The following is a 288,358-nucleotide window of genomic DNA, read 5'->3' on the forward strand; positions in this document are numbered from 1 at the left end:
GCCCCTCCCCCCGGGGGCAGGTGTGTATTGGCTCCTCCCCCCGGGGGGCCGGTGTGTATTGGCCCCTCCCCCCGGGGGGGGACGGTGTGTATTGGCCCCTCCCCCTGGGGGGGCGGTGTGTATTGGCCCCTCCCCCCGGGGTGCCGGTATGTATTGGCCCCTCCCCCCGGGGGCGGTGCGTATTGGCCCCTCCCCCCGGGGGGCCGGTGTGTATTGGCCCCTCCCCCCGGGGGCCGGTGTGTATTGGCCCCTCCCCCCAGGGGCCGGTATGTATTGGCCCCTCCCCCCGGGGCCCCGGTGTGTATTGGCCCCTCCCCCCGTGGCTGGTGTGTATTGGCCCCTCCCCCTGGGGGGCCGGTATGTATTGGCCCCTCCCCCCGGGGCCCCGGTGTGTATTGGCCCCTCCCCCCGTGGCTGGTGTGTATTGGCCCCTCCCCCTGGGGGGGCCTGTGTGTATTGGCCCCTCCCCCCGGGGGCGCCGGTGTGTATTGGCCCCTCCCCCTGGGGTGGGCCGGTGTGTATTGGCCCCTCCCCCCGGGGGCGCCGGTGTGTATTGGCCCCTCCCCCCGGGGGGGCCGGTGTGTATTGGCCCCTCCCCCCGGGGGCGCCGGTGTGTATTGGCCCCTCTCCCCGGGGGGCCGGTGTGTATTGGCCCCTCCCCCCGGGGCAGGTGTGTATTGGCCCCTCCCCCCGGGGCCGGTGTGTATTGGCCCCTCCCCCCGGGGGGCCAGTGTGTATTGGCCCCTCCCCCCGGGGGCCAGTGTGTATTGGCCCCTCCCCCCGGGGGGCCGGTGTGTATTGGCCCCTCCCCCCGGGGGCCGGTGTGTATTGGCCCCTCCCCTGGGGGGGGCGGTGTTTACTGGCCCCTCCCCCCAGGGGGCCGGTGTGTATAGGCCCCTCCCCCGGGGGCCGGTGTGTATTGGCCCCTCCCCCTGGGGGCCGGTGTGTATTGGCCCCTCCCTCCGGGGGGACGGTATGTATTGGCCCCTCCCCCCGGGGGGCCGGTGTGTATTGGCCCCTCCCCCCGTGGCCAGTGTGAATTGGCCCCTCCCCTCAGGGCCGGTGTGTATTGGCCCCTCCCCCCAGGGGGCCGGTGTGTATTGGCCCCTCCCCCTGGGGCAGGTGTGTATTGGCCCCTCCCACTGGGGGGCCTGTGTGTATTGGCCCCTCCCCCCGGGGGCTGGTGTGTATTGGCCCCGCCCCCCGGGGGGGCCGGTGTGTATTGGCCCCTCCCCCCGGGGGGCCGGTGTTTATTGGCCCCTCCCCCCGGGGGGGACGGTGTGTATTGGCCCCTCCCCCTGGGGGGCCGGTGTGTATTGGCCCCTCCCCCCGAGGGGCCGCTGTATATTGGCCTCTCCCCCGGGGGGGGCGGTGTTTACTGGCCCCTCCCCCCAGGGGGCCGGTGTGTATAGGCCCCTCCCCGGGGGGGCCAGTGTGTATTGGCCCATTCCCCCGGGGGCCGGTGTGTATTGGCCCCTCCCCCCGGGGGCTGGTGTGTATTGGCCCCTCCCCCCGGGGGGCCGGTATGTATAGGCCCCTCCCCGGGGGGGCCAGTGTGTATTGGCCCCTCCCCCTGGGGGCCGGTGTGTATTGCCCCCTCCCTCCGGGGGGATGGTATGTATTGGCCCCTCCCCCCGGGGGGGCCGGTGTGTATTGGCCCCTCCCCCTGGGGGGGCCGGTGTGTATTGGCCCCTCCCCCCCGGGGGGCCGGTGTGTATTGGCCCCTCATCCCGGGGGGCCGGTGTGTATAGGCCCCTCCCCGGGGGGGCCAGTGTGTATTGGCCCCTCCCCCTGGGGGGCCGGTGTGTATTGGCCCCTCCCTCCGGGGGGACGGTATGTATTGGCCCCTCCCCCCGGGGGGGCGGTGTGTATTGGCCCCTCCCCCCGTGGCCAGTGTGAATTGGCCCCTCCCCTCAGGGCCGGTGTGTATTGGCCCCTCCCCCCGGGGGGGCCGGTGTGTATTGGCCCCTCCCCCCGGGGGGCCGGTGTGTATTGGCCCCTCCCCCCGTGGCCAGTGTGAATTGGCCCCTCCCCTCAGGGCCGGTGTGTATTGGCCCCTCCCCCCGGGGGGCCGGTGTGTATTGGCCCCAACCCCTGGGGGGGCCTGTGTGTATTGGCCCCTCCCCCCGGGGCGCCGGTGTGTATTGGCCCCTCCCCCTGGGGGGGGCCGGTTTGTATTGGCCCCTCCCCCCGGGGGCACCGGTGTGTATTGGCCCCTCCCCCCGGGGGGGCCGGTGTGTATTGGCCCCCTCCCCCCGGGGGCGCCGGTGTGTATTGGCCCCTCTCCCCGGGGGGCCGGTGTGTATTGGCCCCTCCCCCCGGGGCTGGTGTGTATTGGCCCCTCCCCCTGGGGGGCCGGTGTGTATTGGCCACTCCCCCCGGGGGCCGGTGTGTATAGGCCCCTCCCCGGGGGGGGCCGGTGTGTATTGGCCCCTCCCCCTGGGGGGCCGGTGTGTATTGGCCCCATCCCCCCGGGGGGCCGGTGTGTATAGGCCCCTCCCCGGGGGGGCCGGTGTGTATTGGCCCCTCCCCGGGGGGGCCGGTGTGTATTGGCCCCTCCCCCGGGGGTGGCGGTGTTTACTGGCCCCTCCCCCCAGGGGGCCGGTGTGTATAGGCCCCTCCCCGGGGGGGCCAGTGTGTATTGGCCCCTCCCCCCGGGGGCCGGTGTGTATTGGCCCCTCCCCCCGGGGGCTGGTGTGTATTGGCCCCTCCCCCCGTGGCCAGTGTGAATTGGCCCCTCCCCTCAGGGCCGGTGTGTATTGGCCCCTCCCCCCGGGGGGCCGGTGTGTATTGGCCCCTCCCCCGGGGGCCGGTATGTATTGGCCCCTCCCCCCGGGGGGCCGGTGTGTATTGGCCCCTCCCCCCGGGGCAGGTGTGTATTGGCCCCTCCCCCCGGGGGGCCGGTGTGTATTGGCCCCTCCCCCGGGGGCCGGTATGTATTGGCCCCTCCCCCCGGGGGGCCAGTGTGTATTGGCCGCTCCCCCCGGGGGCCGGTGTGTATTGGCCCCTCCCCCCGGGGGGCCGGTGTGTATAGGCCCCTCCCCGGGGGGGCCAGTGTGTATTGGCCCCTCCCCCCGGGGGGCCAGTGTGTATTGGCCGCTCCCCCCGGGGGCGGTGTTTACTGGCCCCTCCCCCCAGGGGGCCGGTGTGTATAGGCCCCTCCCCGGGGGGGCCAGTGTGTATTGGCCCCTCCCCCCGGGGTCCGGTGTGTATTGGCCCCTCCCCCCGGGGGCTGGTGTGTATTGGCCCCCTCCCCCCGGGGGCCGGTGTGTATTGGCCCCTCCCCCCGGGGGGCCGGTGTGTATTGGACCCTCCCACCGGGGGGACGGTGTGTATTGGCCCCTCCCCCTGGGGGGCCGGTGTGTATTGGCCCCTCCCCCCGGGGGGCCGGTGTGTATAGGCCCCTCCCCGGGGGGGCCAGTGTGTATTGGCCCCTCCCCCTGGGGGGCCGGTGTGTATTGGCCCCTCCCCCTGGGGGGCCGGTGTGTATTGGCCCCTCCCCCCGGGGGGCCGGTGTGTATTGGCCCCTCCCCCCGTGGCCAGTGTGAATTGGCCCCTCCCCTCAGGGCCGGTGTGTATTGGCCCCTCCCCCCGGGTCCGGTGTGTATTGGCCCCTCCCCCCGGGGGGCCGGTGTGTATTGGCCCCTCCCCCCGGGGGCCAGTGTGTATTGGCCCCTCCCCCCAGGGGCCGGTGTTTATTGGCCCCTCCCCCCGGGGGCCGGTGTGTATTGGCCCCTCCCCCCAGGAGCCGGTATGTATTGGCCCCTCCCCCCGGGGTGCCGGTGTGTATTGGCCCCTCCCCCCGGGGCTGGTGTGTATTGGCCCCTCCCCCTGGGGGGCCGGTGTGTATTGGCCCCTCCCCCCGGGGGGGCCAGAGTGTATTGGCCCCTCCCCCCGGGGGGGCCGGTGTGTATTGGCCCCTCCCCCCGGGGGCGCCGGTGTGTATTGGCCCCTCCCCCCGGGGGGCCGGTGTGTATTGGCCCCTCCCCCCGGGGCAGGTGTGTATTGGCCCCTCCCCCCGGGGGGCCGGTGTGTATTGGCCCCTCCCCCCGGGGGCTGGTGTGTATTGGCCCCCTCCCCCCGGGGGGGCCGGTGTGTATTGGCCCCTCCCCCTGGGGGGGCCGGTGTGTATTGGCCCCTCCCCCCGGGGGCGCCGGTGTGTTTTGGCCCCTCCCCCCGGGGGGCCGGTGTGTATTGGCCCCACCCCCGGGGCTGGTGTGTATTGGCCCCTCCCCCTGGGGGGCCGGTGTGTATTGGCCCCTCCCCCCGGGGGCTGGTGTGTGTTGGCCCCCTCCCCCCGGGGGGCCGGTGTGTATAGGCCCCTCCCCGGGGGGGCCGGTGTGTATTGGCCCCTCCCCCGGGGGGGGCGGTGTTTACTGGCCCCTCCCCCCAGGGGGCCGGTGTGTATAGGCCCCTCCCCGGGGGGGGCCAGTGTGTATTGGCCCCTCCCCCCGGGGGCCGATGTGTATTGGCCCCTCCCCCCGGGGGCTGGTGTGTATTGGCCCCCTCCCCCCGGGGGCCGGTGTGTATTGGCCCCTCCCCCCGGGGGGCCTGTGTGTATTGGCCCCTCCCCCGGGGGCCGGTGTGTATTGGCCCCTCCCCCCCGGGGCGCCGGTGTGTATTGGCCCCTCCCCCCGGTGGGGCCGGTGTGTATTGGCCCCTCCCCCCGGGGCTGGTGTGTATTGGCCCCTCCCCCCCGGGGCGCCGGTGTGTATTGGCCCCTCCCCCCGGTGGGGCCGGTGTGTATTGGCCCCTCCCCCCGGGGCTGGTGTGTATTGGCCCCTCCCCCCAGGGGGGACGGTGTGTATTGGCCCCTCCCCCCGGGGGCCGGTGTGTATTGGCCCCTCCCCCCGGGGGGCCGGTCTGTATTGGTCCCTCCCCCGGGGGCCGGTGTGTATTTGCCCCTCCCCCCGCGGGCTGGTGTGTATTGGCCCCTCCCCCCGGGGGCCGGTGTGTATTGGCCCCTCCCCCCGGGGGCCGGTGTGTATTGGCCCCTCCCCCCGGGGCTGGTGTGTATTGGCCCCTCCCCCTGGGGGGCCGGTGTGTATTGGCCCCTCCCCCCGGGGGGGATGGTGTGTATTGGCCCCTCCCCCCGGGGGCTGGTGTGTATTGGCCCCTCCCCCCGGGGGGCCGGTGTGTATTGGCCCCTCCCCCCGGGGCAGGTGTGTATTGGCCCCTCCCTCCGGGGGCCGGTGTGTATTGGCCCCTCCCCCCGGGGGCCGGTGTGTATTGGCCCCTCCCCCCGGGGGGCCGGTGTGTATTGGCCCCTCCCCCCGGCGGCCGGTGTGTATTGGCCCCTCCCCCAGAGGGGGCGGTGTTTACTGGCCCCTCCCCCCAGGGGGCCGGTGTGTATAGGCCCCTCCCCCCGGGGGCCGGTGTGTATTGGCCCCTCCCCCCGGGGGGCCGGTGTGTATTGGCCCCTCCCCCCGGGGGGTACGGTATGTATTGGCCCCTCCCCCCGGGGGGCCGGTGTGTATTGGCCCCTCCCCCCGTGGCCAGTGTGAATTGGCCCCTCCCCTCAGGGACAGTGTGTATTGGCCCCTCCCCCCGGGGGGCCGGTGTGTATTGGCCCCTCCCCCGGGGGCCGGTATGTATTGGCCCCTCCCCCCGGGGGGGCCGGTGTGTATTGGCCCCTCCCCCCGGGGCCGGTGTGTATTGGCCCCTCCCTCCGGGGGCCGGTGTGTATTGGCCCCTCCCCCCGGGGCCGGTGTGTATTGGCCCCTCCCTCCGGGGGCCGGTGTGTATTGGCCCCTCCCCCCGGGGCCGGTGTGTATTGGCCCCTCCCCCCGGGGGGCCGGTGTGTATTGGCCCCTCCCCCCGTGGCCAGTGTGAATTGGCCCCTTCCTGCACATGTAGTTGTCAGGGACACAGGAAGTGTCCCTGAGTTTCACATCTCGCAGGAGGAGCAGATCACGGGGCCCGGCTGTCCTGCCATGACTTACCCTTTAATTCATTGAGTTTAAATTAAATCAATCAATCCCACTAATTACACTACAGTTAAATAGTTTACCAACAGTCCCCGCTACACCAGAGAGACCTTAGAAACTATAAACCACAGAGTTAAAATTTAAAAAAGAGAGAAATACTCACCAACCAATCACTTACCTGCTTCCTGCTGACATCACACTTGGATTACTTTTAACCTCTCTCCCGGAACCTGGATTGGTTGGGCCTCTGGTGATCCCTCGCAAGCCCGCTGCCTCTCCGGTCTCGGGGCTCTGGGCCTCGCTGCCTCAGGCTGCTCTTTAAGTACCTCCGCCGCCTCTGGTGATCCCTCACAGGTCCGCTGCCTCTCCAGTCTCAGGGCTCTGGGCCTCGCTGCCTCGGGCTGCTCTTTAAGTACCTCCGCTGCCTCTGGTGATCCCTTGCAGGTCCGCTGCCTCTCCGGTCTCGGGGCTCTGAGCCTCGCTGCCTCGGGCTGCTCTTTAAGTACCTCCGCTGCCTCTGGTGATCCCTCGCAGGTCCGCTGCCTCTCCGGTCTCGGGGCTCTGGGCCTCGCTGCCTCGGGCTGCTGTTTAAGTACCTCCGCCACCTCTGGTGATCCCTCGCAAGTCCGCTGCCTCTCCGGTCTCGGGGCTCTGGGCCTCGCTGCCTCGGGCTGCTGTTTAAGTACCTCCGCCGCCTCTGGTGATCCCTCGCAGGTCCGCTGCCTCTCCGATCTCGGGGCTCTGGCTTTATTCAGCCATATGGACTTCTGTACAGGCATCCGTCTTGACTACTGCCTTGTGGGTAACCTAGTGCATTGTGGGTAGCCCACTCTTATATACATACAGCTCCACCTAGTGTACCATTCTAGGATGACATGTTACTGATCATTACATCCCCCTTTCTTTGAGGTTCAACAAAATCAGTATCAATCAATATCACTCAATCATAACGACATAAACACCTTCACAACAGTCAATACATTTTCAATATAGTTTTCTTTGTATTCAAAGATTAAGTCTATCAGGCTTTTTTACTTCACGTGTGGATCTTCTCAGCACGGGTAAGTCTGATGTGTTTTCATGAGAGCCTGTATGTGTGTTTGTGTTAGATTGTTCTGGTGGTGAGTGACAAGATTCAGTTGCAGCATTGTCATCGATTTGCTCTTGGATAGTCTCTTGTGTTTTTAGGAGGGAACAGCGGTTCCTCCTGAGAATCTGTCCTTCCTCAGTTCTAACAGTGTATGACCTTGGTCCTACTTCCTCAAGAACTGTAGCTTTCCTGTTCCATGCATCTGGATCCTCAATCCTGACAACATCATCCCTTGTCAATGGTTTCAGAGTTTTGGATGACTTGTCATAGTTTGATTTCTGTTTCAGCTTTAACAGTTGAAGTCTCTGTCTTAGTTCCTTACTCTGCTTTTCTTTTGCACAGCAGGGTAGCATGGTGCGCAACTTGCGACCCATTAGGAGTTCAGCAGGTGAAGAACCAGAGTCTAAAGGTGGGGCTCGGTAGCTCAGCAGGGCGAGATAAGGATCAGACTTGCTTTCTGTCGCTTTCTTCAGTAGCTGTTTGAGAACTTGAACACCTTTTTCTGCCTTACCATTCGACTGAGCATACAAAGGACTGGATGTGATGCGCTGAAAGTCATACTGTGCTGCAAACTGTTGCCACTCCTTACAGTTGAAGCACGGACCATTGTCGCTAACGGCAATCCTGGGAATTCCATGTCTGGCGAAGATGGATTTCACATGCATTATGACACTGCTTGCTGTGGTGCTTGAGAGCAGCGCCATCTCAGGATAGTTAGAATAGTAGTCAATCACTAATAGATATTCTTTACCATTCAAATGAAAAAGGTCCATACCAACCTTTTGCCATGGTGCTGTTGGTAAGTCAGCTACTATCATTGGTTCCTTTGTTTGTTTGTTTTGGTGTTTCTGACATGTCTCACATTTGCCTATCATGTTCTCAATGTCCTTATTTATGCCAGGCCAATAAACAGTGTCTCTTGCTCTCCTTTTGCATTTTTCAATTCCGAGGTGTCCCTCATGAATCCTTTTGAGCATGTCTCGACGTAGAGCCTGTGGAATGACTATTCTGTTCTGTTTTAGTAATAGTCCACTTGCGACACTCAACTCTGACCTTATGTGATGGTACTTTTGGACAGGAACCTTTTGGCCAACCATTGTGAATGTTTCTCTATTACTGTTTGTAACACTGTATCTTTTACTGTTTCTTCTGCTATTTGCTTTGATTTTGTGTCTGACACGGGCAGCACAGCTCTGAGACCAGGTAAGGCATCAGAGCAGCGGAGGCAGGCGGGCAGACCTGTGAGGGAACGAGTCTGAGCGGCGGCGAGTTCAAAAACAGCTCTGAGACCAGGTAAGGCCTCAGAGCAGTGGAGGCAGGCGGGCGGACCTGCGAGGGAACGAGGCTGAGCAGCAGCGAGTTCAAAAACAGCTCCGAGACCAGGTAAGGCCTCAGAGCAGCGGAGGCAGGCGGGCGGACCTGCGAGGGAATGAGGCTGAGCAGCGGCGAGTTCAAAAACAGCTCCGAGACCAGGTAAGGCGTACCAGTCTCCAGTCTCCGAAGTCCGAGGGAAGGAGAGAAGTAAAAAGTAATCCAAGTGTGACGTCACCAGAAAGCGGGTAAATGATTGGTTGGTAAGTATTTACTCTTTCTCCTTCTTTACAAAACTTAAATTCTGTGGTTTATAGTTTCTAGGGTCTCTGTGGTGTAGCGGGAACTGCTGGCAGGCAAGCGCCCTTGAGTATATATCATTAAATTGGTGGTATTGATTTAATTTAAATTAATTAAAGGGTAAGTCATGTCAGGACAGCCCAGCCCCATGTTATGCTCCTCTTGCTCTATGTGGGAATTCAGGGACGCTGCCTGTGTCCCTGACGACCATGTGTGCCAGAAATGTATCCAGCTGCAGCTACTAGCAGACTGCATTGAGGCGCTGGAGCTGCGGATGGATGGGTTTTGGAGCATTCACGATGCTGAGAGGGTCGTGGAAAACACGTTTACTGAGTTGGTCACACTGCAGGTAAGGGCTGCACAGGCAGAAGGGAAATGGGTGACCATCAGGCGGAGCAGTAGAAGCAGGCAGGTAGAGCAGGGGACCCCTGTGGCCATCCCCCTCTCAAACAGGTATACCGATTTGGATACTGTTGAGGGGGATGGCTTACCAGGGGAAGGCAGCAGCAGCCAACTTCCTGGCACCAGGGGTGCTTCTGCTGCTCAGGAAGAGAGGAAAAAGAGTGGGAGAGCAATAGTGGTAGGGGATTCTATTGTAAGGGGAACAGATAGGCGTTTCTGTGGCCGTAGACGTGACTCCAGGATGGTTTGTTGCCTCCCTGGTGTCAGGGTCAAGGATGTCACTGAACGGCTGCAGGACATTCTGAAGGGGGAGGGTGAACAGTCAGAGGTCATGGTTCACATTGGGACCAACGACATGGGTAGGAAGAGGGATGAGGTCCTGCAGCAAGAATTTAGGGAGCTAGGTAGCAGATTAAAGAGCAGGACCTCAAAGGTTGTAATCTCTGGATTACTCCCAGTGCCACATGCTAGTGAGTATAGGAATAGGAGGATAGAGCAGATGAATGCGTGGCTAAAGAGTTGGTGCAGGAGGGAGGGCTTTAGTTTCCTGGATCACTGGGCCTGTTTCTGGGGAAGGTGGGACTTGTACAAGTCGGACGGGAGCACCTGAACCAGAACGGGACAAATATCCTTGCGGGGAGGTTTGCTAGCACTGTTGGGGGGGGGGTTTAAACTAACTTGGCAGGGGGATGGGATACAGAGTGGAGCTATAATAGGGGGTGATGTACAGCCAAATATAGCAGAAAAAACAAGTCAGCTTGGAAGGCAGAGCAAATATGTAACGGCACAAGGGAGTAGGGCAAGGCTGAATGGCATTTATTTTAATGCAAGAAGTCTTGCGAATAAGGTGGATGAACTGAAGTTGTTGATGAACACATGGGAGTATGATATTGTTGCTATCACGGATACATGGTTGAGGGAGGGGCAAGACTGGCAGCTCAATATTCCGGGGTGTAGAATCTTCAGGTGAGACAGAGGGGGGGGGGGAGGTAAAAGAGGAGGGGGTGTCGCAATATTAATTAAGGAATCAATTACTGTTGTAAGGAGGGATGATATATTAACAGGTTCCTCTAATGAGGCCATATGGGTTGAACTTAAAAACAAAAAGGGGGCAAGCACTTTGCTGGGAGTGTACTATAGGCCCCCAAACAGTCAGGGGGAGATAGAGGAACAGATATGTAGGCAAATATCAGGGAAGTGTGCAAATAATAGGGTAATAATAGTGGGGGATTTCAACTTCCCCAATATTAACTGGGATAGTCAGAGTGTGAAAGGCTTAGAGGGTGCAGAATTCTTAAAGTGCATCCAGGAGAGCTTTTTGAGCCAGCATGTAGAAAGTCCTACAAGAGAGGGGGCGGTACTGGACCTAATTCTAGGGAATGTGGCCGGGCAAATGGTAGAAGTGTTAGTAGGTGAGCACTTTGGTGACAGTGACCATAATTCGGTGAGATTTAAGGTAGTCATGGAAAAGGACAAGGATGGACCGGAAATAAGGGTTCTAAATTGGGGGAAGGCCGATTTTAATATGATAAGGCAGGATCTGGCCAAAGTGGGCTGGGATCAGCTGCTTGTAGGAAAATCCACATCAGAGCAGTGGGAGTCTTTCAGGAAGGAAATAGAGAGAGTACAATGGCAACATGTTCCCGTAAAGGTCAAGGGTGGGACCAACAAGCCCAGGGAACCTTGGATGTCAAGGGATATACGAGAATGGATTAGGAAAAAAAGGGGGGCTTTTGGCAGATACAAGGGACTAAAGACTGAGGAAGCCCTAGAGGAGTATAGAAAGTGCAGGGGGATACTTAAAAAAGAAATTAGGAGAGCGAGGAGGGGCCATGAAATAACACTGGCGAGCAAAATAAAGGAAAATCCTAAAGTGTTTTATAAGTATATTAAGGGCAAGAGGATAACTAGGGAAAGAGTAGGGCCCATTAGGGACCAAAGTGGCAAGCTGTGTGTAGAGCCAGAAGATGTAGGTGGGGTTTTAAATGAATTTTTTGCATCTGTGTTCACTATGGAGAAGGACGATGTGGACATAGAAATCGGGCAGGGGGACTGTGATATACTTGAACATATTAGCATCGAGAGGGAGGAGGTACTAGCGTTTTTAGCAGGCTTAAAAGTGGATAAATCCTCAGGCCCGGACGAGATGTATCCCAGGCTACTATGTGAGGCAAAGGAGGAGATTGCAGGGGCTCTGACACAAATTTTCAGAACCTCTCTGGCCACAGGGGATGTGCCAGAGGACTGGAGAACAGCTAACGTAGTACCATTATTCAAGAAGGGTAGTAGGGATAAACCAGGGAATTACAGGCCAGTGAGCCTAACATCAGTGGTTGGGAAATTACTGGAAAAAATTCTGAGGGACAGAATTAGTCTCCACTTGGAGAGGCCGGGATTAATTAGGGATAGCCAGCATGGCTTTGTCAAGGGAAGATCATGCCTGACCAATTTGATTGAATTTTTCGAGGGGGTGACTAAGTGTGTGGATGAGGGTAGTGCAGTGGATGTGGTTTACATGGATTTCAGTAAGGTTTTCGATAAAGTCCCGCACAGGAGACTGGTCAAGAAGGTAAGAGCCCATGGGACCCAGGGTGCCTTGGCACATTGGATCCAAAACTGGCTTCGGGGCAGAAGGCAGAGGGTGATGGTGGAAGGTTGTTTTTGTGACTGGAAGCCTGTGTTCAGTGGTGTACCGCAGGGATCGGTGCTGGGTCCTTTGCTGTTTGTGGTCTACATTAATGACTTGGATGTGAATGTAAAAGGTATGATCAGTAAGTTCGCAGATGACACGAAAATTGGTGGGGTGGTAAATAGCGAGGAGGGAAGCCTAAGGCTACAGGACGATATAGATGGGTTGGTCAGATGGGCGGAACAGTGACAAATGGAATTTAACCCTGAAAAGTGTGAGGTGATGCATTTTGGAGGGACTAACAAGGCAAGGGAATACACAATGAATGGTAAGACCCTAGGAAAGACAGAGGATCAGAGGGACCTTGGTGTGCATGTACATAGATCCCTGAAGGCAGCAGAACAGGTGGATAAGGTGGTTAAAAAGGCATATGGGATACTTGCCTTCATTAGCCCAGGCATAGAATATAAGAGCAGGGAGGTTATGATGGAGCTGTACAAAATGCTGGTAAGGCCACAGTTGGAGTACTGTGTGCAGTTCTGGTCGCCACACTATAGGAAGGATGTGATTGCATTAGAGAGGGTGCAGAGGAGATTTACCAGGATGTTACCTGGGCTGGAGTGCTTCAGCTACGAAGAAAGACTGGACAGGCTGGGTTTGTTTTCCTTGGAGCAGAGAAGGCTGAGGGGGGACCTGATTGAGGTGTACAAAATGATGAGGGGCATAGATAGGGTAGATAAAGAGGAACTTTTCCCCTTAGTAGGAGGGTCAATAACAAGGGGGCATAGATTCAGGGTAAGGGGCAGGAGGTTTAGAGGGGATTTGAGGAGGAACTTCTTCACCCAGAGGGTGGTTGGAATCTGGAACTCACTGCCTGAAAGGGTGATAGAGGGAGGAACCCTCACAATATTCAAGAAGCATTTGGATGAGCACTTGAAATGCCATAGCATACAAGGCTACGGACCAAATGCTGGAAAATGGGATTAGAATAGACAGGGCTAGATGGCCGGCGCGGACACGATGGGCCGAAGGGCCTCTTTCTGTGCTGTATAACTCTGACTCTATGACTCTATGAACATCCACGTCTTCTTCAGTAGAGCTCACATAACTCATTGTGGGTGCTCGGGATAGTGCATCTGCTAACACTATGTGTTTGCCTGGTTTGTAGATCAGTTCAAAGTCATATCTTTGCAGCTTCATCATGAGTCGTTGAATCCTTGGAGACATGTCATTCAGATTTTTTTTATGATGGCAACCGGTGGGCAGTGGTCTGTCTCAACTGTGAAGGTGGGAAGTCCATATATGTAGCCATGGAACTTTTCTAGTCCAACTACCAAGCCTAGACATTCCTTTTCAATCTGGGCGTATCGACACTCAGAATCAGTCATAGACCTGGAGGCATAGGCAACAGGCTTCCAATCTTCACCCTCTGCTTGTAGCAAGACCGCGCCTCGGCCATCTTTTGATGCATCCGTTGACACTTTGATTCTCTTTGTTGGGTCAAAGAAGGTGAGTACAGGTGTGGTTGTCAGCACTGTTTTGAGATTCACCCACTCTTGTTCATGTTTTTCTGTCCATGCGAACTCATTTGTTTTATGTAGCAGGTCTCGCAGACAGGCTGTCTTGGCTGACAAGTTAGGAATGAACTTTTCAATGAAGTTTATCATCCCCATGATGCGTAGCACTCCTTTTTTGTCAGTGGGTCGAGGCATGTTGAGTATGGCGTTTACTTTTTCCATATCTAGCTCTATTCCTTTACCAGATAGATTATCTCCTAGGAAAATGACTTCCTGGACGCCAAACTGACACTTGGCTTTGTTGAGCTTCAGTCCATTCCGGCGTATGCTCTGTAGCACTTTAGTCAGTCTCTCATTGTGTTCTTTCAGTGTGGAGCCCCAGATGATGATGTCATCAACATAGACCCAAACTCCTTCCAGACCTTCAATTATGTGTTCCATCGCTCTATGAAAGATTTCAGATGCAGATATTATCCCGAAAGGCATTCTGAGGAAACAATACCTGCCAAATGGTGTGTTGAAGGTACAGTATTTGGTGCTCTCTTCATCCAGTTTTAGTTGCCAAAATCCTAGTGAGGCATCGAGCTTTGTGAAGTATCTGGCACCTGACATTTCACTGGTGATTTCTTCTCGCTTGGGAATCTGGTAGTATTCACGTTTTATGTTTGCATTTAAGTCCTTTGGATCCATGCATATTCTTAGATCATTGTTCTTTTTCTTTACACATACCATGGAGTTCACCCAGTCTGTTGGCTCTTCGACTTTCCTGATGACTCCTAGTGTGGTCATTCTGTCCAGTTCTTTCTTGAGCCGGTCACGCAGGGGTGCTGGAACTCTCCGTGGAGCATGTACCACTGGCTGAGCATCCTCCTTTAGCTGGATCTTGTAAGTGAATGGTAGAACTCCAAATCCTTTGAACACATCCTGGAAATTACTCACTACAGAATCCACTGAGTCATCTGGTCTGCTTATGGCACAGTTTATACGGTAGACTCTCTTGACCAGTTCTAAATCCTCACAAGCTTTGTCACCTAATAGTGAATCAAGTCCTTCAGCCACAACAGAAAACATGAGATGATGCACTTTGTCTTTGACTGTCACTTTAAGTCTGCATACACCTAAGCTATCTATTTTCTGTCCATTATAGTTCTTCAGTAGTACTGACTTTTTCTGTATTTTGGGCTTTTCTTTCATATTTTTAATGTCACTCATACTGATTAAGTTTGCTTTTGCTCCAGTGTCTAGTTTCAATGTAACTAATGCTCCATTTACCTGCAGTGACATTATCCATTTGTCCTCTTTTACTGCATTAACTTTATGTTCAGCATTGTCCATTCCTGAGGGCTGCACATTTTCTGTATCCTTTTCTATGTTGTCAAATGACACCATTCATACAAAAAATGTCTCACTTAAATCAGTGTCCTCAATCACATTGACTTGTTGCCCTTTCTTTGTTTTTACTTTTGAAAAGCATTGTTTGGCAAAGTGATTCTTTCCATAACATTTTGTGCACATTTTCCAAAACGCTGGGCATTGTTTTAACTGGTGTTTGTAGCCACAGCGTTTACAATTAAAAATTCCATCCTCCGATTGCTTTTCATTTCTGTTCTGCCCATGTTTCTTCCCCTTGTAGGACACAGCACCGACAGCAGCACAGTCACTCATTACTGTCGCATCATTATTAATTTCATTGAAAGTCTTCGCGTGCTTTTGAGCTAGCTCACTGGCTTGGCATATTTTCACAGCATCCTCCAATGTTAGTTTGGTTTCTCTCAACAAACGTTCCCTGACCTTTTTATCATGAATACCAAACACAATCTGGTCACGAATCATGGATGATTTCAGCTCAGAGAAATTACATGTCTGTGCTTTCAGTTTCAGATCGGTCACAAAGCTATCAAAAGTCTTATTTTGCTGCTGTGTCCGTGAACGGAACACGTACCTCTCATAGGTTTCGTTCTTTTTGGGAAAACAATGTGTATCAAATTTCTTTAGCACATCTTCCAATTTTTCTCTGTTCTCCTCTTGATCAAATACAAATGTATTAAATCGCCTGTGGGCCTGCAACCGTGAGCAGCAATGCTATTTTCCTTGCGCCTGGCTTCGTACCGAACCCGATGGCAGCAATGTAGAGTTCGAATTGTTGTTTGAAAGCCCGCCAATTGCAGTCGACATTCCCCGTGAGTTTCAAACCCTCCGGTGGCTTCAAAGTCTCCATGTCACGTTTCACAATATTCAACAGACTTTACCACTTCTGGTACCATGTTATGTTAATAAATAAATAGACATTTTTATTATGAACAGCTAGCTTGACTAGTCACTTTATTCAGCCACGTGGACTTCTGTACAGGCATCCATCTTGACTACTACCTTGTGGGTAACCTAGTGCATCGTGTGTAACCCACTCTTATATACATACAGCTCCACCTAGTGTACCATTCTAGGATGACATGTTACTGATCATTACATGCTGTACCTGCCCTGGCAGTGTTTGATGGGACAGTGTAGAGGGAGCTTTACTCTGTATCTAACCTGTGCTGTACTGCCCTGGGAGTGCTTGGTGGGACAGTGTAGAGGGGGCTTTACTCTGTATCTAACCCGTGCTGTACCTGCCCTGGGAGTGTTTGATGGCACGGTGTAGAGGGAGATTTACTCTGTATCTAACCTGTGCTGTACCTGCCCTGGGAGTGTTTGACGGGACAGTGCAGAGGGAGCTTTACTCTGTATCTAAACCGTGCTGTACCTGCCCTGGGAGTGTTTGATGGGACAGTGCAGAGGGAGCTTTACTCTGTATCTAAACTGTGCTGTACCTGCCCTGGGAGTGTTTGATGGGACAGTGTAGAGGGAGCTTTGCTCTGTATCTAACCCGTGCTGTACTTGCCCTGGGAGTGTTTGATGGGACAGTGTAGAGGGAGCTTTACTCTGTATCTAATCCATGCTGTACCTGCCCTGGGAGTATTTGATGTGACAGTGTAGAGGGAGCTTTACTCTGTATCTAAACCGTGCTGTACCTGCCCTGGCAGTGTTTGATGGGACAGTGTAGTGGGAGCTTTACTCTGTATCTAACCTGTGCTGTACCAGCCCTGGCAGTGTTTGATGGGACAGTGTAGAGGGAGTTTTACTCTGTATCTAAACCGTGCTGTACCTGTCCTGGGAGTGTTTGATGGGACAGCGTAGAGGGAGCTTTACTCTGTATCAAACCCGTGCTGTACCTGCCCTGGGAGTGTTTGATGGAACAGCGTAGAGGGAGCTTTACTCTGTATCTAACCCCGTGCTGTACCTGCCCTGGGAGTGTTTGATGGGACAGCGTAGAGTGTGCTTTACTCTGTATGAAACCTGTGCTGTACCTGCCTCGGGATATGGGCCTGGGAATGTATAAAGTCGGAAAAGTGTTATGCTCGCTCCTACATTGCTCCGTCACTAAAGCGAGTCATTGTATGAATCTGTGCTCTGCTCTGACAGTGTAATTTTGTTAATTACCTGGAATGAAATAAATGATTAAAAGCTTACGGAAGAAACCAGTCACTGTGAACTTTGAATGTTTTTATTTGTGATGACGAGATGCACAATTAGCAGCAATATATGATTGTGTACGCAATCTCCTAATGCAGAAACTCTCACCGTACAGATACAGCAGCTGCCACAGAGTGTGGTTAGTATAATCATAGTTTACATAAAATAGTTGGAAAGAATGATTAGTTTAACACAATGAGTTAGTGCACAAGCTTCTAAATAATGCTCGTAAAAGCCTCTGTCGGAGCCCCGTCCAGCCACGCACTCTTCTCCTTCCAGTGACCATGATTAGTGATATGGGGAGAAGGCAGGGACAGGCTACTGAATTTGGATGATCAGCCATGATCCCATTGAATGGCGGAGCAGGCTCGAGGGGCCGAATGGCCGACTCCTGCTCCTATTTTTCTATGTTTCTATTACCGGCTCGGCAACCCGGTAACTGCAGCCCTGCCGACATCCATGATCCTCCAGGGAGAGTGCAGTGGATCGCGGTGTGATTGGTCTCAAATACTGGCAAAACCATCAGGTCCTGAAAGCCACCCCCCCGCCGCCCCCCCCAATCCTATCACCAGGTTGTTTAGAAAGGGAGTGTGGACCCTTTAGATTCCTGAAGAAAGGGAGGGCAGCCAGTGTCTCGGATCATGGTCGCCAGTAAGGCTCGCAGCTCCCCTCCCCACCCCTCCTCACCCCACCCCTCCCCACCCCTCCTCACCCCACCCCTCCCCACCCCTCCTCACCCCACCCCTCCTCACCCCACCCCTCCCCATCCCTCCCCTCGCCTCCCCACCCCTCCCCATCCCTCCCCTCCCCACCCCACCCCTCCCCACCCCATCCCTCCCCACCCCACCCCTCCCCATCCCTCCCCTCCCCACCCCTCCTCACCCCACCCCTCCCCATCCCTCCCCTCGCCTCCCCACCCCTCCCCATCCCTCCCCTCCCCACCCATCCCTCCCCACCCCACCCCTCCCCATCCCTCCCCTCCCCACCCCTCCTCACCCCACCCCACCCCTCCCCATCCCTCCCCTCCCCACCCCTCCCCACCCCACCCCACCCCACCCCTCCCCATCCCTCCCCTCCCCACCCCTCCCCACCCCTCCCCTCCCCACCCCTCCCCTCCCCTCCCCACCCCTCCCCACCCCACCTCACCCCATCCCTCCCCTCCCCACCCCACCCCTCCCCACCCCATCCCTCCCCACCCCACCCCTCCCCATCCCTCCCCTCCCCACCCCTCCTCACCCCACCCCTCCCCATCCCTCCCCTCCCCACCCCTCCCCTCCCCTCCCCACCCCTCCCCACCCCACCCCACCCCACCCCACCCCTCCCCATCTCTCCCCTCCCCTCCCCACCTCACCCCATCCCTCCCCTCCCCTCCCCACCCCTCCCCTCCCCACCCCTCCCCTCCCCTCCCCACCCCACCCCACCCCACCCCTCCCCACCCCTCCCCACCCCACCCCACCCCTCCCTGGCTGAAGGAGATTACAGAGATAGGGAGGGGCGAGGCCATGGAGGGATTTGTAAACAAGGATGAGAATTTTTAAATCGAGGCATTGCTGAACCGGGAGCCAATGTAGGTCAGCGAACACAGGGGAGATGGGTGAACGGGACTTGGTGCGAGTTAGGACACGGGCAGCAGAGTTTTGGATGACCTCAAGTTTACGTAGGGTGGAATGTGGGAGGCCAGCCAGGAGTGCGTTGGAATAGTCAAGTCTAGAGGTAACAAAAGCCTGGATGAGGGTTTCAGCAGCGGAAGAGCCACACCCACAGTGGCGGTGCTGCCGGAGCGGAAAGTGTGAGATACCGACCCTGCAGAACACAGTCCAGTGAGGAATCCTCGCCTTCAGGAGAGGAGAGGGGCAGTAGGGGGACTCCTGCAATTTGTTTAACACTGACTCCAGGAACTCAGCCGACATGCTCGACCCTGGGACAGGCTCTTCCAGTCAGTGCTCCGGCTGGACACCGAGTCACTGCGGAAGCTGCTGCTTCTCCGCGGCTGCTGGCCAGGCGGAGGACAGTTCGCTGCTGCCAATCCCGCCCAAGTCCTCAGCCACTTCCCTCTTGTCTGCCCGGCATTCGTTGGCTGCTTTGAGTCGAAGCCCGATCTTCGCGGGCACCAGGCCGTGGCTGGTGTCGGAGTGGGAGAGGGTGCAGTATTCATCGCTGTAACTGTACCCACCATCCGGCTCCTGGGGCAGCGCCGACAGCAAGCTGGTGTTAGCTGGGTCCTCGCACAGCGGCCAGCTCTCAGCCCCGTGCTGACCCTCACCGATGGGCAGAAGCCCACCCAAACCACAATCGCCATCGCGATATTCCAGCACCGAAGTGGAATAAAAACTGTTGCTGAGACGATTACTCTTCACATACATGGCATCCAAATCACAGCTGTGTTTGATGCTGTCCGGGTGAAGGGGCGATGGGTGGCTGATTGGGATGGGCTTCAGGTAGGTGATGTTCGAAACAGCTTCAGCCTGGGGATTCAGGATCACTGTAACAGCTTCACCTTCCAGCGGCCTCTTCACCTCTCTCAGCTCCTGCACTGAGCTTCTGCTGGGGCTGTGTTGAGCGTGCGGTTGGTCAGTGTGAATCCATTCCTGAAAGACATAGTCAAAAGTAGACAGTATTTCTTTATTAGTTCTTCCCCTCTGTCGCAACACTCCACGGGTATACTTCGGTCTTTGCCCATTGGTGCCCCTAGTGAGGAGTGAGGCTCCCCATTCTCATCTCGCTTCCATTTTGCCTCCCACCCCATGGGAATAGTCTCAAATCTCCGCTCAATGCGCCCCCTCCACCCACCCCCCGCCCCCCCACAAAGATGGGGACCAGGAATTTGCTGTTTAAGTGAACTAATGTCCTGCACCTCAATTATACAGCACCAGGGCGCCAATACTCTGTCCCTCACAGTCAGTCTGTGTGAGGGTGTGTTATATACTGTCTGACTCATCATTTTCAAATCCCTCCATGGCCTCGCCCGTCTCTACCTCTGTAACCTCCTCCAGCCCTACAACCCTCCGAGATCTCTGCGCTCCTCCAATTCTGCCCTCTTGCGCATCCCCGAATTTAATCGCTCCACCATTGGTGGCCGTGCCTTCAGCTGCCTGGGCCCTGAGCTCTGGAATTCCCTCCCTAAACCTCTCCGCCTCTCTCTCTCTCCTCCTTTAAGATGCTCCTTAAAACTGACTTTGACCAAGCTTTTGATCACCTGTCCTAATATCTCCTCTGTGGCAGTGCTCAGACATGCGAACCCTGGATGATTTCGTTTCCCTTTCTGAACCCTGGGGATAATTGCAGAGCCTCCTTACCAACACCAGCCATTGGGTCAGTGTGGACTAGGAGCCGTGGCTGGCACCGAGCCTTTGCCTACTAGGCCACAGGGACAGAGGGAGGGTAACTGCAGTTGTGAGTGTAATTGCGCAGAGCACCGCTGTTGGTACCTTGAAGTTTCCGTTGTGTTCACTGTAAAGTGGCTGGAAGAAGGTGGCCGGGTTTGGTACGTGGATCCACACCTTACCCACAACACTAGAAATGGACAGAAATCAAAGTAGAGATGAACACGTTCAATCTATATCATTCCGATAAAAGATGTCAAATATTTTCCAAAGACTGAGAGGGAGCACACTGGGTCGTGGGGAGAAGGTTTCGGTACCGACAGGGTTTGGAAGGTGCAGAGAATGTATTGCCAAACAAGAACAGCAAACCTGATGGGGAATCAAGTCATCAAAACAGAATGAGGGAGATAGAAGGAATGTTCCACACAAAGGGTTACTAGAATATGGCATCCATTCCACAGCCGGGTCAGTCACAGAGGGAATTAAAGAAACAATCACAGAGAAAAAATATTAAAAGGTTTGGGGAAAGGGCAGGGAAACGGACCAGAGTAGAGAGCTCGGATGTGAAGGAAGCACAGCCCAGGCACGATGGGCCGAACGGCCTCTTATGTGCTGAGATTTGTGTGATTGTAACGAATCAGTTCCTGGCACTGCCCGTCACTAAACACTGGGATAGACTGCTCCCGGGACCAATGATCACCGGGAGAGACTGTTCCCGGGACCAATGATCACTGGGAGAGACTGTTCCGGGGTCGGATGGGATAGACTGTTCCGGGGTCGGATGGGATAGACTGTTCCGGGGTCGGATGGGATAGACTGTTCCGGGGTGGGATGGGATAGACTGTTCCGGGGTCGGATGGGATAGACTTACCGTGACGGAATCCTGAGGTACAGAGATATGAAAATGACGACAGCCACCGAGAGTGGAGCCAGCACCACCAGCAATAGGCGGCTCGCTTTGGGAGGACTGTCCATGGCTTTGAAGGAAAGAACAGAAATAAAGAATTTAGTGTGGGGACACATCCTGCGGGCAGCTTCTTAAGGGGGAATGTGTTTGATTGGGGGTCAGTGGGAGGTGGGGTTGAGATGCTGTGTGGAACGGGGCACTTTCTTCTCTCACTCAGTATGTCCTGTGATCTGGGAGACTGCAGGGAGCCTTCCATAAACATGTTTCTTGAGAAATTTCACATTATCAAGACGTGTTCATTAATTTTAAGCTCCCAGTGTCAAAACTCCAGTGTAAGCTACAGCATCGAGTAAATCTCCCTCTACACTGTCCCATCAAACACTCCCAGGGCAGGTACAGCACGGGTTAGATACAGAGTAAAGCTCCCTCTACACTGTCCCATCAAACACTCCCAGGGCAGGTACAGCACGGGTTAGATACAGAGTAAAGCTCCCTCTACACTGTCCCATCAAACACTCCCAGGGCAGGTACAACACGGGTTAGATACAGAGTAAAGCTCCCTCTACACTGTCCCATCAAACACTCCCAGGGCAGGTACAGCATGGGTTAGATACAGAGTAAAGCTCCCTCTACACTGTCCCATCAAACACTCCCAGGGCAGGTACAGCACAGGTTAGATACAGAGTAAAGCTCCCTCTACACTGTCCCATCAAACACTCCCAGGGCAGGTACAGCATGGGTTAGATACAGAGTAAAGCTCCCTCTACACTGTCTCATCAAACACTCCCAGGGCAGGTACAGCACAGGTTAGATACAGAGTAAAGCTCCCTCTACACTGTCCCATCAAACACTCCCAGGGCAGGTACAGCATGGGTTAGATACAGAGTAAAGCTCCCTCTACACTGTCCCATCAAACACTCCCAGGGCAGGCACAGCATTGGTTAGTGTTGTGTCGGTACCTTTCTACCTAGACACAATTTAGGACTCAGAACTCAGAGATTCAAACATGAAGTGCTTTATTGTAAGGAAAGGAAGTTCTGGAAAGTTCCGAACAAAGAGAGCTAAACCTTAACAGAGAACACCCAACCATTTATCTCCTGTGACAGCGCCACCACAGGTGGGAGGAGAACACACAATAGAACACACAATACATAACATTTCCTCCCCTCTTAAATGGAAGGTCCACATTATTCCTCAACAGGTAAGTTACTTTCAATGCACTCAATGAACCTAGGGTAGAGGTAGACTGCCTCAAACCCTGACTTTACCCTGGGGTTTATTCTGCCCCAGTCTTGTGGGTAAGTCACTAAGCCTACAGATCCAAGCGTCTTGGAGGCCGCCGCTCTCTGACAGGATACCGGCGGTCATTGCTGGCTTCTACAGCAGTAGGCATTGACACAGGCCTGTATGGAGAAGGTGCCTGTGTCAGTTGAAAGTCAGGAGTTTGCACAGGTGGAACAGTCTCTTTGACTTCCTGTGTTGGAGAAGAGCACTGTGGCAAAGGATGCTGGTTTGCGGTATCATCCGGAAACAGTTCAGGCCAACCAGCCGTTGGAGCCTCTGTGGCTGTCTCTGCTCCTAGCAACAGTTGATCTGTGTGTCTTCTCCAGACGACGTCCTCAGCAGTCTCAACCGTGTAAGACACAGGGCCCATCTGCGCGATCACCGTAGCAGGAACCCATTTCGGTCCAGTGTTGTAGTTTCGAGCTAGGACGTGCTCTCCCTGATGAAACCGTCTCTCCTTGGCTCTTTTCTCTCTCTTTTCAACTTGAGCTTGTTGTTGACAATGGACAACCTGTTCTGCCCTTGGAGGTTTGAGTAAGTCAAAACTTGTCCGCAACTGCCTCTTCATCATGAGCGAAGCGGGGGAAGTTTTGGTTGTGGCATGCGGCTCGTTCCTGTAGGACAACAGGAAGCTGTTCAGACGTTGGTGGATTGAGCCCTGACCTTGCGTTGCCTTCAAGGCGTGCTTCAAAGTTTGCACAAACCTTTCTGCCTGGCCGTTAGTAGAGGGATGATAGGGCGCAGACCTGATGTGTTGGACACCATTCACATGCAGGAAGGTTGCAAACTCCTGTGATACAAATTGTGGACCGTTGTCACTTACGAGTTGTTCTGGTGAGCCATAATGGCTGAAAATCTCACCAAGTTTCTCAATTGTTTTCTCTGCCGTGGTAGACCTCATCACAGTGACCTCCGGCCACTTGCTACGAGCGTCCACAACCACCATAAACATCTTCCCTTCGAAAGAACCGGCGAAGTCCACATGTACTCACTGCCACACTTCTGCAGGCCAATCCCAGGGGTGTAGGGTTGCCAGCTGTGGAACATTCCGGACCCTTTGACATGGGGAACATGTTTTGGCTTTCTCCTCAATATTCCCATCGAGACCTGGCCACCAGAAGTAGCTTCTTGCCATTTCCTTCATCCGAACCATCCCACTGTGGCCTGTATGAAGTTGTTGCAGTATAGGTTCCCTCAGAGGTGGCGGAATGGTGACACGGCGTCCCCAAAGAAGACAACCTGCCTGGACGGAGAGCTCATTTCTTTTTGAAACGTAAGGTTTCAAACTAGGAGAATCTCCTATCGCTCTCCCTCGAATGACATCGTCCATTACCTCAGACAGGACTGGATCGTTGCGGGTGTACCTTCGCACCTGAACTGCAGTGACAGGTGCTCCCTCCACTTGTCTAAAGTAGAAGATGTCTATCTGACGAGGCTCTGGGGGAGTAACAGGCAAGGGTAGCCTCGAGAGACCGTCTGCGTTGCCGTGCAAGTCTGATTTGCGATATTTGATGTCGTATGTGTGTCCTGACAACAGTAAAGCCCACCTTTGCATCCTGCTTGCAGCGAGAGACGGAATTCCAGTGTGGGGCCCAAAGATTGAAGTCAATGGACGGTGGTCCGTCAGGAGTGTGAACCTTCTCCCAAACAGGTACTGATGAAATTTTTGAATTCCAAAAACGATTCCCAAGGCCTCGCGCTCGATCTGCGCATAGTTACTCTCGGCCTTGTTCAAGGTGCGTGATGCGAAGGCGATAGGTTTCTCTTCACCCGAAGGCATGATGTGGGATATGACTGCTCCCACACCATATGGTGATGCATCACATGCTAGCTGCACGGGTAGCTTTGGGTCGAAGTGTGTCAGGACCTCCGAATTCAGCAATGCTTTCTTTGCTTGGGCGAAAGCTTCGTTGCACAGTTCAGTCCATTTCCATGTTTTGCCTTGACATAGCAACTGATATAACGGCTTCAGCAATGTTGCTAAGTCTGGAATAAACTTCCCATAGTAGTTAAGTAGCCCCAGAAATGAACGTAACTGGCTCACATTCTGGGGTGCTGGGGCCTCCACGATCGCCTTGACCTTTGGCGGTGCCTTATGCAGGCCAGTAGCATCAATCACATGCCCCAGGTACTCAACTGAAGACTGAAAGAATTCACATTTGTCTTTACGAACTCTGAGTCCGTACTCTTTCAGTCGTTGTAGTGTCGCATCCAAGTTCAGAAGATGATCCTCCTCATTTGTCCGAGTGACAAGGATGTCGTCCAGGTAGCACTGGACTCCTGGCAGTCCACTCAAAATCTGATCCATTGCCCTTTGGAATAGAGCAGGGACCGACGTAATTCCAAACGGAAGGCAGCAGTACCTGTATGGCCCCTTGTGTGTCACAATTGTCAGCAGCTCCTTTGATTTGTCATCGACATGCATTTGTAGATAAGCCTGGCATAAGTCTATTTTGCTGAACTTTTGCCCTCCGGCCAGGCCCGTAAAAAGATCATCAATGAGGGGAAGAGGGTACTGTTCCACAGACAGCACCGGGTTAATAGTCACTTTAAAATCCCCGCAGATTCGAACAGATCCATCCTTTTTCAGGACAGGAACAATAGGTGTGGCCCATTTGCTCACACTCACAGGCTCCAGGACTCCATTCTCGACTAAGGCCTCCAAGTTAGCCTCAACTTTTGGCCTAATTGCATAGGGTACAGGTCGGGCTTTGTGAAACTTCGGCTTGCTGTCAGGTTTAATGTCCAGTCTCACACTGATCTTTTTCATGCTCCCAAGTTCCCCATTGAAGAGTTCTGCATGTTTGTTTAACACTGCAGTCAGACCTGACTCCCCTTTTGACATCATGCGGACTGCAGGCCAGTCCAGCGTGATTTTCTCTAGCCACGCACGTCCCAGTAATGATGGGTAATTTCCCTTTACCACATATAGTGGCAGTTTTGCAGTCTGTCCGTTCAATTTAACTGTCACCTCAATGACGCCTCTCATGGCCACCGGTTCGCCGGTATACGTCTTTAGCACAATGTTTGTTGGCTGAAGGGTAAGATGCTTTAGCATTTTGTTGTAGACAGTGTCTGAAACAAGGGACACAGCCGCGCCTGTGTCCACCTCCATCCGCACTGATTGTCCCTCCACCAGTGGTGACACCCAGTAGCCATTTGAACCACCTGCAACCGTCAGTATGTGCACCTCTTCCTCCTCAGAGGTGTCGCTCCCCTCTGTTTTGCTTGTTCCATCATACTGCACTGAATGAACACTCTTTTTCCTCTCTTGTCCAAATACAGACATTTTGCTTCCATGCTTCCCAGCTCTGTCTGTTCTTTTTTTACCTCTACAGGCACGTTCAATGTGACCCTTTTTGCCACAATTTCGGCATTCCAGCTCCGTACACCAGCAGTCATTAGCGTGATGGCCCGTTTTCCCACAACGGTAACATGTGCCGTTCCGCGCACCTTTAGGCTCAGACGACACCTTGTGAACTCTCCCTGTTGAACTCAACTGGTGAGCCTCCTTTTCCGCCATCTTCATGGAGACACTAACTTCAATGGCCTTTTCAAGAGTAAGGTTGTCCTCAGTAAGAAGGCGCTTCTGTGTGGCTGCATTTTGCAGACCACACACAAGTCTGTCTCTAATGGTGTCATTCAGCACCTCCTTGAACTAGCAGTGTTCCGACAACCTTTTTAAAGCAGCAATAAACATCGTCACTGATTCCCCCTCCTCTTGATTCCGTTTGTGAAATCTAAATCTCTCAGCAATAACCAGAGATTTTGGTGAAAAATGTGCTCCAAGAATTTCCACTAGTTGCTTATATGTTTTAGTTCCTGGCTTATCTGGCTGCACGAGGCTGCGAAGTAAATTGAAAGTCTTCGGCCCGATTACACTCAAAAAGGTAGGCACGACCTTTTCATTTGCCACCGCATTCGCCAATACAAAATAGTCAAAACGTTCCGTATATGCACTCCATTGCTCCACATTTTCATCAAAATCACCGATGTTTCCTAATATAGTAGCCATCTCACGTTTCAAATTAAATTTTCTGTTTACTCACTGCACCCGTAACGTACGCAGATTCATCCGCTCCTCGTTGCCACTTGTTGTGTCAGTACCTTTCTACCTCGACACAATTTAGGACTCAGAACTCAGAGATTCAAACATGAAGTGCTTTATTGTAAGGAAAGGAAGTTCTGGAAAGTTCCGAACAAAGAGAGCTAAAACTTAACAGAGAACACCCAACCATTTATCTCCTGTGACAGCGCCACCACAGGTGGGAGGAGAACACACAATAGAACACACAATACATAACAGTTAGATACAGAGTAAAGCTCCCTCCACACTGTCCTATCAAACACTCCCAGGACAGGTCCAGCATGGGTTAGATACAGAATACCCCGCAGTGCTACCAAACCCAGGACCAACCTCCAATACATAAACTTGGCCCCCTGCTGCCAGATTTCGGTGGTCAGTCAGTGTACATCAGGGCCACATGTGCTGGCCCTTTTTGTGTCATTGAATGATAGAATTCTACAGCACAGTGGGAGACCACAGCTGTCTGCCAGCTCTCTGAAAGAGATATCCTGAAGCCCCAACCCCTGCGCTCTCAATCCGATTCGATGTGATATGAGCTTGACGCAGTCTGACACCAGTTCCTTCAGTGATACTGGATCACAGTTCAAAACTGTGGTCACACTAATTCAGGATGGTAGGTATAAGAAATCAGAAAAAAGTCACCCTGGTGTAAATGGGCAAGGCCAGAGTGTTGACAACAAAGCAGCTCATCGAGCTGAGTTAGAATTCAGTCTTAATCGGAGCTCAGAGCTCTGCACGGTAAGAGGCACAGCAGCAAGGTGTAAGACTGGGAACAGATATAAAAATACAGGGACAGAAACAGCGGCAAATATATAGAGGCAGGAGCAAGGGAAGAGAGAGTGAAGCAGCAAAGGATAATCACAATGATGGAGAAACTCAGATTTTAGAGAGATTGAGTGAGAGAGAAAGATAAAATGAGAGAAAGACAAAGGGGCAGAGAAAGAGAGACAGATAAACACAGACAGAGAAAGAGGGAGAGTCAGAGTAAGAGAGACAGCGAGACAGAGGGAGAGAGAGAGACAGAGACAGAGAGAGAGAGAGGCATAAAGAGATAGACAGAGATACAGAGATAGAGAGACAGAGAGAGAAACCCAGCCTCACCCTATATGAATCCAAGGTTAAATTCCTCCTCTATGCAGATGACCTGGATCTGCTGTCACCAACTAAGGAGGGTCTACAGCAGAACCTGGATCTGCTGGAGTCGTTCTGCCAGACCTGGGCCCTGACAATAAACCCCCAAAAAACCAAAGTCCTTGTGTTCCAGCAAAGATCCAGACATCAGGGACCCAAAATAAATTTCACACTAGGAACAACCAAAATTGAACAAACCACTAACTACACATACTTGGGCTTAAAAATCAGTTCTACGGGAAATTTTCATTTGGCTGTGAATGAACTGAAAGAGAAAGCAAGAAGGGCTTTCTATGCCATTAAAAAATCAATCCAAATAGAAATCCCAATTAGCATTTGGCTCAAAATTTTAAAATCAGTAATTGAACCAATTGCACTCTATGGCAGTGAGGTGTGGGGACCGCTAACACAACAAGAATTTGCAAAATGGGACAAACACCCAATTGAGATCCTACATGCAGAATTCTGTAAAAGTATCCTCCGGACTCAAAGGAAAACCGTAAACAATGCATGCAGGGCAGAACTAGGCCAATATCCATTAATAATCACTATCCAAAAAAGAGCCACCAAATTTTGGAAACACCTAAAAATGAGCAACCCCCACTGCTATCATTACAAAGCCCTGAAATGCCAAGAGAGGACCATAAAGAAGAATACCCTCAGTCAACTAGTCCTGGGACTCAGTGAAGTAACTACTAACACTACTAACAATAACCAGCCCCAGGACAGTGACAGCGTAACACAAAGAATTCGACCCAACACAATCGTCACTAAGCAAAAGGAAAAATATCTGTCATATTGGGCAGAAACAACAAAAACCCAAAACAAACTCAATTGCTACTTGGCCCTAAACAGACAATACAACATGGCTGATTACCTGACCATGGTAAAGGATAGCAAACTGAGAAAAACCATGACAATGTACAGACTTAGTGAACATAGCCTGGCGATCGAAAAAGGTAGACACAGGCAGACCCGGCTACCAAGAGAGGACAGGATATGCTCTCACTGCAGTCAGGGAGTGGTGGAGACAGAGATGCACTTCCTCACAGCTTGTAGAAAATATCAGGGCATAAGGGAGAATTTCTACCCAAAATTCACAAAAATATGCCCGGAATTCAGAAATTTGAATGATGACCAAAAACTCCCATACCTACTAGGGGAAGAGAGAAATTGTGTAACCTTAGCGGCACACTATGTTACAGCTTGCCATAAACAGAGGGACAACCACTAAATATAAGAAAAGAGTATATACAAATTATATGAATGTATATTTATACACTCAGGGATATATCTGTTTATACACTGTATGGATAGATCTGTATTTTTTGTGTTCAACCATGAATGTTTTTCGATGCTTTGGCAACATAAGATGCACCTTGTCATGCCAATAAAGCGATTTGAATTGAATTGAATTGAATAGTGACAGAGAGAGAGACAGAGAGAGAGAGAGAGAGAGATACAGAGAGAGAGACAGACAGAGAGAGAGACAGAGAGAGAGTCAGAGAGAGAGAGAGAGATAGAGACAGAGAGAGACAGAGACAGAGAGAGACAGAGAGAGAGAGAGACAGAGAGAGAGAGTCAGAGAGAGAGAGAGACAGAGAGAGACAGACAGAGAGAGAGAGAGACAGAGAGAGAGAGAGACAGAGAGAGAGAGAGAGAGACAGAGAGAGAGGGCGAGAGATCTGTCAGATAATATTCCTAGGCAGCAGTATACTTGCCAGGGTCTGTCCTCCATTTTATTTCTGAGCTCCACATGCTCCAGCTGCCGTTATAATCATGAGTTTTTAAAGGTTTGCCGCGAACTCGCGCTGTGTAATTGGTGTCTGGATTCAGTTCTGATTCCTCGATGGTCAGGTGTCGGATATCATTCGTCTTGCTCTTCACCTTTGCATCCTAGAGGGAATAAAAGAGATTCGAGTAAAATAGAGCAGGGGATAGAAAATGACCTTGAAACAGTGATCATAAATGGGAATGTGTCAGAGCAGTGCCACCACTGGCAGGGGATTTCATTACAGTGTGACAAGTTTACATAGGAATTTCTTATGTAAATATAAAAAGAGGCCAAATGAAACTGGAAAGAATGTTGATGAGATGGGGGAATGGTCTAAAAAGTGGCAGATGGAATTCAATGTCAGTAAGTGTTAGATAATTAATTTTGGTTAAAAAACTATCAGCAGTCATATAATAAAAGTTTTTTAAATTGTGAAGTGATAGGTAAGGTATATAGGAACAGACTGCATTCAGTAGTTGAGGTTCTAGGATGAGGGGCCATAGATACAAGATTAAGTGTAAGAGATTTAGAACAAAGAACAGGAGTAACGTCTTCACACGGAGAGTTGTGAGGCTGTGGGATTCACTCCCAGGGTTAGTGGTTGAGACAGAAACTCTCAACATTCAGGGTTAGATTGGAGAGGAGGATGAAGGAAAAGGGGTTGACGGGATATGGGAACAGGCCGGGTAAATGTAATTAGAACCATTTGCTCACATGGAGGGTAAACACTGACACTGGCTGGTTGGGCTCAGTGGCCTGTCTCCTGTAGTTTCTGGTCTGATTATCCCCCACTCTCTAACCTCGCTTCACCTGAAGACTGAACTTGGTCTTCCCCACCCACATGCAGTGTTCAAGGAGAGCGACCAGAACACATTTAAATTACATGACTTAAAGGGGGATATTTGCAGCAAAATCTTCAGGTGTGCAGTTGATACCAAAATAGGAAGCAGGGTAAATGATGAAGAAAACCAAAAGCAGTTTCAGAAAGATTTAGGACTGTTAAAATAACGGGGCAAACAGGTGGCAGACACAGGTGAGTAACAGAGCAAACAGGTGGCAGACACAGGTGAGTAACAGAGCAAACAGGTGGCAGACACAGGTCAGTAACGGGGCAAACAGGTGGCAGACACAGGTGAGTAATGGGGCAAACAGGTGGCAGACACAGGTCAGTAATGGGACAAACAGGTGGCAGACACAGGTCAGTAATGGGGCAAACAGGTGGCAGACACAGGTCAGTAACAGGGCAAACAGGTGGCAGACACAGGTCAGTAACAGGGCAAACAGGTGGCAGACACAGGTCAGTAATGGGGCAAACAGGTGGCAGACACAGGTCAGTAACAGGGCAAACAGGTGGCAGACACAGGTCAGTAACGGGGCAAACAGGTGGCAGACACAGGTCAGTATCAAAATGTGTAGAATAACAGCGTAGAATTTTTCAAACCCTTGTCCATTTCCCTTGGTACAAAGACTGTGGTTAAGGGGGACGGCCTATTTGGCCATTTCTGCCCCTATTTGCCAACAACCGTGTAGAATAATTCACTATATGTAATGTACAGGGGCGTGGGATCATTTTTTAATTATTAATTCTCGGCCTGTGAGCATCGCTGACAAGGCCGGCATTTATTGCCCATTCCTAGTTGCCCTTGAGAAGGCGGTGGTGAGCCGCCTTCTTGAACCGCTGCAGTCCGTGTGGTGAAGGTGCTCCCACAGTGCTGTTAGGGAGGGAGTTCCAGGATTTTGACCCAGCGACGATGAAGGATCGGCGATATATTTCCAAGTCAGGATGGTGTGTGACTTGGAGGGGAAGTTGGAGGTGGTGGTGTTCCCATGCGCCTGCTGCCCTTGTCCTTCTAGGTGGAAGAGGTCGTGGGTTTGGGAGGTGCTGCCGAAGAAGCCTTGGCGAGTTGCTGCAGTGCATCTTGTAGATGGTACACACTGCAGCCACAGTATGCCGGTGGTGGAGGGAGTGAATGTTTAAGGTGGTGGATGGGGTGCCAATCAAGCGGCTGCTTTGTCTTGGGTGGTGTTAAGCTTCTTGAGCCACAGGACGGAAGCTGTGAGGCTGCTTTGTGGGATGGTTGTTGTCGGTGTTCCTTCAATCACCTGGGAGTGAGCTGCGACCGGAGTCACCCACCTCTCGTGTCTTCCTGCTCCAGTACTCTAGTTCGTACTCCAGCCGTTTTTTCAAATATTCCAGTGCATCATCCATCTGCCATGTGATGTTAACCTGGCGTGTGGTGGCGTTCACTGTCACAGACAGTTGGTGCGGGGGTTTCAGTTGGACTGTAAGATATGAGTGGTCCCAGAGTTAAGCAAAGAGATATCAGGTGTTGCCACAAGAAGAAAAAGTTCTGTTAAGAGTGAGATGGAGAAAATGATATATTTTTTGTGTATTAAGGGAACAGTTGATAGCACTGAGAACTCGTCCCATTTCAGGCATCCAGTACCAGCAGTAAACACTCCCAGAGCAAGGACAAGACAGCCAGGTAGAGAGTAAAGCTACAGTGCACCTTTAAATATACACTTACTGTTATGGAGGGAGTGCCCCTTTAAATATACACTTACTGTTATGGAGGGAGTGCCCCTTTAAATGCACACCCTGTTATGGAGAGAGTGCCCCTTTAAATGCACACTCTGTTATGGAGAGAGTGCCCCTTTAAATGCACACACTGTTATGTAGGGAGATCCCTTTAAATGTACACAATGTTATGGAGGGAGTGCACCTTTAAATGCACACACTGTTATGGAGGGAGTGCACCTTTAAATGTACACACTGTTATGGAGGGTGTGCCCCTTTAAATGCACACACTGTTATGGAGGGTATGCCCATTTAAGTTAACACTTACTGTGCCAAGATGGTTTGAAATCCTCGACGTCACAAGTGAGCGATGTGGTGGCCTGGCTCTTTGCCTTAAGATGCAGTCTGAATTTCTGAAAGCTTCTGAAGACATTGAGTGTCATGGTGCAAGTGTAGGTGTGAACCCATCCCTCCTCCTCCGTCGGCAGCACTGAGCTTCTGGTGAAAGTACAATTATTAAGATGACAAGAGGTATCTTGCCGAGTCCTGTTTGGAAATAGATTGATTAAAAGGTGAGAGTCCACCAATGCTCATAACAGGGCCCAGGGCCATTTGTGACCACCCACAATGGCCCCCAGAAGGCCAACAGCTTCATGTCCCTCTAGCCTCGCGCAGTCCCTGCCTGGCTGTGCGGCTTTGACCAGGCTGCGACTCACTTCAGTCTCCCCTCCTCCTTCTGGTCTCCAGTAAAAGGTGAAAGAACGGTCCCTGACGGAGACTTAACCCAGCTCCCACACAGCAAGTGATCAGGCCCCATTAAATCCAGTACTGGCCTCATTTGGCCTGCAGGGTTTTCGGGCTCTTCTGAAAGGGGTTTGGTAACAATGACAGTGTGTGGTGAACTCGCAGGATTAACCCATACCACAGGGCAGGTACAGCACGGGTTAGATACAGACTAAAGATCCCTCTACACTGTCCCATCAAACACTCCCAGGGCTGGTACAACATGGGTTAGTTACAGAGTAAAGCTCCCTCTACACTGTCCCATCAAACACTCCTAGGGCAGGTACAGCACGGGTTAAATATGTATTGATTTGTATTTGGGTTCAATGACGAGACATTTATGAAAGAGAATGACTTTTTATCTAAAGTATGTTCAACTCAGTTAACAGCATTACAGGAGACACCATCTTAGAGATCCATCTAAAACGAAAGTAAAACTAAACTGCTTGTCTCTCACATGCCCTCTGCTGGTCAGGCATAAGTAATCAATCAGGCAAACATGCTGGTAAGGCATCATAATCAAACAGGCAAATACCATCACTATTTGCTGATATCATTACATCTCCCTTTCTTAAAACAAAAGTATTTTACTTTTATCTAACAACATGTTTTCTTTGTATTACTCTTCATTTTAACTTTAACACTTAATGAACTTACATTATCATTATCATTATCAAGGTTTTTTAACCTTGCTTTGTGTGTTCACATGAAATATGTAAATACACTAGAACTTGAAGAAAGAATAAGATAACATTACTTCCTTCTATAACAAGAGTCCTTAAATTTGCTCAATGAGTCTCTCAGGAGGCTTCATGTGTCTTGAGGATTTTCTGATTGATTGTCCTTGAACCTGAGTTGTTGCCTCAGATGATGATTTCTCAGCTGTGTGATCAGGTTGTTCAACAGTATCAGTCTTTTGACCTGCTGTGTGATCAGGTTGTTCAACAGTATCAGTCTTTTGACTTGCTGTGGCTGGTCCCATGAGAAGATCTCGACGATTTCTTCGCAGAACAGCACCCTCATCTGTCTGAATGGTGTATGATCTTGGTTGAACTTCACTCAGGACAGTTCCCTTCTGAGTCCATATGTTTGTTTTGTCTTTGAACCTTACTTGGTCACCAGTGTGGAGTTCAGGTAGGTTTTGTGTTCCTCTGTCATAGTAGTACTTTTGCTTTTCTTTCTGTTGCTCTTTGAACTTCCTCACTTTCTCCCCCTCTTTTGTTTTCAGGAGGTTCTCCGGGATGGGTAGGTTTGACCTTAGCCGACGTCCCATAAGGAGTTGGGCTGGTGACATACCACACTCGAGCGGCGTTGTGCGGTATACAAGCATGCTTTGGTAGAAGTCAGTTCCACTGTCTTTTGCCTTGTACATCAGTCTTTTCACTCTCTGGACCGATTTTTCCACTAGTCCATTGGACTGTGGAAAGTGAGGACTTGACGTTGTGTGGACAAAGTCCCACTCTTTGGCAAAGTGTCAGAAACTTGCATTGTAAAACTGGGGTCCGTTGTCTGTGAAGACCTCGCTTGCCACGCCATATCTGGAGAATATGGCTTTCATACATGTTATCACAGCATCTGCAGTGGTGGTGTACAGTCTACAAACCTCTGGATACAGGGAGTAATAGTCTGTGACTACAAGATAGTCCTTCCCTTGACATACGAATAGGTCAGCGCCTACCTTCTGGTAAGGTCTGTCTGGCGCTGGGTGTGGCTTTAGTGGTTCTACCAGATTGCTTGCTCGATATTTCAAGCATATTGTGCAGTTTGACACCTCATTTGTCACATCTTGGTTGATTCATGGCCAGTACATCACCTCTCGTGCTCTTTTCTTACACTTTTTGATTCCCAGATGTCCTCCATGGATCCTTTTTAGCATCTCTCTTCTCAGACTCTTTGGGATAACTATTTTACTTCCTTTGTAGATGATGTCTTCGACCACTGATAGTTCCGCCCTGCAGTTCCAGTACTCTGCCATGTCAGGTGAGCAGTCTTGCTTCATGTTGGGCCATCCATCCAAGATGCGTTTCCTCAGTCGTCTCATTGTTTCATCTTTGTTTGTCTCAGTCTTTATGAGCTCCATTTTTGCATTTGCTATGGGCAGTGCACTTGTGATCATGTCCACGTAGGCGTTCACTTTTTCATCCATTTTGGTGTTTGCGGGCTCACTTGGGTCAACAGCTCTGGACAACGTGTCTGCTGTATACATCAGCTTACCCGGTGTGTACGCAACATTCAGTGTATAGCGTTGCAGCCTGATCATCATTCTTTGTATTCTAAGCGGACAGCTATTTAGTGGCTTTTGGAACAATGCAATCAAGGGCTTATGGTCAGTCTCTACACTGATTGCTTGTCCTGACAGAAACTGGTGAAATCTTTCACAGGCGTATGTGATGCTGAGCAGCTCCTTTTCTATTTGAGCATATCGCGTCTCCGCGTCTGTCATTGAGCGCGATTCATATGCAATAGGTTGCCAGTAGTCATATTTTTGCAGAAGAGCGGCACCGAGCCCACTCTGTGATGCATCTGATGATATCTTGATGGGTCTCGCTGGGTCATAAAACCTCAGAATGGTTCCTCTGTGAGCAGTTTCTTTAGATCGCTCCATGACTTCTCATGCTCATGATTCCATTCCCATTCTATGTTCTTTTCAGTTAGTCGTCTCAGTGGCGCCATCTTTTCTGAGAGGTTGGATATGAATTTACCCATGTAGTTGATCATTCCATTAAACCTCTGCACGTCCTTTTTGCATTGTGGCTTTGGCATATTCTCAATGGCGGACACCTTTCTGGGATCTGGTCTGATGCCCTCACCGCTAAGGATATCTCCCACGAATGTCAGTTCTGTCACCCCGAGCTGGCATTTCTCTCTATTCAGCTTCAGGTTTGTTTTCCTTGTTGCTTCCAGCACTTTTTTCAGTCTCTCATCATGCTCAGTTCTCGTGGTTCCCCATACTATGATGTCATCCATTGATGTATCAACTCCCTCCAGGTGCTCATAGATCATATGGATAGTTTTGTGATACACTTCAGGAGCTGAGGCAATGCCAAGTGGTAACCTTAGGAATCTGTATCTGCCAAATGGACTGTTGAACGTGCACAGTCTTGAACTTGCTTCGTCCAATTTCATCTGCCAAAATCCTGATGATGCATCTAACTTGCTGAAATACTTTGCATTTGCAAACTGTGACATGATTTCCTCACGTGTAGGAAGCTTGAAGTGCTCTCTCTTTATTGCTCTGTTTAGATCTCTTGGATCCAGGCAAATTCTGAGCTTTCCATTCTTTTTGTCCACAACGACGAGGGAACTCACCCACTCAGTTGGCACATCTATCTTCTGAATCACGTTCAGACTTTCCATCCTGTCCAACTCTGCCTTCAGTTGCTTTTGAAGAGCAAACGGAACTTTTCTGCATGGATGTATAACCGGTGTCATAGTTTTATCTACTCTGATCGTGTGTTCTCCTGGAATGCAGCCTAGACCCTGAAATAGGTCTTTGTACTCTTTCATGAGTTCATCATAGACTGTCTCTCCTTCGCTTTCCACAATGAGGACTCTCTTTACCAGGTTCAGTCTCTCACAGGCTTTTAAACCTAGTATGGCTTGCACATCCTTTGGCACCACGATTAATGCTAGCGTGTGCTCTCTGTCCTTGTGTGTTACTTTGACAATGCATCTTCCTTTCACTGGTATATTAGTACCTGAGTATCCTGTCACTTTCACTTTTATTCCATGTATCTTTGGTCTGGGTCTAATTTTCTTAAAATCAGTCCCTGATATCACATTAACTTGTGCTCCAGTATCCAATTTAAATGGAATATGTATGTCATTGGGCCAGAAATTCGCGGCCAAAGGCGTGAGTGCACTCGGGGTACTCACGCATCTGGCCGTTGGAAATGCCGGCGTTCAGCATGAACAGCGCATGCGGGGAACGCCGGCATTTCCAGACCTCGAGCGCGTGCGACTGCACAGGCAGCGCTTGCGCAGTGAACTTCGTAGATTTCATTCATGAAATCCGTGAGGGTAAGTCCTCAGAATTTACACTTGAAAAAAGCAAGTGTAAAGTGGTTCATTGGCTGCGGAGGAAGAAACATTTTATCGTGGAGCTTCTGAAATGCAATATTTTTGTTTGGGAAAGGGAGGGAAGTTATTTTAAGAAATTTTAAGTAAGTTTTAAAGTTAAAATTTTTTTTTTTTAAAAAGGGTTTTCAGAACGGTAGGTAGAAGGAGCAATTGTGGCTGTGTGAATGGAATGTGAGAATGAGTTATGTATGTATGTCCACATATATTCCTTTACGTATATTTATGTATGTTTTATATTCCTTTACTAATGTGTATGAATGTATGTTTTTAATTATGATTTTCCAATAAGTTACTTTCTCTGAAAGTCATAATTAAATAATACATTCATACACATAAGTAAAGGAATATATACATAACACGCAAAGGAATATATACAGACATACATACTTTCAGAAGCTCCACGATAATAAATATCTTCCTCCGCAGCCTCTGGAGCAACTGTACCCATGCTTTTTTCATGTGTAAGTTGGAATGACTTGAACTCACTGAAAGCATTAACGAAAGCGGCGAATTATACTGCGCACGCGCTGCCTGTGCAGTCGCACGCGTTCTGCCTCTGAACCCCTTCGTTCAGAGGACAGGAAATGCCGGTTTTCCCCACATGCACTGTGCATGCTGAAAACCGGCATTTCATCCAGCCAGACGCGTAAGTACCCCGACCGTACTCGCGCATTTGGAAGGGAATTACTGGGCCAACATTTTACATGCCAATAAAATGAAAAATTTAACAATTGCACGACTTGCCCCCTCGCATCTGCGACTGAGGGTCCAAGGAGGTGCATTGCGCAAGAGGTCATCATCGTACGTATCCTCACACTGTTCCCTTTGGGGAACTGTATGAAGTGGTGGAAGGATTTATGGCCGTGATTAACGCTCATTCCGTGACCGTAACCATCTTTGAACCAGCCATTAGGGTGGTTAGTCCTATGGCGGGAGGGTTTTACGGGCTCCCACAACCCATCTGAGGGGGGGGGGCCACCAACACCCACGGACGCAAGTATCCCGCTGGATGTCCACCCAGAATTTAAAGTTGGAACTCCGACTCCACTTGCCGGGACTGTGTGGAGTGGGGTTCAAAACCCTACTCCTTCTGGCCCAGCGGCGGGGATGCTTACTGCTACGCAAAAGGCCCACTCCGCACAAAAGGTGACACCCATACGTTTCCTGCGCCTTTTCCCTCCCCGTGACTGGAGCCCTATGCTGCCATTTCACGTTGCTAATCGGATTGGGCCTTTGTCATAGCGGTAGGATCCCCGCTGCTGGGCCAGATCAGGGTTGGGTTTCGAACCCCGCTCCAGACAGTCCCGGCAAGTGGAGTCGGAGCTCCGGCTCTAAATTCTGGGTTGACATCCAGTGGGATATTTGCGTCCGTGGGTGTGGGTGGCCCCCCCTCCTTGTATAGCTTGTGGGAGCCCGTAAAACCCTCCCGCCATAGGACTAACCGCCCTAATGCCTGGTTCAAAGATGGTTACGGTCACGGAATGAGCGTTAATCATGGCCATAAATCCTTCCACCACTTCATACAGTTCCCCAAAGGGAACAGTGTGAAGACACGTATGACGACGACATTGCTAAATAAATAAATGGAATTTAAAAAATTCTTTTAGGGCTTTTAAAAGTCTTTAAATTGCTTTAATTCTGTTTAAAACTACTTCAGATTACTCAAAATAATGTAAACATTTTAAAAAGTTTATAAAAGTTACCAAAATCTTCAAAAAACTTCCAAAAACCTATTTAAACTGCTGCTTTGCATGTAAAAATGGTTAGCAGCTTGACAGAAACATTGGGGGCGTGTCCAGTGAAACTGAGACCTCAAGGGGCGTGTCTCACTTGCACTGCACGCTCCTGGCTTCGCGCTGGCTGCACTCCTGGGCGGCGTGACGTCATACGCTGCCCGGGATTCTTCTTCTGGAAACACCAATTCCAGGCGTCCCTGGAGCTGATCGGCAGTAGCGCGGGGTAAGTGTAAATACGGGGCTTGCACGCGCTGCAAGCCCCGTTCTGGAATTTCTGGGCCATTCACTTTTAGTGTCAACATCCAGTCTCTTTTTTCTTTTTTGTTTTCAGACACAACATCTACATTGAACTCCTCTATCTTGCTTTCATCTACTGCATGGACCTTGCTTTGTTGCGCTTGGTTCTTACAGCAACGGGCATAATGGTTGTTTTTGTTGCAACTATTGCATTTTTTACCATATGCTGGACACTTTTTTGGTGGATGCTGTGTACCGCATCGACCACATGACTTTCGATTGCCCCTTTCATTTTTGTTCGCTGGCCACGCCTCTTTTTTCACATTGGCGCTCTTTTTGTGAAACGGTTTGTGTCCGTTCTTACTCACTGCATCCACGTTGCAGCTACTGTCACTGAACAGCTCCTTTGCCTGCGACTTCACAGTCTCTGTAACCCTACACAGTGCTATGGCTTTTCCCAGGTCTAGATCTTGCTCTCTTAGTAGTCTTTCCCTTAGACCATTATCTGGAATACCACACACCAGTCTGTCTTTTATCAGCGAGTCTGTCAGTCCCCCAAATTCACATGTTTTGCTTCGGTTTCTCAGTTCAGTCACATACTGATCAATAGTCTCACCCGTTTTCTGTACACATGTGAAAAATCTGTGCCTCTCAAACGTCACGTTACGTTTAGGTATGCAGTAGGCCTCAAACAGTTCCATTATTTTATCTAGCTTCATTTTGTCTCCATCAGCAGCAAATGTGAAGTTATTATACACCTCCAGCGCTTCATCACCCACGACATGTAAGAACACTGACGCTTTCATTTCATCACTTTTCTCGTCAGCTCCGATTGCTGATAAATACAACTCCAAACGTTGTTTGAACCTTCTCCAATTTTCAGCCACATTACCTGTCAACTGAAGCTTCGCCGGTGGGTGTAAACCTCCCATTTTTTCACTTCGTTAGCTATTCTCCAATGGTAAGTAACGATGTTCTCTTTTGGCTTGCTAATATGTGGAGAGCTGATTTAACTTCAGATTTTTCCTCTTCATCTCTTTCAATCACTTCTGACACCATGTATTGATTTGTATTTGGGTTCAATGACGAGACATTTATGAAGGAGAATGACTTTTTATCGAAAGTATGTTCAACTCAGTTAACAGCATTACAGGAGACACCATCTTAGAGATCCATCTAAAACGAAAGTAAAACTAAACTGCTTGTCTCTCACATGCCCTCTGCTGGTCAGGCATAAGTAATCAATCAGGCAAACATGCTGGTAAGGCATCATAATCAAACAGGCAAATACCATCATTATTTGCTGATATCATTACAAAATACAGAGTAAAGCTCCCTCTACACTGTCCCATCAAACACTCCCAGGGCAGGTACAGCATGGGTTAGATACAGAGTAAAGCTCCATCTATGCTGTCCCATCAAACACTCCAAGGGCAGGTACAGCATGGGTTAGATACAGAGTAAAGCTCCCTCTACACTGTCCCATCAAACACTCCCAGGGCAGGTACAGCACAGGCTAGATACAGAGTAAAGCTCCCTCTACACTGTCCCATCAAACACTCCAAGGGCAGGTACAGCATGGGTTAGATACAGAGTAAAGCTCCCTCTATACTGCCCCATCAAACACTCCCAGGGCAGGTACAGCACGGGTGAGATGCAGAGTAAAGCTCCCTCTACACTGTCCCAACAAACACTCCCAGGGCAGGTACACCACGGGTAGATACAGAGTAAAGCTCCCTCTACACTGTCCCATCAAACACTCCCAGGGCAGGTACAGCACGGGTTAGATACAGAGTAAAGCTCCCTCTACACTGTCCCAACAAACACTCCCAGGGCAGGTACACCACGGGTAGATACAGAGTAAAGCTCCCTCTACACTGTCCCATCAAACACTCCCAGGGCAGGTACAGCACGGGATAGATACAGAGTAAAGCTCCCTCTACACTGTCCTAAGAAACACTCCCAGGGCAGGTACAGCACGGGATAGATACAGAGTAAAGCGCCCTCTACACTGTCCCAACAAACACTCCCAGGGCAGGTACAGCACGGGTTAGATACAGAGTAAAGCTCCCTCTACACTGTCCCATCAAACACTCCCGGGGCAGGTGCAGCACGGGTTAGATACAGAGTGAAGCTCACTCTACACTGTCCCCATCAAACACCCCCAGGGCAGGTACAGCACGGGTTAGATACAGAGTAAAGCTCCCTCTACACTGTCCCATCAAACACTCCCAGGGCAGGTACAGCACGGGTTAGATACAGAGTAAAGCTCCCTCTACACTGTCCCATCAAACACTCCCAGGGCAGGTACAGCACGGGTTAGATACAGAGTAAAGCTCCCTCTGCACTGTCCCATCAAACACTCACAGGGCATGTACAGCACGGGTTAGATACAGAGTAAAGCTCCCTCTACACTGTCCCCATCAAACACTCCCAGGGCAGGTACAGCACGGCTTAGATACAGAGTAAAGCTCCCTCTACACTGTCCCATTAAACACTCCCAGGGCAGGTGCAGCACGGGTTAGATACAGAGTCAAGCTCCCTCTACACTGTCCCATCAAACACTCCCAGGGCAGGTACAGCATGGGTTAGATACAGAGTAAAGCTCCCTCTACACTGCCCCATCACACACTCCCAGGACAGGTACAGCACGGGTTAGATACAGAGTAAAGCTCCCTCTACACTGTCCCATCAAACACTCCCAGGGCAGGTACAGCACGGGTTAGATACAGAGTATAACTCCCTCTATACTGCCCCATCACACACTCCCAGGACAGGTACAGCACGGGTAAGATACAGAGTAAAGCTCCCTCTACACTGTCCCGTCAAACACTCCCAGGGCAGGGACCGCACGGGTTAGATACAGAGTAAAGCTCCCTCTACACTGTCCCGTCAAACACTCCCAGGGCAGGTACAGCACGGGTTAGATACAGAGTAAAGCTCCCTCTACACTCTCCCATCAAACACTCCCAGGGCAGGTACAGCATGGGTTTGATACAGAGTAAAGCTCCCTCTACACTGACCCATCAAACGCTCCCAGGGCAGGTGGTGTTGGGCCTGCTGTTTAAGATGCGGATTGAAACAGCCCATTTGACAAGGATGCTTTTCATGCGGTTTGTCTGTGCTGGATTTGAACACAGGGCCGCGAAGTGAAGCTTGCTCCCGGCCAGATATCCATTTCTTTGCACACAAAGTCAGTGGCACGAGATCCCACAAGTGCTGTGTGGTCAATAGGATGTGCTTACTCATAGACTTGAAGTGTGACGTGGCTGTTGCTGTTTTTCTCCCTCCAGATGCAATCCATTGTTGTTCTGTAATCAACGAAACATCTTAGATCGCCTAGAGAATAAAAAAAATTTCCAATGACATACGAAGAAAGTTAGTTAGCGAGTTGGTGCATCAGATAATCAGTGCCCAACCCGCGCTCAATCAAAGGTCAGAACGATGCTTTCTGAATCCCAACCCCAGCTGGGAAGTGTCTGGGTCCCCCTCCGAGTTACATTTCAGTTGCAGGCCACTTGGTGTCAGACACTTACTGACAGTAATGTTCAGACGTACTATCGCCATGAAAGTGCCTGTGTGGGTCATTTTCACTTTCACTTTTTGGGAGCGGTAATGTGACGGAGTGGAACATCCACTGGTGAAAGAAATCAATGGCAATGGAAATGGGGCAGTTTCTGCATCGGACAAGCGATCCACTCCAAGAGTTTACCGCCCAAGTGCTGAAGGTGAAAATGACCATCTGCGTGTGTGTGCACGATGAGGGGTAGAACACGCACTCAGTGACAGGCATCATCTCCCCAAACTCCAGCCCTGACATTTTGATCCCCTGGGTTAACCATGAAGGGGCCTTGACGGTAACCATGGCAATGTCTCGGTGCTGATTAGCAGATTGTAGTGCGAGTGGGGAAAGCGGGAGAAGGCTGCACGGTGAGTCATCAGACACTGCAGGCCTCCCCACAATGGAAAAGTGGATCAACACCACACCTAAACTAAGCAAGATGTGTAAAGGAGCAGAATGCCCATGGGACTGCATCGCCACCGCTTTCTCGTTACTTGATTGCTGACCGACAGTGTGGATTATAGAGAGGATGTAAATCTGAGGGGAGGGGGAACAGAGGTAAATAGATCAATACACAGATAGACAGAGCGATCAATACACAGATAGACAGAGCAATCAATACACAGATAGACAGAGCAATCAATACACAGATAGACAGAGCGATCAATACACAGATAGACAGAGCGATCAATACACAGATAGATAGAGTGATCAATACACAGATAGACAGACTGATCAATACACAGATAGACAGAGCGATCAATACACAGATAGACAGAGCGATCAACACACAGATAGACAGAGTGATCAATACACAGATAGACAGAGTGATCAATACACAGATAGACAGAGCGATCAATACACAGATAGACAGAGCGATCAATACACAGATAGACAGAGCGATCAATACACAGATAGACAGAGTGATCAATACACAGATAGACAGAGTGATCAATACACAGATAGACAGAGCGATCAATACACAGATAGACAGAGCGATCAATACACAGATAGACAGAGCGATCAATACACAGATAGACAGAGAGATCTATTCACAGATACACAGAGCGATCAATACACAGATAGACAGAGTGATCAATACACAGATAGAGCGATCAATACACAGATAGACAGAGTGATCAATACACAGACAGAGTGATCAATGCACAGATAGACAGAGTGATCAATACACAGATAGGCAGAGCGATCAATACACAGATAGACAGAGTGATCAACACACAGATAGACAGAGTGATCAATACACAGATAGACAGAGTGATCAATACACAGATAGACAGAGTGATCAATACACAGATAGAAAGAGCGATCAATACACAATAGACAGAGCGATCAATACACAGATAGTCAGAGCGATCAATACACAGATAGACAGAGTGATCAATACACAGATAAAGCGATCAATACACAGGTAGACAGAGTGATCAATACACAGACAGAGTGATCAATGCACAGATAGACATAGCGATCAATACACAGATAGACAGAGCGATCAATACACAGATAGACAGAGTGATCAATACACAGATAGACAGAGTGATCAATACACCGATAGACAGAGTGATCAATACACAGATAGACAGAGCGATCAATACACAGATAGACAGAGTGATCAACACACAGATAGACAGAGTGATCAATACAGAGATAGACAGAGCGATCAATACACAGATGGACAGAGTGATCAATACACAGATAGACAGAGTGATCAATACACAGATAGACAGAGTGATCAATACACAGATAGACAGAGTGATCAATACACAGATAGACAGAGTGATCAATACACAGATAGAGAGAGTGATCAATACACAGATAGACAGAGCGATCAATACACAGATAGACAGAGCGATCAATACACAGATAGAAAGAGCGATCAATACACAGATAGACAGAGTGATCAATACACAGATAGACAGAGTGATCAATGCACAGATAGACAGAGCGATCAATACACAGATAGACAGAGCGATCGATACACAGATAGACAGAGTGATCAATACGCAGATAGACAGAGTGATCAATACACAGATAGACAGAGTGATCAATACACAGATAGAGCGCTAAATACACAGATAGACAGAGTGATCAATACACAGACAGAGTGATCAATGCACAGATAGACAGAGCGATCAATACACAGATAGAGAGAGAAATCAATACACAGATAGACAGAGCGATCAATACACAGATAGACAGAGCGATCAATACACAGATAGACAGAGTGATCAATACACAGATAGACAGAGTGATCAATACACAGATAGACAGAGCGATCAATACACAGATAGACAGAGCAATCAATACACAGATAGACAGAGTGATCAATACACAGATAGACAGAGCGATCAATACACAGATAGACAGAGCGATCAATACACAGATAGACAGAGTGATCAATACACAGATAGAGCGATCAATACACAGATAGACAGAGTGATCAATACACAGACAGAGTGATCAATGCACAGATAGACAGAGCGATCAATACACAGATAGACAGAGCGATCAATACACAGATAGACAGAGTAATCAATACACAGATAGACAGAATGATCAATACACAGATAGACAGAGTGATCAATACACAGATAGACAGAGCGATCAATACACAGATAGACAGAGTGATCAACACACAGATAGACAGAGTGATCAATACACAGATAGACAGAGCGATCAATACACAGAGAGAAAGAGCGATCAATACACAGATAGACAGAGTGATCAATACACAGATAGACAGTGATCAATACGCAGATAGACAGAGTGATCAATACACAGATAGACAGAGTGATCAATGCACAGATAGACAGAGCAATCAATACACAGATAGACAGAGCGATCAATACACAGGTAGACAGGTTGCTCAATACACAGATAGACAGAGTGATCAATACACAGATAGACAGAGCTTTCAATACACAGATAGACAGAGCGATCAATACACAGATAGACAGATTGCTCAATACACAGATAGACAGAGTGATCAATACACAGGTAGACAGAGTGATCAATACACAGATAGACAGAGTGATCAATACATAGCTAGACAGAGTGACCAAAACACATATAGACAGAGTGATCAATACACAGATAGAAAGAGTGATCAATACACAGATAGACAGAGTGATCAATACACAGATAGACAGAGCGATCAACACTCAGATAGACAGAGCGATCAATACACAGATAGACAGAGTGATCAATACACAGATAGACAGAGTGATCAATACACAGATAGACAGAGCGATCAATACACAGATAGACAGAGCGATCAATACACAGATAGACAGAGTGATCAATACACAGATGGACAGATTGCTCAATACACAGATAGACAGCGCGATCAATACACAGATAGACAGAGTGATCAATACACAGATAGACAGAGTGATCAATACACAGATAGACAGAGCGATCAATACACAGGTAGACAGATTGCTCAATACACAGATAGACAGAGTGATCAATACACAGATAGACAGAGCGATCAATACAGAGATAGACAGAGCGATCAATACACAGATAGACAGATTGCGCAATACACAGATAGACAGAGTGATCAATACACAGGTAGACAGAGTGATCAATACACAGATAGACAGAGTGATCAATACATAGCTAGACAGAGTGACCAATACACATATAGACAGAGTGATCAATGCACAGATAGAAAGAGTGATCAATACACAGATAGACAGAGTGATCAATACACAGATAGACAGAGCGATCAATACTCAGATAGACAGACCGGTCAATACACAGATAGACAGAGTGATCAATACACAGATAGACAGAGTGATCAATACACAGATAGACAGAGCGATCAATACACAGATAGACAGAGCGATCAATACACAGATAGACAGCGCGATCAATACACAGATAGACAGAGTGATCAATACACAGATAGACAGAGTGATCAATACACAGAGAGACAGAGCGATCAATACACAGATAGACAGAGTGATCAATACACAGATAGAGCGATCAATACACAGATAGACAGAGTGATCAATACACAGACAGAGTGATCAATGCACATATAGACAGAGCGATCAATACACAGATAGACAGAGCGATCAATACACAGATAGACAGAGTGATCAATACACAGATAGACACAGTGATCAATACACAGATAGGCAGAGTGATCAATACACAGATATGCAGAGCGATCAATACACAGATAGACAGATTGATCAACACACAGATAGACAGAGCGATCAATACACAGATAGACAGAGCGATCAATACACAGATAGACAGAGTGATCAATACACAGATAGACAGAGTGATCAATACACAGATAGACAGAGTGATCAATACACAGATAGAAAGAGCGATCAAGACACAATAGATAGAGCGATCAATACACAGGTAGTCAGAGCGATCATTACACAGATAGACAGAGTGATCAATACACAGATAAAGCGATCAATACACAGGTAGACAGAGTGATCAATACAAAGACAGAGTGATCAATGCACAGATAGACATAGCGATCAATACACAGATAGACAGAGCGATCAATACACAGATAGACAGAGTGATCAATGCACAGATAGACAGAGAGATCAATACACAGATAGACAGAGTGATCAATACACAGATAGACAGAGCGATCAATACACAGATAGACAGAGTGATCAACACACAGATAGACAGAGTGATCAATACAGAGATAGACAGAGCGATCAATACACAGATGGACAGAGTGATCAATACACAGATAGACAGAGTGATCAATACACAGATAGACAGAGTGATCAATACACAGATAGACAGAGTGATCAATACACAGATAGACAGAGTGATCAATACACAGATAGAGAGAGTGATCAATACACAGATAGACAGAGCGATCAATACACAGATAGACAGAGCGATCAATACACAGATAGAAAGAGCGATCAATACACAGATAGACAGAGTGATCAATACACAGATAGACAGAGTAATCAATACACAGATAGACAGAGTGATCAATACACAGAGAGTCAGAGTGATCAATGCACAGATAGACAGAGCGATCAATACACAGATAGACAGAGAGATCGATACACAGATAGACAGAGTGATCAATACACAGATAGACAGAGTGATCAATACACAGTTAGACAGAGTGATCAATACACAGATAGAGTGATCAATGCACAGATAGACAGAGCGATCAATACACAGATAGAGAGAGCAATCAATACACAGATAGACAGAGCGATCAATACACAGATAGACAGAGCGATCAATACACAGATAGACAGAGTGATCAATACACAGATAGACAGAGCGATCAATACACAGATAGAAAGAGCGATCAATACACAGATAGACAGAGTGATCAATATACAGATAGACAGTGATCAATACGCAGATAGACAGAGTGATCAATACACAGATAGACAGAGTGATCAATGCACAGACAGACAGAGTGATCAATGCACAGATAGACAGAGCGATCAATACACAGATAGAAAGAGCGATCAATACACAGATAGACAGAGTAATCAATACACAGATAGACAGAGTGATCAATACAGAGATAGACAGAGTGATCAATACACAGATAGACAGAGCGATCAATACACAGATAGACAGAGTGATCAACACACAGATAGACAGAGTGATCAATACACAGATAGACAGAGTGATCAATACAGAGATAGACAGAGTGATCAATACACAGATAGACAGAGCGATCAATACACAGATAGACAGAGTGATCAACACACAGATAGACAGAGTGATCAATACACAGATAGACAGAGCGATCAATACACAGATAGAAAGAGCGATCAATACACAGATAGACAGAGTGATCAATATACAGATAGACAGTGATCAATACGCAGATAGACAGAGTGATCAATACACAGATAGACAGAGTGATCAATGCACAGACAGACAGAGCAATCAATACACAGATAGACAGAGCGATCAATACACAGGTAGACAGATTGCTCAATACACAGATAGACAGAGTGATCAATACACAGATAGACAGAGCGATCAATACACAGATAGACAGAGTGATCAATACACAGATAGACAGATTGCTCAATACACAGATAGACAGAGTGATAAATACACAGGTAGACAGAGTGATCAATACACAGATAGACAGAGTGATCAATACATAGCTAGAAAGAGTGACCAATACACAGATAGACAGAGTGATCAATACACAGATAGAAAGAGTGATCAATACACAGATAGACAGAGCGATCAATACTCAGATAGATATAGTGATCAATACACAGATAAACAGAGTGATCAATACACAGATAGACAGAGCGATCAATACTCAGATAGATATAGTGATCAATACACAGATAGATAGAGTGATCAACACACAGATAGACAGAGTGATCAATACTCAGATAGACAGAGTGATCAATACACAGATAGACAGAGTGATCAATAGACAGATAGACAGAGCGATCAATGCACAGATAGAAAGAGTGATCAATACTCAGATAGACAGAGCGATCAATACACAGATAGACAGAGTGATCAATACACAGATAGAGAGAGTGATCAATACAAAGATAGACAGAGCGATCAATACACAGATAGACAGAGTGATCAATACACAGATAGACAGAGTGATCAATACACAGATCGAGAGAGTGATCAATACACAGATAGAAAGAGTGATCAATACACAGATAGACAGAGCGATCAATACACAGATCGACAGTAATCAATACACAGATAGACAGAGCGATCAATACACAGATAGACAGAGTGATCAATACACAGATAGACAGAGTGCTCAATACACAGATAGAAAGAATGATCAATACACAGATAGACAGAGTGATCAATACACAGATAGAGTGATCAATACACAGATAGACAGAGCGATCAATACAAAAATAGAGAGAGCGATCAATACACAGATAGAAAGAGCGATCAATAGACAGATAGACAGAGTGATCAATACACAGATAGACAGTGATCAATACACAGATAGACAGAGTGATCAATACAAAGATAGACAGAGTGATCAATGCACAGATAGACAGAGCGATCAATACACATACAGACAGAGCGACCAATACACAGAGAGACAGAGTGCTCAATACACAGATAGACAGAGTGATCAATACACAGATAGACAGAGCGATCAATACACAGATAGACAGAGCGATTAATACACGGATAGACAGAGCGTTCAATACACAGATAGACAGAGTGATCAATACACAGATAGACAGAGTGATCAATACACAGATAGAGTGGTCAATACACAGATCGACAGAGTGATCAATACACAGATAGAAAGAGTGATCAATACACAGATAGACAGAGCGATCAATACACAGATAGACAGTGATCAATACACAGATAGACAGAGTGAACAATACACAGATAGACAGAGTGATCAATACACAGATAGACAGAGTGACCAATACACAGATAGACAGAGTGATCAATACACAGCTAGAGAGAGTGATCAATACACAGATAGACAGAGCGATCAATACACAGATAGACAGAGTGATCAATACACAGACAGACAGAGTGATCAATACACAGATAGACAGAGTGATCAATAAACAGATAGACAGAGCGATCAATACACAGATAGACAGAGCGATCAATACACAGATAGACAGAGCGATCAAAACACAGATGGACGGAGTGATCAATACACAGGTAGACAGAGTGATCAATACACAGATAGACAGAGTGATCAATACACAGATAGACAGAATGATCAATACACAGATATACAGATTGATCAATACACAGATTGACAGAGTGATCAATACACAGATAGAGTGATCAATACTCAGATAGACAGAGTGAACAATACACAGATAGATAGAGTGATCAATACACAGATAGACAGAGTGATCAATACTCAGATAGACAAAGTGATCAATACACAGATAGACAGAGTGATCAATACACAGATAGACAGAGCGATCAATACACAGATAGACAGAGTGATCAATACACAGATAGACAGAGTGATCAATACACAGATAGAGAGAGTGATCAATACACAGATAGACAGAGCGATCAATACACAGATAGACAGAGCGATCAATACACAGATAGAAAGAGCGATCAATACACAGATAGACAGAGTGATCAATACACAGATAGACAGAGTGATCAATGCACAGATAGACAGAGCGATCAATACACAGATAGACAGAGCGATCGACACACAAATAGACAGAGTGATCAATACGCAGATAGACAGAGTGATCAATACACAGATAGACAGAGTGATCAATACACAGATAGAGCGATCAATACACAGATAGACAGAGTGATCAATACACAGACAGAGTGATCAATGCACAGATAGACAGAGCGATCAATACACAGATAGAGAGAGAAATCAATACACAGATAGACAGAGCGATCAATACACAGATAGACAGAGCGATCAATACACAGTTAGACAGAGTGATCAATACACAGATAGACAGAGTGATCAATACACAGATAGACAGAGTGATCAATACACAGATAGACAGAGCGATCAATACACAGATAGACAGAGCAATCAATACACAGATAGACAGAGTGATCAATACACAGATAGACAGAGCGATCAATACACAGATAGACAGAGCGATCAATACACAGATAGACAGAGTGATCAATACACAGATAGAGCGATCAATACACAGATAGACAGAGTGATCAATACACAGACAGAGTGATCAATGCACAGATAGACAGAGCGATCAATACACAGATAGACAGAGCGATCAATACACAGATAGACAGAGTAGTCAATACACAGATAGACAGAGTGATCAATACACAGATAGACAGAGTGATCAATACACAGATAGACAGAGCGATCAATACACAGATAGACAGAGTGATCAACACACAGATAGACAGAGTGATCAATACACAGATAGACAGAGCGATCAATACACAGAGAGAAAGAGCGATCAATACACAGATAGACAGAGTGATCAATACACAGATAGACAGTGATCAATACGCAGATAGACAGAGTGATCAATACACAGATAGACAGAGTGATCAATGCAAAGATAGACAGAGCAATCAATACACAGATAGACAGAGCGATCAATACACAGGTAGACAGGTTGCTCAATACACAGATAGACAGAGTGATCAATACACAGATAGACAGAGCTTTCAATACACAGATAGACAGAGCGATCAATACACAGATAGACAGATTGCTCAATACACAGATAGACAGAGTGATCAATACACAGGTAGACAGAGTGATCAATACACAGATAGACAGAGTGATAAATACATAGCTAGACAGAGTGACCAAAACACATATAGACAGAGTGGTCAATACACAGATAGAAAGAGTGATCAATACACAGATAGACAGAGTGATCAATACACAGATAGACAGAGCGATCAACACTCAGATAGACAGAGCGATCAATACACAGATAGACAGAGTGATCAATACACAGATAGACAGAGTGATCAATACACAGATAGACAGAGCGATCAATACACAGATAGACAGAGCGATCAATACACAGATAGACAGAGTGATCAATACACAGATGGACAGATTGCTCAATACACAGATAGACAGCGCGATCAATACACAGATAGACAGAGTGATCAATACACAGATAGACAGAGTGATCAATACACAGATAGACAGAGCGATCAATACACAGGTAGACAGATTGCTCAATACACAGATAGACAGAGTGATCAATACACAGATAGACAGAGCGATCAATACAGAGATAGACAGAGCGATCAATACACAGATAGACAGATTGCGCAATACACAGATTGACAGAGTGATCAATACACAGGTAGACAGAGTGATCAATACACAGATAGACAGAGTGATCAATACATAGCTAGACAGAGTGACCAATACACAGATAGACAGAGTGATCAATACACAGATAGAAAGAGTGATCAATACACAGATAGACAGAGCGATCAATACTCAGATAGATATAGTGATCAATACACAGATAGACAGAGTGATCAATACACAGATAGACAGAGCGATCAATACTCAGATAGATATAGTGATCAATACACAGATAGATAGAGTGATCAATACACAGATAGACAGAGTGATCAATACTCAGATAGACAGAGTGATCAATACACAGATAGACAGAGTGATCAATAGACAGATAGACAGAGTGATCAATGCACAGATAGAAAGAGTGATCAATACTCAGATAGACAGAGCGATCAATACACAGATAGACAGAGTGATCAATACACAGATAGAGAGAGTGATCAATACAAAGATAGACAGAGCGATCAATACACAGATAGACAGAGTGATCAATACACAGATAGACAGAGTGATCAATACACAGATCGAGAGAGTGATCAATACACAGATAGAAAGAGTGATCAATACACAGATAGACAGAGCGATCAATACACAGATAGACAGTAATCAATACACAGATAGACAGAGCGATCAATACACAGATAGACAGAGTGATCAATACACAGATAGACAGAGTGCTCAATACACAGATAGAAAGAATGATCAATACACAGATAGACAGAGTGATCAATACACAGATAGAGTGATCAATACACAGATAGACAGAGCGATCAATACAAAAATAGACAGAGCGATCAATACACAGATAGAAAGAGCGATCAAGAGACAGATAGACAGAGTGATCAATACACAGATAGACAGTGATCAATACACAGATAGACAGAGTGATCAATACACAGATAGACAGAGTGATCAATGCACAGATAGACAGAGCGATCAATACACATACAGACAGAGCGATCAATACACAGAGAGACAGAGTGCTCAATACACAGATAGACAGAGTGATCAATACACAGATAGAGAGAGCGATCAATACACAGATAGACAGAGCGATTAATACACGGATAGACAGAGCGTTCAATACACAGATAGACAGAGTGATCAATACACAGATAGACAGAGTGATCAATACACAGATAGAGTGGTCAATACACAGATCGACAGAGTGATCAATACACAGATAGAAAGAGTGATCAATACACAGATAGACAGAGCGATCAATACACAGATAGACAGTGATCAATACACAGATAGACAGAGTGAACAATACACAGATAGACAGAGTGATCAATACACAGATAGACAGAGTGACCAATACACAGATAGACAGAGTGATCAATACACAGCTAGAGAGAGTGATCAATACACAGATAGACAGAGCGATCAATACACAGATAGACAGAGTGATCAATACACAGACAGACAGAGTGATCAATACACAGATAGACAGAGTGATCAATAAACAGATAGACAGAGCGATCAATACACAGATAGACAGAGCGATCAATACACAGATAGACAGAGCGATCAAAACACAGATAGACGGAGTGATCAATACACAGGTAGACAGAGTGATCAATACACAGATAGACAGAGTGATCAATACACAGATAGACAGAATGATCAATACACAGATATACAGATTGATCAATACACAGATTGACAGAGTGATCAATACACAGATAGAGTGATCAATACTCAGATAGACAGAGTGAACAATACACAGATAGATAGAGTGATCAATACACAGATAGACAGAGTGATCAATACTCAGATAGACAGAGTGATCAATACACAGATAGACAGAGTGATCAATACACAGATAGACAGAGCGATCAATACACAGATAGACAGAGTGATCAATACACAGATAGACAGAGCGATCAATACACAGATAGACAGAGTGATCAATACACAGATAGACAGAGTGATCAATACACAGATAGACAGAGTGATCAATACACAGATAGACAGAGTGATCAATACACAGATAGACAGAGTGATCAATACACAGATAGAGAGAGTGATCAATACACAGATAGACAGAGCGATCAATACACAGATAGACAGAGCGATCAATACACAGATAGAAAGAGCGATCAATACACAGATAGACAGAGTGATCAATACACAGATAGACAGAGTGAGCAATGCACAGATAGACAGAGCGATCAATACACAGATAGACAGAGCGATCGATACACAAATAGACAGAGTGATCAATACGCAGATAGACAGAGTGATCAATACACAGATAGACAGTGTGATCAATACACAGATAGAGCGATCAATACACAGATAGACAGAGTGATCAATACACAGACAGAGTGATCAATGCACAGATAGACAGAGCGATCAATACACAGATAGAGAGAGAAATCAATACACAGATAGACAGAGCGATCAATACACAGATAGACAGAGCGATCAATACACAGTTAGACAGAGTGATCAATACACAGATAGACAGAGTGATCAATACACAGATAGACAGAGTGATCAATACACAGATAGACAGAGCGATCAATACACAGATAGACAGAGCAATCAATACACAGATAGACAGAGTGATCAATACACAGATAGACAGAGCGATCAATACACAGATAGACAGAGCGATCAATACACAGATAGACAGAGTGATCAATACACAGATAGAGCGATCAATACACAGATAGACAGAGTGATCAATACACAGACAGAGTGATCAATGCACAGATAGACAGAGCGATCAATACACAGATAGACAGAGCGATCAATACACAGATAGACAGAGTAATCAATACACAGATAGACAGAGTGATCAATACACAGATAGACAGAGTGATCAACACACAGATAGACAGAGTGATCAATACACAGATAGACAGAGCGATCAATACACAGAGAGAAAGAGCGATCAATACACAGATAGACAGAGTGATCAATACACAGATAGACAGTGATCAATACGCAGATAGACAGAGTGATCAATACACAGATAGACAGAGTGATCAATGCACAGATAGACAGAGCAATCAATACACAGATAGACAGAGCGATCAATACACAGGTAGACAGGTTGCTCAATACACAGATAGACAGAGTGATCAATACACAGAAAGACAGAGCTTTCAATACACAGATAGACAGAGCGATCAATACACAGATAGACAGATTGCTCAATACACAGATAGACAGAGTGATCAATACACAGGTAGACAGAGTGATCAATACACAGATAGACAGAGTGATCAATACATAGCTAGACAGAGTGACCAAAACACATATAGACAGAGTGATCAATACACAGATAGAAAGAGTGATCAATACACAGATAGACAGAGTGATCAATACACAGATAGACAGAGCGATCAACACTCAGATAGACAGAGCGATCAATACACAGATAGACAGAGTGATCAATACACAGATAGACAGAGTGATCAATACACAGATAGACAGAGCGATCAATACACAGATAGACAGAGCGATCAATACACAGATAGACAGAGTGATCAATACACAGATGGACAGATTGCTCAATACACAGATAGACAGCGCGATCAATACACAGATAGACAGAGTGATCAATACACAGATAGACAGAGTGATCAATACACAGATAGACAGAGCGATCAATACACAGGTAGACAGATTGCTCAATACACAGATAGACAGAGTGATCAATACACAGATAGACAGAGCGATCAATACAGAGATAGACAGAGCGATCAATACACAGATAGACAGATTGCGCAATACACAGATAGACAGAGTGATCAATACACAGGTAGACAGAGTGATCAATACACAGATAGACAAAGTGATCAATACATATCTAGACAGAGTGACCAATACACATATAGACAGAGTGATCAATACACAGATAGAAAGAGTGATCAATACACAGATAGACAGAGTGATCAATACACAGATAGACAGAGCGATCAATACTCAGATAGACAGAGCGGTCAATACACAGATAGACAGAGTGATCAATACACAGATAGACAGAGTGATCAATACACAGATCGACAGAGCGATCAATACACAGATAGACAGAGCGATCAATACAGAGATAGACAGCGCGATCAATACACAGATAGACAGAGTGATCAATACACAGATAGACAGAGTGATCAATACACAGAGAGACAGAGCGATCAATACACAGATAGACAGAGTGATCAATACACAGATAGAGCGATCAATACACAGATAGACAGAGTGATCAATACACAGACAGAGTGATCAATGCACATATAGACAGAGCGATCAATACACAGATAGACAGAGCGATCAATACACAGATAGACAGAGTGATCAATACACAGATAGACACAGTGATCAATACACAGATAGACAGAGCGATCAATACACAGATAGACAGAGTGATCAATACACAGATAGACAGAGTGATCAATACACAGATAGACAGAGTGATCAATACACAGATAGATAGAGCGATCAATACACAGATAGACAGAGTGATCAATACACAGATAGACAGAGTGATCAATACACAGATAGACAGAGTGATCAATACACAGATAGAAAGAGCGATCAATACACAATAGATAGAGCGATCAATACACAGGTAGTCAGAGCGATCATTACACAGATAGACAGAGTGATCAATACACAGATAAAGCGATCAATACACAGGTAGACAGAGTGATCAATACAAAGACAGAGTGATCAATGCACAGATAGACATAGCGATCAATACACAGATAGACAGACCGATCAATACACAGATAGACAGAGTGATCAATACACAGATAGACAGAGAGATCAATACACAGATAGACAGAGTGATCAATACACAGATAGACAGAGCGATCAATACACAGATAGACAGAGTGATCAACACACAGATAGACAGAGTGATCAATACAGAGATAGACAGAGCGATCAATACACAGATGGACAGAGTGATCAATACACAGATAGACAGAGTGATCAATACACAGATAGACAGAGTGATCAATACACAGATAGACAGAGTGATCAATACACAGATAGACAGAGTGATCAATACACAGATAGAGAGAGTGATCAATACACAGATAGACAGAGCGATCAATACACAGATAGACAGAGCGATCAATACACAGATAGAAAGAGCGATCAATACACAGATAGACAGAGTGATCAATACACAGATAGACAGAGTGATCAATACACAGATAGACAGAGTGATCAATACACAGAGAGACAGAGTGATCAATGCACAGATAGACAGAGCGATCAATACACAGATAGACAGAGAGATCGATACACAGATAGACAGAGTGATCAATACACAGATAGACAGAGTGATCAATACACAGTTAGACAGAGTGATCAATACACAGATAGAGTGATCAATGCACAGATAGACAGAGCGAACAATACACAGATAGAGAGAGCAATCAATACACAGATAGACAGAGCGATCAATACACAGATAGACAGAGCGATCAATACACAGATAGACAGAGTGATCAATACACAGATAGACAGAGTGATCAATGCACAGATAGACAGAGCGATCAATACACAGATAGAAAGAGTGATCAATACACAGATAGACAGAGTAATCAATACACAGATAGACAGAGTGATCAATACAGAGATAGACAGAGTGATCAATACACAGATAGACAGAGCGATCAATACACAGATAGACAGAGTGATCAACACACAGATAGACAGAGTGATCAATACACAGATAGACAGAGCGATCAATACACAGATAGAAAGAGCGATCAATACACAGATAGACAGAGTGATCAATATACAAATAGACAGTGATCAATACGCAGATAGACAGAGTGATCAATACACAGATAGAAAGAGTGATCAATGCACAGACAGACAGAGCAATCAATACACAGATAGACAGAGCGATCAATACACAGGTAGACAGATTGCTCAATACACAGATAGACAGAGTGATCAATACACAGATAGACAGAGCGATCAATACACAGATAGACAGAGTGATCAATACACAGATAGACAGATTGCTCAATACACAGATAGACAGAGTGATAAATACACAGGTAGACAGAGTGATCAATACACAGATAGACAGAGTGATCAATACATAGCTAGAAAGAGTGACCAATACACAGATAGACAGAGTGATCAATACACAGATAGACAGAGTGATCAATACACAGATAGACAGAGCGATCAATACTCAGATAGATATAGTGATCAATACACAGATAGATAGAGTGATCAATACACAGATAGACAGAGTGATCAATACTCAGATAGACAGAGCGATCAATACACAGATAGACAGAGTGATCAATACACAGATAGAGAGAGTGATCAATACAAAGATAGACAGAGCGATCAATACACAGATAGACAGAGTGATCAATACACAGATAGACAGAGTGATCAATACACAGATCGAGAGAGTGATCAATACACAGATAGAAAGAGTGATCAATACACAGATAGACAGAGCGATCAATACACAGATAGACAGTAATCAATACACAGATAGACAGAGCGATCAATACACAGATAGACAGAGTGATCAATACACAGATAGACAGAGTGCTCAATACACAGATAGACAGAATGATCAATACACAGATAGACAGAGTGATCAATACACAGATAGAGTGATCAATACACAGATAGACAGAGCGATCAATACAAAAATAGACAGAGCGATCAATACACAGATAGAAAGAGCGATCAATAGACAGATAGACAGAGTGATCAATACACAGATAGACAGTGATCAATACACAGATAGACAGAGTGATCAATACACAGATAGACAGAGTGATCAATGCACAGATAGACAGAGCGATCAATACACATACAGACAGAGCGATCAATACACAGAGAGACAGAGTGCTCAATACACAGATAGACAGAGTGATCAATACACAGATAGACAGAGCGATCAATACACAGATAGACAGAGCGATTAATACACGGATAGACAGAGCGTTCAATACACAGATAGACAGAGTGATCAATACACAGATAGACAGAGTGATCAATACACAGATAGAGTGGTCAATACACAGATCGACAGAGTGATCAATACACAGATAGACAGAGCGATCAATACACAGATAGACAGTGATCAATACACAGATAGACAGAGTGAACAATACACAGATAGACAGAGTGATCAATACACAGATAGACAGAGTGACCAATACACAGATAGACAGAGTGATCAATACACAGCTAGAGAGAGTGATCAATACACAGATAGACAGAGCGATCAATACACAGATAGACAGAGTGATCAATACACAGACAGACAGAGTGATCAATACACAGATAGACAGAGTGATCAATAAACAGATAGACAGAGCGATCAATACACAGATAGACAGAGCGATCAATACACAGATAGACAGAGCGATCAAAACACAGATAGACGGAGTGATCAATACACAGGTAGACAGAGTGATCAATACACAGATAGACAGAGTGATCAATACACAGATAGACAGAATGATCAATACACAGATATACAGATTGATCAATACACAGATTGACAGAGTGATCAATACACAGATAGAGTGATCAATACTCAGATAGACAGAGTGATCAATACACAGATACACAGAGTGATCAATACACAGATAGACAGAGCGATCAATACACAGATAGACAGAGTGATCAATACACAGATAGACAGAGCGATCAATACACAGATAGACAGAGTGATCAATACACAGATAGACAGAGTGATCAATACACAGATAGACAGAGTGATCAATACACAGATAGACAGAGTGATCAATACACAGATAGAGAGTGTGATCAAGACACAGATAGACAGAGCGATCAATACACAGATAGACAGAGCGATCAGTACACAGATAGAAAGAGCGATCAATACACAGATAGACAGAGTGATCAATACACAGATAGACAGAGTGATCAATACACAGATAGACAGAGTGATCAATACACAGATAGACAGAGTGGTCAATGCACAGATAGACAGAGCGATCAATACACAGATAGACAGAGAGATCGATACACAGATAGACAGAGTGATCAATACACAGATAGACAGAGTGATCAATACACAGATAGACAGAATGATCAATACACAGATAGAGCGATCAATACACAGATAGACAGAGTGATCAATACACAGATAGACAGAGTGATCAATACACAGATAGAAAGAGCGATCAATACACAGATAGAAAGAGCGATCAATACACAGATAGACAGAGCGATCAATACACAGATAGACAGAGTGATCAATACACAGATTGACAGAGTGATCAATACACAGATAGACAGAGTGATCAATACACAGATAGACAGAGCGATCAATACACAGATAGACAGTGATCAACACACAGATAGACAGAGTGATCAATGCAGAGATAGACATAGCGATCAATACACAGATAGACAGAGTGATCAATACACAGATAGACAGAGTGCTCAATACACAGATAGACAGAGTGATCAATACACAGATAGACAGAGCGATCAATACACAGATAGACAGAGTGATCAATACATAGATAGACAGAGTGATCAATACACAGATAGACAGAGTGATCAATACACAAATAGAATGAGTGATCAATACACAGATAGACAGAGTGATCAATACACAGAAAGACAGAGTGATCAATGCACAGATAGACAGAGCGATCAATACACAGATAGACAGAGTGATCAATACACAGATAGACAGAATGCTCAATACACAGATAGACAGAATGATCAATACACAGATAGACAGAGTGATCAATACACAGATAGACAGAGTGATCAATACACAGATAGACAGAGTGATCAATACACAGGTAGACAAAGTGATCAATACACAGATAGACAGAGTGATCAATAAACAGATAGACAGAGTTATCAATACACAGATAGCCAGAGTGATCAATACACAGATAGACAGAGTGATCAATACACAGATAGACAGAGCGATCAATACTCAGATAGACAGAGTGATCAATACACAGATAGACAGAGTGATCAATACACAGATAGACAGAGTGATCAATACACAGATGGGCAGAGCGATCAATACACAGATAGGCAGAGTGATCAATACACAGATAGACAGAGCGATCAATAGACAGATAGACAGAGTGATCAATACACAGATAGACAGAGTGATCAATACACAGATAGACAGAGCGATCAATACACAGATAGACAGAGTGTTCAATGCACAGATAGACAGAGCGATCAATACACAGATAGACAGAGTGTTCAATACACAGATAGACAGAGTGATCAATACACAGATAGACAGAGCGATCAATACACAGATAGACAGAGTGTTCAATACACAGATAGACAGAGTGATCAATACACAGATAGACAGAGCGATCAATACACAGATAGACAGAGCGATCAATAGACAGATAGACAGAGTGATCAATACACAGATAGACAGATTGATCAATACACAGATAGACAGAGCGATCAATACACAGATAGACAGAGTGTTCAATACACAGATAGACAGAGCGATCAATACACAGATAGACAGAGTGTTCAATACAGAGATAGACAGAGTGATCAATACACAGATAGACAGAGCGATCAATACACAGATAGACAGAGTGATCAATACACAGAGAGACAGAGTGATCAATACACAGATAGACAGAGCGATCAATACACAGATAGACAGAGTGTTCAATACACAGATAGACAGAGTGATCAATACACAGATAGACAGAGCGATCAAAACACAGATAGACAGAGCGATCAATACACAGATAGACAGAGCGATCAATATACAGATAGACAGAGTGATCAATACACAGATAGGCAGAGTGATCAATACACAGATAGACAGAGTGATCAATACACAGATCGACAGAGTGATCAATACACAGATAGAAAGAGTGATCTATACACAGATAGACAGAGCGATCAATGGAAGATAGACAGTGATCAATACACAGAGAGACAGAGTGATCAATACACAGATAGACAGAGTGATCAATGCACAGATAGACAGAGTGCTCAATACACAGATAGACAGAGTGATCAATACACAGATAGACAGAGCGATCAATACACAGATAGACAGAGCGATCAATACACAGATAGACAGAATGCTCAATACCCAGATAGACAGAGTGATCAATACAGAGATAGACAGAGCGATCAATACACAGATAGACAGAGCGATCAATACACAGATAGACAGATTGCTCAATACACAGATAGACAGAGTGATCAATGCACAGGTAGACAAAGTGATCAATACACAGATAGACAGAGTGATCAATACACAGATAGACAGAGTGATCAATACACAGATAGACAGAGTGATCAATACTCAGATAGACAGTGATCAATACAGAGATAGAGTGAACAATCCAAAGATAGGCAGAGTGATCAATACACAGATAGAGCGATCAATACTCAGATAGACAGAGTGAACAATACACAGATAGATAGAGTGATCAATACACAGATAGACAGAGTGATCAATACACAGATGGACAGATTGCTCAATACACAGATAGACAGCGCGATCAATACACAGATAGACAGAGTGATCAATACACAGATAGACAGAGTGATCAATACACAGATAGACAGAGCGATCAATACACAGGTAGACAGATTGCTCAATACACAGATAGACAGAGTGATCAATACACAGATAGACAGAGCGATCAATACAGAGATAGACAGAGCGATCAATACACAGATAGACAGATTGCGCAATACACAGATTGACAGAGTGATCAATACACAGGTAGACAGAGTGATCAATACACAGATAGACAGAGTGATCAATACATAGCTAGACAGAGTGACCAATACACAGATAGACAGAGTGATCAATACACAGATAGAAAGAGTGATCAATACACAGATAGACAGAGCGATCAATACTCAGATAGATATAGTGATCAATACACAGATAGACAGAGTGATCAATACACAGATAGACAGAGCGATCAATACTCAGATAGATATAGTGATCAATACACAGATAGATAGAGTGATCAATACACAGATAGACAGAGTGATCAATACTCAGATAGACAGAGTGATCAATACACAGATAGACAGAGTGATCAATAGACAGATAGACAGAGTGATCAATGCACAGATAGAAAGAGTGATCAATACTCAGATAGACAGAGCGATCAATACACAGATAGACAGAGTGATCAATACACAGATAGAGAGCGTGATCAATACAAAGATAGACAGAGCGATCAATACACAGATAGACAGAGTGATCAATACACAGATAGACAGAGTGATCAATACACAGATCGAGAGAGTGATCAATACACAGATAGAAAGAGTGATCAATACACAGATAGACAGAGCGATCAATACACAGATAGACAGTAATCAATACACAGATAGACAGAGCGATCAATACACAGATAGACAGAGTGATCAATACACAGATAGACAGAGTGCTCAATACACAGATAGAAAGAATGATCAATACACAGATAGACAGAGTGATCAATACACAGATAGAGTGATCAATACACAGATAGACAGAGCGATCAATACAAAAATAGACAGAGCGATCAATACACAGATAGAAAGAGCGATCAAGAGACAGATAGACAGAGTGATCAATACACAGATAGACAGTGATCAATACACAGATAGACAGAGTGATCAATACACAGATAGACAGAGTGATCAATGCACAGATAGACAGAGCGATCAATACACATACAGACAGAGCGATCAATACACAGAGAGACAGAGTGCTCAATACACAGATAGACAGAGTGATCAATACACAGATAGAGAGAGCGATCAATACACAGATAGACAGAGCGATTAATACACGGATAGACAGAGCGTTCAATACACAGATAGACAGAGTGATCAATACACAGATAGACAGAGTGATCAATACACAGATAGAGTGGTCAATACACAGATCGACAGAGTGATCAATACACAGATAGAAAGAGTGATCAATACACAGATAGACAGAGCGATCAATACACAGATAGACAGTGATCAATACACAGATAGACAGAGTGAACAATACACAGATAGACAGAGTGATCAATACACAGATAGACAGAGTGACCAATACACAGATAGACAGAGTGATCAATACACAGCTAGAGAGAGTGATCAATACACAGATAGACAGAGCGATCAATACACAGATAGACAGAGTGATCAATACACAGACAGACAGAGTGATCAATACACAGATAGACAGAGTGATCAATAAACAGATAGACAGAGCGATCAATACACAGATAGACAGAGCGATCAATACACAGATAGACAGAGCGATCAAAACACAGATAGACGGAGTGATCAATACACAGGTAGACAGAGTGATCAATACACAGATAGACAGAGTGATCAATACACAGATAGACAGAATGATCAATACACAGATATACAGATTGATCAATACACAGATTGACAGAGTGATCAATACACAGATAGAGTGATCAATACTCAGATAGACAGAGTGAACAATACACAGATAGATAGAGTGATCAATACACAGATAGACAGAGTGATCAATATACAAATAGACAGTGATCAATACGCAGATAGACAGAGTGATCAATACACAGATAGAAAGAGTGATCAATGCACAGACAGACAGAGCAATCAATACACAGATAGACAGAGCGATCAATACACAGGTAGACAGATTGCTCAATACACAGATAGACAGAGTGATCAATACACAGATAGACAGAGCGATCAATACACAGATAGACAGAGTGATCAATACACAGATAGACAGATTGCTCAATACACAGATAGACAGAGTGATAAATACACAGGTAGACAGAGTGATCAATACACAGATAGACAGAGTGATCAATACATAGCTAGAAAGAGTGACCAATACACAGATAGACAGAGTGATCAATACACAGATAGACAGAGTGATCAATACACAGATAGACAGAGCGATCAATACTCAGATAGATATAGTGATCAATACACAGATAGATAGAGTGATCAATACACAGATAGACAGAGTGATCAATACTCAGATAGACAGAGCGATCAATACACAGATAGACAGAGTGATCAATACACAGATAGAGAGAGTGATCAATACAAAGATAGACAGAGCGATCAATACACAGATAGACAGAGTGATCAATACACAGATAGACAGAGTGATCAATACACAGATCGAGAGAGTGATCAATACACAGATAGAAAGAGTGATCAATACACAGATAGACAGAGCGATCAATACACAGATAGACAGTAATCAATACACAGATAGACAGAGCGATCAATACACAGATAGACAGAGTGATCAATACACAGATAGACAGAGTGCTCAATACACAGATAGACAGAATGATCAATACACAGATAGACAGAGTGATCAATACACAGATAGAGTGATCAATACACAGATAGACAGAGCGATCAATACAAAAATAGACAGAGCGATCAATACACAGATAGAAAGAGCGATCAATAGACAGATAGACAGAGTGATCAATACACAGATAGACAGTGATCAATACACAGATAGACAGAGTGATCAATACACAGATAGACAGAGTGATCAATGCACAGATAGACAGAGCGATCAATACACATACAGACAGAGCGATCAATACACAGAGAGACAGAGTGCTCAATACACAGATAGACAGAGTGATCAATACACAGATAGACAGAGCGATCAATACACAGATAGACAGAGCGATTAATACACGGATAGACAGAGCGTTCAATACACAGATAGACAGAGTGATCAATACACAGATAGACAGAGTGATCAATACACAGATAGAGTGGTCAATACACAGATCGACAGAGTGATCAATACACAGATAGACAGAGCGATCAATACACAGATAGACAGTGATCAATACACAGATAGACAGAGTGAACAATACACAGATAGACAGAGTGATCAATACACAGATAGACAGAGTGACCAATACACAGATAGACAGAGTGATCAATACACAGCTAGAGAGAGTGATCAATACACAGATAGACAGAGCGATCAATACACAGATAGACAGAGTGATCAATACACAGACAGACAGAGTGATCAATACACAGATAGACAGAGTGATCAATAAACAGATAGACAGAGCGATCAATACACAGATAGACAGAGCGATCAATGCACAGATAGACAGAGCGATCAAAACACAGATAGACGGAGTGATCAATACACAGGTAGACAGAGTGATCAATACACAGATAGACAGAGTGATCAATACACAGATAGACAGAATGATCAATACACAGATATACAGATTGATCAATACACAGATTGACAGAGTGATCAATACACAGATAGAGTGATCAATACTCAGATAGACAGAGTGATCAATACACAGATAGACAGAGTGATCAATACACAGATAGACAGAGCGATCAATACACAGATAGACAGAGTGATCAATACACAGATAGACAGAGCGATCAATACACAGATAGACAGAGTGATCAATACACAGATAGACAGAGTGATCAATACACAGATAGACAGAGTGATCAATACACAGATAGACAGAGTGATCAATACACAGATAGAGAGTGTGATCAAGACACAGATAGACAGAGCGATCAATACACAGATAGACAGAGCGATCAGTACACAGATAGAAAGAGCGATCAATACACAGATAGACAGAGTGATCAATACACAGATAGACAGAGTGATCAATACACAGATAGACAGAGTGATCAATACACAGATAGACAGAGTGGTCAATGCACAGATAGACAGAGCGATCAATACACAGATAGACAGAGAGATCGATACACAGATAGACAGAGTGATCAATACACAGATAGACAGAGTGATCAATACACAGATAGACAGAATGATCAATACACAGATAGAGCGATCAATACACAGATAGACAGAGTGATCAATACACAGATAGACAGAGTGATCAATACACAGATAGAAAGAGCGATCAATACACAGATAGAAAGAGCGATCAATACACAGATAGACAGAGCGATCAATACACAGATAGACAGAGTGATCAATACACAGATTGACAGAGTGATCAATACACAGATAGACAGAGTGATCAATACACAGATAGACAGAGCGATCAATACACAGATAGACAGTGATCAACACACAGATAGACAGAGTGATCAATGCAGAGATAGACATAGCGATCAATACACAGATAGACAGAGTGATCAATACACAGATAGACAGAGTGCTCAATACACAGATAGACAGAGTGATCAATACACAGATAGACAGAGCGATCAATACACAGATAGACAGAGTGATCAATACATAGATAGACAGAGTGATCAATACACAGATAGACAGAGTGATCAATACACAAATAGAATGAGTGATCAATACACAGATAGACAGAGTGATCAATACACAGAAAGACAGAGTGATCAATGCACAGATAGACAGAGCGATCAATACACAGATAGACAGAGTGATCAATACACAGATAGACAGAATGCTCAATACACAGATAGACAGAATGATCAATACACAGATAGACAGAGCGATCAATACACAGATAGACAGAGCGATCATACAGAGATAGACAGAGTGATCAATACACAGATAGACAGAGTGATCAATACACAGATAGACAGAGTGATCAATACACAGGTAGACAAAGTGATCAATACACAGATAGACAGAGTGATCAATAAACAGATAGACAGAGTTATCAATACACAGATAGCCAGAGTGATCAATACACAGATAGACAGAGTGATCAATACACAGATAGACAGAGCGATCAATACTCAGATAGACAGAGTGATCAATACACAGATAGACAGAGTGATCAATACACAGATAGACAGAGTGATCAATACACAGATGGGCAGAGCGATCAATACACAGATAGGCAGAGTGATCAATACACAGATAGACAGAGCGATCAATAGACAGATAGACAGAGTGATCAATACACAGATAGACAGAGTGATCAATACACAGATAGACAGAGCGATCAATACACAGATAGACAGAGTGTTCAATGCACAGATAGACAGAGCGATCAATACACAGATAGACAGAGTGTTCAATACACAGATAGACAGAGTGATCAATACACAGATAGACAGAGCGATCAATACACAGATAGACAGAGTGTTCAATACACAGATAGACAGAGTGATCAATACACAGATAGACAGAGCGATCAATACACAGATAGACAGAGCGATCAATAGACAGATAGACAGAGTGATCAATACACAGATAGACAGATTGATCAATACACAGATAGACAGAGCGATCAATACACAGATAGACAGAGTGTTCAATACACAGATAGACAGAGCGATCAATACACAGATAGACAGAGTGTTCAATACAGAGATAGACAGAGTGATCAATACACAGATAGACAGAGCGATCAATACACAGATAGACAGAGTGATCAATACACAGAGAGACAGAGTGATCAATACACAGATAGACAGAGCGATCAATACACAGATAGACAGAGTGTTCAATACACAGATAGACAGAGTGATCAATACACAGATAGACAGAGCGATCAAAACACAGATAGACAGAGCGATCAATACACAGATAGACAGAGCGATCAATATACAGATAGACAGAGTGATCAATACACAGATAGGCAGAGTGATCAATACACAGATAGACAGAGTGATCAATACACAGATCGACAGAGTGATCAATACACAGATAGAAAGAGTGATCTATACACAGATAGACAGAGCGATCAATGGACAGATAGACAGTGATCAATACACAGAGAGACAGAGTGATCAATACACAGATAGACAGAGTGATCAATGCACAGATAGACAGAGTGCTCAATACACAGATAGACAGAGTGATCAATACACAGATAGACAGAGCGATCAATACACAGATAGACAGAGCGATCAATACACAGATAGACAGAATGCTCAATACCCAGATAGACAGAGTGATCAATACAGAGATAGACAGAGCGATCAATACACAGATAGACAGAGCGATCAATACACAGATAGACAGATTGCTCAATACACAGATAGACAGAGTGATCAATGCACAGGTAGACAAAGTGATCAATACACAGATAGACAGAGTGATCAATACACAGATAGACAGAGTGATCAATACTCAGATAGACAGTGATCAATACAGAGATAGAGTGAACAATCCAAAGATAGGCAGAGTGATCAATACACAGATAGAGCGATCAATACTCAGATAGACAGAGTGAACAATACACAGATAGATAGAGTGATCAATACACAGATAGACAGAGTGATCAATACACAGATGGACAGATTGCTCAATACACAGATAGACAGCGCGATCAATACACAGATAGACAGAGTGATCAATACACAGATAGACAGAGTGATCAATACACAGATAGACAGAGCGATCAATACACAGGTAGACAGATTGCTCAATACACAGATAGACAGAGTGATCAATACACAGATAGACAGAGCGATCAATACAGAGATAGACAGAGCGATCAATACACAGATAGACAGATTGCGCAATACACAGATTGACAGAGTGATCAATACACAGGTAGACAGAGTGATCAATACACAGATAGACAGAGTGATCAATACATAGCTAGACAGAGTGACCAATACACAGATAGACAGAGTGATCAATACACAGATAGAAAGAGTGATCAATACACAGATAGACAGAGCGATCAATACTCAGATAGATATAGTGATCAATACACAGATAGACAGAGTGATCAATACACAGATAGACAGAGCGATCAATACTCAGATAGATATAGTGATCAATACACAGATAGATAGAGTGATCAATACACAGATAGACAGAGTGATCAATACTCAGATAGACAGAGTGATCAATACACAGATAGACAGAGTGATCAATAGACAGATAGACAGAGTGATCAATGCACAGATAGAAAGAGTGATCAATACTCAGATAGACAGAGCGATCAATACACAGATAGACAGAGTGATCAATACACAGATAGAGAGAGTGATCAATACAAAGATAGACAGAGCGATCAATACACAGATAGACAGAGTGATCAATACACAGATAGACAGAGTGATCAATACACAGATCGAGAGAGTGATCAATACACAGATAGAAAGAGTGATCAATACACAGATAGACAGAGCGATCAATACACAGATAGACAGTAATCAATACACAGATAGACAGAGCGATCAATACACAGATAGACAGAGTGATCAATACACAGATAGACAGAGTGCTCAATACACAGATAGAAAGAATGATCAATACACAGATAGACAGAGTGATCAATACACAGATAGAGTGATCAATACACAGATAGACAGAGCGATCAATACAAAAATAGACAGAGCGATCAATACACAGATAGAAAGAGCGATCAAGAGACAGATAGACAGAGTGATCAATACACAGATAGACAGTGATCAATACACAGATAGACAGAGTGATCAATACACAGATAGACAGAGTGATCAATGCACAGATAGACAGAGCGATCAATACACATACAGACAGAGCGATCAATACACAGAGAGACAGAGTGCTCAATACACAGATAGACAGAGTGATCAATACACAGATAGAGAGAGCGATCAATACACAGATAGACAGAGCGATTAATACACGGATAGACAGAGCGTTCAATACACAGATAGACAGAGTGATCAATACACAGATAGACAGAGTGATCAATACACAGATAGAGTGGTCAATACACAGATCGACAGAGTGATCAATACACAGATAGAAAGAGTGATCAATACACAGATAGACAGAGCGATCAATACACAGATAGACAGTGATCAATACACAGATAGACAGAGTGAACAATACACAGATAGACAGAGTGATCAATACACAGATAGACAGAGTGACCAATACACAGATAGACAGAGTGATCAATACACAGCTAGAGAGAGTGATCAATACACAGATAGACAGAGCGATCAATACACAGATAGACAGAGTGATCAATACACAGACAGACAGAGTGATCAATACACAGATAGACAGAGTGATCAATAAACAGATAGACAGAGCGATCAATACACAGATAGACAGAGCGATCAATACACAGATAGACAGAGCGATCAAAACACAGATAGACGGAGTGATCAATACACAGGTAGACAGAGTGATCAATACACAGATAGACAGAGTGATCAATACACAGATAGACAGAATGATCAATACACAGATATACAGATTGATCAATACACAGATTGACAGAGTGATCAATACACAGATAGAGTGATCAATACTCAGATAGACAGAGTGAACAATACACAGATAGATAGAGTGATCAATACACAGATAGACAGAGTGATCAATACTCAGATAGACAGAGTGATCAATACACAGATAGACAGAGTGATCAATACACAGATAGACAGAGCGATCAATACACAGATAGACAGAGTGATCAATACACAGATAGACAGAGCGATCAATACACAGATAGACAGAGTGATCAATACACAGATAGACAGAGTGATCAATACACAGATAGACAGAGTGATCAATACACAGATAGACAGAGTGATCAATACACAGATAGACAGAGTGATCAATACACAGATAGAGAGAGTGATCAATACACAGATAGACAGAGCGATCAATACACAGATAGACAGAGCGATCAATACACAGATAGAAAGAGCGATCAATACACAGATAGACAGAGTGATCAATACACAGATAGACAGAGTGAGCAATGCACAGATAGACAGAGCGATCAATACACAGATAGACAGAGCGATCGATACACAAATAGACAGAGTGATCAATACGCAGATAGACAGAGTGATCAATACACAGATAGACAGTGTGATCAATACACAGATAGAGCGATCAATACACAGATAGACAGAGTGATCAATACACAGACAGAGTGATCAATGCACAGATAGACAGAGCGATCAATACACAGATAGAGAGAGAAATCAATACACAGATAGACAGAGCGATCAATACACAGATAGACAGAGCGATCAATACACAGTTAGACAGAGTGATCAATACACAGATAGACAGAGTGATCAATACACAGATAGACAGAGTGATCAATACACAGATAGACAGAGCGATCAATACACAGATAGACAGAGCAATCAATACACAGATAGACAGAGTGATCAATACACAGATAGACAGAGCGATCAATACACAGATAGACAGAGCGATCAATACACAGATAGACAGAGTGATCAATACACAGATAGACAGAGCGATCAATACACAGATAGACAGAGTGATCAACACACAGATAGACAGAGTGATCAATACACAGATAGACAGAGCGATCAATACACAGAGAGAAAGAGCGATCAATACACAGATAGACAGAGTGATCAATACACAGATAGACAGTGATCAATACGCAGATAGACAGAGTGATCAATACACAGATAGACAGAGTGATCAATGCACAGATAGACAGAGCAATCAATACACAGATAGACAGAGCGATCAATACACAGGTAGACAGGTTGCTCAATACACAGATAGACAGAGTGATCAATACACAGAAAGACAGAGCTTTCAATACACAGATAGACAGAGCGATCAATACACAGATAGACAGATTGCTCAATACACAGATAGACAGAGTGATCAATACACAGGTAGACAGAGTGATCAATACACAGATAGACAGAGTGATCAATACATAGCTAGACAGAGTGACCAAAACACATATAGACAGAGTGATCAATACACAGATAGAAAGAGTGATCAATACACAGATAGACAGAGTGATCAATACACAGATAGACAGAGCGATCAACACTCAGATAGACAGAGCGATCAATACACAGATAGACAGAGTGATCAATACACAGATAGACAGAGTGATCAATACACAGATAGACAGAGCGATCAATACACAGATAGACAGAGCGATCAATACACAGATAGACAGAGTGATCAATACACAGATGGACAGATTGCTCAATACACAGATAGACAGCGCGATCAATACACAGATAGACAGAGTGATCAATACACAGATAGACAGAGTGATCAATACACAGATAGACAGAGCGATCAATACACAGGTAGACAGATTGCTCAATACACAGATAGACAGAGTGATCAATACACAGATAGACAGAGCGATCAATACAGAGATAGACAGAGCGATCAATACACAGATAGACAGATTGCGCAATACACAGATAGACAGAGTGATCAATACACAGGTAGACAGAGTGATCAATACACAGATAGACAAAGTGATCAATACATATCTAGACAGAGTGACCAATACACATATAGACAGAGTGATCAATACACAGATAGAAAGAGTGATCAATACACAGATAGACAGAGTGATCAATACACAGATAGACAGAGCGATCAATACTCAGATAGACAGAGCGGTCAATACACAGATAGACAGAGTGATCAATACACAGATAGACAGAGTGATCAATACACAGATAGACAGAGCGATCAATACACAGATAGACAGAGCGATCAATACAGAGATAGACAGCGCGATCAATACACAGATAGACAGAGTGATCAATACACAGATAGACAGAGTGATCAATACACAGAGAGACAGAGCGATCAATACACAGATAGACAGAGTGATCAATACACAGATAGAGCGATCAATACACAGATAGACAGAGTGATCAATACACAGACAGAGTGATCAATGCACATATAGACAGAGCGATCAATACACAGATAGACAGAGCGATCAATACACAGATAGACAGAGTGATCAATACACAGATAGACACAGTGATCAATACACAGATAGACAGAGCGATCAATACACAGATAGACAGAGTGATCAATACACAGATAGACAGAGTGATCAATACACAGATAGACAGAGTGATCAATACACAGATAGATAGAGCGATCAATACACAGATAGACAGAGTGATCAATACACAGATAGACAGAGTGATCAATACACAGATAGACAGAGTGATCAATACACAGATAGAAAGAGCGATCAATACACAATAGATAGAGCGATCAATACACAGGTAGTCAGAGCGATCATTACACAGATAGACAGAGTGATCAATACACAGATAAAGCGATCAATACACAGGTAGACAGAGTGATCAATACAAAGACAGAGTGATCAATGCACAGATAGACATAGCGATCAATACACAGATAGACAGACCGATCAATACACAGATAGACAGAGTGATCAATACACAGATAGACAGAGAGATCAATACACAGATAGACAGAGTGATCAATACACAGATAGACAGAGCGATCAATACACAGATAGACAGAGTGATCAACACACAGATAGACAGAGTGATCAATACAGAGATAGACAGAGCGATCAATACACAGATGGACAGAGTGATCAATACACAGATAGACAGAGTGATCAATACACAGATAGACAGAGTGATCAATACACAGATAGACAGAGTGATCAATACACAGATAGACAGAGTGATCAATACACAGATAGAGAGAGTGATCAATACACAGATAGACAGAGCGATCAATACACAGATAGACAGAGCGATCAATACACAGATAGAAAGAGTGATCAATACACAGATAGACAGAGTGATCAATACACAGATAGACAGAGTGATCAATACACAGATAGACAGAGTGATCAATACACAGAGAGACAGAGTGATCAATGCACAGATAGACAGAGCGATCAATACACAGATAGACAGAGAGATCGATACACAGATAGACAGAGTGATCAATACACAGATAGACAGAGTGATCAATACACAGTTAGACAGAGTGATCAATACACAGATAGAGTGATCAATGCACAGATAGACAGAGCGAACAATACACAGATAGAGAGAGCAATCAATACACAGATAGACAGAGCGATCAATACACAGATAGACAGAGCGATCAATACACAGATAGACAGAGTGATCAATACACAGATAGACAGAGTGATCAATGCACAGATAGACAGAGCGATCAATACACAGATAGAAAGAGTGATCAATACACAGATAGACAGAGTAATCAATACACAGATAGACAGAGTGATCAATACAGAGATAGACAGAGTGATCAATACACAGATAGACAGAGCGATCAATACACAGATAGACAGAGTGATCAACACACAGATAGACAGAGTGATCAATACACAGATAGACAGAGCGATCAATACACAGATAGAAAGAGCGATCAATACACAGATAGACAGAGTGATCAATATACAAATAGACAGTGATCAATACGCAGATAGACAGAGTGATCAATACACAGATAGAAAGAGTGATCAATGCACAGACAGACAGAGCAATCAATACACAGATAGACAGAGCGATCAATACACAGGTAGACAGATTGCTCAATACACAGATAGACAGAGTGATCAATACACAGATAGACAGAGCGATCAATACACAGATAGACAGAGTGATCAATACACAGATAGACAGATTGCTCAATACACAGATAGACAGAGTGATAAATACACAGGTAGACAGAGTGATCAATACACAGATAGACAGAGTGATCAATACATAGCTAGAAAGAGTGACCAATACACAGATAGACAGAGTGATCAATACACAGATAGACAGAGTGATCAATACACAGATAGACAGAGCGATCAATACTCAGATAGATATAGTGATCAATACACAGATAGATAGAGTGATCAATACACAGATAGACAGAGTGATCAATACTCAGATAGACAGAGCGATCAATACACAGATAGACAGAGTGATCAATACACAGATAGAGAGAGTGATCAATACAAAGATAGACAGAGCGATCAATACACAGATAGACAGAGTGATCAATACACAGATAGACAGAGTGATCAATACACAGATCGAGAGAGTGATCAATACACAGATAGAAAGAGTGATCAATACACAGATAGACAGAGCGATCAATACACAGATAGACAGTAATCAATACACAGATAGACAGAGCGATCAATACACAGATAGACAGAGTGATCAATACACAGATAGACAGAGTGCTCAATACACAGATAGACAGAATGATCAATACACAGATAGACAGAGTGATCAATACACAGATAGAGTGATCAATACACAGATAGACAGAGCGATCAATACAAAAATAGACAGAGCGATCAATACACAGATAGAAAGAGCGATCAATAGACAGATAGACAGAGTGATCAATACACAGATAGACAGTGATCAATACACAGATAGACAGAGTGATCAATACACAGATAGACAGAGTGATCAATGCACAGATAGACAGAGCGATCAATACACATACAGACAGAGCGATCAATACACAGAGAGACAGAGTGCTCAATACACAGATAGACAGAGTGATCAATACACAGATAGACAGAGCGATCAATACACAGATAGACAGAGCGATTAATACACGGATAGACAGAGCGTTCAATACACAGATAGACAGAGTGATCAATACACAGATAGACAGAGTGATCAATACACAGATAGAGTGGTCAATACACAGATCGACAGAGTGATCAATACACAGATAGACAGAGCGATCAATACACAGATAGACAGTGATCAATACACAGATAGACAGAGTGAACAATACACAGATAGACAGAGTGATCAATACACAGATAGACAGAGTGACCAATACACAGATAGACAGAGTGATCAATACACAGCTAGAGAGAGTGATCAATACACAGATAGACAGAGCGATCAATACACAGATAGACAGAGTGATCAATACACAGACAGACAGAGTGATCAATACACAGATAGACAGAGTGATCAATAAACAGATAGACAGAGCGATCAATACACAGATAGACAGAGCGATCAATACACAGATAGACAGAGCGATCAAAACACAGATAGACGGAGTGATCAATACACAGGTAGACAGAGTGATCAATACACAGATAGACAGAGTGATCAATACACAGATAGACAGAATGATCAATACACAGATATACAGATTGATCAATACACAGATTGACAGAGTGATCAATACACAGATAGAGTGATCAATACTCAGATAGACAGAGTGATCAATACACAGATAGACAGAGTGATCAATACACAGATAGACAGAGCGATCAATACACAGATAGACAGAGTGATCAATACACAGATAGACAGAGCGATCAATACACAGATAGACAGAGTGATCAATACACAGATAGACAGAGTGATCAATACACAGATAGACAGAGTGATCAATACACAGATAGACAGAGTGATCAATACACAGATAGAGAGTGTGATCAAGACACAGATAGACAGAGCGATCAATACACAGATAGACAGAGCGATCAGTACACAGATAGAAAGAGCGATCAATACACAGATAGACAGAGTGATCAATACACAGATAGACAGAGTGATCAATACACAGATAGACAGAGTGATCAATACACAGATAGACAGAGTGGTCAATGCACAGATAGACAGAGCGATCAATACACAGATAGACAGAGAGATCGATACACAGATAGACAGAGTGATCAATACACAGATAGACAGAGTGATCAATACACAGATAGACAGAATGATCAATACACAGATAGAGCGATCAATACACAGATAGACAGAGTGATCAATACACAGATAGACAGAGTGATCAATACACAGATAGAAAGAGCGATCAATACACAGATAGAAAGAGCGATCAATACACAGATAGACAGAGCGATCAATACACAGATAGACAGAGTGATCAATACACAGATTGACAGAGTGATCAATACACAGATAGACAGAGTGATCAATACACAGATAGACAGAGCGATCAATACACAGATAGACAGTGATCAACACACAGATAGACAGAGTGATCAATGCAGAGATAGACATAGCGATCAATACACAGATAGACAGAGTGATCAATACACAGATAGACAGAGTGCTCAATACACAGATAGACAGAGTGATCAATACACAGATAGACAGAGCGATCAATACACAGATAGACAGAGTGATCAATACATAGATAGACAGAGTGATCAATACACAGATAGACAGAGTGATCAATACACAAATAGAATGAGTGATCAATACACAGATAGACAGAGTGATCAATACACAGAAAGACAGAGTGATCAATGCACAGATAGACAGAGCGATCAATACACAGATAGACAGAGTGATCAATACACAGATAGACAGAATGCTCAATACACAGATAGACAGAATGATCAATACACAGATAGACAGAGCGATCAATACACAGATAGACAGAGCGATCATACAGAGATAGACAGAGTGATCAATACACAGATAGACAGAGTGATCAATACACAGATAGACAGAGTGATCAATACACAGGTAGACAAAGTGATCAATACACAGATAGACAGAGTGATCAATAAACAGATAGACAGAGTTATCAATACACAGATAGCCAGAGTGATCAATACACAGATAGACAGAGTGATCAATACACAGATAGACAGAGCGATCAATACTCAGATAGACAGAGTGATCAATACACAGATAGACAGAGTGATCAATACACAGATAGACAGAGTGATCAATACACAGATGGGCAGAGCGATCAATACACAGATAGGCAGAGTGATCAATACACAGATAGACAGAGCGATCAATAGACAGATAGACAGAGTGATCAATACACAGATAGACAGAGTGATCAATACACAGATAGACAGAGCGATCAATACACAGATAGACAGAGTGTTCAATGCACAGATAGACAGAGCGATCAATACACAGATAGACAGAGTGTTCAATACACAGATAGACAGAGTGATCAATACACAGATAGACAGAGCGATCAATACACAGATAGACAGAGTGTTCAATACACAGATAGACAGAGTGATCAATACACAGATAGACAGAGCGATCAATACACAGATAGACAGAGCGATCAATAGACAGATAGACAGAGTGATCAATACACAGATAGACAGATTGATCAATACACAGATAGACAGAGCGATCAATACACAGATAGACAGAGTGTTCAATACACAGATAGACAGAGCGATCAATACACAGATAGACAGAGTGTTCAATACAGAGATAGACAGAGTGATCAATACACAGATAGACAGAGCGATCAATACACAGATAGACAGAGTGATCAATACACAGAGAGACAGAGTGATCAATACACAGATAGACAGAGCGATCAATACACAGATAGACAGAGTGTTCAATACACAGATAGACAGAGTGATCAATACACAGATAGACAGAGCGATCAAAACACAGATAGACAGAGCGATCAATACACAGATAGACAGAGCGATCAATATACAGATAGACAGAGTGATCAATACACAGATAGGCAGAGTGATCAATACACAGATAGACAGAGTGATCAATACACAGATCGACAGAGTGATCAATACACAGATAGAAAGAGTGATCTATACACAGATAGACAGAGCGATCAATGGACAGATAGACAGTGATCAATACACAGAGAGACAGAGTGATCAATACACAGATAGACAGAGTGATCAATGCACAGATAGACAGAGTGCTCAATACACAGATAGACAGAGTGATCAATACACAGATAGACAGAGCGATCAATACACAGATAGACAGAGCGATCAATACACAGATAGACAGAATGCTCAATACCCAGATAGACAGAGTGATCAATACAGAGATAGACAGAGCGATCAATACACAGATAGACAGAGCGATCAATACACAGATAGACAGATTGCTCAATACACAGATAGACAGAGTGATCAATGCACAGGTAGACAAAGTGATCAATACACAGATAGACAGAGTGATCAATACACAGATAGACAGAGTGATCAATACACAGATAGACAGAGTGATCAATACTCAGATAGACAGTGATCAATACAGAGATAGAGTGAACAATCCAAAGATAGGCAGAGTGATCAATACACAGATAGAGCGATCAATACTCAGATAGACAGAGTGAACAATACACAGATAGATAGAGTGATCAATACACAGATAGACAGAGTGATCAATACTCAGATAGACAGAGTGATCAATACACAGATAGACAGAGTGATCAATACACAGATAGACAGAGCGATCAATACACAGATAGACAGAGTGATCAATACACAGATAGACAGAGCGATCAATACACAGATAGACAGAGTGATCAATACACAGATAGACAGAGTGATCAATACACAGATAGACAGAGTGATCAATACACAGATAAAGCGATCAATACACAGGTAGTCAGAGTGATCAATACACAGACAGAATGATCAATGCACAGATAGACATAGCGATCAATACACAGATAGACAGAGCGATCAATCCAGAGATAGACAGAGTGATAAATACACAGATAGACAGAGAGATCAATACACAGATAGACAGAGTGATCAATACACAGATAGACAGAGCTATCAATACACAGATAGACAGAGTGATCAACACACAGATAGACAGAGTGATCAATACAGAGATAGACAGAGCGATCAATACACAGATGGTCAGAGTGATCAATACACAGATAGACAGAGTGATCAATACACAGATAGACAGAATGATCAATACACAGATAGACAGAGTGATCAATACACAGATAGACAGAGTGATCAATACACAGATAGAGAGAGTGATCAATACACAGATAGACAGAGCGATCAATACACAGATAGACAGAGCGATCAATACACAGATAGAAAGAGCGATCAATACACAGATAGACAGAGTGATCAATACACAGATAGACAGAGTGATCAATACACAGATAGACAGAGCAATCAATACACAGATAGACAGAGAGATCGATACACAGATAGACAGAGTGATCAATACACAGATAGACAGAGTGATCAATACACAGATAGACAGAGTGATCAATACACAGATAGAGCGATCAATACACAGATAGACAGAGTGATCAATACACAGACAGAGTGATCAATGCACAGAAGGACAGAGCGATCAATACACAGATAGAGAGAGCAATCAATACACAGATAGACAGAGCGATCAATACACAGAGAGACAGAGCGATCAATACACAGATAGACAGAGTGATCAATACACAGATAGAGTGATCAATGCACAGATAGAGAGAGCGATCAATACAAAGATAGACAGAGCGATCAATACACAGATAGACAGAGTGATCAATACACAGATAGACAGAGTGATCAATACACAGATAGACACAGCGATCAATACTCAGATAGACAGAGCGATCAATACACAGATAGACAGAGTGATCAATACACAGATAGACAGAGCGATCAATACACAGATAGACAGAGCGATCAATACACAGATAGACACAGTGATCAATACACAGATAGAGCGATCAATACACAGATAGACAGAGTGATCAATACACAGACAGAGTGATCAATGCACAGATAGACAGAGCGATCAATACACAGATAGACAGAGCGATCAATACACAGATAGAGAGAGTAATCAATACACAGATAGACAGAGTGATCAATACACAGATAGACAGAGTGGTCAATACACAGATAGACAGAGCGATCAATACACAGATAGACAGAGTGATCAACACACGGATAGACAGAGTGATCAATACACAGATAGACAGAGCGATCAATACACAGATAGAAAGAGCGATCAATACACAGATAGACAGAGTGATCAATACACAGATAGACAGTGATCAATACACAGATAGACAGAGTGATCAATGCACAGATAGACAGATTGCTCAATACACAGATAGACAGAGTGATCAATACACAGGTAGACAGAGTGATCAATACACAGATAGACAGAGCGATCAATACACAGATAGACAGATTGCTCAATACACAGATAGACAGAGTGATCAATACACAGATAGACAGAGTGATCAATACACAGATAGACAGAGCGATCAATACACAGATAGACAGAGCGATCAATACACAGATAGACAGAGCGATCAATACACAGATAGACAGAGCGATCAATACACAGATAGACAGATTGCTCAATACACAGATAGACAGAGTGATCAATACACAGATAGACAGAGTGACCAATACACAGATAGACAGAGTGATCAATACACAGATAGAAAGAGTGATCAATACACAGATAGACAGAGTGATCAATACACAGATAGACAGAGCGATCAATACACAGATAGATATAGTGATCAATACACAGATAGATAGAGTAATCAATACACAGATAGACAGAGTGATCAATACTCAGATGGACAGAGTGATCAATACACAGATAGACAGAGCGATCAATACACAGAGAGACAGAGTGATCAATACACAGGTAGACAGAGTGATCAATACACAGATAGACAGAGTGATCAATACACAGATTGACAGAGTGATCAATACACAGATAGAGTGATCAATCCACAGATAGACAGAGTGATCAATACACAGATAGACAGAGCGATCAATACACAGATAGACAGAGTGATCAATACTCAGATAGACAGAGCGATCAATACACAGATAGACAGATTGATCAATACACAGATAGACAGAGTGGTCAATACACTGATAGAAAGAGCGATCAATACACAGGTTGACAGAGTGATCAATACACAGATAGACAGAGCGATCAATACACAGATAGACAGAGCAATCAATACACAGATAGACAGAGCGATCAATACACAGATGGACAGATTGATCAATACACAGATAGACAGAGTGATCAATACACAGATAGACAGAGTGACCAATACACAGATAGACAGAGCGATCAATACACAGGTAGACAGCGATCAATACACAGATAGACAGACTGATCAATACACAGATAGACAGAGTGATCAATACACAGATAGACAGAGTGATCAATACACAGATAGACAGAGTGACCAATACACAGATAGACAGAGTGATCAATACACAGAAAGACAGAGCGATCAATACACAGATAGACAGAGTGATCAATACACAGATAGACAGAGTGATCAATACACAGATAGACAGAGTGATCAATACACAGATAGACAGAGCGATCAATACACAGATAGACAGAGTGATCAATACACAGAAAGACAGAGCGATCAATACACAGATAGACAGAGTGATCAATACATAGATAGACAGAGTGATCAATACACAGATAGACAGAGTGATCAATACACAGAAAGACAGAGCGATCAATACACAGATAGACAGAGTGATCAATACATAGATAGACAGAGTGATCAATACACAGATAGAAAGAGCGATCAATACACAGATAGACAGAGCGATCAATACACAGATAGACAGAATGCTCAATACACAGATAGACAGAGTGATCAATACACAGATAGACAGAGCGATCAATACACAGATAGAAAGAGCGATCAATACACAGATAGACAGATTGCTCAATACACAGATAGACAGAGTGATCAATACACAGGTAGACAAAGTGATCAATACCCAGATAGACAGAGTGATCAATACACAGATAGACAGAGTGATCAATACACAGATAGACAGAGTGATCAATACACAGATAGACAGAGTGATCAATACACAGATAGAGTGATCAATCCAAAGATAGACAGAGTGATCAATACACAGATAGACAGAGTAATCAATACACAGATAGACAGAGTGATCAATACACAGATAGACAGAGTGATCAATACACAGATAGACAGAGCGATCAATACACAGATAGACAGAGTGATCAACACACAGATAGACAGAGTGATCAATACACAGATAGACAGAGCGATCAATACACAGAGAGAAAGAGCGATCAATACACAGATAGACAGAGTGATCAATACACAGATAGACAGTGATCAATACGCAGATAGACAGAGTGATCAATACACAGATAGACAGAGTGATCAATGCACAGATAGACAGAGCAATCAATACACAGATAGACAGAGCGATCAATACACAGGTAGACAGGTTGCTCAATACACAGATAGACAGAGTGATCAATACACAGAAAGACAGAGCTTTCAATACACAGACAGACAGAGCGATCAATACACAGATAGACAGATTGCTCAATACACAGATAGACAGAGTGATCAATACACAGGTAGACAGAGTGATCAATACACAGATAGACAGAGTGATCAATACATAGCTAGACAGAGTGACCAAAACACATATAGACAGAGTGATCAATACACAGATAGAAAGAGTGATCAATACACAGATAGACAGAGTGATCAATACACAGATAGACAGAGCGATCAACACTCAGATAGACAGAGCGATCAATACACAGATAGACAGAGTGATCAATACACAGATAGACAGAGTGATCAATACACAGATAGACAGAGCGATCAATACACAGATAGACAGAGCGATCAATACACAGATAGACAGAGTGATCAATACACAGATGGACAGATTGCTCAATACACAGATAGACAGCGCGATCAATACACAGATAGACAGAGTGATCAATACACAGATAGACAGAGTGATCAATACACAGATAGACAGAGCGATCAATACACAGGTAGACAGATTGCTCAATACACAGATAGACAGAGTGATCAATACACAGATAGACAGAGCGATCAATACAGAGATAGACAGAGCGATCAATACACAGATAGACAGATTGCGCAATACACAGATAGACAGAGTGATCAATACACAGGTAGACAGAGTGATCAATACACAGATAGACAAAGTGATCAATACATATCTAGACAGAGTGACCAATACACATATAGACAGAGTGATCAATACACAGATAGAAAGAGTGATCAATACACAGATAGACAGAGTGATCAATACACAGATAGACAGAGCGATCAATACTCAGATAGACAGAGCGGTCAATACACAGATAGACAGAGTGATCAATACACAGATAGACAGAGTGATCAATACACAGATAGACAGAGCGATCAATACACAGATAGACAGAGCGATCAATACAGAGATAGACAGCGCGATCAATACACAGATAGACAGAGTGATCAATACACAGATAGACAGAGTGATCAATACACAGAGAGACAGAGCGATCAATACACAGATAGACAGAGTGATCAATACACAGATAGAGCGATCAATACACAGATAGACAGAGTGATCAATACACAGACAGAGTGATCAATGCACATATAGACAGAGCGATCAATACACAGATAGACAGAGCGATCAATACACAGATAGACAGAGTGATCAATACACAGATAGACACAGTGATCAATACACAGATAGACAGAGCGATCAATACACAGATAGACAGAGTGATCAATACACAGATAGACAGAGTGATCAATACACAGATAGACAGAGTGATCAATACACAGATAGATAGAGCGATCAATACACAGATAGACAGAGTGATCAATACACAGATAGACAGAGTGATCAATACACAGATAGACAGAGTGATCAATACACAGATAGAAAGAGCGATCAATACACAATAGATAGAGCGATCAATACACAGGTAGTCAGAGCGATCATTACACAGATAGACAGAGTGATCAATACACAGATAAAGCGATCAATACACAGGTAGACAGAGTGATCAATACAAAGACAGAGTGATCAATGCACAGATAGACATAGCGATCAATACACAGATAGACAGACCGATCAATACACAGATAGACAGAGTGATCAATACACAGATAGACAGAGAGATCAATACACAGATAGACAGAGTGATCAATACACAGATAGACAGAGCGATCAATACACAGATAGACAGAGTGATCAACACACAGATAGACAGAGTGATCAATACAGAGATAGACAGAGCGATCAATACACAGATGGACAGAGTGATCAATACACAGATAGACAGAGTGATCAATACACAGATAGACAGAGTGATCAATACACAGATAGACAGAGTGATCAATACACAGATAGACAGAGTGATCAATACACAGATAGAGAGAGTGATCAATACACAGATAGACAGAGCGATCAATACACAGATAGACAGAGCGATCAATACACAGATAGAAAGAGCGATCAATACACAGATAGACAGAGTGATCAATACACAGATAGACAGAGTGATCAATACACAGATAGACAGAGTGATCAATACACAGAGAGACAGAGTGATCAATGCACAGATAGACAGAGCGATCAATACACAGATAGACAGAGAGATCGATACACAGATAGACAGAGTGATCAATACACAGATAGACAGAGTGATCAATACACAGTTAGACAGAGTGATCAATACACAGATAGAGTGATCAATGCACAGATAGACAGAGCGAACAATACACAGATAGAGAGAGCAATCAATACACAGATAGACAGAGCGATCAATACACAGATAGACAGAGCGATCAATACACAGATAGACAGAGTGATCAATACACAGATAGACAGAGTGATCAATGCACAGATAGACAGAGCGATCAATACACAGATAGAAAGAGTGATCAATACACAGATAGACAGAGTAATCAATACACAGATAGACAGAGTGATCAATACAGAGATAGACAGAGTGATCAATACACAGATAGACAGAGCGATCAATACACAGATAGACAGAGTGATCAACACACAGATAGACAGAGTGATCAATACACAGATAGACAGAGCGATCAATACACAGATAGAAAGAGCGATCAATACACAGATAGACAGAGTGATCAATATACAAATAGACAGTGATCAATACGCAGATAGACAGAGTGATCAATACACAGATAGAAAGAGTGATCAATGCACAGACAGACAGAGCAATCAATACACAGATAGACAGAGCGATCAATACACAGGTAGACAGATTGCTCAATACACAGATAGACAGAGTGATCAATACACAGATAGACAGAGCGATCAATACACAGATAGACAGAGTGATCAATACACAGATAGACAGATTGCTCAATACACAGATAGACAGAGTGATAAATACACAGGTAGACAGAGTGATCAATACACAGATAGACAGAGTGATCAATACATAGCTAGAAAGAGTGACCAATACACAGATAGACAGAGTGATCAATACACAGATAGACAGAGTGATCAATACACAGATAGACAGAGCGATCAATACTCAGATAGATATAGTGATCAATACACAGATAGATAGAGTGATCAATACACAGATAGACAGAGTGATCAATACTCAGATAGACAGAGCGATCAATACACAGATAGACAGAGTGATCAATACACAGATAGAGAGAGTGATCAATACAAAGATAGACAGAGCGATCAATACACAGATAGACAGAGTGATCAATACACAGATAGACAGAGTGATCAATACACAGATCGAGAGAGTGATCAATACACAGATAGAAAGAGTGATCAATACACAGATAGACAGAGCGATCAATACACAGATAGACAGTAATCAATACACAGATAGACAGAGCGATCAATACACAGATAGACAGAGTGATCAATACACAGATAGACAGAGTGCTCAATACACAGATAGACAGAATGATCAATACACAGATAGACAGAGTGATCAATACACAGATAGAGTGATCAATACACAGATAGACAGAGCGATCAATACAAAAATACACAGAGCGATCAATACACAGATAGAAAGAGCGATCAATAGACAGATAGACAGAGTGATCAATACACAGATAGACAGTGATCAATACACAGATAGACAGAGTGATCAATACACAGATAGACAGAGTGATCAATGCACAGATAGACAGAGCGATCAATACACATACAGACAGAGCGATCAATACACAGAGAGACAGAGTGCTCAATACACAGATAGACAGAGTGATCAATACACAGATAGACAGAGCGATCAATACACAGATAGACAGAGCGATTAATACACGGATAGACAGAGCGTTCAATACACAGATAGACAGAGTGATCAATACACAGATAGACAGAGTGATCAATACACAGATAGAGTGGTCAATACACAGATCGACAGAGTGATCAATACACAGATAGACAGAGCGATCAATACACAGATAGACAGTGATCAATACACAGATAGACAGAGTGAACAATACACAGATAGACAGAGTGATCAATACACAGATAGACAGAGTGACCAATACACAGATAGACAGAGTGATCAATACACAGCTAGAGAGAGTGATCAATACACAGATAGACAGAGCGATCAATACACAGATAGACAGAGTGATCAATACACAGACAGACAGAGTGATCAATACACAGATAGACAGAGTGATCAATAAACAGATAGACAGAGCGATCAATACACAGATAGACAGAGCGATCAATACACAGATAGACAGAGCGATCAAAACACAGATAGACGGAGTGATCAATACACAGGTAGACAGAGTGATCAATACACAGATAGACAGAGTGATCAATACACAGATAGACAGAATGATCAATACACAGATATACAGATTGATCAATACACAGATTGACAGAGTGATCAATACACAGATAGAGTGATCAATACTCAGATAGACAGAGTGATCAATACACAGATAGACAGAGTGATCAATACACAGATAGACAGAGCGATCAATACACAGATAGACAGAGTGATCAATACACAGATAGACAGAGCGATCAATACACAGATAGACAGAGTGATCAATACACAGATAGACAGAGTGATCAATACACAGATAGACAGAGTGATCAATACACAGATAGACAGAGTGATCAATACACAGATAGAGAGTGTGATCAAGACACAGATAGACAGAGCGATCAATACACAGATAGACAGAGCGATCAGTACACAGATAGAAAGAGCGATCAATACACAGATAGACAGAGTGATCAATACACAGATAGACAGAGTGATCAATACACAGATAGACAGAGTGATCAATACACAGATAGACAGAGTGGTCAATGCACAGATAGACAGAGCGATCAATACACAGATAGACAGAGAGATCGATACACAGATAGACAGAGTGATCAATACACAGATAGACAGAGTGATCAATACACAGATAGACAGAATGATCAATACACAGATAGAGCGATCAATACACAGATAGACAGAGTGATCAATACACAGATAGACAGAGTGATCAATACACAGATAGAAAGAGCGATCAATACACAGATAGAAAGAGCGATCAATACACAGATAGACAGAGCAATCAATACACAGATAGACAGAGTGATCAATACACAGATTGACAGAGTGATCAATACACAGATAGACAGAGTGATCAATACACAGATAGACAGAGCGATCAATACACAGATAGACAGTGATCAACACACAGATAGACAGAGTGATCAATGCAGAGATAGACATAGCGATCAATACACAGATAGACAGAGTGATCAATACACAGATAGACAGAGTGCTCAATACACAGATAGACAGAGTGATCAATACACAGATAGACAGAGCGATCAATACACAGATAGACAGAGTGATCAATACATAGATAGACAGAGTGATCAATACACAGATAGACAGAGTGATCAATACACAAATAGAATGAGTGATCAATACACAGATAGACAGAGTGATCAATACACAGAAAGACAGAGTGATCAATGCACAGATAGACAGAGCGATCAATACACAGATAGACAGAGTGATCAATACACAGATAGACAGAATGCTCAATACACAGATAGACAGAATGATCAATACACAGATAGACAGAGTGATCAATACACAGATAGACAGAGCGATCATACAGAGATAGACAGAGTGATCAATACACAGATAGACAGAGTGATCAATACACAGATAGACAGAGTGATCAATACACAGGTAGACAAAGTGATCAATACACAGATAGACAGAGTGATCAATAAACAGATAGACAGAGTTATCAATACACAGATAGCCAGAGTGATCAATACACAGATAGACAGAGTGATCAATACACAGATAGACAGAGCGATCAATACTCAGATAGACAGAGTGATCAATACACAGATAGACAGAGTGATCAATACACAGATAGACAGAGTGATCAATACACAGATGGGCAGAGCGATCAATACACAGATAGGCAGAGTGATCAATACACAGATAGACAGAGCGATCAATAGACAGATAGACAGAGTGATCAATACACAGATAGACAGAGTGATCAATACACAGATAGACAGAGCGATCAATACACAGATAGACAGAGTGTTCAATGCACAGATAGACAGAGCGATCAATACACAGATAGACAGAGTGTTCAATACACAGATAGACAGAGTGATCAATACACAGATAGACAGAGCGATCAATACACAGATAGACAGAGTGTTCAATACACAGATAGACAGAGTGATCAATACACAGATAGACAGAGCGATCAATACACAGATAGACAGAGCGATCAATAGACAGATAGACAGAGTGATCAATACACAGATAGACAGATTGATCAATACACAGATAGACAGAGCGATCAATACACAGATAGACAGAGTGTTCAATACACAGATAGACAGAGCGATCAATACACAGATAGACAGAGTGTTCAATACAGAGATAGACAGAGTGATCAATACACAGATAGACAGAGCGATCAATACACAGATAGACAGAGTGATCAATACACAGAGAGACAGAGTGATCAATACACAGATAGACAGAGCGATCAATACACAGATAGACAGAGTGTTCAATACACAGATAGACAGAGTGATCAATACACAGATAGACAGAGCGATCAAAACACAGATAGACAGAGCGATCAATACACAGATAGACAGAGCGATCAATATACAGATAGACAGAGTGATCAATACACAGATAGGCAGAGTGATCAATACACAGATAGACAGAGTGATCAATACACAGATCGACAGAGTGATCAATACACAGATAGAAAGAGTGATCTATACACAGATAGACAGAGCGATCAATGGACAGATAGACAGTGATCAATACACAGAGAGACAGAGTGATCAATACACAGATAGACAGAGTGATCAATGCACAGATAGACAGAGTGCTCAATACACAGATAGACAGAGTGATCAATACACAGATAGACAGAGCGATCAATACACAGATAGACAGAGCGATCAATACACAGATAGACAGAATGCTCAATACCCAGATAGACAGAGTGATCAATACAGAGATAGACAGAGCGATCAATACACAGATAGACAGAGCGATCAATACACAGATAGACAGATTGCTCAATACACAGATAGACAGAGTGATCAATGCACAGGTAGACAAAGTGATCAATACACAGATAGACAGAGTGATCAATACACAGATAGACAGAGTGATCAATACACAGATAGACAGAGTGATCAATACTCAGATAGACAGTGATCAATACAGAGATAGAGTGAACAATCCAAAGATAGGCAGAGTGATCAATACACAGATAGAGCGATCAATACTCAGATAGACAGAGTGAACAATACACAGATAGATAGAGTGATCAATACACAGATAGACAGAGTGATCAATACTCAGATAGACAGAGTGATCAATACACAGATAGACAGAGTGATCAATACACAGATAGACAGAGCGATCAATACACAGATAGGCAGAGTGATCAATACACAGATAGACAGAGCGATCAATACACAGATAGACAGAGTGATCAATACACAGATAGACAGAGTGATCAATACACAGATAGACAGAGTGATCAATACACAGATAAAGCGATCAATACACAGGTAGTCAGAGTGATCAATACACAGACAGAATGATCAATGCACAGATAGACATAGCGATCAATACACAGATAGACAGAGCGATCAATCCAGAGATAGACAGAGTGATAAATACACAGATAGACAGAGAGATCAATACACAGATAGACAGAGTGATCAATACACAGATAGACAGAGCTATCAATACACAGATAGACAGAGTGATCAACACACAGATAGACAGAGTGATCAATACAGAGATAGACAGAGCGATCAATACACAGATGGTCAGAGTGATCAATACACAGATAGACAGAGTGATCAATACACAGATAGACAGAATGATCAATACACAGATAGACAGAGTGATCAATACACAGATAGACAGAGTGATCAATACACAGATAGAGAGAGTGATCAATACACAGATAGACAGAGCGATCAATACACAGATAGACAGAGCGATCAATACACAGATAGAAAGAGCGATCAATACACAGATAGACAGAGTGATCAATACACAGATAGACAGAGTGATCAATACACAGATAGACAGAGCAATCAATACACAGATAGACAGAGAGATCGATACACAGATAGACAGAGTGATCAATACACAGATAGACAGAGTGATCAATACACAGATAGACAGAGTGATCAATACACAGATAGAGCGATCAATACACAGATAGACAGAGTGATCAATACACAGACAGAGTGATCAATGCACAGAAGGACAGAGCGATCAATACACAGATAGAGAGAGCAATCAATACACAGATAGACAGAGCGATCAATACACAGATAGACAGAGCGATCAATACACAGATAGACAGAGTGATCAATACACAGATAGAGTGATCAATGCACAGATAGAGAGAGCGATCAATACAAAGATAGACAGAGCGATCAATACACAGATAGACAGAGTGATCAATACACAGATAGACAGAGTGATCAATACACAGATAGACACAGCGATCAATACTCAGATAGACAGAGCGATCAATACACAGATAGACAGAGTGATCAATACACAGATAGACAGAGCGATCAATACACAGATAGACAGAGCGATCAATACACAGATAGACACAGTGATCAATACACAGATAGAGCGATCAATACACAGATAGACAGAGTGATCAATACACAGACAGAGTGATCAATGCACAGATAGACAGAGCGATCAATACACAGATAGACAGAGCGATCAATACACAGATAGAGAGAGTAATCAATACACAGATAGACAGAGTGATCAATACACAGATAGACAGAGTGGTCAATACACAGATAGACAGAGCGATCAATACACAGATAGACAGAGTGATCAACACACGGATAGACAGAGTGATCAATACACAGATAGACAGAGCGATCAATACACAGATAGAAAGAGCGATCAATACACAGATAGACAGAGTGATCAATACACAGATAGACAGTGATCAATACACAGATAGACAGAGTGATCAATGCACAGATAGACAGATTGCTCAATACACAGATAGACAGAGTGATCAATACACAGGTAGACAGAGTGATCAATACACAGATAGACAGAGCGATCAATACACAGATAGACAGATTGCTCAATACACAGATAGACAGAGTGATCAATACACAGATAGACAGAGTGATCAATACACAGATAGACAGAGCGATCAATACACAGATAGACAGAGCGATCAATACACAGATAGACAGAGCGATCAATACACAGATAGACAGAGCGATCAATACACAGATAGACAGATTGCTCAATACACAGATAGACAGAGTGATCAATACACAGATAGACAGAGTGACCAATACACAGATAGACAGAGTGATCAATACACAGATAGAAAGAGTGATCAATACACAGATAGACAGAGTGATCAATACACAGATAGACAGAGCGATCAATACACAGATAGATATAGTGATCAATACACAGATAGATAGAGTAATCAATACACAGATAGACAGAGTGATCAATACTCAGATGGAGAGAGTGATCAATACACAGATAGACAGAGCGATCAATACACAGAGAGACAGAGTGATCAATACACAGGTAGACAGAGTGATCAATACACAGATAGACAGAGTGATCAATACACAGATTGACAGAGTGATCAATACACAGATAGAGTGATCAATCCACAGATAGACAGAGTGATCAATACACAGATAGACAGAGCGATCAATACACAGATAGACAGAGTGATCAATACTCAGATAGACAGAGCGATCAATACACAGATAGACAGATTGATCAATACACAGATAGACAGAGTGGTCAATACACTGATAGAAAGAGCGATCAATACACAGGTTGACAGAGTGATCAATACACAGATAGACAGAGCGATCAATACACAGATAGACAGAGCAATCAATACACAGATAGACAGAGCGATCAATACACAGATGGACAGATTGATCAATACACAGATAGACAGAGTGATCAATACACAGATAGACAGAGTGACCAATACACAGATAGACAGAGCGATCAATACACAGGTAGACAGCGATCAATACACAGATAGACAGACTGATCAATACACAGATAGACAGAGTGATCAATACACAGATAGACAGAGTGATCAATACACAGATAGACAGAGTGACCAATACACAGATAGACAGAGTGATCAATACACAGAAAGACAGAGCGATCAATACACAGATAGACAGAGTGATCAATACACAGATAGACAGAGTGATCAATACACAGATAGACAGAGTGATCAATACACAGATAGACAGAGCGATCAATACACAGATAGACAGAGTGATCAATACACAGAAAGACAGAGCGATCAATACACAGATAGACAGAGTGATCAATACATAGATAGACAGAGTGATCAATACACAGATAGACAGAGTGATCAATACACAGAAAGACAGAGCGATCAATACACAGATAGACAGAGTGATCAATACATAGATAGACAGAGTGATCAATACACAGATAGAAAGAGCGATCAATACACAGATAGACAGAGCGATCAATACACAGATAGACAGAATGCTCAATACACAGATAGACAGAGTGATCAATACACAGATAGACAGAGCGATCAATACACAGATAGAAAGAGCGATCAATACACAGATAGACAGATTGCTCAATACACAGATAGACAGAGTGATCAATACACAGGTAGACAAAGTGATCAATACCCAGATAGACAGAGTGATCAATACACAGATAGACAGAGTGATCAATACACAGATAGACAGAGTGATCAATACACAGATAGACAGAGTGATCAATACACAGATAGAGTGATCAATCCAAAGATAGACAGAGTGATCAATACACAGATAGACAGAGCGAACAATACTCAGATAGACAGAGTGATCAATACACAGATAGACAGAGCGATCAATACTCAGATAGACAGAGTGATCAATACACAGATAGACAGAGTGATCAATACACAGATAGACAGAGTGATCAATACACAGATAGACAGAGCGATCAATACACAGATAGACAGAGTGATCAATACACAGATAGACAGAGCGATCAATACACAGTTAGACAGAGCGATCAATACACAGATAGACAGAGCGATCAAGATACAGATAGACAGAGTGATCAATACACAGATAGACAGAGTGATCAATACACAGATAGACAGAGTGATCAATACACAGATCGACAAAGTGATCAATACACAGATAGAAAGAGTGATCTATACACAGATAGACAGAGCGATCAATAGACAGATAGACAGTGATCAATACACAGAGAGACAGAGTGATCAATACACAGATGGACAGAGTGATCAATGCACAGATAGACAGAGTGATCAATACACAGATCGACAGAGTGATCAATACACAGACAGAAAGAGTGATCTATACACAGATAGACAGAGCGATCAATATACAGATAGATAGAGTGATCAATACACAGATAGGCAGAGTGATCAATACACAGATAGACAGAGTGATCAATACACAGATCGACAGAGTGATCAATACACAGATAGAAAGAGTGATCTATACACCGATAGACAGAGCGATCAATAGAGAGATAGACAGTGATCAATACACAGAGAGACAGAGTGATCAATACACAGATAGACAGAGTGATCAATGCACAGATAGACAGAGCGATCAATACACAGATAGACAGAGCGATCAATACACAGATAGACAGAGTGCTCAATACACAGATAGACAGAGTGATCAATACACAGATAGACAGAGCGATCAATACACAGATAGACAGAGCGATCAATACACAGATAGACAGAATGCTCAATACCCAGATAGACAGAGTGATCAATACAGAGATAGACAGAGCGATCAATACACAGATAGACAGAGCGATCAATACACAGATAGACAGATTGCTCAATACACAGTTAGACAGAGTGATCAATACACAGATAGACAGAGTGATCAATACAGAGATAGACAGAGTGATCAATACACAGATAGACAGAGTGCTCAATACACAAATAGACAGAATGATCAATACACAGATAGACAGAATGATCAATACACAGATAGAGAGAGTGATCAATACACAGATAGACAGAGCGATCAATACACAGATAGACAGAGCGATCAATACACAGATAGAAAGAGCGATCAATAGACAGATAGACAGAGTGATCAATACACAGATAGACAGTGATCAATACACAGATAGACAGAGTGATCAATACACAGATAGACAGAGTGATCAATGCACAGATAGACAGAGCAATCAATACACAGATAGACAGAGAGATCGATACACAGATAGACAGAGTGATCAATACACAGATAGACAGAGTGATCAATACACAGATAGACAGAGTGATCAATACACAGATAGAGCGATCAATACACAGATAGACAGAGTGATCAATACACAGACAGAGTGATCAATGCACAGAAGGACAGAGCGATCAATACACAGATAGAGAGAGCAATCAATACACAGATAGACAGAGCGATCAATACACAGATAGACAGAGCGATCAATACACAGATAGACAGAGTGATCAATACACAGATAGAGTGATCAATGCACAGATAGAGAGAGCGATCAATACAAAGATAGACAGAGTGATCAATACACAGATAGACAGAGTGATCAATACACAGATAGACAGAGTGATCAATACACAGATAGACACAGCGATCAATACTCAGATAGACAGAGCGATCAATACACAGATAGACAGAGTGATCAATACACAGATAGACAGAGCGATCAATACACAGATAGACAGAGCGATCAATACACAGATAGACACAGTGATCAATACACAGATAGAGCGATCAATACACAGATAGACAGAGTGATCAATACACAGACAGAGTGATCAATGCACAGATAGACAGAGCGATCAATACACAGATAGACAGAGCGATCAATACAAAGATAGAGTGAGTAATCAATACACAGATAGACAGAGTGATCAATACACAGATAGACAGAGTGGTCAATACACAGATAGACAGAGTGATCAATACACAGATAGACAGAGTGATCAACACACGGATAGACAGAGTGATAAATACACAGATAGACAGAGCGATCAATACACAGATAGAAAGAGCGATCAATACACAGATAGACAGAGTGATCAATACACAGATAGACAGTGATCAATACACAGATAGACAGAGTGATCAATGCACAGATAGACAGAGCAATCAATACACAGATAGACAGAGCGATCAATACACAGGTAGACAGAATGCTCAATACACAGATAGACAGAACGATCAATACACAGATAGACAGAGTGATCAATACACAGATAGACAGAGCGATCAATACACAGATAGACAGAGCGATCAATACACAGATAGACAGATTGCTCAATACACAGATAGACAGAGTGATCAATACACAGATAGACAGAGTGATCAATACACAGATAGACAGAGCGATCAATACACAGATAGACAGAGCGATTAATACACAGATAGACAGAGCGATCAATACACAGATAGACAGAGCGATCAATACACAGATAGACAGATTGCTCAATACACAGATAGACAGAGTGATCAATACACAGATAGACAGAGTGACCAATACACAGATAGACAGAGTGATCAATACACAGATAGAAAGAGTGATCAATACACAGATAGACAGAGTGATCAATACACAGATAGACAGAGCGATCAATACACAGATAGATATAGTGATCAATACACAGATAGATAGAGTAATCAATACACAGATAGACAGAGTGATCAATACTCAGATGGACAGAGTGATCAATACACAGATAGACAGAGCGATCAATGCACAGATAGAAAGAGTGATCAATACTCAGATAGACAAAGCGATCAATGCACAGATAGACAGAGTGATCAATACACAGATCGACAGAGTGATCAATACACAGATAGAAAGAGTGTTCAATACACAGATAGACAGAGCGATCAATACACAGATAGAAAGTAATCAATACACAGATAGACAGAGCGATCAATACACAGATAGACAGAGTGATCAATACACAGATAGACAGAGTGCTCAATACACAGATAGACAGAATGATCAATACACAGATAGACAGAGTGATCAATACACAGATAGAGAGAGTGATCAATACACAGATAGACAGAGCGATCAATACACAGATAGACAGAGCGATCAATACACAGATAGAAAGAGCTATCAATAGACAGATAGACAGAGTGATCAATACACAGATAGACAGTGATCAATACACAGATAGACAGAGTGATCAATACACAGATAGACAGAGTGATCAATGCACAGATAGACAGAGCGATCAATACACAGATAGACAGAGCGATCAATACACAGATAGACAGAGTGCTCAATACACAGATAGACAGAGTGATCAATACACAGATAGACAGAGCGATTAATACACAGATAGACAGAGCGATCAATACACAGATAGACAGAGCGATCAATACACAGATAGACAGTGATCAATACACAGATAGACAGAGTGAACAATACACAGATAGACAGAGTGATCAATACACAGATAGACAGAGTGACCAATACACAGATAGACAGAGTGATCAATACACAGATAGAGAGAGTGATGAATACACAGATAGACAGAGCGATCAATACACAGATAGACAGAGTGATCAATGCACAGATAGACAGAGCGATCAATACACAGATTGACAGAGCAATCAATACACAGACAGACAGAGTGATCAATACACCGATAGACAGAGTGATCAATACACAGATAGGCAGAGCGATCAATACACAGATAGACAGAGCGATCAATAGACAGATAGACAGAGCGATCAATACACAGAGAGACAGAGTGATCAATACACAGGTAGACAGAGTGATCAATACACAGATAGACAGAGTGATCAATACACAGATTGACAGAGTGATCAATACACAGATAGAGTGATCAATCCACAGATAGACAGAGTGATCAATACACAGATAGACAGAGTGATCAATACTCAGATAGACAGAGCGATCAATACACAGATAGACAGATTGATCAATACACAGATAGACAGAGTGGTCAATACACTGATAGAAAGAGCGATCAATACACAGGTTGACAGAGTGATCAATACACAGATAGACAGAGCGATCAATACACAGATAGACAGAGCGATCAATACACAGATAGACAGAGCGATCAATACACAGATAGACAGATTGATCAATACACAGATAGACAGAGTGATCAATACACAGATAGACAGAGTGACCAATACACAGATAGACAGAGCGATCAATACACAGGTAGACAGCGATCAATACACAGATAGACAGAGTGATCAATACACAGATAGACAGAGTGATCAATACACAGATAGACAGAGTGATCAATACACAGATAGACAGAGTGATCAATAGACAGATAGACAAAGTGATCAATACACAGAAAGACAGAGCGATCAATACACAGATAGACAGAGTGATCAATACACAGATAGACAGAGTGATCAATACACAGATAGACAGAGTGATCAATACACAGATAGATAGAGCGATCGATACACAGATAGACAGAGTGATCAATACACAGAAAGACAGAGCGATCAATACACAGATAGACAGAGTGATCAATACATAGATAGACAGAGTGATCAATACACAGATAGACAGAGTGATCAATACACAGAAAGACAGAGCGATCAATACACAGATAGACAGAGTGATCAATACATAGATAGACAGAGTGATCAATACACAGATAGAAAGAGCGATCAATACACAGATAGACAGAGCGATCAATACACAGATAGACAGAATGCTCAATACACAAATAGACAGAGTGATCAATACACAGATAGACAGAGCGATCAATACACAGATAGACAGAGCGATCAATACACAGATAGACAGATTGCTCAATACACAGATAGACAGAGTGATCAATACACAGGTAGACAAAGTGATCAATACACAGATAGACAGAGTGATCAATACACAGATAGACAGAGTGATCAATACACAGATAGACAGAGTGATCAATACACAGATAGACAGAGTGATCAATACACAGATAGAGTGATCAATCCAAAGATAGACAGAGTGATCAATACACAGATAGACAGAGCGAACAATACTCAGATAGACAGAGTGATCAATACACAGATAGACAGAGCGATCAATACTCAGATAGACAGAGTGATCAATACACAGATAGACAGAGTGATCAATACACAGATAGACAGAGTGATCAATAAACAGATAGACAGAGCGATCAATACACAGTTAGACAGAGCGATCAATACACAGATAGACAGAGCGATCAAGATACAGATAGACAGAGTGATCAATACACAGATAGACAGAGTGATCAATACACAGATAGACAGAGTGATCAATACACAGATCGACAAAGTGATCAATACACAGATAGAAAGAGTGATCTATACACAGATAGACAGAGCGATCAATAGACAGATAGACAGTGATCAATACACAGAGAGACAGAGTGATCAATACACAGATGGACAGAGTGATCAATGCACAGATAGACAGAGTGATCAATACACAGAGAGACAGAGTGATCAATGCACAGATAGACAGAGTGATCAATACACAGATCGACAGAGTGATCAATACACAGACAGAAAGAGTGATCTATACACAGATAGACAGAGCGATCAATATACAGATAGATAGAGTGATCAATACACAGATAGGCAGAGTGATCAATACACAGATAGACAGAGTGATCAATACACAGATCGACAGAGTGATCAATACACAGATAGAAAGAGTGATCTATACACCGATAGACAGAGCGATCAATAGAGAGATAGACAGTGATCAATACACAGAGAGACAGAGTGATCAATACACAGATAGACAGAGTGATCAATGCACAGATAGACAGAGCGATCAATACACAGATAGACAGAGCGATCAATACACAGATAGACAGAGTGCTCAATACACAGATAGACAGAGTGATCAATACACAGATAGACAGAGCGATCAATACACAGATAGACAGAGCGATCAATACACAGATAGACAGAATGCTCAATACCCAGATAGACAGAGTGATCAATACAGAGATAGACAGAGCGATCAATACACAGATAGACAGAGCGATCAATACACAGATAGACAGATTGCTCAATACACAGTTAGACAGAGTGATCAATACACAGATAGACAGAGTGATCAATACATAGATAGACAGAGTGATCAATACACAGATAGACAGAGTGCTCAATACACAGATAGACAGAATGATCAATACACAGATAGACAGAGTGATCAATACACAGATAGAGAGAGTGATCAATACACCGATAGACAGAGCAATCAATACACAGATAGACAGAGCGATCAATACACAGATAGACAGAGCGATCAATACACAGATAGAGAGAATGCTCAATACCCAGATAGACAGAGTGATCAATACAGAGATAGACAGAGCGATCAATACACAGATAGACAGAGGGATCAATACACAGATAGACAGATTGCTCAATACACAGTTAGACAGAGTGATCAATACACAGATAGACAGAGTGATCAATACATAGATAGACTGAGTGATCAATACACAGATAGACAGAGTGCTCAATACACAGATAGACAGAATGATCAATACACAGATAGACAGAGTGATCAATACACAGATAGAGAGAGTGATCAATACACAGATAGACAGAGCAATCAATACACAGATAGACAGAGCGATCAATACACAGATAGAAAGAGCGATCAATAGACAGATAGACAGAGTGATCAATACACAGTTAGACAGTGATCAATACACAGATAGACAGAGTGATCAATACACAGATAGACAGAGTGATCAATGCACAGATAGACAGAGCGATCAATACACATATAGACAGAGCGATCAATACACAGATAGACAGAGTGCTCAACACACAGATAGACAGAGTGATCAATACACAGATAGACAGAGCGATCAATACACAGATAGACAGAGCGATTAATACACAGATAGACAGAGCGATCAATACACAGATAGACAGAGTGATCAATACACAGATAGACAGAGTGATCAATACACAGATAGAGTGGTCAATACACAGATAGAAAGAGTGATCAATACACAGATAGACAGAGCGATCAATACACAGATAGACAGTGATCAATACACAGATAGACAGAGTGAACAATACACAGATAGACAGAGGGATCAATACACAGATAGACAGGGTGATCAACACACAGATAGACAGAGTGATCAATACAGAGATAGACAGAGCGATCAATACACAGATGGACAGAGTGATCAATACACAGATAGACAGAGTGTTCAATACACAGATAGACAGAGTGATCAATACACAGATAGACAGAGTGATCAATACACAGATAGACAGAGTGATCAATACACAGATAGAGAGAGTGATCAATACACAGATAGACAGAGCGATCAATACACAGATAGACAGAGCAATCAATACACAGATAGATAGAAAGAGCGATCAATACACAGAAAGACAGAGTGATCAATACACAGATAGACAGAGAGTTCAATACACAGATAGACAGAGTGATCAATACACAGATAGACAGAGTGATCAATACACAGATCGACAGAGCGATCAATACACAGATAGACAGAGTGATCAATACACAGATAGACAGAGTGATCAATACACAGATAGACAGAGTGATCAATACACAGATCGACAGAGCGATCAATACACAGATAGACAGAGCGATCAATACACAGATAGACAGAGAGATCGATACACAGATAGACAGAGTGATCAATACACACACAGAGTGATCAATGCACAGATAGACGGAGCGATCAATACACAGATGGAGAGAGCAATCAATACACAGATAGACAGAGCGATCAATACACAGATAGACAGAGCGATCAATACACAGATAGACAGAGTGATCAATACACAGATAGAGTGATCAATGCACAGATAGACAGAGCGATCAATACAAAGATAGACAGAGTGATCAATACACAGATAGACAGAGTGATCAATACACAGATAGACAGAGTGATCAATACACAGATAGACACAGCGATCAATACACAGATAGACAGAGCGATCAATACACAGATAGACAGAGTGATCAATACACAGATGAACAGAGCGATCAATACACAGATAGACAGAGCGATCAATACACAGATAGACAGAGTGATCAATACACCGATAGAGCGATCAATACACAGATAGACAAAGTGATCAATACACAGACAGAGTGATCAATGCACAGATAGACAGAGCGATCAATACACTGATAGACAGAGCGATCAATACACAGATAGACAGAGTAATCAATACACAGATAGACAGAGTGATCAATACACAGATAGACAGAGTGATCAATACACAGATAGACATAGCGATCAATACACAGATAGACAGAGTGATCAACACACAGATAGACAGAGTGATCAATACACAGATAGACAGAGCGATCAATACACAGATAGAAAGAGCGATCAATACACAGATAGACAGAGTGGTCAATACACAGATAGACAGTGATCAATACGCAGATAGACAGAGTGATCAATACACAGATAGACAGTGATCAATGCACAGATAGACAGAGCAATCAATACACAGATAGACAGAACGATCAATACACAGGTAGACAGATTGCTCAATACACAGATAGACAGAGTGATCAATACACAGATAGAGAGAGCGATCAATACACAGATAGACAGAGCGATCAATACACAGATGGACAGATTGCTCAATACACAGATAGACAGAGTGATCAATACACAGGTAGACAGAGTGATCTATACACAGATAGACAGAGTGATCAATACATAGCTAGACAGAGTGACCAATACACAGATAGACAGAGTGATCAATACACAGATAGAAAGAGTGATCAATACACCCATAGACAGAGTGATCAATACACAGATAGACAGAGCGATCAATACTCAGATAGATATAGTGATCAATACACAGATAGATAGAGTGATCAATACACAGATAGACAGAGTGATCAATACTCAGATAGACAGAGTGATCAATACACAGATAGACAGAGTGATCAATACACAGATAGACAGATCGATCAATGCAGAGATAGAAAGAGTGATCAATACTCAGATAGACAGAGCGATCAATACACAGATAGACAGAGTGATCAATACACAGATAGACAGAGTGATCAATACACAGATCGACAGAGTGATCAATACACAGATAGAAAGAGTGGTCAATACACAGATAGACAGAGCGATCAATACACAGATAGACAGTAAACAATACACAGATAGACAGAGCGATCAATACACAGATAGACAGAGTGATCAATACACAGATAGACAGAGTGCTCAATACACAGATAGACAGAATGATCAATACACAGATAGACAGAGTGATCAATACACAGATAGAGAGAGAGATCAATACACAGATAGACAGAGCGATCAATACACAGATAGACAGAGCGATCAATACACAGATAGAAAGAGCGATCAATAGACAGATAGACAGAGTGATCAATACACAGATAGACAGTGATCAATACACAGATAGACAGAGTGATCAATACACAGATAGACAGAGTGATCAATGCACAGATAGACAGAGCGATCAATACATATATAGACAGAGCGATCAATACACAGATAGACAGAGTGCTCAATACACAGATAGACAGAGTGATCAATACACAGATAGACAGAGCGATCAATACACAGATAGACAGAGCGATTAATACACAGATAGACAGAGCGATCAATACAGAGATAGACAGAGTGATCAATACACAGATAGACAGAGTGATCAATACACAGATAGAGTGGTCAATACACAGATCGACAGAGTGATCAATACACAGATAGAGAGAGTGATCAATACAGAGATAGACAGAGCGATCAATACACAGATAGACAGAGTGATCAATGCACAGATAGACCGAGCGATCAATACACAGATTGACAGAGCAATCAATACACAGACAGACAGAGTGATCAATACATAGATAGACAGAGTGATCAATACACAGATAGACAGAGCGATCAATACACAGATAGACAGAGCGATCAATACACAGATAGACAGAGCGATCAATACACAGATAGACAGATTGATCAATACACAGGTAGACAGAGTGATCAATACACAGATAGACAGAGTGATCAATACACAGATAGACAGAATGATCAATACACAGATGTACAGATTGATCAATACACAGATTGACAGAGTGATCAATACACAGATAGAGTGATCAATCCACAGATAGACAGAGTGATCAATACACAGATAGACAGAGAGATCAATACACAGATAGACAGAGTGATCAATACACAGATAGAGTGATCAATACACAGGTAGACAGAGTGATCAATACACAGATAGACAGAGTGATCAATACACAGATAGAGTGGTCAATACACAGATCGACAGAGTGATCAATACACAGATAGAAAGAGTGATCAATACACAGATAGACAGAGCGATCAATACACAGATAGACAGTGATCAATACACAGATAGACAGAGTGAACAATACACAGATAGACAGAGTGATCAATACACAGATAGACAGTGATCAATACACAGATAGACAGAGTGAACAATACACAGATAGACAGAGTGATCAATACACAGGTAGACAGAGTGATCAATACACAGATAGACAGAGTGATCAATACACAGATAGACAGAATGATCAATACACAGATATACAGATTGATCAATACACAGATTGACAGAGTGATCAATACACAGATAGAGTGATCAATCCACAGATAGACAGAGTGATCAATACACAGATAGACAGAGAGATCAATACACAGATAGACAGAGTGATCAATACACAGATAGAGTGATCAATACCCAGATAGACAGAGTGATCAATACACAGATAGACAGAGTGATCAATACACAGATAGAGTGGTCAATACACAGATCGACAGAGTGATCAATACACAGATAGAAAGAGTGATCAATACACAGATAGACAGAGCGATCAATACACAGATAGACAGTGATCAATACACAGATAGACAGAGTGAACAATACACAGATAGACAGAGTGATCAATACACAGATAGACAGAGTGACCAATACACAGATAGACAGAGTGATCAATACACAGATAGAGAGAGTGATCAATACACAGATAGACAGAGCGATCAATACACAGATAGACAGAGTGATCAATGCACAGATAGACAGAGCGATCAATACACAGATTGACAGAGCAATCAATACACAGACAGACAGAGTGATCAATACATAGATAGACAGAGTGATCAATACACAGATAGACATAGCGATCAATACACAGATAGACAGAGCGATCAATACACAGATAGACAGAGCGATCAATACAGAGATAGACAGAGTGATCAATACACAGGTAGACAGAGTGATCAATACACAGATAGACAGAGTGATCAATACACAGATAGACAGAATGATCAATACACAGATATACAGATTGATCAATACACAGATTGACAGAGTGATCAATACACAGATAGAGTGATCAATCCACAGATAGACAGAGTGATCAATACACAGATAGACAGAGCGATCAATACACAGATAGACAGAGTGATCAATACTCAGATAGACAGAGCGATCAATACACAGATAGACAGAGTGATCAATACACAGATAGACAGAGTGATCAATACACAGATAGAAAGAGCGATCAATACACAGGTTGACAGAGTGATCAATACACAGATAGACAGAGCAATCAATACACAGATAGACAGAGCGATCAATACACAGATAGACAGAGCGATCAATACACAGATAGATAGATTGATCAATACACAGATAGACAGAGTGATCAATACACAGATAGACAGAGTGATCAATACACAGATAGACAGAGCGATCAATACACAGATAGACAGTGATCAATACACAGATTGACAGAGTGATCAATACACAGGTAGACAGAGTGATCAATACACAGATAGACAGAGTGATCAATACACAGATAGACAGAGTGATCAATACACAGATAGACAGAGTGATCAATACACAGATAGACAGAGCGATCAATACACAGATAGACAGAGTGATCAATACATAGATAGACAGAGTGATCAATACACAGATAGACAGAGTGATCAATACACAGATAGACTGAGTGATCAATACACAGATAGACAGAGTGATCAATACACAGATAGACAGAGTGATCAATGCACAGATAGACAGAGCGATCAATACACAGATAGACAGAGTGATCAATACACAGATAGACAGAATGCTCAATACACAGATAGACAGAGTGATCAATACACAGATAGACAGAGCGATCAATACACAGGTAGACAAAGTGATCAATACACAGATAGACAGAGTGATCAATACACAGATAGACAGAGTGATCAATACACAGGTAGACAAAGTGATCAATACACAGATAGACAGAGTGATCAATACACAGATAGACAGAGTGATCAATACACAGATAGACAGAGTGATCAATACACAGATAGACAGAGTGATCAATACACAGATAGAGTGATCAATCCAAAGATAGACAGAGTGATCAATACACAGATAGACAGAGCGATCAATACTCAGATAGACAGAGTGATCAATACACAGATAGACAGAGTGATCAATACACAGATAGAAAGAGTTATCAATACTCAGATAGACAGAGTGATCAATACACAGATAGACAGAGTGATCAATACACAGATAGACAGAGCGATCAATAGACGCATAGACAGAGTGATCAATACACAGATAGACAGAGTGATCAATACACAGATAGACAGAGCGATCAATACACAGATAGACAGAGTGTTCAATACACAGATAGACAGAGTGATCAATACACAGATAGACAGGGCGATCAATACACAGATAGACAGAGCGATCAATACACAGATAGACAGAGCGATCAATATACAGATAGACAGAGTGATCAATACACAGATAGACAGAGTGATCAATACACAGATAGACAGAGTGATCAATACACAGATCGACAGAGTGATCAATACACAGATAGAAAGAGTGATCTATACACAGATAGACAGAGCGATCAATAGACAGATAGACAGTGATCAATACACAGAGAGACAGAGTGATCAATACACAGATAGACAGAGTGATCAATGCACAAATAGACAGAGCGATCAATACACAGATAGACAGAGCGATCAATACACAGATAGACAGAATGCTCAATACCCAGATAGACAGAGTGATCAAAACAGAGATAGACAGAGCGATCAATACACAGATAGACAGAGCGATCAATACACAGATAGACAGAGTGCTCAACACACAGATAGACAGAGTGATCAATACACAGATAGACAGAGCGATCAATACACAGATAGACAGAGCGATCAATACACAGATAGACAGAATGCTCAATACCCAGATAGACAGAGTGATCAATACAGAGATAGACAGAGCGATCAATACACAGATAGACAGAGCGATCAATACACAGATAGACAGATTGCTCAATACACAGATAGACAGAGTGATCAATACACAGGTAGAGAAAGTGATCAATACACAGATAGACAGTCTGATCAATACACAGATAGAAAGAGTGATCAATACACAGATAGACAGAGTGATCAATACTCAGATAGACAGAGTGATCAATACAGAGATAGAGTGAACAATCCAAAGATAGGCAGAGTGATCAATACACAGATAGAGCGATCAATACTCAGATAGACAGAGTGATCAATACACAGATAGACAGAGCGATCAATACACAGATAGACAGAGTGATCAATACACAGATAGACAGAGAGATCAATACACAGATAGACAGAGTGATCAATACACAGATAGACAGAGCGATCAATACACAGATAGACAGGGTGATCAACACACAGATAGACAGAGTGATCAATACAGAGATAGACAGAGCGATCAATACACAGATGGACAGAGTGATCAATACACAGATAGACAGAGTGTTCAATACACAGATAGACAGAGTGATCAATACAGAGATAGACAGAGCGACCAATACACAGATAGACAGAGTGATCAATACACAGATAGACAGAGTGATCAATACACAGATAGACAGAGTGATCAATACACAGATCGACAGAGCGATCAATACATAGATAGACAGAGCGATCAATACACAGATAGACAGAGAGATCGATACACAGATAGACAGAGTGATCAATACACAGATAGAGTGATCAATACACAGATAGACAAAGTGATCAATACAGAGACAGAGTGATCAATGCACAGATAGACGGAGCGATCAATACACAGATGGAGAGAGCAATCAATACACAGATAGACAGAGCGATCAATACACAGATAGACAGAGCGATCAATACACAGATAGACAGAGTGATCAATACACAGATAGAGTGATCAATGCACAGATAGACCGAGCGATCAATACACAGATTGACAGAGCAATCAATACACAGACAGACAGAGTGATCAATACATAGATAGACAGAGTGATCAATACACAGATAGACAGAGCGATCAATACACAGATAGACAGAGCGATCAATACACAGATAGACAGAGCGATCAATACACAGATAGACAGATTGATCAATACACAGGTAGACAGAGTGATCAATACACAGATAGACAGAGTGATCAATACACAGATAGACAGAATGATCAATACACAGATGTACAGATTGATCAATACACAGATTGACAGAGTGATCAATACACAGATAGAGTGATCAATCCACAGATAGACAGAGTGATCAATACACAGATAGACAGAGAGATCAATACACAGATAGACAGAGTGATCAATACACAGATAGAGTGATCAATACACAGGTAGACAGAGTGATCAATACACAGATAGACAGAGTGATCAATACACAGATAGAGTGGTCAATACACAGATCGACAGAGTGATCAATACACAGATAGAAAGAGTGATCAATACACAGATAGACAGAGCGATCAATACACAGATAGACAGTGATCAATACACAGATAGACAGAGTGAACAATACACAGATAGACAGAGTGATCAATACACAGATAGACAGTGATCAATACACAGATAGACAGAGTGAACAATACACAGATAGACAGAGTGATCAATACACAGGTAGACAGAGTGATCAATACACAGATAGACAGAGTGATCAATACACAGATAGACAGACTGATCAATACACAGATATACAGATTGATCAATACACAGATTGACAGAGTGATCAATACACAGATAGAGTGATCAATCCACAGATAGACAGAGTGATCAATACACAGATAGACAGAGAGATCAATACACAGATAGACAGAGTGATCAATACACAGATAGAGTGATCAATACCCAGATAGACAGAGTGATCAATACACAGATAGACAGAGTGATCAATACACAGATAGAGTGGTCAATACACAGATCGACAGAGTGATCAATACACAGATAGAAAGAGTGATCAATACACAGATAGACAGAGCGATCAATACACAGATAGACAGTGATCAATACACAGATAGACAGAGTGAACAATACACAGATAGACAGAGTGATCAATACACAGATAGACAGAGTGACCAATACACAGATAGACAGAGTGATCAATACACAGATAGAGAGAGTGATCAATACACAGATAGACAGAGCGATCAATACACAGATAGACAGAGTGATCAATGCACAGATAGACAGAGCGATCAATACACAGATTGACAGAGCAATCAATACACAGACAGACAGAGTGATCAATACATAGATAGACAGAGTGATCAATACACAGATAGACATAGCGATCAATACACAGATAGACAGAGCGATCAATACACAGATAGACAGAGCGATCAATACAGAGATAGACAGAGTGATCAATACACAGGTAGACAGAGTGATCAATACACAGATAGACAGAGTGATCAATACACAGATAGACAGAATGATCAATACACAGATATACAGATTGATCAATACACAGATTGACAGAGTGATCAATACACAGATAGAGTGATCAATCCACAGATAGACAGAGTGATCAATACACAGATAGACAGAGCGATCAATACACAGATAGACAGAGTGATCAATACTCAGATAGACAGAGCGATCAATACACAGATAGACAGAGTGATCAATACACAGATAGACAGAGTGATCAATACACAGATAGAAAGAGCGATCAATACACAGGTTGACAGAGTGATCAATACACAGATAGACAGAGCAATCAATACACAGATAGACAGAGCGATCAATACACAGATAGACAGAGCGATCAATACACAGATAGATAGATTGATCAATACACAGATAGACAGAGTGATCAATACACAGATAGACAGAGTGATCAATACACAGATAGACAGAGCGATCAATACACAGATAGACAGTGATCAATACACAGATTGACAGAGTGATCAATACACAGGTAGACAGAGTGATCAATACACAGATAGACAGAGTGATCAATACACAGATAGACAGAGTGATCAATACACAGATAGACAGAGTGATCAATACACAGATAGACAGAGCGATCAATACACAGATAGACAGAGTGATCAATACATAGATAGACAGAGTGATCAATACACAGATAGACAGAGTGATCAATACACAGATAGACTGAGTGATCAATACACAGATAGACAGAGTGATCAATACACAGATAGACAGAGTGATCAATGCACAGATAGACAGAGCGATCAATACACAGATAGACAGAGTGATCAATACACAGATAGACAGAATGCTCAATACACAGATAGACAGAGTGATCAATACACAGATAGACAGAGCGATCAATACACAGGTAGACAAAGTGATCAATACACAGATAGACAGAGTGATCAATACACAGATAGACAGAGTGATCAATACACAGGTAGACAAAGTGATCAATACACAGATAGACAGAGTGATCAATACACAGATAGACAGAGTGATCAATACACAGATAGACAGAGTGATCAATACACAGATAGACAGAGTGATCAATACACAGATAGAGTGATCAATCCAAAGATAGACAGAGTGATCAATACACAGATAGACAGAGCGATCAATACTCAGATAGACAGAGTGATCAATACACAGATAGACAGAGTGATCAATACACAGATAGAAAGAGTTATCAATACTCAGATAGACAGAGTGATCAATACACAGATAGACAGAGTGATCAATACACAGATAGACAGAGCGATCAATAGACGCATAGACAGAGTGATCAATACACAGATAGACAGAGTGATCAATACACAGATAGACAGAGCGATCAATACACAGATAGACAGAGTGTTCAATACACAGATAGACAGAGTGATCAATACACAGATAGACAGGGCGATCAATACACAGATAGACAGAGCGATCAATACACAGATAGACAGAGCGATCAATATACAGATAGACAGAGTGATCAATACACAGATAGACAGAGTGATCAATACACAGATAGACAGAGTGATCAATACACAGATCGACAGAGTGATCAATACACAGATAGAAAGAGTGATCTATACACAGATAGACAGAGCGATCAATAGACAGATAGACAGTGATCAATACACAGAGAGACAGAGTGATCAATACACAGATAGACAGAGTGATCAATGCACAAATAGACAGAGCGATCAATACACAGATAGACAGAGCGATCAATACACAGATAGACAGAATGCTCAATACCCAGATAGACAGAGTGATCAAAACAGAGATAGACAGAGCGATCAATACACAGATAGACAGAGCGATCAATACACAGATAGACAGAGTGCTCAACACACAGATAGACAGAGTGATCAATACACAGATAGACAGAGCGATCAATACACAGATAGACAGAGCGATCAATACACAGATAGACAGAATGCTCAATACCCAGATAGACAGAGTGATCAATACAGAGATAGACAGAGCGATCAATACACAGATAGACAGAGCGATCAATACACAGATAGACAGATTGCTCAATACACAGATAGACAGAGTGATCAATACACAGGTAGAGAAAGTGATCAATACACAGATAGACAGTCTGATCAATACACAGATAGAAAGAGTGATCAATACACAGATAGACAGAGTGATCAATACTCAGATAGACAGAGTGATCAATACAGAGATAGAGTGAACAATCCAAAGATAGGCAGAGTGATCAATACACAGATAGAGCGATCAATACTCAGATAGACAGAGTGATCAATACACAGATAGACAGAGCGATCAATACACAGATAGACAGAGTGATCAATACACAGATAGACAGAGAGATCAATACACAGATAGACAGAGTGATCAATACACAGATAGACAGAGCGATCAATACACAGATAGACAGGGTGATCAACACACAGATAGACAGAGTGATCAATACAGAGATAGACAGAGCGATCAATACACAGATGGACAGAGTGATCAATACACAGATAGACAGAGTGTTCAATACACAGATAGACAGAGTGATCAATACAGAGATAGACAGAGCGACCAATACACAGATAGACAGAGTGATCAATACACAGATAGACAGAGTGATCAATACACAGATAGACAGAGTGATCAATACACAGATCGACAGAGCGATCAATACATAGATAGACAGAGCGATCAATACACAGATAGACAGAGAGATCGATACACAGATAGACAGAGTGATCAATACACAGATAGAGTGATCAATACACAGATAGACAAAGTGATCAATACAGAGACAGAGTGATCAATGCACAGATAGACGGAGCGATCAATACACAGATGGAGAGAGCAATCAATACACAGATAGACAGAGCGATCAATACACAGATAGACAGAGCGATCAATACACAGATAGACAGAGTGATCAATACACAGATAGAGTGATCAATGCACAGATAGACAGAGCGATCAATACAAAGATAGACAGAGTGATCAATACACAGATAGACAGAGTGATCAATACACAGATAGACAGAGTGATCAATATACAGATAGACACAGCGATCAATACACAGATAGACAGAGCGATCAATACACAGATAGACAGAGTGATCAATACACAGATGGACAGAGCGATCAATACACAGATAGACAGAGCGATCAATACACAGATAGACAGAGTGATCAATATACAGATAGACAGAGTGATCAATACACAGATAGACAGAGTTATCAATACACAGATCGACAGAGTGATCAATACACAGATAGACAGAGTGATCAATGCACAGATAGACAGAGCGATCAATACACAGATAGACAGAGCGATCAATACACAGATAGACAGTGATCAATACACAGAGAGACAGAGTGATCAATACACAGATAGACAGAGTGATCAATACACAGATAGACAGAGCGATCAATACACAGATAGACAGTGATCAATACACAGAGAGACAGAGTGATCAATACACAGATAGACAGAGTGATCAATGCACAGATAGACAGAGCGATCAATACACAGATAGACAGAGCGATCAATACACAGATAGACAGAGTGATCAATACACAGATAGACAGAGCGATCAATACACAGATAGACAGAGCGATCAATACACAGATAGAAAGAGCGATCAACACACAGGTTGACAGAGTGATCAATACTCAGATAGACAGAGAGATCAATACACAGATAGACATAGCGATCCATACACAGATAGACAGAGCGATCAATACACAGATAGACAGAGCGATCAATACACAGATAGACAGAGTGATCAATACACAGATAGTCAGAGTGATCAATACACAGATAGACAGAGCGATCAATACACAGATAGACAGAGTGATCAATACACAGATAGACAGAGCGATCAATACTCAGATAGACAGAATGCTCAATACCCAGATAGACAGAGTGATCAATACACAGATAGACAGAGTGATCAATACACAGATAGACAGAGCGATCAATACACAGATAGACAGATTGCTCAATACACAGATAGACAGAGTGATCAATACACAGATAGACAGAGTGATCAATACACAGATAGACAGAGCGATCAATACACAGATGGACAGAGTGATCAATACACAGATAGACAGAGTGATCAATACACAGATAGACAGAGCGATCAATACACAGATAGACAGAGTGATCAATACACAGATAGACAGAGTGATCAATACACAGATAGAGTGATCAATCCAAAGATAGACAGAGTGATCAATACACAGATAGACAGAGTGATCAATACACAGATAGACAGAGTGATCAATACACAGATAGACAGAGCGATCAATACACAGATAGACAGAGTGATCAATACACAGATAGACAGCGCGATCAATACACAGATAGACAGAGTGATCAATACATAGATAGACAGAGTGATCAATACACAGATAGACAGAGTGATCAATACACAGATAGACTGAGTGATCAATACACAGATAGACAGAGTGATCAATACACAGATAGACAGAGTGATCAATGCACAGATAGACAGAACGATCAATACACAGATAGACAGAGCAATCAATACACAGATAGGCAGAGTGATCAATACACAGATGGACAGAGCGATCAATACACAGATAGACAGAGCGATCAATACACAGATAGACAGAGCGATCAATACACAGATAGACAGAGTGATCAATACAGAGATAGACAGAGTGATCAATACACAGATAGACAGAGTGATCAATACATAGATAGACAGAGTGATCAATACACAGATAGACAGAGTGATCAATACACAGATAGACAGAGTGATCTATACACAGATAGACAGAGTGATCAATACACAGATAGACTGAGTGATCAATACACAGATAGACAGTGATCAATACACAGATAGACAGAGTGATCAATGCACAGATAGACAGAGCGATCAATACACAGATAGACAGAGCGATCAATACACAGATAGACAGAATGCTCAATACACAGATAGACAGAATGATCAATACACAGATAGACAGAGCGATCAATACACAGATAGACAGAGCGATCAATACACAGATAGACAGATTGCTCAATACACAGATAGACAGAGTGATCAATACACAGGTAGACAAAGTGATCAATACACAGATAGACAGAGTGATCAACACACAGACAGACAGAGTGATCAATACACAGATAGATAGAGTGATCAATACACAGATAGGCAGAGTGATCAATACACAGATAGAGTGATCAATCCACAGATAGACAGAGTGATCAATACACAGATAGACAGAGCGATCAATACTCAGATAGACAGAGTGATCAATACACAGATAGACAGAGTGATCAATACACAGATAGACAGAGTGATCAATACTCAGATAGACAGAGTGATCAATACACAGATAGACAGAGTGATCAATACACAGATAGACAGAGCGATCAATACACAGATAGACAGAGTGATCAATACACAGATAGACAGAGCGATCAATACACAGATAGAAAGAGCGATCAACACACAGGTTGACAGAGTGATCAATACTCAGATAGACAGAGAGATCAATACACAGATAGACAGAGCGATCCATACACAGATAGACAGAGCGATCAATACACAGATAGACAGAGCGATCAATACACAGATAGACAGAGTGATCAATACACAGATAGTCAGAGTGATCAATACACAGATAGACAGAGCGATCAATACACAGATAGACAGAGTGATCAATACACAGATAGACAGAGCGATCAATACTCAGATAGACAGAATGCTCAATACCCAGATAGACAGAGTGATCAATACACAGATAGACAGAGTGATCAATACACAGATAGACAGAGCGATCAATACACAGATAGACAGATTGCTCAATACACAGATAGACAGAGTGATCAATACTCAGATAGACAGAGTGATCAATACACAGATAGACAGAGTGATCAATACACAGATAGACAGAGCGATCAATACACAGATGGACAGAGTGATCAATACACAGATAGACAGAGTGATCAATACACAGATAGACAGAGCGATCAATACACAGATAGACAGAGTGATCAATACACAGATAGACAGAGTGATCAATACACAGATAGAGTGATCAATCCAAAGATAGACAGAGTGATCAATACACAGATAGACAGAGTGATCAATACACAGATAGACAGAGTGATCAATACACAGATAGACAGAGCGATCAATACACAGATAGACAGAGTGATCAATACACAGATAGACAGCGCGATCAATACACAGATAGACAGAGTGATCAATACATAGATAGACAGAGTGATCAATACACAGATAGACAGAGTGATCAATACACAGATAGACTGAGTGATCAATACACAGATAGACAGAGTGATCAATACACAGATAGACAGAGTGATCAATGCACAGATAGACAGAACGATCAATACACAGATAGACAGAGCAATCAATACACAGATAGGCAGAGTGATCAATACACAGATGGACAGAGCGATCAATACACAGATAGACAGAGCGATCAATACACAGATAGACAGAGCGATCAATACACAGATAGACAGAGTGATCAATACAGAGATAGACAGAGTGATCAATACACAGATAGACACAGTGATCAATACATAGATAGACAGAGTGATCAATACACAGATAAACAGAGTGATCAATACACAGATAGACAGAGTGATCTATACACAGATAGACAGAGTGATCAATACACAGATAGACTGAGTGATCAATACACAGATAGACAGTGATCAATACACAGATAGACAGAGTGATCAATGCACAGATAGACAGAGCGATCAATACACAGATAGACAGAGCGATCAATACACAGATAGACAGAATGCTCAATACACAGATAGACAGAATGATCAATACACAGATAGACAGAGCGATCAATACACAGATAGACAGAGCGATCAATACACAGATAGACAGATTGCTCAATACACAGATAGACAGAGTGATCAATACACAGGTAGACAAAGTGATCAATACACAGATAGACAGAGTGATCAACACACAGACAGACAGAGTGATCAATACACAGATAGACAGAGTGATCAATACACAGATAGGCAGAGTGATCAATACACAGATAGAGTGATCAATCCACAGATAGACAGAGTGATCAACACACAGATAGACAGAGCGATCAATACTCAGATAGACAGAGTGATCAATACACAGATAGACAGAGTGATCAATACACAGATAGACAGAGTGATCAATACTCAGATAGACAGAGTGATCAATACACAGATAGACAGAGTGATCAATACACAGATAGACAGAGCGATCAATACACAGATAGACAGAGTGATCAATACACAGAAATACAGAGCGATCAATACACAGATAGACAGAGTGATCAATACACAGATAGACAGAGTGATCAATACACAGATAGACAGAGCCATCAATACACAGATAGAGAGAGTGATCAATACACAGATAGACAGAGTGATCAATACACAGATAGACAGAGCGATCAATACACAGATAGACAGAGCGATCAATACACAGATAGACAGAGCGATCAATACACAGATAGACAGAGCGATCAATACACAGATATACAGAGTGATCAATACACAGATAGACAGAGTGATCAATACACAGATCGACAGAGTGAGCAATACACAGATAGAAAGAGTGATCAATACACAGATAGACAGAGCGATCAATACACAGATAGACAGTGATCAATACACAGATAGACAGAGTGATCAATACACAGATAGACAGAGTGATCAATACACAGATAGACAGAGTGACCAATACACAGATAGACAGCGTGATCAATACACAGATAACCAGAGTGATCAATACACAGATAGACAGAGCGATCAATACACAGATAGACAGAGTGATCAATACATAGATAGATAGAGTGATCAATACACAGATAGACAGAGTGATCAATACACAGATAGACAGAGTGATCAATACACAGATAGAGTGATCAATCCAAAGATAGACAGAGTGATCAATACACAGATAGACAGAGTGATCAATACACAGATAGACAGAGTGATCAATACACAGATAGACAGAGCGATCAATACACAGATAGACAGAGTGATCAATACACAGATAGACAGCGCGATCAATACACAGATAGACAGAGTGATCAATACATAGATAGACAGAGTGATCAATACACAGATAGACAGAGTGATCAATACAGAGATAGACAGAGTGATCAATACACAGATAGACAGAGTGATCAATACACAGATAGACAGAGTGATCAATGCACAGATAGACAGAACGATCAATACACAGATAGACAGAGCAATCAATACACAGATAGGCAGAGTGATCAATACACAGATAGACAGAGCGATCAATACACAGATAGACAGAGCGATCAATACACAGATAGACAGAGCGATCAATACACAGATAGACAGAGTGATCAATACACAGATAGACAGAGTGATCAATACACAGATAGACAGAGTGATCAATACACAGATAGACAGAGTGATCAATACATAGATAGACAGAGTGATCAATACACAGATAGACAGAGTGATCAATACACAGATAGACAGAGTGATCTATACACAGATAGACAGAGTGATCAATACACAGATAGACTGAGTGATCAATACACAGATAGACAGTGATCAATACACAGATAGACAGAGTGATCAATGCACAGATAGACAGAGCGATCAATACACAGATAGGCAGAGCGATCAATACACAGATAGACAGAATGCTCAATACACAGATAGACAGAATGATCAATACACAGATAGACAGAGCGATCAATACACAGATAGACAGAGCGATCAATACACAGATAGACAGAGCGATCAATACACAGATAGACAGAGCGATCAATACACAGATAGACAGAGTGATCAATACACAGATCGACAGAGTGAGCAATACACAGATAGAAAGAGTGATCAATACACAGATAGACAGAGCAATCAATACACAGATAGACAGTGATCAATACACAGATAGACAGAGTGATCAATACACAGATAGACAGAGTGATCAATACACAGATAGACAGAGTGACCAATACACAGATAGACAGCGTGATCAATACACAGATAACCAGAGTGATCAATACACAGATAGACAGAGCGATCAATACACAGATAGACAGAGTGATCAATACATAGATAGATAGAGTGATCAATACACAGATAGACAGAGTGATCAATACACAGATAGACAGAGTCATCAATACACAGATAGAGCGGTCAATACAGAGATAGACTGTGATCAATACACAGATAGACAGAGTGATCAATACACAGATAGACAGAGTGATCAATACACAGATAGACAGAGCGATCAATACACAGATAGACAGAGCGATCAATACACAGATAGACAGAGTGATCAATACAGAGATAGACAGAGTGATCAATACACAGATAGACAGAGTGATCAATACATAGATAGACAGAGTGATCTATACACAGATAGACAGAGTGATCAATACACAGGTAGACAAAGTGATCATTACACAGATAGACGGAGTGATCAATACACAGACAGACAGAGTGATCAATACACAGATAGACAGAGTGATCAATACACAGATAGGCAGAGTGATCAATACACAGATAGAGTGATCAATCCACAGATAGACAGATTGATCAATACACAGATAGACAGAGCGATCAATACTCAGATAGACAGAGTGATCAATACACAGATAGACAGAGTGATCAGTACACAGATAGACAGAGTGATCAATACTCAGATAGACAGAGTGATCAATACACAGATAGACAGAGTGATCAATACACAGATAGACAGAGCGATCAATACACAGATAGACAGAGTGATCAATACACAGATAGACAGAGCGATCAATACACAGATAGACAGAGTGATCAATACACAGATAGACAGAGTGATCAATACACAGATAGACAGAGCCATCAATACACAGATAGACAGAGTGATCAATACACAGATAGACAGAGCGATCAATACACAGATAGACAGAGCGATCAATACACAGATAGACAGAGCGATCAATACACAGATAGACAGAGCGATCAATACACAGATAGACAGAGCGATCAATACACAGATAGACAGAGTGATCAATACACATATAGACAGAGTGATCAATACACAGATCGACAGAGTGATCAATACACAGATAGAAAGAGTGATCAATACACAGATAGACAGAGCGATCAATACACAGATAGACAGTGATCAATACACAGATAGACAGAGTGATCAATACACAGATGGACAGAGTGATCAATACACAGATAGACAGAGTGACCAATACACAGATAGACAGAGTGATCAATACACAGATAACCAGAGTGATCAATACACAGATAGACAGAGCGATCAATACACAGATAGACAGAGTGATCAATACATAGATAGACAGGGTGATCAATACACAGATAGACAGAGTGATCAATACACAGATAGACAGAGTCATCAATACACAGATAGACAGAGCGATCAATACACAGCTAGACAGAATGATCAATACACAGATAGACAGAGCGATCAATACACAGATAGACAGAGTGATCAATGCACAGATAGACAGAGTGATCAATACACAGATAGACAGAGCGATCAATACACAGATAGACAGAGCGATCAATACACAGGTAGACAGAGTGATCTATACACAGATAGACAGAGCGATCAATACACAGATAGACAGACTGATTGATCGATGGACAGACAGAGTGATCAATACACAGATAGACAGATTGTTCGATACTCAGACTGATTGTTCGATTTATTGATGGACAGTCTGATCGACCGGTACACAGTTCGACAGAGCGAATGATATGTCGGTGAATAATTTTCAGGTTGGAGTCACTATAATTTTGGTTTGAAAAGTTGAGTCAGGTATATAAGTAGCCCTTAAACATGACGGAAAAGTTCTGACTCACCTCAGGCCTGGTACCAAGGTAGCAAATTAGGTCAGGTTTTAAAGGCTTGCTGGGTAAATGCACTGAGCTGTTGAGAGGAGGAGCCCCTGGTTTCTCACTCAGTTGGTGTTGAATTATCTGATCTTAGTAAGGTTCTAACTCAGTGTTCTGTGAGTAGGGAGGGGACTGATGGTTGCAGTTCCTGCTCCCTGATCATTCACTCCCACTGTAAAGTCGATATCAGGCCAGGACAGGAGTGAGCTTGGCGGTTAAGATGTCCCAAGCCAGCCAACCTTTAGCAGCTGGGCTTCCACAGGTTGCTCTAGAGGGCTGTCACTATTGAGGACCACAACTCGACATAAATCAACAGCTACAGGGGAGATGTGGAGCAAAATGGAAGAGGAGAGAAGAGGAAAAAATGGGAAAGGAACAGGTAGGCCGACCAACGGCCAATTCCGATGAATTATACAGGATTACACAGGATTACACCGGATATACGGCACAGAAACAGGCCGTTCGGCCCAACCAGTCCATGCCGGTGTTTATACTCCACACGAGCCTCCTCCCGTCTTTCCTCATCTAAATCTATCAGCGTAACCCTCTATTCCCTTCTCCCTCAGATGCTTGTCCAGCCTCCCCTTAAATAATCGATACTATTCGCCTCAACCACTCCCTGTGGCAGCGAGTTCCACATTCTCACCACTCTCTGGGTAAAGAAGTTTCTCCTGAATTCCCCATTGGATTTCTTGGTGACTATCTTATATTGATGGCCTCTAGTTTTGCTCTTCCCCACAAGTGGAAACATTCTCTCTGTATCCACTCTATCAAAACCTTTCATAATTTTAAAGACCTCTATTAGGTCACCTCTCAGCCTTTTTACAAGAGAAAAGAGACCCAGCCTGTTCATCCTTTCCTGATATGTATACCCTCGCATTTCTGGTATCATCCTTGTAAATCTTCTCTGAACCCTTTCCAGTGCCTCTATATCCTTTTTATAATATGGAGACCAGAACTGTACGCAGTGCTCCAAGTGTGGTCTAACCAAGGTTCGATACAGGTTTAGCATAACTTCAATACTTTTCAATTCTATCCCTCTAGAAATAAACCCTAGTGCTTGGTTTGCTTTTTTTATGCTTTTCTGTTAACTTGTGTCGATACTTTTAGTGATTTGTCTATTTGTACTCCGAGATCCCTTTGCTCCTCGACCCCATTTAGATTCTTATTTTCCAAGTAATATGTGACCTCCCTATTTTTCTTACCAAATGTAATACCTCACATTTATCGGTGTTGAATTTCATTTGCCAATTATATGCCCATTCTGCAAGTTTATTAATGTCTTCTTGTAATTTGTTGCAGTCCTCCTCAGTATTGGCTATCCGCCCCTATTTGGTGTTGTCTGCAAATTTAAAAATTGTGTTTTTGATTCTGGAGTCTAAATCGTTAATATAAATTGTGAACAGCAGTGGTCCCAGCACTGATCCTTGTGGAACACCACTACCCACCTCCTGCCCCTGTGAATAGCTACCCTCTACTCCCACTCTCTGCTTTCTGTCTTGAAGCCAGCCCACAATCCATTCTGCTACTTGTCCCCTGACTCCGCATTCAAAAAATTCAGTGAGGTTGGTCAAGCAAGACTTCCCCTTTTGAAATCCATGCTGACTATTCATTACTATATTTTTGGTTTCTAGATGTTGTTCTATTTTCTTCTTTAGTAGGGATTCCATTACTTTTCCTACCGCATCTATCCGACAATGTGGAAAACTGCCCAGGTATGTCCTGTCCACAAAAAGCAGAACAAATCCAACCCGGCCAATTGCCGCCCCATCAGTCTACTCTCAATCATCAGCAAAGTGATGGACGGTGTCATCGACACTGCTATCAAGCGGCACTTACTCACCAATAACCTGCTCACTGATGCCCAGTTTTGGTTCCGCCAAGACCACTCGGCTCCCGACCTCATTACAGCCTTGGTCCAAACATGAACAAAAGAGCTGAATTCCAGAGGTGAGAGTGACTGCCCTTGACATCAAGGCAGCATTTGACCAAGTGTGGCAGCGAGCAGCCCTAGTAAAACTGGGAATCGGGGGGAAAAGGAAAATGCTTCACTGGCTGGAGTCATGCCTAGCAAAAAGGAAGATGGTTGTGGTGGTTGGAGGTCAATGATCTCAACCCCAGGACATCGCTGCAGGAGTTCCTCAGGGCAGTGTCCTAGGCCCAACCATCTTCAGCTGCTTCATCAATGACCTTCCCTCCAACATAAGGTCAGAAATGGGGATGTTCGCTGATGACTGCACAGTGTTCATTGCCATTCGCAACACCCCAGATAATAATGCAGTCTATGCCCGTATGCAACAAGACCTGGACGACATTAAGACTTGGGCTGATAAGCGGCAGGTAACATTCACGCCACACAAGTGCCAGGCAATGACTATCTCCAACAAGCGAGAGTCTAACCACTGCCCCTTGACATTCAACAGCATTACCATGGCCGAATCCCCCACCATCAACACCCTGGGGGTTACCATTAACTAGAAACTTAACTGGACCAGCCACATAAATACTGTGGCAATAAGAGCAGGTCAGAGGCTGGGAATTCTGTGGCGAGTGTCTCACCTCCTCACTCCCCAAAGCCTTTCCACCATCTACAAGGCACAAGTCAGGAGTGTGATGGAATACTCTCCACTTGCCTGGATGAGTGCAGCTCCAACAACACTCAAGAAGCTCGACACCATCCAGGACAAAGCAGCCCGCTTGATTGGCACCCCATCCACCACCTTAAACATTCACTCCCTCCACCACTGGCGCACTGTGGCTGCAGTGTGCACCATCTACAAGATGCACTGCAGCAACTCGCCAAGGCTTCTTCGACAGCACCTCCCAAACCCACGACCTCTTCCACCTAGAAGGACAAGGGCAGCAGGCGCATGGGAACACCACCACCTCCAACTTCCCCTCCAAGTCACACACCATCCTGACGTAGAAGTATATCGTCGATCCTTCATCGTCGCTGGGTCAAAATCCTGGAACTCCCTCCCCAACAGCACTGTGGGAGCACCTTCACCACACGGACTGCAGCGGTTCAAGAAGGCGGCTCACCACCACCTTCTCGAGGGTAACTAGGGATGGGCAATAAATGCCGGCCTTGCCCGCAACGTCGACATCCCGAGATTGAATAAAATAAACCGATGTTAAGCTGACTGGCCGATAGTTCCCTGAAGATGAAACTCACATGGCCCCTGAGCTTTGACAGTGAAACACAGCAATGGGAGGAGGATTAGTCTGGTTCTGAGGCTTGCCATGGAAAACCGAAATCTGTGGAACAAAATGAAGAGTTATAAATATAGAGGGAGATTTACTCTGTATCTAACCCGTGCTGTACCTGCCCTGGGAGTGTTTGATGGGACAGTGTAGAGCGAGCTTTACTCTGTATCTAACCCGTGCTGTACCTGTCCTGGGAGTGTTTGATGGGACAGTGTAGAGGGAGCTTTACTCTGTATCTAACCCGTGCTGTACCTGCCCTGGGAGTGTTTGATGGGACAGTGTAGAGGGAGCTTTACTCTGTATCTAACCCGTGCTGTACCTGCCCTGGGAGTGTTTGATGGGACAGTGTAGAGGGAGCTTTACTCTGTATCTAACCCGTGCTGTACCTGCCCTGGGAGTGTTTGATGGGACAGTGTAGAGGGAGCTTTACTCTGTATCTAACCCGTGCTGTACATGCCCTGGGAGTGTTTGATGGGACAGTGTAGAGCGAGCTTTACTCTGTATCGAACCCGTGCTGTACCTGCCCTGGGAGTGTTTGATGGGACAGTGTAGAGGGAGCTTTACTCTGTATCTAACCCGTGCTGTACCTGCCCTGGGAGTGTTTGATGGGACAGTGTAGAGGGAACTTTACTCTGTATCTAACCCGTGCTGTACCTGCCCTGGGAGTGTTTGATGGGACAGTGTAGAGGGAGCTTTACTCTGTATCTAACCCGTGCTGTACCTGCCCTGGGAGTGTTTGATGGGACAGTGTAGAGCGAGCTTTACTCTGTATCTAACCCGTGCTGTACCTGCCCTGGGAGTGTTTGATGGGACAGTGTCGAGGGAGGTTTACTCTGTATCTAACCCGTGCTGTACCTGCCCTGGGAGTGTTTGATGGGACAGTGTAGAGGGAGCTTTACTCTGTATCTAACCCGTGCTGTACCTGCCCTGGGAGTGTTTGATGGGACAGTGTAGAGGGAGCTTTACTCTGTATCTAACCCGTGCTGTACCTGCCCTGGGGGTGTTTGATGGGACAGTGTAGAGTGAGCTTCACTCTGTATCTAACCCGTGCTGTACCTGCCCTGGGAGTGTTTGATGGGACAGTGTAGCGGGAGATTTACTCTGTATCTAACCCGTACTGTACCTGCCCTGGGAGTGTTTGATGGGACAGTGTAGAGGGAGCTTTACTCTGTATCTAAGCCGTGCTGTAGCAGCCCTGGGAGTGTTTGATGGGACAGTGTAGAGGGTGCTTTACTCTGTATCGGACCCGTGCTGTACCTGCCCCGGGAGTGTTTGATGGGACAGTGCAGAGGGAGCTTTACTCTGTATCTAACCCATGCTGTACCTGCCCTGGGAGTGTTTGATGGGACAGTGTAGAGGGAGCTTTACTCTGTATCTAACCCGTGCTGAACCTGCCCTGGGAGTGTTTGATGGGACAGTGTAGAGGGAGCTTTACTCTGTATCTAACCCATGCAGTACCAGCCCTGGGAGTGTTTGATGGGACAGTGTAGAGGGAGCTTTACTCTGTATCTAACCCGTGCTGTACCTGCCCTGGGAGCGTTTGATGGGACAGTGTAGAGGGAGCTTTACTCTGTATCTAACACGTTCTGTACCTGCCCTGGGAGTGTTTGATGGGACAGTGTAGAGGGAGCTTTACTCTGTATCTAAGCCGTGCTGTAGCAGCCCTGGGAGTGTTTGATGGGACAGTGTAGAGGGTGCTTTACTCTGTATCGGACCCGTGCTGTACCTGCCCCGGGAGTGTTTGATGGGACAGTGCAGAGGGAGCTTTACTCTGTATCTAACCCATGCTGTACCTGCCCTGGGAGTGTTTGATGGGACAGTGTAGAGGGAGCTTTACTCTGTATCTAACCCGTGCTGAACCTGCCCTGGGAGTGTTTGATGGGACAGTGTAGAGGGAGCTTTACTCTGTATCTAACCCATGCAGTACCTGCCCTGGGAGTGTTTGATGGGACAGTGTAGAGGGAGCTTTACTCTGTATCTAACCCGTGCTGTACCTGCCCTGGGAGTGTTTGATGGGACAGTGTAGAGGGAGCTTTACTCTGTATCTAACCCGTGCTGTACCTGCCCTGGGAGTGTTTGATGGGACAGTGTAGAGGGAGCTTTACTCTGTATCTAACCCGTGCTGTACCTGCCCTGGGAGTGTTTGATGGGACAGTGTAGAGGGAGCTTTACTCTGTATCTAACCCGTGCTGTACCTGCCCTGGGAGTGTTTGATGGGAAAGTGTAGCGGGTGCTTTACTCTGTATCTGACCCGTGCTGTACCTGCCCCGGGAGTGTTTGATGGGACAGTGCACAGGGAGCTTAACTCTGTATCTAACCCATGCTGTACCTGCCCTGGGAGTGTTTGATGGGACAGTGTAGAGGGAGCTTTACTCTGTATCTAACCCGTGCTGTACCTGCCCTGGGAGTGTTTGATGGGACAGTGTAGAGGGAGCTTTACTCTGTATCTAACCCATGCTGTACCTGCCCTGGGAGTGTTTGATGGGACAGTGTAGAGGGAGCTTTACTCTGTATCTAACCCATGCAGTACCTGCCCTGGGAGTGTTTGATGGGACAGTGTAGAGGGAGCTTTACTCTGTATCTAACACGTGCTGTACCTGCCCTGGGAGTGTTTGATGGGACAGTGTAGAGGGAGCTTTACTCTGTATCTAACCCGTGCTGTACCTGCCCTGGGAGTGTTTGATGGGACAGTGTAGAGGGAGCTTTACTCTGTATCTAACCCGTGCTGTACCTGCCCTGGGAGTGTTTGATGGGACAGTGTAGAGGGAGCTTTACTCTGTATCTAATCCGTGCTGTACCTGCCCTGGGAGTGTTTGATGGGAAAGTGTAGCGGGTGCTTTACTCTGTATCTGACCCGTGCTGTACCTGCCCCGGGAGTGTTTGATGGGACAGTGTAGAGGGAGCTTTACTCTGTATCTAACCCGTGCTGTACCTGCCCTGGGAGTGTTTGATGGGACAGTGTAGAGGGAGCTTTACTCTGTATCTAACCCGTGCTGTACCTGCCCTGGGAGTGTTTGATGGGACAGTGTAGAGGGAGCTTTACTCTGTATCTAACCCGTGCTGTACCTGCCCTGGGAGTGTTTGATGGGAAAGTGTAGCGGGTGCTTTACTCTGTATCTGACCCGTGCTGTACCTGCCCCGGGAGTGTTTGATGGGACAGTGCACAGGGAGCTTAACTCTGTATCTAACCCATGCTGTACCTGCCCTGGGAGTGTTTGATGGGACAGTGTAGAGGGAGCTTTACTCTGTATCTAACCCGTGCTGTACCTGCCCTGGGAGTGTTTGATGGGACAGTGTAGAGGGAGCTTTACTCTGTATCTAACCCATGCTGTACCTGCCCTGGGAGTGTTTGACGGGACAGTGTAGAGGGAGCTTTACTCTGTATCTAACCCGTGCTGAACCTGCCCTGGGAGTGTTTGATGGGACAGTGTAGAGAGAGCTTTACTCTGTATCTAACCCGTGCTGAACCTGCCCTGGGAGTGTTTGATGGGACAGTGTAGAGGGAGCTTTACTCTGTATCTAACCCATGCTGTACCTGCCCTGGGAGTGTTTGATGGGACAGTGTAGAGGGAGCTTTACTCTGTATCTAGCCCGTGCTGTACCTGCCCTGGGAGTTTTTGATGGGACAGTGTAGAGAGAGCTTTACTCTGTATCTAACCAGTGCTGTACCTGCCCTGGGAGTGTTTGATGGGACAGTGTAGAGGGAGATTTACTCTGTATCTAACCCTGTGTTGTACCTGTCCTGGGAGTGTTTGATAGGGACAGTGTAGAGGGAGCTTTACTCTGTATCTAACCCGTGCTGAACCTGCCCTGGGAGTGTTTGATGGGACAGTGTAGAGGGAGCTTTACTCTGTATCTAACCCATGCAGTACCAGCCCTGGGAGTGTTTGATGGGACAGTGTAGAGGGAGCTTTACTCTGTATCTAACCCGTGCTGTACCTCCCCTGGGAGTGTTTGATGGGACAGTGTAGAGGGAGCTTTACTCTGTATCTAACACGTTCTGTACCTGCCCTGGGAGTGTTTGATGGGACAGTGTAGAGGGAGCTTTACTCTGTATCTAAGCCGTGCTGTAGCAGCCCTGGGAGTGTTTGATGGGACAGTGTAGAGGGTGCTTTACTCTGTATCGGACCCGTGCTGTACCTGCCCCGGGAGTGTTTGATGGGACAGTGCAGAGGGAGCTTTACTCTGTATCTAACCCATGCTGTACCTGCCCTGGGAGTGTTTGATGGGACAGTGTAGAGGGAGCTTTACTCTGTATCTAACCCGTGCTGAACCTGCCCTGGGAGTGTTTGATGGGACAGTGTAGAGGGAGCTTTACTCTGTATCTAACCCATGCAGTACCTGCCCTGGGAGTGTTTGATGGGACAGTGTAGAGGGAGCTTTACTCTGTATCTAACCCGTGCTGTACCTGCCCTGGGAGTGTTTGATGGGACAGTGTAGAGGGAGCTTTACTCTGTATCTAACCCGTGCTGTACCTGCCCTGGGAGTGTTTGATGGGACAGTGTAGAGGGAGCTTTACTCTGTATCTAACCCGTGCTGTACCTGCCCTGGGAGTGTTTGATGGGACAGTGTAGAGGGAGCTTTACTCTGTATCTAACCCGTGCTGTACCTGCCCTGGGAGTGTTTGATGGGAAAGTGTAGCGGGTGCTTTACTCTGTATCTGACCCGTGCTGTACCTGCCCCGGGAGTGTTTGATGGGACAGTGCACAGGGAGCTTAACTCTGTATCTAACCCATGCTGTACCTGCCCTGGGAGTGTTTGATGGGACAGTGTAGAGGGAGCTTTACTCTGTATCTAACCCGTGCTGTACCTGCCCTGGGAGTGTTTGATGGGACAGTGTAGAGGGAGCTTTACTCTGTATCTAACCCGTGCTCTACCTGCCCTGGGAGTGTTTGATGGGACAGTGTAGAGCGAGCTTTACTCTGTATCTAACCCGTGCTGAACCTGCCCTGGGAGTGTTTGATGGGACAGTGTAGAGGGAGCTTTACTCTGTATCTAACCCGTGCTGAACCTGCCCTGGGAGTGTTTGATGGGACAGTGTAGAGGGAGCTTTACTCTGTATCTAACCCATGCTGTACCTGCCCTGGGAGTGTTTGATGGGACAGTGTAGAGGGAGCTTTACTCTGTATCTAGCCCGTGCTGTACCTGCCCTGGGAGTTTTTGATGGGACAGTGTAGAGAGAGCTTTACTCTGTATCTAACCCGTGCTGTACCTGCCCTGGGAGTGTTTGATGGGACAGTGTAGAGGGAGCTTTACTCTGTATCTAACCCGTGCTGTACCTGCCCTGGGAGTGTTTGATGGGACAGTGTAGAGGGAGATTTACTCTGTATCTAACCCTGTGTTGTACCTGTCCTGGGAGTGTTTGATAGGGACAGTGTAGAGGGAGCTTTACTCTGTATCTAACCCGTGCTGTACCTGCTCTGGGAGTGTTTGATGGGGACAGTGTAGAGGGAGCTTTACTTTGTATCTAACCCGTGCTGTTCCTGCCCTGGGAGTGTTTGATGGGACAGTGTAGAGGGAGCTTTACCCTGTATCTAACCCGTGCTGTACGTGTCCTGGGAGTGTTTGATGGGACAGTGTAGAGGGAGCTTTACTCTGTATCTAACCCATGCTGTAACTGCCCTGGGAGTGTTTGATGGGGCAGTGTAGAGGGAGCTTTACTCTGTATCTAACCCGTGCTGTACCTGCCCCGGGGGTGTTCGATGGGACAGTGTAGAGGGAGCTTTACTCTGTATCTAACCCATGCTATACCTGCCCTGGGAGTGTTTGATGGGACAGTGTAGAGGGAGCTTTACTCTGTATCTAGCCTGTGCTGTACCTACCCTGGGAGTGTTTGATGGGACAGTGTAGAGGGAGCTTTACTCTGTATCTAACCCGTGCTGTACCTGCCCTGGGAGTGTTTGATGGGACAGTGTAGAGGGAGTTTTACTCTGTATGTAACGTGTGCTGTACCTGCCCTGGGAGTGTTTGATGGGACAGTGTAGAGGGAGCTTTACTCTGTATCTAACCCATGCTGTACCTGCCCTGGGAGTGTTTGATGGGACAGTGTAGTGGGAGCTGTACTCTGTACCTAACCTGTGCTGTTTCTGCCCTGGGAGGGTTTGATGGGACAGTGTAGTGGCAGCTTTACTCTGTATCTAACCCGTGCTGTAGCTGCCCTGGGAGTGTTTAATGGGACAGTGTAGCGGGAGCTTTACGCTGTATCTAACCCGTGCTGTGTCTGCCCTGGGAGTGTTTGATGGGACAGTGTAGAGGGAGCTTTATGCTGTATCTAACCCGTGCTGTAGCTGCCCTGGGAGTGTTTGATGGGACAGTGTAGAGGGAGCTTTACTCTGTATCTAACCTGTGCTGTACTTGCCCTGGGAGTGTTTGATGGGACAGTGCAGAGGGAGCTTTACTCTGTATCTAACCCATGCTGTACCTGCCCTGGGAGTGTTTGATGGGACAGTGTAGAGCCATCTTTACTCTGTAACTAACAAGTGCTGTACCTGCCCTGGGAGTGTTTGATGGGACAGTGTAGAGGGAGCTTTATTCTCTAAGCCGTACTGTACCTGCCCTGGGAATGTTTGATGGGGACAGTTTATAAGGAACTTTACTCTGTATCTAACCCGTTCTGTACCTGCCTAGGAATGTTTGATGGGAAAGTGTAGAGGGAGGTTTACTCTGTATCTAACCCATGCTGTACCTGCCCTGGGAGTGTTTGATGGGACAGTGTAGAGGGAGCTTTACTCTGTATCTAACCCGTGCTGTACCTGCCCTGGGAGTGTTCGATGGGACAGTGTAGAGGGAGCTTTACTCTGTATCTAACCCGTGCTGTACCTGCCCTGGGAGTATTTGATGGGACAGTGTAGAGGGAGCTTTACTCTGTATCTAACCCGTGCTGTACCTGCCCTGGGAGTGTTTGATGTGACACTGTAGAGGGAGATTTACTCTGTATCTAACCCGTGCTGTACCTGCCCTGGGAGTGTTTGATGGGACAGTGCAGAGGGAGCATTACTCTGTATCTAACCTGTAACTACCTGATCTGTAATTGTTTGATGGGACAGTGTAGAGGGAGCTTTACTCTGTATCTAACCTGTATCTACCTGATCTGGGAGTGTTCGGTGTTGACAGCAGAGTGGAAAACATTCACCTTAATTTGCAAAATTTGCCCCATACCCTGAACAGTGATACTGAGCCCTGGTTTGATCTTATCTTGGAAGTGCATGAGCTCTGAAACCAAAGTGATTGTGATCGATAAGAGTGCATGGAATTACTAAATCTGATTCATCATTATCTGGTGTGAGCCTCAGAACCGAGCTGCTGCTGCTAATTGTGATGTGTGAATAGTCTGCAGTGATCGGACTCTGCTAGTTTAATGCTCCGGTGAGGACAGCTCGGAGATCCAGCCTCTGACCGCGGCATCACATGGAATCCAGAAATTAAGTCACCTTCGTGACGCTCTTGGACTTTGGTAATAAGTTGAAGCTGCAGTTTTCACAAAAACATTTCTAAGAGTGTTAGTTGAGAACAGACGGTGCGGGACTGTTATCTGCACCGGTATATCTGTCACCTCCTTCAGCTCTGCTGAGGCAGATATTCTATCTGATTCAAGCACTGCAGCTTTGCTGTTGTGGGCATCGGACTCCTTCTACATTGAAGATGCTCTGAGTGCTGAGTTCCTGTAAGGGGAGGAAACAGATATAAATACAACCCACCCCCGACCTTCACCAATAAATACTGCTGAAATGTAACAATGATAATACACAGAATAAAACGCTCCATATTGTATAAAAGGGAACGATTCACTCCCATCTGGTACTGTACAGCCCGTGTGTGTCTCAGTGTCTCCTGTACATGTACAGCACACAGCGGGTAAAAGGGAACGATTCACTCCCGTCTGGTACTGTACGGCCCGTGTGTGTCTCAGTGTCTCCTGTACATGTACAGTACACAGCGGGTAAAAGGGAACGATTCACTCCCGTCTGGTACTGTACGGCCCGTGTGTGTCTCAGTGTCTCCTGTACATGTACAGTACACAGCGGGTAAAAGGGAACGATTCACTCCCGTCTGGTACTGTACGGCCCGTGTGTTTCTCAGTGTCTCCTGCACATCTACAGCACACAGCGGATAAAAGGGAACGATTCACTCCCGTCTGGTACCGTATGGCCCGTGTGTCTCTCAGTGTCTCTCGTACATGTACAGCACACAGCGGTTAAAAGGGAACGATTCACTCCTGTCTGGGACTGTACAGCCCGTGTGTGTCTCAGTGTCAGCTCCTGTACATGTACAGTATGTAGTGTATGTGCCTTTAAGTCAGAACTACTTTTACAGCTCCTGTATACTGTAGTACCGGCAGTGACCACACCGGTATATAAGCTTTGCGCATGCCTCTGTACCCCCAGTCTAGAGACTACCCTCCTCCAGTAAAGACCTGTTATTTGTTAATGTACAGCATCCGTGTGATTATTTAATAATAGCATATCCACTGAACCACGGATCCAACAGTGGCGACGAGTGTCGATTCGAATCTACCTGCAACATAAAAAAAAAATAGTCAAGGCCAGGAACACGGGCGTCGACCACGAGCAACCGCCCAGCAGTCAGGCAGAGATCCAACTTCGCAGGGGAGGCTGTGGAGAGCCGGGCTTGGTTCCCCAGCCACAATGAGCAGTAAGAGACCGACGACAGGTCCAGCACAGACCCTTCCCGAGCAGCGGCGGCTGGAGCCGACCGACGGCGGAGAGAAAGCCGAGCAGCGTCGACGGGGTAAGACAGAGGGTGAAGAGCGCAGGGCGCAGCCTGGGGTTGAACACCGAGCGGCGTCGAGAAAAATAAAACAAACCGGAGAGAGAGAGGGTAAGAAACAGCCGGGTTCTAGACTGAGCGGCGTCGAAAAATATAAAAAGAAGAAAGCGCAGAGCACAGCCAGTGCTCACGGGCTGAACAGGGTCCGCGGGGCGAAGCAAGGGGAGACGCCATTGAGCCGCGGAGAAGAAGGAAGAGCACGGGAGGCGCCATTGAGCCGCGGAGAAGAAGGAAGAGCGCGGGAGGCGCCATTTTTAGAAGCCGCAGCAGAGAAGAAGGGCGAGCGCGGGAAGGAAGGAAAGCGCGGGAGACGCCATTTTGTGCCAGCGGAGAAGAAGGGGAAGCGCGGGAGGCGCCATTTGTGATACTTAACGCACACCCAAGGATGTCGAAGAGTGGCAGTATCTCTACGTTCGACAATGAAGTCGAAGATTGGGCGACATATGTGGAACGTATTGAGGTGTACTGCAGGGCGAATGAAGTGCCAGATGCTAATAAAGCACTGGTTCTGTTAAATTCCATGGGTGCAAAAACTTATGGGTTACTGCGAAATCTAATAACCCCAGAGAAGCCGGTAAACAAGAATTTTGAAAGCATAGTAGAAATCCTACAGGACCACTTAAACCCCACACCACTGCTGATAGCAGAACGATTTAAGTTCCATAAAAGGAACCAACACAAAGATGAAAGCAATGCTGAGTACCTAATGGAACTGTGCAAGTTATCGAAACACTGCCAGTTTGGAGCGGGACTAGCAGACACATTAAGGGACAAGTTTGTGTGTGGGCGACAAAGTGAAGGAACCCAGAAACGGCTTCTATCAGAAAAGGACCTTATGCTGGACAAAGCTTTCAGTATGGCAGTATCACACGAAGCAGCCGCAAGGGGCGCTGCAGAGATACAACGGAGACCGCAAGAATATGGCACCAATGAAATGTCCTATGGAACAGGGAAGTGCTATCGCTGCGGCAGAACAACACATGACCAGAAAGATTGTTGGTTCAAGGACCAAGTGTGCAGACAGTGTGGGAAAGCAGGACACATAGCAAGAGTCTGCAGGTCTGGGAAGAAAACCAACAGTAAGAAATCTCCACAGGAGAAGTACAAAAAGGTACACCAGGTGATGGACAGTGGTTCAGACGAACAGAAAAGTGACACAGACTCCGGAAGCAAGGAGCTGGGTTGTCTGAAACTACATAAGGTAACCGAAATGGAGGATCACCAGACTATCTGGGTTACACTCAAGATAGACGGAGTCCAAGTGGAAAAGGAATTGGACACAGGGTCAGCTCTAACAGTCATAAATCAAAGAGACTACAAGCGGCTATTTTCACATATACCCTTGAAAGCTACAGAGATTGTCTTGAAGACGTATACGGGGCAAAAAGTCTACCCCAAAGGAAAAATAAGGGTGAAAGTGATATATAAAGGCCAGGAAATACCTAAAATGGATATATATGTATTACCAAATGGAGGACCACCACTGCTAGGACGTGAATGGATCCGGAAGATACAATTAGATTGGCATTCCATACAGGCACTGAAGGTTGAGGCCAAAAAGGATGATGACGTCACACCTGGACGACTGTCAAAAATGCTAACTGACGCAAAAGAAGTGTTCCAGGAGGGACTAGGAACACTAAAAGGAATAACAGCAATGATTAAAATAGAGGAAAATGCAAGCCCAAAGTTTCCAGTGCCTTATGCGATCAGACCAGCTGTTGAAGCAGAGCTGGAAGGGTTGGAACGTTCAGGAGTACTGTCCAAAGTGGACTGGAGCAAGTGGGCTACACCCATCATTCCTGTAATGAAGTGGTCGTTGAGTAATACGCCTGGGAAATCAAAGAAGGTCCGCATCTGTGGGGATTTTAAGGTGACAATGAACCCAGTCTTTCACACGGTGCAATATCCGCTTCCACGAATTGAGGATATTTTCGCCTCGCTATCTGGAGGTAAACGCTTCACCAAAATTGATCTAGCCCAGGCGTACTTGCAAATGGAGGTAGAAGAAGCTTCGAAACATTACCTTATGATCAACACTCAAAGGTCTCTATCAATACAACCGGCTGGTGTTTGGAGTAGCCTCGGCTCCGGCTATCTGGCAAAGGGCGATGGATCAGGTCCTGCAAGGGATTCCAGGGACCCAGTGTTATTTGGACGACATCTTGGTCACGGGCGAAAATGACGGTGATCACCTCGCCAACTTGGAGAAGGTGCTCACCAGATTAAAGGAGTATGGGCTATGAGCTAATCGCCACAAGTGCGAGTTTTTCCAGAAACAGATCTCGTATTGTGGCCACGTCATCGATGAAGAGGGGTTACATAAGTCCCCTGACAAGATTGAGGCAGTAGTCAAGGCTCCAGCCCCAGAAAATGTGTCGCAACTGAGGTCGTTCCTCGGGCTGATAAACTACTACCACAAGTTCTTACCAAATTTGTCTACGGTATTACACCCGCTGAACACCCTACTGCAAACAGGGGTACCATGGAAGTGGGATGACGAACGTAGACGAGCTTTCCAGAAGTGTAAAGAATTGATCACATCAAAAGAGGTGTTGGCCCATTTCAACCCAGCACTACCAATTCGTTTGGCATGTGATGCATCACCCTATGGTATTGGAGCGGTGCTGTCGCACAAATTCCCAGACGGGTTGGAGAGGCCAGTAGCCTTTGCGTCTCGGTCACTAACCTCAGCCGAGCGCAACTACGCCCAGATTGACAGGGAGGCCCTCAGCCTAGTATGGGGAGTAAAAAAATTCAACCACTATCTGCATGGGCAGAAGTTCACCTTGCTGACTGACCACCAACCACTTGTCTCCATCTTTAATCCTAAGAAGGGCGTTCCAGTGATGACTGCACAGCAGTTACAAAGATGGTCCCTGTTTCTAGAGGTGAATCAATATGAAATAGAATATAAAGGCACGAAACAGCATGGGAACGCTGATGGGCTATTGCGCCTGCCACTGCCTACTGTGGAGGAAGAACCAGCAGTGGACCCTATCGAGATATTTTATTCGTCAATAATTGAACGATTGCCAGTAACAAACGCGGATATAGAGAAGGAGACCCGCAATGATCCGACGCTGTCACGGGTATATGAATTGATGGTGAGGGGATGGCCAACACATGGCGACTCACTGTTGCCAGCATTCTCATCCAGAAGAGAACAGCTGTCAGTATGCCAGGGGACAGTGATGTGTGGATCCAGAGTGGTGATTCCACCCAAGTTAAGGGAGAGCGTGCTAAATGAGCTACATGAAGGTCAGCTGGGGGGAGTGAAAATGAAAAGCCTTGCTAGGGCTTATGTGTGGTGGCTGGGAATCGATCAACAAATCGAAGACCTAACTAAGAGCTGCTTAGGATGCCAGAAGGTCCAAAATGCACCACCACATGCCCCTCTACACCCATGGGAGTGGCCCTCCTCTCCATGGCAACGGGTGCATATTGATTTTGCTGGTCCATTCATGGACTCAATGTTCTTAATAGCAGTGGATGCTCATTCAAAGTGGCCTGAGGTGATAAAAATGTCTTCAACCACTACAGAGAAAACGATTGCAGTCCTACGGACCATATTTGCCAGAAACGGTTTGCCAGAGCAGATTTGCTCTGATAATGGACCACAGTTTGTGTCCGACGAGTTCCAAAAATTCATGAAAAGGAATGGGGTAAGGCATTACACATCCGCCCCGTATCATCCAGCCACAAATGGATTGGCTGAGAGGTTCGTACAAACCTTTAAGAAGGCGATAAAGGCCATGTGCGACAATGAAATTCCACTACAGCATAAGATGGACAATTTCTTATTAGCCTACCAAAACACGACACATGCAGTTACCAACCAGACCCCGGCCATGATGTTCTTTAACCGAAGGTTGAGATCTCGTCTGGACTTGCTCAGACCAAATGTGCGAAGAAATGTTGAGGACAAACAATTCCAGCACATCAATGAGAAGCCGACAAGGAGCTTCAATGTGGGGCAACCAGCCTTGGCCCATGACTATCGAACAGAGAAGTGGCAACCCGGAACGATATGTACAAGGCAGGGGCCATTAATGTACACAGTGGATGTCGGGGAGAACATTGTGAGACGCCACGTCGATCAAATCTTAGCGTCACAGGAACGCGTCAACCCCATGTCTCGAGTACCTGGGGATGAACCCGACATACCGGTAGCATCTACTCCAGACCCAATAGCAGTGAAACCCGATGAACTACCCGATGAAAAGGGGTCAGAATCGCCTCTGCACCAAGAACAAGAAGCTCTGGAAAGGCGCTATCCCGAAAGGGTCAGGAAGCCGCCCCCAAAGACTGAATCTATAAATGGACTTTTGTTGTTTAATGTACATGTTGAAATGTTAATTGTTATTTGAATATTAGGGGTATTACTAATCTAAAAGGGGAGGAATTGTAGTGTATGTGCCTTTAAGTCAGAACTACTTTTACAGCTCCTGTATACTGTAGTACCGGCAGTGACCACACCGGTATATAAGCTTTGCGCATGCCTCTGTACCCCCAGTCTAGAGACTACCCTCCTCCAGTAAAGACCTGTTATTTGTTAATGTACAGCATCCGTGTGATTATTTAATAATAGCATATCCACTGAACCACGGATCCAACACAGTACACAGCGGGTAAAAGGGAACGATTCACTCCGTCTGGTACTGTACGGCCCGTCTGTGTCTCAGTGTCAGCTCCTGTACATGTACAGTACACAGCGGGTAAAAGGGACCGATTCACTCCCGTCTGGTACTGTATGGCCCGTCTGTGTCTCAGTGTCAGCTCCTGTACATGTACAGTACAGACACCGGGTAAAAGGGAACGATTCACTCCCGTCTGGGACTGTACGGCCCATGTGTGTCTCAGTGTCTCCTGTACATGTACAGTACACAGCGGGTAAAGGGGAACGATTCACTCCCGTCAGGGACTGTACGGCCCGTGTGTGTCTCAGTGTCTCCTGTACATGTACAGTACACAGCGGGTAAAAGGGAACGATTCACTCCCATCTGGGACTGTACGGCCCATGTGTATCTCAGTGTCTCCTGTACATGTACAGTACACAGCGGGTAAAAGGGAACGATTCACTCCCGTCTGGTACTGTACGGTCCGTGTGTGTCTCAGTGTCAGCTCCTGTACATGTACAGTACACAGCGGGTAAAAGGGAACGATTCACTCCCGTCAGGGACTGTACGGCCCGTGTGTGTCTCAGTGTCTCCTGTACATGTACAGTACACAGCGGGTAAAAGGGAACGATTCACTCCCGTCAGGGACTGTACGGCCCGTGTGTGTCTCAGTGTCTCCTGTACATGTATAGCACACAGCGGGTAAAAGGGAACGATTCGCTCCCGTCTGGTACTGTACGGCCCATGTGTGTCTCAGTGTCTCCTGTACATGTACAGTACACAGCGGGTAAAAGGGAACGATTCACTCCCGTCTGGTACTGTACGGCCCGTGTGTGTCTCAGTGTCTCCTGTACATGTACAGTACACAGCGGGTAAAAGGGACCGATTCACTCCCGTCAGGGACTGTACGGCCCGTGTGTGTCTCAGTGTCTCCTGTACATGTACAGCACACAGCGGGTACGGGACAGGCTACGATTGTTGGCTCGTTGTGTCTGCGTGAGCAATCAGTATTTTGAACCCTGGCAGTATCCAACCTCCCAAATGTAGTTGAATGAATTCTCTTTGTTTTGGGATATGTTCGAGGAAATTTGGGGCAACATCATGAAAGTACTTCAATAAAACAAAGGTTAGTCCAAAGATAGAAACGGAAGTTAGCTGAGTATGTGGTAGTGAGTAACAATGTCAGGAGGCGGGGACCATGTGTGTCTGATGTTTGAGGTTAATACAGGAGTGGCGTTTTTGATATTCTGAGACTAGCATCGATTCATATTTACCGTAAATCTACTGCCCGTGTGCAGCACTGTCCATTTATCTGTTTAATGTCCAGTGAATTTGTTTACAGCCTTAGCAATGGGCTGACCGAGGGTCGATCCATCCACCTACCCAATAAGGGAAGGTCCCATGTGTGCAGTTTTAAAAAGTGACTTGTTCTTGGGAAAGTGGCCATCGCTGACCAACCCTAGCTGCCTTGAGAAGGTGGTGCTGAACCTTCTCCTTGATATATTGCAGTAATCCGGAGTATGGTGACAAGGGATCTGATCGAGGGCGCTGACCAGAAACATAAAGCTCCCCTTTCTCTTCCCAGATGCCAAGTTGTCCACTGTGTATTCTCAGTACTTTTTGTTTTTATTTCCGATCGCTGATCTCGCTACATTCACCCAGATATTGGCTAGGTAAAGACACACTCTGTTTCTTAGCGTACCTCAGCTCTGTTTATAGGAGCGGCCAGTGACGCTGGACCCGAGGAGAAGATATAATGTAAAAGCCCCGGCGTTGATGGAATGCTCCCTCGCCTATCCCTGTATCAGGGTACTGTGGCATGGTGCTTACGATACTGGGCTAGTAAGCCAGAGGCCTGGACTAATAATGCAGAGAATGCGAGGCATAGCAGTTTGATCATTTGAATTTAAAAACTAAGTCTGGAAATAAAAAGCTGGGATCAGTGAAAGTGACCATGAAGCTACCGGATTCTCGTAAAAACCCAACAGGGAAGGAAACCTGCCGGTATGGAGTGGTTGGGCCCAGTGGCCTGTTCCTGTGCCATGTATCTTATGTATTCCTATGTCGTTACCCGGTTTATGTACCTATATATATATCTGAGTCCAGTCCCACACCAATATGCTTGACTCTTAACTGTCCTCTGAAGTGGCCGAGCAACACTCAGTTGGGGCAACTAGGAAATAGCTGCCGGCCTTGCCAGCGACGCCCACACCCCCGGAATGAATAAACAAACAGAAGTTCCTTTGAGAAGGATAAACCTGGCCATTCTAGGCCAGTCAGTTTAACGTCGGGGGTGGGGAAGCTTTTAGAAACAATACTTCGGGAGAAAATGAACAGCCACTTGGACAAGCATGGACTAGTAAAGGAGAGCCAGCGTGGATTGGTTGAGGGCAAATCGTGTTTGACCAACTTCACTGAGTTTTTTGATGCGGTAACAGAGAGGGTTGATGAGGGTAATGCGGTTGATGTGGTGTACATGGACTTTCAAAAGGCGTTTGATAAAGTGCCACATAATAATAGGCTTGTTAGTGAAATTGAAGCCCATGGGATAAAAAGGGCAGTGGCAGCATGGATACAAAATTGGCTAAGGAATTACAGACCGGTAAGCCTGACATCGGTAGTGGGGAAAATGCTAGAGTCCATTATAAAAGATGTAATAGCAGAGCACTTGGAAAACAGTGACAGGATCGGACAAAGTCAACATGGATTTACAAAAGGTAAATCGTGCTTGACTAATCTACTGGAATTTTTTGAGGATGTAACTGGTAGAATAGATGAGGGAGAACCAGTGGATGTGGTGTATTTGGACTTTCAGAAGGCTTTCGATAAGGTCCCGCATAAGAGATTAGCGTGTAAAGTTAAGGCACATGGGATTGGGGGCAAGGTACTGATTTGGATAAAGAACTGGTTGGCAGACAGGAAGCAAAGAGTTGGAATAAACGGGTCTTTTTCCGAGTGGCAGGCAGTGACTAGTGGGGTACCGCAGGGATCGGTCCTAGGACCCCAGCTATTCACAATATATGTAAATGATCCAGACGAGGGAACTAGATGTAATATCTCCAAGTTTGCAGACAACACAAAGCTGGGTGGGCGTGTGTGCTGTGAGGAGGATGCCGAGAAACTCCAGTATGATTTGGACAGGTTGGGTGATTGGGCAGAAGCATGGCAGATGCAGTATAATGTGGATAAATGCGAGGTTATCCACTTTGGTGGCAAAAACAGGAAGGCAGATTATTATCTGAATGGCAATAGATTGGGAGAATGGGAAGTGCAACGAGACCTGGGCGTCCTTGTGCACCAGTCGCTGAAGGTAAGCATGCAGGTGCAGCAGGCGGTTAAGAAGGCAAATGGTATGCTGGCCTTCATAGCGAGAGGATTCGAGTACAGGAGCAAGGATGTCTTGCTGCAGTTGTACAAGGCCTTGGTGAGACCACACCTTGAGTATTGTGTGCGGTTTTGGTCGCCTTATCTGAGGAAGGATGTTCTTGCCATGGAGGGAGTGCAGCGAAGATTCACCAGACTGATACCTGGGATGGCAGGAATGACGTATGAGGAGAGATTGGGTCGATTGGGCTTATACTCGCTGGAGTTTAGAAGAATGAGAGGGGATCTGATTGAAACTTATAAAATTCTAACAGGACTGGATGCAGGAAGGATGTTCCCAATGGCCGGGAGTCCAGAACCAGGAGTTCAGTCTAAGGATAAGGGGTAAGCCATTTAGGACAGAGATGAGGAGGAATTTCTTCACCAGAGAGTGGTGAACCTGTGGAATTCTCTACCACAGAAGGCAGTAGAGGCCAATTCATTAAATATATTCAAGAAAGAGTTGGAAATATTTCTTAAGACTAAAGGGATCAAGGGATATGTGGAGAAAGCAGGGACCGGGTACTGAAATGAGATGATCAGCCATGATCTCATTGAATGGCGGAGCAGGCTCGAGGGGCCGAATGGCCTACTCCTGCTCCTATCTTCTATGTTTCTATGTTTCTATGAAAACAGAGAGTTGTGGGGAATGGCTGTTTTTCAGACTGGAGGGAGGTATACAGTGGCATTCCCCAGGGTTCAGTGCTAGGACCACTGCTGTTTTTGATATACATTAATGCCTTGGACTTGGGGGTACAGGGCTTGGGGTAAAGGGCGTGGGGTACAGGGCTTGGGGTAAAGGGCGTGGGGTACAGGGCCTGGGGTACAGGGCCTGGGGTACGGGGCCTGGGGTACGGGGCTTGGGGTACAGGGCTTGGGATACGGGGCCTGGGGTACAGGGCTTGGGGTACAGGGCTTGGGGTACAGGGCCTGGGGTACAGAGCCTGGGGTACAGGGCCTGGGGTACAGGGCCTGGGGTACAGGGCCTGGTGTACAGGGCCTGGGGTACAGGGCTTGGGGTACAGGGCTTGGGGTACAGGGCCTGGGGTACAGGGCCTGGGGTACAGGGCCTGGGGTACAGGGCCTGGGGTGCGGGGCTTGGGGTACAGGGCCTGGGGTACAGGGCTTGGGGTACAGGGCTTGGGGTACAGGGCCTGGGGTACGGGGCTTGGAGTACAGGGCCTGGGGTACGGGGCTTGGGGTACAGGGCTTGGGGTACAGGGCCTGGGGTACTGGGCTTGGGGTACAGGGCTTGGGGTACAGGGCCTGGGGTACAGGGCCTGGAGTACAGGGCTTGGGGTACAGGGCTTGGGGTACAGAGCCTGGGGTACAGAGCCTGGGGTACAGGGCCTGGGATACAGGGCCTGGGGTACAGGGCCTGGGGTACAGAGCCTGGGGTACAGGGCTTGGGGTACAGGGCCTGGGGTACTGGGCTTGGGGTACAGGGCTTGTGCTACAGGGCCTGGGGTTCAGGGCCTGGGGTACAGGGCCTGGGGTACAGGGCCTGGGGTACAGGGCCTGGGGTACAGGGCCTGGGGTAAAGGGCGTGGGGTACAGGGCCTGGGGTACAGGGCTTGGGGTACAGGGCTTGGTGTACAGAGCCTGGGGTACAGAGCCTGGGGTACAGGGCCTGGGGTACAGGGCCTGGGGTACACGGCCTGGGGTACAGAGCCTGGGGTACAGGGCTTGGGGTACAGGGCCTGGGGTACTGGGCTTGGGGTACAGGGCTTGTGCTACAGGGCCTGGGGTTCAGGGCCTGGGGTACAGGGCCTGGGGTACAGGGCCTGGGGTACAGGGCCTGGGGTACAGGGCCTGGGGTACAGGGCCTGGGGTGCGGGGCTTGGGGTACAGGGCCTGGGGTACAGGGCTTGGGGTACAGGGCTTGGGGTACAGGGCCTGGGGTACGGGGCTTGGGGTACAGGGCCTGGGGTACGGGGCTTGGGGTACAGGGCTTGGGGTACAGGGCCTGGGGTACTGGGCTTGGGGTACAGGGCTTGGGGTACAGGGCTTGGGGTACAGGGCCTGGGGTGCGGGGCTTGGGGTACAGGGCCTGGGGTACAGGGCTTGGGGTACAGGGCTTGGGGTACAGGGCCTGGGGTACGGGGCTTGGGGTACAGGGCCTGGGGTACGGGGCTTGGGGTACAGGGCTTGGGGTACAGGGCCTGGGGTACTGGGCTTGGGGTACAGGGCTTGGGGTACAGGGCCTGGGGTACAGGGCCTGGAGTACAGGGCTTGGGGTACAGGGCTTGGGGTACAGGGCCTGGGGTACAGAGCCTGGGGTACAGGGCCTGGTGTACAGGGCTTGGGGTACAGGGCCTGGGGTACAGAGCCTGGGGTACAGGGCTTGGGGTACAGGGCCTGGGGTACTGGGCTTGGGGTACAGGGCTTGTGCTACAGGGCCTGGCGTTCAGGGCCTGGGGTACAGGGCTTGGGGTACAGCGCCTGGGGTACAGGGCCTGGGGTACAGAGCTTGGGGTGCAGGTCTTGGGGTACGGGGCCTGGGGTACAGGGCCTGGGGTACAGGGCTTGGGGTACGGGGCCTGGGGTACAGGGCCTGGGGTACAGGGCCTGGGATACAGGGCCTGGGGTACAGGTCTCGGGGTACAGGGCTTGGGGTACAGGGCTGGGGTACAGGGCCTGGGGTACAGGGCTTGGGGTACAGGGCTTGGTGTATAGGGCCTGGGGTACAGGGCCTGGGGTACAGGGCTTGGGGTACAGGGCCTGCGGTACAGGGCCTGGTGTGCAGGGCCTGGGGTACAGGGCCTGGGGTACAGGGCTTGGGGTACAGGGCCTGGGGTACAGGGCCTGGGGTACAGGGCCTGGGGTACAGGGCTTGGGGTACAGGGCCTGGGGTACAGGGCTTGAGGTACAGGGCCTGGGGTACAGAGCTTGGGGTACAGGGCCTGGGGTACAGGGCCTGGGGTACAGGGCTTGGGGTACAGGGCCTGGGGTACAGGGCTTGAGGTACAGGGCTTGGGGTACAGGGCTCGGGGTACAGGGCCTGGGGTACAGGGCTCGGGGTACAGGGCTTGGGGTACAGCGCCTGGGGTACAGGGCCTGGGGTTACAGGGCCTGGGGTACAGGGCTCGGGGTACAGGGCTCGGGGTACAGGGCTTGGGTTACAGTGCTTGGGGTACGGGGCTTGGGGTACAGGGCCTGGGGTACAGGGCCTGGGGTACAGGGCTTGAGGTACAGGGCTTGGGGTACAGGGCCTGGGGTACAGGGCTCGGGGTACAGGGCTTGGGGTACAGGGCCTGGGGTACAGGGCCTGGGGTACAGGGCTTGGGGTACAGGGCCTGGGGTACAGGGCTTAAGGTACAGGGCTTGGGGTACAGGGCTCGGGGTACAGGGCCTGGGGTACAGGGCCTGGGGTACAGGGCTTGTGGTACAGGGCCTGGGGTACAGAGCCTGGGGTACAGGGCCAGAGGTACAGGGCCTGGGGTACAGGGCCTGGGGTACAGGGCTTGGAGTACAGGGCCTGGGGTACAGGGCCTGGGGTACAGGGCTCGGGGTACAGGGCTCGGGGTACAGGGCTCGGAGTACAGGGCTTGGGGTACAGGACCTGGGGTACAGGGCCTGGGGTACAGGGCTTGGGGTACAGGGCCTGGGGTACAGGGCCTGGGGTACAGGGCTTGTGGTACAGGGCCTGGGGTACAGAGCCTGGGGTACAGGGCCTGAGGTACAGGGCCTGGGGTACAGGGCCTGGGGTACAGGGCTTGGGGTACAGGGCCTGGGGTACAGGGCCTGGGGTACAGGGCTCGGGGTACAGGGCTCAGGGTACAGGGCTTGTGGTACAGGGCCTGGGGTACAGGGCCTGTGGTACAGGGCTTGGGGTACAGGGCCTGGGGTACAGGGCCTGTGGTACAGGGCTTGGGGTACAGGGCCTGGGCTGCAGGGCCAGGGGTACAGGGCCTAGGGTACAGGGCCTGGGGTACAGGGCTTGGGGTACAGGGCCTGGGGTACAGGGCCTAGGGTACAGGGCCTGGGGTACAGGGCTTGGGGTACAGGTCTCGGGGTACAGGGCTTGGGGTACAGGGCTGGGGTACAGGGCCTGGGGTACAGGGCTTGGGGTACAGGGCTTGGTGTACAGGGCCTGGGGTACAGGGCCTGGGGTACAGGGCTTGGGGTACAGGGCCTGGGGTACAGGGCCTGGGGTGCAGGGCCTGGGGTACAGGGCTTGGGGTACAGGGCCTGGGGTACAGGGCCTGGGGTACAGGGCCTGGGGTACAGGGCTTGGGGTACAGGGCCTGGGGTACAGGGCTTGGGGTACAGGGCCTGGGGTACAGAGCCTGGGGTACAGGGCCTGAGGTACAGGGCCTGGGGTGCAGGGCCTGGAGTACAGGGCTCGGGGTACAGGGCTCGGGGTACAGGGCCTGGGGTACAGGGCCTGGGGTACAGGGCTTGGGGTTCAGGACCTGGGGTACAGGGCTCGGGGTACAGGGCTTGGGGTAGAGTGCCTGGGGTACAGGGCCTGGGGTACAGGGCTTGGGGTACAGGGCCTGGGGTACAGGGCCTGGGGTACAGGGCCTAGGGTACAGGGCCTGGGGTACAGGGCTTGGGGTACAAGCCTCGGGGTACAGGGCTTGGGGTACAGGGCTCGGGTTACAGGGCTTGGGGTACGGGGCTTGGGGTACAGGGCCTGGGGTACAGGGCCTGGGATACAGGGCTTGAGGTACAGGGCTTGGGGTACAGGGCTCGGGGAACAGGGCCTGGGGTACAGGGCTCGGGGTGCAGGGCTTGTGGTACAGGGCTCGGGGTACAGTGCCTGGGGTACAGGGCTTGGGGTACAGGGCCTGGGGTACAGGGCCTGGGGTACAGGGCCTGGGGTACAGGGCTTGAGGTACAGGGCTTGGGGTACAGGGCTCGGGGTACAGGGCCTGGGGTACAGGGCTCGGGGTACAGGGCTTGGGGTACAGCGCCTGGGGTACAGGGCCTGGGGTTACAGGGCCTGGGGTACAGGGCTTGGGGTACAGGGCCTGGGGTACAGGGCCTGGGGTACAGGGCCTAGGGTACAGGGCCTGGGGTACAGGGCTTGGGGTACAGGGCCTGGGGTACAGGGCCTGGGGTACAGGGCTTGGGGTACAGGGCCTGGGGTACAGGGCCTGGGGTACAGGGCCTGGGGTACAGGGCTTGTGGTACAGGGCCTGGGGTACAGAGCCTGGGGTACAGGGCCTGAGGTACAGGGCCTGGGGTACAGGGCCTGGGGTACAGGGCTTGGGGTACAGTGCCTGGGGTACAGGGCCTGGGGTACAGGGCTCGGGGTACAGGGCTCAGGGTACAGGGCTTGTGGTACAGGGCCTGGGGTACAGGGCCTGGGGTACAGGGCTTGTGGTACAGGGCCTGGGGTACAGAGCCTGGGGTACAGGGCCTGAGGTACAGGGCCTGGGGTACAGGGCCTGGGGTACAGGGCTTGGGGTACAGTGCCTGGGGTACAGGGCCTGGGGTACAGGGCTCGGGGTACAGGGCTCAGGGTACAGGGCTTGTGGTACAGGGCCTGGCGTACAGGGCCTGTGGTACAGGGCTTGGGGTACAGGGCCTGGGGTACAGGGCCTCTGGTACAGGGCTTGGGGTACAGGGCCTGGGCTGCAGGGCCTGGGGTACAGGGCCTAGGGTACAGGGCCTGGGGTACAGGGCTTGGGGTACAGGGCCTGGGGTACAGGGCCTGGGGTACAGGGCTTGGGGTACAGGGCCTGGGGTACTGGGCTTGGGGTACAGGGCTTGGGGTACAGGGCCTGGGGTACAGGGCCTGGAGTACAGGGCTTGGGGTACAGGGCTTGGGGTACAGGGCCTGGGGTACAGAGCCTGGGGTACAGGGCCTGGTGTACAGGGCTTGGGGTACAGGGCCTGGGGTACAGAGCCTGGGGTACAGGGCTTGGGGTACAGGGCCTGGGGTACTGGGCTTGGGGTACAGGGCTTGTGCTACAGGGCCTGGGGTTCAGGGCCTGGGGTACAGGGCTTGGGGTACAGCGCCTGGGGTACAGGGCCTGGGGTACAGGGCTTGGGGTACAGGGCCTGGGGTACAGGGCTCGGGGTACAGGGCTCGGGGTACAGGGCTTGGGTTACAGTGCTTGGGGTACGGGGCTTGGGGTACAGGGCCTGGGGTACAGGGCCTGGGGTACAGGGCTTGAGGTACAGGGCTTGGGGTACAGGGCCTGGGGTACAGGGCTCGGGGTACAGGGCTTGGGGTACAGGGCCTGGGGTACAGGGCCTGGGGTACAGGGCTTGGGGTACAGGGCCTGGGGTACAGGGCTTAAGGTACAGGGCTTGGGGTACAGGGCTCGGGGTACAGGGCCTGGGGTACAGGGCCTGGGGTACAGGGCTTGTGGTACAGGGCCTGGGGTACAGAGCCTGGGGTACAGGGCCAGAGGTACAGGGCCTGGGGTACAGGGCCTGGGGTACAGGGCTTGGAGTACAGGGCCTGGGGTACAGGGCCTGGGGTACAGGGCTCGGGGTACAGGGCTCGGGGTACAGGGCTCGGAGTACAGGGCTTGGGGTACAGGACCTGGGGTACAGGGCCTGGGGTACAGGGCTTGGGGTACAGGGCCTGGGGTACAGGGCCTGGGGTACAGGGCTTGTGGTACAGGGCCTGGGGTACAGAGCCTGGGGTACAGGGCCTGAGGTACAGGGCCTGGGGTACAGGGCCTGGGGTACAGGGCCTGGGGTACAGGGCCTGGGGTACAGGGCCTGGGGTACAGGGCTCGGGGTACAGGGCTCAGGGTACAGGGCTTGTGGTACAGGGCCTGGGGTACAGGGCCTGTGGTACAGGGCTTGGGGTACAGGGCCTGGGGTACAGGGCCTGTGGTACAGGGCTTGGGGTACAGGGCCTGGGCTGCAGGGCCAGGGGTACAGGGCCTAGGGTACAGGGCCTGGGGTACAGGGCTTGGGGTACAGGGCCTGGGGTACAGGGGCTGGGGTACAGGGCCTAGGGTACAGGGCCTGGGGTACAGGTCTTGGGGTACAGGGCCTGGGGTACAGGGCCTAGGGTACAGGGCCTGGGGTACAGGGCTTGGGGTACAGGTCTCGGGGTACAGGGCTTGGGGTACAGGGCTGGGGTACAGGGCCTGGGGTACAGGGCTTGGGGTACAGGGCTTGGTGTACAGGGCCTGGGGTACAGGGCCTGGGGTACAGGGCTTGGGGTACAGGGCCTGGGGTACAGGGCCTGGGGTGCAGGGCCTGGGGTACAGGGCTTGGGGTACAGGGCCTGGGGTACAGGGCCTGGGGTACAGGGCTTGGGGTACAGGGCCTGGGGTACAGGGCTTGGGGTACAGGGCCTGGGGTACAGAGCCTGGGGTACAGGGCCTGAGGTACAGGGCCTGGGGTGCAGGGCCTGGAGTACAGGGCTCGGGGTACAGGGCTCGGGGTACAGGGCCTGGGGTACAGGGCCTGGGGTACAGGGCTTGGGGTTCAGGACCTGGGGTACAGGGCTCGGGGTACAGGGCTTGGGGTAGAGTGCCTGGGGTACAGGGCCTGGGGTACAGGGCTTGGGGTACAGGGCCTGGGGTACAGGGCCTGGGGTACAGGGCCTAGGGTACAGGGCCTGGGGTACAGGGCTTGGGGTACAAGCCTCGGGGTACAGGGCTTGGGGTACAGGGCTCGGGTTACAGGGCTTGGGGTACGGGGCTTGGGGTACAGGGCCTGGGGTACAGGGCCTGGGATACAGGGCTTGAGGTACAGGGCTTGGGGTACAGGGCTCGGGGTACAGGGCCTGGGGTACAGGGCTCGGGGTGCAGGGCTTGTGGTACAGGGCTCGGGGTACAGTGCCTGGGGTACAGGGCTTGGGGTACAGGGCCTGGGGTACAGGGCCTGGGGTACAGGGCCTGGGGTACAGGGCCTGGGGTACAGGGCTTGAGGTACAGGGCTTGGGGTACAGGGCTCGGGGTACAGGGCCTGGGGTACAGGGCTCGGGGTACAGGGCTTGGGGTACAGCGCCTGGGGTACAGGGCCTGGGGTTACAGGGCCTGGGGTACAGGGCTTGTGGTACAGGGCCTGGGGTACAGGGCCTGGGGTACAGGGCCTAGGGTACAGGGCCTGGGGTACAGGGCTTGGGGTACAGGGCCTGGGGTACAGGGCCTGGGGTACAGGGCTTGGGGTACAGGGCCTGGGGTACAGGGCCTGGGGTACAGGGCCTGGGGTACAGGGCTTGTGGTACAGGGCCTGGGGTACAGAGCCTGGGGTACAGGGCCTGAGGTACAGGGCCTGGGGTACAGGGCCTGGGGTACAGGGCTTGGGGTACAGGGCCTGGGGTACAGGGCCTGGGGTACAGGGCTCGGGGTACAGGGCTCAGGGTACAGGGCTTGTGGTACAGGGCCTGGCGTACAGGGCCTGTGGTACAGGGCTTGGGGTACAGGGCCTGGGGTACAGGGCCTCTGGTACAGGGCTTGGGGTACAGGGCCTGGGCTGCAGGACCTGGGGTACAGGGCCTAGGGTACAGGGCCTGGGGTACAGGGCTTGGGGTACAGGGCCTGGGGTACAGGGCCTGGGGTACAGGGCTTGGGGTACAGGGCCTGGGGTACTGGGCTTGGGGTACAGGGCTTGGGGTACAGGGCCTGGGGTACAGGGCCTGGAGTACAGGGCTTGGGGTACAGGGCTTGGGGTACAGGGCCTGGGGTACAGAGCCTGGGGTACAGGGCCTGGTGTACAGGGCTTGGGGTACAGGGCCTGGGGTACAGAGCCTGGGGTACAGGGCTTGGGGTACAGGGCCTGGGGTACTGGGCTTGGGGTACAGGGCTTGTGCTACAGGGCCTGGGGTTCAGGGCCTGGGGTACAGGGCTTGGGGTACAGCGCCTGGGGTACAGGGCCTGGGGTACAGAGCTTGGGGTGCAGGTCTTGGGGTACGGGGCCTGGGGTACAGGGCCTGGGGTACAGGGCTTGGGGTACGGGGCCTGGGGTACAGGGCCTGGGGTACAGGGCCTGGGATACAGGGCCTGGGGTACAGGTCTCGGCTTACAGGGCTTGGGGTACAGGGCTGGGGTACAGGGCCTGGGGTACAGGGCTTGGGGTACAGGGCTTGGTGTACAGGGCCTGGGGTACAGGGCCTGGGGTACAGGGCTTGGGGTGCAGGGCCTGGGGTACAGGGCTTGAGGTACAGGGCCTGGGGTACAGAGCCTGGGGTACAGGGCCTGAGGTACAGGGCCTGGGGTACAGGGCCTGGGGTACAGGGCTCGGGGTACAGGGCTCGGGGTACAGGGCCTGGGGTACAGGGCCTGGGGTACAGGACTTGGGGTTCAGGGCCTGGGGTACAGGGCCTGGGGTACAGGGCCTAGTGTACAGGGCCTGGGGTACAGGGCTTGGGGTACAGGGCTCGGGGTACAGGGCTCGGGGTACAGGGCTTGGGTTACAGGGCTTGGGGTACGGGGCTTGGGGTACAGGGCCTGGGGTACAGGGCCTGGGGTACAGGGCTTGAGGTACAGGGCTTGGGGTACAGGGCCTGGGGTACAGGGCTCGGGGTACAGGGCTTGGGGTACAGGGCCTGGGGTACAGGGCCTGGGGTACAGGGCTTGGGGTACAGGGCCTGGGGTACAGGGCTTGAGGTACAGGGCTTGGGGTACAGGGCTCGGGGTACAGGGCCTGGGGTACAGGGCTCGGGGTACAGGGCTTGGGGTACAGCGCCTGGGGTACAGGGCCTGGGGTTACAGGGCCTGGGGTACAGGGCTTGGGGTACAGGGCCTGGGGTACAGGGCTTGAGGTACAGGGCTTGGGGTACAGGGCTCGGGGTATAGGGCCTGGGGTACAGGGCTCGGGGTACAGGGCTTGCGGTACAGGGCCTGGGGTACAGGGCCTGGGGTACAGGGCTCGGGGTACAGGGCTTGGGGTAGAGTGCCTGGGGTACAGGGCCTGGGGTACAGGGCTTGGGGTACTGGGCCTGGGGTACAGGGCCTGGGGTACAGGGCCTGGGGTACAGGGCCTAGGGTACAGGGCCTGGGGTACAGGGCTTGGGATACAAGCCTCGGGGTACAGGGCTTGGGGTACAGGGCTCGGGTTACAGGGCTTGGGGTACGGGGCTTGGGGTACAGGGCCTGGGGTACAGGGCCTGGGGTACAGGGCTTGAGGTACAGGGCTTGGGGTACAGGGCTCGGGGTACAGGGCCTGGGGTACAGGGCTCGGGGTGCAGGGCTTGGGGTAAAGGGCTCGAGGTACAGGGCCTGGGGTACAGGGCTTGGGGTACAGGGCCTGGGGTACAGGGCCTGGGGTAGAGGGCCTGGGGTACAGGGCTTGGGGTACAGGGCCTGAGGTACAGGGCCTGGGGTACAGGGCTTGGGGTACAGCGCCTGGGGTGCAGAGCCTGGGGTACAGGGCCTGAGGTACAGGGCTTGGGGTACAGGGCTTGGGGTACAGGGCCTGGGGTACAGAGCCTGGGGTGCAGGGCCTGGGGTACAGGGCTCGGGGTACAGGGCTCGGGGTACAGGGCCTGGGGTACAGGGCTTGGGGTACAGGGCCTGGGTTACAGGGCCTGGGGTACAGGGCCTAGGGTACAGGGCCTGGGGTACAGGGCTTGGGGTACAAGCCTCGGGGTACAGGGCTTGGGGTACAGGGCTCGGGTTACAGGGCTTGGGGTACGGGGCTTGGGGTACAGGGCCTGGGGTACAGGGCCTGGGATACAGGGCTTGAGGTACAGGGCTTGGGGTACAGGGCCTGAGGTACAGGGCCTGGGGTACAGGGCTTGGGGTACAGCGCCTGGGGTGCAGAGCCTGGGGTACAGGGCCTGAGGTACAGGGCTTGGGGTACAGGGCTTGGGGTACAGGGCCTGGGGTACAGAGCCTGGGGTGCAGGGCCTGGGGTACAGGGCTCGGGGTACAGGGCTCGGGGTACAGGGCCTGGGGTACAGGGCCTGGGGTACAGGGCTTGGGGTTCAGGACCTGGGGTACAGGGCCTGGGGTACAGGGCCTAGGGTACAGGGCCTGGGGTACAGGGCTTGGGGTACAGAGCTCGGGGTACAGGGCTCGGGGTACAGGGCTTGGGTTACAGGGCTTGGGGTACGGGGCTTGGGGTACAGGGCCTGGGGTACAGGGCCTGGGGTACAGGGCTTGAGGTACAGGGCTTGGGGTACAGGGCCTGGGGTACAGGGCTCGGGGTACAGGGCTTGGGGTACAGGGCCTGGGGTACAAGGCCTGGGGTACAGGGCTCGGGGTACAGGGCCTGGGGTACAGGGCTCGGGGTACAGGGCTTGGGGTACAGCGCCTGGGGTACAGGGCCTGGGGTTACAGGGCCTGGGGTACAGGGCTTGGGGTACAGGGCCTGGGGTACAGGGCTTGAGGTACAGGGCTTGGGGTACAGGGCTCGGGGTATAGGGCCTGGGGTACAGGGCTCGGGGTACAGGGCTTGCGGTACAGGGCCTGGCGTACAGGGCCTGGGGTACAGGGCTCGGGGTACAGGGCTTGGGGTAGAGTGCCTGGGGTACAGGGCCTGGGGTACAGGGCTTGGGGTACAGGGCCTGGGGTACAGGGCCTGGGGTACAGGGCCTAGGGTACAGGGCCTGGGGTACAGGGCTTGGGGTACAAGCCTCGGGGTACAGGGCTTGGGATACAGGGCTTGAGGTACAGGGCTTGGGGTACAGGGCTCGGGGTACAGGGCCTGGGGTACAGGGCTCGGGGTGCAGAGCTTGGGGTACAGGGCTCGGGGTACAGGGCCTGGGGTACAGGGCTTGGGGTACAGGGCCTGGGGTACAGGGCCTGGGGTACAGGGCCTGGGGTACAGGGCTTGGGGTACAGGGCCTGAGGTACAGGGCCTGGGGTACAGGGCTTGGGGTACAGGGCTTGGGGTACAGGGCCTGGGGTACAGAGCCTGGGGTACAGGGCCTGGGGTACAGGGCTTGGGGTACAGTGCTTGGGGTACAGGGCTTGGGGTACAGGGCCTGGGGTACAGGGCCTGGGGTACAGGGCCTGGGGTACAGGGCCTAGGGACAGGGCCTGGGGTACAGGGCTTGGGGTACAGGGCCTGGGGTACAGAGCTTGGGGTGCAGGTCTTAGGGTACGGGTCCTGGGGTACAGGGCCTGGGGTACAGGGCTTGGGGTACGGGGCCTGGGGTACAGGGCCTGGGGTACAGGGCCTGGGATACAGGGCCTGGGGTACAGGTCTCGGGGTACAGGGCTTGGGGTACAGGGCTGGGGTACAGGGCCTGGGGTACAGGGCTTGGGGTACAGGGCTTGGTGTACAGGGCCTGGGGTACAGGGCCTGGGGTACAGGGCTTGGGGTACAGGGCCTGCGGTACAGGGCCTGGGGTGCAGGGCCTGGGGTACAGGGCCTGGGGTACAGGGCTTGGGGTACAGGGCCTGGGGTACAGGGCCTGGGGTACAGGGCTTGGGGTACAGGGCCTGGGGTACAGGGCTTGAGGTACAGGGCCTGGGGTACAGAGCCTGGGGTACAGGGCCTGAGGTACAGGGCCTGGGGTACAGGTCCTGGGGTACAGGGCTCGGGGTACAGGGCTCGGGGTACAGGGCCTGGGGTACAGGGCCTGGGGTACAGGGCTTGGGGTTCAGGGCCTGGGGTACAGGGCCTGGGGTACAGGGCCTAGGGTACAGGGCCTGGGGTACAGGGCTTGGGGTACAGGGCTCGGGGTACAGGGCTCGGGGTACAGGGCTTGGGTTACAAGGCTTGGGGTACGGGGCTTGGGGTACAGGGCCTGGGGTACAGGGCCTGGGGTACAGGGCTTGAGGTACAGGGCTTGGGGTACAGGGCCCGGGGTACAGGGCTCGAGGTACAGGGCTTGGGGTACAGGGCCTGGGGTACAGGGCCTGGGGTACAGGGCTTGGGGTACAGGGCCTGGGGTACAGGGCTTGAGGTACAGGGCTTGGGGTACAGGGCTCGGGGTACAGGGCCTGGGGTACAGGGCTCGGGGTACAGGGCTTGGGGTACAGCGCCTGGGGTACAGGGCCTGGGGTTACAGGGCCTGGGGTACAGGGCTTGGGGTACAGGGCCTGGGGTACAGGGCTTGAGGTACAGGGCTTGGGGTACAGGGCTCGGGGTATAGGGCCTGGGGTACAGGGCTCGGGGTACAGGGCTTGCGGTACAGGGCCTGGGGTACAGGGCCTGGGGTACAAGGCTCGGGGTACAGGGCTTGGGGTAGAGTGCCTGGGGTACAGGGCCTGGGGTACAGGGCTTGGGGTACAGGGCCTGGGGTACAGGGCCTGGGGTACAGGGCCTGGGGTACAGGGCCTAGGGTACAGGGCCTGGGGTACAGGGCTTGGGATACAAGCCTCGGGGTACAGGGCTTGGGGTACAGGGCTCGGGTTACAGGGCTTGGGGTACGGGGCTTGGGGTACAGGGCCTGGGGTACAGGGCCTGGGGTACAGGGCTTGAGGTACAGGGCTTGGGGTACAGGGCTCGGGGTACAGGGCCTGGGGTACAGGGCTCGGGGTGCAGGGCTTGGGGTACAGGGCTCGAGGTACAGGGCCTGGGGTACAGGGCTTGGGGTACAGGGCCTGGGGTACAGGGCCTGGGGTACAGGGCTTGGGGTACAGGGCCTGAGGTACAGGGCCTGGGGTACAGGGCTTGGGGTACAGGGCCTGGGGTGCAGAGCCTGGGGTACAGGGCCTGAGGTACAGGGCTTGGGGTACAGGGCTTGGGGTACAGGGCCTGGGGTACAGAGCCTGGGGTACAGGGCCTGGGGCACAGGGCTTGGGGTACAGTGCTTGGGGTACAGGGCTTGGGGTACAGGGCCTGGGGTACAGGGCCTGGGGTACAGGGCCTGGGGTACAGGGCCTGGGGTACAGGGCCTAGGGTACAGGGCCTGGGGTACAGGGCTTGGGGTACAGGGCCTGGGGTACAGGGCCTGGGGTACAGGGCTTGGGGTACAGGGCCTGGGGTACAGGGCCTGGGGTACAGGGCTTGGGGTACGGGGCCTGGGGTACAGGGCCTGGGGTACAGGGCCTGGGATACAGGGCCTGGGGTACAGGGCTCGGGGTACAGGGCTCGGGGTACAGGGCTCGGAGTACAGGGCTTGGGGTACAGGACCTGGGGTACAGGGCCTGGGGTACAGGGCTTGGGGTACAGGGCCTGGGGTACAGGGCCTGGGGTACAGGGCTTGTGGTACAGGGCCTGGGGTTCAGAGCCTGGGGTACAGGGCCTGAGGTACAGGGCCTGGGGTACAGGGCCTGGGGTACAGGGCTTGGGGTACAGGGCCTGGGTTACAGGGCTCGGGGTACAGGGCTGAGGGTACAGGGCTTGTGGTACAGGGCCTGGGGTACAGGGCCTGTGGTACAGGGCTTGGGGTACAGGGCCTGGGGTACAGGGCCTGTGGTACAGGGCTTGGGGTACAGGGCCTGGGCTGCAGGGCCAGGGGTACAGGGCCTAGGGTACAGGGCCTGGGGTACAGGGCTTGGGGTACAGGGCCTGGGGTACAGGGCCTGGGGTACAGGGCCTAGGGTACAGGGCCTGGGGTACAGGTCTTGGGGTACAGGGCCTGGGGTACAGGGCCTAGGGTACAGGGCCTGGGGTACAGGGCTTGGGGTACAGGTCTCGGGGTACAGGGCTTGGGGTACAGGGCTGGGGTACAGGGCCTGGGGTACAGGGCTTGGGGTACAGGGCTTGGTGTACAGGGCCTGGGGTACAGGGCCTGGGGCACAGGGCTTGGGGTACAGGGCCTGGGGTACAGGGCCTGGGGTGCAGGGCCTGGGGTACAGGGTCTGGGGTACAGGGCTTGGGGTACAGGGCCTGGGGTACAGGGCCTGGGGTACAGGGCCTGGGGTACAGGGCTTGGGGTACAGGTCCTGGGGTACAGGGCTTGGGGTACAGGGCCTGGGGTACAGAGCCTGGGGTACAGGGCCTGAGGTACAGGGCCTGGGGTGCAGGGCCTGGGGTACAGGGCTCGGGGTACAGGGCTCGGGGTACAGGGCCTGGGGTACAGGGCCTGGGGTACAGGGCTTGGGGTTCAGGACCTGGGGTACAGGGCCTAGGGTACAGGGCCTGGGGTACAGGGCTCGGGGTACAGGGCTTGGGTTACAGGGCTTGGGGTACGGGGCTTGGGGTACAGGGCCTGGGGTACAGGGCCTGGGGTACAGGGCTTGAGGTACAGGGCTTGGGGTACAGGGCCTGGGGTACAGGGCTCGGGGTACAGGGCTTGGGGTACAGGGCCTGGGGTACAGGGCCTGGGGTACAGGGCTTGGGGTACAGGGCCTGGGGTACAGGGCTTGAGGTACAGGGCTTGGGGTACAGGGCTCGGGGTACAGGGCCTGGGGTACAGGGCTCGGGGTACAGGGCTTGGGGTACAGCGCCTGGGGTACAGGGCCTGGGGTTACAGGGCCTGGGGTACAGGGCTTGGGGTACAGGGCCTGGGGTACAGGGCTTGAGGTACAGGGCTTGGGGTACAGGGCTCGGGGTATAGGGCCTGGGGTACAGGGCACGGGGTACAGGGCTTGCGGTACAGGGCCTGGCGTACAGGGCCTGGGGTACAGGGCTCGGGGTACAGGGCTTGGGGTAGAGTGCCTGGGGTACAGGGCCTGGGGTACAGGGCTTGGGGTACAGGGCCTGGGGTACAGGGCCTGGGGTACAGGGCCTAGGGTACAGGGCCTGGGGTACAGGGCTTGGGGTACAAGCCTCGGGGTACAGGGCTTGGGGTACAGGGCTCGGGTTACAGGGCTTGGGGTACGGGGCTTGGGGTACAGGGCCTGGGGTACAGGGCCTGGGATACAGGGCTTGAGGTACAGGGCTTGAGGTACAGGGCTCGGGGTACAGGGCCTGGGGTACAGGGCTCGGGGTGCAGGGCTTGGGGTACAGGGCTCGGGGTACAGGGCCTGGGGTACAGGGCTTGGGGTACAGGGCCTGGGGTACAGGGCCTGGGGTACAGGGCCTGGGGTACAGGGCTTGGGGTACAGGGCCTGAGGTACAGGGCCTGGGGTACAGGGCTTGGGGTACAGGGCTTGGGGTACAGGGCCTGGGGTACAGAGCCTGGGGTACAGGGCCTGGGGTGCAGGGCTTGGGGTACAGTGCTTGGGGTACAGGGCTTGGGGTACAGGGCCTGGGGTACAGGGCCTGGGGTACAGGGCCTAGGGTACAGGGCCTGGGGTACAGGGCTTGGGGTACAGGGCCTGGGGTACAGGGCCTGGGGTACAGGGCTTGGGGTACAGGGCCTGGGGTACAGGGCCTGGGGTACAGGGCTTGGGGTACGGGGCCTGGGGTACAGGGCCTGGGGTACAGGGCCTGGGATACAGGGCCTGGGGTACAGGGCTCAGGGTACAGGGCTCGGGGTACAGGGCTTGGGGTACAGGGCTTGGGGTACAGGACCTGGGGTACAGGGCCTGGGGTACAGGGCTTGGGGTACAGGGCCTGGGGTACAGGGCCTGGGGTACAGGGCTTGTGGTACAGGGCCTGGGGTACAGAGCCTGGGGTACAGGGCCTGAGGTACAGGGCCTGGGGTACAGGGCCTGGGGTACAGGGCTTGGGGTACAGGGCCTGGGGTACAGGGCCTGGGGTACAGGGCTCGGGGTACAGGGCTCAGGGTACAGGGCTTGTGGTACAGGGCCTGGCGTACAGGGCCTGTGGTACAGGGATTGGGGTACAGGGCCTGTGGTACAGGGCCTGTGGTACAGGGCTTGGGGTACAGGGCCTGGGCTGCAGGGCCTGGGGTACAGGGCCTAGGGTACAGGGCCTGGGGTACAGGGCTTGGGGTACAGGGCCTGGGGTACAGGGCCTGGGGTACAGGGCCTAGGGTACAGGGCCTGGGGTACAGGTCTTCGGGTACAGGGCCTGGGGTACAGGGCCTAGGGTACAGGGCCTGGGGTACAGGGCTTGGGGTACAGGGCCTGGGGTACAGGGCCTGGGGTACAGGGCTTGTGGTACAGGGCCTGGGGTACAGAGCCTGGGGTACAGGGCCTGAGGTACAGGGCCTGGGGTACAGGGCCTGGGGTACAGGGCTTGGAGTACAGGGCCTGGGGTACAGGGCCTGGGGTACAGGGCTCGGGGTACAGGGCTCAGGGTACAGGGCTTGTGGTACAGGGCCTGGGGTACAGGGCCTGTGGTACAGGGCTTGGGGTACAGGGCCTGGGGTACAGGGCCTGTGGTACAGGGCTTGGGGTACAGGGCCTGGGCTGCAGGGCCTGGGGTACAGGGCCTAGGGTACAGGGCCTGGGGTACAGGGCTTGGGGTACAGGGCCTGGGGTACAGGGCCTGGGGTACAGGGCCTGGGGTACAGGGCCTGGGGTACAGGGCCTAGGGTACAGGGCCTGGGGTACAGGTCTTCGGGTACAGGGCCTGGGGTACAGGGCCTAGGGTACAGGGCCTGGGGTACAGGGCTTGGGGTACAGGGCCTGAGGTACAGGGCCTGGGGTACAGAGCCTGGGGTACAGGGTTTGGGGTACAGGGCCTGGGGTACAGGGCCTGGGGTACAGGGCCTGGGGTACAGGGCCTAGGGTACAGGGCCTGGGGTACAGGGCTTGGGATACAAGCCTCGGGGTACAGGGCTTGGGGTACAGGGCTCGGGTTACAGGGCTTGGGGTACGGGGCTTGGGGTACAGGGCCTGGGGTACAGGGCCTGGGGTACAGGGCTTGAGGTACAGGGCTTGGGGTACAGGGCTCGGGGTACAGGGCCTGGGGTACAGGGCTCGGGGTGCAGGGCTTGGGGTACAGGGCTCGAGGTACAGGGCCTGGGGTACAGGGCTTGGGGTACAGGGCCTGGGGTACAGGGCCTGGGGTACAGGGCTTGGGGTACAGGGCCTGAGGTACAGGGCCTGGGGTACAGGGCTTGGGGTACAGGGCCTGGGGTGCAGAGCCTGGGGTACAGGGCCTGAGGTACAGGGCTTGGGGTACAGGGCTTGGGGTACAGGGCCTGGGGTACAGAGCCTGGGGTACAGGGCCTGGGGTACAGGGCTTGGGGTACAGTGCTTGGGGTACAGGGCTTGGGGTACAGGGCCTGGGGTACAGGGCCTGGGGTACAGGGCCTGGGGTACAGGGCCTGGGGTACAGGGCCTAGGGTACAGGGCCTGGGGTACAGGGCTTGGGGTACAGGGCCTGGGGTACAGGGCCTGGGGTACAGGGCTTGGGGTACAGGGCCTGGGGTACAGGGCCTGGGGTACAGGGCTTGGGGTACGGGGCCTGGGGTACAGGGCCTGGGGTACAGGGCCTGGGATACAGGGCCTGGGGTACAGGGCTCGGGGTACAGGGCTCGGGGTACAGGGCTCGGAGTACAGGGCTTGGGGTACAGGACCTGGGGTACAGGGCCTGGGGTACAGGGCTTGGGGTACAGGGCCTGGGGTACAGGGCCTGGGGTACAGGGCTTGTGGTACAGGGCCTGGGGTTCAGAGCCTGGGGTACAGGGCCTGAGGTACAGGGCCTGGGGTACAGGGCCTGGGGTACAGGGCTTGGGGTACAGGGCCTGGGGTACAGGGCTCGGGGTACAGGGCTCAGGGTACAGGGCTTGTGGTACAGGGCCTGGGGTACAGGGCCTGTGGTACAGGGCTTGGGGTACAGGGCCTGGGGTACAGGGCCTGTGGTACAGGGCTTGGGGTACAGGGCCTGGGCTGCAGGGCCAGGGGTACAGGGCCTAGGGTACAGGGCCTGGGGTACAGGGCTTGGGGTACAGGGCCTGGGGTACAGGGCCTGGGGTACAGGGCCTAGGGTACAGGGCCTGGGGTACAGGTCTTGGGGTACAGGGCCTGGGGTACAGGGCCTAGGGTACAGGGCCTGGGGTACAGGGCTTGGGGTACAGGTCTCGGGGTACAGGGCTTGGGGTACAGGGCTGGGGTACAGGGCCTGGGGTACAGGGCTTGGGGTACAGGGCTTGGTGTACAGGGCCTGGGGTACAGGGCCTGGGGCACAGGGCCTGGGGTACAGGGCCTGGGGTACAGGGCTTGGGGTACAGGGCCTGGGGTACAGGGCCTGGGGTACAGGGCCTGGGGTACAGGGCTTGGGGTACAGGTCCTAGGGTACAGGGCTTGGGGTACAGGGCCTGGGGTACAGAGCCTGGGGTACAGGGCCTGAGGTACAGGGCCTGGGGTGCAGGGCCTGGGGTACAGGGCTCGGGGTACAGGGCTCGGGGTACAGGGCCTGGGGTACAGGGCCTGGGGTACAGGGCTTGGGGTTCAGGACCTGGGGTACAGGGCCTAGGGTACAGGGCCTGGGGTACAGGGATTGGGGTACAGGGCTCGGGGTACAGGGCTCGGGGTACAGGGCTTGGGTTACAGGGCTTGGGGTACGGGGCTTGGGGTACAGGGCCTGGGGTACAGGGCCTGGGGTACAGGGCTTGAGGTACAGGGCTTGGGGTACAGGGCCTGGGGTACAGGGCTCGGGGTACAGGGCTTGGGGTACAGGGCCTGGGGTACAGGACCTGGGGTACAGGGCCTGGGGTACAGGGCTTGGGGTACAGGGCCTGGGGTACAGGGCCTGGGGTACAGGGCTTGAGGTACAGGGCTTGGGGTACAGGGCCTGGGGTACAGGGCTTGGGGTACGGGGCCTGGGGTACAGGGCCTGGGGTACAGGGCCTGGGATACAGGGCCTGGGGTACAGGGCTTGAGGTACAGGGCTTGGGGTACAGGGCCTGGGGTACAGGGCTCGGGGTACAGGGCTTGGGGTACAGGGCCTGGGGTACAGGGCTCGGGGTACAGGGCTCGGGGTACAGGGCTCGGAGTACAGGGCTTGGGGTACAGGACCTGGGGTACAGGGCCTGGGGTACAGGGCTTGGGGTACAGGGCCTGGGGTACAGGGCCTGGGGTACAGGGCTTGTGGTACAGGGCTTGGGGTACAGCGCCTGGGGTACAGGGCTCGGGGTACAGGGCTCGGAGTACAGGGCTTGGGGTACAGGACCTGGGGTACAGGGCCTGGGGTACAGGGCTTGGGGTACAGGGCCTGGGGTACAGGGCCTGGGGTACAGGGCTCGGGGTACAGGGCTTGGGGTACAGCGCCTGGGGTACAGGGCCTGGGGTTACAGGGCCTGGGGTACAGGGCTTGGGGTACAGGGCCTGGGGTACAGGGCTTGAGGTACAGGGCTTGGGGTACAGGGCTCGGGGTATAGGGCCTGGGGTACAGGGCACGGGGTACAGGGCTTGCGGTACAGGGCCTGGCGTACAGGGCCTGGGGTACAGGGCTCGGGGTACAGGGCTTGGGGTAGAGTGCCTGGGGTACAGGGCCTGGGGTACAGGGCTTGGGGTACAGGGCCTGGGGTACAGGGCCTGGGGTACAGGGCCTGGGGTACAGGGCCTAGGGTACAGGGCCTGGGGTACAGGGCTTGGGGTACAAGCCTCGGGGTACAGGGCTTGGGGTACAGGGCTCGGGTTACAGGGCTTGGGGTACGGGGCTTGGGGTACAGGGCCTGGGGTACAGGGCCTGGGATACAGGGCTTGAGGTACAGGGCTTGGGGTACAGGGCTCGGGGTACAGGGCCTGGGGTACAGGGCTCGGGGTGCAGGGCTTGGGGTACAGGGCTCGGGGTACAGGGCCTGGGGTACAGGGCTTGGGGTACAGGGCCTGGGGTACAGGGCCTGGGGTACAGGGCCTGGGGTACAGGGCTTGGGGTACAGGGCCTGAGGTACAGGGCCTGGGGTACAGGGCTTGGGGTACAGGGCTTGGGGTACAGGGCCTGGGGTACAGAGCCTGGGGTACAGGGCCTGGGGTACAGGGCTTGGGGTACAGTGCTTGGGGTACAGGGCTTGGGGTACAGGGCCTGGGGTACAGGGCCTGGGGTACAGGGCCTGGGATACAGGGCCTGGGGTACAGGGCTCGGGGTACAGGGCTCGGGGTACAGGGCTTGGGGTACAGGGCTTGGGGTACAGGACCTGGGGTACAGGGCCTGGGGTACAGGGCTTGGGGTACAGGGCCTGGGGTACAGGGCCTGGGGTACAGGGCCTGGGGTGCGGGGCTTGGGGTACAGGGCCTGGGGTACAGGGCTTGGGGTACAGGGCTTGGGGTACAGGGCCTGTGGTACGGGGCTTGGGGTACAGGGCCTGGGGTACGGGGCTTGGGGTACAGGGCTTGGGGTACAGGGCCTGGGGTACTGGGCTTGGGGTACAGGGCTTGGGGTACAGGGCTTGGGGTACAGGGCCTGGGGTGCGGGGCTTGGGGTACAGGGCCTGGGGTACAGGGCTTGGGGTACAGGGCTTGGGGTACAGGGCCTGGGGTACGGGGCTTGGGGTACAGGGCCTGGGGTACGGGGCTTGGGGTACAGGGCTTGGGGTACAGGGCCTGGGGTACTGGGCTTGGGGTACAGGGCTTGGGGTACAGGGCCTGGGGTACAGGGCCTGGAGTACAGGGCTTGGGGTACAGGGCTTGGGGTACAGGGCCTGGGGTACAGAGCCTGGGGTACAGGGCCTGGTGTACAGGGCTTGGGGTACAGGGCCTGGGGTACAGAGCCTGGGGTACAGGGCTTGGGGTACAGGGCCTGGGGTACTGGGCTTGGGGTACAGGGCTTGTGCTACAGGGCCTGGCGTTCAGGGCCTGGGGTACAGGGCTTGGGGTACAGCGCCTGGGGTACAGGGCCTGGGGTACAGAGCTTGGGGTGCAGGTCTTGGGGTACGGGGCCTGGGGTACAGGGCCTGGGGTACAGGGCTTGGGGTACGGGGCCTGGGGTACAGGGCCTGGGGTACAGGGCCTGGGATACAGGGCCTGGGGTACAGGTCTCGGGGTACAGGGCTTGGGGTACAGGGCTGGGGTACAGGGCCTGGGGTACAGGGCTTGGGGTACAGGGCTTGGTGTATAGGGCCTGGGGTACAGGGCCTGGGGTACAGGGCTTGGGGTACAGGGCCTGCGGTACAGGGCCTGGTGTGCAGGGCCTGGGGTACAGGGCCTGGGGTACAGGGCTTGGGGTACAGGGCCTGGGGTACAGGGCCTGGGGTACAGGGCCTGGGGTACAGGGCTTGGGGTACAGGGCCTGGGGTACAGGGCTTGAGGTACAGGGCCTGCGGTACAGGGCCTGGTGTGCAGGGCCTGGGGTACAGGGCCTGGGGTACAGGGCTTGGGGTACAGGGCCTGGGGTACAGGGCTTGGGATACAAGCCTCGGGGTACAGGGCTTGGGGTACAGGGCTCGGGTTACAGGGCTTGGGGTACGGGGCTTGGGGTACAGGGCCTGGGGTACAGGGCCTGGGGTACAGGGCTTGAGGTACAGGGCTTGGGGTACAGGGCTCGGGGTACAGGGCCTGGGGTACAGGGCTCGGGGTGCAGGGCTTGGGGTACAGGGCTCGAGGTACAGGGCCTGGGGTACAGGGCTTGGGGTACAGGGCCTGGGGTACAGGGCCTGGGGTACAGGGCCTGGGGTACAGGGCTTGGGGTACAGGGCCTGAGGTACAGGGCCTGGGGTGCAGGGCTTGGGGTACAGGGCCTGGGGTGCAGAGCCTGGGGTACAGGGCCTGAGGTACAGGGCTTGGGGTACAGGGCTTGGGGTACAGGGCCTGGGGTACAGAGCCTGGGGTACAGGGCCTGGGGTACAGGGCTTGGGGTACAGTGCTTGGGGTACAGGGCTTGGGGTACAGGGCCTGGGGTACAGGGCCTGGGGTACAGGGCCTAGGGTACAGGGCCTGGGGTACAGGGCTTGGGGTACAGGGCCTGGGGTACAGGGCCTGGGGTACAGGGCTTGGGGTACAGGGCCTGGGGTACAGGGCCTGGGGTACAGGGCTTGGGGTACGGGGCCTGGGGTACAGGGCCTGGGGTACAGGGCCTGGGATACAGGGCCTGGGGTACAGGGCTCGGGGTACAGGGCTCGGGGTACAGGGCTCGGAGTACAGGGCTTGGGGTACAGGACCTGGGGTACAGGGCCTGGGGTACAGGGCTTGGGGTACAGGGCCTGGGGTACAGGGCCTGGGGTACAGGGCTTGTGGTACAGGGCCTGGGGTACAGAGCCTGGGGTACAGGGCCTGAGGTACAGGGCCTGGGGTACAGGGCCTGGGGTACAGGGCTTGGGGTACAGGGCCTGGGGTACAGGGCTCGGGGTACAGGGCTCGGGGTACAGGGCTTGGGTTACAGTGCTTGGGGTACGGGGCTTGGGGTACAGGGCCTGGGGTACAGGGCCTGGGGTACAGGGCTTGAGGTACAGGGCTTGGGGTACAGGGCCTGGGGTACAGGGCTCGGGGTACAGGGCTTGGGGTACAGGGCCTGGGGTACAGGGCCTGGGGTACAGGGCTTGGGGTACAGGGCCTGGGGTACAGGGCTTAAGGTACAGGGCTTGGGGTACAGGGCTCGGGGTACAGGGCCTGGGGTACAGGGCCTGGGGTACAGGGCTTGTGGTACAGGGCCTGGGGTACAGAGCCTGGGGTACAGGGCCAGAGGTACAGGGCCTGGGGTACAGGGCCTGGGGTACAGGGCTTGGAGTACAGGGCCTGGGGTACAGGGCCTGGGGTACAGGGCTCGGGGTACAGGGCTCGGGGTACAGGGCTCGGAGTACAGGGCTTGGGGTACAGGACCTGGGGTACAGGGCCTGGGGTACAGGGCTTGGGGTACAGGGCCTGGGGTACAGGGCCTGGGGTACAGGGCTTGTGGTACAGGGCCTGGGGTACAGAGCCTGGGGTACAGGGCCTGAGGTACAGGGCCTGGGGTACAGGGCCTGGGGTACAGGGCTTGGGGTACAGGGCCTGGGGTACAGGGCCTGGGGTACAGGGCTCGGGGTACAGGGCTTGTGGTACAGGGCCTGGGGTACAGGGCCTGTGGTACAGGGCTTGGGGTACAGGGCCTGGGGTACAGGGCCTGTGGTACAGGGCTTGGGGTACAGGGCCTGGGCTGCAGGGCCAGGGGTACAGGGCCTAGGGTACAGGGCCTGGGGTACAGGGCTTGGGGTACAGGGCCTGGGGTACAGGGCCTGGGGTACAGGGCCTGGGGTACAGGGCCTGGGGTACAGGGCTTGGGGTACAGGGCCTGGGGTACAGGGCCTAGGGTACAGGGCCTGGGGTACAGGGCTTGGGTACAGGTCTCGGGGTACAGGGCTTGGGGTACAGGGCTGGGGTACAGGGCCTGGGGTACAGGGCTTGGGGTACAGGGCTTGGTGTACAGGGCCTGGGGTACAGGGCCTGGGGTACAGGGCTTGGGGTACAGGGCCTGGGGTACAGGGCCTGGGGTGCAGGGCCTGGGGTACAGGGCTTGGGGTACAGGGCCTGGGGTACAGGGCCTGGGGTACAGGGCCTGGGGTACAGGGCTTGGGGTACAGGGCCTGGGGTACAGGGCTTGGGGTACAGGGCCTGGGGTACAGAGCCTGGGGTACAGGGCCTGAGGTACAGGGCCTGGGGTGCAGGGCCTGGAGTACAGGGCTCGGGGTACAGGGCTCGGGGTACAGGGCCTGGGGTACAGGGCCTGGGGTACAGGGCTTGGGGTTCAGGACCTGGGGTACAGGGCTCGGGGTACAGGGCTTGGGGTAGAGTGCCTGGGGTACAGGGCCTGGGGTACAGGGCTTGGGGTACAGGGCCTGGGGTACAGGGCCTGGGGTACAGGGCCTAGGGTACAGGGCCTGGGGTACAGGGCTTGGGGTACAAGCCTCGGGGTACAGGGCTTGGGGTACAGGGCTCGGGTTACAGGGCTTGGGGTACGGGGCTTGGGGGTACAGGGCCTGGGTACAGGGCCTGGGACAGGGCTACTGGGAGGTACAGGGCTTGGGGTACAGGGCTCGGGGGTAGGGCTGGGGTACAGGGCTGGGGTGGGGTTGTGGTACAGGGCTCGGGGGGGGTACAGGTGGGGGGCCTGGGGGGGGGTAAGGGCGGGGTAGGGCTGGGGGTACAGGGCCTGGGTTACAGGGCTTGAGGTACAGGGCTTGGGGTACAGGGCTCGGGGTACAGGGCTGGTACAGGGCTCGGGTACAGGGCTTGGGGTACAGCGCCTGGGGTACAGGGCCTGGGGTACAGGGCCTGGGTACAGGGCTTGGGGTACAGGGCCTGGCTGGGGTACAGGGCCTGGGGTACAGGGCCTAGGGTACAGGGCCTGGGTACAGGGCTTGGGGTACAGGGCCTGGGGTACAGGGCCTGGGGTACAGGGCTTGGGGTACAGGGCCTGGGGTACAGGGCCTGGGGTACAGGGCCTGGGGTACAGGGCTTGTGGTACAGGGCCTGGGGTACAGAGCCTGGGGTACAGGGCCTGAGGTACAGGGCCTGGGGTACAGGGCCTGGGGTACAGGGCTTGGGGTACAGGGCCTGGGGTACAGGGCCTGGGGTACAGGGCTCGGGGTACAGGGCTCAGGGTACAGGGCTTGTGGTACAGGGCCTGGCGTACAGGGCCTGTGGTACAGGGCTTGGGGTGCAGGGCCTGGGGTACAGGGCCTCTGGTACAGGGCTTGGGGTACAGGGCCTGGGCTGCAGGGCCTGGGGTACAGGGCCTAGGGTACAGGGCCTGGGGTACAGGGCTTGGGGTACAGGGCCTGGGGTACAGGGCCTGGGGTACAGGGCTTGGGGTACAGGGCCTGGGGTACTGGGCTTGGGGTACAGGGCTTGGGGTACAGGGCCTGGGGTACAGGGCCTGGAGTACAGGGCTTGGGGTACAGGGCTTGGGGTACAGGGCCTGGGGTACAGAGCCTGGGGTACAGGGCCTGGTGTACAGGGCTTGGGGTACAGGGCCTGGGGTACAGAGCCTGGGGTACAGGGCTTGGGGTACAGGGCCTGGGGTACTGGGCTTGGGGTACAGGGCTTGTGCTACAGGGCCTGGGGTTCAGGGCCTGGGGTACAGGGCTTGGGGTACAGCGCCTGGGGTACAGGGCCTGGGGTACAGGGCTTGGGGTACAGGGCCTGGGGTACAGGGCTCGGGGTACAGGGCTCGGGGTACAGGGCTTGGGTTACAGTGCTTGGGGTACGGGGCTTGGGGTACAGGGCCTGGGGTACAGGGCCTGGGGTACAGGACTTGAGGTACAGGGCTTGGGGTACAGGGCCTGGGGTACAGGGCTCGGGGTACAGGGCTTGGGGTACAGGGCCTGGGGTACAGGGCCTGGGGTACAGGGCTTGGGGTACAGGGCCTGGGGTACAGGGCTTAAGGTACAGGGCTTGGGGTACAGGGCTCGGGGTACAGGGCCTGGGGTACAGGGCCTGGGGTACAGGGCTTGTGGTACAGGGCCTGGGGTACAGAGCCTGGGGTACAGGGCCAGAGGTACAGGGCCTGGGGTACAGGGCCTGGGGTACAGGGCTTGGAGTACAGGGCCTGGGGTACAGGGCCTGGGGTACAGGGCTCGGGGTACAGGGCTCGGGGTACAGGGCTCGGAGTACAGGGCTTGGGGTACAGGACCTGGGGTACAGGGCCTGGGGTACAGGGCTTGGGGTACAGGGCCTGGGGTACAGGGCCTGGGGTACAGGGCTTGTGGTACAGGGCCTGGGGTACAGAGCCTGGGGTACAGGGCCTGAGGTACAGGGCCTGGGGTACAGGGCCTGGGGTACAGGGCTTGGGGTACAGGGCCTGGGGTACAGGGCCTGGGGTACAGGGCTCGGGGTACAGGGCTCAGGGTACAGGGCTTGTGGTACAGGGCCTGGGGTACAGGGCCTGTGGTACAGGGCTTGGGGTACAGGGCCTGGGGTACAGGGCCTGTGGTACAGGGCTTGGGGTACAGGGCCTGGGCTGCAGGGCCAGGGGTACAGGGCCTAGGGTACAGGGCCTGGGGTACAGGGCTTGGGGTACAGGGCCTGGGGTACAGGGGCTGGGGTACAGGGCCTAGGGTACAGGGCCTGGGGTACAGGTCTTGGGGTACAGGGCCTGGGGTACAGGGCCTAGGGTACAGGGCCTGGGGTACAGGGCTTGGGGTACAGGTCTCGGGGTACAGGGCTTGGGGTACAGGGCTGGGGTACAGGGCCTGGGGTACAGGGCTTGGGGTACAGGGCTTGGTGTACAGGGCCTGGGGTACAGGGCCTGGGGTACAGGGCTTGGGGTACAGGGCCTGGGGTACAGGGCCTGGGGTGCAGGGCCTGGGGTACAGGGCTTGGGGTACAGGGCCTGGGGTACAGGGCCTGGGGTACAGGGCCTGGGGTACAGGGCTTGGGGTACAGGGCCTGGGGTACAGGGCTTGGGGTACAGGGCCTGGGGTACAGAGCCTGGGGTACAGGGCCTGAGGTACAGGGCATGGGGTGCAGGGCCTGGAGTACAGGGCTCGGGGTACAGGGCTCGGGGTACAGGGCCTGGGGTACAGGGCCTGGGGTACAGGGCTTGGGGTTCAGGACCTGGGGTACAGGGCTCGGGGTACAGGGCTTGGGGTAGAGTGCCTGGGGTACAGGGCCTGGGGTACAGGGCTTGGGGTACAGGGCCTGGGGTACAGGGCCTGGGGTACAGGGCCTAGGGTACAGGGCCTGGGGTACAGGGCTTGGGGTACAAGCCTCGGGGTACAGGGCTTGGGGTACAGGGCTCGGGTTACAGGGCTTGGGGTACGGGGCTTGGGGTACAGGGCCTGGGGTACAGGGCCTGGGATACAGGGCTTGAGGTACAGGGCTTGGGGTACAGGGCTCGGGGTACAGGGCCTGGGGTACAGGGCTCGGGGTGCAGGGCTTGTGGTACAGGGCTCGGGGTACAGTGCCTGGGGTACAGGGCTTGGGGTACAGGGCCTGGGGTACAGGGCCTGGGGTACAGGGCCTGGGGTACAGGGCCTGGGGTACAGGGCTTGAGGTACAGGGCTTGGGGTACAGGGCTCGGGGTACAGGGCCTGGGGTACAGGGCTCGGGGTACAGGGCTTGGGGTACAGCGCCTGGGGTACAGGGCCTGGGGTTACAGGGCCTGGGGTACAGGGCTTGGGGTACAGGGCCTGGGGTACAGGGCCTGGGGTACAGGGCCTAGGGTACAGGGCCTGGGGTACAGGGCTTGGGGTACAGGGCCTGGGGTACAGGGCCTGGGGTACAGGGCTTGGGGTACAGGGCCTGGGGTACAGGGCCTGGGGTACAGGGCCTGGGGTACAGGGCTTGTGGTACAGGGCCTGGGGTACAGAGCCTGGGGTACAGGGCCTGAGGTACAGGGCCTGGGGTACAGGGCCTGGGGTACAGGGCTTGGGGTACAGGGCCTGGGGTACAGGGCCTGGGGTACAGGGCTCGGGGTACAGGGCTCAGGGTACAGGGCTTGTGGTACAGGGCCTGGCGTACAGGGCCTGTGGTACAGGGCTTGGGGTACAGGGCCTGGGGTACAGGGCCTCTGGTACAGGGCTTGGGGTACAGGGCCTGGGCTGCAGGGCCTGGGGTACAGGGCCTAGGGTACAGGGCCTGGGGTACAGGGCTTGGGGTACAGGGCCTGGGGTACAGGGCCTGGGGTACAGGGCTTGGGGTACAGGGCCTGGGGTACTGGGCTTGGGGTACAGGGCTTGGGGTACAGGGCCTGGGGTACAGGGCCTGGAGTACAGGGCTTGGGGTACAGGGCTTGGGGTACAGGGCCTGGGGTACAGAGCCTGGGGTACAGGGCCTGGTGTACAGGGCTTGGGGTACAGGGCCTGGGGTACAGAGCCTGGGGTACAGGGCTTGGGGTACAGGGCCTGGGGTACTGGGCTTGGGGTACAGGGCTTGTGCTACAGGGCCTGGGGTTCAGGGCCTGGGGTACAGGGCTTGGGGTACAGCGCCTGGGGTACAGGGCCTGGGGTACAGAGCTTGGGGTGCAGGTCTTGGGGTACGGGGCCTGGGGTACAGGGCCTGGGGTACAGGGCTTGGGGTACGGGGCCTGGGGTACAGGGCCTGGGGTACAGGGCCTGGGATACAGGGCCTGGGGTACAGGTCTCGGGGTACAGGGCTTGGGGTACAGGGCTGGGGTACAGGGCCTGGGGTACAGGGCTTGGGGTACAGGGCTTGGTGTACAGGGCCTGGGGTACAGGGCCTGGGGTACAGGGCTTGGGGTACAGGGCCTGCGGTACAGGGCCTGGGGTGCAGGGCCTGGGGTACAGGGCCTGGGGTACAGGGCTTGGGGTACAGGGCCTGGGGTACAGGGCCTGGGGTACAGGGCTTGGGGTGCAGGGCCTGGGGTACAGGGCTTGAGGTACAGGGCCTGGGGTACAGAGCCTGGGGTACAGGGCCTGAGGTACAGGGCCTGGGGTACAGGGCCTGGGGTACAGGGCTCGGGGTACAGGGCTCGGGGTACAGGGCCTGGGGTACAGGGCCTGGGGTACAGGGCTTGGGGTTCAGGGCCTGGGGTACAGGGCCTGGGGTACAGGGCCTAGTGTACAGGGCCTGGGGTACAGGGCTTGGGGTACAGGGCTCGGGGTACAGGGCTCGGGGTACAGGGCTTGGGTTACAGGGCTTGGGGTACGGGGCTTGGGGTACAGGGCCTGGGGTACAGGGCCTGGGGTACAGGGCTTGAGGTACAGGGCTTGGGGTACAGGGCCTGGGGTACAGGGCTCGGGGTACAGGGCTTGGGGTACAGGGCCTGGGGTACAGGGCCTGGGGTACAGGGCTTGGGGTACAGGGCCTGGGGTACAGGGCTTGAGGTACAGGGCTTGGGGTACAGGGCTCGGGGTACAGGGCCTGGGGTACAGGGCTCGGGGTACAGGGCTTGGGGTACAGCGCCTGGGGTACAGGGCCTGGGGTTACAGGGCCTGGGGTACAGGGCTTGGGGTACAGGGCCTGGGGTACAGGGCTTGAGGTACAGGGCTTGGGGTACAGGGCTCGGGGTATAGGGCCTGGGGTACAGGGCTCGGGGTACAGGGCTTGCGGTACAGGGCCTGGGGTACAGGGCCTGGGGTACAGGGCTCGGGGTACAGGGCTTGGGGTAGAGTGCCTGGGGTACAGGGCCTGGGGTACAGGGCTTGGGGTACTGGGCCTGGGGTACAGGGCCTGGGGTACAGGGCCTGGGGTACAGGGCCTAGGGTACAGGGCCTGGGGTACAGGGCTTGGGATACAAGCCTCGGGGTACAGGGCTTGGGGTACAGGGCTCGGGTTACAGGGCTTGGGGTACGGGGCTTGGGGTACAGGGCCTGGGGTACAGGGCCTGGGGTACAGGGCTTGAGGTACAGGGCTTGGGGTACAGGGCTCGGGGTACAGGGCCTGGGGTACAGGGCTCGGGGTGCAGGGCTTGGGGTACAGGGCTCGAGGTACAGGGCCTGGGGTACAGGGCTTGGGGTACAGGGCCTGGGGTACAGGGCCTGGGGTAGAGGGCCTGGGGTACAGGGCTTGGGGTACAGGGCCTGAGGTACAGGGCCTGGGGTACAGGGCTTGGGGTACAGCGCCTGGGGTGCAGAGCCTGGGGTACAGGGCCTGAGGTACAGGGCTTGGGGTACAGGGCTTGGGGTACAGGGCCTGGGGTACAGAGCCTGGGGTGCAGGGCCTGGGGTACAGGGCTCGGGGTACAGGGCTCGGGGTACAGGGCCTGGGGTACAGGGCCTGGGGTACAGGGCTTGGGGTTCAGGACCTGGGGTACAGGGCCTGGGGTACAGGGCCTAGGGTACAGGGCCTGGGGTACAGGGCTTGGGGTACAGAGCTCGGGGTACAGGGCTCGGGGTACAGGGCTTGGGTTACAGGGCTTGGGGTACGGGGCTTGGGGTACAGGGCCTGGGGTACAGGGCCTGGGGTACAGGGCTTGAGGTACAGGGCTTGGGGTACAGGGCCTGGGGTACAGGGCTCGGGGTACAGGGCTTGGGGTACAGGGCCTGGGGTACAAGGCCTGGGGTACAGGGCTTGGGGTACAGGGCCTGGGGTACAGGGCTTGAGGTGCAGGGCTTGGGGTACAGGGCTCGGGGTACAGGGCCTGGGGTACAGGGCTCGGGGTACAGGGCTTGGGGTACAGCGCCTGGGGTACAGGGCCTGGGGTTACAGGGCCTGGGGTACAGGGCTTGGGGTACAGGGCCTGGGGTACAGGGCTTGAGGTACAGGGCTTGGGGTACAGGGCTCGGGGTATAGGGCCTGGGGTACAGGGCTCGGGGTACAGGGCTTGCGGTACAGGGCCTGGCGTACAGGGCCTGGGGTACAGGGCTCGGGGTACAGGGCTTGGGGTAGAGTGCCTGGGGTACAGGGCCTGGGGTACAGGGCTTGGTGTACAGGGCCTGGGGTACAGGGCCTGGGGTACAGGGCCTAGGGTACAGGGCCTGGGGTACAGGGCTTGGGGTACAAGCCTCGGGGTACAGGGCTTGGGATACAGGGCTTGAGGTACAGGGCTTGGGGTACAGGGCTCGGGGTACAGGGCCTGGGGTACAGGGCTCGGGGTGCAGAGCTTGGGGTACAGGGCTCGGGGTACAGGGCCTGGGGTACAGGGCTTGGGGTACAGGGCCTGGGGTACAGGGCCTGGGGTACAGGGCCTGGGGTACAGGGCTTGGGGTACAGGGCCTGAGGTACAGGGCCTGGGGTACAGGGCTTGGGGTACAGGGCTTGGGGTACAGGGCCTGGGGTACAGAGCCTGGGGTACAGGGCCTGGGGTACAGGGCTTGGGGTACAGTGCTTGGGGTACAGGGCTTGGGGTACAGGGCCTGGGGTACAGGGCCTGGGGTACAGGGCCTGGGGTACAGGGCCTAGGGACAGGGCCTGGGGTACAGGGCTTGGGGTACAGGGCCTGGGGTACAGAGCTTGGGGTGCAGGTCTTAGGGTACGGGTCCTGGGGTACAGGGCCTGGGGTACAGGGCTTGGGGTACGGGGCCTGGGGTACAGGGCCTGGGGTACAGGGCCTGGGATACAGGGCCTGGGGTACAGGTCTCGGGGTACAGGGCTTGGGGTACAGGGCTGGGGTACAGGGCCTGGGGTACAGGGCTTGGGGTACAGGGCTTGGTGTACAGGGCCTGGGGTACAGGGCCTGGGGTACAGGGCTTCGGGTACAGGGCCTGCGGTACAGGGCCTGGGGTGCAGGGCCTGGGGTACAGGGCCTGGGGTACAGGGCTTGGGGTACAGGGCCTGGGGTACAGGGCCTGGGGTACAGGGCTTGGGGTACAGGGCCTGGGGTACAGGGCTTGAGGTACAGGGCCTGGGGTACAGAGCCTGGGGTACAGGGCCTGAGGTACAGGGCCTGGGGTACAGGTCCTGGGGTACAGGGCTCGGGGTACAGGGCTCGGGGTACAGGGCCTGGGGTACAGGGCCTGGGGTACAGGGCTTGGGGTTCAGGGCCTGGGGTACAGGGCCTGGGGTACAGGGCCTAGGGTACAGGGCCTGGGGTACAGGGCTTGGGGTACAGGGCTCGGGGTACAGGGCTCGGGGTACAGGGCTTGGGTTACAAGGCTTGGGGTACGGGACTTGGGGTACAGGGCCTGGGGTACAGGGCCTGGGGTACAGGGCTTGAGGTACAGGGCTTGGGGTACAGGGCCTGGGGTACAGGGCTCGAGGTACAGGGCTTGGGGTACAGGGCCTGGGGTACAGGGCCTGGGGTACAGGGCTTGGGGTACAGGGCCTGGGGTACAGGGCTTGAGGTACAGGGCTTGGGGTACAGGGCTCGGGGTACAGGGCCTGGGGTACAGGGCTCGGGGTACAGGGCTTGGGGTACAGCGCCTGGGGTACAGGGCCTGGGGTTACAGGGCCTGGGGTACAGGGCTTGGGGTACAGGGCCTGGGGTACAGGGCTTGAGGTACAGGGCTTGGGGTACAGGGCTCGGGGTATAGGGCCTGGGGTACAGGGCTCGGGGTACAGGGCTTGCGGTACAGGGCCTGGGGTACAGGGCCTGGGGTACAAGGCTCGGGGTACAGGGCTTGGGGTAGAGTGCCTGGGGTACAGGGCCTGGGGTACAGGGCTTGGGGTACAGGGCCTGGGGTACAGGGCCTGGGGTACAGGGCCTGGGGTACAGGGCCTAGGGTACAGGGCCTGGGGTACAGGGCTTGGGATACAAGCCTCGGGGTACAGGGCTTGGGGTACAGGGCTCGGGTTACAGGGCTTGGGGTACGGGGCTTGGGGTACAGGGCCTGGGGTACAGGGCCTGGGGTACAGGGCTTGAGGTACAGGGCTTGGGGTACAGGGCTCGGGGTACAGGGCCTGGGGTACAGGGCTCGGGGTGCAGGGCTTGGGGTACAGGGCTCGAGGTACAGGGCCTGGGGTACAGGGCTTGGGGTACAGGGCCTGGGGTACAGGGCCTGGGGTACAGGGCTTGGGGTACAGGGCCTGAGGTACAGGGCCTGGGGTACAGGGCTTGGGGTACAGGGCCTGGGGTGCAGAGCCTGGGGTACAGGGCCTGAGGTACAGGGCTTGGGGTACAGGGCTTGGGGTACAGGGCCTGGGGTACAGAGCCTGGGGTACAGGGCCTGGGGCACAGGGCTTGGGGTACAGTGCTTGGGGTACAGGGCTTGGGGTACAGGGCCTGGGGTACAGGGCCTGGGGTACAGGGCCTGGGGTACAGGGCCTGGGGTACAGGGCCTAGGGTACAGGGCCTGGGGTACAGGGCTTGGGGTACAGGGCCTGGGGTACAGGGCCTGGGGTACAGGGCTTGAGGTACAGGGCCTGGGGTACAGGGCCTGGGGTACAGGGCTTGGGGTACGGGGCCTGGGGTACAGGGCCTGGGGTACAGGGCCTGGGATACAGGGCCTGGGGTACAGGGCTCGGGGTACAGGGCTCGGGGTACAGGGCTCGGAGTACAGGGCTTGGGGTACAGGACCTGGGGTACAGGGCCTGGGGTACAGGGCTTGGGGTACAGGGCCTGGGGTACAGGGCCTGGGGTACAGGGCTTGTGGTACAGGGCCTGGGGTTCAGAGCCTGGGGTACAGGGCCTGAGGTACAGGGCCTGGGGTACAGGGCCTGGGGTACAGGGCTTGGGGTACAGGGCCTGGGGTACAGGGCTCGGGGTACAGGGCTCAGGGTACAGGGCTTGTGGTACAGGGCCTGGGGTACAGGGCCTGTGGTACAGGGCTTGGGGTACAGGGCCTGGGGTACAGGGCCTGTGGTACAGGGCTTGGGGTACAGGGCCTGGGCTGCAGGGCCAGGGGTACAGGGCCTAGGGTACAGGGCCTGGGGTACAGGGCTTGGGGTACAGGGCCTGGGGTACAGGGCCTGGGGTACAGGGCCTAGGGTACAGGGCCTGGGGTACAGGTCTTGGGGTACAGGGCCTGGGGTACAGGGCCTAGGGTACAGGGCCTGGGGTACAGGGCTTGGGGTACAGGTCTCGGGGTACAGGGCTTGGGGTACAGGGCTGGGGTACAGGGCCTGGGGTACAGGGCTTGGGGTACAGGGCTTGGTGTACAGGGCCTGGGGTACAGGGCCTGGGGCACAGGGCTTGGGGTACAGGGCCTGGGGTACAGGGCCTGGGGTGCAGGGCCTGGGGTACAGGGTCTGGGGTACAGGGCTTGGGGTACAAGCCTCGGGGTACAGGGCTTGGGATACAGGGCTTGAGGTACAGGGCTTGGGGTACAGGGCTCGGGGTACAGGGCCTGGGGTACAGGGCTCGGGGTGCAGAGCTTGGGGTACAGGGCTCGGGGTACAGGGCCTGGGGTACAGGGCTTGGGGTACAGGGCCTGGGGTACAGGGCCTGGGGTACAGGGCCTGGGGTACAGGGCTTGGGGTACAGGGCCTGAGGTACAGGGCCTGGGGTACAGGGCTTGGGGTACAGGGCTTGGGGTACAGGGCCTGGGGTACAGAGCCTGGGGTACAGGGCCTGGGGTACAGGGCTTGGGGTACAGTGCTTGGGGTACAGGGCTTGGGGTACAGGGCCTGGGGTACAGGGCCTGGGGTACAGGGCCTGGGGTACAGGGCCTAGGGACAGGGCCTGGGGTACAGGGCTTGGGGTACAGGGCCTGGGGTACAGAGCTTGGGGTGCAGGTCTTAGGGTACGGGTCCTGGGGTACAGGGCCTGGGGTACAGGGCTTGGGGTACGGGGCCTGGGGTACAGGGCCTGGGGTACAGGGCCTGGGATACAGGGCCTGGGGTACAGGTCTCGGGGTACAGGGCTTGGGGTACAGGGCTGGGGTACAGGGCCTGGGGTACAGGGCTTGGGGTACAGGGCTTGGTGTACAGGGCCTGGGGTACAGGGCCTGGGGTACAGGGCTTGGGGTACAGGGCCTGCGGTACAGGGCCTGGGGTGCAGGGCCTGGGGTACAGGGCCTGGGGTACAGGGCTTGGGGTACAGGGCCTGGGGTACAGGGCCTGGGGTACAGGGCTTGGGGTACAGGGCCTGGGGTACAGGGCTTGAGGTACAGGGCCTGGGGTACAGAGCCTGGGGTACAGGGCCTGAGGTACAGGGCCTAGGGTACAGGGCCTGGGGTACAGGGCTCGGGGTACAGGGCTCGGGGTACAGGGCGTGGGGTACAGGGCCTGGGGTACAGGGCTTGGGGTTCAGGGCCTGGGGTACAGGGCCTGGGGTACAGGGCCTAGGGTACAGGGCCTGGGGTACAGGGCTTGGGGTACAGGGCTCGGGGTACAGGGCTTGGGGTACAGGGCTGGGGTACAGGGCCTGGGGTACAGGGCTTGGGGTACAGGGCTTGGTGTACAGGGCCTGGGGTACAGGGCCTGAGGTACAGGGCCTGGGGTGCAGGGCCTGGAGTACAGGGCTCGGGGTACAGGGCTCGGGGTACAGGGCCTGGGGTACAGGGCTTGGTGTACAGGGCCTGGGGTACAGGGCCTGGGGCACAGGGCTCGGGTTACAGGGCTTGGGGTACGGGGCTTGGGGTACAGGGCCTGGGGTACAGGGCCTGGGATACAGGGCTTGAGGTACAGGGCTTGGGGTACAGGGCTCGGGGTACAGGGCCTGGGGTACAGGGCTCGGGGTGCAGGGCTTGTGGTACAGGGCTCGGGGTACAGTGCCTGGGGTACAGGGCTTGGGGTACAGGGCCTGGGGTACAGGGCCTGGGGTACAGGGCCTGGGGTACAGGGCCTGGGGTACAGGGCTTGAGGTACAGGGCTTGGGGTACAGGGCTCGGGGTACAGGGCCTGGGGTACAGGGCTCGGGGTACAGGGCTTGGGGTACAGCGCCTGGGGTACAGGGCCTGGGGTTACAGGGCCTGGGGTACAGGGCTTGGGGTACAGGGCCTGGGGTACAGGGCCTGGGGTACAGGGCCTAGGGTACAGGGCCTGGGGTACAGGGCTTGGGGTACAGGGCCTGGGGTACAGGGCCTGGGGTACAGGGCTTGGGGTACAGGGCCTGGGGTACAGGGCCTGGGGTACAGGGCCTGGGGTACAGGGCTTGTGGTACAGGGCCTGGGGTACAGAGCCTGGGGTACAGGGCCTGAGGTACAGGGCCTGGGGTACAGGGCCTGGGGTACAGGGCTTGGGGTACAGGGCCTGGGGTACAGGGCCTGGGGTACAGGGCTCGGGGTACAGGGCTCAGGGTACAGGGCTTGTGGTACAGGGCCTGGCGTACAGGGCCTGTGGTACAGGGCTTGGGGTACAGGGCCTGGGGTACAGGGCCTCTGGTACAGGGCTTGGGGTACAGGGCCTGGGCTGCAGGGCCTGGGGTACAGGGCCTAGGGTACAGGGCCTGGGGTACAGGGCTTGGGGTACAGGGCCTGGGGTACAGGGCCTGGGGTACAGGGCTTGGGGTACAGGGCCTGGGGTACTGGGCTTGGGGTACAGGGCTTGGGGTACAGGGCCTGGGGTACAGGGCCTGGAGTACAGGGCTTGGGGTACAGGGCTTGGGGTACAGGGCCTGGGGTACAGAGCCTGGGGTACAGGGCCTGGTGTACAGGGCTTGGGGTACAGGGCCTGGGGTACAGAGCCTGGGGTACAGGGCTTGGGGTACAGGGCCTGGGGTACTGGGCTTGGGGTACAGGGCTTGTGCTACAGGGCCTGGGGTTCAGGGCCTGGGGTACAGGGCTTGGGGTACAGCGCCTGGGGTACAGGGCCTGGGGTACAGAGCTTGGGGTGCAGGTCTTGGGGTACGGGGCCTGGGGTACAGGGCCTGGGGTACAGGGCTTGGGGTACGGGGCCTGGGGTACAGGGCCTGGGGTACAGGGCCTGGGATACAGGGCCTGGGGTACAGGTCTCGGGGTACAGGGCTTGGGGTACAGGGCTGGGGTACAGGGCCTGGGGTACAGGGCTTGGGGTACAGGGCTTGGTGTACAGGGCCTGGGGTACAGGGCCTGGGGTACAGGGCTTGGGGTACAGGGCCTGCGGTACAGGGCCTGGGGTGCAGGGCCTGGGGTACAGGGCCTGGGGTACAGGGCTTGGGGTACAGGGCCTGGGGTACAGGGCCTGGGGTACAGGGCTTGGGGTGCAGGGCCTGGGGTACAGGGCTTGAGGTACAGGGCCTGGGGTACAGAGCCTGGGGTACAGGGCCTGAGGTACAGGGCCTGGGGTACAGGGCCTGGGGTACAGGGCTCGGGGTACAGGGCTCGGGGTACAGGGCCTGGGGTACAGGGCCTGGGGTACAGGGCTTGGGGTTCAGGGCCTGGGGTACAGGGCCTGGGGTACAGGGCCTAGTGTACAGGGCCTGGGGTACAGGGCTTGGGGTACAGGGCTCGGGGTACAGGGCTCGGGGTACAGGGCTTGGGTTACAGGGCTTGGGGTACGGGGCTTGGGGTACAGGGCCTGGGGTACAGGGCCTGGGGTACAGGGCTTGAGGTACAGGGCTTGGGGTACAGGGCCTGGGGTACAGGGCTCGGGGTACAGGGCTTGGGGTACAGGGCCTGGGGTACAGGGCCTGGGGTACAGGGCTTGGGGTACAGGGCCTGGGGTACAGGGCTTGAGGTACAGGGCTTGGGGTACAGGGCTCGGGGTACAGGGCCTGGGGTACAGGGCTCGGGGTACAGGGCTTGGGGTACAGCGCCTGGGGTACAGGGCCTGGGGTTACAGGGCCTGGGGTACAGGGCTTGGGGTACAGGGCCTGGGGTACAGGGCTTGAGGTACAGGGCTTGGGGTACAGGGCTCGGGGTATAGGGCCTGGGGTACAGGGCTCGGGGTACAGGGCTTGCGGTACAGGGCCTGGGGTACAGGGCCTGGGGTACAGGGCTCGGGGTACAGGGCTTGGGGTAGAGTGCCTGGGGTACAGGGCCTGGGGTACAGGGCTTGGGGTACTGGGCCTGGGGTACAGGGCCTGGGGTACAGGGCCTGGGGTACAGGGCCTAGGGTACAGGGCCTGGGGTACAGGGCTTGGGATACAAGCCTCGGGGTACAGGGCTTGGGGTACAGGGCTCGGGTTACAGGGCTTGGGGTACGGGGCTTGGGGTACAGGGCCTGGGGTACAGGGCCTGGGGTACAGGGCTTGAGGTACAGGGCTTGGGGTACAGGGCTCGGGGTACAGGGCCTGGGGTACAGGGCTCGGGGTGCAGGGCTTGGGGTACAGGGCTCGAGGTACAGGGCCTGGGGTACAGGGCTTGGGGTACAGGGCCTGGGGTACAGGGCCTGGGGTAGAGGGCCTGGGGTACAGGGCTTGGGGTACAGGGCCTGAGGTACAGGGCCTGGGGTACAGGGCTTGGGGTACAGCGCCTGGGGTGCAGAGCCTGGGGTACAGGGCCTGAGGTACAGGGCTTGGGGTACAGGGCTTGGGGTACAGGGCCTGGGGTACAGAGCCTGGGGTGCAGGGCCTGGGGTACAGGGCTCGGGGTACAGGGCTCGGGGTACAGGGCCTGGGGTACAGGGCCTGGGGTACAGGGCTTGGGGTTCAGGACCTGGGGTACAGGGCCTGGGGTACAGGGCCTAGGGTACAGGGCCTGGGGTACAGGGCTTGGGGTACAGAGCTCGGGGTACAGGGCTCGGGGTACAGGGCTTGGGTTACAGGGCTTGGGGTACGGGGCTTGGGGTACAGGGCCTGGGGTACAGGGCCTGGGGTACAGGGCTTGAGGTACAGGGCTTGGGGTACAGGGCCTGGGGTACAGGGCTCGGGGTACAGGGCTTGGGGTACAGGGCCTGGGGTACAAGGCCTGGGGTACAGGGCTTGGGGTACAGGGCCTGGGGTACAGGGCTTGAGGTACAGGGCTTGGGGTACAGGGCTCGGGGTACAGGGCCTGGGGTACAGGGCTCGGGGTACAGGGCTTGGGGTACAGCGCCTGGGGTACAGGGCCTGGGGTTACAGGGCCTGGGGTACAGGGCTTGGGGTACAGGGCCTGGGGTACAGGGCTTGAGGTACAGGGCTTGGGGTACAGGGCTCGGGGTATAGGGCCTGGGGTACAGGGCTCGGGGTACAGGGCTTGCGGTACAGGGCCTGGCGTACAGGGCCTGGGGTACAGGGCTCGGGGTACAGGGCTTGGGGTAGAGTGCCTGGGGTACAGGGCCTGGGGTACAGGGCTTGGTGTACAGGGCCTGGGGTACAGGGCCTGGGGTACAGGGCCTAGGGTACAGGGCCTGGGGTACAGGGCTTGGGGTACAAGCCTCGGGGTACAGGGCTTGGGATACAGGGCTTGAGGTACAGGGCTTGGGGTACAGGGCTCGGGGTACAGGGCCTGGGGTACAGGGCTCGGGGTGCAGAGCTTGGGGTACAGGGCTCGGGGTACAGGGCCTGGGGTACAGGGCTTGGGGTACAGGGCCTGGGGTACAGGGCCTGGGGTACAGGGCCTGGGGTACAGGGCTTGGGGTACAGGGCCTGAGGTACAGGGCCTGGGGTACAGGGCTTGGGGTACAGGGCTTGGGGTACAGGGCCTGGGGTACAGAGCCTGGGGTACAGGGCCTGGGGTACAGGGCTTGGGGTACAGTGCTTGGGGTACAGGGCTTGGGGTACAGGGCCTGGGGTACAGGGCCTGGGGTACAGGGCCTGGGGTACAGGGCCTAGGGACAGGGCCTGGGGTACAGGGCTTGGGGTACAGGGCCTGGGGTACAGAGCTTGGGGTGCAGGTCTTAGGGTACGGGTCCTGGGGTACAGGGCCTGGGGTACAGGGCTTGGGGTACGGGGCCTGGGGTACAGGGCCTGGGGTACAGGGCCTGGGATACAGGGCCTGGGGTACAGGTCTCGGGGTACAGGGCTTGGGGTACAGGGCTGGGGTACAGGGCCTGGGGTACAGGGCTTGGGGTACAGGGCTTGGTGTACAGGGCCTGGGGTACAGGGCCTGGGGTACAGGGCTTGGGGTACAGGGCCTGCGGTACAGGGCCTGGGGTGCAGGGCCTGGGGTACAGGGCCTGGGGTACAGGGCTTGGGGTACAGGGCCTGGGGTACAGGGCCTGGGGTACAGGGCTTGGGGTACAGGGCCTGGGGTACAGGGCTTGAGGTACAGGGCCTGGGGTACAGAGCCTGGGGTACAGGGCCTGAGGTACAGGGCCTGGGGTACAGGTCCTGGGGTACAGGGCTCGGGGTACAGGGCTCGGGGTACAGGGCCTGGGGTACAGGGCCTGGGGTACAGGGCTTGGGGTTCAGGGCCTGGGGTACAGGGCCTGGGGTACAAGGCCTAGGGTACAGGGCCTGGGGTACAGGGCTTGGGGTACAGGGCTCGGGGTACAGGGCTCGGGGTACAGGGCTTGGGTTACAAGGCTTGGGGTACGGGGCTTGGGGTACAGGGCCTGGGGTACAGGGCCTGGGGTACAGGGCTTGAGGTACAGGGCTTGGGGTACAGGGCCTGGGGTACAGGGCTCGAGGTACAGGGCTTGGGGTACAGGGCCTGGGGTACAGGGCCTGGGGTACAGGGCTTGGGGTACAGGGCCTGGGGTACAGGGCTTGAGGTACAGGGCTTGGGGTACAGGGCTCGGGGTACAGGGCCTGGGGTACAGGGCTCGGGGTACAGGGCTTGGGGTACAGCGCCTGGGGTACAGGGCCTGGGGTTACAGGGCCTGGGGTACAGGGCTTGGGGTACAGGGCCTGGGGTACAGGGCTTGAGGTACAGGGCTTGGGGTACAGGGCTCGGGGTATAGGGCCTGGGGTACAGGGCTCGGGGTACAGGGCTTGCGGTACAGGGCCTGGGGTACAGGGCCTGGGGTACAAGGCTCGGGGTACAGGGCTTGGGGTAGAGTGCCTGGGGTACAGGGCCTGGGGTACAGGGCTTGGGGTACAGGGCCTGGGGTACAGGGCCTGGGGTACAGGGCCTGGGGTACAGGGCCTAGGGTACAGGGCCTGGGGTACAGGGCTTGGGATACAAGCCTCGGGGTACAGGGCTTGGGGTACAGGGCTCGGGTTACAGGGCTTGGGGTACGGGGCTTGGGGTACAGGGCCTGGGGTACAGGGCCTGGGGTACAGGGCTTGAGGTACAGGGCTTGGGGTACAGGGCTCGGGGTACAGGGCCTGGGGTACAGGGCTCGGGGTGCAGGGCTTGGGGTACAGGGCTCGAGGTACAGGGCCTGGGGTACAGGGCTTGGGGTACAGGGCCTGGGGTACAGGGCCTGGGGTACAGGGCTTGGGGTACAGGGCCTGAGGTACAGGGCCTGGGGTACAGGGCTTGGGGTACAGGGCCTGGGGTGCAGAGCCTGGGGTACAGGGCCTGAGGTACAGGGCTTGGGGTACAGGGCTTGGGGTACAGGGCCTGGGGTACAGAGCCTGGGGTACAGGGCCTGGGGCACAGGGCTTGGGGTACAGTGCTTGGGGTACAGGGCTTGGGGTACAGGGCCTGGGGTACAGGGCCTGGGGTACAGGGCCTGGGGTACAGGGCCTGGGGTACAGGGCCTAGGGTACAGGGCCTGGGGTACAGGGCTTGGGGTACAGGGCCTGGGGTACAGGGCCTGGGGTACAGGGCTTGGGGTACAGGGCCTGGGGTACAGGGCCTGGGGTACAGGGCTTGGGGTACGGGGCCTGGGGTACAGGGCCTGGGGTACAGGGCCTGGGATACAGGGCCTGGGGTACAGGGCTCGGGGTACAGGGCTCGGGGTACAGGGCTCGGAGTACAGGGCTTGGGGTACAGGACCTGGGGTACAGGGCCTGGGGTACAGGGCTTGGGGTACAGGGCCTGGGGTACAGGGCCTGGGGTACAGGGCTTGTGGTACAGGGCCTGGGGTTCAGAGCCTGGGGTACAGGGCCTGAGGTACAGGGCCCGGGGTACAGGGCCTGGGGTACAGGGCTTGGGGTACAGGGCCTGGGGTACAGGGCTCGGGGTACAGGGCTCAGGGTACAGGGCTTGTGGTACAGGGCCTGGGGTACAGGGCCTGTGGTACAGGGCTTGGGGTACAGGGCCTGGGGTACAGGGCCTGTGGTACAGGGCTTGGGGTACAGGGCCTGGGCTGCAGGGCCAGGGGTACAGGGCCTAGGGTACAGGGCCTGGGGTACAGGGCTTGGGGTACAGGGCCTGGGGTACAGGGCCTGGGGTACAGGGCCTAGGGTACAGGGCCTGGGGTACAGGTCTTGGGGTACAGGGCCTGGGGTACAGGGCCTAGGGTACAGGGCCTGGGGTACAGGGCTTGGGGTACAGGTCTCGGGGTACAGGGCTTGGGGTACAGGGCTGGGGTACAGGGCCTGGGGTACAGGGCTTGGGGTACAGGGCTTGGTGTACAGGGCCTGGGGTACAGGGCCTGGGGCACAGGGCTTGGGGTACAGGGCCTGGGGTACAGGGCCTGGGGTGCAGGGCCTGGGGTACAGGGTCTGGGGTACAGGGCTTGGGGTACAAGCCTCGGGGTACAGGGCTTGGGATACAGGGCTTGAGGTACAGGGCTTGGGGTACAGGGCTCGGGGTACAGGGCCTGGGGTACAGGGCTCGGGGTGCAGAGCTTGGGGTACAGGGCTCGGGGTACAGGGCCTGGGGTACAGGGCTTGGGGTACAGGGCCTGGGGTACAGGGCCTGGGGTACAGGGCCTGGGGTACAGGGCTTGGGGTACAGGGCCTGAGGTACAGGGCCTGGGGTACAGGGCTTGGGGTACAGGGCTTGGGGTACAGGGCCTGGGGTACAGAGCCTGGGGTACAGGGCCTGGGGTACAGGGCCTGGGGTACAGTGCTTGGGGTACAGGGCTTGGGGTACAGGGCCTGGGGTACAGGGCCTGGGGTACAGGGCCTGGGGTACAGGGCCTAGGGACAGGGCCTGGGGTACAGGGCTTGGGGTACAGGGCCTGGGGTACAGAGCTTGGGGTGCAGGTCTTAGGGTACGGGTCCTGGGGTACAGGGCCTGGGGTACAGGGCTTGGGGTACGGGGCCTGGGGTACAGGGCCTGGGGTACAGGGCCTGGGATACAGGGCCTGGGGTACAGGTCTCGGGGTACAGGGCTTGGGGTACAGGGCTGGGGTACAGGGCCTGGGGTACAGGGCTTGGGGTACAGGGCTTGGTGTACAGGGCCTGGGGTACAGGGCCTGGGGTACAGGGCTTGGGGTACAGGGCCTGCGGTACAGGGCCTGGGGTGCAGGGCCTGGGGTACAGGGCCTGGGGTACAGGGCTTGGGGTACAGGGCCTGGGGTACAGGGCCTGGGGTACAGGGCTTGGGGTACAGGGCCTGGGGTACAGGGCTTGAGGTACAGGGCCTGGGGTACAGAGCCTGGGGTACAGGGCCTGAGGTACAGGGCCAGGGGTACAGGTCCTGGGGTACAGGGCTCGGGGTACAGGGCTCGGGGTACAGGGCCTGGGGTACAGGGCCTGGGGTACAGGGCTTGGGGTTCAGGGCCTGGGGTACAGGGCCTGGGGTACAGGGCCTAGGGTACAGGGCCTGGGGTACAGGGCTTGGGGTACAGGGCTCGGGGTACAGGGCTCGGGGTACAGGGCTTGGGTTACAAGGCTTGGGGTACGGGGCTTGGGGTACAGGGCCTGGGGTACAGGGCCTGGGGTACAGGGCTTGAGGTACAGGGCTTGGGGTACAGGGCCTGGGGTACAGGGCTCGAGGTACAGGGCTTGGGGTACAGGGCCTGGGGTACAGGGCCTGGGGTACAGGGCTTGGGGTACAGGGCCTGGGGTACAGGGCTTGAGGTACAGGGCTTGGGGTACAGGGCTCGGGGTACAGGGCCTGGGGTACAGGGCTCGGGGTACAGGGCTTGGGGTACAGCGCCTGGGGTACAGGGCCTGGGGTTACAGGGCCTGGGGTACAGGGCTTGGGGTACAGGGCCTGGGGTACAGGGCTTGAGGTACAGGGCTTGGGGTACAGGGCTCGGGGTATAGGGCCTGGGGTACAGGGCTCGGGGTACAGGGCTTGCGGTACAGGGCCTGGGGTACAGGGCCTGGGGTACAAGGCTCGGGGTACAGGGCTTGGGGTAGAGTGCCTGGGGTACAGGGCCTGGGGTACAGGGCTTGGGGTACAGGGCCTGGGGTACAGGGCCTGGGGTACAGGGCCTGGGGTACAGGGCCTAGGGTACAGGGCCTGGGGTACAGGGCTTGGGATACAAGCCTCGGGGTACAGGGCTTGGGGTACAGGGCTCGGGTTACAGGGCTTGGGGTACGGGGCTTGGGGTACAGGGCCTGGGGTACAGGGCCTGGGGTACAGGGCTTGAGGTACAGGGCTTGGGGTACAGGGCTCGGGGTACAGGGCCTGGGGTACAGGGCTCGGGGTGCAGGGCTTGGGGTACAGGGCTCGAGGTACAGGGCCTGGGGTACAGGGCTTGGGGTACAGGGCCTGGGGTACAGGGCCTGGGGTACAGGGCTTGGGGTACAGGGCCTGAGGTACAGGGCCTGGGGTACAGGGCTTGGGGTACAGGGCCTGGGGTGCAGAGCCTGGGGTACAGGGCCTGAGGTACAGGGCTTGGGGTACAGGGCTTGGGGTACAGGGCCTGGGGTACAGAGCCTGGGGTACAGGGCCTGGGGCACAGGGCTTGGGGTACAGTGCTTGGGGTACAGGGCTTGGGGTACAGGGCCTGGGGTACAGGGCCTGGGGTACAGGGCCTGGGGTACAGGGCCTGGGGTACAGGGCCTAGGGTACAGGGCCTGGGGTACAGGGCTTGGGGTACAGGGCCTGGGGTACAGGGCCTGGGGTACAGGGCTTGGGGTACAGGGCCTGGGGTACAGGGCCTGGGGTACAGGGCTTGGGGTACGGGGCCTGGGGTACAGGGCCTGGGGTACAGGGCCTGGGATACAGGGCCTGGGGTACAGGGCTCGGGGTACAGGGCTCGGGGTACAGGGCTCGGAGTACAGGGCTTGGGGTACAGGACCTGGGGTACAGGGCCTGGGGTACAGGGCTTGGGGTACAGGGCCTGGGGTACAGGGCCTGGGGTACAGGGCTTGTGGTACAGGGCCTGGGGTTCAGAGCCTGGGGTACAGGGCCTGAGGTACAGGGCCTGGGGTACAGGGCCTGGGGTACAGGGCTTGGGGTACAGGGCCTGGGGTACAGGGCTCGGGGTACAGGGCTCAGGGTACAGGGCTTGTGGTACAGGGCCTGGGGTACAGGGCCTGTGGTACAGGGCTTGGGGTACAGGGCCTGGGGTACAGGGCCTGTGGTACAGGGCTTGGGGTACAGGGCCTGGGCTGCAGGGCCAGGGGTACAGGGCCTAGGGTACAGGGCCTGGGGTACAGGGCTTGGGGTACAGGGCCTGGGGTACAGGGCCTGGGGTACAGGGCCTAGGGTACAGGGCCTGGGGTACAGGTCTTGGGGTACAGGGCCTGGGGTACAGGGCCTAGGGTACAGGGCCTGGGGTACAGGGCTTGGGGTACAGGTCTCGGGGTACAGGGCTTGGGGTACAGGGCTGGGGTACAGGGCCTGGGGTACAGGGCTTGGGGTACAGGGCTTGGTGTACAGGGCCTGGGGTACAGGGCCTGGGGCACAGGGCTTGGGGTACAGGGCCTGGGGTACAGGGCCTGGGGTGCAGGGCCTGGGGTACAGGGTCTGGGGTACAGGGCTTGGGGTACAGGGCCTGGGGTACAGGGCCTGGGGTACAGGGCCTGGGGTACAGGGCTTGGGGTACAGGTCCTGGGGTACAGGGCTTGGGGTACAGGGCCTGGGGTACAGAGCCTGGGGTACAGGGCCTGAGGTACAGGGCCTGGGGTGCAGGGCCTGGGGTACAGGGCTCGGGGTACAGGGCTCGGGGTACAGGGCCTGGGGTACAGGGCCTGGGGTACAGGGCTTGGGGTTCAGGACCTGGGGTACAGGGCCTAGGGTACAGGGCCTGGGGTACAGGGCTTGGGGTACAGGGCTCGGGGTACAGGGCTCGGGGTACAGGGCTTGGGTTACAGGGCTTGGGGTACGGGGCTTGGGGTACAGGGCCTGGGGTACAGGGCCTGGGGTACAGGGCTTGAGGTACAGGGCTTGGGGTACAGGGCCTGGGGTACAGGGCTCGGGGTACAGGGCTTGGGGTACAGGGCCTGGGGTACAGGGCCTGGGGTACAGGGCTTGGGGTACAGGGCCTGGGGTACAGGGCTTGAGGTACAGGGCTTGGGGTACAGGGCTCGGGGTACAGGGCCTGGGGTACAGGGCTCGGGGTACAGGGCTTGGGGTACAGCGCCTGGGGTACAGGGCCTGGGGTTACAGGGCCTGGGGTACAGGGCTTGGGGTACAGGGCCTGGGGTACAGGGCTTGAGGTACAGGGCTTGGGGTACAGGGCTCGGGGTATAGGGCCTGGGGTACAGGGCACGGGGTACAGGGCTTGCGGTACAGGGCCTGGCGTACAGGGCCTGGGGTACAGGGCTCGGGGTACAGGGCTTGGGGTAGAGTGCCTGGGGTACAGGGCCTGGGGTACAGGGCTTGGGGTACAGGGCCTGGGGTACAGGGCCTGGGGTACAGGGCCTAGGGTACAGGGCCTGGGGTACAGGGCTTGGGGTACAAGCCTCGGGGTACAGGGCTTGGGGTACAGGGCTCGGGTTACAGGGCTTGGGGTACGGGGCTTGGGGTACAGGGCCTGGGGTACAGGGCCTGGGATACAGGGCTTGAGGTACAGGGCTTGAGGTACAGGGCTCGGGGTACAGGGCCTGGGGTACAGGGCTCGGGGTGCAGGGCTTGGGGTACAGGGCTCGGGGTACAGGGCCTGGGGTACAGGGCTTGGGGTACAGGGCCTGGGGTACAGGGCCTGGGGTACAGGGCCTGGGGTACAGGGCTTGGGGTACAGGGCCTGAGGTACAGGGCCTGGGGTACAGGGCTTGGGGTACAGGGCTTGGGGTACAGGGCCTGGGGTACAGAGCCTGGGGTACAGGGCCTGGGGTACAGGGCTTGGGGTACAGTGCTTGGGGTACAGGGCTTGGGGTACAGGGCCTGGGGTACAGGGCCTGGGGTACAGGGCCTAGGGTACAGGGCCTGGGGTACAGGGCTTGGGGTACAGGGCCTGGGGTACAGGGCCTGGGGTACAGGGCTTGGGGTACAGGGCCTGGGGTACAGGGCCTGGGGTACAGGGCTTGGGGTACGGGGCCTGGGGTACAGGGCCTGGGGTACAGGGCCTGGGATACAGGGCCTGGGGTACAGGGCTCAGGGTACAGGGCTCGGGGTACAGGGCTTGGGGTACAGAGCCTGGGGTACAGGGCCTGAGGTACAGGGCCTGGGGTACAGGGCCTGGGGTACAGGGCCTGAGGTACAGGGCCTGGGGTACAGGGCCTGGGGTACAGGGCTTGGGGTACAGGGCCTGGGGTACAGGGCCTGGGGTACAGGGCTCGGGGTACAGGGCTCAGGGTACAGGGCTTGTGGTACAGGGCCTGGCGTACAGGGCCTGTGGTACAGGGCTTGGGGTACAGGGCCTGTGGTACAGGGCCTGTGGTACAGGGCTTGGGGTACAGGGCCTGGGCTGCAGGGCCTGGGGTACAGGGCCTAGGGTACAGGGCCTGGGGTACAGGGCTTGGGGTACAGGGCCTGGGGTACAGGGCCTGGGGTACAGGGCCTAGGGTACAGGGCCTGGGGTACAGGTCTTCGGGTACAGGGCCTGGGGTACAGGGCCTAGGGTACAGGGCCTGGGGTACAGGGCTTGGGGTACAGGGCCTGGGGTACAGGGCCTGGGGTACAGGGCTTGTGGTACAGGGCCTGGGGTACAGAGCCTGGGGTACAGGGCCTGAGGTACAGGGCCTGGGGTACAGGGCCTGGGGTACAGGGCTTGGAGTACAGGGCCTGGGGTACAGGGCCTGGGGTACAGGGCTCGGGGTACAGGGCTTGTGGTACAGGGCCTGGGGTACAGGGCCTGTGGTACAGGGCTTGGGGTACAGGGCCTGGGGTACAGGGCCTGTGGTACAGGGCTTGGGGTACAGGGCCTGGGCTGCAGGGCCTGGGGTACAGGGCCTAGGGTACAGGGCCTGGGGTACAGGGCTTGGGGTACAGGGCCTGGGGTACAGGGCCTGGGGTACAGGGCCTGGGGTACAGGGCCTGGGGTACAGGGCCTAGGGTACAGGGCCTGGGGTACAGGTCTTCGGGTACAGGGCCTGGGGTACAGGGCCTAGGGTACAGGGCCTGGGGTACAGGGCTTGGGGTACAGGGCCTGAGGTACAGGGCCTGGGGTACAGAGCCTGGGGTACAGGGTTTGGGGTACAGGGCCTGGGGTACAGGGCCTGGGGTACAGGGTTTGGGGTACAGGGCCTGGGGTACAGTTCCCAGGGCTGTCATCCTACTGAACTCCACAAATAAACTCTATAGCCTGCACATCTGCCAATGCACTTTATTATGGTTATGTTAATGTATTACAAGCCAAATGAATGTTGAATGTTTAAATGTCTTAATCTAAATGTACACTCTCGGGAGCCGCAAGCCTACATTTCGTTGTACTGCACTTGTGCACTAACAATGACAATAAAGTTGATTGATTGATTGATTGATTGAACTTTCAAAGGGGAATTGGATAAATATTTGAAGGATAAAATATTGCAGGGCTGTGGGGAAAGAGCGGGGGAGTGGGACTAACTGGATTGCTCTTCGAAAGAGCCGGCACAGACTCAATGGGCCGAATGGCCTCCTCCTGTGCTGTGCTATTCTAGGATTCTTTGATTCCTGTTTGTCACCCCAGTCGTCATACGGGCTGTGTGAGCGTGTTGGCCAATTTAATGCCAGCTGAGGCCTCAGTGTAAATGCTGTGGGACCGTGCCCACTAGGATCGGGCTAACCCTGCCCAAACCTGTCCAACATAAGACCCTTAAAGGCAATGGGGAGTCCGCGCTGCTTCTTAATACCCAGGCCGCAGAGGCTGAAGGGAGCGTGTTAAACCCAGAGCATGTGTGTGAACAGTGTCACCAACACACATCAAAGAAGCTTCAGTAACTGTAGGAAAATCCCCAAAGGTTTGAAACAGTAAATGTCACAGAGCGGCAATGAACATCAGAGAAAATATAAGAGCAGAGGAAGAGGTTAAGTGGCAATGGCGTCAGATAAGCTTTCCCTTCGGTCCTTGCCCTCCTGACTAACTTTCTGACTATTTTGTTGACTCACTGACATGCTTAGGGTGCGTGACTCACAGCCTACTTTGTGGTGCTGTATTGCACACAGCCCTTTGGTTGAAGGTCTCTCTCAATCCCTATGGCACTGGTTTCTCCTGTAGGTCACTGTCTCATTGTTGACTTTCATTGCACTGTAGGTTAATTATTCATTCTTAGTTTTCACCGTTCACAAGTACTATCTCATAGGAACAGGAGGAGGCCATTCAGACCCTCGAGCCTGTTCCGCCATTCTTGCAGATCATGGCTGATCTGTTCCTCGACTCCATTTACCCAGCTCTGATGCCCTTACCGAACAAAAATCTATCGATCTCAGTCTTGAAAATTTCAGTGGACTCCCCAACAGCCCCCTCACCTCTCCACCACAGAGGGGAGATACAGTGTTCATCCCCCTTCACTCACCCCACATATTCTGCAGGATTAAACCATACTTACAATCTTCTATCTTGCATACTAGATCTAGAACGAGGGGGTCACAGTCTCGGGATAAGGGGTAGGACATTTAGGACTGAGATGAGGAGAAATTTCTTCACTCAGAGGGTGGTGAACCTGTGGAATTCTCTACCACAGAAGGCTGTGGAGGCCAAGTCACTGAATATATTTAAGAAGGAGATAGATAGATTTCTAGACACAAAAGGCATCAAGGGGTATGGGGAGAGCGGGAATATGGTATTGAGATAGATGATCAGCCATGATCATATTGAATGGTGGAGCAGGCGCGAAGGACCGAATGGCCGACTCCTGCTCCTATTTTTCTATACCAGTATTAGCGGACTGAAAGCCCAATATTTCCACTGCGCATTAACTGACTCTAAAGGACTGAGGTTATTCGCTGAAGTGACTCTGATCGGGGGAAGGTGGGCTCAGTGTCACACAATCAAAAGCCCATTGGTAAAGCCCTTGAGGAGAAGTTTCTGTGTGAGCTCTGGCTGGCTGCACATTTCTCTATCAATCCTGCAGGCCAGCTTTGTAAAGTTTTAGAAAGTAGCACTGGAGTGATGCACATTACAGGGGTAACGCACAGCTCCGCACAGCAGACGCTCCTCGGAACCCTCACCCCCTCATCCCTCACCCCTCACCCCCTCGACCCCCTCACCCCTCACCCCCTAACCCCTCGACCCCCTCACCCCTCACCCCCTAACCTCTCGACCCCCTAATCCCTCATCCCTCACCCCCTCACCCCCTAACCTCTCGGCCCCCTCACCCCCTCACCCCTCACACCCTAACTTCTCGAAACCCTCACCCCTCACCCCCTAACCTCTCAACCCCCTCATCACTCACACCCTAACCTCTTGACCCCCTCACCCCTCACCCCCTCACCCCTCACACCCTAACCTCTCGACCCCCTCATCCCTCACACCCTAACCTCTCGACCCCCTCGACCCCCTCACCCCCTCACCCCTCACTCCCTCGCCCCCTCACCCCTCACACCCTAACCTTCGACCCCCTCACCCCTCACCCCCTCACCCCTCACCCCCTAACCTCTCGACTCCCTCATCCCTCACCCCCTAACCTCTCGACCCCCTCACCCCTCACCCTCTAACCTCTCGACCCCCTCATCCCTCAACCCCTAACCTCTCGACCCCCTCATCCCTCACACCCTAACCTCTCGACCCCCTCATCCCTCACCCACTCACCCTAACCTCTCGACCCCCTCACCCCTCACACCCTAACCTCTCGACCCCCTCACCCCTCACACCCTAACCCCTCACCCCCTCGATCCCCTCGACCCCCTCACCCTAACCTCTCGACCCCCTCACCCCCCCACCCTAACCTCTCGACCTCCTCACCCCTCACCCCCTAACCTCTTGACCCCCTCATCCCTCACCCCCTAACCTCTCGATCCCCTCACCCTAACCTCTTGACCCCCTCACCCCCTCACCCTAACCTCTCGACACCCTCACCCCCCTAACCTCTCGACCCCCCATCCCTCACCCCTCACACCCTAAACTCTCGACCCCCTCACCCCCTCACCCTAACCTCTCGACCCCCTCACCCCTCACCCCCTAACCTCTCGACCCCCTCATCCCTCACCCCCTAACCTCTCATAGAGTCATAGAGTTATACAGCACAGAAAGAGGCCCTTCGGCCCATCGTGTCCGCACCAGCCATCAAGCCCTGTCTAATCTAATCCCATTTTCCAGCACTTGGTCCGTAGCCTTGTATGCTATGGCATTTCAAGTGCTCATCCAAATGCTTCTTGAATGTTGTGAGGGTTCCTGCCTCTACCACCCTTTCAGGCAGTGAGTTCCAGATTCCAACCACCCTCTGGGTGAAAAAGTTTTTCCTCAAATCCCCTCTAAACCTCCTGCCCCTTACCTTGAATCTATGCCCCCTTGTTATTGACCCCTCTACTAAGGGGAAAAGTTCCTTTCTATCTACCCTATCTATGTCCCTCATAATTTTGTACACCTCGATCAGGTCCCCCCTCAGCCTTCTCTGCTCCAAGGAAACCAACCCCAGCCTGTCCAGTCTTTCTTCATAGCTGAAGCGCTCCAGCCCAGGTAACATCCTGGTGAATCTCCTCTGCAGCCTCTCCAATGCAATCACATCCCTCCTATAGTGTGGTGACCAGAACTGCACACAATACTCCAGCTGTGGCCTTACCAGCATTTTGTACAGCTCCATCATAACCTCCCTGCTCTTATATTCTATGCCTCGGCTAATGAAGGCAAGTATCCCATATGCCTTTTTAACCACCTTATCCACCTGTTGTGCTGCCTTCAGGGATCTATGTACATGCACACCAAGGTCCCTCTGATCCTCTGTCTTTCCTAGGGTCTTACCATTCATTGTATATTCCCTTGCCTTGTTAGTCCCTCCAAAATGCATCACCTCACACTTTTCAGGGTTAAATTCCATTTGCCACTGTTCCGCCCATCTGACCAACCCATCTATATCGTCCTGTAGCCTGAGGCTTCCCTCCTCGCTATTTACCACCCCACCAATTTTCGTGGCATCTGCGAACCTACTGATCATACCTTTTACATTCACATCCAAATCATTAATGTAGACCACAAACAGCAAGGGACCCAGCACCGATCCCTGCGGTACCCCACTGGACACAGGCTTCCAGTCACAAAAACAACCTTCCACCATCACCCTCTGCCTTCTGCCACTAAGCCAGTTTTGGATCCAATGTGCCAAGGCACCCTGGATCCCATGGGCTCTTACCTTCCTGACCAGTCTCCTATGCGGGACTTTATCAAAAGCCTTACTGAAATCCATGTAAACCACATCCACTGCACTACCCTCATCCACACACCTAGTCACTCCCTCGAAAAAATTCAATCAAATTGGTCAGACATGATCTTCCCTTGACAAAGCCATGCTGGCTATCCCTAATTAATCCTTGCCTCTCCAAGTGGAGACTAATTCTGTCCCTCAGAATTTTTTCCAATAATTTCCCTACCACTGATGTTAGGCTCACTGGCCTGTAATTCCCTGGTTTATCCCTACTACCCTTCTTGTATAATGGTACTACGTTAGCTGTTCTCCAGTCCTCTGGCACATCCCCTGTGGCCAGAGAGGATCTGAAAATTTGTGTCAGAGCCCCTGCAATCTCCTCCTTTGCCTCACATAGTAGCCTGGGATACATCTCGTCCAGGCCTGGGGATTTATCCACTTTTAAGCCTGCTAAAACCGCTAGTACCTCCTCCCTCTCGATGCTAATATGTTCAAGTATATCACATTCCCCCTGCCCGATTTCTATGTCCACATCGTCCTTCTCCATAGTGAACACAGATGCAAAAAATTCATTTAAAACCCCACCTACATCTTCTGGCTCTCGATCCCCTCACCCTAACCTCTCGACCCCCTCACCCCCCTCACCCTAACCTCTCGACCCCCTCACCCCTCACCCCCTAACCTCTCGACCCCCTCATCCCTCACCCCTCACACCCTAACCTCTCGACCCCCTCACCCCTCACACCCTAACCTCTCGACCCCCTCACCCCCTTGACCGCCTCACCCCCTCACCCTAACCTCTCGACCCCCTCACCCCTCACCCCTAACCTCTTGACCCCCTCGACCCCCTCACACCCTAACCTCTCGACCCCTCACCCCTCACACCCTAACCTCTCCACCCCGTCACCTCTCACCCCTTGCTCTATCTCACCCCCTCGACCCCCTCACCCTTGCACCCCCTCACCCCTCACCCCTCAGTCCACTGAGCAGGGGGAGGTACAGCTCCCACCCCCTCACTGTTCCATTGAACCCCCGATATGGAGAGTGCTGCGAGGAAGCCGGAGCCTAGACCAGGTACCTCGTTATATGGGGAGGGGTGTGGAAGTCAGAACAAGGGCAGCTCACGTGGCCTGTTCTTGAGACCCTCCTGGAGGACGGGCCAGACTGAGCAGGGGACCAGGCCGTGGGCAGTGGTGGGGGGCAGGAGGTAGAAGCAAAAACATTCCCTTTTCAGTTCAATATATCATGAGTTACTACAGTCAGCAAATCTACTCATCAATTCCTCGAGAATAGCCCAGGGCACAGAGGAATGACAGAGACAAACATGGGCTGAGAAACTAAGAATCAGTCCAAAGAGTGCAGATGCCGAAAGCGCTGGACATGGGGCACTCGGCAGTGCTCAGGGACATACCTGCAGTAGCTGGCTCTGGATGAAGAGGCCTTTCAGCTGGCCCACGGATACAGAGGCGGTGAGCTCAGATGTGGTTCTGTGGGATGCTTTCCTTTGCAGCTATGAGTGATTTCCATTCACACAGAAGAAGCACCTTTCTGCGTTAGTTGAGTAACCTTTCTGTCAGACTCAGTTATATCTCACTCCCACCTCACTGCACATCTGATAAAGGTTCGAGAGACCAATGAGCATGGGGAGGTGTGACCATATCCTCCAGTTGTGACAAGTGATGCACCATCCTCTCCCCATCTCTCTTTTCACTCTCAGTAACATTTTATCTTTCCTTTTTTATACTTTTGTCTCTCTTTTTCCTTCTATCTCTTTTTACTTATTCTCTACCTCTTCTTTCTGTCTCTTTCTTTGGCTCTCTCAACCTTGTTCTCCCTTTTTCCATCTCTTGCCCTTGATGTCTCTTTTCCCTCTCTCTCTCTCTCCTCCTTGTTTGCTATCTTCATTATCTCTCTTTTCATTTTCCTGCAACCCCCTTTTCTTTCTCCTCCTTTTCTTTTTTCCACTCTTTTTGTAGTTTTTTTTGTTTATTTAAGTTTCTCTTTTTTTGTCCCCGCTCTTCCTCTTCCTCTTCCTTTTTGTTTCTCTCATTTACTTTCTCTCTTCCTTTTTCCAGGATGATTCTCCCGTTCGTCCCGCGTACATTTGGAGGAGGAGCCTCGGAATGCCGGAGAAAGGACTGAACAGTCTTTGGGCATTTTCCCAGGGTTTTCCCAGGCTCTCCTGTCGATGTTATGGTGAATGAGCGGGAGAATCCGCTCGGTGAGAGGCATCACCCCCCGTGCCCTCTCTCTGAGCGAGCTCTCCCCTCAGTCCTGTTCCCCATCGCCCCCCATTCCCCCAATCCCCCCCCGTGCTCTCTCTCTGGGCGAGCTCTCCCCTCAGTCCTGTTCCCCATTCCCCCCGTGCTCTCTCTCTGGGCGAGCTCTCCCCTCAGTCCTGTTCCCCATTCCCCCCTGTGCTCTCTCTGGGCGAGCTCTCCCCTCAGTCCTGTTCCCCATTCCCCCCGTGCCCTCTCTCTGAGCGAGCTCTCTCCTCAGTCCTGTTCCCCATCACCCCCCATTCCACCCGTGCCCTCTCTGGGCGAGCTCTCCCCTCAGTCCTGTTCCCCATTCCCCCCTGTGCTCTCTCTGGGCGAGCTCTCCCCTCAGTCCTGTTCCCCATTCCCCCCATTCCCCCCTGTGCTCTCTCTGGGCGAGCTCTCCTCTCAGTCCTGTTCCCCATCGCCCCCCATCACCCCCCATTCCCCCCTGTGCTCTCTCTGGGCGAGCTCTCCCCTCAGTCCTGTTCCCCATCGCCCCTCATTACCCCCGTGCCCTCTCTGGGCGAGCTCTCCCCTCAGTCCTGTTCCCCATCACCCCCCCATTCCCCCCGTGCCCTCTCTGGGCGAGCTCTCCCCTCAGTCCTGTTCCCCATCACCCCCCATTCCCCCCCGTGCCCTCTCTGGGCGAGCTCGCCCCTCAGTCCTGTTCCCCATTGCCCCCCATTCCCTCCATTCCCCCCGTGCCCTCTCTGGGTGAGCTCTCCCCTCAGTCCTGTTCCCCATTCCCCCCTGTGCCCTCTCTCTGGGCGAGCTCTCCCCTCAGTCCTGTTCCCCATCGCCCCCCATTCTCTCCATTCCCCCCGTGCCCTCTCTCTGGGCGAGCTCTCCCCTCAGTCCTGTTCCCCATCACCCCCCCATTCCCCCCGTGCCCTCTCTGGGCGAGCTCTCCCCTCAGTCCTGTTCCCCATCACCCCCCATTCCCTCCATTCCCCCTGTGCCCTCTCTGGGTGAGCTCTCCCCTCAGTCCTGTTCCCCATCGCCCCCCATTCTCTCCATTCCCCCCGTGCCCTCTCTCTGGGCGAGCTCTCCCCTCAGTCCTGTTCCCCATCACCCCCCCATTCCCCCCGTGCCCTCTCTGGGCGAGCTCTCCCCTCAGTCCTGTTCCCCATCACCCCCCATTCCCTCCATTCCCCCTGTGCCCTCTCTGGGTGAGCTCTCCCCTCAGTCCTGTTCCCCATTCCCCCCTGTGCCCTCTCTCTGGGCGAGCTCTCCCCTCAGTCCTGTTCCCCATCGCCCCCCATTCTCTCCATTCCCCCCGTGCCCTCTCTCTGGGCGAGCTCTCCCCTCAGTCGTGTTACCCATCACCCCCCATTCCCCCTGTGCCCTCTCTGGGCGAGCTCTCCCCTCAGTCCTGTTCCCCATCGCCCCCCATTCCCTCCATTCCCCCTGTGCCCTCTCTGGGCGAGCTCTCCCCTCAGTCCTGTTCCCCATTCCCCCCTGTGCTCTCTCTCTGGGCGAGCTCTCCCCTCAGTCCTGTTCCCCATCACCCCCCATTCCCCCCGTGCTCTCTCTCTGGGCGAGCTCTCCCCTCAGTCCTGTTCACCATCACCCCCCATTCCCCCCGTGCTCTCTCTCTGGGCGAGCTCTCCCCTCAGTCCTGTTCCCCATCGCCCCCCATTCCCTCCATTCCCCCCCGTGCTCTCTCTCTAGGCAAGCTCTCCCCTCAGTCCTGTTCCCCATTCCCCCCGTGCTCTCTCTCTGGGCGAGCTCTCCCCTCAGTCCTGTTCCCCATTCCCCCCTGTGCTCTCTCTGGGCGAGCTCTCCCCTCAGTCCTGTTCCCCATCACCCCCCATTCCCCCCGTGCCCTCTCTGGGCGAGCTCTCCCCTCAGTCCTGTTCCCCATCGCCCCCCATTCCCTCCATTCCCCCCGTGCCCTCTCTGGGCGAGCTCTCCCCTCAGTCCTGTTCCCCATTCCCCCCCGTGCCTTCTCTCTGAGTGAACTCCCCTTTTCCCAATGCCCGATCCTTGCTTCATACTATTTTTAAAAAAAATCTAATATTTATCCCTTTCCCTTTTAAAAACTATTTTGGAGACCAGTTCCCCATTGTTTCTGGTCAGGCATTCCACCTCGTACTGAACTCTGTAAAAACCTGTCCTAACCTCGTCCTGTGTTCTTAGTGATGACCTTTAATCGGTGTTCTCTGAGTATTGAGTCATCAATGACTGGAAATACTTTTTCCCTATTTACCTCATCAAAACCACTCGTCATTTTCAGCTCCTCTATCAGATCTCAGCAGAATTTTCTCTGTTCTAATGAAAAGAGCAGCAGTTTGTTTAATTTATCTTCATAACTGAAGCCTCTGATTGCTGGGATTACCTCAGTGAATCTCCTCTGCACCTTCTCCATGGCCTTGACATCCGTCCCAAAGTATGATGCCCAAAATATTCTACCTTTGGCACAGCCAGTGATCTGTACAGGTTTAGCAATACTTCTCCACTTTTGTACACTACCCCTATTTATAACAGCTTGGATCCCAGATCCTTTCTCTCAACAGCTTTATCAACTTTCCCCTCGCACTTAAATAAAATGGACCGTATTTTCCGATGCCTATGGGTGTGTCCGAGCTGTGTACCCACCTGTAGGGACATCACAAATGCCGGTTTCAGGCATGCGCTGAAAAGCGGTATTTCCGATCTGTGAAGAATGCTCCTGACAGATCGGACGCCTGCCCTGGAGAAAGGTCTCTGCGGGGGGAGAGTTCCGCTTTCTCCAGAACCTCCGCCCGCTGAAATCACTGAGAAATCTTACGCCTGATAAAAGCAGTAAGGCCTCCTTTTACCAGCATAAGGCCTAGAAATTGGATTGGTAGCGCCGGCGCTGAGCGCCTAAAGAGACCTAGAATTGGGGCGATGCCCTATGTTGGGGTGGTCGCTATGAAGATAGCGACAACTCAGATATTGACTATACATTTAGCGCCTGCGCTAAGTGTTTGCGCGCGCCCGCGAGCGCAAGCAGATCATGACGTCATTTCAGTGTGCAACGCCTTCTAGGAGTGCCTGAGCGCATATTGGGTGGCACCCGGAGCCTTAACGCCTAGTGCTATTAGTGACAGTTCGACGGAGGGCTAGCAGGCCCTTCTCGGAGTAGGGGGGCGCGATTTAAAGGGGACAGCTCTAGTGCAGAATCCTCAGACACTTGGCCTGCTCATTGCGATCGTTGCTGGAGAGAGTTGGCGAGCTACTGTGGAGCGGAGTTTTGGGAATTGAGCTTTAGAGTACTTGGGACCTTCAAACCGAAGCACTTGCAGCACTACACCTAAAAGCCTTTTGACCAACTTGCATCGGAATGGGAGCTTCTTTGTAGGGCGACGGCTTCATCGCCCAACACTGTGAAGGGGCAGAGAGACGGCGGGAGACAGGGCCGGGATTGGCCAGAAGGAGGAGGGGCAATGGAGGTCGGCCAAACCGACGGGATGCTGCGAGGGTCTTTAGGCAGCAGGTGACAAGCCTTGACATGTCGGAGGAGCAGTGTTTGGGAAGGCTCCGATTCTGGAGGGACATTGTTACTGATCTGTGCCACCTGCTTGGTCAGGATCTGCAGCCGCGTGAACGCTGCAGGACCTCTCTGTCCGTGATCGCTAAACTGACTGATGGCCTCAATTTTTATGCCAACGGATCCTTTCAGCCAGCCATTGGGGACATTGCGACTGTCGCTCAGGTTGCAGTCCACTGTTGCATCCGGCAAGTTACAGATGTCCTTTATAGGCGAAGGCGTCAATTCATGACCTTGCCTCTGACCCTGCACAAGCAGGCGGAGCGCACAGGGTATCGCTTCTATTGCGGACTTCCCCATGGTGCAGGGGGCGACTGACAGCACACACGTGGCTTTGAGGGCGCCATGCCATCATCCTTAGGACTTCTGCAACCGCAAGGGGCTCCACTCCCTCAACATGCAGCTGGTCTGTGACCACCGCCAAGTCATCATGGCAGTCACCGCGCATTTCCCAGGGTGCAGCCACGATGCCTTTATCCTGCGGTTGACCTCAGTTTGTAACCTTTTTGAGGGGCTGGCTCGAAGACGAGGCTGGCTTACTGGGGACAAGGGCTATCCTCTCTGGCCATGGCTGATGACAACACTCCGTGTGGCCGACACCCCAGCAGAAGAGCTGATCAGCAGCGGCCATCAGGCGACCAGGCACAGTAAACAGCACACTATTGGTGTTCTCAAAAAGCGTTTCCGATGTCTGGAACATTCGGGGGGATCCCTGCAGTACTCGCCGCAGCAAGTGGGACACATCGTCGTCGTCTGCTGCATGCTCCACAACTTGGCGAATCGCCGCACCCAGCCAATTCCAGCTGTCCCTCAACGACCAGCAGAGCAGGCGGAGGAGGAGGAGGATGAGGAGGAGGAGGAGGAAGAGCAGGTTGAGGAGCAGGTGGAGGAGGAGGAAGAGCAGGTGGAGGAGGAGGAGGAGGAGGAGGAAGAGCAGGCAGAGGAGGAGGAGGAGGAGGAGGAGGAGGAGGAGGAAGAGCAGTATGAGGAGGAGGAGGAGGAGGAGTATGAGGAGGAGGAGGAGGAAGAGCAGGCGGAGGAGGAGGAGGGGGAGGAGGAGGAGGAGGAAGAGCAGGCGGAGGAGGAGGAGGAGGTGAGGAGGAGGAGGAGGAGGAGGAGGAGAGCAGGCGGAGGAGGAGGAGGAGAGGAGGAGGAAGAGCAGGCGGAGGAGAGGAGGAGAGCAGGCGAGGAGGAAGAGCAGGCGGAGGAGGCAGGGAGAGAGGAGGAGGAGGAAGAGCAGGCGGAGGAGGAGGAGGAGGAGGAGGAGGAAGAGCAGGCCGGAGGAGGAGGAGGAGGAGGAGGAAGATGGAAGGGCTGCTGAAAGTGGAAGGGCCATACGTCAGAGGCTCATCAGGACTCGTTTCGAGACCCCTGTGGCGGAATGAGGAGAGTCTTAACTCATGCGCACTTTGGATGTTTGACGGCCTCTGAATGCCAGCATCACTGAAAGTAGTCACGGGCACCATGCCACATTGAAACTTCTGTTTATTGACACAAAAGTCTTTCATTACAGCAAAACAATGTAATGTCAACAGAAACCATAAGTTATTAAATAACTGTGACCTCTTCGGCAAAGCCGCAAAACTCAACAAACCTTCTGCAAATATAACAACAGGTGAGGGTGTCCTTGAATTTGGACAAAGAAACGTCTCAGCACCTCCCTCTACAACTGGCCCCTTGAGGGAGAACGACTTCTCTTTCGCGCCCGGCCCCCTTCCCTCCCTGCTGCTCCTACGTAATTGCACCCCAGTGGCGGGCTCAAGGCTGGGGGACGCCTGCTCACTGTGTGGAAGCGCAGAAGCCCCTGAGGTACGGCCTGGCCGGCCTCTGGGCTTGGAGGGTGCGGACGCAGGATGCTTGATGTGACCATGGCTGGAAGCAGTGTGGCCTGCAGGTGGTGGCAGCTGCAATGCAGACGTCCCAGCGCTGGCATGTGCAATGGTCTCCTGCCGAGAGAGGACACCTGCACCATGGTCGGACGACACACTGGCTATCTGAGGGGGAGCGGCTCGGCTCATCCGCCACAATCGCATGCTCCACTGATTCCTGGCCTTGTATGGGACTGGAAGGGCCCGGGGTGATTCTAACTGATGCAGAGAGGGTGGCTGCAGTGAGAGATCGCGTTGCCTCAATCTGGGAGTGGAGGAGCCCAGCAAGTAACTGCGTGGCAACAGTGAGGACCTGTGTGCCAGGTGCCAGTGCTTCGGAGAAGCCCTGGACAGTTCTTCCCATTGCTTCGGACAAGGCAGGTGCCCGACCGCTCCACTGCCTCAGACAAGCCCTGGACAGACCTTTCCAGGGATTGTCCGAAGCCCTGAACAGTCCTTTCCATAGCCGATTCAAAGCCGTGGACAGTCCTCTCCATTGTTGGACCAAAGCCCTGGATAGTCCTGTCCATTGTTGCCCCGAAGCCCTGGATAGACCTGTCCATTGTTTCCCCCGAAGACCTGGAGAGTCCTCTCCATTGTTGCCCCAAAGCCCTGGAGAGTCCTCTCCATTGTTGCCCCGAAGTCCAACATACTCTTAGCCAATGAATCTATTGACTCAGGCATCTTCTCCACTGCAGCCATCAGCTCCGTGTGTCTGACCCGGGCCTGTTTGCTCATTTCAGCCAGGCGACGCACCTCATCTGCACTCTGTGCAGCAGTCATGACTACCTGCCTTGCCCTCCGGGGAGACGGCGGCCGAACTTGCCTATCCCCCTTGCGTTGCTGCATGCCGCTTGGTCCGGCAACTGGTTCATCCTCAGAGCCCCCCCCCCTCCCCTCCAGGGGACTACTATCCCCAGTCTGTAGATGTGTCCGCTCCCCGGATTCTGCAACGGCTGGTCCGGAGTCCTCCTGCTCCTCGCCTCCGGTGGCACTGGCACTGGCAGCTTCAGTGCGTTGAGCCCGAGTTGGTGCTGATTCATCTGAAAGTAGAGAGGTGGAAGAGTGGCTTTAGCAAAAGGACAGCTTTGCTGAAAGGCATGCCAGATTGCGGCATGGCTCTGACATGGCTGCACACTGAGGATGCATGCTGGCGGGGGGACCAAGTGGAAGGCAACAGGTGAAAAAGGTGAGAGTCTTACCCTCGCTGTCGGTAATGGGGTCGGCAGATGCAGTGGTCACAGGACTAGACAGACGTCCTCCAAGTATCTGGTGCACTCTCTCCTCCAGATCCGTGAGAGTGACCACTTGTGGGGGTCCACCACCGGTTCGACGCTGCTCCTTCCGGATCATCGCCAGCTTGGACTGCAGGGGAAAGAAGGGGAAGTTCTGTAACATGATGCCTTGAGAGATCATCGCATGCCCCCCATGGTGAAAGAGCCCTTACATGAGGCCTTGAGAGATCATTGCATGCCCCCCATGGTGCAAGAGCCCTTACATGAGGCCTTGAGACATCTGTCCATGTGTGTGCCCAGAAAGGGCCATGGGTGCTTGCAGGCAGATGCCATTGGGGCATCATTGCAGCAGGGTGCCCGAAGTCAGCTGCAGATGGAGGGAATCAGAAGTTTGGTAAACCATCACTCACCCTAACGATCCGTGTGAGGTCGTTGAATTTCTTCCTGCACTGAACAGGGGTCCTGGTAGCCATGCTGCTGGAGTTGACCCTCACAGCAACCTCCCTCCAAGATCGTCGGTAAGCCTTCTGATTCGGCCTCTTGCCATTATCCGGATACAGGACATCTCGACGGCGCTCAACTGCAGCCACCAAGTGGTCCAGAGCCTCAGTGCTGAAGCGCTCTGCTCTCTGTCTAACCTTCTCCATGCTCAACAAGTTTCTAACGCCAGAGAAGGGCGAGCGCCGATTCTGAGGCCTACAGGGCGCGTTGGGTGTTGAAGCTCAGGCTGACTGACCCACCCCTTTAAGAGCCGGCCGGCGCTTGGAAGTCTCGTGGTTTCCCGTAATTGAGATCACCTGCGCTGCGCCCGTCCACGTCGCTATTGAGTAGCGCCTGAACTTTTGCGCCTTAGGAGCACCGTGCAACGGCTGAACTAGCGCCTCAATTGCCTTTGGGGGCGATGCAACCCAATATCACGCCAGGCGGCGATAACGTTCGTCTGGCTATAAACTTTGCGCAGCGCCAGTTCTAATGCCTCAAGCGGGGCTATACCCAATTTCTAGGCCTAAGAGTTTAAAAAAAGTAAAAAAAAAAAAAATTTTTTCACTCATTTATAATTTAAAAATACTTTTTAAAAAGGTACGTTCATTTTAGCCCCGTAAAAAACTTTAATTATATTTTCAAAAAATTAAGTTCTTGTTTAAAATATTTAATTTAATGTAATTTTAACTCATTTAAAAAATGTGATGGTTTTTTAAAAATGTATTTAATGTTTTCGTGTTTTGGGGTGATCCCCATTCATTTATTTGACGGGTCTATCAAAAGTATGAAGGGAGATTCCCTTCTCCTATTGGATGGCCTGGCCCACGTGATCCCAGGGACATTTGTGAACCGCCTGCGCCCCGGGATACCGGGGCCCTGCGCCCCCGGGATACCCGGGCCCTGCGCCTGCGGTATACCCGGGCCCTGCGCCTCCGGGATACCCGGGCCCTGCGCCCCTGGGATACCCGGGCCCTGCGCCCCTGGGATACCCGGGCCCTGCGCCCCCGGGATACCCGGGCCCTGCGCCTGCGGTATACCCGGGCCCTGCGCCTCCGGGATACCCGGGCCCTGCGCCTCCGGGATACCCGGGCCCTGCGCCCCTGGGATACCCGGGCCCTGCACCGCCAGGATACCCGGGCCCTGCGCCGCCGGGATACCCGGGCCCTGCACCTGCGGTATACCCGGGCCCTGCACCTGCGGTATACCCGGGCCCTGCGCCCCCGGGATACCCGGGCCCTGCGCCTCCGGGATACCCGGGCCCTGCGCCGCCGGGATACCCGGGCCCTGCACCTGCGGTATACCCGGGCCCTGCACCCCTGGGATACCCGGGCCCTGCGCCCCCGGGATACCCGGGCCCTGCGCCCCTGGGATACCCGGGCCCTGCGCCGCCGGGATACCCGGGCCCTGCGCCCCCGGGATACCCGGGCCCTGCGCCCCTGGGATACCCGGGCCCTGCGCCCCTGGGATACCCGGGCCCTGCGCCTGCGGGATACCCGGGCCCTGCGCCCCTGGGATACCCAGGCCCTGCGCCTGCGGGATACCCGGGCCCTGCGCCCCTGGGATACCCGGGCCCTGCGCCGCCGGGATACCCGGGCCCTGCGCCCCTGGGATACCCGGGCCCTGCGCCCCTGGGATACCCAGGCCCTGCACCCCTGGGATACCCGGGCCCTGCGCCTCCAGGATACCCGGGCCCTGCGCCTCCAGGATACCCGGGCCCTGCACCGCCAGGATACCCGGGCCCTGCACCGCCAGGATACCCGGGCCCTGCGCCTGCGGTATACCCGGGCCCTGCGCCCCTGGGATACCCGGGCCCTGCGCCCCTGGGATACCCGGGCCCTGCGCCTCCAGGATACCCGGGCCCTGTGCCTGCGGTATACCCGGGCCCTGCGCCCCTGGGATACCCGGGCCCTGCGCCCCTGGGATACCCGGGCCCTGCGCCTCCAGGATACCCGGGCCCTGCACCGCCAGGATACCCGGGCCCTGCACCGCCAGGATACCCGGGCCCTGCGCCCCCGGGATACCCGGGCCCTACGCCCCTGGGATACCCGGGCCCTGCGCCCCTGGGATACCCGGGCCCTGCGCCCCCGGGATACCCGGGCCCTGCACCGCCAGGATACCCGGGCCCTGCGCCTGCGGTATACCCGGGCCCTGCGCCCCTGGGATACCCGGGCCCTGCGCCCCTGGGATACCCGAGCCCTGCGCATTTCGCCTGTGGAGAGGCCCAGCATCGGAGGTGTCTGGATCTCGGGAGCCCTCAGGTAAGTTTGCAGATTTTTTTCCGATCGGAGGCCTCCGCACGCGGGAAGCCTCCTATCGGAAACTATGGGCCATAAATTCCTAAGTGTGTCTCCTCTCTCTTTTAAGTTTTACCATTTAATGTATCAGTTCTCTCCTTATTCACCCTCCCAAAATGTATCACCTCACATTGTTTCCGCATTAACTTTCGGTGGATATCCATCTGCCCGATTTCTTAGCTGTCTGTCCTCCTGAAGTCTCTTACAATCCTCTTCAGTTAACCACACTCCCTATTTTTCTGCCATCTGTAAATTTTGATATTGTGCCCCGCTATTTACCCAAGTCCAGATCATTTATCTACATTGACAAGAGCAACGGTCCCAACACTGACCTCTGGGGGATGCTGACGGGATTTCCGTTCATCTCTTCAAACTTGTTCATCTTCATTGCTTTCTGTTTCCCTTCTCATGTTTGCATTTTTTGTTACTTAACTTGTCCCACTATCACTCTTTATGCCTTGTACCATCATCCCTTTTGTCAGTCACTCTCTCCAGCCTTCCAGCCTGTCACAGACCTTCCCCTTGTTCTTTCCCCCTCCCCTCCTCCCAGACCCTGCTTAAAAGTCTCTCTTCCCTAACCTTTCCCAGTTCTGACGAAGGGTCCTCGACCCGAAGCGTTGACTCTGTTTCTCTCTCCTCGATGCTGCCGGACCTGCTGAGTGTTTCCAGCATTTTCTGTTGTTATTTATAACCCTCCGATCTGAAAAACATCTGGTAACCACTGGGTTTGAATGCTTTAACCTGCTTCCTGTCCATGCTGCCCCATTCCCTATATACCGTGTGCCTTGCCTTCGTCAGCAAGCCTCCCAGGTGGCACCTTATCAAAAGCTTTTGAAAATCCATTTACACAACACTTATTCGTTCCTGGGATGTGGGCTTCGCTGGCAAGGCCAGCATTTATTGCCAATCCCTAGTTGCCCCTTGAGAAGGTGGTGGTGAGCCGCCTCCTTGAACCGCTGCAGTCCGTGTGGTGAAGGTGCTCCCACAGTGCTGTTAGGGAGGGAGTTCCAGGATTTTGACTCAGCGACGATGAAGGAATGGCCGATATACTTCCAAGTCAGGATGGTGTGTGACTTGGAGGGGAACTTGGAGGTGGTGGTGTTCCCATGCGCCTGCTGCCCTTGTCCTTCTAGGTGGAAGAGGTCACGGGTTTGGGAGGTGCTGCCGAAGAAGCCTTGGCGAGTTGCTGCAGTGCATCTTGTAGATGGTACACACTGCAGCCACGGTGCACCGGTGGTGGAGGGAGTGAATGTTTAAGGTGGTGGATGGGGTGCCAATCAAGCGGGCTGCTTTGTCCTGGATGGTGTCGAGCTTCTTGAGTGTTGTTGGAGCTGCACTCATCCAGGCAAGTGGAGAGTATTCCATCACACTCCTTACTTGTGCCTTGTAGATGGTGGAAAGGCTTTGGGGAGTGTGGTGAACCACTGTTTGTATTCCACTGTGTACATGCCTGGACATGCCTCGGCTGACTCCTCCCACAAGTCCTAGTATAAAGGTCATGGTGTGGAGATGCCGGAGTTGGACTGGGGTGGACAAATGTAAGAAGTCACACGACACCAGGTTATAGTCCAACAGCTTTATTTGAAATCACAAGCTTTCGGAGCGCTGCTCCTTCTTCAGGTGAAGAAGGAGCAGCGCTCCGAAAGCTTGTGATTTCAAATAAAGCTGTTGGACTATAACCTGGTGTCATGTGACTTCTAGTATAAAGGTGACTGCTCCCCAGCCCTTTGTATTTCTGGACCGGTCGACCACTCGAGGCAGACCTTCATTCTTTTGTTAATAAAAGCCTTTAGTTACTCTCTTAACTCTCAGTCTTTTATGAGTAATTGATAGCGCATCAATTTTATTAACAAAATTTTTATAATGGAGAAGATCCTCACACCAGCATGCCTGGACTTAGATCATCGGGAGGCGGACTCATCCACCAAGTTTACTCACTGGCTTAAGTGTTTCGAAAAATTCCTGACCGCCTCCGCAGCAATCAAATCGGACGAGGACAAACTGGATGTCCTGACCTCCAAAGTGAACCACCGAGTGTACTCGGTCATCCAAGACGCGACCTCGTACGCGGACGCTATCAAGCTCCTCAAGGACCAGTACACGCGCCCAGTGAACGAAGTGTACGCCAGGCACCTTCTGGGGAGTCGTAAACAACAACCTGGGGAATCGACCGTGGAATACCTTCAGGCACTGTCTGTGCTTGGCCGGGCCTGTGGTTGTAAGGATGTAAAGGCCGCCGTGTACACAGAGGAACTTATCCGGGATGCTTTTGTAGCGGGCCACAGATCCAATTACACCCGACAGCGACTGTTGGAGCAGAGTGACCTCGACCTCAACAAGGCCTCTGAACTCGCACTATCATTGGATGCAGCCTACCGGGGCATGGATGCCTACTCCTCTGCACCGTGGACGCCGCGGGGAATGACAGCCTGGGACACGGTAGGACCGCCTCATAGCGCCGTGCCACCCCAGACACACCCCAGCAACGGCCCAACCACCGCAGCAGTGTCCCAAGGCCAGACAGCAGTGCCCCAAGGCCAGAAATGCTACCTCTGTGGCCAGGCAAAACACCCCAGAGCGCGCTGCCCGGCGAAAAACGCGATCTGCTCGGGCTGCGGGAAGAAGGGACACTACGCTAACGTCTGCAGGGCCAAAGCCACCCCGAACCCCAGCAGCGCCGCGTGTGGGCCATGCGGGCCGCCATCTTGGGCCTCCCCGGCCATGTGCGAACCACCGGTACAGCAGCCATTTTGGACGCCTCCAGCCACATGGGGATCATGGACGCCGCCATCTTGGACGACAGCCGGAACGCAGCAGGCCCCCAACACCGCCTCATCTGATACCCGCAGCGACACACCGACCCCTACGCTGGCATCCGTTACACTGGACCAAGCGAGACCGCACCAGCTGGCCAGTTCCACAATGGACATTAAGGTAAATGGCCACGATACAATCTGCCTTTTTGACTCTGGGAGCACGGAGAGCTTCATCCACCCCGACACGGTGCGGCGTTGCTCTCTCCCAGTCCTGCCTGCGCACCAGCGGATTTCTATGGCCTCCGAGTCCCAGTCGGCGGACATCGGCGGCTACTGCGTAGTAACACTCGTAGTAGACGGGACCGTGTACGATCATTTTAAACTTCTGGTCCTGCCCGACCTCTGCGCTGCCGTCCTGCTGGGGTTAGATTTTCAGTGCCACCTTAAAAGTGTTACGATGGCGTACGGTGGACCCCTACCCCCACTCACAGTCCGCAGCCAGCAGCTCCCAAATTGCCCGCCGCGCACCAGGTGCAACCTCTCCACACTCAGAGTCACCCCCCCCCCACTGTTTGCTAACCTCACCCCCGACTGTAAGCCCATCGCCACAAAGAGCAGGCGATACAGTGCCGGGGACAGGGTTTTCATTAAAACCGAAGTGGAGCGGCTCCTGAAGGAAGGGATTATTGAGGGCAGCACCAGCCCCTGGCGAGCCCAGGTTGTGGTCGTTAAGACCGGCGAGAAGCAGCGCCTGGTCATCGATTACAGCCAGACAATAAATCGTTACACCCTGCTGGATGCCTACCCACTCCCCCGCATAGCTGATATGGTCAACCAGATCGCGCAGTACCGCGTCTTCTCGACCATTGACCTGAAATCAGCGTACCACCAGCTCCCTATCCGCCCTGAGGACCGCCAGTATACTGCCTTTGAGGCAAACGGCCGCCTCTACCACTTCCTTAGGGTTCCCTTTGGCGTCACCAACGGGGTCTCCGTCTTCCAAAGGGAGATGGACCGGATGGTCGATCAAAATGCGTTGCAGGCCACTTTCCCATATCTGGACAATGTGACCATCTGCGGCCGTGACTTGCAGGACCATGAGGCAAACCTCGAAAAATTCCTCCGCACCGCCCAACTCCTGAACCTGACATATAACAAGGAGAAGTGCATATTCCGCACAAACCGCCTCGCCATCCTTGGCTGTGTTGTGGAACACGGAGTCATCGGCCCCGACCCCGACCGGATGCGTCCCCTTATGGAACTCCCACTGCCCCACTGCCTCAAGGCCCTGAAGAGGTGCCTAGGGTTTTTCTCCTATTATGCCCAGTGGGTCCCCTACTATGCGGACAAGGCCCATCCGCTGATCAAGTCCACCTCTTTTCCCTTGACGGCAGAGGCCCGCTTAGCCTTCCACCGTATCAAGGAAGACATTGCCAAAGCCACCATGCATGCAGTGGACGAATCCATCCCCTTCCAGGTGGAAAGCGACGCGTCCGACTTTGCCCTGGCCGCTACCCTCAATCAGGCGGGGAGACCCGTGGCCTTCTTTTCACGAACCCTCCAAGGCCCGGAGACCAGACACTCCGCTGTTGAGAAGGAGGCCCAGGCGATTGTGGAGGCTGTGCGTCATTGGAGGCACTACCTGGCCGGAAAACGATTTACCCTGCTCACTGACCAACGTTCAGTTGCTTTCATGTTTAACAACAAGCAGAGGGGCAAAATCAAAAATGACAAGATCTTGAGGTGGAGAATCGAACTTTCCACCTACAATTACGAGATCTTGTACCGGCCCGGGAAGCTCAATGAACCCCCGGATGCGCTATCGCGTGGCACCTGCGCCAGCGCGCAGATCGATAGACTGCGGGCCCTCCACAATGACCTCTGCCACCCGGGGGTCACCAGGTTCTTCCACTTCATCAAGGCCCGCAACCTGCCTTACTCTATTGAGGAGGTCAGGACCATGACCAGGAACTGCCAAGTCTGCGCTGAGTGCAAACCGCACTTTTATAGACCAGACAGGGCCCACCTGATAAAAGCCACTCGCCCCTTCGAGCGCCTGAGCGTTGATTTTAAAGGGCCTCTCCCCTCCTCCGACCGCAATGTGTACTTCCTCAATATTATTGATGAGTACTCCCGTTTCCCGTTCGCCATCCCCTGCCCGGACATGACCAGTGCCACGGTCATTAAATGTCTGAACGACCTCTTCACCCTGTTCGGTTTCCCCAGCTATATCCATAGCGACCGGGGCTCATCGTTTATGAGCGACGAACTCCGTCAGTACCTGCTAACTAGGGGTATTGCCACAAGCAGGACCACCAGTTACAACCCCCGGGGGAACGGGCAGGTGGAAAGAGAAAATGCGACAGTTTGGAAGGCCGCCCTGCTAGCCTTAAAGTCTAGGGGCCTTCCAACCTCCCGCTGGCAGGATGTGCTCCCCGATGCGCTCCACTCTATTCGGTCACTGCTCTGCACTGCCACTAACGCCACCCCTCATGAGAAAATGTTTGTCTTCCCAAGGAAGTCCACATCGGGGACATTGCTACCGCCATGGCTGATGTCCCCAGGGCCGGTCCTACTGAGAAGGCACGTGAGGACCCATAAAACGGACCCCCTGGTCGAGAGGGTCGACCTCCTCCACGCCAACCCCCAGTATGCTTACATTGCATACCCGGACGGGCGGGAGGACACAGTCTCCATAAGAGACCTTGCACCCTCGGGGGCCGCAGTAACCCACTACTCACTACCACCCCCCCCCCACGATCCGATATCCAGCCCCAGCAGACGGCAGGCCTGGGCCCCGCGACCCGCTCGACATCTACGAGGACGACACGCCTGTGCCACAGCCCACAAAGGGCTCGACGCCGGAAGCTCCACTACCCCTGCCGTCGCCACGCCGATCACAGCGGCAGACAAGACCTCCGGAGAGACTCCAATACACTAACTTTTAATACACTTCACCCCGCCGGACTCAATTTTAAACAAGGGGTGAATGTGGTAAACCACTGTTTGTATTCCACTGTGTACATGCCTGGACATGCCTCGGCTGACTCCTCCCACAAGTCCTCGTATAAAGGTGACTGCTCCCCAGCCCTTTGTATTTCTGGACCGGTCGACCGCTCGAGGCAGACCTTCATTCTTTTGTTAATAAAAGCCTTTAGTTACTCTCTTAACTCTCAGTCTTTTATGAGTCATTGATAGCGCATCAGGGAGTCAGGAGGTGAGATACTCACCGCAGAATGACTACCAGGATGTTGATGGTGGGGGATTCGGCGATGGTAATGTCGTTGAATGTCAAGGGGCAGTGGTTAGATGCTCGCTTGTTGGAGATAGTCATTGCCTGGCACTTGTGTGGCGCGAATGTTACCTGCCACTTATCAGCACAAGCCTCAGTGTCATCCAGGTCTTGTTGCTTGCGGGCATGGACTGCTTCATTATCTGAGGAGTTGTGAATGGCGCTGAACACTGTGCAATTATCAGTGAACATCCCCACTTCTGACATTATGATGGAGGAAAGGTCATTGATGAAGAGCTGAAGATGGTTGGGCCGAGGACACTGCCCTGAGGAACTCCTGCAGCGATGTCCTAGGGCTGTGATGATTGACCTCCAACCACCACAACCATCTTCCTTTGTGCTAGGTATGACTCCAGCCAGTGGAGCGTTTTCCCCACGATTCCCATTGACTTCAGTTTTACTAGGGCTCCTTGATGCCACACTCGGTCAAATGCTGCCTCGATGTCCAGGGCAGTCACTCTCACCTCACCTCTGGAATTCAGCTCCTTTTGTCCATGTTTGGACCAAGGCTGTAATGAGGTCTGGAGCCAAGTGGCCCTGTTGAAACCCAAACTGAGCATCAGTGAGCAGGTTATTGGTGAGTAAGTGCCACTTGATAGCACTGTCGATGACACCTTACATCACTTTGCTGATGATTGAGTGTAGACTGATGGGGCGGTAATTGGCCGGGATGGATTTCATAGAATCATAGAAAAATTACAACACAGAAGGAGACCATTCGGCCCATCGTGTCTGTGCCGGTCGGAAAAGAGCTACCCAGCCTAATCACACTTTCCAGCACTAGGTCCATAGCCCTGTAGGTTACGGCTCTTCAAGAGCACTTCCAAGTATTTTTTAAATGTGATAAAGGTTTCTGCCTCTACCACCTTGGTTAATGTCCCGGGACTGGAGATGGTTAATTTCTCGGGACTGGAGATGGTTAATGTCCCGGGACTGGAGATGGTTAATGTCCGGGGACTGGAGATGGTTAATGTCCCGGGACTGGAGATGGTTAATGTCCTGGGACTGGAGATGGTTAATTTCCCAGGACTGGAGATGGTTAATGTCCCGGGACTGGAGATGGTTAATGTCCCGGGACTGGAGATGGTTAATGTCCCGGGACTGGAGATGGTTAATGTCCCGGGACTGGAGATGGTTAATGTCCCGGGACTGGAGATGGTTAATGTCCCAGGACTGGAGATGGTTAATGTCCCGGGACTGGAGATGGTTAATGTCCCAGGACTGGAGATGGTTAATGTCCTGGGACTGGAGATGGTTAATTTCCCAGGACTGGAGATGGTTAATGTCCCGGGACTGGAGATGGTTAATGTCCCGGGACTGGAGATGGTTAATGTCCCGGGACTGGAGATAGTTAATGTCCGGGGGGGGAGGAGATGGTTAATGTCCCGGGACTGGAGATGGTTAATGTCCGGGGACTGGAGATGGTTAATGTCCCGGGACTGGAGATGGTTAATGTCCTGGGACTGGAGATGGTTAATGTCCTGGGACTGGAGATGGTTAATTTCCCAGGACTGGAGATGGTTAATGTCCCGGGACTGGAGATGGTTAATTTCCCAGGACTGGGGATGGTTAATGTCCCGGGACTGGAGATGGTTAATGTCCCAGGACTGGAGATGGTTAATGTCCCGGGGACTGGAGATGGTTAATGTCCGGGGGGAAGGAGATGGTTAATGTCCCGGGACTGGAGATGGTTAATGTCCCGGGACTGGAGATGGTTAATGTCCCAGGACTGGAGATGGTTAATGTCCGGGGGGGAGGAGATGGTTAATGTCCCGGGACTGGAGATGGTTAAATTCCCAGGACTGGAGATGGTTAATGTCCCGGGACTGGAGATGGTTAATGTCCCAGGACTGGAGATGGTTAGTGTCCGGGGACTGGAGATGGTTAATGTCCCGGGGACTGGAGATGGTTAATGTCCGGGGACTGGAGATGGTTAATGTCCCGGGGACTGGAGATGGTTAATGTCCGGGGGGGAGGAGATGGTTAATGTCCCAGGACTGGAGATGGTTAATGTCCCGGGACTGGAGATGGTTAATGTCCCGGGACTGGAGATGGTTAATGTCCCGGGACTGGAGATGGTTAATGTCCGGGGGGGAGGAGATGGTTAATGTCCCGGGACTGGAAATGGTTAAAGACCCGGGACTGGAGATGGTTAATGTCCCGGGACTGGAGATGGTTAATATCCCGGGACTGGAGATGGTTAATATCCCGGGACTGGAGATGGTTAATGTCTGGGGACTGGAGATGGTTAATGTCCCGGGACTGGAGATGGTTAATGTCCCGGGACTGGAGATGGTTAATGTCCCGGGACTGGAGATGGTTAATGTCCGGGGACTGGAGATGGTTAATGTCCCGGGACTGGAGATGGTTAATATCCCGGGGCTGGAGATGGTTAATGTCCTGGGACTGGAGATGGTTAATGTCCGGGGGGGAGGAGATGGTTAATGTCCCGGGACTGGAGCTGGTTAATGTCCCGGGACTGGAGATGGTTAATGTCCCGGGACTGGAGATGGTTAATGTCCCGGGACTGGAGATGGTTAATGTCCCAGGACTGGAGATGGTTAATGTCCTGGGACTGGAGATGGTTAATGTCCCGGGACTGGAGATGGTTAATGTCCCGGGACTGGAGATGGTTAATGTCCCAGGACTGGAGATGGTTAATGTCCCGGGGACTGGAGATGGTTAATGTCCCGGGACTGGAGATGGTTAATGTCCCGGGACTGGAGATGGTTAATGTCCGGGGGGGAGGAGATGGTTAATGTCCCGGGACTGGAGATGGTTAATGTCCCGGGACTGGAGATGGTTAATGTCCCGGGACTGGAGATGGTTAATGCCCCGGGACTGGAGATGGTTAATGTCCGGGGACTGGAGATGGTTAATGTCCGGGGACTGGAGATGGTTAATGTCCCGGGACTGGAGGTGGTTAATGTCCCGGGACTGGAGATGGTTAATGTCCCGGGACTGGAGATGGTTAATGTCCCGGGACTGGAGATGGTTAATGTCCCGGGACTGGAGATGGTTAATGTCCCGGGACTGGAGATGGTTAATGTCCGGGGACTGGAGATGGTTAATGTCCCGGGACTGGAGGTGGTTAATGTCCCGGGACTGGAGATGGTTAATGTCCCGGGACTGGAGATGGTTAATGTCCCGGGACTGGAGATGGTTAATATCCCGGGACTGGAGATGGTTAATGTCCCGGGACTGGAGATGGTTAATGTCCCGGGACTGGAGATGGTTAATGTCCCGGGACTGGAGATGGTTAATGTCTGAGTACTGGAGATGGTTAATGTCCGGGGGGGAGGAGATGGTTAATGTCCCGGGACTGGAGATGGTTAATGTCCCGGGACTGGAGATGGTTAATGTCCCGGGACTGGAGATGGTTAATGTCCCGGGACTGGAGATGGTTGATGTCCGGGGGGGAGGAGATGGTTAATGTCCTGGGACTGGAGATGGTTAATGCCCCGGGACTGGAGATGGTTAATGTCCCGGGACTGGAGATGGTTAATGTCCCCGGACTGGAGATGGTTAATGTCCTGGGACTGGAGATGGTTAATGTAAAGTCCGCGCCTCAATAATACACGGACTTCGGGAGAACAGTTTAACAGGTACTTTACTGAACAGGAGGCAACGTCAGACTGAAATACAGAAGCCTGCTAGGGCCTTTTATACAGGGGTGGTCACTGCCGGTACTGCAGTCTAAAACCAGTTATTCCCTTAAAGGTACATACACAACAATTCCCCCCCTTTTAGATAAACAGTACATAACATTAATTTAACAACTAAATAATAACTAATTACAATTACAATTTTCTCGGTACTATATACAACAACTGAAATAATCATTTATAAGTTCAGTCTTTGAGGAGGCTTCCTGATCCTGACAGGATAGCGCCTTTCTCGAGTATCCTGTTCTTGCGGTGGAGTCGATTCAGGCTCAATGTCATTGGTTGGTTCGTCAGCTTCCAATATCACTGCTTCTGAGGTAGATGCAATCTGTACTTCGGGCTCATTACCAGGTGCACATGCTTGTGGTATAGGTTTGGCTTGTTCCTGTGACTCTAGAATCTGGTCAGCATGGCGTCTCACAATGCTCTCTCCAACATCCACTGTGTACATTAGTGGTCCCTGCTGTGCACATATCGTTCCAGGCTGCCATTTCTCTGTTCGGTAGTCGCGGGCCAAGACTGGTTGCCCTATCTTGAAGCTCCTGGTTGGCTTCTCATTTCTGTGCTGGAACTGCTTATCCTCAACATCTCGTCTTATGTTTGGTTTGAGCAAATCCAAGCGACATCTTAGTCTTCGGTTGAAAAACAGTACGGCTGGAGTTTGGTTGGTTACTGCTTGTGTCGCATTCCGGTAAGCAAACAAGAAATTATCCACCTTGTGTTGTAGTGGTATGTCGTCATTATACATTGCCTTTATGGCCTTTTTAAAGGTCTGAACAAACCTCTCAGCCAATCCATTTGTGGCTGGATGATATGGGGCAGATGTGTAATGTTTCACCCCATTATTCCTCAGAAACCTCCGGAAATCCTCAGACACAAACTGTGGCCCATTGTCGGAGCAAATCTGTTCTGGCAACCCATTCCTGGCGAAGATGGTCCTTAGGACTGCAATAGTTTTCTCCGTGGTGGTGGAGGACATTTTAATGACCTCTGGCCATTTCGAATGGGCGTCCACAGCGATTAGAAACATTGAGTCCATAAATGGACCAGCAAAATCAATGTGTACCCGTTGCCATGGAGATGAGGGCCACTCCCATGGATGTAGCGGGGCCTGTGGTGGAGCGTTTTGGACCTTTTGGCATCCTGTGCATCTCTTGGTCATATCCTCGATTTCTTTATCGATCCCCGGCCACCACACAAATGCCCTGGCTAGGCTCTTCATTTTTACTCCTCCCAGATGACCCTCGTGAAGCTCATTGAGCACTCTATCTCTCAACTTGGGTGGAATTACCACTCGGGATCCACACATCAAGGTTCCCCGGCACACTGACAGCTGTTCTCTCCTTGGCGAGAATGCTGGCAACAGTGAGTCGCCATATGCTGGCCATCCCTTCACCGTCAAATCATAGACCCGAGAGAGTGTCGGGTCATTTCGGGTTTCCTTCTCAATACTTGCGTTTGTAACAGGCAAACATTCAACTATGGTCGCATGGAATATCTCCACAGGGTCCACCGCAGGTGCTTCTTCCACCGTAGGTAATGGTAGGCGCGACAGCCCATCAGCGTTTCCATGCTGTTTCGTACCCTTGTACTCTATGTCGTACTGATGTGCCCCTAGAAAAAGTGACCATCTTTGCAGCCGTTGCGCCATCATCACCGGAACGCCCTTCTTTGGGTTAAAAATTGAGACCAGGGGCTGATGATCAGTCAGTAGGGTAAATTTCTGCCCATGCAGATAGTGATTGAACTTCTTCACCCCCCACACCAGGCTGAGGGCCTCCCTGTCAATCTGGGCATAGTTACGCTCGGCTGAGGTTAGCGAGCGCGATACAAAGGCTATTGGCCTCTCTGAACCGTCACGGAATTTGTGTGACAGCACCGCTCCAATGCCGTAAGGTGGCGCATCACATGCCAACCGAATCGGTAGTGTTGGGTTGTAGTGGGCCAATACTGATGCGCCTCAATAACTTCAAGGCTCAAAGTTAACTGGATAAAACTAGGCTTTTATTAGCAAAGAAAGATGCCTGTGTCTTCACCTAGCATTCTGCTGTTCTGCTGCAAGACAAGCCTGGGCTTGTCTTAAGTAGGGCCAGGTATGGGCGGAGCCGACACACCCAATGGGGAGAAAGGGGGCGGTGCACTATATACAATACAAGGTAAAAACACAGGAGCAGGCAATACAATATATGTAGTTAAATACAGAGTCTGATGAATGACATATTTCATCACAAATACTTCTTTTGAAGTGATTAGGCATTTACATTCCTGAAAGGCACGCTTACACTCATCACTCCATTTCCATGTTACTCCAGTTTGAAGCAGGGCGTTCAGTGGGTGCAGAATTGTAGATAAATTCGGCAAGAACTTATGGTAGTAGTTCACCAACCCAAGGAACGACCTCAGTTGCGACACATTTTCCGGTGCTGGAGCCTTGACTACAGCCTCAATCTTGTCCGGCGACTTATGCAACCCTTCCTCATCAATCATGTGGCCACAATACGAGATTTGTCTCCTGAAGAACTCGCATTTGGGGCGGTTGGCTCGTAGCCCATATTCCTGCAATCTCGTGAGCGCCTGCTCCAGGTTGGCAAGGTGTTCATTGTCATTTTCGCCCGTAACCAGGATGTCGTCCAAATAACACTGGGTCCCCGGGATCCCTTGCAGGACTTGTTCCATTGCCCTCTGCCAAATAGCCGTGGCCGATGCTACCCCGAATACCAGTCGATTGTACTGGTAAAGGCCTTTGTGAGTGTTTATCGTGAGGTATTTCCTAGATGCTTCTTCCACCTCCATTTGTAGATACGCTTGAGCCAGATCAATCTTTGTAAAACGTTTCCCTCCAGATAGTGAGGCGAAAATATCTTCTATCCGCGGAAGTGGATACTGTACTGTGTGCAGGACTGGGTTCACAATCACCTTGAAGTCCCCACAGATGCGAACCTTCCTTGGCTCCCCAGGCGTGCTGCTCAATGCTTTCTTCATTACAGGAACGATGGGTGTGGCCCACTCGCTCCAGTCCACCTTGGACAGCACACCTGAACGCTCCAGACTCTCCAGTTCAGCTTCAACGGCTGGGTGGATCGCGTATGGCACCAGTCTGGCCTTGAAAAATTTTGGGTTTGCGTTATCCTCAATCTTTATGGTTGCCTTTACTCCTTTTAGAGTCCCAAGTCCTTGTTGGAACACCTCTTCCGCGTCAGATAGAATTTGTGACAGACGTCCAGGTGCGACGTCATCATCCTTTTCGTCAGTCACAGTTAGCGACAGAATGGAATGCCAATCCAATTGTATTTTTTGGATCCATTCACGTCCCAATAATGGTGGTCTACCATCTCGTAGTATATACATATATAGTTTCTGTGTTTCCTTGCCGTTATATTTAACTGGCACCCATATTTTTCCTCTGGGGTAGGCCTTTTGCCCCGTGTATGTCTTCAATACAATGGACGTGTCCTTTAAGGGTATGTGTGAGAATAGCCGCTCATAGTCTTGTCGATTCATGGCAGTTAGGGCTGATCCTGTGTCCAATTCCATCTTTACTGGGGACCCTGCTATCATGAGGGTGACCCAAATGGTTCGGTGATCTTCCTTTGCGATCACGTTGTGTAACTTTAGACAACTTAGTCTCCTGCTCCCGGAGTCCTTATCACTCTCCTGATCTTCCGAACTACTGTCTGTCAGTTTCTTTACTTTCCTGTACTGTTCCTTAGTAGTTCTTGTCGTGTTGGTTTTCTTTCCCGACCTGCAGACTCTTGCTGTATGTCCCATTTTTCCGCATTGCCTGCATACTTTGTCTTTAAACCAGCAGTCTTTCTGCTCATGGGTTGTTCTGCCGCAGCGATAGCACTTTTCTGCTCCATACGCCATTTTGTTAGCGCTGTATTCTTGTGGTTTCTGTTGTATTTCCGCAGCTCCCCGTGCTGCTGCTTCGTAGGATACTGCCACGCTGAAAGCCTTTTCTAGCGTCAGGTCCTTTTTTGAAAGTAGTCGTTTCTGGGTTCCTTCACTCTGGAGCCCGCAGTCAAACTTATCCCGTAAGGTGTCTGCCAGTCCTGCTCCAAACTGGCAGTGCTTCGATAACCTGCGTAGTTCCGTAAGATAGTCAGCATTGCTCTCATCTTTGTGCTGGTTTCTTTTATGGAACTTGAATCTTTCTGCTATCAGCAGTGGTGTAGGGCTTAGGTGTTCCTGTAAGATATGAACAATCTCCTCAAAACTTTTCTCCATTGGTTTAGCTGGGGTGATTAAATTCCGCAATAGGCCGTACGTACTCGCGCCCATCAGATTTAATAATACCGACGCCCTCTTTCCATCGGCCACCTCATTTGCCTTGCAGTACACTTCAATTCTTTCCACATACGTGGTCCAGTCTTCTACCTCGTTGTCGAAAGCAGTGATACTGCCACTTTTCGGCATCTTGGGTGATTTAAAATGGCGCCTCCCGCGTTTTTGCTTCTTCCCCAATGGAATAAAATGGCGCCTCCTGCGCTTTTCCTTCTTCCCCAACGGGATAAAATGGCGCCTCCCACGCTTTTGCTTCTTCCCCTTGCTGCCACGCTGCTCCTAGCGTTCTACAGGCTAATGGCGGCGACCCGCAGCTTCGGCGCGTCTCGCTTTCCTTCCCCCCATTTATTTTCTCTCCGCTGCCCTGTCTTGAGCACCGACCACACCCTGTGCGCTCCACCCTCTCTCTCTCTTGTTTTCTTTTCCCGGCGACGCTGCGCGGCCCGTTTTGTAGAGCCGCTCGATCGAGCTTGGGCCCGCCGCAGTCCGGAAGGGTCAGCGCGCTACCTGCTACCAGTACGATTTGCTGGCACACTTTACTGGGGAGCCAAGCACAGCTCTCCACAGTCTCTCCCGCAATTCTCCGAACACCGATGAATTCTTTGGGCGGTTGCCCTCGGTCGACGCCCGTTGCTCAGACTACGACCTCCAGAACCCTCCTCTCAGGGCGAGATCAGCGTGAGATGATGCCACACTGCAGGTTAATTCGAACTTACTCGTCGCCACTGTAAAGTCCGCACCTCAATAATACACGGACTTCGGGAGAACAGTTTAACAGGTACGTTACTGAACAGGAGGCACCGTCAGACTGAAATACAGAAGCCTGCTAGGGCCTTTTATACAGGGGTGATCACTGCCGGTACTGCAGTCTAAAACCAGTTATTCCCTTAAAGGCACATACACAACAGTTAATGTCCCGGGACTGGAGATGGTTAATATCCCGGGACTGGAGATGGTTAATGTCCCGGGACTGGAGTTGGTTAATGTCTGGGGACTGGAGATGGTTAATGTCCCGGGGGCTGAAGATGGTTAATGTCCGGGGGCTGAAGATGGTTAATGTCCCGGGACTGGAGATGGTTAATGTCCCGGGACTGGAGATGGTTAATGTCCCGGGACTGGAGATGGTTAATGTCCCAGGACTGGAGATGGTTAATGTCCCAGGACTGGAGATGGTTAATGTCCCAGGACTGGAGATGGTTAATGTCCCGGGACTGGAGATGGTTAATGTCCCAGGACTGGAGATGGTTAATGTCCCGGGACTGGAGATGGTTAATGTCCCGGGACTGGAGATGGTTAATGTCCGGGGACTGGAGATGGTTAATGTCCGGGGACTGGAGATGGTTAATGTCCCGGGACTGGAGATGTTTAATGTCCCGGGACTGGAGATGGTTAATGTCCCAGGAATGGAGATGGTTAATGTCCCCGGACTGGAGATGTTTAATGTCCCGGGACTGGAGATGGTTAATGTCCGGGGACTGGAGATGGTTAATGTCCCGGGACTGGAGATGGTTAATGTCCCGGGACTGGAGATGGTTAATGTCCGGGGACTGGAGATGATTAATGTCCCAGGACTGGAGATGGTTAATATCCCGGGACTGGAGATGGTTAATGTCCCCGGACTGGAGATGGTTAATGTCCCAGGACTGGAGATGGTTAATGTCCCAGGACTGGAGATGGTTAATGTCCGGGGACTGGAGATGGTTAATGTCCGGGGACTGGAGATGGTTAATGTCCGGGGACTGGAGATGGTTAATGTCCCGGAACTGGAGATGGTTAATGTCCCGGGACTGGAGATGGTTAATGTCCCGGGACTGGAGATGGTTAATGTCCCGGGACTGGAGATGGTTAATGTCCCGGGACTGGAGATGGTTAATGTCCGGGGACTGGAGATGGTTAATGTCCCGGGACTGGAGATGTTTAATGTCCGGGGACTGGAGATGGTTAATGTCCCGGGACTGGAGATGGTTAATGTCCGGGGACTGGAGATGGTTAATGTCCCAGGACTGGAGATGGTTAATGTCCGGGGACTGGAGATGGTTAATGTCCCGGGACTGGAGATGGTTAATGTCCCGGAACTGGAGATGGTTAATGTCCCGGAACTGGAGATGGTTAATGTCCCGGGACTGGAGATGGTTAATGTCCCGGGACTGGAGATGGTTAATGTCCGGGGACTGGAGATGGTTAATGTCCCGGGACTGGAGATGGTTAATGTCCCAGGACTGGAGATGGTTAATGTCCCGGGACTGGAGATGGTTAATGTCCCGGGACTGGAGATGGTTAAGGTCCGGGGACTGGAGATGGTTAATGTCCGGGGGCTGAAGATGGTTAATGTCCCGGGACTGGAGTTGGTTAGTGTCCCTGGACTGGAGATGGTTAATGTCCCAGGAATGGAGATGGTTAATGTCCGGGGACTGGAGATGGTTAATGTCCCGGGACTGGAGATGGTTAATGTCCCGGGACTGGAGATGGTTAATGTCCGGGGACTGGAGATGGTTAATGTCCGGGGACTGGAGATGGTTAATGTCCCAGGACTGGAGATGGTTAATGTCCCAGGGGGGGAGGAGATGGTTAATGTCCCGGGACTGGAGTTGGTTAATGTCCCGGGACTGGAGATGGTTAATGTCCCAGGAATGGAGATGGTTAATGTCCGGGGACTGGAGATGGTTAATGTCCCGGGACTGGAGATGGTTAATGTCCCGGGACTGGAGATGGTTAATGTCCCGGGACTGGAGTTGGTTAATGTCCCGGGACTGGAGATGGTTAATGTCCCAGGAATGGAGATGGTTAATGTCCGGGGACTGGAGATGGTTAATGTCCCGGGACTGGAGATGGTTAATGTCCCGGGACTGGAGATGTTTAATGTCCCGGGACTGGAGATGGTTAATGTCCGGGGGCTGGAGATGGTTAATGTCCCGGGACTGGAGATGGTTAATGTCCCGGGGACTGGAGATGATTAATGTCCGGGGACTGGAGATGGTTAATGTCCCGGGACTGGAGATGGTTAATGTCCCGGGACTGGAGATGGTTAATGTCCCGGGACTGGAGATGGTTAATGTCCCGGGACTGGAGATGGTTAATGTCCCGGGACTGGAGATGGTTAATGTCCCGGGACTGGAGATGGTTAATGTCCCGGGACTGGAGATGGTTAATGTCCCGGGACTGGAGATGGTTAATGTCCCAGGAATGGAGATGGTTAATGTCCCGGGACTGGAGATGGTTAATGTCCCGGGGACTGGAGATGGTTAATGTCCGGGGGCTGGAGATGGTTAATGTCCCGGGACTGGAGATGGTTAATGTCCCAGGAATGGAGATGGTTAATGTCCCGGGACTGGAGATGTTTAATGTCCCGGGACTGGAGATGGTTAATGTCCCGGGACTGGAGATGGTTAATGTCCCAGGAATGGAGATGGTTAATGTCCGGGGGGGGAGGAGATGGTTAATGTCCCGGGACTGGAGATGGTTAATGTCCCGGGACTGGAGATGGTTAATGTCCCGGGACTGGAGATGGTTAATGTCCCGGGGACTGGAGATGATTAATGTCCGGGGACTGGAGATGGTTAATGTCCCGGGACTGGAGATGGTTAATGTCCCGGGACTGGAGATGGTTAATGTCCGGGGGGGGAGGAGATGGTTAATGTCCGGGGACTGGAGATGGTTAATGTCCGGGGGCTGAAGATGGTTAATGTCCCAGGACTGGAGATGGTTAATGTCCGGGGGCTGAAGATGGTTAATGTCCCGGGACTGGAGATGGTTAATGTCCCAGGACTGGAGATGGTTAATGTCCGGGGGGGAGGAGATGGTTAATGTCCTGGGACTGGAGATGGTTAATGTCCCGGGACTGGAGGTGGTTAATGTCTCGGGACTGGAGATGATTAATGTCCGGGGACTGGAGCTGGTTAATGTCCCAGGACTGGAGATGGTTAATGTCCGGGGGCTGAAGATGGTTAATGTCCCGGGACTGGAGATGGTTAATGTCCCAGGACTGGAGATGGTTAATGTCCCAGGACTGGAGCTGGTTAATGTCCCGGGACTGGAGATGGTTAATGTCCCGGGACTGGAGGTGGTTAATGTCTCGGGACTGGAGATGGTTAATGTCCGGGGGGGAGGAGATGGTTAATGTCCTGGGACTGGAGATGGTTAATGTCCCGGGACTGGAGGTGGTTAATGTCTCGGGACTGGAGATGGTTAATGTCCGGGGGGGAGGAGATGGTTAATGTCCTGGGACTGGAGGTGGTTAATGTCTCGGGACTGGAGATGGTTAATGTCTGGGCGGGAGGAGATGGTTAATGTCCCGGGACTGGAGATGGTTAATGTCCGGGGACTGGAGATGGTTAATGTCCCTGGACTGGAGATGGTTAATGTCCCAGGACTGGAGATGGTTAATGTCCCAGGACTGGAGATGGTTAATGTCCGGGGACTGGAGATGGTTAATGTCCCGGGACTGGAGATGGTTAATGTCCCGGGGACTGGAGATGGTTAATGTCCCAGGACTGGAGATGGTTAATGTCCCGGGACTGGAGATGGTTAATGTCCCGGGACTGGAGATGGTTAATGTCCGGGGACTGGAGATGGTTAATGTCCCGGGACTGGAGATGGTTAATGTCCCGGGACTGGAGATGGTTAATGTCCCGGGACTGGAGATGGTTAATGTCCCGGGACTGGAGATGTTTAATGTCCCCAGGACTGGAGATGGTTAATGTCCCGGGACTGGAGATGGTTAATGTCCCAGGACTGGAGATGGTTAATGTCCCGGACTGGAGATGGTTAATGTCCCGGGACTGGAGATGGTTAATGCCCGGGACTGGAGATGGTTAATGTCCCGGGACTGGAGATGGTTAATGTCCGGGACTGGAGATGGTTAATGTCCCGGGACTGGAGATGGTTAATGTCCCGGGACTGGAGATGGTTAATGTCCCGGGACTGGAGATGGTTAATGTCCCGGGACTGGAGATGGTTAATGTCCCGGGACTGGAGATGGTTAATGTCCCGGGACTGGAGATGGTTAATGTCCCGGGGACTGGAGATGGTTAATGTCCCGGGACTGGAGATGGTTAATGTCCCGGACTGGAGATGGTTAATGTCCGGGGACTGGAGATGGTTAATGTCCGGGGACTGGAGATGGTTAATGTCCCGGGACTGGAGATGGTTTAATGTCCGGGACTGGAGATGGTTAATGTCCCAGGGAATGGAGATGGTTAATGTCCCGGACTGGAGATGTTTAATGTCCCGGGACTGGAGATGGTTAATGTCCGGGGACTGGAGATGGTTAATGTCCCGGGACTGGAGATGGTTAATGTCCCGGGACTGGAGATGGTTAATGTCCCGGGACTGGAGATGATTAATGTCCCAGGACTGGAGATGGTTAATATCCCGGGACTGGAGATGGTTAATGTCCCCGGACTGGAGATGGTTAATGTCCCAGGACTGGAGATGGTTAATGTCCCTGGACTGGAGATGGTTAATGTCCCGGGGACTGGAGATGGTTAATGTCCGGGGACTGGAGATGGTTAATGTCCGGGGACTGGAGATGGTTAATGTCCCGGAACTGGAGATGGTTAATGTCCCGGGACTGGAGATGGTTAATGTCCCGGGACTGGAGATGGTTAATGTCCCGGCGGGACTGGAGATGGTTAATGTCCCGGGACTGGAGATGGTTAATGTCCCGGGACTGGAGATGGTTAATGTCCGGGGACTGGAGATGGTTAATGTCCCGGGACTGGAGATGTTTAATGTCCGGGGACTGGAGATGGTTAATGTCCCGGGACTGGAGATGGTTAATGTCCGGGGACTGGAGATGGTTAATGTCCCAGGACTGGAGATGGTTAATGTCCGGGGACTGGAGATGGTTAATGTCCCGGGACTGGAGATGGTTAATGTCCCGGAACTGGAGATGGTTAATGTCCCGGAACTGGAGATGGTTAATGTCCCGGGACTGGAGATGGTTAATGTCCCGGGACTGGAGATGGTTAATGTCCGGGGACTGGAGATGGTTAATGTCCCGGGACTGGAGATGGTTAATGTCCCAGGACTGGAGATGGTTAATGTCCCGGGACTGGAGATGGTTAATGTCCCGGGACTGGAGATGGTTAATGTCCGGGGACTGGAGATGGTTAATGTCCGGGGGCTGAAGATGGTTAATGTCCCGGGACTGGAGTTGGTTAGTGTCCCTGGACTGGAGATGGTTAATGTCCCAGGAATGGAGATGGTTAATGTCCGGGGACTGGAGATGGTTAATGTCCCGGGACTGGAGATGGTTAATGTCCCGGGACTGGAGATGGTTAATGTCCGGGGACTGGAGATGGTTAATGTCCGGGGACTGGAGATGGTTAATGTCCCAGGACTGGAGATGGTTAATGTCCCGGGGGGGAGGAGATGGTTAATGTCCCGGGACTGGAGATGGTTAATGTCCCAGGAATGGAGATGGTTAATGTCCGGGGACTGGAGATGGTTAATGTCCCGGGACTGGAGATGGTTAATGTCCCGGGACTGGAGATGGTTAATGTCCTGGGACTGGAGTTGGTTAATGTCCCGGGACTGGAGATGGTTAATGTCCCAGGAATGGAGATGGTTAATGTCCGGGGACTGGAGATGGTTAATGTCCCGGGACTGGAGATGGTTAATGTCCCGGGACTGGAGATGTTTAATGTCCCGGGACTGGAGATGGTTAATGTCCGTGGGCTGGAGATGGTTAATGTCCCGGGACTGGAGATGGTTAATGTCCCGGGGACTGGAGATGATTAATGTCCGGGGACTGGAGATGGTTAATGTCCCGGGATTGGAGATGGTTAATGTCCCGGGACTGGAGATGGTTAATGTCCCGGGACTGGAGATGGTTAATGTCCCGGGACTGGAGATGGTTAATGTCCCGGGACTGGAGATGGTTAATGTCCCGGGACTGGAGATGGTTAATGTCCCGGGACTGGAGATGGTTAATGTCCCGGGACTGGAGATGGTTAATGTCCCAGGAATGGAGATGGTTAATGTCCCGGGACTGGAGATGGTTAATGTCCCGGGGACTGGAGATGGTTAATGTCCGGGGGCTGGAGATGGTTAATGTCCCGGGACTGGAGATGGTTAATGTCCCAGGAATGGAGATGGTTAATGTCCCGGGACTGGAGATGTTTAATGTCCCGGGACTGGAGATGGTTAATGTCCCGGGACTGGAGATGGTTAATGTCCCAGGAATGGAGATGGTTAATGTCCGGGGGGGGAGGAGATGGTTAATGTCCCGGGACTGGAGATGGTTAATGTCCCGGGACTGGAGATGGTTAATGTCCCGGGACTGGAGATGGTTAATGTCCCGGGGACTGGAGATGATTAATGTCCGGGGACTGGAGATGGTTAATGTCCCGGGACTGGAGATGGTTAATGTCCCGGGACTGGAGATGGTTAATGTCCGGGGGGGGAGGAGATGGTTAATGTCCGGGGACTGGAGATGGTTAATGTCCGGGGGCTGAAGATGGTTAATGTCCCAGGACTGGAGATGGTTAATGTCCGGGGGCTGAAGATGGTTAATGTCCCGGGACTGGAGATGGTTAATGTCCCAGGACTGGAGATGGTTAATGTCCGGGGGGGAGGAGATGGTTAATGTCCTGGGACTGGAGATGGTTAATGTCCCGGGACTGGAGGTGGTTAATGTCTCGGGACTGGAGATGATTAATGTCCGGGGACTGGAGATGGTTAATGTCCCAGGACTGGAGATGGTTAATGTCCGGGGGCTGAAGATGGTTAATGTCCCGGGACTGGAGATGGTTAATGTCCCAGGACTGGAGATGGTTAATGTCCCAGGACTGGAGCTGGTTAATGTCCCGGGACTGGAGATGGTTAATGTCCCGGGACTGGAGGTGGTTAATGTCTCGGGACTGGAGATGGTTAATGTCCGGGGGGGAGGAGATGGTTAATGTCCTGGGACTGGAGATGGTTAATGTCCCGGGACTGGAGGTGGTTAATGTCTCGGGACTGGAGATGGTTAATGTCCGGGGGGGAGGAGATGGTTAATGTCCTGGGACTGGAGGTGGTTAATGTCTCGGGACTGGAGATGGTTAATGTCTGGGCGGGAGGAGATGGTTAATGTCCCGGGACTGGAGATGGTTAATGTCCGGGGACTGGAGATGGTTAATGTCCCTGGACTGGAGATGGTTAATGTCCCAGGACTGGAGATGGTTAATGTCCCAGGACTGGAGATGGTTAATGTCCGGGGACTGGAGATGGTTAATGTCCCGGGACTGGAGATGGTTAATGTCCCGGGGACTGGAGATGGTTAATGTCCCAGGACTGGAGATGGTTAATGTCCCGGGACTGGAGATGGTTAATGTCCCGGGACTGGAGATGGTTAATGTCCGGGGACTGGAGATGGTTAATGTCCCGGGACTGGAGATGGTTAATGTCCCGGGACTGGAGATGGTTAATGTCCCGGGACTGGAGATGGTTAATGTCCCGGGACTGGAGATGTTTAATGTCCCAGGACTGGAGATGGTTAATGTCCCGGGGACTGGAGATGGTTAATGTCCCGGGACTGGAGATGGTTAATGTCCCGGGACTGGAGATGGTTAATGTCCCGGGACTGGAGATGGTTAATGTCCCGGGACTGGAGATGGTTAATGTCCCGGGACTGGAGATGGTTAATGTCCGGGGACTGGAGATGGTTAATGTCCCGGGACTGGAAATGGTTAATGTCCCGGGACTGGAGATGGTTAATGTCCCGGGACTGGAGATGGTTAATGTCCGGGGACTGGAGATGGTTAATGTCCCGGGACTGGAGATGGTTAATGTCCCGGGACTGGAGATGGTTAATGTCCCGGGGACTGGAGATGGTTAATGTCCCGGGACTGGAGATGGTTAATGTCCCGGGACTGGAGATGGTTAATGTCCCGGGACTGGAGATGTTTAATGTCCCAGGACTGGAGATGGTTAATGTCCCGGGGACTGGAGATGGTTAATGTCCCGGGACTGGAGATGGTTAATGTCCCGGGACTGGAGATGGTTAATGTCCCAGGACTGGAGATGGTTAATGTCCGGGGACTGGAGATGGTTACTGTCCCGGGGACTGGAGATGGTTAATGTCCCGGGACTGGAGATGGTTAATGTCCCGGGACTGGAGATGTTTAATGTCCCGGGACTGGAGATGGTTAATGTCCCGGGACTGGAGATGGTTAATGTCCCGGGACTGGAGATGGTTAATGTCCCAGGACTGGAGATGGTTAATGTCCCGGGACTGGAGATGGTTAATGTCCTGGGACTGGAGATGGTTAATGTCCCGGGACTGGAGATGGTTAATATCCCGGGACTGGAGATGGTTAATGTCCGGGGACTGGAGATGGTTAATGTCCCGGGACTGGAGATGGTTAATGTCCCGGGACTGGAGATGGTTAATGTCCCAGGACTGGAGATGGTTAATGTCCCGGGACTGGAGATGGTTAATGTCCTGGGACTGGAGATGGTTAATGTCCCGGGACTGGAGATGGTTAATGTCCCGGGACTGGAGATGGTTAATGTCCGGGGACTGGAGATGGTTAATGTCCCGGGACTGGAGATGGTTAATGTCCCAGGACTGGAGATGGTTAATGTCCCGGGACTGGAGATGGTTAATGTCCCGGGACTGGAGATGGTTAATGTCCCAGGAATGGAGATGGTTAATGTCCCGGGACTGGAGATGGTTAATGTCCGGGGACTGGAGATGGTTAATGTCCCGGGACTGGAGATGGTTAATGTCCCGGGACTGGAGATGATTAATGTCCCGGGACTGGAGACGGTTAATGTCCGGGGACTGGAGATGGTTAATGTCCCGGGACTGGAGATGGTTAATGTCCCAGGACTGGAGATGGTTAATGTCCCGGGACTGGAGATGGTTAATGTCCCGGGACTGGAGATGGTTAATGTCCCGGGACTGGAGATGGTTAATGTCCGGGGACTGGAGATGGTTAATGTCCCGGGACTGGAGATGGTTAATGTCCCAGGACTGGAGACGGTTAATGTCCGGGGACTGGAGATGGTTAATGTCCCGGGACTGGAGATGGTTAATGTCCCGGGACTGGAGATGGTTAATGTCCCAGGACTGGAGATGGTTAATGTCCCGGGACTGGAGATGGTTAATGTCCCGGGACTGGAGATGGTTAATGTCCGGGGACTGGAGATGGTTAATGTCCCTGGACTGGAGATGGTTAATGTCCCGGGACTGGAGATGGTTAATGTCCCGGGACTGGAGATGTTTAATGTCCCGGGACTGGAGATGGTTAATGTCCCAGGACTGGAGATGGTTAATGTCCGGGGACTGGAGATGGTTAATGTCCCGGGACTGGAGATGGTTAATGTCCCAGGACTGGAGATGTTTAATGTCCCGGGACTGGAGATGGTTAATGTCCCAGGACTGGAGATGGTTAATGTCCCGGGACTGGAGATGGTTAATGTCCCAGGACTGGAGATGGTTAATGTCCCGGGACTGGAGATGGTTAATGTCCCAGGACTGGAGATGGTTAATGTCCCGGGACTGGAGATGGTTAATGTCCCGGGACTGGAGATGGTTAATGTCCCGGGACTGGAGATGGCACCGTGACACTTTTCATAATGTAACTGTCCTTAAACTTTCTCACCAGATTGCTAATTCCTTGATTATTCGCGCGCATCCTTAAATTGCATATAAGTGAACGAGACCATTTAAAGTTTGGAACAATATTATAAATTCACCAGGGTCAAGCCTGATTACCAGAGACAGACAATCTGCTCTCATTTTTTTTTTCCGTGCCTGTTTTTGGGGAGTTTCAGATTTCACCATTCGGGAGGCTCCTGAGTTTCTGAGCCCTGGTGCCTGGGTGTGTTTAGCTGTTTTGAGTGAGTTTAACAAAACTACAAGTGACAGGCGACAACATCAATGACTTGCATTTATATAGCGCCTTTAATGTAGTAAAATGTCCCAAGGTGTTTCACAACAGTGATTAACAGACAAAAATTTGACAGTCCAGTTAATTTGCATTTTTGCTGCATTATTTTTTGTTCCTGTGTGGGTCTCCCCTTTTCACATTAGAACACATTTAAGCGTCAATAACTTGATTGGATGAGGTATCAGGAGGCTCCGGCCCACGAGTTCCTGTCCGGTGCTGACAGCAGGCACGGCCCATCTCTGGGCTCACAGCAGGCACGGCCCATCCCTGGGCTCACAGCAGGCACGGCCCATCCCTGGGCTCACAGCAGGCACGGCCCATTCCTGGGCTCACAGCAGGCAAGGCCCATCTCTGGGCCCACAGCAGGCACGGCCCATCCCTGGGCTCACAGCAGGCAAGGCCCATCTCTGGGCTCACAGCAGGCACGGCCCATCCCTGGGCTCACAGCAGGCACGGCCCATCCCTGGGCTCACAGCAGGCACGGCCCATCTCTGGGCCCACAGCAGGCACGGCCCATCCCTGGGCTCACAGCAGGCACGGCCCATCCCTGGGCTCACAGCAGGCAAGGCCCATCTCTGGGCCCACAGCAGGCACGGCCCATCCCTGGGCTCACAGCAGGCACGGCCCATCCCTGGGCTCACAGCAGGCACGGCCCATCCCTGGGCTCACAGCAGGCACGGCCCATCCCTGGGCTCACAGCAGGCACGGCCCATCTCTGGGCCCACAGCAGGCACGGCCCATCCCTGGGCCGCAGCAGGCACGGCCCATCCCTGGGCCCACAGAAGGCACGGCCCATCCCTGGGCTCACAGCAGGCACGGCTGATCCCTGGGCTCACAGCAGGCACGGCCCATCCCTGGGCCCACAGCAGGCACGGCCCATCCCTGGGCTCACTGCAAGCACGGCCCATCCCTGGGCCCACAGCAGGCACAGCCCATCCCTGGGCTCACAGCAGGCACGGCCCATCCCTGGGCCCACAGCAGGCATGGCCCATCGCTGGGCCACAGCAGGCACGGCCCATCCCTGGGCTCACACCAGGCACGGCCCATCTCTGGGCCCACAGCAGGCAAGGCCCATCCCTGGGCCCACAGCAGGCACGGCCCATCCCTGGGCTCACACCAGGCACGGCCCATCCCTGGGCCCACAACAGGCACGGCCCATATCTGGGCCCACAGCAGGCAAGGCCCATCCCTGGGCTCACAACAGGCACGGCCCATTTCTGGGCCCACAGCAGGCACAGCCCATCTCTGGGCTCACAGCAGGCACGGCCCATCTCTGGGCTTACAGCAGGCACGGCCCATCCCTGGGCTCACAGCAGGCACGGCCCATCCCTGGGCTCACAGCAGGCACGGCCCATCCCTTGGCTCACAGCAGGCACGGCCCATCCCTGGGCCCACAGCAGGCACGGCCCATCCCTGGGCTCACAACAGGCATGGCCCATCCCTGGGCCCACAGCAGGCACGGCCCATCCCTGGGCTCACTGCAGGCACGGCCCATCCCTGGGCCCACAGCAGGCACGGGCCATCTCTGGGCCCACAGCAGGCACGGCCCATCCCTGGGCTCACAGCAGGCACGGCCCATCTCTGGGCTCACAGCAAGCACGGCCAATTCCTGGGCTCACAGCAGGCATGGCCCATCCCTGGGCCCACAGCAGGCACGGCCCATCTCTGGGCCCACAGCAGGCACGGTCCATCGCTGGGCCCACCGCAGGCACGGCCCATCCCTGGGCTCACAGCAGGCACGGCCCATCTCTGGGCCCACAGCAGGCACAGTCCATCTCTGGGCTCACAGCAGGCACGGCCCATCCCTGGGCTCACAGCAGGCACGGCCCATCCCTGGACTCACAACAGCCATGGCGCATCCCTCTGCCCACAGCAAGCACGGCCCATCTCTGGGCTCACAGCAGGCACGGCCCATCCCTGGCCTCACAGCAGGCACGGCACATCCCTGGGCTCACAGCAGGCACGGCCCATCCCTGGGCCCACAGCAGGCACGGCCCAGCTCTGGGCCCAGAGCAGGCACGGCCCATCCCTGGGATCACAGCAGGCACGGCCCATCTCTGGGCTCACAGCAAGCACGGCCCATCCCTGGGCTCACAGCAGGCACGGCCCATCTCTGGGACCACAGCAGGCACAGCTCATCCCTGGGCTCACAGCAGGCACGGCCCATCCCTGGGCCCACAGCAGGCACGGCCCATCCCTGGGCTCACAGCAGGCACGGCCCATCCCTGGGCCCACAGCAGGCACGGCCCATCGCTGGGCCACATCAGGCATGGCCCATCCCTGGGCTCACAGCAGGCACGGCCCATCTCTGGGCCCACAGCAGGCACAGCCCATCTCTGGGCGCACAGCAGGCACGGCCCATCTCTGGGCTCACAGCAGGCACGGCCCATCCCTGGGCTCACAGCAGGCACGGCCCATCCCTGGGCTCACAGCAGGCACGGCCCATCCCTGGGCTCACAGGAGGCACGGCTCATCCCTGGGCTCACAGCAGGCACGGCCCATCCCTGGACCCACAGCAGTCACGGCCCATCCCTGGGCTCACAGCAGGCACGGCCCATATCTGGGCCCACAGCAGGCACCGCCCATCTCTGGGCTCACAGCAGGCATGGCCCATCCCTGGGCTCACAGCAGGCACGGCCCATCCCTGGGCCCACAGCAGGCACGGCCCATCCCTGGGCTCACAGCAGGCACGGCCCATCCCTGGGCTCACAACAGGCACGGCTCATCCCTGGGCCCACAGCAAGCACGGCCCATCTCTGGGCTCACAGCAGGCACGGCACATCCGTGGGCTCACTGCAGGCACGGCCCATCCCTGGGCTCACAGCAGGCACGGCCCATCTCTGGGCTCACAGCAGGCACGGCCCATCTCTGGGCTCACAGCAAGCACGGCCCATTCCTGGGCTCACAGCAGGCGCGGCCCATCCCTGGGCCCACAGCAGGCACGGCCCATCTCTTGGCCCACAGCAGGCACGGCCCATCCCTGGGCCCACCGCAGGCACGGCCCATCCCTGGGCTCACAGCAGGCACGGCCCATCTCTGGGCCCACAGCAGGCACGGCCCATCTCTGGGCTCACAGCAGGCACGGCCCATCCCTGGGCTCACAGCAGGCACGGCCCATCCCTGGGCCCACAGCAGGCACAGCCCATCTCTGGGCGCACAGCAGGCACGGCCCATCTCTGGGCTCACAGCAGGCACGGCCCATCCCTGGGCTCACAGCAGGCACGGCTCATCCCTGGGCTCTCAGCAGGCACGGCCCATCCCTGGGCCCACAGCAGGCACAGCCCATCTCTGGGCACACAGCAGGCACGGCCCATCTCTGGGCTCACAGCAGGCACGGCTCATCCCTGGGCTCACAGCAGGCACGGCCCATCCCTGGGCTCACAGGAGGCACGGCTCATCCCTGGGCTCACAGCAGGCACGGCCCATCCCTGGACCCACAGCAGTCACGGCCCATCCCTGGGCTCACAGCAGGCACGGCCCATCTCTGGGCCCACAGCAGGCACCGCCCATCTCTGGGCTCACAGCAGGCACGGCCCATCCCTGGGCTCACAGCAGGCACGGCCCATCCCTGGGCCCACAGCAGGCACGGCCCATCCCTGGGCTCACAGCAGGCACGGCCCATCCCTGGGCTCACAACAGGCACGGCCCATCCCTGGGCCCACAGCAAGCACGGCCCATCTCTGGGTTCACAGCAGGCACGGCACATCCGTGGGCTCACTGCAGGCACGGCCCATCCCTGGGCTCACAGCAGGCACGGCCCATCTCTGGGCTCACAGCAGGCACGGCCCATCTCTGGGCTCACAGCAAGCACGGCCCATTCCTGGGCTCACAGCAGGCACGGCCCATCCCTGGGCCCACAGCAGGCATGGCCCATCTCTTGGCCCACAGCAGGCACGGCCCATCCCTGGGCCCACCGCAGGCACGGCCCATCCCTGGGCTCACAGCAGGCACGGCCCATTTCTGGGCCCACAGCAGGCACGGCCCATCTCTGGGCTCACAGAAGGCACGGCCCATCCCTGGGCTCACAGCAGGCACGGCCCATCCCTGGGCCCACAACAGGCACGGCCCATCCCTGGGCTCACAGCAGGCACGGGCCATCCCTGGGCTCACAACAGGCACGGCCCATCCCCGGGCCCACAGCAAGCACGGCCCATCTCTGGGCTCGCAGCAGGCACGGCCCATCCCTGGGCTCACAGCAGGCACGGCACATCTCTGGGCTCACAGCAGGCACGGCCCATCCCTGGGCCCACAACAGGCACGGCCCATCCCTGGGCTCACAGCAGGCACGGGCCATCCCTGGGCTCACAACAGGCACGGCCCATCCCCGGGCCCACAGCAAGCACGGCCCATCTCTGGGCTCACAGCAGGCACGGCCCATCCCTGGGCCCACAGCAGGCACGGCCCATCTCTGGGCCCACAGCAGGCACGGCCCATCCCTGGGCTCACAGTAGGCACGGCCCATCTCTGGGCTCACAGCAAGCACGTCCCATCCCTGGGCTCACAGCAGGCACGGCCCATCTCTGGGACCACAGCAGGCACAGCTCATCCCTGGGCTCACAGCAGGCACGGCCCGTCCCTGGGCCCACAGCAGGCACGGCCCATCCCTGGGCCCACAGCAGGCACGGCCCATCGCTGGGCCACAGCAGGCACGGCCCATCCCTGGGCCAACAGCAGGCACGGCCCATCTATGGGCCCACAGCAGGCATGGCCCATCCCTGGGCCCACAGCAGGCACGGCCCATCCCTGGGCTCACGCTAGGCACGGCCCATCCCTGGGCTCACAGCAGGCATGGCCCATCCCTGGGCCCACAGCAGGCACGGCCCATCCCTGGGCTCACAGCAGGCACGACCCATCGCTGGGCCACAGCAGGCACGGCCCATCCCTGGGCCAACAGCAGGCACGGCCCAACCCTGGGCTCATAACAGGCACGGCCCATCTATGGGCCCACAGCAGGCACGGCCCATCTCTGGGCCCACAGCAGGCTCGGCCCATCCCTGGGCTCACGCTAGGCACGGCCCATCCATGGGCCCACAACAGGCACGGCCCATATCTGGGCCCACAGCCGGCAAGGCCCATCCCTGGGCTCACAACAGGCACGGCCCATCTCTGGGCCCACAGCAGGCACAGCCCATCTCTGGGCTCACAGCAGGCACGGCCCATCCCTGGGCTCACAGCAGGCACGGCCCATTCCTGGGCTCACAGCAGGCACGGCCCATCCCTGGGCCCACAGCAGGCTCGGCCCATCCCTGGGCTCACAGCAGGCACGGCCCATTCCTGGGCTCACAGCAGGCACGGCCCATCCCTGGGCCCACAGCAGGCACGGCCCATCTCTGGGCCCACAGCAGGCACGGCCCATCCCTGGGCCGCAGCAGGCACGGCCCATCCCTGGGCCCACAGCAGGCACGGCCCATCCCTGGGCTCACAGCAGGCACGGCCCATCCCTGGGCCCACAGCAGGCACGGCCCATCCCTGGGCTCACAGCAGGCACGGCCCATCCCTGGGCTCACAGCAGGCACGGCCCATCTCTGGGCCCACAGCAGGCACGGCCCATCCCTGGGCCGCAGCAGGCACGGCCCATCCCTGGGCCCACAGAAGGCACGGCCCATCCCTGGGCTCACAGCAGGCACGGCTGATCCCTGGGCTCACAGCAGGCACGGCCCATCCCTGGGCCCACAGCAGGCACGGCCCATCCCTGGGCTCACTGCAAGCACGGCCCATCCCTGGGCCCACAGCAGGCACAGCCCATCCCTGGGCTCACAGCAGGCACGGCCCATCCCTGGGCCCACAGCAGGCATGGCCCATCGCTGGGCCACAGCAGGCACGGCCCATCCCTGGGCTCACACCAGGCACGGCCCATCTCTGGGCCCACAGCAGGCAAGGCCCATCCCTGGGCCCACAGCAGGCACGGCCCATCCCTGGGCTCACACCAGGCACGGCCCATCCCTGGGCCCACAACAGGCACGGCCCATATCTGGGCCCACAGCAGGCAAGGCCCATCCCTGGGCTCACAACAGGCACGGCCCATTTCTGGGCCCACAGCAGGCACAGCCCATCTCTGGGCTCACAGCAGGCACGGCCCATCTCTGGGCTTACAGCAGGCACGGCCCATCCCTGGGCTCACAGCAGGCACGGCCCATCCCTGGGCTCACAGCAGGCACGGCCCATCCCTTGGCTCACAGCAGGCACGGCCCATCCCTGGGCCCACAGCAGGCACGGCCCATCCCTGGGCTCACAACAGGCATGGCCCATCCCTGGGCCCACAGCAGGCACGGCCCATCCCTGGGCTCACTGCAGGCACGGCCCATCCCTGGGCCCACAGCAGGCACGGGCCATCTCTGGGCCCACAGCAGGCACGGCCCATCCCTGGGCTCACAGCAGGCACGGCCCATCTCTGGGCTCACAGCAAGCACGGCCAATTCCTGGGCTCACAGCAGGCATGGCCCATCCCTGGGCCCACAGCAGGCACGGCCCATCTCTGGGCCCACAGCAGGCACGGTCCATCGCTGGGCCCACCGCAGGCACGGCCCATCCCTGGGCTCACAGCAGGCACGGCCCATCTCTGGGCCCACAGCAGGCACAGTCCATCTCTGGGCTCACAGCAGGCACGGCCCATCCCTGGGCTCACAGCAGGCACGGCCCATCCCTGGACTCACAACAGCCATGGCGCATCCCTCTGCCCACAGCAAGCACGGCCCATCTCTGGGCTCACAGCAGGCACGGCCCATCCCTGGCCTCACAGCAGGCACGGCACATCCCTGGGCTCACAGCAGGCACGGCCCATCCCTGGGCCCACAGCAGGCACGGCCCAGCTCTGGGCCCAGAGCAGGCACGGCCCATCCCTGGGATCACAGCAGGCACGGCCCATCTCTGGGCTCACAGCAAGCACGGCCCATCCCTGGGCTCACAGCAGGCACGGCCCATCTCTGGGACCACAGCAGGCACAGCTCATCCCTGGGCTCACAGCAGGCACGGCCCATCCCTGGGCCCACAGCAGGCACGGCCCATCCCTGGGCTCACAGCAGGCACGGCCCATCCCTGGGCCCACAGCAGGCACGGCCCATCGCTGGGCCACATCAGGCATGGCCCATCCCTGGGCTCACAGCAGGCACGGCCCATCTCTGGGCCCACAGCAGGCACAGCCCATCTCTGGGCGCACAGCAGGCACGGCCCATCTCTGGGCTCACAGCAGGCACGGCCCATCCCTGGGCTCACAGCAGGCACGGCCCATCCCTGGGCTCACAGCAGGCACGGCCCATCCCTGGGCTCACAGGAGGCACGGCTCATCCCTGGGCTCACAGCAGGCACGGCCCATCCCTGGACCCACAGCAGTCACGGCCCATCCCTGGGCTCACAGCAGGCACGGCCCATATCTGGGCCCACAGCAGGCACCGCCCATCTCTGGGCTCACAGCAGGCATGGCCCATCCCTGGGCTCACAGCAGGCACGGCCCATCCCTGGGCCCACAGCAGGCACGGCCCATCCCTGGGCTCACAGCAGGCACGGCCCATCCCTGGGCTCACAACAGGCACGGCCCATCCCTGGGCCCACAGCAAGCACGGCCCATCTCTGGGCTCACAGCAGGCACGGCACATCCGTGGGCTCACTGCAGGCACGGCCCATCCCTGGGCTCACAGCAGGCACGGCCCATCTCTGGGCTCACAGCAGGCACGGCCCATCTCTGGGCTCACAGCAAGCACGGCCCATTCCTGGGCTCACAGCAGGCGCGGCCCATCCCTGGGCCCACAGCAGGCATGGCCCATCTCTTGGCCCACAGCAGGCACGGCCCATCCCTGGGCCCACCGCAGGCACGGCCCATCCCTGGGCTCACAGCAGGCACGGCCCATCTCTGGGCCCACAGCAGGCACGGCCCATCTCTGGGCTCACAGCAGGCACGGCCCATCCCTGGGCTCACAGCAGGCACGGCCCATCCCTGGGCCCACAGCAGGCACAGCCCATCTCTGGGCGCACAGCAGGCACGGCCCATCTCTGGGCTCACAGCAGGCACGGCCCATCCCTGGGCTCACAGCAGGCACGGCTCATCCCTGGGCTCTCAGCAGGCACGGCCCATCCCTGGGCCCACAGCAGGCACAGCCCATCTCTGGGCACACAGCAGGCACGGCCCATCTCTGGGCTCACAGCAGGCACGGCTCATCCCTGGGCTCACAGCAGGCACGGCCCATCCCTGGGCTCACAGGAGGCACGGCTCATCCCTGGGCTCACAGCAGGCACGGCCCATCCCTGGACCCACAGCAGTCACGGCCCATCCCTGGGCTCACAGCAGGCACGGCCCATCTCTGGGCCCACAGCAGGCACCGCCCATCTCTGGGCTCACAGCAGGCACGGCCCATCCCTGGGCTCACAGCAGGCACGGCCCATCCCTGGGCCCACAGCAGGCACGGCCCATCCCTGGGCTCACAGCAGGCACGGCCCATCCCTGGGCTCACAACAGGCACGGCCCATCCCTGGGCCCACAGCAAGCACGGCCCATCTCTGGGTTCACAGCAGGCACGGCACATCCGTGGGCTCACTGCAGGCACGGCCCATCCCTGGGCTCACAGCAGGCACGGCCCATCTCTGGGCTCACAGCAGGCACGGCCCATCTCTGGGCTCACAGCAAGCACGGCACATTCCTGGGCTCACAGCAGGCACGGCCCATCCCTGGGCCCACAGCAGGCATGGCCCATCTCTTGGCCCACAGCAGGCACGGCCCATCCCTGGGCCCACCGCAGGCACGGCCCATCCCTGGGCTCACAGCAGGCACGGCCCATTTCTGGGCCCACAGCAGGCACGGCCCATCTCTGGGCTCACAGAAGGCACGGCCCATCCCTGGGCTCACAGCAGGCACGGCCCATCCCTGGGCCCACAACAGGCACGGCCCATCCCTGGGCTCACAGCAGGCACGGGCCATCCCTGGGCTCACAACAGGCACGGCCCATCCCCGGGCCCACAGCAAGCACGGCCCATCTCTGGGCTCGCAGCAGGCACGGCCCATCCCTGGGCTCACAGCAGGCACGGCACATCTCTGGGCTCACAGCAGGCACGGCCCATCCCTGGGCCCACAACAGGCACGGCCCATCCCTGGGCTCACAGCAGGCACGGGCCATCCCTGGGCTCACAACAGGCACGGCCCATCCCCGGGCCCACAGCAAGCACGGCCCATCTCTGGGCTCACAGCAGGCACGGCCCATCCCTGGGCCCACAGCAGGCACGGCCCATCTCTGGGCCCACAGCAGGCACGGCCCATCCCTGGGCTCACAGTAGGCACGGCCCATCTCTGGGCTCACAGCAAGCACGTCCCATCCCTGGGCTCACAGCAGGCACGGCCCATCTCTGGGACCACAGCAGGCACAGCTCATCCCTGGGCTCACAGCAGGCACGGCCCGTCCCTGGGCCCACAGCAGGCACGGCCCATCCCTGGGCCCACAGCAGGCACGGCCCATCGCTGGGCCACAGCAGGCACGGCCCATCCCTGGGCCAACAGCAGGCACGGCCCATCTATGGGCCCACAGCAGGCATGGCCCATCCCTGGGCCCACAGCAGGCACGGCCCATCCCTGGGCTCACGCTAGGCACGGCCCATCCCTGGGCTCACAGCAGGCATGGCCCATCCCTGGGCCCACAGCAGGCACGGCCCATCCCTGGGCTCACAGCAGGCACGACCCATCGCTGGGCCACAGCAGGCACGGCCCATCCCTGGGCCAACAGCAGGCACGGCCCAACCCTGGGCTCATAACAGGCACGGCCCATCTATGGGCCCACAGCAGGCACGGCCCATCTCTGGGCCCACAGCAGGCTCGGCCCATCCCTGGGCTCACGCTAGGCACGGCCCATCCATGGGCCCACAACAGGCACGGCCCATATCTGGGCCCACAGCCGGCAAGGCCCATCCCTGGGCTCACAACAGGCACGGCCCATCTCTGGGCCCACAGCAGGCACAGCCCATCTCTGGGCTCACAGCAGGCACGGCCCATCCCTGGGCTCACAGCAGGCACGGCCCATTCCTGGGCTCACAGCAGGCACGGCCCATCCCTGGGCCCACAGCAGGCTCGGCCCATCCCTGGGCTCACAGCAGGCACGGCCCATTCCTGGGCTCACAGCAGGCACGGCCCATCCCTGGGCCCACAGCAGGCACGGCCCATCTCTGGGCCCACAGCAGGCACGGCCCATCCCTGGGCCGCAGCAGGCACGGCCCATCCCTGGGCCCACAGCAGGCACGGCCCATCCCTGGGCTCACAGCAGGCACGGCCCATCCCTGGGACCACAGCAGGCACGGCCCATCCCTGGGCTCACTGCAAGCACGGCCCATCCCTGGGCCCACAGCAGGCACGGCCCATCCCTGGGCTCACAGCAGGCACGGCCCATCCCTGGGCCCACAGCAGGCACGGCCCATCGCTGGGCCACAGCAGGCACGGCCCATCCCTGGGCTCACACCAGGCACGGCCCATCTCTGGGCCCACAGCAGGCAAGGCCCATCCCTGGGCCCACAGCAGGCACGGCCCATCCCTGGGCTCACACCAGGCACGGCCCATCCCTGGGCCCACAACAGGCACGGCCCATCTCTGGGCCCACAGCAGGCACAGCCCATCTCTGGGCTCACAGCAGGCACGGCCCTCTCTGGGCTCACAGCAGGCACGGCCCATCCCTGGGCTCACAGCAGGCACGGCCCATCCCTGGGCTCACAGCAGGCACGGCCCATCCCTTGGCTCACAGTAGGCACGGCCCATCCCTGGGCCCACAGCAGGCACGGCCCATCCCTGGGCTCACAGCAGGCACGGCCCATCCCTGGGCCCACAGCAGGCACGGCCCATCCCTGGGCTCACTGCAGGCACGGCCCATCCCTGGGCCCACAGCAGGCACGGGCCATCTCTGGGCCCACAGCAGGCACGGCCCATCCCTGGGCTCACAGCAGGCACGGCCCATCCCTGGGCCGCAGCAGGCACGGCCCATCCCTGGGCCCACAGCAGGCACGGCCCATCTCTGGGCCCACAGCAGGCACGGCCCATCCCTGGGCCGCAGCAGGCACGGCCCACCCCTGGGCCCACAGCAGGCACGGCCCATCCCTGGGCTCACAGCAGGCACGGCTCATCCCTGGGCGCACAGCAGGCACGGCCCATCCCTGGGCCCACAGCAGGCACGGCCCATCCCTGGGCTCACTGCAAGCACGGCCCATCCCTGGGCCCACAGCAGGCACGGCCCATCCCTGGGCTCACAGCAGGCACGGCCCATCCCTGGGCCCACAGCAGGCACGGCCCATCGCTGGGCCACAGCAGGCACGGCCCATCCCTGGGCTCACACCAGGTACGGCCCATCTCTGGGCCCACAGCAGGCAAGGCCCATCCCTGGCCCCACAGCAGGCACGGCCCATCCCTGGGCTCACACCAGGCACGGCCCATCCCTGGGCCCACAAAAGGCACGGCCCATCTCTGGGCCCACAGCAGGCACAGCCCATCTCTGGGCTCACAGCAGGCACGGCCCATCTCTGGGCTCACAGCAGGCACGGCCCATCCCTTGGCTCACAGCAGGCACGGCCCATCCCTGGGCTCACAGCAGGCACGGCCCATCCCTTGGCTCACAGCAGGCACGGCCCATCCCTGGGGCCACAGCAGGCACGGCCCATCCCTGGGCTCACAGCAGGCACGGCCCATCCCTGGGCCCACAGCAGGCACGGCCCATCCCTGGGCTCACTGCAGGCACGGCCCATCCCTGGGCCCACAGCAGGCACAGGCCATCTCTGGGCCCACAGCAGGCACGGCCCATCCCTGGGCTCACAGCAGGCATGGCCCATCCCTGGGCCGCAGCAGGCACGGCCCTTCCCTGGGCCCACAGCAGGCACGGCCCATCCCTGGGCTCACAGCAGGCACGGCTCATCCCTGGGCTCACAGCAGGCACGGCCCATCCCTGGGCCCACAGCAGGCACGGCCCATCCCTGGGCTCACTGCAAGCACGGCCCATCCCTGGGCCCACAGCAGGCACGGCCCATCCCTGGGCTCACAGCAGGCACAGCCCATCTCTGGGCTCACAGCAGGCACGGCCCATCCCTGGGCTCACAGCAGGCACGGCCCAACTCTGGGCTCACAGCAAGCACGGCCCATCCCTGGGCCCACAGCAGGCACGGCCCATCTCTGGGCCCACAGCAGGCACGGCCCATCCCTGGGCTCACAGCAGGCACGGTACATCCCTGGGCTCACAGCAGGCACGGCCCATCCCTGGGCCCACAGCAGGCACGGCCCATCTCTGGGCCCACAGCAGGCACGGCCCATCTCTGGGCTCACAGCAGGCACGGCCCATCCCTGGGCTCACAGCAGGCACGGCACATCCCTGGGCTCACAGCAGGCACGGCCCAGCCCTGGGACCACAGCAGGCACGGCCCATCTCTGGGCCCAGAGCAGGAACAGCCCATCCCTGGGCTCACAGCAGGCACGGCCCAACTCTGGGCTCACAGCAAGCACGGCCCATCCCTGGGCTCACAGTAGGCACGGCCCATCTCTGGGACCACAGCAGGCACGGCTCATCCCTGGGCTCACAGCAGGCACGGCCCATCCCTGGGCCCACAGCAGGCACGGCCCATCCCTGGGCTCACAGCAGGCACGGCCCATCCCTGGGCCCACAGCTGGCACGGCCCATCGCTGGGCCACAGCAGGCACGGCCCATCCCTGGGCTCACAGCAGGCACGGCCCATCCCTGGGTCCACAGCAGGCACGGCCCATCCCTGGGCTCACAGCAGGCACGGCCCATCTCTGGGCCCACAGCAGGCATGGCCCAACCCTGGGCCCACAGCAGGCACGGCCCATCCCTGGGCCCACAGCAGGCACGGCCCATCTCTGGGCCCACAGCAGGCATGGCCCAACCCTGGGCCCACAGCAGGCAAGGCCCATCCCTGGGCTGACACCAGGCATGGCCCATCCATGGGCCCACAACAGGCACGGCCCATATCTGGGCCCACAGCAAGCAAGGCCCATCCCTGGGCTCACAACAGACACGGCCAATCTCTGGGCTCACAGCAGGCATGGCCCATCCCTGGGCCGCAGCAGGCACGGCCCTTCCCTGGGCCCACAGCAGGCACGGCCCATCCCTGGGCTCACAGCAGGCACGGCTCATCCCTGGGCTCACAGCAGGCACGGCCCATCCCTGGGCCCACAGCAGGCACGGCCCATCCCTGGGCTCACTGCAAGCACGGCCCATCCCTGGGCCCACAGCAGGCACGGCCCATCCCTGGGCTCACAGCAGGCACAGCCCATCTCTGGGCTCACAGCAGGCACGGCCCATCCCTGGGCTCACAGCAGGCACGGCCCAACTCTGGGCTCACAGCAAGCACGGCCCATCCCTGGGCCCACAGCAGGCACGGCCCATCTCTGGGCCCACAGCAGGCACGGCCCATCCCTGGGCTCACAGCAGGCACGGTACATCCCTGGGCTCACAGCAGGCACGGCCCATCCCTGGGCCCACAGCAGGCACGGCCCATCTCTGGGCCCACAGCAGGCACGGCCCATCTCTGGGCTCACAGCAGGCACGGCCCATCCCTGGGCTCACAGCAGGCACGGCACATCCCTGGGCTCACAGCAGGCACGGCCCAGCCCTGGGACCACAGCAGGCACGGCCCATCTCTGGGCCCAGAGCAGGAACAGCCCATCCCTGGGCTCACAGCAGGCACGGCCCAACTCTGGGCTCACAGCAAGCACGGCCCATCCCTGGGCTCACAGTAGGCACGGCCCATCTCTGGGACCACAGCAGGCACGGCTCATCCCTGGGCTCACAGCAGGCACGGCCCATCCCTGGGCCCACAGCAGGCACGGCCCATCCCTGGGCTCACAGCAGGCACGGCCCATCCCTGGGCCCACAGCTGGCACGGCCCATCGCTGGGCCACAGCAGGCACGGCCCATCCCTGGGCTCACAGCAGGCACGGCCCATCCCTGGGTCCACAGCAGGCACGGCCCATCCCTGGGCTCACAGCAGGCACGGCCCATCTCTGGGCCCACAGCAGGCATGGCCCAACCCTGGGCCCACAGCAGGCACGGCCCATCCCTGGGCCCACAGCAGGCACGGCCCATCTCTGGGCCCACAGCAGGCATGGCCCAACCCTGGGCCCACAGCAGGCACGGCCCATCCCTGGGCTGACACCAGGCATGGCCCATCCATGGGCCCACAACAGGCACGGCCCATATCTGGGCCCACAGCAAGCAAGGCCCATCCCTGGGCTCACAACAGACACGGCCAATCTCTGGGCCCACAGCAGGCACAGCCCATCTCTGGGCTCACAGCAGGCACGGCCCATCTCTTGGCTCACAGCAGGCACGGCCCATCCCTGGGCTCACAGCAGGCACGGCCCATCCCTGGGCTCACAGCAGGCACGGCTCATCCCTGGGCACACAGCAGGCACGGCCCATCCCTGGGCCCACAGCAGGCACGGCCCATCCCTGGGCTCACAGCAGGCACGGCCCATCTCTGGGCCCACAGCAGGCACAGCCCATCCCTGGGCTCACAGCAGGCACGGCCCATCCCTGGGCTCACAACAGGCACGGCCCATCCCTGGGCCCACAGCAAGCACGGCCCATCTCTGGGCTCACAGCAGGCACGGCACATCCCTGGGCTCACTGCAGGCACGGCACATCCGTGGGCTCACAGCAGGCACGGCCCATCTCTGGGCTCACAGCAGGCACGGGCCATCTCTGGGCCCACAGCAGGCACGGCCCATCCCTGGGCTCACAGCAGGCACGGCCCATCTCTGGGCTCACAGCAAGCACGGCACATTCCTGGGCTCACAGCAGGCACGGCCCATCCCTGGGCCCACAGCAGGCACGGCCCATCTCTAGGCCCACAGCAGGCACGGCCCATCCCTGGGCCCACCGCAGGCACGGCCCATCCCTGGGCTCACAGCAGGCACGGCCCATCTCTGGGCCCACAGCAGGCACGGCCCATCCCTGGGCCCACAGCAAGCACGGCCCATCTCTGGGCTCACAGCAGGCACGGCCCATCCCTGGGCTCACAGAAGGCACGGCACATCCCTGGGCTCACAGCAGGCACGGCCCATCCCTGGGCCCACAGCAGGCACGGCCCATCTCTGGGCCCACAGCAGGCACGGCCCATCACTGGGCTCACAGCAGGCACGGCCCATCTCTGGGCTCACAGCAAGCACGGCCCATCCCTGGGCTCACAGCAGGCACGGCCCATCTCTGGGACCACAGCAGGCACAGCTCATCCCTGGGCTCACAGCAGGCACGGCCCATCCCTGGGCCCACAGCAGGCACGGCCCATTCCTGGGCTCACAGCAGGCACGGCCCATCCCTTGGCCCACAGCAGGCACGGCCCATCGCTGGGCCACAGCAGGCACGGCCCATCCGTGGGCTAACAGCAGGCACGGCCCATCCCTGGGCCCACAGCAGGCACGGCCCATCCCTGGGCTCACAGCAGGCACGGCCCATCTCTGGGCCCACAGCAGGCATGGCCCATCCCTGGGCCCACAGCAGGCACGGCCCATCCCTGGGCTCACACCAGGCACGGCCCATCCAAGGGCCCACAACAGGCACGGCCCATATCTGGGCCCACAGCAGGCAAGGCCCATCCCTGGGCTCACAACAGGCACGGCCCATCTCTGGGACCACAGCAGGCACAGCCCATCTCTGGGCTCACTGCAGGCACGGCCCATCCCTGGGCCCACAGCAGGCACGGCCCATCTCTGGGCCCACAGCAGGCACGGCCCATCCCTGGGCTCACAGCAGGCACGGCTCATCTCTGGGCTCACAGCAAGCACAGCCCATTCCTGGGCTCACAGCAGGCACGGCCCATCCCTGGGCCCACAGCAGGCACGGCCATCTCTGGGCCCACAGCAGGCATGGCCCATCCCTGGGCTCACAGCCGGCACGGTCCATCTCTGGGCCCACAGCAGGCACAGCCCGTCTCTGGGCTCACAGCAGGCACGGCCCATCCCTGGGCTCACAGCAGGCACGGCCCATCTCTGGGCCCACAGCAGGCACGGCCCATCCCTGGGCCCACAGCAGGGACGGCCCATCCCTGGGCTCATAACAGGCACGGCCCAGCCCTGGGCTCACAGCAGGCACGGCCCATCCCTGGGCTCACAGCAGGCACGGCCCATCCCTGGGCCCACAGCAGGCACGGCCCATCCCTGGGCTCATAACAGGCACGGCCCAGCCCTGGGCTCACAGCAGGCACGGCCCATCCCTGGGCCCACAGCAGGCAGGCCCCATCTCTGGGCCCACAGCAGGCGCGGCCCATCCCTTGGCCGCAGCAGGCACGGCCCAGCCCTGGGCCCACAGCAGGCACGGCCCATCCCTGGGCTCACAGCAGGCACGGCTCATCCCTGGGCTCACAGCAGGCACGGCCCATCCCTGGGCCCAAAGCAGGCACGGCCCATCCCTGGGCTCACTGCAAGCACGGCCCATCCCTGGGCCCACAGCAGGCACGGCCCATCCCTGGGCTCACAGCAGGCACGGCCCATCCCTGGGCCCACAGCAGGCACGGCCCATCGCTGGGCCACAGCAGGCACGGCCCATCCCTGGGATCACACGAGGCACGGCCCATCTCTGGGCCCACAGCAGGCAAGGCCCATCCCTGGGCCCACAGCAGGCACGGCCCATCCCTGGGCTCACACCAGGCACGGCCCATCCCTGGGCCCACAACAGGCACGGCTGATCTCTGGGCCCACAGCAGGCACAGCCCATCTCTGGGCTTACAGCAGGCACGGCCCATCTCTGGGCTCACAGCAGGCACGGCCCATCCCTGGGCTCACAGCAGGCACGGCCCATCCCTGGGCTCACAGCAGGCACGGCCCATCCCTTGGCTCACAGCAGGCACGGCCCATCCCTGGGCCCACAGCAGGCACGGCCCATCCCTGGGCTCACAGCAGGCACGGCCCATCCCTGGGCCCAGAGCAGGCACGGCCCATCCCTGGGCTCACTGCAGGCACGGCCCATCCCTGGGCCCACAGCAGGCACGGGCCATCTCTGGGCCCACAGCAGGCACGGCCCATCCCTGGGCTCACAGCAGGCACGGCCCATCCCTGGGCCCACAGCAGGCACGGCCCATCTCTGGGCCCACAGCAGGCACGGCCCATCCCTGGGCCGCAGCAGGCACGGCCCACCCCTGGGCCCACAGCAGGCACGGCCCATCCCTGGGCCCACAGCAGGCCCGGCTCATCCCTGGGCTCACAGCAGGCACGGCCCATCCCTGGGCCCACAGCAGGCACGGCCCATCCCTGGGCTCACTGCAAGCACGGCCCATCCCTGGGCCCACAGCAGGCACGGCCCATCCCTGGGCTCACAGCAGGCACGGCCCATCCCTGGGCCCACAGCAGGCACGGCCCATCGCTGGGCCACAGCAGGCACGGCCCATCCCTGGGCTCACACCAGGCACGGCCCATCTCTGGGCCCACAGCAGGCAAGGCCCATCCCTGGCCCCACAGCAGGCACGGCCCATCCCTGGGCTCACACCAGGCACGGCCCATCCCTGGGCCCGCAACAGGCACGGCCCATCTCTGGGCCCACAGCAGGCACAGCCCATCTCTGGGCTCACAGCAGGCACGGCCCATCCCTGGGCTCACAGCAGGCACGGCTCATCCCTGGGCTCACAGCAGGCACGGCCCATCCCTGGGCCCACAGCAGGCACGGCCCATCCCTGGGCTCACAGCAGGCACGGCCCATCTCTGGGCCCACAGCAGGCACAGCCCATCCCTGGGCTCACAGCAGGCACGGCCCATCCCTGGGCTCACAACAGGCACGGCCCATCCCTGGGCCCACAGCAAGCACGGCCCATCTCTGGGCTCACAGCAGGCACGGCACATCGCTGGGCTCACTGCAGGCACGGCCCGTCACTGGGCCCACAGCAGGCACGGGCCATCTCTGGGCCCACAGCAGGCACGGCCCATCCCTGGGCTCACAGCAGGCACGGCCCATCTCTGGGCTCACAGCAAGCACGGCACATTCCTGGGCTCACAGCAGGCACGGCCCATCCCTGGGCCCACAGCAGGCACGGCCCATCTCTAGGCCCACAGCAGGCACGGCCCATCCCTGGGCCCACCGCAGGCACGGCCCATCCCTGGGCTCACAGCAGGCACGGCCCATCTCTGGGCCCACAGCTGGCACAGCCCATCTCTGGGCTCACAGCAGTCACGGCCCATCCCTGGGCTCACAGCAGGCACGGCCCATCCCTGGGCTCACAACAGGCACGGCCCATCCCTGGGCCCACAGCAAGCACGGCCCATCTCTGGGCTCACAGCAGGCACGGCCCATCCCTGGGCTCACAGCAGGCACGGCTCATCCCTGGGCTCACAGCAGGCACGGCCCATCCCTGGGCCCACAGCAGGCACGGCCCATCCCTGGGCTCACAACAGGCACGGGCCATCCCTGGGCTCACAGCAGGCACGGCCCATCTCTGGGCTCACAGCAAGCACGGCCCATCCCTGGGCTCACAGCAGGCACGGCCCATCTCTGGGCCCACAGCAGGCACGGCCCATCTCTGGGCTCACAGCAGGCACGGCCCATCCCTGGGCTCACAGCATGCATGGCACATCCCTGGGCTCACAGCAGGCACGGCCCATCCATGGGCCCACAACAGGCACGGCCCATATCTGGGCCCACAGCAAGCAAGGCCCATCCCTGGGCTCACAACAGACACGGCCAATCTCTGGGCTCACAGCAGGCATGGCCCATCCCTGGGCCGCAGCAGGCACGGCCCTTCCCTGGGCCCACAGCAGGCACGGCCCATCCCTGGGCTCACAGCAGGCACGGCTCATCCCTGGGCTCACAGCAGGCACGGCCCATCCCTGGGCCCACAGCAGGCACGGCCCATCCCTGGGCTCACTGCAAGCACGGCCCATCCCTGGGCCCACAGCAGGCACGGCCCATCCCTGGGCTCACAGCAGGCACAGCCCATCTCTGGGCTCACAGCAGGCACGGCCCATCCCTGGGCTCACAGCAGGCACGGCCCAACTCTGGGCTCACAGCAAGCACGGCCCATCCCTGGGCCCACAGCAGGCACGGCCCATCTCTGGGCCCACAGCAGGCACGGCCCATCCCTGGGCTCACAGCAGGCACGGTACATCCCTGGGCTCACAGCAGGCACGGCCCATCCCTGGGCCCACAGCAAGCACGGCCCATCTCTGGGCTCACAGCAGGCACGGCACATCCCTGGGCTCACTGCAGGCACGGCACATCCGTGGGCTCACAGCAGGCACGGCCCATCTCTGGGCTCACAGCAGGCACGGGCCATCTCTGGGCCCACAGCAGGCACGGCCCATCCCTGGGCTCACAGCAGGCACGGCCCATCTCTGGGCTCACAGCAAGCACGGCACATTCCTGGGCTCACAGCAGGCACGGCCCATCCCTGGGCCCACAGCAGGCACGGCCCATCTCTAGGCCCACAGCAGGCACGGCCCATCCCTGGGCCCACCGCAGGCACGGCCCATCCCTGGGCTCACAGCAGGCACGGCCCATCTCTGGGCCCACAGCAGGCACGGCCCATCCCTGGGCCCACAGCAAGCACGGCCCATCTCTGGGCTCACAGCAGGCACGGCCCATCCCTGGGCTCACAGAAGGCACGGCACATCCCTGGGCTCACAGCAGGCACGGCCCATCCCTGGGCCCACAGCAGGCACGGCCCATCTCTGGGCCCACAGCAGGCACGGCCCATCACTGGGCTCACAGCAGGCACGGCCCATCTCTGGGCTCACAGCAAGCACGGCCCATCCCTGGGCTCACAGCAGGCACGGCCCATCTCTGGGACCACAGCAGGCACAGCTCATCCCTGGGCTCACAGCAGGCACGGCCCATCCCTGGGCCCACAGCAGGCACGGCCCATTCCTGGGCTCACAGCAGGCACGGCCCATCCCTTGGCCCACAGCAGGCACGGCCCATCGCTGGGCCACAGCAGGCACGGCCCATCCGTGGGCTAACAGCAGGCACGGCCCATCCCTGGGCCCACAGCAGGCACGGCCCATCCCTGGGCTCACAGCAGGCACGGCCCATCTCTGGGCCCACAGCAGGCATGGCCCATCCCTGGGCCCACAGCAGGCACGGCCCATCCCTGGGCTCACACCAGGCACGGCCCATCCAAGGGCCCACAACAGGCACGGCCCATATCTGGGCCCACAGCAGGCAAGGCCCATCCCTGGGCTCACAACAGGCACGGCCCATCTCTGGGACCACAGCAGGCACAGCCCATCTCTGGGCTCACTGCAGGCACGGCCCATCCCTGGGCCCACAGCAGGCACGGCCCATCTCTGGGCCCACAGCAGGCACGGCCCATCCCTGGGCTCACAGCAGGCACGGCTCATCTCTGGGCTCACAGCAAGCACAGCCCATTCCTGGGCTCACAGCAGGCACGGCCCATCCCTGGGCCCACAGCAGGCACGGCCATCTCTGGGCCCACAGCAGGCATGGCCCATCCCTGGGCTCACAGCCGGCACGGTCCATCTCTGGGCCCACAGCAGGCACAGCCCGTCTCTGGGCTCACAGCAGGCACGGCCCATCCCTGGGCTCACAGCAGGCACGGCCCATCTCTGGGCCCACAGCAGGCACGGCCCATCCCTGGGCCCACAGCAGGGACGGCCCATCCCTGGGCTCATAACAGGCACGGCCCAGCCCTGGGCTCACAGCAGGCACGGCCCATCCCTGGGCTCACAGCAGGCACGGCCCATCCCTGGGCCCACAGCAGGCACGGCCCATCCCTGGGCTCATAACAGGCACGGCCCAGCCCTGGGCTCACAGCAGGCACGGCCCATCCCTGGGCCCACAGCAGGCAGGCCCCATCTCTGGGCCCACAGCAGGCGCGGCCCATCCCTTGGCCGCAGCAGGCACGGCCCAGCCCTGGGCCCACAGCAGGCACGGCCCATCCCTGGGCTCACAGCAGGCACGGCTCATCCCTGGGCTCACAGCAGGCACGGCCCATCCCTGGGCCCAAAGCAGGCACGGCCCATCCCTGGGCTCACTGCAAGCACGGCCCATCCCTGGGCCCACAGCAGGCACGGCCCATCCCTGGGCTCACAGCAGGCACGGCCCATCCCTGGGCCCACAGCAGGCACGGCCCATCGCTGGGCCACAGCAGGCACGGCCCATCCCTGGGATCACACGAGGCACGGCCCATCTCTGGGCCCACAGCAGGCAAGGCCCATCCCTGGGCCCACAGCAGGCACGGCCCATCCCTGGGCTCACACCAGGCACGGCCCATCCCTGGGCCCACAACAGGCACGGCTGATCTCTGGGCCCACAGCAGGCACAGCCCATCTCTGGGCTTACAGCAGGCACGGCCCATCTCTGGGCTCACAGCAGGCACGGCCCATCCCTGGGCTCACAGCAGGCACGGCCCATCCCTGGGCTCACAGCAGGCACGGCCCATCCCTTGGCTCACAGCAGGCACGGCCCATCCCTGGGCCCACAGCAGGCACGGCCCATCCCTGGGCTCACAGCAGGCACGGCCCATCCCTGGGCCCAGAGCAGGCACGGCCCATCCCTGGGCTCACTGCAGGCACGGCCCATCCCTGGGCCCACAGCAGGCACGGGCCATCTCTGGGCCCACAGCAGGCACGGCCCATCCCTGGGCTCACAGCAGGCACGGCCCATCCCTGGGCCCACAGCAGGCACGGCCCATCTCTGGGCCCACAGCAGGCACGGCCCATCCCTGGGCCGCAGCAGGCACGGCCCACCCCTGGGCCCACAGCAGGCACGGCCCATCCCTGGGCCCACAGCAGGCCCGGCTCATCCCTGGGCTCACAGCAGGCACGGCCCATCCCTGGGCCCACAGCAGGCACGGCCCATCCCTGGGCTCACTGCAAGCACGGCCCATCCCTGGGCCCACAGCAGGCACGGCCCATCCCTGGGCTCACAGCAGGCACGGCCCATCCCTGGGCCCACAGCAGGCACGGCCCATCGCTGGGCCACAGCAGGCACGGCCCATCCCTGGGCTCACACCAGGCACGGCCCATCTCTGGGCCCACAGCAGGCAAGGCCCATCCCTGGCCCCACAGCAGGCACGGCCCATCCCTGGGCTCACACCAGGCACGGCCCATCCCTGGGCCCGCAACAGGCACGGCCCATCTCTGGGCCCACAGCAGGCACAGCCCATCTCTGGGCTCACAGCAGGCACGGCCCATCCCTGGGCTCACAGCAGGCACGGCTCATCCCTGGGCTCACAGCAGGCACGGCCCATCCCTGGGCCCACAGCAGGCACGGCCCATCCCTGGGCTCACAGCAGGCACGGCCCATCTCTGGGCCCACAGCAGGCACAGCCCATCCCTGGGCTCACAGCAGGCACGGCCCATCCCTGGGCTCACAACAGGCACGGCCCATCCCTGGGCCCACAGCAAGCACGGCCCATCTCTGGGCTCACAGCAGGCACGGCACATCGCTGGGCTCACTGCAGGCACGGCCCGTCACTGGGCCCACAGCAGGCACGGGCCATCTCTGGGCCCACAGCAGGCACGGCCCATCCCTGGGCTCACAGCAGGCACGGCCCATCTCTGGGCTCACAGCAAGCACGGCACATTCCTGGGCTCACAGCAGGCACGGCCCATCCCTGGGCCCACAGCAGGCACGGCCCATCTCTAGGCCCACAGCAGGCACGGCCCATCCCTGGGCCCACCGCAGGCACGGCCCATCCCTGGGCTCACAGCAGGCACGGCCCATCTCTGGGCCCACAGCTGGCACAGCCCATCTCTGGGCTCACAGCAGTCACGGCCCATCCCTGGGCTCACAGCAGGCACGGCCCATCCCTGGGCTCACAACAGGCACGGCCCATCCCTGGGCCCACAGCAAGCACGGCCCATCTCTGGGCTCACAGCAGGCACGGCCCATCCCTGGGCTCACAGCAGGCACGGCTCATCCCTGGGCTCACAGCAGGCACGGCCCATCCCTGGGCCCACAGCAGGCACGGCCCATCCCTGGGCTCACAACAGGCACGGGCCATCCCTGGGCTCACAGCAGGCACGGCCCATCTCTGGGCTCACAGCAAGCACGGCCCATCCCTGGGCTCACAGCAGGCACGGCCCATCTCTGGGCCCACAGCAGGCACGGCCCATCTCTGGGCTCACAGCAGGCACGGCCCATCCCTGGGCTCACAGCATGCATGGCACATCCCTGGGCTCACAGCAGGCACGGCCCATCCCTGGGCCCACAGCAGGCACGGCCCATCTCTGGGCCCACAGCAGGCACGGCCCATCCCTGGGCTCACAGCAGGCACGGCCCATCTCTGGGCTCACAGCAAGCACGGCCCATCCCTGGGCTCACAGCAGGCACGGCCCATCTCTGGGCCCACAGCAGGCACAGCCCATCTCTGGGCTCACAGCAGGCACGGCCCATCCCTGGGCTCACAGCGGGCACGGCCCATCCCTGGGCCCACAGCAGGCACGGCCCATCCCTAGGCTGACAGCAGGCACAGCCCATCTCTGGGCCCACAGCAGGCACGGCCCATCCCTGGGCCCACAGCAAGCACGGCCCATCTCTGGGCTCACAGCAGGCACGGCCCATCCCTGGGCTCACAACAGGCACGGCCCATCCCTGGGCCCACATCAAGCACGGCCCATCTCTGGGCTCACAGCAGGCACGGCCCATCCCTGGGCTCACAGCAGGCACGGCCCATCTCTGGGCCCACAGCAGGCACAGCCCATCCATGGGCTCACAGCAGGCACGGCCCATCCCTGGGCTCACAACAGGCACGGCCCATCCCTGGGCCCACAGCAAGCACGGCCCATCTCTGGGCTCACAGCAGGCACGGCACATCCCTGGGCTCACTGCAGGCACGGCCCGTCACTGGGCCCACAGCAGGCACGGGCCATCTCTGGGCCCACAGCAGGCACGGCCCATCCCTGGGCTCACAGCAGGCACGGCCCATCTCTGGGCTCACAGCAAGCACGGCACATTCCTGGGCTCACAGCAGGCACGGCCCATCCCTGGGCCCACAGCAGGCACGGCCCATCTCTAGGCCCACAGCAGGCACGGCCCATCCCTGGGCCCACCGCAGGCACGGCCCATCCCTGGGCTCACAGCAGGCACGGCCCATCTCTGGGCCCACAGCAGGCACAGCCCATCTCTGGGCTCACAGCAGTCACGGCCCATCCCTGGGCTCACAGCAGGCACGGCCCATCCCTGGGCTCACAACAGGCACGGCCCATCCCTGGGCCCACAGAAAGCACGGCCCATCTCTGGGCTCACAGCAGGCACGGCCCATCCCTGGGCTCACAACAGGCACAGCCCATCCCTGGGCCCACAGCAAGCACGGCCCATCTCTGGGCTCACAGCAGGCACGGCCCAACCCTGGGCTCACAGCAGGCACGGCACATCCCTGGGCTCACAGCAGGCACGGGCCATCCCTGGGCTCACAGCAGGCACGGCCCATCTCTGGGCTCACAGCAAGCACGGCCCATCCCTGGGCTCACAGCAGGCACGGCCCATCTCTGGGCCCAAAGCAGGCACAGCCCATCTCTGGGCTCACAGCAGGCACGGCCCATCCCTGGGCTCACAGCATGCATGGCACATCCCTGGGCTCACAGCAGGCACGGCCCATCCCTGGGCCCACAGCAGGCACGGCCCATCTCTGGGCCCACAGCAGGCAAAACCCATCCCTGGGCTCACAGCAGGCACGGCCCATCTCTGGGCCCACAGCAGGAACAGCCCATCTCTGGGCTCACAGCAGGCACGGCCCATCCCTGGGCTCACAGCGGGCACGCCCCATCCCTGGGCCCACAGCAGGCACGGCCCATCCCTAGGCTCACAGCAGGCACGGCCCATCTCTGGGCCCACAGCAGGCACGGCCCATCCCTGGGCCCACAGCAAGCACGGCCCATCTCTGGGCTCACAGCAGGCACGGCCCATCCCTGGGCTCACAACAGGCACGGCCCATCCCTGGGCCCACAGCAAGCACGGCCCATCTCTGGGCTCACAGCAGGCACGGCCCATCCCTGGGCTCACAGCAGGCACGGCACATCCCTGGGCTCACAGCAGGCACGGGCCATCCCTGGGCTCACAGCAGGCATGGCCCATCTCTGGGCTCACAGCAAGCACGGCCCATCCCTGGGCTCACAGCAGGCACGGCCCATCTCTGGGCCCACAGCAGGCACAGCCCATCTCTGGGCTCACAGCAGGCACGGCCCATCCCTGGGCTCACAGCATGCATGGCACATCCCTGGGCCCACAGCAGGCACGGCCCATCCCTGGGCCCACAGCAGGCACGGCCCATCTCTGGGCCCACAGCAGGCACCGCCCATCCCTGGGCTCACAGCAGGCACGGCCCATCTCTGGGCCCACAGCAGGCACAGCCCATCTCTGGGCTCACAGCAGGCACGGCCCATCCCTGGGCTCACAGCGGGCACGGCCCATCCCTGGGCCCACAGCAGGCACGGCCCATCCCTAGGCTCACAGCAGGCACGGCCCATCTCTGGGCCCACAGCAGGCACGGCCCATCCCTGGGCTCACGTCAGGCACAGCCCATCCCTGGGCTCACAGCAGGCACGGCCCATCCCTGGGCTCACAGCAGGCACGGCCCATCCCTGGGCTCACTGCAAGCACGGCCCATCCCTGGCCCACAGCAGGCACGGTCCATCTCTGGGCCCACAGCAGGCACGGCCCATCCCTGGGCTCACAGCAGGCATGGCCCATCTCTGGGCCCACAGCAGGCACGGCCCATCTCTGGGCCCACAGCAGGCACGGCCCATCCCTGGGCTCACTGCAGGCACGGCCCATCCCTGGCCCGCAGCAGGCACGGCCCATCTCTGTGCCCACAGCAGGCACGGCCCATCCCTGGCCTCACAGCAGGCACGGCCCATCTCTGGGCTCACAGCATGCACGGCCCATCCCTGGGCTCACAGCAGGCACGGTCCATCTCTGGGCCCACAACAGGCACGGCCCATCCCTGGGCCCACAGCAGGCACGGCCCATCCCTGGGCCCACAGCAGGCACGGCCCATCCCTGGGCCCACAGCAGGCACGGCCCATCCCTGGGCCCACAGCAGGCACGGCCCATCTCTGGGCTCACAGCAGGCACGGCCCATCCCTGGGCTCACAGCAGGCACGACCCATCTCTGGGCCCACAGCAGGCACGGCCCATCCCTGGGTCCACAGCAGGCACAGCACATCCCTGGGCCCACAGCAGGCACGGCCCATCCCTGGGCTCACAGCAGGCACGACCCAATTTCCTACGGCTATTTTGCTTGCACCAAGCCAAGTGGGCAGGATGAGAAATACTTTGGTGGTTTGGATGATTTGGAGGGGGAAGGAGTGTATCCTGAGGGAACACCAAAGACAGGGTGAGCTCACCGGTTTCTTCAACCTCCATCCTCGCCCCAGAATCTGCAGTCACCGTCCCAAACTGCAGTTATGATGAGGAAAGCCAATGGACCCATCTTAGTTCATCCATCCAGAGACACCCTACAGTTAACTGCCTCTTTCCGGAAGGTTCTGACTCTGACTGGGGTACGGGTCCTCTCCTCTCCTGAAGGTGCTGACTCTCACTGGGGTACGGGTTCCCTCCTCTCCTGAAGGTGTTGACTCTCACTGGGGTAAGGGTCGCCTCCTCTCCTGAAGGTGCTGACTCTCACTGGGGTACGGGTCCCCTCCTCTCCTGAAGGCGCTGACTCTCACTGGGGTACAGGTCCCCTCCTCTCCTGAAGGTGCTGACTCTCACTGGGGCACGGGTCCCCTCCTCTCCTGAAGGTGCTGACTCTCACTGGGGTACGGGTCCCCTCCTCTCCTGAAGGTCCCCTCCTCTCCTGAAGGTGTTGACTCTCACTGGGTTACGGGTCCCCTCCTCTCCTGAAGGTGTTGACTCTCACTGGGGTAAGGGTCCCCTCCTCTCCTGAAGGTGCTGACTCTCACTGGGGTACGGGTCCCCTCCTCTACTGAAGGTGTTGACTCTCACTGGGGTACGGGTCCCCTCCTCTCCTGAAGGTGCGGACTCTCACTGGGGTACGGGTCCCCTCCTCTCCTGAAGGTGTGGACTCTCACTGGGGGTACGGGTCCCCTCCTCTCCTGAAGGAGCTGACTCTCACTGGTGTACGGATCCCCTCCTCTCCTGAAGGTGCTGACTCTCACTGGGGTGCGGGTCCCCTCCTCTCCTGAAGGTGCTGACTCTCACTGGTGTAATGGTATCAGCAAATAGTGATGTTATTTGCCTGTTTGATTATCATGCCTTACCAGCATAGTTGCATGTATTGATTACTTATGCCTGACCAGCAGAGGTCATGTGAGAGACAAGCAGGAGTTTAGTTTCAGTTTCGTTCTAGATGCATCACTGGCATGGTGTCTCCTGAAATGCTGTATAAAGAGTTGAACAAGCTTTAGATTAAAAGACATTCTCTTTCATAAATGTCTCGTCATTGAACCCACAAAGAAATCAATATATGGTGTCAGAAGTGATTGAAAGAGATGAAGAGAAAAAATCTGAAGTTAAATCAGCTCTCCACAAATTAGCAAGCCAAAAGAGAACACCGTTGCTTACCATTGGAGAATAGCTAACGAAGTGAAAAAATGGAAGGTTTACACCCACCGGCGACGCTTCAGTTGACAGGTAATGTGGCTGAAAATTGGAGGAGATTCAAACAACGTTTAGAGTTGTATTTAGCGGCAATCGGAGCTGACGAGAAAAGTAATAAAAAGAAATCGTCACTGTTCTTACATGTCGTGGGTGATGAAGCGCTGGAGGTGTATAATAACTTCACATTCGCTGTTGATGGAGACAAAATGAAGCTAGAAAAAATAATGGAACAGTTTGAGGCCTACTGCATACCTAAACGTAACGTGACGTTTGAAAGGCACAGATTTTTCACATGTGTACAGAAAATGGGTGAGACTATTGATCAGTATGTGACTGAACTGAGAAACAGAAGCAAATCGTGTGAATTTGGGGGACTGACAGACTCGCTGATAAAAGACAGACTGGTGTGTGGTATTCCGGATAATGGTCTAAGGGAAAGACTGCTAAGAGAGCAAGATCTAGACCTGGGAAAAGCCATAGCACTGTGTAGGGCTACAGAGACTGTAAAGTTGCAGGCAAAGGAGCTGTTCAGTGACAGTAGCTGCTACGTGGATGCAGTGAGAAAGAACGGACACAAACCGTTTAACAAAAAGAGCGCCAATGTGAAAAAAGAGGCGTGGCCAGCGAACGAAAATGAAAGGGACAATCGAAAGTCATGTAGTCGATGCGGTACACGGCATCCACCAAGAAAGTGTCCAGCATATGGTAAAACATGCAATAGTTGCAACAAGAACAACCATTATGCCTGTTGCTGCAAGAACCAAGTGCAACAAAGCAAGGTCCATGCAGTAGATGAAAGCGACATAGAGGAGTTTTATGTAGATGTTGTGTCTGAAAACAAAAAAGAAGAAAGAGACTGGATGTTGACACTAAAAGTGAATGACATACATATTCCATTTAAATTGGATACTGGAGCACAAGTTAATGTGATATCAGAGACTGATTTTAAGAAAATTAGACCCAGACCAAAGATACATGGAATAAAAGTGAAAGTGACAGGATACTCAGGTACTGATATACCAGTGAAAGGAAGATGCATTGTCAAAGTAACACACAAGGACAGAGAGCACACGCTAGCATTAATCGTGGTGCCAAAGGATGTGCAAGCCATACTAGGTTTAAAAGCCTGTGAGAGACTGAACCTGGTAAAGAGAGTCCTCGTTGTGGAAAGCGAAGGAGAGACAGTCTATGATGAACTCATGAAAGAGTACAACGACCTATTTAAGGGTCTAGGCTGCATTCCAGGAGAACACGCGATCAGAGTAGATAAAAGTATGACACCGGTCATACATCCATGCAGAAAAGTCCCATTTGCTCTTCAAAAGCAACTGAAGGCAGAGTTGGACAGGATGGAAAGCCTGAACGTGATTCGGAAGATAGATGAGCCAACTGAGTGGGTGAGTTCCCTCGTCGTAGTGGACAAAAAGAATGGAAAGCTCAGAATTTGCCTGGATCCAAGAGATCTAAACAGAGCAATAAAGAGAGAGCACTTCAAGCTTCCTACACGTGAGGAAATCATGTCACAGTTTGCAAATGCAAAGTATTTCAGCAAGTTAGATGCATCATCAGGACTTTGGCAGATGAAATTGGATGAAGCAAGTTCAAGACTGTGCACGTTCAACAGTCCATTTGGCAGATACAGATTCCTATGGTTACCATTTGGCATTGCCTCAGCTCCTGAAGTGTATCACAAAACTATCCATATGATCTATGAGCACCTGGAGGGAGTTGATACATCAATGGATGACATCATAGTATGGGGAACCACGAGAACTGAGCATGACGAGAGACTGAAAAAAGTGCTGGAAGCAAGAAGGAAAACAAACCTGAAGCTGAATAGAGAGAAATGCCAGCTCGGGGTGACAGAACTGACATTCGTGGGAGATATCCTTATCAGACCAGATCCCAGAAAGGTGTCTGCCATTGAGAATATGCCAAAGCAACAATGCAAAAAGGACGTGCAGAGGTTTAATGGAATGATCAACTACATGGGGAAATTCATATCCAACCTCTCAGAAAAGATGGCGCCACTGAGAAGACTAACTGAAAAGAACATAGAATGGCAATGGAATCATGAGCATGAGAAGTCATGGAGCGATCTAAAGAAACTGCTCACAGAGGAACCAGTTCTGAGGTTTTATGACCCAGCGAGACCCATCAAGATATCATCAGATGCATCACAGAGTGGGCTCGGTGCCGTTCTTCTGCAAAAATATGACTACTGGCAACCTATTGCATATGCATCGCGCTCAATGACAGACGCGGAGACGCGATATACTCAAATAGAAAAGGAGCTGCTCAGCATCACATATGCCTGTGAAAGATTTCACCAGTTTGTGGCAGGACAAGCAATCAGTGTAGAGACTGACCATAAGCCCTTGGTTGCATTGTTCCAAAAGCCACTAAATAGCTGTCCGCTTAGAATATAAAGAATGATGATCAGGCTGCAATGCTATACACTGAATGTTGCGTACACACCGGGTAAGCTGATGTATACAGCAGACACGTTGTCCAGAGCTGTTGACCCAGGAGAGCCCGCAAACACAGTGAAAAGATTGAAGTACAAGGCAAAAGACAGTGGAACTGACTTCTACCAGAGCATGCTTGTTGTGATAAAAATGCTAACTTCCGGGAAGTTATGTCATCACTTCCTGTGAACTATGAACTATGAACTGTGTAATTACCTCACTTCCTGTAAATGTCACTTCCTGTTGGACTGGTATAAATACTGGTCTGTCAGTATTGTAAGAGGCTTCTACCAGAGGCATGGTAAAGACCTCTCTTGTATATAGTGTGTTTATAAGTTACTTAAAGCTTACTTTAAAGTTACTTGATGGTAAGTCTCCTTTTTCTTACATCAATTTAAGTAACTTAGTATTTACACTGACAAATACTAGACCTTCAGACAAACTCGGAAGTTAAGGATCCAGGGAACCACCCATCATGGAGAAAATCCTTAGACCTATTCGTCTGGACTTGGACCCGAATACACCAGCAGCTGGCAGGGTATGGAAGCATTGGTATCGTACTTTTGAGAATTTTCTGGATGAATGTAAAGTGGATGCTCCTGCTAAATTGAAGATACTTGTCAATTATGTGACCCCAAAAGTGTTCGAATATGTTGATGACTGGGATAATTACGAAGAGGTGATTCGGGCACTTAAGAAACTGTATGCGAAGACCCCAAATGAGGTCTATGCTAGACATCTACTGGCCACAGCCCGACAAGGGCCAGGGGAATCAATTGACGAATTCCTGCAAGAACTTCGCAGGCTCAGCGTAGATTGTAACTTTCAGGCAGCCTCAGCTGAGCTGTACCGCCAAGAAATGATTCGTGATGCTTTCATCTGCGGGATTGCCTCTCCATTTATACGCCAGCGTCTACTAGAAAGTAAAACACTTGAGCTACAAAAAGCTTTTGAACTAGCTTGTTCACTGGATTTGGCAAAGAGAAATGCAGACCTCTATCAGCTGCCCAGATCTCGATCTGCTGCTGTAGCTGCAACCAGACAATTTAAGCGGTCTCAGGTGAACCCTATCATGGGGGAATCTAATTCTGATAATTCTGATGAAGAAGAGGAGGACGACCCCACTTTAGCAGCCTCTTGGCAATCTAGGAAGGAATGCTTCTTTTGTGGAGATGCTTTTCACCCTAGGAAAACCTGCCCTGCTCGCAATGCAATCTGCAGTTATTGCGGGAAAAAAGGACACTTTGCTAAAGTTTGCCTATCAAGGGCCTCTACGAGGGCCAATCCAGCTAAGGCCTACCGAACTGCCCCAATTAGGGCCTATCAAGATGCTCCAGCTAGGACCTATCAAGCTTCCTCTCGAGCTCTCTCCCGAAGAAGCACACCGAGAGTTTTAGCCACTCTCTGTGCAACGACACCAATTACAGCTGCTTGCCCACAGAACCTGTCTCAGGCAGCCACAAAAATTTCAATTAAAGGGCATACCTTAGATGCCTTAATTGACTCAGGAAGTACTGATAGTTTCATTAAGGAACAGATTGTTGCGAAATTGAAACTACATGTCTTCCCATCGGACCAGGCAATTGCGATGGCCCAGTCATCACTTAATACCAGAATCTCCGGCTTTTGTGTTGTTGATATGACACTTCATGGTCGTATGTATCCCTCCACCCGACTTTCAGTGCTCAAAGACTTATGTAGTGATCTCCTCTTAGGGCTGGACTTCCAAAAACAGCATAAGAAACTCACCATTGAGTTTGGTGGATCCAAACCCGGACTTACTATTTCTAATATACCATCTAAATTACCATTTTGTGCATTATCAGCAGCTTCACTTGATGAACCCTCATTATTTGCCAGTATTCCGCCTCAATGCCAACCGATAATAACGAAATCGCGGCGCTTTAATCAGGGAGACCAATCTTTTATTGCGGCTGAAATCTCTCGACTTCTAGCAGAGGATATCATTGAACCATGTTCGTCGCCCTGGCGGGCTCAAGTCGTCATTGTCAAGAACCCTCTAAAACCTCACAAACAGCGACTATGCATCGATTATTCGCAAACCATCAATCAATATACCGACTTGGACGCCTACCCATTGCCACGCATTGATGATATGGTTAATAAACTGGCCGAATACAAAGTGTTCTCAACTTACGATTTAAAAAGTGCCTATCATCAGTTACCCTTGAAGGTCTCAGATAAGCAGTACACAGCCTTTGAGGCTAATGGACGGCTGTACCAATTTCGTCGCCTCCCATTCGGGGTTACTAATGGAGTGGCTGTCTTTCAACGGGCAATGGATGGCCTGGTTAAGCAGGAAAACCTAAGGGACACTTTTCCCTATCTTGATAACATTACCATTGCAGGTCACGATCAACAGGAACACGACTCCAACCTCCAAAAATTTCGGGATGCCCTCCATCGCCGTAATTTGACCCTGAATGAATCCAAATCTGTTGAGTCGCAACCGACCATCAACATCCTTGGCTACTGCGTAGGCAATGGTATCATTAAGCCAGACCCAGAAAGACTTCGCCCGCTCCAAGAGCTCCCGTCACCTAAGAATCCGGCTTCTTTACGTCGGGCTCTCGGTCTGTTTGCATACTACGCTAAATGGATTCCTCATTTTTCGGACAAAATCCAACCCTTGCTGCATGCTAGATCATTTCCACTGGGAACAGCGGCTGTTGCAGCCTTTAACCTTCTCAAAAAACAGTTGGAGAAAGCGGCTCTTCACTCCATCGATGAGAATCTCCCTTTCGTGGTTGAATGTGATGCCTCGGAGGTGGCGATCTCGGCTACTCTGAATCAGGAAGGTCGTCCTGTAGCATTTATGTCCAGGACCTTACAAGGTGCCGAGCTACATTATCCTCCGGTTGAGAAAGAAGCCACAGCCATCATAGAGGCAGTACGGAAGTGGAACCATTTTCTAGCTCGCCAGCATTTTACATTGATCACGGACCAACGATCAGTCGCCTTCATGCTCGATAATCGAAAACGAACCAAAATTAAGAATAATAAAATACAACTTTGGAGGATGGAACTGGCCTCTTTTGGTTATACCATTCTCTATCGGCCTGGCAAGGAGAATGTGGCCCCGGACACCCTCACACGGGCATTCTGCTCCACTATGTCATCCTCCACTCTCATGGATGTCCACAATGGTTTGTGTCATCCTGGCGTTACGCGCATGCTACATTTCGTACGATCACGGAATCTCCCTTTTTCCACTGGAGATGTAAAAAAAATATGCTCAGAATGCCGGCTTTGTGCGGAATTAAAACCTCAGTTCTTCCGCCCCTCAGATGGTATACTCATACATGCAACCCAACCGATGCAACGACTTAGCATCGATTTTAAGGGCCCAGTGCCCTCTTCAACTCGGAACACATATTTGCTCACCATGATCGACGAATATTCACGTTTTCCGTTTGCCTTCCCCTGCTCCAATATGCTGGCGTCCACAGTAATCTGCTGCCTTGAGCAGGTATTTTCTCTCTGTGGCATGCCGGCTTATATTCACTCAGATCGGGGTCCATCCTTTATGTCAAGGGAACTCAAGGACTACCTCTCAGAACGGGGAATTGCTACAAGCAAAACAACACCATACCATCCCATCGGAAATGGGCAGGTAGAGAGGTATAACGGTATCATCTGGAATTCCGTACGTCTCGCTTTAAGATCTCGGGGCCTACCAGACCAGCAATGGGAAACAGTGCTTCCGGATGCATTGCACTCTATACGGTCCCTGCTTTCTACAGCCACAAATACTACACCTCATGAGCGGTTCTTTGGATTCCAGCGTCGCTCATCTCATGGAACATCACTCCCGTCATGGCTAACTACTCCTGGACCTGTATTACTCCGAAGATACGTTCGGACGTCTAAAAATGACCCTCTTGTAGACGAGGTCGAACTAACCGATGCCAACCCCACCTATGCAAACATACGATATTCCGACGGCCGAGAATCTACCGTATCATTACGGGATCTGGCTCCCTGCCCACCAGGACCTAGTGGGACATCGGGTGATGGCATTTCACCAGGAAGCTCTTGGGACCTATCGGGTACCCCTCTCCAGGATCCTGATCGGACACCAACTAGCTTGGTGCCGGTAGAACCCCGTGCTCAAGGTTACGACCCTCCCAGTACCGCGCATGAAAGTACTGATCCGCCACAGACCAGCTCTGCACCTCCCTCTGAACAGAGGCAGTCCGACTTTGAACCTATTGGGGCTCGTACTCGAAGCCATGATCTCCCCGACCCTTCACAGGGCAATCCAGGCCACACAGACTCTGACCAATGGCCAACCGCATGTAAGCGGACCAGCGACCCTCTACGACGGGAATCCAAACGGGTGCGACTCTTCCTTGTTCGGCGGCTACGGACCAAAAGGTAGACCACAGCCTCCTAATCCTGCAGGAGGGAAGAATGTGATAAAAATGCTAACTTCCGGGAAGTTATGTCATCACTTCCTGTGAACTATGAACTATGAACTGTGTAATTACCTCACTTCCTGTAAATGTCACTTCCTGTTGGACTGGTATAAATACTGGTCTGTCAGTATTGTAAGAGGCTTCTACCAGAGGCATGGTAAAGACCTCTCTTGTATATAGTGTGTTTATAAGTTACTTAAAGCTTACTTTAAAGTTACTTGATGGTAAGTCTCCTTTTTCTTACATCACTTGTATACCGCACAACGCCGCTCGAGTGTGGTAAGTCACCAGCCCAACTCCTTATGGGACGTCGGCTAAGGTCAAACCTACCCATCCCGGAGAACCTCCTGAAAACAAAAGAGGGGGAGAAAGTGAGGAAGTTCAAAGAGCAAAAGAAAGAAAAGCAAAAGTACTACTATGACAGAGGAACACAAAACCTACCTGAACTCCACACTGGTGACTAAGTAAGGTTCAAAGACAAAACAAACACATGGACTCAGAAGGGAACTGCCCTGAGTGAAGTTCAACCAAGATCATACACCATTCAGACAGATGAGGGTGCTGTTCTGAGAAGAAATCGTCGGGATCTTCTCATGGGACCAGCCACAGCAGGTCAAGAGACTGATACGGTTGAACAACCTGATCACACAGCTGAGAACCAATCATCTGAGGCAACAACTCAGATTCAAGGACAATCAATCAGAAAATCCTCAAGACACGTGAAGCCTCCTGAGAGACTCATTGAGCAAATTTAAGGACTATTGTTACAGAAGGAAGTAATGTTATCTTATTCTTTCTTCAAGTTCTAGTGTATTTATATATTTCATGTGAACACACAAAGCAAGCTTAAAAAACCTTGATAATGATAATGTTAATGTAAGTTCATTAAGTGTTACAGTTAAAATGCAGATTAATACAAAGAAAACATGTTGTTAGTTAAAAGTAAAATACTTTTGTTTTAAGAAAGGGAGATGTAATGATATCAGCAAATAGTGATGTTATTTGCCTGTTTCATTATCATGCCTTACCAGCACAGTTGCATGTATTGATTACTTATGCCTGACCAGCAGAGGTCATGTGAGAGACAAGCAGGAGTTTAGTTTCAGTTTCGTTCGAGATGCATCACTAGCATGGAATCTCCTGAAATGCTGTATAAAGAGTTGAACAAGCTTTAGATTAAAAGACATTCTCTTTCATAAATGTCTCGTCATTGAACCAACAAAGAAATCAATACAACTGGGGTATGGGTCCCCTCCTCTCCTGAAGGTGCTGACTCTTCACTGGGGTACGGGTCCCCTCCTCTCCTGAAGGTGCTGACTCTGACTGGGGTACAGGTCCCCTCCTCTCCGGAAGGTTCTGACTCTCACTGGGGTACGGGTCCCCTCATCTCCTGAAGGAGCTGACTCTCACTGGGGTACGGGTCCCCTCCTCTCCTGAAGGTGCTGACTCTCACTGGGGTACGGGTCCCCTCCTCTCCTGAAGGTGCTGACTCTCACTGGGGTACGGGTCCCCTCCTCTCCTGAAGGTGCTGACTCTCACTGGGGTACGGGTCCCCTCCTCTCCTGAAGGTGCTGACTCTCACTGGGGTATGGGTCCCCTCCTCTCCTGAAGGTGCTGACTCTCACTGGGGTACGGGTCCCCTCCTCTCCTGAAGGTGCTGACTCTTCACTGGGGTATGGGTCCCCTCCTCTCCCGAAGGTGCTGACTCTCACTGGGATACGGGTCCCCTCCTCTCCTGAAGGTGCTGAATCTCACTGGGGTATGGGTCCCCTCCTCTCCTGAAGGTGCTGACCCTCACTGGAGTGCGGGTCCCCTCCTCTCCTGAAGGCGCTGACTCTCACTGGGGTACAGGTTCCCTCCTCTCCTGAAGGCGCTGACTCTCACTGGGGTACGGGTCCCCTCCTCTCCTGAAGGTGCTGACTCTCACTGGGGTACGGGTCCCCTCCTCTCCTGAAGGCGCTGACTCTCACTGGGGTACGGGTCCCCTCCTCTCCTGAAGGTGCTGAATCTTCACTGGGGTACGGGTCCCCTCCTCTCCTGAAGGTGCTGACTCTCACTGGGATACGGGTCCCCTCCTCTCCTGAAGGTGCTGACTCTCACTGGGGTACGTGTCCCCTCCTCTCCTGAAGGTGCTGAATCTCACTGGGCTACGGGTCCCCTCCTCTCCTGAAGGTGCTGACTCTCACTGGGGTACGGGTCCCCTCCTCTCCTGAAGGCGTTGAATCTCACTGGGGTACGGGTCCCCTGCTCTCCTGAAGGTGCTGACTCTCACTGGGGTACGGGTCCCCTCCTCTCCTGAAGGTGCTGACTCTCACTGGGGTACGGGTCCCCTCCTCCCCTGAAGGTGCTGACTCTCACTGGGGTACGGGTCCCCTCCTCTCCTGAAGGTGCTGACTCTCACTGGGGTACGGGTCCCCTCCTCTCCTGAAGGTGCTGACTCTTCACTGGAGTATGGGTCCCCTCCTCTCCTGAAGATGCTGACTCTCACTGGGGTATGGGTCCCCTCCTCTCCTGAAGGTGCTGACTCTCACTGGGGTACGGGTCCTCTCCTCTCCTGAAGGTGCTGACTCTCACTGGGGTACGGATCCCCTCCTCTCCGGATGGTTCTGCTCTCACTTGGGTACAGGTCCCCTCCTCTCCTGAAGGTGCTGACTCTCACTGGGGTACGGGTCCCCTCCGCTCCTGAAGGTGCTGACTCTCACTGGGGTACGGGTTCCCTCCTCTCCTGAAGGTGCTGACTCTCACTGGGGTACGGGTCCCCATCTCTCCTGAAGGCGCTGACTCTCACTGGGGTACGGGTTCCCTCCTCTCCTGAAGGTGCTGACTGATGTGCCTCATTGAATCCGCGACTCGACATTAACGGAGCAAAGCAAGGCTTTTATTAACTCAGAAAGTAATACACATTGGAGAAGTGTCTCTCATCCAGAGATCTGCTGTACTGCTGTGAGACACGCTGGGGCTTGCTTAAGTAGGGGCCAGGTATGGGCAGTGCCCTACACACAATACAATACAGGTAAGGAAATGAAACTGAAACTAAAATAAACACAGGGAATACAGTGCCTGATGAATGGCATATTTCATCACACTGACTCTCACTGGGGTACGTGTCCCCTCCTCTCCTGAAGGTGCTGACTCTCACTGGGTAACGGGTCCCCTCCTTTCCTGAAGGTGCTGCCTCTCACTGGGGTACGGGCCCCCTCCTCTCCTGAAGGTGCTGACTCTCACTGGGGTACGGGTCCCCTCCTCTCCTGTCGGTGCTGACTCTCACTGGGGTACGGGCCCCCTCCTCTCCTGAAGGCGCTGACTCTCACTGGGATACGGGTCCCCTCCTCTCCTGAAGGTGCTGACTCTCACTGGGGTACGGGTCCCCTCCTCTCCTGAAGGTGCTGACTCTCACTGGGTAACGGGTCCCCTCCTCTCCTGAAGGTGCTGACTCTTCACTGGAGTATGGGTCCCCTCCTCTCCTGAAGGTGCTGACTCTCACTGGGGTACGGGTCCCCTCCTCTCCTGAAGGTGCTGACTCTCACTGGGGTACGGGTCCCCTCCTCTCCTGAAGGTGCTGACTCTTCACTGGAGTATGGGTCCCCTCCTCTCCTGAAGGTGCTGACTCTCACTGGGGTATGGGTCCCCTCCTCTCCTGAAGGTGCTGACTCTCACTGGGGTACGGGTCCTCTCCTCTCCTGAAGGTGCTGACTCTCACTGGGGTACGGATCCCCTCCACTCCGGAAGGTTCTGCTCTCACTTGGGTACAGGTCCCCTCCTCTCCTGAAAGTGCTGACTCTCACTGGGGTACGGGTCCCCTCCGCTCCTGAAGGTGCTGACTCTCACTGGGGTACGGGTTCCCTCCTCTCCTGAAGGTGCTGACTCTCACTGGGGTACGGGTCCCCTCCTCTCCTGAAGGCGCTGACTCTCACTGGGGTACGGGTTCCCTCCTCTCCTGAAGGTGCTGACTGATGTGCCTCATTGAATCCGCGACTCGACATTAACGGAGCAAAGCAAGGCTTTTATTAACTCAGAAAGTAATACACATTGGAGAAGTGTCTCTCATCCAGAGATCTGCTGTACTGCTGTGAGACACGCTGGGGCTTGCTTAAGTAGGGGCCAGGTATGGGCGGTGCCCTACACACAATACAATACAGGTAAGGAAATGAAACTGAAACTAAACTAAACACAGGGAATACAGTGCCTGATGAATGGCATATTTCATCACACTGACTCTCACTGGGGTACGTGTCCCCTCCTCTCCTGAAGGTGCTGACTCTCACTGGGTAACATGGTCCCCTCCTTTCCTGAAGGTGCTGCCTCTCACTGGGGTACGGGCCCCCTCCTCTCCTGAAGGTGCTGACTCTCACTGGGGTACGGGTCCCCTCCTCTCCTGAAGGTGCTGACACTCACTGGGGTACGGGCCCCCTCCTCTCCTGAAGGCGCTGACTCTCACTGGGATACGGGTCCCCTCCTCTCCTGAAGGTGCTGACTCTCACTGGGGTACGGGTCCCCTCCTCTCCTGAAGGTGCTGACTCTCACTGGGGTTCGGGTCCCCTCCTCTCCTGAAGGTGCTGACTCTCACTGTGTAACGGGTCCCCTCCTCTCCTGAAGGTGCTGGCTCTCACTGGGGTACGGGCCCCCTCCTCTCCTGAAGGCGCTGACTCTCACTGGGGTACGGGTTCCCTCCTCTCCTGAAGGTGCTGACTGATGTGCCTCATTGAATCCGCGACTCGACATTAACGGAGCAAAGCAAGGCTTTTATTAACTCAGAAAGTAATACACATTGGAGAAGTGTCTCTCATCCAGAGATCTGCTGTACTGCTTTGAGACACGCTGGGGCTTGCTTAAGTAGGGGCCAGGTATGGGCGGTGCCCTACACACAATACAATACAGGTAAGGAAATGAAACTGAAACTAAACTAAACACAGGGAATACAGTGCCTGATGAATGGCATATTTCATCACACTGACTCTCACTGGGGTACGTGTCCCCTCCTCTCCTGAAGGTGCTGACTCTCACTGGGTAACGGGTCCGCTCCTTTCCTGAAGGTGCTGCCTCTCACTGGGGTACGGGCCCCCTCCTCTCCTGAAGGTGCTGACTCTCACTGGGGTACGGGTCCCCTCCTCTCCTGAAGGTGCTGACTCTCACTGGGGTACGGGCCCCCTCCTCTCCTGAAGGCGCTGACTCTCACTAGGATACGGGTCCCCTCCTCTCCTGAAGGTGCTGACTCTCACTGGGGTACGGGTCCCCTCCTCTCCTGAAGGTGCTGACTCTCACTGGGGTACGGGTCCCCTCCTCTCCTGAAGGTGCTGACTCTCACTGGGGTACGGGTCCCCTCCTCTCCTGAAGGTGCTGACTCTCACTGGGGTTCGGGTCCCCTCCTCTCCTGAAGGTGCTGACTCTCACTGGGTAACGGGTCCCCTCCTCTCCTGAAGGTGCTGACGCTCACTGGGGTACGGGTCCCCTCCTCTCCTGAAGGTGCTGACTCTCACTGGGGTACGGGTCCCCTCCTCTCCTGAAGGTGCTGACTCTTCACTGGAGTATGGGTCCCCTCCTTTCCTGAAGGTGCTGCCTCTCACTGGGGTACGGGCCCCCTCCTCTCCTGAAGGTGCTGACTCTTCACTGGAGTATGGGTCCCCTCCTTTCCTGAAGGTGCTGCCTCTCACTGGGGTACGGGCCCCCTCCTCTCCTGAAGGTGCTGACTCTCACTGGGGTACGGGTCCCCTCCTCTCCTGTCGGTGCTGACTCTCACTGGGGTACGGGCCCCCTCCTCTCCTGAAGGCGCTGACTCTCACTGGGATACGGGTCCCCTCCTCTCCTGAAGGTGCTGACTCTCACTGGGGTACGGGTCCCCTCCTCTCCTGAAGGTGCTGACTCTCACTGGGGTTCGGGTCCCCTCCTCTCCTGAAGGTGCTGATTCTCACTGGGTAACGGGTCCCCTCCTCTCCTGAAGGTGCTGACTCTTCACTGGAGTATGGGTCCCCTCCTCTCCTGAAGGTGCTGACTCTCACTGGGGTACGGGTCCCCTCCTCTCCTGAAGGTGCTGACTCTCACTGGGGTACGGGTCCCCTCCTCTCCTGAAGGTGCTGACTCTTCACTGGAGTATGGGTCCCCTCCTCTCCTGAAGGTGCTGACTCTCACTGGGGTATGGGTCCCCTCCTCTCCTGAAGGTGCTGACTCTCACTGGGGTACGGGTCCTCTCCTCTCCTGAAGGTGCTGACTCTCACTGGGGTACGGATCCCCTCCACTCCGGAAGGTTCTGCTCTCACTTGGGTACAGGTCCCCTCCTCTCCTGAAAGTGCTGACTCTCACTGGGGTACGGGTCCCCTCCGCTCCTGAAGGTGCTGACTCTCACTGGGGTACGGGTTCCCTCCTCTCCTGAAGGTGCTGACTCTCACTGGGGTACGGGTCCCCTCCTCTCCTGAAGGCGCTGACTCTCACTGGGGTACGGGTTCCCTCCTCTCCTGAAGGTGCTGACTGATGTGCCTCATTGAATCCGCGACTCGACATTAACGGAGCAAAGCAAGGCTTTTATTAACTCAGAAAGTAATACACATTGGAGAAGTGTCTCTCATCCAGAGATCTGCTGTACTGCTGTGAGACACGCTGGGGCTTGCTTAAGTAGGGGCCAGGTATGGGCGGTGCCCTACACACAATACAATACAGGTAAGGAAATGAAACTGAAACTAAACTAAACACAGGGAATACAGTGCCTGATGAATGGCATATTTCATCACACTGACTCTCACTGGGGTACGTGTCCCCTCCTCTCCTGAAGGTGCTGACTCTCACTGGGTAACAGGTCCCCTCCTTTCCTGAAGGTGCTGCCTCTCACTGGGGTACGGGCCCCCTCCTCTCCTGAAGGTGCTGACTCTCACTGGGGTACGGGTCCCCTCCTCTCCTGAAGGTGCTGACTCTCACTGGGGTACGGGCCCCCTCCTCTCCTGAAGGCGCTGACTCTCACTGGGATACGGGTACCCTCCTCTCCTGAAGGTGCTGACTCTCACTGGGGTACGGGTCCCCTCCTCTCCTGAAGGTGCTGACTCTCACTGGGGTTCGGGTCCCCTCCTCTCCTGAAGGTGCTGACTCTCACTGTGTAACGGGTCCCCTCCTCTCCTGAAGGTGCTGGCTCTCACTGGGGTACGGGCCCCCTCCTCTCCTGAAGGCACTGACTCTCACTGGGGTACGGGTTCCCTCCTCTCCTGAAGGTGCTGACTGATGTGCCTCATTGAATCCGCGACTCGACATTAACGGAGCAAAGCAAGGCTTTTATTAACTCAGAAAGTAATACACATTGGAGAAGTGTCTCTCATCCAGAGATCTGCTGTACTGCTGTGAGACACGCTGGGGCTTGCTTAAGTAGGGGCCAGGTATGGGCGGTGCCCTACACACAATACAATACAGGTAAGGAAATGAAACTGAAACTAAACTAAACACAGGGAATACAGTGCCTGATGAATGGCATATTTCATCACACTGACTCTCACTGGGGTACGTGTCCCCTCCTCTCCTGAAGGTGCTGACTCTCACTGGGTAACGGGTCCGCTCCTTTCCTGAAGGTGCTGCCTCTCACTGGGGTACGGGCCCCCTCCTCTCCTGAAGGTGCTGACTCTCACTGGGGTACGGGTCCCCTCCTCTCCTGAAGGTGCTGACTCTCACTGGGGTACGGGCCCCCTCCTCTCCTGAAGGCGCTGACTCTCACTGGGATACGGGTCCCCTCCTCTCCTGAAGGTGCTGACTCTCACTGGGGTACGGGTCCCCTCCTCTCCTGAAGGTGCTGACTCTCACTGGGGTTCGGGTCCCCTCCTCTCCTGAAGGTGCTGACTCTCACTGGGTAACGGGTCCCCTCCTCTCCTGAAGGTGCTGACTCTCACTGGGGTACGGGTCCCCTCCTCTCCTGAAGGTGCTGACTCTCACTCGGGTACGGGTCCCCTCCTCTCCTGAAGGTGCTGACTCTTCACTGGAGTATGGGTCCCCTCCTCTCCTGAAGGTGCTGACTCTCACTGGGGTATGGGTCCCCTCCTCTCTTAAAGGTGCTGACTCTCACTGGGGTACGGGTCCTCTCCTCTCCTGAAGGTGCTGACTCTCACTGGGGTACGGATCCCCTCCACTCCGGAAGGTTCTGCTCTCACTTGGGTACAGGTCCCCTCCTCTCCTGAAGGTGCTGACTCTCACTGGGGTACGGGTCCCCTCCGCTCCTGAAGGTGCTGACTCTCACTGGGGTACGGGTTCCCTCCGCTCCTGAAGGTGCTGGCTCTCACTGGGGTACGGGTCCCCTCCTCTCCTGAAGGCGCTGACTCTCACTGGGGTACGGGTTCCCTCCTCTCCTGAAGGTGCTGACTGATGTGCCTCATTGAATCCGCGACTCGACATTAACGGAGCAAAGCAAGGCTTTTATTAACTCAGAAAGTAATACACATTGGAGAAGTGTCTCTCATCCAGAGATCTGCTGTACTGCTGTGAGACACGCTGGGGCTTGCTTAAGTAGGGGCCAGGTATGGGCGGTGCCCTACACACAATACAATACAGGTAAGGAAATGAAACTGAAACTAAACTAAACACAGGGAATACAGTGCCTGATGAATGGCATATTTCATCACACTGACTCTCACTGGGGTACGTGTCCCCTCCTCTCCTGAAGGTGCTGACTCTCACTGGGTAACGGGTCCGCTCCTTTCCTGAAGGTGCTGCCTCTCACTGGGGTACGGGCCCCCTCCTCTCCTGAAGGTGCTGACTCTCACTGGGGTACGGGTCCCCTCCTCTCCTGAAGGTGCTGACTCTCACTGGGGTACGGGCCCCCTCCTCTCCTGAAGGCGCTGACTCTCACTGGGATACGGGTCCCCTCCTCTCCTGAAGGTGCTGACTCTCACTGGGGTACGGGTCCCCTCCTCTCCTGAAGGTGCTGACTCTCACTGGGGTACGGGTCCCCTCCTCTCCTGAAGGTGCTGACTCTCACTGGGGTTCGGGTCCCCTCCTCTCCTGAAGGTGCTGACTCTCACTGTGTAACGGGTCCCCTCCTCTCCTGAAGGTGCTGGCTCTCACTGGGGTACGGGCCCCCTCCTCTCCTGAAGGCACTGACTCTCACTGGGGTACGGGTTCCCTCCTCTCCTGAAGGTGCTGACTGATGTGCCTCATTGAATCCGCGACTCGACATTAACGGAGCAAAGCAAGGCTTTTATTAACTCAGAAAGTAATACACATTGGAGAAGTGTCTCTCATCCAGAGATCTGCTGTACTGCTGTGAGACACGCTGGGGCTTGCTTAAGTAGGGGCCAGGTATGGGCGGTGCCCTACACACAATACAATACAGGTAAGGAAATGAAACTGAAACTAAACTAAACACAGGGAATACAGTGCCTGATGAATGGCATATTTCATCACACTGACTCTCACTGGGGTACGTGTCCCCTCCTCTCCTGAAGGTGCTGACTCTCACTGGGTAACGGGTCCGCTCCTTTCCTGAAGGTGCTGCCTCTCACTGGGGTACGGGCCCCCTCCTCTCCTGAAGGTGCTGACTCTCACTGGGGTACGGGTCCCCTCCTCTCCTGAAGGTGCTGACTCTCACTGGGGTACGGGCCCCCTCCTCTCCTGAAGGCGCTGACTCTCACTGGGATACGGGTCCCCTCCTCTCCTGAAGGTGCTGACTCTCACTGGGGTACGGGTCCCCTCCTCTCCTGAAGGTGCTGACTCTCACTGGGGTTCGGGTCCCCTCCTCTCCTGAAGGTGCTGACTCTCACTGGGTAACGGGTCCCCTCCTCTCCTGAAGGTGCTGACTCTCACTGGGGTACAGGTCCCCTCCTCTCCTGAAGGTGCTGACTCTCACTGGGGTACGGGTCCCCTCCTCTCCTGAAGGTGCTGACTCTTCACTGGAGTATGGGTCCCCTCCTCTCCTGAAGGTGCTGACTCTCACTGGGGTATGGGTCCCCTCCTCTCTTAAAGGTGCTGACTCTCACTGGGGTACGGGTCCTCTCCTCTCCTGAAGGTGCTGACTCTCACTGGGGTACGGATCCCCTCCACTCCGGAAGGTTCTGCTCTCACTTGGGTACAGGTCCCCTCCTCTCCTGAAGGTGCTGACTCTCACTGGGGTACGGGTCCCCTCCGCTCCTGAAGGTGCTGACTCTCACTGGGGTACGGGTTCCCTCCTCTCCTGAAGGTGCTGACTCTCACTGGGGTACGGGTCCCCTCCTCTCCTGAAGGCGCTGACTCTCACTGGGGTACGGGTTCCCTCCTCTCCTGAAGGTGCTGACTGATGTGCCTCATTGAATCCGCGACTCGACATTAACGGAGCAAAGCAAGGCTTTTATTAACTCAGAAAGTAATACACATTGGAGAAGTGTCTCTCATCCAGAGATCTGCTGTACTGCTGTGAGACACGCTGGGGCTTGCTTAAGTAGGGGCCAGGTATGGGCGGTGCCCTACACACAATACAATACAGGTAAGGAAATGAAACTGAAACTAAACTAAACACAGGGAATACAGTGCCTGATGAATGGCATATTTCATCACACTGACTCTCACTGGGGTACGTGTCCCCTCCTCTCCTGAAGGTGCTGACTCTCACTGGGTAACGGGTCCGCTCCTTTCCTGAAGGTGCTGCCTCTCACTGGGGTACGGGCCCCCTCCTCTCCTGAAGGTGCTGACTCTCACTGGGGTACGGGTCCCCTCCTCTCCTGAAGGTGCTGACTCTCACTGGGGTACGGGCCCCCTCCTCTCCTGAAGGCGCTGACTCTCACTGGGATACGGGTCCCCTCCTCTCCTGAAGGTGCTGACTCTCACTGGGGTACGGGTCCCCTCCTCTCCTGAAGGTGCTGACTCTCACTGGGGTACGGGTCCCCTCCTCTCCTGAAGGTGCTGACTCTCACTGGGGTACGGGTCCCCTCCTCTCCTGAAGGTGCTGACTCTCACTGGGGTTCGGGTCCCCTCCTCTCCTGAAGGTGCTGACTCTCACTGGGTAACGGGTCCCCTCCTCTCCTGAAGGTGCTGACTCTCACTGGGGTACGGGTCCCCTCCTCTCCTGAAGGTGCTGACTCTCACTGGGGTACGGGTCCCCTCCTCTCCTGAAGGTGCTGACTCTTCACTGGAGTATGGGTCCCCTCCTTTCCTGAAGGTGCTGCCTCTCACTGGGGTACGGGCCCCCTCCTCTCCTGAAGGTGCTGACTCTCACTGGGGTACGGGTCCCCTCCTCTCCTGTCGGTGCTGACTCTCACTGGGGTACGGGCCCCCTCCTCTCCTGAAGGCGCTGACTCTCACTGGGATACGGGTCCCCTCCTCTCCTGAAGGTGCTGACTCTCACTGGGGTACGGGTCCCCTCCTCTCCTGAAGGTGCTGACTCTCACTGGGGTTCGGGTCCCCTCCTCTCCTGAAGGTGCTGACTCTCACTGGGTAACGGGTCCCCTCCTCTCCTGAAGGTGCTGACTCTTCACTGGAGTATGGGTCCCCTCCTCTCCTGAAGGTGCTGACTCTCACTGGGGTACGGGTCCCCTCCTCTCCTGAAGGTGCTGACTCTCACTGGGGTACGGGTCCCCTCCTCTCCTGAAGGTGCTGACTCTTCACTGGAGTATGGGTCCCCTCCTCTCCTGAAGGTGCTGACTCTCACTGGGGTATGGGTCCCCTCCTCTCCTGAAGCTGCTGACTCTCACTGGGGTACGGGTCCTCTCCTCTCCTGAAGGTGCTGACTCTCACTGGGGTACGGATCCCCTCCACTCCGGAAGGTTCTGCTCTCACTTGGGTACAGGTCCCCTCCTCTCCTGAAAGTGCTGCCTCTCACTGGGGTACGGGTCCCCTCCGCTCCTGAAGGTGCTGACTCTCACTGGGGTACGGGTTCCCTCCTCTCCTGAAGGTGCTGACTCTCACTGGGGTACGGGTCCCCTCCTCTCCTGAAGGCGCTGACTCTCACTGGGGTACGGGTTCCCTCCTCTCCTGAAGGTGCTGACTGATGTGCCTCATTGAATCCGCGACTCGACATTAACGGAGCAAAGCAAGGCTTTTATTAACTCAGAAAGTAATACACATTGGAGAAGTGTCTCTCATCCAGAGATCTGCTGTACTGCTGTGAGACACGCTGGGGCTTGCTTAAGTAGGGGCCAGGTATGGGCGGTGCCCTACACACAATACAATACAGGTAAGGAAATGAAACTGAAACTAAACTAAACACAGGGAATACAGTGCCTGATGAATGGCATATTTCATCACACTGACTCTCACTGGGGTACGTGTCCCCTCCTCTCCTGAAGGTGCTGACTCTCACTGGGTAACAGGTCCCCTCCTTTCCTGAAGGTGCTGCCTCTCACTGGGGTACGGGCCCCCTCCTCTCCTGAAGGTGCTGACTCTCACTGGGGTACGGGTCCCCTCCTCTCCTGAAGGTGCTGACTCTCACTGGGGTACGGGCCCCCTCCTCTCCTGAAGGCGCTGACTCTCACTGGGATACGGGTACCCTCCTCTCCTGAAGGTGCTGACTCTCACTGGGGTACGGGTCCCCTCCTCTCCTGAAGGTGCTGACTCTCACTGGGGTACGGGTCCCCTCCTCTCCTGAAGGTGCTGACTCTCACTGGGGTTCGGGTCCCCTCCTCTCCTGAAGGTGCTGACTCTCACTGTGTAACGGGTCCCCTCCTCTCCTGAAGGTGCTGGCTCTCACTGGGGTACGGGCCCCCTCCTCTCCTGAAGGCACTGACTCTCACTGGGGTACGGGTTCCCTCCTCTCCTGAAGGTGCTGACTGATGTGCCTCATTGAATCCGCGACTCGACATTAACGGAGCAAAGCAAGGCTTTTATTAACTCAGGAAGTAATACACATTGGAGAAGTGTCTCTCATCCAGAGATCTGCTGTACTGCTGTGAGACACGCTGGGGCTTGCTTAAGTAGGGGCCAGGTATGGGCGGTGCCCTACACACAATACAATACAGGTAAGGAAATGAAACTGAAACTAAACTAAACACAGGGAATACAGTGCCTGATGAATGGCATATTTCATCACACTGACTCTCACTGGGGTACGTGTCCCCTCCTCTCCTGAAGGTGCTGACTCTCACTGGGTAACGGGTCCGCTCCTTTCCTGAAGGTGCTGCCTCTCACTGGGGTACGGGCCCCCTCCTCTCCTGAAGGTGCTGACTCTCACTGGGGTACGGGTCCCCTCCTCTCCTGAAGGTGCTGACTCTCACTGGGGTACGGGCCCCCTCCTCTCCTGAAGGCGCTGACTCTCACTGGGATACGGGTCCCCTCCTCTCCTGAAGGTGCTGACTCTCACTGGGGTACGGGTCCCCTCCTCTCCTGAAGGTGCTGACTCTTCACTGGAGTATGGGTCCCCTCCTCTCCTGAAGGTGCTGACTCTCACTGGGGTATGGGTCCCCTCCTCTCTTAAAGGTGCTGACTCTCACTGGGGTACGGGTCCTCTCCTCTCCTGAAGGTGCTGACTCTCACTGGGGTACGGATCCCCTCCACTCCGGAAGGTTCTGCTCTCACTTGGGTACAGGTCCCCTCCTCTCCTGAAGGTGCTGACTCTCACTGGGGTACGGGTCCCCTCCGCTCCTGAAGGTGCTGACTCTCACTGGGGTACGGGTTCCCTCCTCTCCTGAAGGTGCTGACTCTCACTGGGGTACGGGTCCCCTCCTCTCCTGAAGGCGCTGACTCTCACTGGGGTACGGGTTCCCTCCTCTCCTGAAGGTGCTGACTGATGTGCCTCATTGAATCCGCGACTCGACATTAACGGAGCAAAGCAAGGCTTTTATTAACTCAGAAAGTAATACACATTGGAGAAGTGTCTCTCATCCAGAGATCTGCTGTACTGCTGTGAGACACGCTGGGGCTTGCTTAAGTAGGGGCCAGGTATGGGCGGTGCCCTACACACAATACAATACAGGTAAGGAAATGAAACTGAAACTAAACTAAACACAGGGAATACAGTGCCTGATGAATGGCATATTTCATCACACTGACTCTCACTGGGGTACGTGTCCCCTCCTCTCCTGAAGGTGCTGACTCTCACTGGGTAACGGGTCCGCTCCTTTCCTGAAGGTGCTGCCTCTCACTGGGGTACGGGCCCCCTCCTCTCCTGAAGGTGCTGACTCTCACTGGGGTACGGGTCCCCTCCTCTCCTGAAGGTGCTGACTCTCACTGGGGTACGGGCCCCCTCCTCTCCTGAAAGCGCTGACTCTCACTGGGATACGGGTCCCCTCCTCTCCTGAAGGTGCTGACTCTCACTGGGGTACGGGTCCCCTCCTCTCCTGAAGGTGCTGACTCTCACTGGGGTACGGGTCCCCTCCTCTCCTGAAGGTGCTGACTCTCACTGGGGTACGGGTCCCCTCCTCTCCTGAAGGTGCTGACTCTCACTGGGGTTCGGGTCCCCTCCTCTCCTGAAGGTGCTGACTCTCACTGGGTAACGGGTCCCCTCCTCTCCTGAAGGTGCTGACTCTCACTGGGGTACGGGTCCCCTCCTCTCCTGAAGGTGCTGACTCTCACTGGGGTACGGGTCCCCTCCTCTCCTGAAGGTGCTGACTCTTCACTGGAGTATGGGTCCCCTCCTTTCCTGAAGGTGCTGCCTCTCACTGGGGTACGGGCCCCCTCCTCTCCTGAAGGTGCTGACTCTCACTGGGGTACGGGTCCCCTCCTCTCCTGTCGGTGCTGACTCTCACTGGGGTACGGGCCCCCCTCCTCTCCTGAAGGCGCTGACTCTCACTGGGATACGGGTCCCCTCCTCTCCTGAAGGTGCTGACTCTCACTGGGGTACGGGTCCCCTCCTCTCCTGAAGGTGCTGACTCTCACTGGGGTTCGGGTCCCCTCCTCTCCTGAAGGTGCTGACTCTCACTGGGTAACGGGTCCCCTCCTCTCCTGAAGGTGCTGACTCTTCACTGGAGTATGGGTCCCCTCCTCTCCTGAAGGTGCTGACTCTCACTGGGGTACGGGTCCCCTCCTCTCCTGAAGGTGCTGACTCTCACTGGGGTACGGGTCCCCTCCTCTCCTGAAGGTGCTGACTCTTCACTGGAGTATGGGTCCCCTCCTCTCCTGAAGGTGCTGACTCTCACTGGGGTATGGGTCCCCTCCTCTCCTGAAGGTGCTGACTCTCACTGGGGTACGGGTCCTCTCCTCTCCTGAAGGTGCTGACTCTCACTGGGGTACAGATCCCCTCCACTCCGGAAGGTTCTGCTCTCACTTGGGTACAGGTCCCCTCCTCTCCTGAAAGTGCTGACTCTCACTGGGGTACGGGTCCCCTCCGCTCCTGAAGGTGCTGACTCTCACTGGGGTACGGGTTCCCTCCTCTCCTGAAGGTGCTGACTCTCACTGGGGTACGGGTCCCCTCCTCTCCTGAAGGCGCTGACTCTCACTGGGGTACGGGTTCCCTCCTCTCCTGAAGGTGCTGACTGATGTGCCTCATTGAATCCGCGACTCGACATTAACGGAGCAAAGCAAGGCTTTTATTAACTCAGAAAGTAATACACATTGGAGAAGTGTCTCTCATCCAGAGATCTGCTGTACTGCTGTGAGACACGCTGGTGCTTGCTTAAGTAGGGGCCAGGTATGGGCGGTGCCCTACACACAATACAATACAGGTAACGAAATGAAACTGAAACTAAACTAAACACAGGGAATACAGTGCCTGATGAATGGCATATTTCATCACACTGACTCTCACTGGGGTACGTGTCCCCTCCTCTCCTGAAGGTGCTGACTCTCACTGGGTAACAGGTCCCCTCCTTTCCTGAAGGTGCTGCCTCTCACTGGGGTACGGGCCCCCTCCTCTCCTGAAGGTGCTGACTCTCACTGGGGTACGGGTCCCCTCCTCTCCTGAAGGTGCTGACTCTCACTGGGGTACGGGCCCCCTCCTCTCCTGAAGGCGCTGACTCTCACTGGGATACGGGTACCCTCCTCTCCTGAAGGTGCTGACTCTCACTGGGGTACGGGTCCCCTCCTCTCCTGAAGGTGCTGACTCTCACTGGGGTTCGGGTCCCCTCCTCTCCTGAAGGTGCTGACTCTCACTGTGTAACGGGTCCCCTCCTCTCCTGAAGGTGCTGGCTCTCACTGGGGTACGGGCCCCCTCCTCTCCTGAAGGCACTGACTCTCACTGGGGTACGGGTTCCCTCCTCTCCTGAAGGTGCTGACTGATGTGCCTCATTGAATCCGCGACTCGACTTTAACGGAGCAAAGCAAGGCTTTTATTAACTCAGGAAGTAATACACATTGGAGAAGTGTCTCTCATCCAGAGATCTGCTGTACTGCTGTGAGACACGCTGGGGCTTGCTTAAGTAGGGGCCAGGTATGGGCGGTGCCCTACACACAATACAATACAGGTAAGGAAATGAAACTGAAACTAAACTAAACACAGGGAATACAGTGCCTGATGAATGGCATATTTCATCACACTGACTCTCACTGGGGTACGTGTCCCCTCCTCTCCTGAAGGTGCTGACTCTCACTGGGTAACGGGTCCGCTCCTTTCCTGAAGGTGCTGCCTCTCACTGGGGTACGGGCCCCCTCCTCTCCTGAAGGTGCTGACTCTCACTGGGGTACGGGTCCCCTCCTCTCCTGAAGGTGCTGACTCTCACTGGGGTACGGGCCCCCTCCTCTCCTGAAGGCGCTGACTCTCACTGGGATACGGGTCCCCTCCTCTCCTGAAGGTGCTGACTCTCACTGGGGTACGGGTCCCCTCCTCTCCTGAAGGTGCTGACTCTCACTGGGGTTCGGGTCCACTCCTCTCCTGAAGGTGCTGATTCTCACTGGGTAACGGGTCCCCTCCTCTCCTGAAGGTGCTGACTCTCACTGGGGTACGGGTCCCCTCCTCTCCTGAAGGTGCTGACTCTCACTGGGGTACGGGTCCCCTCCTCTCCTGAAGGTGCTGACTCTTCACTGGAGTATGGGTCCCCTCCTCTCCTGAAGGTGCTGACTCTCACTGGGGTATGGGTCCCCTCCTCTCTTAAAGGTGCTGACTCTCACTGGGGTACGGGTCCTCTCCTCTCCTGAAGGTGCTGACTCTCACTGGGGTACGGATCCCCTCCACTCCGGAAGGTTCTGCTCTCACTTGGGTACAGGTCCCCTCCTCTCCTGAAGGTGCTGACTCTCACTGGGGTACGGGTCCCCTCCGCTCCTGAAGGTGCTGACTCTCACTGGGGTACGGGTTCCCTCCTCTCCTGAAGGTGCTGACTCTCACTGGGGTACGGGTCCCCTCCTCTCCTGAAGGCGCTGACTCTCACTGGGGTACGGGTTCCCTCCTCTCCTGAAGGTGCTGACTGATGTGCCTCATTGAATCCGCGACTCGACATTAACGGAGCAAAGCAAGGCTTTTATTAACTCAGAAAGTAATACACATTGGAGAAGTGTCTCTCATCCAGAGATCTGCTGTACTGCTGTGAGACACGCTGGGGCTTGCTTAAGTAGGGGCCAGGTATGGGCGGTGCCCTACACACAATACAATACAGGTAAGGAAATGAAACTGAAACTAAACTAAACACAGGGAATACAGTGCCTGATGAATGGCATATTTCATCACACTGACTCTCACTGGGGTACGTGTCCCCTCCTCTCCTGAAGGTGCTGACTCTCACTGGGTAACGGGTCCGCTCCTTTCCTGAAGGTGCTGCCTCTCACTGGGGTACGGGCCCCCTCCTCTCCTGAAGGTGCTGACTCTCACTGGGGTACGGGTCCCCTCCTCTCCTGAAGGTGCTGACTCTCACTGGGGTACGGGCCCCCTCCTCTCCTGAAAGCGCTGACTCTCACTGGGATACGGGTCCCCTCCTCTCCTGAAGGTGCTGACTCTCACTGGGGTACGGGTCCCCTCCTCTCCTGAAGGTGCTGACTCTCACTGGGGTACGGGTCCCCTCCTCTCCTGAAGGTGCTGACTCTCACTGGGGTACGGGTCCCCTCCTCTCCTGAAGGTGCTGACTCTCACTGGGGTTCGGGTCCCCTCCTCTCCTGAAGGTGCTGACTCTCACTGGGTAACGGGTCCCCTCCTCTCCTGAAGGTGCTGACTCTCACTGGGGTACGGGTCCCCTCCTCTCCTGAAGGTGCTGACTCTCACTGGGGTACGGGTCCCCTCCTCTCCTGAAGGTGCTGACTCTTCACTGGAGTATGGGTCCCCTCCTTTCCTGAAGGTGCTGCCTCTCACTGGGGTACGGGCCCCCTCCTCTCCTGAAGGTGCTGACTCTCACTGGGGTACGGGTCCCCTCCTCTCCTGTCGGTGCTGACTCTCACTGGGGTACGGGCCCCCTCCTCTCCTGAAGGCGCTGACTCTCACTGGGATACGGGTCCCCTCCTCTCCTGAAGGTGCTGACTCTCACTGGGGTACGGGTCCCCTCCTCTCCTGAAGGTGCTGACTCTCACTGGGGTTCGGGTCCCCTCCTCTCCTGAAGGTGCTGACTCTCACTGGGTAACGGGTCCCCTCCTCTCCTGAAGGTGCTGACTCTTCACTGGAGTATGGGTCCCCTCCTCTCCTGAAGGTGCTGACTCTCACTGGGGTACGGGTCCCCTCCTCTCCTGAAGGTGCTGACTCTCACTGGGGTACGGGTCCCCTCCTCTCCTGAAGGTGCTGACTCTTCACTGGAGTATGGGTCCCCTCCTCTCCTGAAGGTGCTGACTCTCACTGGGGTATGGGTCCCCTCCTCTCCTGAAGGTGCTGACTCTCACTGGGGTACGGGTCCTCTCCTCTCCTGAAGGTGCTGACTCTCACTGGGGTACAGATCCCCTCCACTCCGGAAGGTTCTGCTCTCACTTGGGTACAGGTCCCCTCCTCTCCTGAAAGTGCTGACTCTCACTGGGGTACGGGTCCCCTCCGCTCCTGAAGGTGCTGACTCTCACTGGGGTACGGGTTCCCTCCTCTCCTGAAGGTGCTGACTCTCACTGGGGTACGGGTCCCCTCCTCTCCTGAAGGCGCTGACTCTCACTGGGGTACGGGTTCCCTCCTCTCCTGAAGGTGCTGACTGATGTGCCTCATTGAATCCGCGACTCGACATTAACGGAGCAAAGCAAGGCTTTTATTAACTCAGAAAGTAATACACATTGGAGAAGTGTCTCTCATCCAGAGATCTGCTGTACTGCTGTGAGACACGCTGGTGCTTGCTTAAGTAGGGGCCAGGTATGGGCGGTGCCCTACACACAATACAATACAGGTAACGAAATGAAACTGAAACTAAACTAAACACAGGGAATACAGTGCCTGATGAATGGCATATTTCATCACACTGACTCTCACTGGGGTACGTGTCCCCTCCTCTCCTGAAGGTGCTGACTCTCACTGGGTAACAGGTCCCCTCCTTTCCTGAAGGTGCTGCCTCTCACTGGGGTACGGGCCCCCTCCTCTCCTGAAGGTGCTGACTCTCACTGGGGTACGGGTCCCCTCCTCTCCTGAAGGTGCTGACTCTCACTGGGGTACGGGCCCCCTCCTCTCCTGAAGGCGCTGACTCTCACTGGGATACGGGTACCCTCCTCTCCTGAAGGTGCTGACTCTCACTGGGGTACGGGTCCCCTCCTCTCCTGAAGGTGCTGACTCTCACTGGGGTTCGGGTCCCCTCCTCTCCTGAAGGTGCTGACTCTCACTGTGTAACGGGTCCCCTCCTCTCCTGAAGGTGCTGGCTCTCACTGGGGTACGGGCCCCCTCCTCTCCTGAAGGCACTGACTCTCACTGGGGTACGGGTTCCCTCCTCTCCTGAAGGTGCTGACTGATGTGCCTCATTGAATCCGCGACTCGACTTTAACGGAGCAAAGCAAGGCTTTTATTAACTCAGGAAGTAATACACATTGGAGAAGTGTCTCTCATCCAGAGATCTGCTGTACTGCTGTGAGACACGCTGGGGCTTGCTTAAGTAGGGGCCAGGTATGGGCGGTGCCCTACACACAATACAATACAGGTAAGGAAATGAAACTGAAACTAAACTAAACACAGGGAATACAGTGCCTGATGAATGGCATATTTCATCACACTGACTCTCACTGGGGTACGTGTCCCCTCCTCTCCTGAAGGTGCTGACTCTCACTGGGTAACGGGTCCGCTCCTTTCCTGAAGGTGCTGCCTCTCACTGGGGTACGGGCCCCCTCCTCTCCTGAAGGTGCTGACTCTCACTGGGGTACGGGTCCCCTCCTCTCCTGAAGGTGCTGACTCTCACTGGGGTACGGGCCCCCTCCTCTCCTGAAGGCGCTGACTCTCACTGGGATACGGGTCCCCTCCTCTCCTGAAGGTGCTGACTCTCACTGGGGTACGGGTCCCCTCCTCTCCTGAAGGTGCTGACTCTCACTGGGGTTCGGGTCCACTCCTCTCCTGAAGGTGCTGACTCTCACTGGGTAACGGGTCCCCTCCTCTCCTGAAGGTGCTGACTCTCACTGGGGTACGGGTCCCCTCCTCTCCTGAAGGTGCTGACTCTCACTGGGGTACGGGTCCCCTCCTCTCCTGAAGGTGCTGACTCTTCACTGGAGTATGGGTCCCCTCCTCTCCTGAAGGTGCTGACTCTCACTGGGGTATGGGTCCCCTCCTCTCTTAAAGGTGCTGACTCTCACTGGGGTACGGGTCCTCTCCTCTCCTGAAGGTGCTGACTCTCACTGGGGTACGGATCCCCTCCACTCCGGAAGGTTCTGCTCTCACTTGGGTACAGGTCCCCTCCTCTCCTGAAGGTGCTGACTCTCACTGGGGTACGGGTCCCCTCCGCTCCTGAAGGTGCTGACTCTCACTGGGGTACGGGTTCCCTCCTCTCCTGAAGGTGCTGACTCTCACTGGGGTACGGGTCCCCTCCTCTCCTGAAGGCGCTGACTCTCACTGGGGTACGGGTTCCCTCCTCTCCTGAAGGTGCTGACTCTCACTGGGGTACGGGTCCCCTCCTCTCCTGAAGGTGCTGACTCTCACTGGGGTTCGGGTCCCCTCCTCTCCTGAAGGTGCTGACTCTTACTGTGTAACGGGTCCCCTCCTCTCCTGAAGGTGCTGACTCTCACTGGGGTACGGGCCCCCTCCTCTCCTGAAGGCGCTGACTCTCACTGGGGTACGGGTTCCCTCCTCTCCTGAAGGTGCTGACTGATGTGCCTCATTGAATCCGCGACTCGACATTAACGGAGCAAAGCAAGGCTTTTATTAACTCAGAAAGTAATACACATTGGAGAAGTGTCTCTCATCCAGAGATCTGCTGTACTGCTGTGAGACACGCTGGGGCTTGCTTAAGTAGGGGCCAGGTATGGGCGGTGCCCTACACACAATACAATACAGGTAAGGAAATGAAACTGAAACTAAACTAAACACAGGGAATACAGTGCCTGATGAATGGCATATTTCATCACACTGACTCTCACTGGGGTACGTGTCCCCTCCTCTCCTGAAGCCGCTGACTCTCACTGGGGTACGGGTCCCCTCCTCTCCTGAAGGTGCTGACTCTCACTGGGGTACGGGTCCCCATCCTCTCCTGAAGGTGCTGACTCTCACTGGGGTACGGGTCCCCTCCTCCCCTGAAGGTGCTGACTCTCACTGGGGCACGGGTCCCCTCCTCTCCTGAAGGTGCTGACTCTCACTGGGGTACGGGTCCACTCCTCTCCTGAAGGTGCTGACTCTCACTGGGATACGCGTCCCCTCCTCTCCTGAAGGTGCTGACTCTCACTGGGATACGGGTCCCCTCGTCTCCTGAAGGTGCTGACTCTCACTGGGGTACGGGTCATCTCCTCTCCTGAAGGTGCTGACACTCACTGGGGTACAGGTCCCCAGCTCGACTGAAGGTGCTGACTCTCACTGGGATATGGTTCCCCTCCTCTCCTGAAGGTGCTGACTCTCACTGGAGTACGGGTCCCCTCCTCTGCTGAAGGTGCTGACTCTCACTGGGATACGAATCCGCTCCTCTCCTGAAGGTGCTGACTCTCACTGGGGTACAGGTCACCTCCTCTCCTGAAGGTGCTGACTCTCACTGGGATACGGTTCCCCTCCTCTCCTGAAGGTGCTGACTCTCACTGGGATACGGGTCCACTCCTCTCCTGAAGGTGGTGCCTCTCACTGGAGTACGGGTCCCCTCCTCTCCTGAAGGTGCTGACTCTCACTGGGATACGAATCCCCTCCTCTCCTGAAGGTGCTGACTCTCACTGGGGTACGGGTCCCCTCCTCTCCTGAAGGTGCTGACTCTTCACTGGGGTACGGGTCCCCTCCTCTCCTGAAGGTGCTGACTCGCACTGGGATACGGGTTCCCTCCTCTCCTGAAGAGCTGAATCTCACTGGGGTACGGGTCCCCTCCTCTCCTGAAGGTGCTGACTCTCACTGGGGTACGCGTCCCCCCCTCTCCTGAAGGTGCTGACTCTCACTGGGGTACGGGTCCCCTCCTCTCCTGAAGGTGCTGACTCTCACTGGGATACGGGTCCCCTCCTCTCCTGAAGGTGCTGACTCTCACTGGGGTACGTGTCCCCTCCTCTCCTGAAGGTGCTGAATCTCACTGGGCTACGGGTCCCCTCCTCTCCTGAAGGTGCTGACTCTCACTGGGGTACAGGTCCCCTCCTCTCCTGAAGGCGCTGAATCTCACTGGGGTACGGGTCCCCTCCTCTCCTGAAGGTGCTGACTCTCACTGGGGTACGGGTCCCCTCCTCTCCTGAAGGTGCTGACTCTCACTGGGGTACGGGTCCCCTCCTCCCCTGAAGGTGCTGACTCTTCACTGGAGTATGGGTCCCCTCCTCTCCTGAAGGTGCTGACTCTCCCTGGGGTACGGGTCCCCTCCTCTCCTGAAGGTGCTGACACTCACTGGGGTACGGGTCCCCTCCTCTCCTGAAGGTGCTGAATCTTCACTGGAGTATGGGTCCCCTCCTCTCCTGAAGGTGCTGACTCTCACTGGGGTACGGGTCCCCTCCCCTCCTGAAGGTGCTGACTCTCACTGGGGTATGGGTCCCCTCCTCTCCTGAAGGTGCTGACTCTCACTGGGGTACGGGTCCCCTCCTCTCCTGAAGGTGCGGACTCTTCACTGGAGTATGGGTCCCCTCCTCTCCTGAAGGTGCTGACTCTCACTGGGGTATGGGTCCCCTCCTCTCCTGAAGGTGCTGACTCTCACTGGGGTATGGGTCCTCTCCTCTCCTGAAGGTGCTGACTCTCACTGGGGTACGGATCCCCTCCTCTCCGGAAGGTTCTGCTCTCACTTGGGTGCAGGTCCCCTCCTCTCCTGAAGGTGCTGACTCTCACTGGGGCACGGTCCCCTCCGCTCCTGAAGGTGCTGACTCTCACTGGGGTACGGGTTCCCTCCTCTCCTGAAGGTGCTGACTCTCACTGGGGTACGGGTCCCCATCTCTCCTGAAGGCGCTGACTCTCACTGGGGTACGGGTTCCCTCCTCTCCTGAAGGTGCTGACTGATGTGCCTCATTGAATCCGCGACTCGACATTAACGGAGCAAAGCAAGGCTTTTATTAACTCAGAAAGTAATACACATTGGAGAAGTGTCTCTCATCCAGAGATCTGCTGTACTGCTGTGAGACACGCTGGGGCTTGCTTAAGTAGGGGCCAGGTATGGGCGGTGCCCTACACACAATACAATACAGGTAAGGAAATGAAACTGAAACTAAACTAAACACAGGGAATACAGTGCCTGATGAATGGCATATTTCATCACACTGACTCTCACTGGGGTACGTGTCCCCTCCTCTCCTGAAGATGCTGACTCTCACTGGGTAACGCGTCCCCTCCTTTCCTGAAGGTGCTGCCTCTCACTGGGGTACGGGCCCCCTCCTCTCCTGAAGGTGCTGACTCTCACTGGGGCACGGGTCCCCTCCTCTCCTGAAGGTGCTGACTCTCACTGGGGTACGGCCCCCCTCCTCTCCTGAAGGCGCTGACTCTCACTGGGATACGGGTCCCCTCCTCTCCTGAAGGTGCTGACTCTCACTGGGGTACGGGTCCCCTCCTCTCCTGAAGGTGCTGACTCTCACTGGGGTACGGGTCCCCTCCTCTCCTGAAGGTGCTGACTCTCACTGGGGTTCGGGTCCCCTCCTCTCCTGAAGGTGCTGACTCTCACTGTGTAACGGGTCCCCTCCTCTCCTGAAGGTGCTGACTCTCACTGGGGTACGGGCCCCCTCCTCTTCTGAAGGCGCTGACTCTCACTGGGGTACGGGTTCCCTCCTCTCCTGAAGGTGCTGACTGATGTGCCTCATTGAATCCGCGACTC

General features: G+C 52.9%; 1 protein-coding gene across 4 annotated transcripts; it reads right to left on the minus strand.

Moving 5' to 3' along the window:
• Positions 1-18,153: 18,153 nt before the first annotated feature.
• LOC147110262 (interleukin-21 receptor-like) lies at positions 18,154-195,582 on the minus strand. 4 transcript variants are annotated; one of them, XM_086000047.1, is made up of 10 exons: positions 194,802-195,582; positions 132,122-132,352; positions 124,660-124,742; positions 41,795-41,888; positions 32,042-32,259; positions 31,330-31,478; positions 29,143-29,317; positions 20,884-20,989; positions 20,118-20,202; positions 18,154-19,277 (listed from the first exon to the last, which is right to left on the minus strand). In XM_086000047.1, the coding sequence occupies exons 3-10, from the start codon at positions 124,727-124,729 to the stop codon at positions 18,651-18,653; spliced, it is 1,524 nt and encodes a 507-aa protein (XP_085856173.1). In that variant the 5' UTR covers positions 124,730-124,742; positions 132,122-132,352; positions 194,802-195,582; the 3' UTR covers positions 18,154-18,650. The 4 variants fall into 4 exon arrangements, with proteins under 4 accessions (XP_085856173.1, XP_085856172.1, XP_085856174.1 ...); XM_086000046.1 differs by lacking the exon at positions 132,122-132,352; XM_086000048.1 differs by lacking the exon at positions 132,122-132,352 and having other exon boundaries at positions 32,042-32,211; positions 194,802-195,581.
• Positions 195,583-288,358: the final 92,776 nt, after the last annotated feature.

This window comes from Somniosus microcephalus, chromosome 11 (assembly GCF_052327205.1).
Source record: "Somniosus microcephalus isolate GS21.2 chromosome 11, FLI_Smic_1.0, whole genome shotgun sequence".
NCBI lineage: Eukaryota > Metazoa > Chordata > Chondrichthyes > Squaliformes > Somniosidae > Somniosus > Somniosus microcephalus.

Coding starts and splice junctions, on each gene's coding strand:
- LOC147110262 (XM_086000046.1), bottom strand. CDS start 124,729: ATGGCAAGCCTCAGAACCAGACTAATCCTCCTCCCATTGCTGTGTTTC. Junction 20,990..29,142: donor AAAATGGAGGACAGACCCTG/GCAAGTATACTG, acceptor TTTCCTTCAAAG/CCATGGACAGTCCTCCCAAA. Junction 20,203..20,883: donor TACCTCAGGATTCCGTCACG/GTAAGTCTATCC, acceptor GTCCATTTCTAG/TGTTGTGGGTAAGGTGTGGA.